We start from the raw sequence: 262377 nt of genomic DNA on the forward strand, positions 1-262377 counted from the left end.
ATTGATTATTTCAAAGGGTTACTAATGACATATCATTTGGATATTTTCATATCCGGGATTAAACAACCTATGTAACAATCTATGATCTGCATTGAGCACGGTTGGACGTGTTTGTTCTTTAGGATATGCAGTATTTCAGATCAGCCCTTAGATTAAACACTTCATGGCAGAAGTTATAATTTTGCATGCTGTGCTTCGTACCCCTGCTTCACAGTTCAAGCTCTATGAATTTGTTCATCCATGCTGAGCCTTTGTAATGATAAGACTTTTTTCCAATAGGTGCAAAATCGTGATTTAAAAGTGTAAGGTCTTTGCACAAATGTACAGTTGTCAACATTTGAAGTGCACCAAAACCGCTTAAAATCTTGTCTTAAAACAGTTTTGATTGATTCATGATTCAGATTTTACACAGATCTTCACTGCAAAAAAATGCTGTAAAATTACAGCAAACTACTGGCAGCTAAATTTCCCTGTAAAATGCTGTAATTTTACAATTTACCTACTGTAAAATATATTACAGTACCACGCTGTAGAAAATATGCTGTACAGTATAATACTGCCAAGTACTTGACTGCCATTTACATTTTATCACATCTGCTGTAATCTCCAAAAACTGTTTATTACTGTTATTTTTTTAAAGTACTCTAGAATGTGATTTTAATGTTGTAACACAGCTAGAAGTTGATGACTACAAAATTGTTTTGCAAACAAATGGCTCAAACAAAAGATCTTCTCTAGACATTACACTTTATTAAAATTGTCACATTTAAACCAATTATTAACGTTCTGCTTCACCAGTGCTGGGTTGAAAAGAACATAATACCGTGTCATCACATTGCAGAATACAATGCAGTAATATCACAAACATTTTTTTGTTGAAGGACTCAATGTGAGCATGTAATATATACTTACTATGCAGATCTACCTGCAGAACTGAAACATTATTTAATCTGACTAGATAAAGCCCCACCCAAAGTCTATGAGGTTTTTAATAAGAGCGACCACCTGAGGATTCACAGTTCACTGCTTTTCTTTGCACAAGCTTCCCTGTCTTCTTGGACACCACTTGGCTGGCTGGCTTTTGGTCCCCTTTTAAGGGTTCACACCAATGAAGCGTCTAGAATGTAATAACAAAGAAACATAAGATATTAGGTTACATAAGTAAAGAATAATTGCATTTTAATCAACAAAACCTATTACATTAATAAGACTGCTGTCATCATGGCTATCTTTAGTTCAGCTTCGATCTGAGGGGGCATAAGAATCTTAGAGTAATTTTGACATTACTTTGTTACAATTCTTTCATTTTTTAAATCTAGTTATTCTATTATTATTATTAATGCCAAACCAGTAAAAATGTCTTTATTGAACTGAACAGATATTTGGAAAAATTTAAATTTATACAAATTTGGAAGTACTTGAATTAGTACATTGAATTGAAATTAGTTAATAATGATTTTCAGCTATCCATTTGAGTAGATTGATTTGTAATGCTACAGTCTGCGATATTCATAATAAAATTACAAAGCTATCTTTACCCAGAACTAATACAATGCCAGTCAATGGACACACAATCTTTGAGAGAAAAACAAACATGCACAAATTTAAATTAAACCCTATGGCTTGTGACGATACATTGATGTCATAAGACAATATTTTTTTTACTCAATGTCAACTTTCAGCGCTAAATTCGTCACACTCTGGCACATAGGTATATATACATAGATGCCTTGTTTGCGTCTGTTTCTATGGCCCGTGGGTTTCAATGTAAGTTTGTATGTTTTTTATGCGTCCTGCTCTGGATGTTGTGAATGAGTCAGACGTTGTGGTATATCAGACGTAAAAAATTATATAAATACCAGTTTCTTGCACAAAATGATTGTTTCATGTCATGAGCTGCAGGGTTTCATTTAGATTTGTCTGTGCATGTTTTTTTCTCTCAAAGATTGTTTGCCCATTGACTTGCTTTATATGACTGATAGACTGCAATGGTTTGAGTTTAAAATCTTTGTATGTGTTCTACAGAAGACACAAAGTTACCTACATCTTGGATGCCCTGATGGTAAACAGATAAAAATCACATTTGCATTTTTGGGTGAACTATCCCTTTATCACAACCAATCCTAAACAGTGCTTATAGGATTGACAAAATGTCCAAACAACATTTACGACCAGAAGCGGATTTACCTTTGAACCATCTCCAATGTTCGGCAGCTTCTTCTTGGTGCTCCAAAATGAAGACGTAATAGGTGGAAAAACTGCTGCAAGCCCTTTTATGAAATTTAGTATTTTGTTTTTTCAATGTGACTACTGGATTGTATTGAGGTAGTAACAGTAGAGTAATACAAATGGCGAAGAGAGCTGGAAAGTATTTAGTATTTATTTGTGGTTTATTTCACGTTTGTACATGGTCTTGTCCTGTCTGTTAGATAATCTGATGCAGGAAGATGGCTGGAATTAGGGCAAATTAATTAATAATAGCCTCAAATTGTTCTCGCGATTTCTATTTTATTACTGTAATATATTAACTTATTTACTTAAATGTGCCAAACTTCTGATGGGCCCGATACTAGAATTTTACAGAATATTTTGTAATGAGTTCAGCATTTTCAGTTAACCCTAAGCTTTATCCCAAGCCTTTTATTCAAAATGTTAGTCATGTAGATAAAGGAAAATACATTCTGAAGGCCTCACTCATGTCTGTTGATAAGATACCGGAAAACGGCTAAATAGATTCCCATGAACCAAAAGATAAATTTAATTGCAGCAGTGGAGCTGCTACATACCATTGTGTATTTAACAACAGTGACCACTATCAATGAATTATTCAGTGATATTATGCGTTTTTAGTTTGTGAGTTTATAATATTTCCACACATGAACAAAATCAAGCTCAATCACATTCTATCAGGTTTGCACCAAAGTGTCAGAAATTCATCTTCAATACACCTCTAATTATTTACAGCATTTCTGACTAGTGACTTTTGTCTTCATTTACTTGTGTTCTATTTCTATGTGTCCTCTAAAAATGAGCTACTAATTATTTAAACCATATCCAGTGTCCATGTATTAACTTATTTGTGTTACTTGTTTAAGTGGCTCTGTCAAAATAGAGATGATATACAGTCTGACAGTAGTTAACGCAACAAAAGCATCATACCTGGGTCTATCTGCAGTTTGATGAATGATTAATAAAGCAATTTTTGCACAATTACAAAATATTAATACTCCGGGAGATTTGAACTTTTTTGAACGTTAGTATCATACATATCTAGATTCACATATGTGTGTTTTCATAGACGGTAAGTTTGTTTGGTCACCGAGTACAGAGATCCATTTGAGGGGCAAGGAGCTCCAGCTGACCCCTGTGTAACTATGGTTCAACAAAAATTTGCACTATCAAGTAGGTTTAGGGTTGAATGTGGTGTAGGGTATGTTTCCAGCATGATAGAACATTTTCTTTTAGTCCCTGAATATTTGAATTCTGAAACCTCACAAATATGTACCTGAAGCAACGTAAGACAAAAAAACTGCAATATGTACCTTTATTAATAATGTAATGTAAAAGGGTTCACGGATTGAACCTGTGTTTTTGCGCCACTAAGTTGACGTTTCTCTTTAAAACTGCAGCGAAACGTGCAGTATTTAACAACAGCATTGCACAAGAAGTACAAAGGAATGTATTTTTATACATATTTTTTATACGGGGGTGTTACAAAACTATTGATCAGAGCAGCATATGTCATTACGATGATGATAAAATAAATAGAACAGAGGAGAAAGAATATAAACATTTTTATGATTAAAAAGAGGCAAAGCTGTTTCATCTCTGTCAGACGGCAATGAGATATCAGTCTCTTTCCTAATAATCCTTTCCTAGAGTCCTGGAGTTATGAAAATGTAAATGAGAATGAAGAGGCATATAAACAACCAGATGATCTCACATGAGGGTAGGTGATCTCCTATGCCAAGGTGTCGAGCTGCCATCTGGCCTTGATCACAGCAACCTCAGTAAGTTTTAACAGTTGCTTCTCTTTGAAGATTAGGTTATGAACAAGGCAATCTCATGCTCTGTGCAGCTACATGATTAGTGAAGGAATATGTCTGAGACACATTTTAATAATTTGTGATTATTTTACACATAATAATAGGCATTTTAGCTTAAAGGTCCCACTTTACTTGCATTAAAATCAGCACGTCATTTTGCTTCACGTCTAATTGGTTTAGCTTAAACAAAGATCACTTCATGACAAAACATTACGCTCTATTTCTCCCAGAATTCGGTTTTATAACTTTATACAAAGACACAAACATTCACCCCATCAGGCCTCCGTCCAGTCCAAGGCATCTTTTGTCAGAGGGAAAATCCAATGATTAAAAAAAGCTTAAAATGTGAGCATGATATTCATACAGTTTATGTCACTTAAAGTGAGTGTCGCCTGGGCAGGTCTCACTAGGAGCTCATTGAATTGTTTACAATGCTCCCCTTTACACCAGATAAGCAGTGATAGGTATGCAGACAGCACATTGGGTTGGCTGAATGTCTGATTTTGTTTTTCCATGCCGTTCCATGAGTCTGAAACATTAAAAGGATTAGTCTTAATTTTCCCATTGAAATCCAGAGCCTTAAACTTCTGGGTGTCCAATATATTCTATTACTGTATACATAAATGGGGAATCTATGTTTATCAATTTTGATGGTTTTGCCATGTATAAAAGGTCTTAATTGCTCTGACTTATTTATTAAATTCTTGTAAGCAAGCTAAAGTGACTTAAAAATTAATGGATAAAATACAACCAGCCATTAGCTCCCAATCTACCTGACAGTGTGATCTGTCTTATGTAATGCCGAAGGCCATGTGGTTTATTTTGCAATAACAACCAGTTTACCAAATATGTAAATAAATGCACATGAAATATTAATCTGAAAATTATTTATTTAAGAAGGGAGAAAACAGAGCACATAAAACTAGCACATAAGAGACTGGTTGCTTTATATTGGTTAAATCTTTAGTGGCCATTAAACAGAAATATTGATTAATATTAAACATCAGAATTGATTATTCAATAAAGTAAATCACCTAAAATTACTTCTTTGACAGTTTCAATGAGCAGTAAGGCCATGTGTAATTATTATATGGCCTATACAGTACATTTTTAACCTGAAATATGTTTAGTGTATTTACTAGTGTTTGATTTCTATGAATCTTTCCTATTGCTTGAGTAAATTATAACTCTCATATCTAGGTTCTCTTTTGCATGTGACAGTAACAAGAATAAATAAATGTGAATAAAAGATAGTTAAGAACCTTTTGGGAAAGAAAATGCAAAAGAAGATGAGAGTTCAGCTTGGAGACGCATCCTGAAATGTCTTAAACATTCATTCACTGAATAAATATAGAGCTTTCTTCCATGCAGCAAGTATATTTAATTGCAATTTCCATTTTACTGTAACATCTGTAGAACAGACAATCCCTTTCAACAGATACGCTGTATCCCAGCAACCTCTGTGGAGTTTAATGAGCAACAATGAGCACAGATTATGTCATATTTAATGACTTCTTATTGTGGTTACTTACTTTTTGGCTGTTTCATGGCTCGGGTTTGGCAACCAAACAGGATCTGTGTTGGACTATTGACAGTTGGACATGAACGTTTTGTAAGTTGACACAAAAAAATCAACCGCTGAGTGTTCATTCCCATATCTGGCATCCGTAACACTGGGCATTTGTATGTGTCCCTTAATTGACCCATCTCTCTACTAAAGAGCTGACAGTTTAAATCAGATCACTCAAAATGTGCACCTCCAACAGTGCACATGTTGGCCTTATCTGCGTATCCAACTAAATCAGCTGGAGCACAGGAAGTGATTTTTCTCCATACGAATCAGTAGCACACATGGTTATTATCTGACTGGGCTCCTCCCAGGTAAAAAAAAAAAAAACAAGCACACTTCCATGATGTAATTAAAGTGCTCTATTTTCATAAATTAATTTTGTACTTAATATGCTAAAAATGATTTTTTAGTACTTAAGATAAACTTAAGATCATTTAGGTGTACTCAACTATTGAGACACCGGGAATATGAATTAAAATACACTATTAACATACTACCTTTGCATTTGAAAATGTATTTAGTTACCACGTATGTTACACTCGAGTGTACTATTGTTTAAAATATGGTTTTAAGTGTGCTACATGTGGTAACTAAATACATTTTTAAAAACAAAAGTAGTAAGTTAAAACTGCATTTTGGTTCATATTCATGCTGTCTCAAAATAGTATATTTGAGTAAACTTAGACAATCCTAAGTTTATCTTAAGAAGTACTAAAGAATCATTTTTAGTACATTAAGTACAAAATTAGTGCGCAAAAATAGATTACATTATGGATGTGTATTTGTTTTTTACCTGGGCTTCCAACCGCAGACGCTGGTTTACAAGCCACTTTTTCCTGCATTTTTCCAGTCAGTTTTTACCTCTTTAGAACAACACATTTCCGTACATAACATAAGCTCCTTGCGTTTTCTTGGTTTGACCGATTTAAACATCCATAAAGAAAAACACAGTAATTTGGACTTTCTGCTATTGATTCCATGTGAGAAAAATCACTTCCTGCCCTCATCAGAATCACGTGGTTGCAAATAACCCACTGAATGAGTCAATGAGAGATTTCATCTATAACATGCAGCAAAAGTCTTGTCAGCCAGTTTGTGAAATCTGAAAAAATTCTGCACATTGCAAGTGATAATTCTCTCACAAACTTATTTCCATCCACATAAAATCAATATGGGTGTTTACCTTTACTAAGGACCATAGAGTCTAAATCAGGGCAGCCCGACCTTCCTACTGGGAGAGTTCACTTCCAACCCTGCAAACTCAACTGAACAAACTAATTAGGATCTGAAGGAGTGCTTGATAATTACAGACAGGTGTGCTAAACAGGGTTTTAGTAAGTAGATACAACATCTGGTACATCACCATATTGCGGACTAGGCTAAAAATGATTGTAACATTTTAGGGGGGTAAATGATGATAGAATTTAATTTAAGTAAACTAGCCCTTCAACCAGTGATTTGAAAGATCATACATTACACATTATTAGTTGTTTATGTATTTATGACATTCTGATTCCAACCCATTGTGTTTATCACAAGTCCAATCTTCATAAAATAAGCAATATTGCTTGGGGGTAGGTTAGGTGCTGTTCTCACAAAAGCTAAATCAATGTCTTGTCGCTAAAGTAGTGTATGCATACATGAACAATCGTTCAAAGCATATTGTATGTTTTATAAGCAGTGAAATAAGCCTGTATTTGGCCGTCAGCAAACTGCATGTATAGCACAGTAAATGTTTATATGATTGTCAACCAATGGGATGCTACATTTTATTATTTACGACATTCTTTATTCTTTCCAAATATGACAAGCTCATAATTATGACTGCTTAAGTATGAATTTCACAATAAAGGCAGAAGTATTGCTTATTTCATGAGGATTGGACTTCTATAATATATGTATTCATTCAAATCATTGGTTGAATGGCTAATTTACTTACAATATTAAATTCTAGCATCATTTAATCACCCTTAAAAAATGTACAATAATTTTTAGGTGAACTAAGTAGCCTACTACTCAATTTGTTAATGTGCCAGATGTTGTATTTGCTTACTAAAACCTGTGCTTAGCATTGCTTTTGACTTGAACAACTAATTAGCAATTTAGAGGAACAACATTGTTTAGGAAATCACAGAATGGCTTTCAGCTAATGATTCCATGAGAAAAAATCATTGCCAGTGAATCAGAATCACGTGGTTGCAAATACCCACTGCCAGTCAATGAAACTTTACAGTGCATAAGATGCAGCAATATTACAGACTGCTTGGAGTGGTGCTTTTACATGGGTTGCTGTAGTAATGAATTTAGTGTGAGGACGACATCAAGAGAACTGTAAGCTGTCGTTGTGGAAAGAGAAATGCACTCGTGGCATCTCGCCATGGTGCTGCTCACTAGGCGCACAGAACATAAGCAATAGGAGCATTGCTGTATTTGGGCATTCGTGCATTTACTGTGATTAGAACCAATCAATCGTTCGCTCATTCGCTTTTCACAATAGTGAATGTCACATACTGTAAGGCCATTAGCAGATTCACAGACAATATTGCGCAGTATGATGCAAATGCAGGGACGAAAGACCTTTGGAATGTGATGCATTGCGATGTAAAATCGATCCAAACCAACGGTTTGAAAATAATCAGAAAATTTTCTTTCTTTTTTTTCTTCCTTCCGCCTGTCTGAACATAATTATTCACCAAACCAAAAAAGTAGTTGATTGCTAACCATATAATTCCACATGAGCCTAACTTTATGAACTCTGTAAATAGTTGCGTGAACTGTATAGTTGTGTACACAATCAGTCAGTTGTACTGAGATCTAAAGCGCTCTGAAAGAGTGATGAGAAGAACTGAGCTGGCTTTGTAGTACGCCAGAATCGATGCGTTCTACGTGTGTTGCGAACCAGTAAAGCTCTAAAACTCCATAGGCCTATTAAAGTCTGGAAAATGGTGGTGTAGTAATGACTGATGATTCAAAAGTAGGACAGACTCTCAGCCAAAGCAGATTTCATTGATTACTTTGACTGCAACATTTATTTCATTTATTTTGAGAATGTGAACGGCGTGTGACAGAAGAAACAGATTTCATAACACGCCGCTGCAAACAAAATGAACTAATAATCTAGCTCTACCTTTTGTATTATTGGACCATAACAGGTCTGGGATGGGAATTGTTGATCAATACTATTGATTCAACCCTGTCCATGGTGCACCCTATAATCTGCAGCCATAGTTACAAAGAAATGGATCTTCAACAGTTAGCAGCACGTAGGTATTTGGGGTCATTTGAGTAAAATTGAAATGGTCTGCCAAAAAGATCATTCTGTTTGAGAAAGTTGGAGAGGGAATTTAAAAATGTCTTAGGTAAGTGTGAAGAACCACGAAGATGAAACATCTGTAGGAGATGGCAAATAAAATTATCCAGTTGGCTTCTCGTTAGAAACAAACTTTCTTTTTTGTGGCTTTAGCATTGAATACGCAGCTAATTTCTTAGCATTTGCTATGCTTCCTTCGAAAACACTGGAAAGATTATCCTGTATTGTGTTTATGTTATTTTTAAACCAATCCTATTTCGGTGTGTTAATATTTTATCCTAACGGCTGAAGGAAGATGTATTCCCTCTTTCTCACTGATAAATCGCTTGGACCAGAGTGTGTCCAATGCATGTTTCTACGCTCCTCATGCATGAAATCTCAGTCACACAGATTTCATTGCAAAATGGCATATAATGGCACAAAAATGAGAAGTATTTTAATAAAATAAAGAGGAGCCAGCCGAAAACAGCCTACGTTGGATTATAGAAAATGTAAATATACAGTAGGCTATATATCACAGGGAATTTGTTAGACATAACCATTCATTTATTGATTTGGCTGTTTTGTCTTAAAATATGCATCTTGTGTTTGTTTAAGCTCCTCTTCTTCAGAATCACCCTTATGACCGTGGACTGTGTATTTGCTCTGACAGATGATCAGAAAGGTTAATGTACCCAAACAGGTTTATTTTTACAACTCGTATTCAAGGTTTGTTTGCTCTTTTTAGGTCCCAGTTGCTGAAAAAAGGCAGAATTGATGTATTTAACATGCTGTATAATTTGTCAAGAGGGCAGTATTAAGCCAGCAGTCAGTCAATTGATTTATTACAACATTAACATCCTATAGCTGGAGCCTATACCTTTGTATATATTCTGATCCACTTTTCTTTCATTTCAATTGCCTATAACACCTTGAGTCCCCTTGTTTGCGTTTCCCTAAAACATTTTGAACAAGATATCAAAGCTTCTTTTGATAACTGCTAACCTTTTCTGTGAGAGGAATGGAAAGCTTTCTTCAATATCAAAGTGGAAGTTAATATTCTTTTTTTTAAAGCTTCTTAGCCCACTCCTTAATGCCAAGCTCAAATCTGAAGTCAGATCTAACCTATTTTTAGATCAGCTTTAATACTCTGATGTGAGGTTTTGAGTATAACCTTTAAAATGTTCACAAAAGCTGTTCTTATAGAGTTACTGCTGTCAGAAAGATTTTGTTTTAGTGACCAGCTGTCAAGTTGTGTCATGGGGTCTAAAGCCGGAGTCTTGTTTGCAATGAAACATTTACATAACTGTCTGTTTTTGCTGGTTAATTTTTGACCACACATACCTTTTGTCTCTTGTAACACTGAAATACAGAGGCAGTTCCTAATTTGAACTCATCTTGAAATCACATTATCACCTGGGGTAAAATATGAGGAACACAGCTCTCATTTTAATTTCTGCTTTAATAGTCCCAGCTTTGCTAGCTGACAAAGGTAGGAAGAATAGACTTTATTGAATTTCACTTTATTTTACAGCCATTTCCACTGTGGCAAAAAGACGGATTCAGCCAGACTTTATATTGTTTCTTTAATGTAGGCACATGCACTGACGGTTTGTGTTATAATGTTAAATTACAGTTTCACAGAATAACAATTGAAATCTGTTGTGAAACAGGTGGAGAGCCAATCAATGAAAAACCATGAAATCCATCTATCAGAAATTACAGCTGTGTTGCCTAATGTTTTTCTTTCGTGCTTATGCAGTTATACTTTATAATATGTTTTGTATCTCTACAGGCAAGAACTATGCCAAGGAAAATGTTTGCCAAGAGCTCAAAGCTATAGGAATCGAAAAGTTCAAAGAAATGCAAGTATAAAGTTTTCAACACTTTTCCTTGAGGATTTGCACAATTCCAAGTCTCATCCTTATTCATGGATATAAATTCACTGCTTCTTTATATGTGCAAAATAAGTTTTAAAAAGTATTTTATTCCAGTTTATTTTGCGGTTCATTTTTCAGTTCATTTTCAATGTTATTTACTTCTTGCCCATATCCCTGCATTTCATGTAATTAGTAGAGGTTCTCTGAACATGCTTGCGTAACCTATTTTCACCTTTGATCCTTTTCGCAGGGTCACTGTCCTCTACAGTCAAAAGTTCCCAAATGGCACATTCCAGGAGGTCAGTTGCGTGGCAGATGAAATGACCAAGCTTGCAGAAAAATGCTGCAAAGACGATGCCAGCCCTGACTGCTATGATAAAGGAGTAAGTGGTTGTCCTCTATGGTAAAGATTGGGTGTGGAATCATGACACTATATGATATCAATACGTTAGTCGCTGATACAAAAGACACAACAATATAATTTGATTTTATTGATATTGATATTATTGATATTATGATGTACCTATTTTACACAACCAGCTAAATTTTTTCATTAAATCACAAATGCAACCACACAATTTAGGCCTAATTTCATATTAAATTTCCATCCATTTTGATTACGTATTTTTTAACTAAATGAATTAGTAAACTTTAGGTGGTGCAAATTTGCCGACCTTATGTAAAGTAGTTAAAGAGTTATGTTATAGTAGAAACACTTAAATTGCATGTAAGGCTGTTTTATATTATTGCTATTGATTTTTTAATAATACATTTTGATATTACTTTGTTAGACTGATTTATTCAAAATTACATATTTAAGAACAGTAGTAACTAGACGTAAAGAGAAGAAAATGATTGCTCTGCATTGCTGCTTGGGCTGAGGTGTTAATAATATATTTCACATTAAATTTAGGACCAACATTTATTTACTCTTTAACTTTAGTGATACAACTGACAGAATCTGAAATCTTATACTTTGTTTCACATCACAAGTAACAAAGCTTACTGTGATTTATTGTTTCATTAAGTTTTACTCACACATCAAGTGAAAACAGCATCTATTTATTCTTAGGATTTGCAACAAGATAACTGTCACAATGAGAAACAGATTTCAACCCAGCCCTAATTAGTACATTTAGGTAGCTAGTGATAATAAACAATAGTTTTACAATACTTTATCGAACAACTGATGCATGTATATACAATGAAATCTGCAAATAAAATATATCTTATTTGAAAATAGATTATGATGCATGTTGCTCCGCTGCAAAATGGTCATGGGATTCATACCTCACCAATAAATACAAAGAAATTACTAAAATAAAGTTGCTGAAACTTATTTCTAGACTTTATTTGCTGCTGTATGGTAAGGTTTATTCACTTTAAGACTGAAAGTAGGGATTCATTGTACTGCTACACATGCTTTTAGTTTACATTAAGACATAGGCCTAAGTGACACATTCACCAAGATGTGCATTTTGATGTAAATTTGACTGTATTTGTTCATCCACAAAAAGAAGTGAATAATAACTCACTAGCAGTTATTTGCCCTTGCTTTTGCCTGCATCTGGACACTTAAAATAAAGTGGATGATGTGCATTAATAAAGCAGTTGGTGAGCTTTATTACCAAATACATTTTATTGACCTCATGAATATGCAAAAGCATGTTAACCAAAGGGTGGACAAGTGTGACACAGTGAAACCTGAATACCCATTGTTAACTGGATTAATTGCTAACCCATGTGTGAAATGAAACAAGATAACCCATTATTTAAAATGACCCTATATTTAAATTTTAAAGTGTGCGAGGCTTAAGCTAAATGCATACAAGTGGGTTTTATATATATATATATATATATATATATATATATATATATATATATATATAAAAGGCTGAGTTGATGATAGCTAAACCCATTAAGACACCAAAGTCTAGCATAGCTAAATGTAGGATATGCTAAGTTTATACACCCTGTATCAATTACTTCCAGGCTGTGCTTTCGGAGGCATGAACATTAAGCAGAACTGGAGCAGAAACGCATGCTAGATGTAGCACAACATACCTCAAATAGACTCATGCTCACATTCTAATTTCTGTTGAAGTTGTGGAGGTAGTTAACTTAATTACATCCGTAACTCACACAGCTCTTCAGAAATGTTTCACCCTTGATGGCCTTCTCATTGACAGGTTGTGCTTTTTATTCTGCCTGACTGTATAAATCTCATCTTGCTAAATCTCTCAGGCTTAGTCTTCATCCTACATCATAAGCTCATTCCATTACATTTTCGTATGTTCCTGTCATCAAGCTTCTTTTCATTCTGTATAAATACATCAGTGGTGTGTTTGCCAGACATTTGCAGTAGTTGTAAATGTATATAATACTGATATGATTTAGCTGTTTTCATAAGGGTGATTCTTTTATTGATTCTTTAAGGTAATGGTAGTGTAAAAAACACAATTTTACAGTGTGAAAAAGAGGTCTTTTCGAAACACTCTGTTTTGTGTACTTCCCCTTTAAATCTTCACAATCTCCCGAGGGACTCTCGGAGGATGTTTATATAGTCGTAGTCATAATTCCAGACTTTACATTCATAGTAAAACTTGCTAATTAGCACATTAGTAGTAAAGGAGATTTGCAAATATTTATTAAAAGACGTTATACCCGCTGCTTCTGAAGGTGAGACTGGATTATGAATGATTCACACAAACATAAGCGCATTTAGCGCCTGCGACTGGGTGATGTCACACGGTCAAACGGCTCGATTTGAGAAAGGGGAAAACATTTAAGGAGATCACGCAAAAAACACTGGGTGGATATAGAGTTATAGAGTGGTTGTATACACACTTCAAATACACATTTCGGTTCAAACAACTTGTAAAAGTCCATGTATCATTGTACGACTCCTTTAAAGAGAAAAAAACCAAATACTAGCTTGTATAAAAGCATGTTTGAAAGTGAGAGGTGGCACGGTTATTAGCACACATGCTATGACATATTGGGTTTGATACGGGTTACATGAGTTTAAATCAGCCTCATGATATTTCACAAAATAATTCCCTCCGCTTGTCCCTATTGATTCTTGTCCTATATCTCCAATATACTATAAAATAAGAAGTCGCAAAAGGCCATTTTTGGTGAACCAGGTAATCATCAATAGTACTGAGAAAATATTACAGCTAATCCATTTGACTTCTTTTAAAATAAACATAAAATGTGAATATAAATAATAAATAACAACAAAATGTAAAAAAATGTGAGTGTGTGTGTAAATTTATGTGGTGATTACTTACTAAAAGTGGTGCAAGGAAGGCCTACCAATGAACTGTTATCAGGGTCATGAGCCAAGATGGCCACTGTCCACTACCATGAGGATCAATGGATCATGTTTTCTTTTAGATCTGCTGTGTATGTGTGGGTATGTGTATGTGCACCTGGGGAGCAGGAAGCACAATGGGAAGAATAGAGGCAAATGGACGCACTGTTATACTCGGACAATGTTCTTCTCGGAAACATGGAGTCCTGGCATTCATGTGGATGACCTATAAACCACATAAAGACCACTTTATGGCAATAGCGTTCTCTGATTGCAGTGGCCTCTTACAGCAGGATACATCTTGCCACACTGCAACAGCCGATCCGCAATGGTTTGAGAAACATGACAGAGTTCATGGCATTCCATTGGCTTCCAAATTAATTCCAATTTAATTCAGTTGAGCTCCAAGGGATGTGCTGGACATACAAACCTTATCCATGGAGGTCCATGTCATACAGCAAGAAACATATTCATAAAAAAGGTCACATGCTGCAATATACCATACATATACCTGCGACCCTACTGAAGATAAGTGCTTTGGAGAATGCATTTACGTTCTGTAATATACCGTTGCGTAGATGCAGCTTTTAATTTCAAAGAAAGCCTCTTATGTTAAAAATACAAACAAATCTCTCCCTTAATTTGTGCATTGAGACAATAAGATGTATCCCGACTAAAGGCAACTCCAGCTCAACTTAGTTCCAGGTCCAGTCCTCGGCTCCCTTCCATGCAAAGTAATTGCAGTGCTTGTTAGTTGGTGTTGGTATGGGCGCACAGCACACAGCAATCGCTGCTTGGTTCATTGTATCAGTGTCTTTCTCTGGGGACAGCTTACATTCATGTCATTAAAAAATAATTACTTGAGCAGAATGTCCTCATTTGCCTCTACTTTGCAGATTGCTCACATTGCATTTGCTATTTTAAATACAAGGACTATTTCAATAGGCTTCAAACACTGCAGATTGCATTGCATATATTATGATAAACTGATTTGCACTGAGACATGTATTGTTATAGATATATACTCCACATACACTACACAAAACTGTTAGTTTTCTTAGTACTCTACTGTGGTGTTGTTTTGCCTTTGCTTCTGTGTTGTGTCGCTTGCTTTTTATTTACATAGCGAACTCTTTCCAAGGCCACAGAGATCTCTGAGAAGTCATGCGGAAAGGACTCTCCATTCCCTAAACACCCAGGCATCGAGCAGTGCTGCACACTTCAAGGTCAAGAGAAGAAACTCTGCCTGGCCTCGCTACGGTACTCCTCAGAAGAGCTGCCTTCCCTGCTCGAGCCAACAAATGAAGAGATCTGCACCGAGTTCACTAAAGACGAAAAGGACTATGCAGTCAGGTGAGATTATTCCCATTAAAGTCCCTATCAAGGCAACAATACTTCAGGCTTATTAGTGGAACTAAAAATAGATGAAATCAATGTAAAATTGCTGCTCACTCACTGGTCACTTCCCTGTCTCGTCATCTTTAGCGTAAACTCATCACTACTACTCAGTCTCCGGAAAATTGAAAGGTTATCTTTTTGAAATAACTTTGATGTAGTTTAAAAGTACCAACTATTACTTTTAATAAAAAAAATAGTTTTGAGTAAAAATTCATTGTGCTTGTAATTATACATCACACTGGTAGAAACATTTCAGCATTTCCTTCTGAATGCATCGATTAGGATGATTTATCCCAAATACATAATGTCAGAAAAATCACTATTTCGTTTCTCTGATTAGCTGCAATTTTCTCAAAAGTCTTCTCCCAGATATATGATGCATGAAATAATTTTTCCATTTTAGTCTAATGAATTACGATAACATCTCTTTGTTAGTCTCATACTAAAGAATAAATACTGCTACTGACTCTAAAGACCGGAGAGAATTGCTTCACAAAACCAAAGCTTTCATATTATTCATCCACTTTTCCACGTTTCTTTTCAATAACACCTTAGTCATAGAAAATTCGGAGATATTTACATTCTCATATGTATTATTAGTTAACTTAACGTACTACGCCGTAGCAAGGTATTTTTAAGTTATATAATGAATAAAAATAAACGTTTTGTAATCATAGTGTAATATGATAAATTAGTGTAAAATGCTGATTTATTTATTTGGACATGGGAAATGGACTGTTGTCTACGGAGAGTCAGAGAGCTTTTATTTTATCAAAAATATCTTAATTCGTGTTGTGAAAATAAACAAAGGTCTTACAGGTTTGGAAAGGCATGAGGGTCAGTAATTAATTTTCTGGGTGAACTAACCCCTTTAAGGCCAGTTCACACCGCACCAACAACAGCCTTTAGATAACTATATGTTTACACATTGAAGTTTCCATACACGTCCTGCATTAATTCCTAATCCTGATTTCAAAAGAGCTTCTCAAAGCTGCAAGTTCTGTGGTGCTTTAGTTTGAGCTGCAATAGCCTACTTTCAAACATTTTCAGGATGTCAAGTGTCTTCTCCACTGCTCTATTAGGAGTTCATTTTAAAATGAATACCGTCATGTTTGCTTGTGTGTAATTTATCGCAGGAACTATAGACAATATTAAACTATTTGTTAAACATGCTTTGGTAAATCTTATCCCCTTTTATGCCTGGGAAGAACATTTGGGCTTAATAGGCAGGTGGAAGTGATAATTGCTTGTCAGGCTGGTTTGCCTCAGGGGAGCCTTCTTGGTCAGAACTTCTATTTAAAGTCAATTTAAGTAATAATACAGTTTTTTCTTTTGGACTTGAATGGCACTTAGAGAAGGACTGGAAATTAAAAAATAAATAAAGAAATAAATAAGATATTGCCACCTCTATCAAAGTGCTAATTGCTTTCTTGACTGTTATATTCTCCTCTGATTGTGGTTACCATAGTAGTGAGGGGAGGTAAGTACCTTTTGTTGATGCACTAAAGCAGATTTCCGTATAGCAAATAATGCTATACATCAAAAGGTGCGTTCAAATTGAGCAGATTGCCCCTGATAGCACACATAAATCACGGAGATGTTTATTTGAAGTCTGCATTTTACATCTGGACGATGTATTTTTGTGAGTGTTCACTCATCTACAAAACATCTATTGGATGTTTCCTATAAGATATCAAATAGACGTCTATTAGATGTCTTTAAGATGTTTATGATATGTAACCCTGACATCCTACAGACATCTGCTTTGCTTTCCAGATCAAGTGATCTGTATCACAGACATGTTGATTTTAGCTTTATGAACAGCAGATGTCACTTTGCAGCGTCACTTAGCAGGTTTTGCTTTGACAAACATCCACACAAACCTGGTGCTTATGCTGCCTTTAAGTGCTTTCATAAATTTCCCACTTATAAAGTCATGGTGACAAGCTTGTTGCATTTAAGTGCTTTGTAGAAAAGAAAAAAATGTTGCTTCCGATTATTTGACAACTTTATAAACATTCCCTTCAGCAAATGGAATTTCAGTCAAATACACAGAATATATGCTCCAAACGATTGTTCATATACAGCCTATAAATACACTACGCAGTATTTCTGTGATCATGGTTCTTAATCTGTGGCCCTGTGTCATACAGTAAAAGACTGATCTGAGATGGTCTTGCAACCAAAGATAGCTGATGATACAGCATGATCATCGTACATTGTGTTTGCTGGTATGATCCACATTCATTGACCAACCAATGAAAATACAACATGAAATCAATGCAATAGTGCGTGCCAATGAAGTTTTATTCTTCTATAGTAACGTGCAACGCTTCTATAGTACGAGTCGATAGGTATCATCCTCATATAGTCTGCTTTACACACGTCAAAGCCAAGTTTATAAGATCCGTGTTGCACAGTGTGACGTTGTCACGGGTGTGGTAAGCACGAGAGCACACAACGAGTATAACTGAAAATAAAGAGTTTTAATCTACTCAGAAGACGAAATAAACAATATAAATACAGGTAGGCAGGCAGACAAACAGGACAATAACCACACGCAAATACGGATGAGATCGGACAAACAGAACTGAAAACACAGGACTTAAATACACCGGGTAAATGACTAAATTAACTCACACAGCTGAAGACAATAAACTAAATTAGGTCACACGAAACACATGGCACGAGACAGAAACAATAACAAAGTCCAAAGACGTGACAGACGTGTTATAGGATTTCTAAAATCATTGTGTTTTAGGCTTAAGTATGGCATTAACAGCAGCAATCTTTGTCCCCTCCATCATGTTTAAAGTTTATGGTCTGCACAACCTGAAAGGTGTTTAGATGCATTCATGTTCATTCTCTCTTTACAATAATTCAGATAGCACATGAAGGCAGCATATATGGCATAATAATTTTTTCCTTACAGATAGCTTTTGACTGATTAAAGATTAATCAATTGCCATAATATTGTACCTTCATAACACAGATTAAATACTATTTTCAGTGTACTTTTTTTACCTTTGGCTTCGTCCACATGGAGACACGTCAAAAAATGCAAATGTTTCTAATCTAAAAATTCAGCTCATTTCGTACATGAATGGTTATTGCATGTACAATCTAATGTAATTATGTTTTGTTTTTTTTTTGCTTACCTAAAACCCTTTTAGTTCATATATCTCACGCTTTTTTCTTACCTCTTCTCAACACAGGACTGCATAATTGAGCTAAATTGGTGTAGTCATATGAATCATTGTAAAATAAGCATACCGAATACAACGGTTTTTCCATTGTAAAATCTTTTGGTGACAACACATCCCCCATTCATGCATAAACATCATGTGATCATGTGCTGTTTTAATAGGAATAAAACAAAGAAACACTTTGGTTGCTTTGATTTCGTGTTAAATGTTACTAATAGGGAAAACAGAATATGTCGTGTCCTTTATGACTCGTGTGTTGGAGGGCTTTGATTTACTGCGTTGATGTAATACGTTATTATTTTCTTTCCCTGCAGGTATGTGTATGAGTTTGCCCGGAGGCACAGAAACATCCCAGCAGGCTTTGTTCTTAATGCTACTCAGAACCATGTGAGAATAGCAGAGAGATGTTGCCGCCCTGCTGTCAAAAACTCTTGTTTCATCCAAGAGGTAGTGTGAACTATACGTCTCTGATTACACTCTTTGGAAACCCTGGGGTGACACAACCTCGGTGAGAAGGGTGATGTTGGGTGAATGTGTTTAATGCTGATTATTATTCATTTTATCACTGTCGTTTGCAATCACACGGGCACACACAGTAAGACACTACACATTCATCCCAATAACAGCCGTTGTTCAGGTAACACATCTTACAGGACCATGTTATTATTAAACATCACAACCAAAGTAACTAGCGCTGAAATGACGAGGAATGGTGGTCCAGAGGTCACATGAAAAGCAAATTATAGATATTCTGTTCGTTGTTATGTAACTTTCACCACAGACCCCCTGAAAATCCGACACCTCTGATTAAGTCGTATGCTAGATTTTCTAAAATATGTAATTCTATAAAGTTTCATTTATTTAAAAAACTGCATATTGAGTGAGGTTTAAACCTGTGACATTTTATACTTAAGTAACCTATAAACCTCTAAATGGCAGGTTAGGTGCCATTCAGTGGTGATTTATCTGTGTTGAACAAGGTTTTCGTATTGAAGGCCAAAACAGATCTCAGTAAAAGCTTAAATTCATCAGCATATGCATGTTTTATTCTTTGTAAGATGGCAGAAGTGACGCAACTGAAAACTGTAACTCGTGAGCTTGCAAAAAGTTTCTCTCGAGCAAGCAATAGTTTCTTGTGCACATGCAATAGTTTCCCGTTCTCACGCTAACCACTTCTCGTTCCAACTCGAAAGTCTTCATTTTTTATTTTTTGCAAAGGTCTATTTGGTGCTCTGTACTTAATAAAAAAACGTACACATAGTTAATGTCATTATGAGAGACTTTTTTGTCCAGTTCCAAGTAAAAATGGAAATTATTAAGAGATAGACGGTGTGCTTGTTTTTTGGATGATGCCTCACACACTTCCTGTAGAAGTGTAATTGCTCCCTTTTTGTTGCTTGTTCCTATTGTTCTATGCATTGTCTGAGGACAATCAAACATAAGTACCATATGCCGCCATATACAAGCTAAAGGATGCTTTGCCAACCTGTAATGGGACTAATAATGATCACTGTGTATTGTGCGTCTGCTTTTGTGAGGAGCAAACCGTGTTCCAGGATTTTATTGTCAAAACAAAACCTGTGATGGCAGATTCACATGTGCTGTTCATGGAGCTAAAATCTGCTTTCTGCTGCCCACACTGCTTTAAACAACCACTAATTAAATGTCTTTATTTTAAGGGAAGGGAAGAGTGCTATTCTGCTAGTTTTGTCTAGCAGTTCTTTTAAGGGAACAGAAATCTGGGATGGAATAAAGTGATTATGAGGGTAAAAGTGGTTAAGACAGTATAATCATAGGATTTACTTTAAATAATTTATGGCGGTCAAAGCCCCAATAATCATTGTGAAAATTAAAAAAACAAAATAAGATGATAATCATGCTAATGAATGGATGTGGATTTATCAGTAAAATATTTTGTTACAAACCCTGTCTGTTTACAGAGACTCCAAATGCAAAGTGCCAACATTTTTCTGAGGTTTCTCTCCAATGTTTGCAACAGCCAAGTGAATCTGAAATCCTTCAAGTATGGGTAAATATGCAGCTTCATCATACTTTTATAAGAATAGCTCAGCAAAAAGTCTGTTATTATCCATCATTCTCGTGGTGTTTTTAACTAGTATGCTGTTGTTGGTTTTGGAATCCTCAAAGAGCGAGTGGGAGATTTAGAATTTTGGTAAAACCTAAATTCCAGAGAAGTTGTGACATTTTGTAAAACGAAATGAAATCTAGGTTTGTTAATTATCTTCAAAGGGTTAGTTCTACTCAAAATTAAAATTCTGTCATTAATTACTCACTCTATTCAGACTATTTCCAAAGAAGATCGAAGGTCTTATGGGTTTGGAATGACATGAGGGTGAATCATTTTCATTTTGGGGTGAACTAATCCTGTAACTTTTATTTAATTTACATTTACATTTACATTTACATTTAGTCATTTAGCAGACGCCTTTATCCAAAGCGACGTACAAATGAGGTAGGCATATAGAAGCAAATTAATATCAGCAAAAGGGCAGTAGTGCATAAGTGCTCTTGAGTGGGGTCTTGTCTTACCTAACGCAGACACAAGGCTTTTTTTTTTTTTTTATTAAACAAGAAAAAGGATAGGAAGGAACAGGAGAAGAAGAAGAGAGTGCTATCAATGTTGGATCAAGTGCAAACGAAAAGATGAGTTTTGAGTTGGTTTTTGAAGATTGCTAGTGACTCTGCTGCCCTAGTGGTAACAGGCAGATCGTTCCACCAGCGAGGAACAGACCAGGTGAAGGTGCGCAAGAGTGATTTTGCACCTTTTGTGAAGGCACTGCAAGACGCCTTTCGTTTGCGTCTCTGATCACAAATGCATGGTAATGACAGTATAAGTCATTTAATTGACAAAAGTACAAAGAAAATATTTCCTAAGATATGAATGACACACACAGCACATTCCAAATAAAAGTGAATAAAAGGTTCTAGAATATCCACATTAACTGTTTTGAAAAAGATCACAGTAAGCAGGTGAATTGGCAACAAGTCATGTTTGAGTATAAGCTGCGTTTACACTGCAGCTCTTTATTCAGATTTTGTGACCATATCCAATTTTTTGGACGGCGTGCTTACATGTGTGCATTTTACGCTGTCAAACATTTGTGTAACAAATATATTTCTAGTTTTAAAATTCTTTCTTGTTTTTAAAATAACCGACTGACTGACTGACTCGACGTATGATATAAGTTGCGTTATTACGTTGAGTCATCATAGGTTAGCCAAGAAGATTTTACGTTTAAAATCTGTAATTCCCCAACAATCCGTGCTCCATCATTGTGTAATCAAGCTTGTATTGTTTTGAAAATGCAATTTCTAGCGGTGAAAACTCATTGTGCCTTTAAAGGATTTGCTGCTGACTATTCAAATGAGAGTTTTGAGCAGTGTAGAGTAGTGCTTGTTGTTTGTCATTTCTCTGATCACAAATGCATGGTAATGACAGTATAAGTCATTGTAACCACTAATTATGTCCCCACTGGATGCAGCAAATGGCTCGTTTATGAGGGGGTTTATTGTTTTTGTGCCAACGTCATCGCAATTTTGGGACACAGCATCATACATGTTATCTGGTTTAGGAGCAACGTGTGAATTAAATGCGCCGTTGCTTGCCATGGATAATTGTTTTTGTGTCATTGTGTTACATATGTGAATTATGTCATATTTATAGGTTGTCTGCATATTATGGAAATCTCCTAGGACTATCTTTTGAAGAGACATCAGCCATATCTGGTCGTTTTCAGTCTGGGCTGGAAAAATGCTGTTTACAGCCACAACCTGAATGTATAATTGAAGAGGTGAGCGGAGAGGTCAAAGGAGGGGGTGGGCTGATCGATGCTGTGTTCAACAAACCACAACGAGCAGCACAAAGGTTCAGATGTACCTTGGGAAAATTTTTGTGACCAGTGATCTTTCTGGTGGTGCATTTCTCCTGTACTGCTTTCCAAGATATCTGATGATATGACAAATCTTTGGTAACAGCTACTGGAAGACAAAATACACACTTTATCTGGCATTTTAAGTTTTGCTCAGTGGCTCTAAACTTCTTTTCATGGCCACTTATTGGTTATTGCACACGTTTGTTGGAGTTCCTGTAGAACAGTGTCTTCACACCAATACTTGCAGTCAGTCACATCATTTTTTATTCAAAGCTTCTGTTCTTGTTCAATTTAGTTTTATCATCATTATTAATGCCATCCAATTATAGGTTTATTATTTGACAGAGCTCTGATATCATGCGAGTAAAAGCCAGATTCATTGTTCTTTTCATTTCATGATAGCTAACAGGCTTTCGGAAAGTTCTCTGCGTTGAATCCAAACTGGATGCCATGTCCGAGGATTTCGGGAGGTGCTGCAGTAAGCCTGGCCTGGATGCTCTTCCCTGCATGTACGATTTGAAAAGGCAACCCCGTCAGTCTCCAGATGTAGCCAATCCTGTTTCTTCTAAGCTCTGCGAGGAAGCTCAACCCCACGGGATTGACAGGTGCTAATTTAATATTCATCTAATACTCAGACGTAGGAAATCCAAGCGTGTCTTAAATCAAAGGTCAACCGGAAAATATAGCCAGCTTATTTCATTATGATACGCCAAAATCAAGTGTTTTGTTGAAAGCAGACCTTGCAATCACTGCACTATATTTTGATCTGCCTTAATGTGATGTTTAGTAATATAATTGGCATATTGCTTGTTCATCGTGACCAACCCTGGTTCACCCGGGTTTCTTTTCCCAAACATAATAGAGAGCATTCCTCTTGATTTTGAGTCGCTTAAAGGGCAAGAGTGCAAATAGTCGTGAATTATTCATAGAGTCGCTCTGAATATGAGCATATTATCAGATCGACTCTCTGAATACTCATAAATGAGAAAATAAAATTCATTTTCATTATGATCAATGGCTAAAGCTCAGAATGCACCTCGTGATCAATTTTTCATAGATTAAACCAAATATCTATTCGAGCTTCAAGAAACATTTATTAAGTTATCAGAAGGTAAATCATTTGACTTGCACCTGGAGAACGCACCATTTCTCTCCTATGATGATCGACTTCGGTTCACTCATTAGCGACTCATGCCTTTCTTATTTAGTGAAAATGTAGCCAATATGCATGCTGTGCTGAATGAGCCATATGGAGTTGCTTGTGTGCCTGGGTGGACAAGAAAGAATGAACTCTTGCTGAGGGGCAGACAGCCGTGCACAGAAACGTATGTTTAATTTATCTTGCACTGTAATTAGATGAGCCACTCAACATGCAAGCGCAATGTGTTCTAGTAAGTTCTGCTGAGTTTACCTCGGGGTCCGGTGTCGTTAAAGGTGATGTATTCACAGTGCTTCAGGGGGCTAATACCAGGTCATTTGTCGTAGCAAAGTGTGTATCCAAGCGAAACTAATGTGACATAGTGTTCTGTCAAAAATTTGAGAAGAACATGAGCTTTCATTAATATTAAAATAAAGGATTTTTAAAAGCACACCAACTTCCCGGTGAGACTCTTCTTCTTCATTCAGTCATTACACTGCCCGAGTGCACCCTCTAGTGGTGGAGCATAAAATCTTTGTGTTGGAGTGATCGGCCTTTTAATGTATAAATACGTCATTTTAAACTCTAGAACGCGCCAAATAGACTAAGGCCAGCAAAACTATGTTTTCAGAAAGCACAGAAACAAGCTAAATAAAGCTCATTGCAATTAGTTCATACTTGTTGAGCTTCTGTGACAATTAAATTCAACAATAGATGTTTAATTCTCTTTCAGAAATTGTTTTATTTAGGTTATAATTACATAATGTTGTTATTTGTTAACTGAAGCCTTAAAAATGCAACTTTAAAAAATATATATTTTATGAATAACCTAAACCTATTTTTTTTTTATTGTTTCCTGGGAAACAAATTGAAATCAAATAGTATAGTACTTCACAAATTAAAATATTATAAAATATAAAAAAATAATAATAATATAAAAATTAATATAATAATAATGATAACCAGTATGACATTATTGTTTGAGAAATGCTCTCTTCCTATAAAAAACTTTGTCAAAAATAATATGATAAAGACTGCACATTGTTTGCATACTACTTGTTATTAGACTAAAGACAAAACAAATAATTCAAATAATAACCAGAATATATTGACTCTGTGTTAATCTTTGCTTTTTCTACAGAAAACTATCATACATTATTAGAGGGATGTGAAGTGTGTAAACCTGAAGAGAAATATTTCTAATTCAAGATTCAATTCATAGGCTGTTTGAAATTCAGTGCTGGTAAAATTGATAAATAAATATGTATGTATATATTAGACAGAACATTCTTATGGAGCCCAGTTTCAAAACCCCTATCATAGGATCAGAGCAGAAAGTTAGTGTGAAGAGACCAGAACCTCCTGTGGAGAATACTTTCAAAAAACATTAATGTCTTGCAGCCTCTTGCTGGTGGACTGTACATTTCTGCTCACGGCCTGCCCTCAAAACATGCATTTATAGTAGTGACCACAAAATATAAATAAACTCATGATGTACTGCACAGCGGGGTAATCCCAAATAGCATGTATCCTAAAGTCAATGTGTGAATGAGATCAAAAGCAAGTTTGTGCGTATGTGTGTGTTTCCAGATACTTATTTCTATTTGGAGCGAACCATGCCTCCGTTTCCCTTCCTACGCTGACGACCATTCTCGATCGAACCAAGAAAATCGTAACAGCCTGCTGCTCATCTGCTGATGCGACAGCGTGTTTAACAGAGAAGGTGAGGCGACGCCATCCCTCCTGAGACTGACGGATTTCGATTACACAAGCATGCCATTCTTCAGGTTTCAAGCGGTTATTCATGCCTATTTGCCTGTAAGACAGCTCCAAGCTGCTAGACCGTTTTGCGGGAGGCTTCGATCCTTCTGATGCACGCCTGGAACGATTTGCAGCACAATGCCTCTCCGAGCGTCTTCATTTCGGTTCGCCTCATCTCGCTTTTGAGATTGGGATCGTATTGCTCCCGTACAAGACGAATCGCCTTGAAGCGATTTAGACTGGCGCTGCGTAAGGATGCTTAGGGAAAACAACCTTGATGAAATCCAGCTTTATGAGAACTATTTGTAACGCTTGAAGATGAGGTCATAATCTCACAGGTGACCCGATGTAAAGCGCCTCACTGTTTTCAGTTCCCTCGCAGATCCTCCAATTATCTGCTCGCCGGCTGGTTTTTTCGCGTACAGTAAACGGAGCTGCTGTCGGTGGGAGCATCTAATTGAAGGGTCTAAACTGAATCCGTACCCAAAGAACGAACGCACATCATTAGCATGCACGAACAGAGCTTGTTCGCCAACTTAGAAAGGGTTGCGAGATTTCAATTAATTTCGAGCGACAGGGTGCTCTTTGTACTCGCTGGGTGCTAACCAAGCCCGAACTGTCATAACAACGACGCGCTTCTCTCTCATCTTCTCTCCTGCTGCTTGACTTTGAACACTGACGAGGGAAATACATAGTCATTTTTGATTTTAAGGGTTGGATTACTGGTCAAACTGTTCTTTCATATATATTTTTTTTTGCTCTCTCTCAACTCTTATCAAATAGGAGAGTAAATTGAAAAAGACTAAAGCACTTCTGTCCAAGTTGGATGACACTTGTTCGCAGTATTTCAGACTGGATCAGCCTTCGTTCAAAACTCTGTAAGTTACGGTTTAGACTGGAAAAGAAGAGCATCAAACGACTGGGGATTTGAAAGGAAGGAGCTGGTTGGAGACGGGATGAAAGCTCATCATCAATGCTTTATTTCCTGAAGGGTGCTGACGGAGGTGCAGGGGGAGGGTGCTGAGAAGAAAACACAAGCTTGGCTGGACTTGGCCGCATCCTGCTGTTACCAGAGCTCTCCGGCACAACTGTGTCAAAAGCTGGTGAGCGCACGCGCTTCCAAACGTTTCAGCTATAGAAAATGAAATGAAATACAACTCCATTATGCATGATTTAATCAAATAAATAATAAATTGTCATTCATAGTAGCTGCTGTGTGTAGCCCTTATTTATAGATTGTTTATTGCAATAAGTACGTTTGTCTGGTTCTCGTCAGGCTTTTTCCTGGAAAACGAAAAGGGTAATGATAAAATGATTATTTTTTTTTTTTAGACTGTTTAACTCAAGCAGATCAGGTTACAGGGTGTTTGTACTAATTCACTGACTTACGCTTAATAATATCAGGTTTGACTAAAACTCATGTTTTCTTTTTCAGACAGAGGATGTTATTAAATATGACGACGACGCTGTTTAAAGACTCATAGGGTCAGAAGTTATATCGGATGATGAGATCTCCCAGATTCCCTCTCTAATAGGAAATGTCATCCTTCACTATTTGAGGTGTTGTTTTCTCTTTAAATAAACTTTCCACTCGCTTCGAAGAGCTTTGTTTGTTGTCCTCCGTTCACTTTGCTCTTTAGGTCATGAGGTTTGTGGCATTTACAGCGTGATTGTATTATGCTTCTGTATAAATAACCTTTACCGTAAACATAACAACGTCTACGATAAGATGATTTCTGTTGCTATAGTGTTTTATCACACAATCGAAGACTCTTCAAATTTACCTTTGTTTTCATGTTCAACGCTTTCTTAGCAAATGGAATGACAGGAAATTGTTTATTTTCATACTTCAGTAGATTTCGATACAATTCTAGCTAAAAAATGTTTAAAATGTGTACAAGAAAAAACTTTATTGTTGGCGCCATTTAATTATGTGAGGAATTTAATACATTTATTTTTTGTCAGGTTTCAGGTAAGATCCAAAAGTTTTAGATTTTTTATTTAGTATAAGTGTTACATTTTTTTAGTTTAAGGTTTTAGATTCTTCTTTATACATTTTATTGGCAATCAGACAAATACAAAGCACTTCGTAGCAGGAAGAAAAACACAAAGCACAATTAGACTGACATTCACACATATGAGGGACAATAAGGGTGAAACGCGTCCTTTTTTAAATAGTTCACTGGTTAACTAAAGAACTTATTCAACAGAACAAATCCATAAAAATGCAGGTTCTTCTTAACACCCCCATTCAAACTTTGCATTTATGGAGGACTGGAATAATACAGTTTACTCACGCCATTGCCATCATTTTTTTTTTTCTTTTCTCCAAAAGATTCACATTCAATACACGTTTAAAATTTTAATGGACTGTTGTTTTCTAACATGAGGATCTTAGAGCAATATGAACCCACACAGTAAACCAAAATATGTTTTGCCACTGTTACCACTAAGGTGTGAAAACATTATTTCGAATGAAATAGAAAGTTTATTTTTCTCTGTAATTTAAGTTTATTGAACTTTTGCTCATAACCGCGAGAGAACCTTCTGCAGAAGTTCTGGGAATGTTTTCTGTTAGTTTGACCGAGAACCAACAACAATCTCTCTATCATCACTTCATTGCTGATGAAAGCTTTTCCAACTATAGTTTGGACCTGGAACTTTTCCTTATCGAGCTGCTCCACCGGCACAGAAGTAGACTTCAGCTTCAGTAGGGTCGTTTTCCCAATTTAAACTTCTGAAAAGGCTTCTTTAACTCTTTACACTGCTGTTTATCTGATTTTAAGGCTGGTGGACTCAACTGAAGTAGTTTTCGCATCGCGTACATGCATGCAGATAAATGCTGGGACACTATGCATATGTTTCTGATGGTGAAGCGGTGTGGACAGGGGGAAAGCTGCATGAATCATCTGGAATAGATGTTTTTAGGTCCTAAACATGTTGTTCCTGTACCAAGATGCCAAGACGTATTGATCAGAACAGAACAGCCGGTTTATCTGTGCAGCCAGAGCCTCCCGTCTGTCTGCTGCAGCTGTTTGGATCTCATCTAATGCAGCAGAACAATGAATGATGGAAGGAGACGAGCTCAATTTCTCACGAAAGTCTTCAGCTGGACAAGACCACCAGAACTCATTAATACATCCAAATAGCCTGTGCAAGTGTTAAGAACCGAAAAAGAACTACCGACTGCAAGCTACGGCTTTAACACAAGTTTCGATTGCATTGTATGATGTAGCCTGACAGTTTTAACGTGTCACGTTATGTAATAACAATGCATCGAAAAGTGATATTAGTTGAATTCGCGCATTAGGGCAATATTTTAGAGTAGCTGACATCAAACATTTACTTCAAAGTCTTCATCTCTTCTCACTAACATCTTTCATCTTCTCCCTTGAAATTCTCTTTAGCTGCAAATTGTAGCTTTCTTACCGAGTCTAGACCACTAAATTACTATCTGTACTCTCTCGTATTTTCCCCCTCATGTACGTGACGGGATCCGTTGCAGTGATAATTGCGAACACTAGATGGCGACGTCGCGTCACCTTCCGCGAACTAGTTCCAGTTCGTTTCATTAATTGTTTAAAAATGCCAAAACCCCACATAAAGCTCTACAAACATATATTATGAAACTAGATTTCCATTTATCAGAAATAGCGGATGCCGACGAGGTTGGATCAAGAAATACACACAGGCGTATACCCTGCGTGAAGTCTCAATAAACGGCCAGACTAAACCCCGAAGAACCGGAGCAACGTCTCCGAGATGCTTCAAGAAATAACTGCAGAGCTACAGCACTGTTACATTCTTAGGCGATTGTGCAAAAATGCTGTAAAACGCTTCAAATGCAGTAAAATAATTTTGATAGGGTTATTACCTTGTGTATCAGACACAATTATATTAAAGGTAGAGACAAAACTATATATATACATATATAGTTTTTGTCTCTCTCTATATATAAAAGAAACGAGGAGACCGTTTAATAAATTCTGTTCATTTTTAATATTCATTTTCATTTGAAAAATATAAATTCTAAAATAATTTCAGCGGTTTTGTTCTAAAAATTCACAAAACATGATTAAAAATGTATCTTTGTTACACACTCTACAATTAATATTTAGCATGGTTTAAACGTTCAAGAATTTCCCCACACATGCTTTCACATATATTTCATCTTTAAGTTCCCCCGAAAAATATAAGTTAAAAATATTTTACATACAAGGTTAAAAGAAGTTGATTTTGAAAATACAGTATGGATGCTACCTGTATAGATCTATTGATTTTTTTTTTTTTTTATCTTTTTTGAAAGACGGAAAGAAACATGAAAAATAATGACAAATTAGCAGGAACTGATAAAAGATACAGAGTTCTTGAAGGATAAAAGAGAACATTGTTCAGGACATGCACTGATGCCATCTTCATTTAACTGCATGTACCACATTGTCTGACTCATTTTTACAAACGACACAACTTGCGATGTGACATTCAGTGACCAGACATCAAGTAAATAAAGCACAAATAAAAATAAAAAAAAAAGTGATCTGAATTACATGAGACAATCTTAAAACTAAAGGAATTTCATGTAATATTGCAATTCAGGTTTAAGCCACTTAGGTAAATGATTTGCAGGACAGCAGACCCTGGAGTACATGTAGGTTTACACATGTACACAATCACAATGGGTTTCCATAACCAGGTGATGAAGCAAACGCCTAACAAGACTTGAAACGTTAAATTAATTATCAGGCTTTCTTAATGAACCAAGCTTTTTAAAATGCGTCTGGATAATTACGCGTAAATATTGTTAAAGGAAACGTATTCGATTTAATACCACATATTATAGGAAACAATAAAAATAGCAGGTTCGATGCCGCTTAATAACATTAACCATAATTAAAAAGTTAATCGACAGTTAAATATTACAATATATTGTCACAGTTGCTCTCTCTCTTCATAATACAAGTCATTTGTGTAAAAGTCTGCTCAACATGTACATAAAAAAAAAAAACCATTAAGATCTCATGCTGTGCAAATAAAAAATGGAAAAGTTATTTTTTTTTACATAATGCCTACCAGGTAAAACGGAGGTAGAGCAGCAAAAAAACGAATGAGAAGGAAAGACAGTGTAATGTTAAGTGAATTTGGATAAGTGAATGTATATTGTATTTGATGAATGATGGAGAAAAGAAAAGTTTCAAAACAGTTACAGCATCTCTCTATAGCTCAGCACGTAAATCAAACAAGGAACTGAATTGCATAATAGTTTAGCGATTACAGCTTTCAAACCGTAGTGATTAAGTCGGTGGAAGACAAGCATTCCTCTTTAGTCTTCACAAAAAGGATTCGTGATGGGGGACAGTCTTTATAAAAGATCCCTTGGCCAATGGCTTTCTGCAGATCGGAAGAGCTAATAAAACCTAAGTAGCAGATTGGAGGAGCTATATGGACGTCTCAGACCCTCGACTCCTCCAGTAGTAGCCATTGCTGTCATCTGGGTCCATATCTATTTTGATCTGAGGCACATTTAATGGCAGTCTCTCTGAACTGAAAAAGACAAACTCAATCAGTCAACCTCCGAATAGGCTTTCAATTTATGTCCCAGTAACTTCCAAGAACTTCGTTGAAAACAACTAGCGGTTCAAAGAATTATTTGAACAACTAACAAAGGTAAGGACATTATGTAATCACAAAGCCTTGAAATGAAAGTGGCTTTCAGTTAGCGCATCCCGATCGTACTGTATAACAGTAATGAGCAGCGTTTTTCATGAAGCATGCAAAATCTGAACACAGATGCAAATATTCAATACAAATGCATATTACTAGCAACAGCTTGAGGCGTGTACCTTGACATCGGGCTGGTCTGAAAGTAGTGGCGCTTTTCAGCACGATGTATATCGGTCAAGGAATGAAGGGGACTTTTCTCCTGCAAGAGGGACGCATGGTTTGTTAGCACGCTGACTTCACGAACGCTATATACCACCTTCGCGCAATATCATCATGCTTTATGCAGTAGATGCATGCAAAAAAAGCCACACGGAAGCGAAGAAGACTAAAGAGCTCCCATGATTTCATTTCGAGAATTTGCTGGGATTTCATTGGATTATTTTTAATCAGCATTTTTATTAGATAATAACACCTCAGTGCAATACAACTACGAATTAAGATGTTAAAAGATTTAGTAGGAAAGGAAAGACTTTGTGCAGCTTGTTACACACTAAAATTATTGAAAAGAGTTATATTTTCAATTGTCAATTATCATCAAAAATATATATAAAAAATATAGGACTATATATTGTATTATCACTTCCTTATCAGCGGGACCTCTGCGGTCAATGGGTGACCAAACCGCTGATAAAAACATTACAGTAATACACAAGTTTTTTACTTTGACCATTGCTTTTGGATTAAATATGTCCTCTATTATATAGATTTTTCCAGAAAAAAAGTCAACTCATCTGAATCAGGACAGAAATTTGTCCTGATCAGGCACCGTCTTTAAATTAAAAACAGTCCAAAAGAGTTGTATTTTGTTATTAGAGGATCATAGGAGATGGATTTTTTCACTGTATGGGTTAAGGACTATTGCAAGAAGTGATGGTTTAAAGTTAAAATAAACTTTCGCTTTACAAAATGTTAACTCGTGTACTAAAGTACTTTTTTATCAGTTGCTTGGACACTCATTCTGACGGCACCCATTCACTGCAGAGGATCCACTTTTCAGGAAATGTTCAATTATTTCTTGAACTTAAGAGTTAAATTGCAAAAGTAAAGCAAAACTATTATGACAGGGCGAGAAGAAGTAATGAAGGCATCAGTTTCCATAAAGAACTGCCGGCACAGGCATTATGTGAGTGAGACAGAGGAGCAAGTGGTAGCATGCACCGCATATGAAAGGAAGAGAAAGCAAAACGCTCATGCTGAATCATTCAAGAGGTACAAATTGAGGTGAGGCCCCAGGTCCAGTTTACTCACTGTCAGAGGCCTTATCTCCTAAAAAAGGCTCCTGCTCCATCATGTCCATTGGGATTTTAATGCTGGGGACATTCTCATTGTAAGGATAGTCAGACTGCACAGGGAGAAACGGTCAAACAGTGCTTTAGCTGCTGAACCTATATACGCCAGAGTAGTTCACGCTTCCTCTTTCACAGCCGCTCCAAATTTTCATAATAATAAATTAAACAAATAGTTACAGATTATTCATAGCTGTCTGACAATAGCGACAACCAAGTGTGACTGAGGATGTTTTTTTCTCATCTTTTTGCTTTGTCATTGGCAATGGAAAACTTTTTTTTTTTTTTTAAATCAATAAATGAATGAATAAACACAGACAAAACAATAAAGAAATAAATTGTTTTTTTCAGTCAATCACCAGAAAATAAAGTGCATCATACACAGGTATTAAATTATCTTTAAAAGGGCAACTTATTTCCAAAGCCCAAAGTGTCATTAATACTAATATAAAGACATTTTTAGGACACTCACATCTTCCATGTCACTGTCTATGCTCCCTTGTTTCTTCTTTTTCTTTTTCTTCTCATCTTCCTTCTTCTTCTTATCCTTCTCAGGTATAACATCATCCAGGAAACTGAGGTCATGCTGGGAGAAGACATAGTCCAACGCCTTCCTCACGGCAACCAGAGCCAAGATCTGACCGATGAGAACAGCGAATTAGGTCCTTTCAGTTAGTGAACATACTGCATTTTGCAAACATTGGAACTTGAGAGTCTGTTAAGTCTGTTACTGCTGGCTGACAAACATCTAAACATTACCAACGTTCTAGCCCAACGTGGCCTAATGGTTTGCGCAGCATTTAGCCTCGGAGCTCTCAGTTTTGCAGTCACAGCCACATCCAATAATTATGTTCAGTATTAAATCAAGAACAGGCGAAAATAGTTGACTAACCATAACAGGAAAGACGATGGCAGCCACAGTGGATTTGAGGATCCAGAGGAGCGCCAAGCAAAGCAGCTGGACGAAAGTGAACAGATGGACCTTCCTCAGTGGCACATGCCGCAAGTAGATCAGGTCTGGCTGGTGTTTGGCAGGCATGAGGAGCAGCTTGAGCCGGTCCATAAACTAAGAAGCAAATAGCAATATTAAAAAACCCCACATTTTCCAACTAAGTTACTGTCAGATGATTTCAAAATAAAATCTACCGTTTTTGTAAATACCCTAAATTTTAGTTTGTAACGCACCTGAACCCCATTGAGCGAAGCCACTCCCATGTAGAGGAAGACTCCATACAGCACTGGCATGGGTATAAACTACACAAAATATAATCACATAATTAGAAAAGAAAAAGAAAACCACACACTTGCTGCAATGTGTTTGACATTACTGGAGGATTACCTTGAGGATAGGAGACATGAAGACAGATAGACCAGTGAGGAGGAAGACAAAGACGCCAGTAACTCTCTGTTCCCTGAAGGGGGGACAATTAGGTGAAAAAAAAGGTGATGACACTACATAGCCAAAGTACTGTTGTAACTGTTCAAAATGTCTGTAATATTTTGGAAATAAGTCTATTATGATCACCAAGGCTGCATTTATTTGATCAACCACACAGTAAAAATTATAATACTGTAAAATATTCTATTCATATTATATGTAAAATAACTTTTTTTTATATACCGTGTTTAAAAATGTAATTTATTCATGTAATGTAATTAAAGCAGCCATTACTTCAGTCTTCAGTGTCACATGACCCTTTTAATATGCTGATTTGCTTCGCAAGAAACACTCATGTGATGACATTTTTCATCTGTAAGGGTCTTTGATGGAGAGAATGTTCAAAAGAACAGCATCCATTAAAAAACAGAAAACTTACGCAATCTTTGGTGTACTTGCTGAATAAATGCATTAATTTCTTTGGAAAAAAAAGCATTTCTGTATGTAGAAAATCCCTTCTAATTATCAGGCCTGGCCATTTCAGTTTTATAGCACAGAGCTATACAATCTTCCCAGAACAATAGACATTTAGTGTATCATTGTTTAAATTACAGGAAGAAGCGGCAGATGTTTTTATCCAAGTTTCTCCCCCTGGAGTTGCATAAAGGTGACGGCTTTAAACCTGCAATCTTGCAGTTACCAGCTTCTTTAACCATTAAACCCCAGCTCCTTAATTAAAAATATCTAATTATAATATTAATTATCATTCATATCTGAAATACTCTGGAGAATTAAATCATATTGGATTCCTTAAGAATTGAAAATACAACCTAAATACGGGCACAGTGTGTTTTCAGCAGAACTAGGCCTGCTTACATTTGTTCAGCTTACAGCTGCATCAATAACCCCCCTGGAGTTCAGTCCGACATGCAGCCTTTTAACAGGCTTCCCACTGAGCCAAACTCTGTAATCAACCAGTGACTCAAAAGCTCTGATGCTTCGGTTTTATGCCACGACAAAGATATAAGAATCACCAAAATTCATCTTTTATATGCATTAGAACGTACCTGACACCCAAAAATTTAGGCTGTTCCCCAGGAGCAGATGTCTCTGTTTCCATTTTCAAGCTGTCGATGTGAGCGATGGAAATAACTGTAGCAGCTACATACCACGGCAGACCCATGAAAGAGCACAACGCTAATAGCACGGCTACCCAGAACAGATCCAGATGATAGCCTGCACCTTTCTGATCAAGACAGAGAAAAGAGGTTGGTTATCAATGCTATTAAAAGAATCAAATATGTTTTGTCACTCATTTTACATTTTACATTATTTCCTCTTGTAGCTCTAAACCTAAATTCAGGCAAACAATTACTGAATTTTCAATTTTAGGTGAACTGTCTCTTTAAATAAACCATCAAGCGCTTTATTCTAACACATAAAACTACTCTGCATCACACAAAAGTACAGTACAATGTGACCAGTGTAGTGTAAGTCTCACAGAGATGACAATACGAGTTCTTCCATGGGGAGGTATTATAGTGAGAGGACACAATGTTTTGAGGCCAGTCTCACATTACAGACCAAAAGAGAATAAATGCTTTGGCTTTGTCTGATTCACAATTCCTCATTGTTCCACTCAGAATCTGCACCAAAAGTGTAATGTTGGGTGAAACTGCTTGGTGAAGCACTGAATTTGAATTTAAAATTGTTTAAATATATCCTAGCCTTGTGTAGATTTCATCATTATCAACAAAACCTGTCTAGCTGGCATATCAATACTCAGTATATTAAAAAAAAAGTAGAATGCTTTTCATTTGCTTTTCCATTTAGGTCCCATTTTATATTAGGTGGCCTTAACTATGTACAAAATTATTAATTGAAATTGCACTTATTGTGTACATACATTTCTTTCATTGTACTTACCTACCCAGACCACAAAACCTGTCCCTAACCATAACCATATCCCACCTCAATAATGGCAAACATGTTTTGCAATACAGTATGAATACAGTAAGTACATTATTATTTTTCTTTGATGTAAGTACATCGTAGCCACCTAACATAAAGCGGGTACTCAATTTAATAAAAAAAAATTTAATTAAAAAAAAAAAAAAAATATATATATATATATATATATATATATATATATATATATATATATATATATATATATATATATATATATATATCAGTTCCTGCATTATTGATGTGCAGCTTTTTCACCCCTTTGTTTTGCATCAGACCATCTGTTTAATAATGCTATTTTTGACTCCAAGTGCTGATTCACATCCTCCAGACAAAAAGATAAAAAAAGCTCTATTTGTAAGAGACTTGCTATAAATATCCAATATAGTTGCCTATGGCACCGTGAGTGTTTCCTGTGATCCTGGGCGACTCAAAGTGAGCGTGATAAACCATCTGGCTCAGGAGAGAATCACACAGCAGAGTCACGGCAGGCCTACCTTCAGCTTGTGCTCCTTGCGATTGACAATGACAGCGGTGATCTGCTGATCCATGAAGAGCAGGATGGTGACCAGCAGGGCAGGCAGAGCTGCTGCCAGGTACACCCACCAGGGATTCCCTCCGAACGGTGGCACAAACCAGCCGCGGTTTGGGCTTGTTGGCTGAGGACACGAGGGAAGTGCAGTTTGAGGATCACAGAAGTTTGTGGTCAGGGCATTTGGCAAATGTTTACAGGAAATGAATGGTAACGTCCTGAGTGGATTGGCACTGACTCATACTGTGAAGCTGTGCTTAAGTAGCAGCAAACAGAGCATTCCAGCCAGTGTGCTCTGTCTCTGATATTTGTTTTTCTGAGCAAAATCTATTTCTATTAAGCAGACCCTCTGGCCACCTGAGTAGAAACACCCCATGTACCGACCCATGCAGAGTTCACTGTGCACAACATTCTGTAGAAATAAATAACATCTAATGCAAGTTAATCTCTTGATTAGAATATCTGTCACTTTATTGCATTTATGCAATGAATAAAACCTATTGTGAATAAACTGCTTGTTTTTTTTAGATGACAACAGAAAAACTGATAATGTAAATGATTATGTAAAGATAACTCATGTCAATAAAGTTATCAATACTTTGTACTGTATGTTCATCGTTTCATTTGACATTTTCAGGATGTGTGTCTTGTCATATGAATTTGAATTCATAAGATTTTATTTTGATACTTTCATTTGGCAAGGATGCATTAAATTGATTAAGTAGTATTTATAATGGTATTATATACTTAAATTCTTTAAATAATCAGCAGTAACCTTAAAAAAATATCACAATTGTTTCCAGCATTAATAATAAGAAAAGCACCAAATCACGTTAAAATGATTTCTGAAGGGTCATGTGACACTGAAGACTTACGTAATGGCTGTTGAAAATTCAGATTTGCCATCACAGGAATAAATTACACTTCACACTATAATAAAATAAAGTTTTTTTAAACGGTAACAATATTTCACCATTACAGTATTTAATCAAAGACATGCATCCTTGCTACACATGAGACACTTCTTTCAAATAAAATCTTACAGACCCCAAACTTTTGTCAACTTTACAGTACTGTAGGTCTGTGCTGGAGCAATATTAGAAGTGCACCTCAGAGGAAAGTTTACAGTAAAAAGATTACCTTAAATTCACTTGGCACTATGAGCTTTGGCGTGTCGACCCCAACAAGAGCGTCAACACCACAGAAGATCAAAATGGCCAGGATAATGGCAAAGTCACTTATGAGTTTTCTCACCTAAGAAAATGGGGGAAAAAATGTTTTTTTTTTTTTAGGAACCATTGTAAGTAATGAGTATGACGTCAGTAGTCTTAGGCCTCAACAACTGCAGTATTGATTACGATAGAAACTGATTTAACGAAACAATTGTCTACCTGCCCACGTATACAGATTAGAGACTAAATATCGACTGCCTCTACACATGCAATATGATTACAGCCACAAATGACAAATCCATCACGAACACAACACAGATAAACAATGTGGCTACTTACAGTCGTAGGAAAGAACGGGCTGGTCTTGAATTTCTTCAGACACATTGAGCAGGTGTAGGTGCCAAAGAACAGGATGAAGGACATGAGGGTGATGTCGGGCACAAAGTTGCAGGCTTTGCCCACTAACTCCCCTCCGTATTTCAAGCATTCCTTCTTTGACAGTGAAGACCAGCTGGCATTCAAGCGCTGCACAAATTACACAAAGACATCTAATCAAAATTTTAAAACAAAAGTTGCTCATTCACAGACAATCATGACGTTCCTTGTAACTCTTGTTATGAAACCAGCAGCAATAAGTCAAATCTTGTTTACTGACTTTTATAAACCCACACTAATCGAAACTGTTTTCCAGTAGTGGTCTGCATTATTATCAAACAGGTCTATGGTAACAAGACATACATTTAAAGTTGAGTGACACTTGTGTTATGAACAAAGACAGTACCAGAACATTAAACGCTCTCCAGGTTCTGTTTGAAGTCAGATGCTTTGTTGTCTTCAACCTCTCTGAAGTTTTACAATGACTGTTACTGTTCAAGTTTTCACAAAAGGTGCTAAACATGAGCTATGGCTCATTCAGTCACAAGGACATTGGCAAGGATTTGGGCATTATGTTTCATTGATCTCAATCTGAGGACTACGTCTGAATGAAACTATTGAGAGATATCTATTATTTGCAGTTTGGAGCTCAGTTTGGCTTTAGAAGAGGATAAAACGTCAGGTCTGGAGAAAAGATTTTACAAAAACAGCCATCAATTTAAGGATTAAAAAGCACCATGTATTTTCTAAACATAACCAGGACAAGGAAGTTTTCTTTAGTGTGTTGTGTAAGTTCTGTTTGGTGAACTCAATAAATCTCAATAAAACTTTTCAGTCAAATGTTTTTTTTCCATGTGTCCTGATTCTCCTAGAAACAAGGAGCGTGTTTCTCATGTAGTGTAATATAGCCTATACAGATTATTTGTGATGTTTTGAAACACTTACTGTATCGCTGTAATTTACAGTCCAGATTAATGTCGAATCAAGTGGATCCGTGTACACATCTGAAGAATTGGCTGAAAAACACAAAGGTAAAAGTTTATTTGTTAAATAAATAATACAAATAAAAATAAAAAAGCAAATGCAAAATAGAAAGGTTTCGCTGGAACTTTTTCTCCCATTTTAATTGTAAAATTTAACTGTAACATTTTGTCAGTTCACCCAAAATAAAAATTCTGTCATTGATTACTGACCCTCGTGTCATTGCAAACCTGTAAGACCTTTGTTCATCTTCAGAACACAAATTAAGCTCTCTGATCCTACACAGACAGCAATGGTCCTACCATGGCCATGGCTCAGAAACGCTCAAGACATTGTTAAAAAATTCATGGTAATTCATGGGAGGAGACTTGTTGTGTGAAATCATTATTTTTAGGGGGTTTTGCACACAAGAAGTATTCTTAGTCATAAAATTATGGTTGACCTCACATGGACTATTTTAACAATGCCCTGACCATGTTAGGTAGGACCCTTGCTGTCTATGGAGGGTCAAATATATATATATATAATTTGTGTTATAAAGATGAACAAGGGCTTTACAGGTTTGGACCGACCAGAGGGTGAGGAAATAACAACATCATTTTTATTTTTAGGTTAACTATCCCTTTAACACACTTGACTCAGATGATGTCGCTATTCTTTTAAATCCTTTAAACTCTCAAAAAACATGACAGCTTTCACAGGCAGATGCTCACACAAGTGCAAACATTTTATCACGGTTGCAGGAGAGTCAAGCACGACATACGTGCCAACCATTCCCCAATGACCTCTGTAAAATGTTCACCAGTTCTCCACAGCATTAATCTTTAAAGAGACTCTTTGCTGGGTTCCCCTAACTGGAACTAATTTCCACACAGCTGTTGTTTCCCTCTGCAGTATCGGATTGGAGAGAAGTCGAGGGAGGTTGAAGAGGAGCAAACAGCGGTTTAGAGGAAAGCAGCGTGAGTGGATGAGCGCCCCACCCGCAAGCTCCTCTACGTACGGTCTTAATTCACCACACGCTTGGAGGAGATTAACCCCAAACCACATCACGTCCACATCCGCCCCCTAGATTGCTCCTTCATTCCTACTGAGCACACCACACACACGCCGCCACTAGCACAATAAACAGATGAAATGAATGTCAAAATTGTTGCTAACTTGCTCACAAAACATTACACAGATACAAAGAAGAGATTTAATTATTACTTCAATACTTCAAAAACAAAGTTTTGTTTTGTTCAGTGGTCTGAATATCAAACAGCCCCAGTGGAGACATGGTTTAGCATTTAAAGTTTTAACACATTATAACCAATGCATGGCAAAAAAACAAAGTAGATGACAGCAGAATGCATCAATTTTTGTTCTTGCGGCCTTCTGTTTTTAGATGGAAACTCAAGTCACCCTTGCGTCGCTAATAAACTGACTTGACCGAAGTCACAGTCACAATGGTCTTTGACCAAGCAAAATTTCTCTCTACACTGCAACTGTCAAAATATGATGTAGCACTCTTTGATGTCTTTTCAAAAAACAAATTCCTGTGAAATTCAACATAACAAAAACATTCCGTCTACTATACCGCAACACTACAATCCTACAGATTTAAAGGGGTCACCGGATGTACAATTCACTTTTGTTGATGTCTGAACATAAATGTTGAGACTTGACAAGTTGACAAATGTGCATATTCATCATACAATGCTAAAAAACCATCTACTGTTTTTTTAACCCTATTTTGAAATCCCCTTTCTCAAATTGGGCTCTTCTGAGAGTCCTGTCAAAATGATCACAAGTGAGTATAAGGTTTTTTTGTAATCTTTGAAAATCGCTTTTACTAATAATTTGCTACTTGTTGATTACAGTCTGCTGCTCACAGAGAGGAACTCATTAGCATTTCAAGCAACATGGACTAGCATGACTTGATAAAAACAGCTGATTTTGACAGGGTAAAGATATTTTTTATCCTGCCATTGAGGAATTTTAACCAAAGTATGTTGTAGACTTTCCATTTAGACCCTAAAGAATCATACCATCCCATAACCCCTTTAAAGCTTCAGTTTTTTTTATTCAGCTGAAATGATGTGTTAATGTGGGTCACACATATTTACAAGCTTCGGAACACATTCACACCTTTACGAATGAAAGTAAACTTAAACTTAATTGTGACCTCACCTTAAAAGAGGTGATTTCTATTAAAGAAATTTTCAGTGTAGTAAAAACTGCTTTCTGTTAGACAACATTGAGAACTGAAATGCCTATTCTTAACCCGTTTCAAGATCAATATGGTAAAAACTTTTGAAGATAAAAAGAATTACGAGTGTACAGAAAACTACTTTCGCATGGATTTGTGACAAAAGTCCTGAGACAGGACTCGTACTTTATATCAGACACCTGTTATCATGTCTGGAAATTGCAGCTGCAATCCATATGGTGCGCTATTGCGTCATGAAAGTTAAGATGCAAATGAAATAAAAAGCTGTGGCATCACTATAATTATGAAAAATGACAACTGAACTCAGTCTTCTGCACTGTACTGAGTTATTCTGCATATTATGTTTGGGTCTTAACTATAATTTGAAGACCAGAAATAGTACAACAAATAGGACAATTAAATATTTATGCTGGTCATATTTAGAAGCCATGTGCCAGATGTCAACTTGGTCACCTTTTAACAACAGCTGTGCAAGCTTTGACTCTATAAAAGACCTAAACATCAATTCCTATCACACTATTGTGCTTCCACTGTTTGTGTATCAGTTTCAATCAATCAATTTCAATTCCTCTCCAATTTACACTTACAGCTCAATTTCTTTCAAACTACCAGGTAGTCGCAAATTGAAATGAATGTATGGCAACTGCACTTGTGCTGAAAGCAGCACATTTTGGATTCCAGTGAAGGGGGAAAAAGGTCACTTTGTGCTACATCTGCTTCACTGAGCAAAAGAATGTTACATATGCATCAGTAATCTTTCTTTTTTCTGTTTGGTCAGCGCTGGTCGTTTCTCGCATCTAGTGTGGATAAGTCAGGGACTTAGAAAGGTAAAGCGTAACTTAAAATGAAAGTAAAAAATCAGGAAAGATGACAAACTTCCAAATGGATAAAAATTTTACCTCAATTAGCATCTAAACACCAAATCAAAAAAAAGGTCACAGAAAAAGATGTACCGGGTCTTACCATCAGTGGGCGCCATACACATGCAGTCATACTGCGTGACGTAATCGATTTTAAAGTCTGAGTTGATGGGGTAATAATGAGCCAACTTCAGCATCTTCTTGATGGCGTCATAGATAAAGATGAAGCTGATGAGCGATGAGAAGCCTTCTTCTGTAAATCGGGTGAAATACTGCACCAGGAAACTAGCGTCAGTGGCCACCAGGGCTAGACAGAAGAAAGCCGACCATAGACCGATCCAAAGACGAAACTCTAGGTAGTCAAATTCATTCTCTCTGCGGAGGATAGTATGGACAAAAAAAATGACCTCTCCAACTTTCAAATCATCCAGCAATGAAAAGTACACTAGGTTAAGCTAAGTTAATCTTTGTGTTTTTAAGTCTCTTATACTCATAAAGGCTGCATTTATACAACAAAAAATAATGTTTTGACAAATTATTAATATAAAAGGTTTTCTATTTTGAATACATTTTAAAATGCAATTTATTCTTATGATGGCAATACTGAATTACTGCAGCTATCACTGCCACATGACTCTTCAGAAATGCTGATCTGGTGCAAATTATTTTATCAATGTTGAAAACTTAGTTTTAGTTAACTAGTTTCACAGTTGCTTTGTGATGTAACATTCTGAGCAGAGATGATTAAAGCACCTGCTGAAGTTGAAGAGCAGCCTTTCAAACACCAGCACTGGCCCCGTACTGCTGAGGATTGTCAGAGGTTGGCCAGCGAGGAGACAGAAGACTGCTCCAGACACCGCTGTGCCCAGAAAGCTCTCCAGCACACCCTTCACACAACGAAGAAACATCAAAAGGTTAAGGAAAAAAAATCCCAACTGAGAATCACGATCTGTGGCAAGAAAGCTCTGTTCATACATGATTAGTTTTCCTTGTTCACAGACATTGTGGTCTTACCCCATGTGTGTGCTTTCTCTCACATAACCTACTTTCCTAATAACTTATGTACATAATGTTACTTCATTCTTATAATGGATCTATTATTGATATCAAGAACACTGTATCATCTACCTTAAATCAATAAATTGATTTTTATTACCCATAAGTTTAATTAAGTGTTAAACATAGCCTTCCATTATGCCCATATCCAGACTGTAGACTCCAGCACTCACTATTAACTATCTCAAATAAATATATGAAATCACAGGCGTTCTCTGTTAATTACTGAAATCCTGATATTGTTTGGAAAAAACACTGCTCCATCTGAAGTACATGGGATCTGTTGAGCTGACAAAGGCCTTTCAGGTCTTGATTTTGAATTTATAAAATGATGACTATAACATTTAGTATTGTACTGTAATGAAGTAGCAGCAAGTACAATAAAATAATAATGCATTTTTAGATTTTATTGAAAAACTACTTTTGCTTGCCCTAAAAATGACACATCAAAAAGAGTGTTTTAACGGTAGAAGCTGATAAATATATTCAGGCAACACAGACTTGTTGCTGTTGTGGTTTTATCAATTGTTACTTAATGTACAGTTGTATTTTTGACACCGGTTATCACTTAATCATAGCAATGAATGGCAGAACGATTTAGCGGATTCATTTGTCACTCTTAAAACAGTATAGATGGACGTTTGGTCCTCTTAGACAAACAAAACTTTTCTTCAAATTGTTAATGGATTATGTAGAGATTCTAAAGAAACAGAGCAAAACTCTTACAGTGCAACTCATTGAGCTTACACGAAAACTCCTGCCCTGATAAATCAATGACTAACTACACAATCTCTTATTTACACCATGTATGCACATTTTTCTCCCTCGATGATGTTAGGTAGATCTGCAAGCATGTAGAACTCTTACTAACTTACTAAAACAAAAATGAGTCCAGGGGGGATTCTTCTGATTAACCTACAGAAAACTGACTATCCACTACTTTCAACAGAGATGCCTGTGACTGGGTACAATACTCAGAGCTGTTGAGCATAAATACATGTGTGGTTTTGTCATCTGAAACCAGAGCATGCATGCAAAAACACACAGGAGTGTTAAAATATGGTTGACTACAAGTGGGTACAGATATGAATTGGTACACATGGTGCTGTAAAAAGACCCCCCACCACCAAAATCACTTTCTCATTGGATCTAAACAAATCTCATAGGTGACCTATTTTTTATCTCAAGAAGGTGAGGAGTTTTCATCTATGTACTTAGACTTGAGAGATGCCGATGCTATATATGGCTCAAAGACAGTCAGAGAGGATAGATGCCAAGCTGTTTGTGGAATTTAATTCTGAAATACAGACAGACCCTTTGATCTGGTGATTCCATTTTTTGCCTCTGCGGATGTATTTTCTAATCCAATCTGAGATGAATCAAATACATTTGTGCTGGGAATTTGTCGCATTATATAGGCTAAGGTAAATTAGTTGAAACTACGCGCGATCCCGTGCCGAACTGATGAACTGAAACATTGACTAGCCAAAGACATGTGCAGCAGTAAGACAGATAATTATACGAACTGTGAGAGTTTAACTTATTAGCATGACCTTTGAACTCATGGTAACATTTAAAAAGAAGGGCAAAGAAGAAGCTACTCCCAGTGAGTATCAGTTAAAGTTTGAGCGAGACTGAATTACACTGTAATCCCCACCAAGGTTGGACTGGATCTTATTTATTAAGGCTCGAGCACAGAGAGCATGTCACCATACATTTAGTTTCCCTCGGTTTGCAACTGTATCTTTACCTGCATGTTCTCTGTGGCGTCGCCCAGCAATCCTCCGAACGTGATGGCATTGGTTACGGTTCCCAGGTAGATGAAAAGAATGGCAGACAAAGACTGAATATGTAGTGCATCGTAGAAATCACTGAAGAAAAAGGGGGCTTTTCTTTTGATATCGAGAATAAGGCCTCCACAAAACCTGAAAATCAAAACATGACATGATTGTTACAGTGATTTTCATTTTATTTGATGACATTTCCACATCTCATCTTAATCTGCCTTCCTCTATTCTGTACAGTGAGGTTCAAAAATCTGAGTGAAACTGAAATCTGGGATTCATTTTAAACATTACAATAAACAGAAAATATACCATGCAACAATCACAAAAATTGCAGGATTTTCTTCTATGGAATATTCTTATATGCTATATCTAGGCAAAAAGCAAAAGAGGGGTGTACCAGCTACTAAAACAATTTGAAATGAATGTCATTTTTATTACCTATTATTAACATTTATTTTTGAAAAATTAAATATTTGTTTATTGTCATTAGTAATTAATAACAGATAAACCTCTATTTAGCACAGAATAATAAGAGTACACAGCAGTTCTTTACAAAAGGTCAAGTAAAAATAAAATCTAATGAACAGTCTGTACTCTGTAAATGGAGTATGTGCTGACTTCACTGTTTGTCTAATATTAAGATAATTCCAGTCATGTTAAAGAGTCAAACAGACCTTTATCTGAACTAAACCATGATGTTCAGAGGTTTGGCGTAATCTGTTCCTTCTTAAGAATTTATACAAACATTAACTCACTTCCCCGTCCTCTTCAGCTCATCGCCTACTGCGTGCCCCCCACCCCCATGTCCACCGCTGTGAGGGGTGTCTCCATTCATCTGTGTGCTGTCCCCTCCAGCATACATGTTCTTTCTGGAGAACACAACAAACACATGGAGATTGTTAAACGCAAAACACAAAAACATAAATGTAATTAATGCCCTAAAACATGTACGGGAGGAAAGCGGAAACAAGGAATGAAAGATGACAAAAGACAAACTCTGCGGACTCTTCACAAGTCATTTTAAAGCCTTATTAAAAATTCAAGCTCATACACTCACACAAATATCTTAGGCAATACAAAATAAAATACATGACAGATATTATAGTTCAATGTTGATCAATGATCCGTCATTTTCCATAATAATCATTTAAACAATCAAGGTACGATAAATAGAACTATAAAAAGATACATAATCTGAACCAAGTACCAAGAAATAGATAAAACACTAAAATGTCAGATACATAGACACACAGACACAGATACATAACATCCTAATGATTGATAAAATGATAAGATAGATAGAAACACAGAAATATAGCCAAATGATTTAAAGACAGATAAATTAGTGGTGGGCGATATGACCAAAATCTTATAAACACAATAATTGTATTATTTTATAATCTTATAAAACAAGTTATTTATAATTTATTTAAAACAAGTTATAAATAATGAACATCTTTTACGGTCCTGCTGTTCTCGTAGAATACCTCTAGACGAATTCTCGATCTCATAGGGTGAGACAGCCGGGGAGCAAGAAGACACAAAGAAACGTATATTTCCTTACTCCAAAGTCTATTCCAGAATGCAGTGGTTTATATAGGCATTTTCAGGGGGGAGTTTTACCCCTATAGCCAATGAAACAAAAGATGACATATGTTGTATACATGCCAAAATATATATACTTATATAAGATAAAGGAAGTTATGAACATATAAGGAATCCTTTTGGACACAGAAAAACTTCTTATCGAGTATCAAAAGTGTAGAGCAAACTCATTCACCCCACGACTCACACACCAATGACCGAATGAACCCTTCTAACATGTATAGATCATCCATACTACAGAACACTAGTGGGAGATAAAAAAAAATCATGTCTAGGAGGAGGGAAAAGGATCAGACAGAAAGAGTCTAAGGGGGGAGAGTGTGTTCAAATCCAACAATAAGTCAATTATTTTCATAGTAAAAATATATACTTCAGTACAGTTCTTTTTCCTTGAAAAATGCTTTGCAAGATATATATATTTTTGAAAACACAAAAAATTATACTATTCTAAATAATAATAATAATAATAATAATAATAATAATAATAATAATAATAATATCAAGCTTACTACAGATTATGAAAAAAACTACAGCAGAACAAACATTGTATAAAGCAAAATGCTCCATACATTGTATGAAGTAAATCATATGTATAGAAACACTGCTTTTTATTCTTCACTGTGTGAATTAATTATACACCTTTCTTCTTATTAACTGTACAAAAAGACCAATATGCTGCTACACATTTACAATTTATGTTTACAAATGAAAATAAAAATAAAAGATCTCAGCAACAGTAAAAATGAGAAATGGACTTATGATAATAAATGTTATAGATAGACAGATAGAGAGATAGACGGATAGATATGTCTTGTTTACATTCAACAGGCCACAAATTAATGTATGAGGTCTAGTGTGTGTAGTGTTTTGTGTACACTGTGTGTTCTGTTGGCGTGACTGACTGCTGCAGGCACACAGCTCTGCTTTACGGCTAATGCAGGCTGGTACAGATTGAGGTGACAGGATGAGGGGGCAGCCTGCTGTCACTTCACCTGAAGCCAAAGAGAGGTGACGTAATTCATCTAATTAACCGCTGCTCTGCTCCTCTACACTGAATGAATGAATGGATGGCCTGGCCAACTGGCTTTTAAATCTACTTCCTGGCTGTGTGTGAAATACATTATGTAACACACTGTATGTGGCTTAAGGGGTTTGGCTAATACTAATATTAAAAAAGACATACACCCATTTTCTACTTGTCATTTGTAACAATGAAAGACTGAAATTACTTTAACCTTTAAAAAACTACCTCAGGGACGGCCTCAGAAATACCATTTCACAATTGTTTGAGTCATTTCAGAACAGGAACATTGACAGTCTTTGATGTGGGATATTGCCGGGGCTTTAGCAAAAGAAAGTCTGACAGGCCAACAGGCACCCTACATCAATTACCTTTTATCTGAAGATGGCAGGGATTTTGGTGGCTCTATTCTGATGGCAGGGTCCCATTCTCCAGGAGGGAGGACAATGACCTCATCCAAGAATTCGTCAATGCCAGCGAGGAGATCTTGTCTGTCCTTGGCTTTGTACGCGATTTCATGGAAGACCTTGATAAGAGAACTTTGATTACTGGCCAACTATCCACACTAATCTTAGCACAAAAGACATTTCTGCATTCTTCAAAACATATATGCTCAAAGATTTAATGTTTGAGATTGACAGGTCTGACAATTTAATTGACCTGTTTGAATTGACCTGTTCATACAGGAGTGGCTTGAATACTGCTTTTAGGATATAATAACTGAAGACAAACCCAGTTTCTATATCGGCCATTTTAGTTTTTTGTAAAGTGTAAAAGCAACAGTATTTAGCACTCTTAAACATGACTGATATCCTGCTGTTGCCTGATTACTCTGTACTTACCTCGTCGGACATCAGAGTAGCAATTGCTCTACCAATTTCATGGTATGACTTGGCTTTGCCTTTGGGTCCAAGAAGAATGAACAGAAATCTAAAAAAGATAATAAATATCACCTTTAGTAAAACACTACTGGTTCAAAAAAAAAAAAGCCTATTTTCAACTGAACACTACTGCTATATTTTCTTCTTTGGCTGTGTGGTATAAAAGCAGGTCATACCTGGTGGGCACAGGCACTTCAGTCAGCGCCCCCAACATGACAGCCTGCTGCAGCCTCACAAAGGCCACAAAAGGACTGTCCAGGAAGTCAACTTCTCCAACGAGAACGTTGGAAGCTTCAGCATCTCTGGGCAGCTTCTTCATGAACTTGTTCTTCAGCTGAACACATGCGGGATGGTATTTTAATGAGGAAGAACCGAATAAACAAACTGCACAAATCAAGCTGCAACACATGACCTCATTAAACATACTGCCCAGCTGGTATCCTGTGCCAAGACTTTCATGAAAATGTGACGAATCCAACAACTGCAAGTGTCCAACTAATGGAAATTACAAAGATTAGTGGCTGCATGTGGGATTGTTCATTCTAAGGTTCAGCAAAGGCCCACTGTGACTCCTGCATTCCTTTACTCTTAATTCAGAGGAACCAGTGGTAACCAGTATAAGAACCGTTAAATTAAATTTATTTATATGGGTTGTTGTTGTTCCTACAAGTGATAAAATGAAGGCCAACTTCAAAGGCAGTGGCATTTTCCAGCTCAGACTTTGAGGTCATGCCAAAAGTGAAATTTACAAGCCAAAGATAATTAGTACACCCTGCTCACGTAACCATAAATTGTTAAGCAACTCCAACCTCTGCCTCCAAGCTTATCGTTGTGAATTTTAACAGCTAAAAGTGTCACAACTACTCAAGTTTTTTGCGTATAGAAATTTTAGCTTTATTACTTGCAATAATGTAAACATTCACTCTTCTTTAACAGTAAGACCAGCGCACATGGCAGAAAGGCAATTCTAAAGCTCATAAATCAAATTTGATAGCTCTGCTGATAACTTGAAAATGGGGTTACAGTGTCAGTCATTAATAAACCAATTCCCCAGTATACTTCCAATACATAAACAATAACATTCCCTCCTGAAAGTCTTATTGAATAGTCAAAGTAAGCAGTTTTGTTAACCATTGACGGAAGAACATTGGAAACGCAAGCATAATGGAAAACATTTAACCTGGAGCACCTAAGCACATGATGGGACAGACCTCTCACTCATCAACAGCACTAGCATCATAAATCATTTGTTTTAAAGGTATTGCTTTTATTCCATTGTACTGTTACAAAACCATTCCATTACTAATTACCATTGCATTACTGTTTGGAGATAAAATAAGCACATATCCTGACGCATTAACAAGTGTATTAAATGTAATGAATGGGATGATCTTGTGTCTTGAGGTAGAAAAGATTACTATTATAAAATGTATATGATTTTTCAATTCTGAGTTTTACAGCTTCTCAATGAAAATTCATTACTCTTTTATGAAATATGTAAATATTATTTAAAGGGTTAGTTCATCCCAAACTGAAAATCAGCGTGTTATTTACTACCCCTCAAGCCATCCTAGGTGTATACGACCTTCTTTCAGTCGAATCCAATCTGAATTATATTAAAAAATAAAAATATTAAAAGTTCTATCATTGGCCAATTTTCTGTTCAACAGTCCAAAGCAAAAATAAAGAATGTGCATCTATAATAAAACATGCCATGCTCGGGGGTGTAAATAAAGGTCTCCTGTAGAGTAGCCATGCATTTTTGTTAGAATAATATCCATATTTCAAAAGTAATGAACTCCTTTCTCACATTTCATCTAACTGTGATATATGGATGCTGGAACGGCTTCCACACATGAGAGTGAGCAGAAGTGCAAGAAAAAGAGTTACAAAAATGCATGGATTCGCCACATGAGGCCCTTATTCATGCCCTGGAGCTGTGTGAGGCACGTTTTATTATTTTATTATGGAAACCCCAACCCACTGCAATGATAAGGCCTGGAATAGCCAGGACAATTTTTAACTACAACTTGATTTGTCTGAAAATATAAAGTAATATACCCCTGCCTTCGGGATGAGTAAAGCACAGGCTAATTTTCATTTTTAGGTGAACTAACCCTTTAAGAAAGATAATGTTTTATCTGTACCTGTAGATTTGATCATTAAATCTAATCTATTCCCTGATGTAATTTTTTTTTTGTCAAAATTTTCATTTTTCTTCATATTGACTGACTGAGTGAACATAATTAGTTAAAGAAATGCGATCTAAGTTCATAGTACTTGAGTGATTTTAAAGACTCTTTCTGTTTGACCTTTATAAACACTGAATTCCATTCATGCTGGGAATTTACAATGAAAAGATACCATGGAGTGACAAAAAAGATCATGGCTAAAGAAACTAAAGCAAGTGAAGAAGTGGTTGCTATAGATAGAGGGGAGTGATGTCACTGATGTTAACTGGAGGCCAGATTGTAGACAGCATTACTAGAGGAGCGTAAAGGGATGATTAAGGTATTAGAAGGACACACCTTAAACAACCCATAGTGTTTTTCTCAGACTTATATGAATGTTTACCTCGGAGCTTCATTACCTAGGAGTCAAACAAAGGTCGACAGATGGTTATGGTTATCACAATATGCTGAAAACAACACTATACAAAGCATCTTTTTTACAATGTATGTGTCAATACAGGCCACTTTTGACCTATTAATATATCACACACTCCACAAAATACACATCCACATTAAATCTCTAGCCATCCAGCTCTCTGACAGTATGCGATGTGGAAAGGCTTAGAATCATTTCTGATACTGGATTACTTCCACCGTTGGAGTAAGCTATGATTTATTACATCAGTCCATCAACAGGGTCTGACAAGCCATGGAACAGAAGACTTCCTGTTGCGGCTAATGTGAATCAAGCACTGTCACCTGAAAATCTCAATAAACATATTTAAATAAATGATTGACAACTGACAGTGTAGTGTGTTTTCTTCTGTATTTGCCCTGTTCCCATAACTCTTTATAAACCATTTCTTCAAAGCTTGATAGACTAATAAATTCATGATACTGCCTTAAGTGGGCGCTATTTCAGAAGAAAAAAGTCCTACGCTACAGAAATAAGCCTCAGGACATCATCAACATAAGATTTGTGAAATGTATACTAAGCTCAAATCATTAAGTTCAATTAAGCCAAACAACAGCAGTTTATTATAAAAAGAAGTATTCTTTACACAGGAAAATCACGGTAAAATAACGGTCTAAACTCACCATACCAAATCACTTAGTACTCATTCATCCTACTTAGGTTAGCATTCATTTTCAAATTCTGTGAATGTCTACTCTCAGAAAGCAAGAATGACATCAAAAAAAAACAAAAAAAGTGTGACAGGCCACGAGGCTTTCGCAGTGCATGACACGAACCCGAGCCACCCCCCAATCTGTGCTTACAATCACAATCTGTCCATGTCTCTGGGCCACCTCACACAAACAGCCTCTCAATCCTCCACTCTGCCAAAAGGGGCAAGGGCCATCTCCTCTGAGTCTGTCAACAGCTGAGGCCTTCCAGCAATCACATCCGCACTGGTTTATTCGGCACGCAGCGCATGCACAGAAACACTGTCAAACATTTGCCAGCTATTTCACTTAATGCCGCATTCAGCAAGAAGGGATGCATTCCCACGTTAAAATGAACGATTCTACAATTCCTCCGAGGTGAACTTCCGTGAAGTGAGTTAATTTTTACGGTTTGTCACAGATTGACACCATCCAAATGACCTCTCGGTGCTCTGTCAAAGAGAGCCCAAGAACTTCCTATTAGGAAGTCTGTATTTCACACCAGCTATGTCCTTGTGTTAGACGCTCCACTGCTTCTGTTCTGTTCATCTAACCGCAATGTCCCGTTTTATCATTAGGAAAACATCGGCTGCATCAGTTTTGTCAAAGTGACATTGACTGTCATGTAAACATATTTTTGGCAAACTAAATTAGTCATTTACAGATGCTTTTATATGTTTTACGCATTTTTAAATGTGTTTTTTAATCTTTGATTATTAATAACATAGCATGTTGTATTGAGATTGGGGTTAGAAAGTTCTAAAATGTTTTTGAAAGAGGTCTCAAACTCAGCACAGCTGCATTTACTTACGTATAGTAAAAATGTGAATACTGTGAAATATTGTTAAAACGTTAAGAAATATTTCACATTTTAATATAATGTTAAAATCAATTTTTTTTTTCCTGAGACAGCGGCGCGTAATTTTCAGCTTCATTACTCCAGGCTTTAGTGTTACATGATCCTTCAGAAGTCACTGTAATATGCCGATTTGGTGTTTAATAAAAATTTAATACTATTATCACCATCTTATGTTTACTGTTCATCATTTCTGTGAAAACCATACTATTGTTGTAAGTGTTCTTTGACAAATAGTCAAAAAAAAGCACCTTAGCTGCACCTTTTATGCACCTTTGCTGCATAAAAGTTGTAAAATCTTCCTGGCTCCAAGCACAAAAATACACAAACAATCTTGAACTCACCTGATCTTTCTCTGGCTTGTCTGAGATATCGTTCAGGCTGCTTGATGTCAAGTTGCGATGCGTGGTAGTTGGGCTACCTAACCAAAATTTATAAAAAAATAAAAGATCAATGGAAAAGACAGCAACAGTGGCCATTATTTTAAACAAAAAATTGTCTACAAAGAAATCCAAATGCAGAATAAGGGGCGCAGAATGCCAGATGAACCATTGCAGTGGGAATGACAACGCTGCACAGAACATTCCTATTTTTTCACAGGCTGTGAATCGCTCAAGGCCATGCTTTTAAAAGTAAAATAACTTAAATTGAGAAATGTGATATGCCAGGCAAGAAAGGAATCTATACTGAAAGGTTAACTATTAAGCTCGCAAAGTTCAAGTCATTCTCATCATGCTGTGAACAGCACAGTGAAGCAAAGTATTCCCAATGCCGCAAAAATCTTATATTGACTAAGATGTCAGTTTGATGCAGCCAAAAAGAAGAAAAAAAAGCAGCCAAAATAAAAAAAAGGAGGCTGAGTGTAGATGAAGAAGGTTTAAAAAAAGAAGCTTCGTTTATGAAGCAGAAAAAAAGTAGCAACTTGAGAAAAAAAAAAGAAAAAGAAATAAGTACTTCACATCCACCTTCATAAATCCTACATTATCAGATCAGAGCTGCTCAATAATATAGTTATGGTCACCGTGATCTCCAGTAGAAAGTCACACAGAAATCAGTCCAGTCTGATTATTAGAAGACTTTGGAATTTAAATCTATTAAGGGTGAAGATCACCATGACAGGGAGTTCTAGATATGAAAATCTATTCATAATAATTAACTACAGGACTAACTAGCTGAACATATATGGCCACAACAACAAATAAAAAAAGGTCATATCATAAAGCTTAAATAGGTATTTTATTGGCATCAGTGGTACCATGAAGAATCTTTATTATCCATGTAACCTTTTCAGTGCACAAAAGGTTTATTATCAAACATTTGTACACTATGAAAACCAGAAACGGATAATCTATCCATTGCAGTAAAAGCTTCCTTTTGGATTCCCCCCTTTTTTTAACAGTGCACTTTTTGTATGATTTTATTTGTCCCTGTGGTGTTATTTAATTGTTCGATGTACTCTTTAAATGCTATTAGAGTCGCTCCCTTATGATATGACCTTTTAAAGCAACAATGCTATGCTATTGTATCGCAGCTACTGTGTTACACACTATGATGGATGAAGCGAAACATATACATGTACTGGCAGCTGGTAAGTTGGACTTACTAGGCCATCCCATGCTTGGACTTCCAGGGGCTCGCAACACCTCCTCTGAGGTGCGAGTCATTAGACAAGGCACTGAAGTCTCAAGTGGATTACGTGCTTTTAGTGACAAGTGAAGCAAAAAGGATAAAAGATGGTAAGAAGGATGAAAAGAAAGATCGTTAGGGTGATAGAGGTCAGTGGTTTTAGGTATAAAGTTTTCTAAAAGACTGTACAATCACTCAGGAAATAATAGGATTTGTTAGATGTAGAGGTAGAGAAGCACAGTTAAAGCAGGAAACATAGAAGTTCAAGTCAATATGTCACATTCAAACACTGGAATGGTCAATGAATCACAAGATTCATGGTAATAAAAAAAAAACACCAATCTAATGAGCTGGAAAAAGTTTTATCAATGCAGTATTTATCCAAACTGAAGGCATCCAAATATTATTGCCAAAAATCAAATGATCCTTTTGACCATTGCTTTATTTGAAGTGTCGTCTCGTCTTTTAAACATTGTTTTCAAATTAGTTTGTTAGTTCACCAGTTCATAACAGTTTACATTCTCAACAATGTAACGCCACAGCCTATTTTGTGCATTACTGAAAAACATATGCATACAGATACAGGACAGACAAAACAAAATCAAGGACTGAAAATGAATAAGTTACTACTTAAAGACCCCATGAACTCTTGCGTCTACTAGCTACCTATATGCTTGTGTACTCTTAAAAAATTGTGTACGCTTAAAAAACCTTTAGGCTAAATTTGTGTTAAAGAAACAGTTATATACCAATGTATATCAATGTTGAAAACAGTTATGCTGGTATATTTTAGAAACCATGATATATTTTTTTTTTCAGGAAATTTCAAATTTCGAATGAAAATAATGTTATTAATCAAATCTAACATTATAAATGTTTTTACTGTCACCCATAATCAATTCAAAAAACAAAAAATAACCTCAAATTTTTTAATGATAGTGTCAACACCAAAGAAAGTGCTTGTGAAGTGATTTCACGGAGTCTTTAAACAATTAAAAGGAAAATATATGCTGAGTCAACAATGAATTGTTAAATTGGTAAAACGTTAGTAAAAAAATTTTTGCAATCTGTGTGGTAAAATACGTAAAAATGCAAAGATAAGGATGTAAAACTCCTGGATAAAATTTGAGGAGTAAAATAAAAATATGTGGTATTCCTCATTTATTTATGAGAATAAAATGTGTGAGAAGAAAATTCAAAACACAAAAGGTAAAAGAACTGAAATGATATTTTTGAAAAGTGTGGAGAAAAACAATCCACAAAACATTAAATAAAACTGAAGAAAAAGAAGCAAAAAAAAGAAGAATCTTAATATAAAATATATATTTTAAAAAAATATCGTAATAGCTTAAAAGAAAAACGGAGAGTAAAAAATAACTGCACCAAACTGGCACCTATATTACCATTATCCGGGGTGGAAAACAGCCTACTTGCGCTGGAGACCGTCTTGCCAATGTCAGCTAAAGAGCGAAGATTAGATTTCTTGGTCTGGTGACGATGCTTCCTCAGCAAGGTGTACATGACCTTATCTTTCAGGTCAGCTTTCAAGAGACCGTTCTCAATCTGACTGTCAGTGATCATTTCTGAAAGAGAGAGACAAGAGTGAATGCCAAACAGAGAGAGGTACACAGCGAGAAAGCAAAATTGGCATTGGAAGGGACCTGCCTCGTGGTTATTTTGCTTCCGTAGACTTTGAGAAGCTCATTACAACCCCTTCACAACTGAGCAATCTTTTCATTTAAATACCAACTTTACATAACACTGTTCATCGAACTTTTAACTATAGCTTGAAATTGAACTCCAAGTGAGTGTCAGTGAAGCGACACATTATCTTCTATTCTTAGCCTTCAGAAGTGGACGTCTAATGAGGCAGTGGCTTGTGCGTAAGATTGTCTGGTGGTTCCAGTAAGCATCTATTTTTATAAAAGAGGGTCAAAGACACGAGGCCCGGGCCCTCGGGCCCTTTTTGTGAATGGTTTGGCCCTTAATGGCCGATCCTTCAATTCATTTTTATCTCAAAAGACACTCTATGAGGTTGACCGAGCTTAACTCAGGCAAACTTTACATTTTCTTTAAATTAATAATACGACTTGACACATCATGCTCTGAGTAAGGGATACGGCTAGGGGATTCAAGAATGTGAATTAATAAATCTCATTCGATTGGGGGCAGTGGTTACAATCTAACCAGCCATCTTAAACCCAGACAGCTACAGTAAATGGCTCATTTTTTTCCATAAAAGGAGGCTTTTATTAAATAACCGCCACAATCACACACGCTGCTATCAGTGCAGTAGAGATATTTAGTGGTCACTAAATTTTCATTATGATCTTCCACACGTACTGCCTGAATTCAGTATAAAAGAAATGGCCATCCTGAATGGATGCAATCACCCGTGCATTTGAGCCCAGAGTTACAGCGAGGGTTGAGAGAGGACTGTATTAAACAGAGCTATGAATACATCCTGACATGTGAGCATTTGGAAACCAAGTAAAAAAAATGAGCTGTGCTGGCCAAGACCAGGCATGCATATTACACGTGCTATCTCTCTTACCTTACAGTACAATTGGAAAAGCAGAGTCTGATCTGCTCTCTCTCTCTCTCTCTCTCTCACTATATATATATATATATATATATATATATATATATATATATATATATATATATATATATAATAATTGTTTTCATCTCAAAAAAAAAGTCAGCATACGACAGATAAGTGTTTTGAAGCATAGCAGCTGGTTTGACATGGTTTAAACTGGTTTAAATTGGTCCTTAGTTAGCCATAAATTGGTGTAAGCTGGTCATGTGCAGGACTTAAGCGGGTCCTAAGCAACTTGCTCCTGCTCAGGATCAGCTCGTATCCAAATTCTAAAAATTTTAGGACCAGCTTAAACCAACTCATGACCAAGTTAAGGAGCACTTAAAAAAAAAGCTCAAAACACCTGCTATGCCTTAAAACATACCTAAACAGCATATGCAGGGCTGATATAGACTGCAACCATGCAATCACATTAAAGCACCAACACTATTTTGGTGAAAATATTTTTTGAATTTGAGTGCTTTGTGTGTGTAACCAAAACTGTTTATGACAGTAGAACATCCAATAATAAGACAAAACAGCTCCAAAAGAAACACTTACCAACAACTCCTGGCAGTGTGTTGGCCTCTAGGTCAAGCATAATGGTGCCTTTCTCTATACATGTCCTAAGCTCAAAGAGACTATGTAGGGACAGAGTGGCCACATGTGGTTTACTCCACCTCTCCCCACCTTTTTCAACCTTCTCTTCAAACTTGATCCACCTTAGAAGAAAAAGCAACAGTTACTGAAGTTGTAATGTAAACAGCTCTGTTTGAAAGTGGAACTGCAATTTATTAATTTATTGATTTTGGTGCTCAAGAATCATAGGTCTTTCAAAGAGCGTATAAATTCTTACTGACCCAAAACTTTTTAACAGCACTGTATCTTTTTAAATCTGTTATTAAATCTACCGTATCAGAAACAAACACCGGACCCAGACATGAGACTAGAATCTAAAGCAGCCCTCATATTTAACTCCGATCTTTCCCCTGTTTATTAAAACTGATGACCCTGCTTGAAAGGCTTTAATATGTAATCCGTAATCCTACAATACACAAACAACCTGTAATCTCATCTGTAAAACAATCTCTCAAAATCTTGATTGGAAATGAAAAGATGAGCAGTAATCATTCTTGTACTTATTTAATCTGTTAAATGCCTGCTTTGGCATGTGATAATGGCCGCTGATTGGGGACCACCTGGAGTGCCACTCAACATTACATGAAACCGCCCCTCTCATCGAATCATCAGATTCTTTCAAAGAGCGCATAGCTCCATAACTGATGTGTGCTGCATGCAAGACTCATCTTTCATTAGAGACCAAGCTGTCTGCTCAAATGAACTCACGATCACAGGGATTTAAAGCAACAATTACTGTTAAATGTTCGGAAGTGCTTTTAATGGATAAGCAAGTCATCTGGAAACATGTGCACATTTTTCACACCATTCCCTAAAGATTAATCAAGCTGGATTCATCCCTGTAGACACTGTTAAGTGTTTAAAATGTCTTCGTATACTGGCACAAAGCAGTGATTGGCAATCAGCCAGTACTCTTGAATGTTCTTTTGATGAATTGTACGGTGCCTGTATAACAAGTACGAAAGAGTAATTAAAATGGTCTTTAATGAAAACAGAAAAGTTTAGGGGGTATTAAATAATAACTCACTTTAATATAACTGCTTTAATGTCTTTTAAAATGTCATTTATTTCTGCGATGGCAAAGCTGAATTTTTAGCAGTCATTAAATACTTTAGTGTGAGATGATCCTTCAGAAATAATTCTAATATGCTGATATGCTGTGATGCATTTTCCTTTTTTTTTTTCTTTGATGAATGTGAAGTATAAAAGAACAACTTTAAAATGACACTGTCGAATTAAAACGCAATTTGGGCAAAACAGAGATAAAATAATACCATTAGACACAAGGTATAGTGTTGTTCCTGCTAACAATAATACAGGCTCTGTTTTTGAGCCTCATTTAGAGTCCCAACCAAGCCATGACGCTCTTACCTGGCAGTTTCCTTCCACTCCATCTCCTGGCCATCAACAGACAGCAGCTCGTCCAGCTCGGTGAAGAGCTGAGGGGGCGCTGGACTGTCATCGTCCTCTCCCAAAATGAATCGAATGCGCTCAGCAGCAGGTGAGACTGCAACAGGAAAAATACTGCGGGTCAGAGGAGATGGTAGAGTCCTGCATATTTCCGGCTTGCCATCATCACTTATTCCATTAGGCCTGATCTCCAGCTCAGGTGCAGGAGGAATCTTGACCACAGACAGGTCTGAATCTGGATCCACATCCTGCTTGGAGTCAGACTCCATCTTCTCCTCCTCTCCAGCCTCACTCTTCTCCACATTATTGTTCTCGGTTGTGTTCTCCGGGTTGTTATCTGACGCATCCATCCTAAAACCCAGTTGAAAAACAGTTCTGTTCCCTAGAACACAATCAAAGCTGGTGAGGATGGCGGAGAGAGGGAGGGAGGTCAAAGACACAAGACCTCACGCAGCCAGTTACACTCAGACCGTCATTAGAGCCCTGCGTGTTGTCTGCTGTCCTGTACACCCCACTATAACACAGTGACACCTTGGTAGTTGAAAAGGGGGTCCCCCACTTGTCACCCCAGAGCAACAGCCCGCCCATCGGCTGCTCCGGCTGAACCCACTCGCCATTGGCCCTCCGACTTTGGCACCTTGCCCTGAGCCCCTCATTAACAATTAGGAAATGTTTCACAAACTGTTCATTCTTCACAAGAGGGCCTCCCTTTACTTCTCGCTTGTTTTCTAATTTGAATATTTATTAGTTCTTGAGGAACACAGTAAACTGTAATGTTTAATCTAAATAAAGCCCCTCTCGTCTTATAAAGTTAACTCTCTAAAGTTAAAATTTCTTCATCGAAACTGGCAAAATCTGGCAGTGAAATTTACAGCTAAAATTAAAATGCTATTTTTATATCAAATTAGTTATTTCTACCTTGCCTAAATATAAATTTATGTTTATTTGTGTAACATAGCAAATTCAAGTTACTAACATCATTTAACATCACACATCTTAGGCTAATAAACACTAACAATTTGCGAATAAACACTAAAATGTATATAATTAGCATAATTTAAATCGACCAAAAGAAAACAGATTAAAAGATTGGTGACTATTTTTGACTACCTTTCACTAGTATTTAGTGCCGTCATATGATTAATCGTGATCCAAAATAAACGTTTTTTGTTTGTATACTATATGTATGTATGTATGCTGTTTATGCTTATTATCTATATATAAATACACACACATGCATGTATGTACAGTATTTCAGAGTTCATATATTCATATATTTTAAATGAATATAAATATAAACTTAATTTATGTTCACAATATGCAAACACAAACATTTATTTTCATATGTGATTAATCGTTAGCAAAGCACTACTATTATTCAGTAAATGTTCAGAAACGACTGGACTACGTTTACTGTACGGAAACACTTCATATGCTGTAATTAAAAGACAGACAGACTGTCCTCTGAGTCAACTTCCAGTGCTTATGTCAGTGGCTTGAGTTGACATTTTTTAACGTTGATAACATCAACAACAACATAATGGATACAATGCTCTTTGAGTAAATGAGTAATCTGATAGTACAGCTCTGCACTGAATCAGTCTGATTTCTGACGAAACCTCCAGAATGAATTACTATCCATAAAGCGCTCGTGTGTCTTTGAAAGGATTATTAATCTACAGTATCTGATTGCATGAAAGGGCTGCGCATAACACTTATACGACACCGGTATTTTCCTTAACTTTTACTACCGCTGCAAATATGGTAAAAGGTAGGTTAAAGATGTTATCAGCACCTGAAGCAGTGATAACAGAACGGGCAGAAATTTCACCTCCACTAGCTGTAAAACATCAGTAATTCCAACATTTACATAATATAATCATCGACAACACCATATTGCACACCATTATGTTTACAGTTCAAAACACTGTAACTGAGAACTATAAAAATCTGAGAAATAATATACAGACATTTCGCCTTTATAGTCCGCCATAAAGATTTAAAGACTTTTTAATGGCAGCGTACATTTGAAAAGGTTTTAAAATAAAGTTTGGAGTCAGCACGGATGCATTAAATTTATTGTTTAAAATAATGATAATTCATTCATCACTGCCTTATGCAATAGCAAACAGTTGCTGGTCCCCATTTACAGTTTAACTGTTTGTTTAATCACATTCTTCAAAATATCTACTTCTCTGTCCAGCAAAAGAGAAACTCATACAGGTTTGGAACAACATGAGGGCGAGAGTGAACTATCCCTTTCAACAAAAGTAAAATCATTTATCATGTAAAAAAAAAAAGAAAAAAATAATAAACACTATTCTTTTGAACTTTCTATCCATCAGATGAACCAGAAACAACACCAAAAAAGTATTTTCCTCAAAAATATTAAGCAGCACAATATTGACTACTTTAATATTGACTACATTTACATGGACATCAATACTCCAATATGAACATGAATTTTAATATGATTAAGACAATACTTAATCGAAGTAAACACGAATGTGGAGTATTCCTATTTTAGTTGAAGTTCAGTAAAAGCATGCCTTAATCAAACTATCACCGTCATGTAGGACTTTCTGACGCATTTCACTGCAAATAAAAGAGCTTAAGCCCTGAATGCAGGAGTAATGGCTCCTAAAACAATTCTACTTTGCCAACAAATACATTATTAATTATTTTAAAAAGAATTGAAGTTAAAAAAAACATTTTAAATTGTTACAATATATATGAAAAAACTAAATCTAATGCAGCCTTGGTGAGCATAAATGACTTAATAAAAATCTTACCAAACACATTGAACTTTTACATGCTAGTGTACAAAATATACTTATACATCAAGAATGAAGAATTTTAATACATGATGTCTACTGTTAATGTTAAACAGTTATTTAAGTAATGGTTATAAAATTCAATCTCAAAGTATACATTTGCTGTCTATTTCATCACACCAGGAAGGACCAGGCAGTACTGTTTTAACTCGTTTCGGCCGGTTTCGTTGTCCCAACTCTGTTCTACAAAGTCCACACACAAAGTGACCCTGCGATGCATACAGACAACTCTGCTACGGATACCAAGAACTAAGCCTCAGTGGGCACTCGCTTCATGCTGTTGCTAAGCAGGGCCGGGACAGAAGGAACAAGCGAGGGAGGGTGCGTTCAATACGGGAGAGAGAGCGCAAAGGACAGATAGAAATGAAAATCGCATCGTTCAAACAAGTTTCAAAGCTGTGGGCTCTCTCGCCAAGAGCTACGACCCACACAAAGGGGACTTTGTCCGTGCACCAGGGACTTATGGGAAAAAAAAGGGGGGAAGTATGCCCAGCGTCCAAAAAGGGACTTAGCTGAGTTGCCACTTCATGCTGGAGAGTCCCAGTCTCACTAGCAACACTGTGCAACATCCCACACACAAACAGCAGTATCCCAAACCACATTCTTCTCACTGCATCGGAGAGCAAGTATTCAATGACATTCTTACGCCACGCAGGCCAGAAAAACAATAATTCTCACTGCTCACGGGTTTGTGAATTGTGGCGTTGAGGCAATACAAGCTTCCCACGTCTGTCTGTAGTAGAATTAACGGCCTTCGCAGCATTACGAGTCCTGTATGCCCGCAGACATAAACTAACTGGCAGGCTTGGCGGTTCAAAAAGAAACTTCCTGAATGCACAATATTTACATCTTGCTCTCTTTATCTTTTGCTGATGGTAACTGTGCTTTTAAGGAATTCGAAAATGAAGAGGCCAGAATGAAAAACAGCAGCAGTACAGAGTTTTCTAAATGGGTTTCATGAGTTGAGTTGATTTCGAATAAAAAACGGTCAAATCAAGGCCTACATTTCTTTAAGAGGTATAAAGTCAGTCGTCCTGCACGTTACAAAGTGAAGCGGCACAAGTACAGCTTAGAATACTGTAAAGTTTCATAGAGCCAAGTCTTTGTAGTTCAACTTGGAACACATATAGGAATTTAAAATGTAAAGTTGCTGAGGTGTTTTGTGTGATGATTAGTTTATTCATACTTTAGGTGGTTGTTGTGATGTTCTGAAGGGTTTCTATTGTTTGTTTTTATTAAAGTTGGTATAGTATTGTTTTTATGCCAGATTTACTAAACAGGGAAAATTAGCATTAGAGCACAATTCCATTAAAGCGCTGCTTTAAGACCACCTGCTTTAAGACATAAGATCAGGTGCAAAAATAAACCTTTTCAGCTCCGCAGTGTGTCTTAAATATATCCTTACAGCACTGTTTTAACGCAAAAATAATATTTTGCTGGTGTAAGCTGTTCAGGGTTTGGGCATTTGAAAGTTTCATGCTTCAAGGTACTTGAAAATATACACTGTGTATGTGCATGCTCCTGAAATGAAAGAAAGATGTGATTTTTATCAATGTGCATTGTTTTATTAATAACTCATCATATACAGTCTCTTTTAAGTGTATTATCATGTATTTCCTTTTGTCTAGTCACTACATATTTTAATATTGAATCACAATATTTATATAAACGCAATACAAAAAACCGAGTCAGCACACAAGTATTAAAGTAAGTAATGAAACAGCAAAGTAGCGTATCTTAGCATACGCTACTTTAAAAAATCTTTTTTGCCTTTGTTATTTCTCCTTTTTAATGACTTGGGTGAAGAGTTTGTACATTTTTAGCAACTAATTCAAGCAATCACATGCATGTAACACTTTCACACTGTTGTTGGGCCAATGAGTGTTGATGAATATCTATAAAATATTCAACATCTCAATTGTAAACTTAAGAGGAGCAGATGCACACCTCACTAGTTTACTGGCACAAAAAGGCATAATAAGAGTGTCTATTACAAGGCTGTGTTTTGTATTTACTCCTAGCAACAGATGCTTGGCAGAAACACACCACTCACCACATATCAAGACACAAAGAGGATTTCAACTCAACTTCCGACTGGGATGCACGCTCACTTTTGGTCTAAAGAGTAGGGTCGAGGTAAGCACAAAAAAGTCAAGGTTAAAAAGATATCTGATAGAAAAAAGAACCTGGTGAAACTGAAACTAAAAAATAAAAACATTAGTATAGTGTATTACAAAGAATTTGATTTTGGACATTTCTTTACCGTGTACATGGCTGTATACGTAAAAGTTCTTACCCATTATCAGATTACTTAATACTACAAACTCTTACAACAGTTACAACTCTTTTTTTAATTCAATAAATATTTCACTTGGAGTAGATTTAAGACCAACTTCATGCGTAAAGTGCACGTTTCCTCAGGCTTTTGTGTTCAGATGAAACTGTTAGCATGAGAGCAGAGTCAAATGTAGGCCACCACTGCTGTGTGTTTCACATCTGTCCAGCAGTGAGGAGCACAACAGTGATTAAACACATTTGAGGCGTCACATGCCTGTGATGAGTGGCTCTTGTCTTTTGTTTGAGGCACAAAAGAGTTTTATTCAGAACAACTATTGTTCTTTCACTTCACCGCCTCCCCTGCCATCTCCTACTGACTTCCTGACAGTAACTGATACCCAACTCCACCAGAGCACAACTACCACTCTCATCACACCGACTTTATCACTTCATGGAAAACCTCCACATCCTAATGATTCTTTGAATAGCTGTTGGGGACAAACATAAGCTTAATAAAAACACGAATGATTAAATATTTTCATCTTCCTCCTCAGATTCAATTTTTCCTACCTTATCGGTTTCATTTTCTAGCGCAGGTTGCGTCGAATAAAACATTTTGTTATTAAGTATGTGATTATGCGGCTGTCAGTGCCTGAGTCCCAGTCAGATAAGCAGTATCACCAGGACCCTTATGTCTGTTCTCCCTTTTTCATTAGGATGGGATTCGATTGGGCCACTTAACACTCTGTGACTCCTGTATACGCCTGTCACTCTACATACCTCTTGAAAAATTAACCGTATACATTTATTAACGTCTACCTCAATATATCAGCACAAAAAAGCCATTTAAAATTCACAAAACTATTTGTGTTGATTTCCATAGATACAATTCAAATTTGGTGAAATCCCTCTTTTGTCATTTGAAAATTAATTTCAAGTCTTGATCCTCCTCAGACGTCAGGATTAGAGCAGAGTCAACAAAGGGCCAGGGATTCATTTGCCTCTGACTAACAACTGATGTTTTGAGAGGGATTCAGTAATAGTATAGCCCAGAGACTAATAAAGAATTGAGAAGTCACTCACTAGATCATTAAAATGCCCTGTGTTTCTTTTCCTCTTGTATTAAATAATTCACTAAAAATACTAAAATAATAATAATAATAAAATGCTGGATGCAACTATTTTTACACAGGCTAAAATTTGCAATATAGCAACAGATACAAAGCAAAATATCTGCCCATATTTTTAAATTACACTACCTTTTAAAAGTAGTTAGTAGATTATCTTATGCTTACCAAGCCTGCATTTATTTGATAAAAATAAAAAAAGTGTAAAATATATCATTTAAGGTTCTCTGATTAATAGAAAGTTCAAAAGAACAGAGTTTACGTGAAAGAAAAATCTTTTTAGCATTTCTTTCTCTTAAAAAAAAAGGTTATTGACCCAAAACTGTAAAACTGTAGCGTACAAACCGCATATTCTAGTGGCAATTACTAAATTTACTTTTTTAATTTATAAAATCCATAACATTTCTATAAAAATGGCGTCCTTTTTTGTGAATATTGTCACTAAGCCAAATTATAGCAGCGTTTAAAAAAAGACTTTCAGTGAAATATAAGCCAAATCTATTATTTTCAGGCTTACTTCGCTAGCTGCAAAAGTACTGATGATGCACTGCGTTGGTCTATTTGTATTCACACATATCCTAGTGTGAGCTGGTCACTTCCTGGTCGTCGGGAATAGTGTGTGTGGCTGGACATGTGGTCAGCTATAAGCACCTTTAATCCCAAACATCCCCCAAAGTACAGTCAGAGGAAGCAGCATGTCCAGACACTCTCTACACTTCAATACATGTTCGACTGCTATACTCATGAACAAAGCTAACAAACATATACACAGCAGCAAGTGATAATCCTGCCAAAATAACACTCAACTAAACAGGGTTTCAACACCCGCGTGCAGACCTGGATTATCTAGCATTGCCACTGCAGAGCCAAGGAGACCGTGTCATTTCGTTCACCTCCGATATTAACTAACTAGTCAAGAAAATATAGACTTATTACAGCCGGTGATCACATATGGGGGTTGGATTTAGGAAGAAGGTTAGATTAACTAATTATAACCTGCAGTGGAGGGAGAGAATAACTGTAGTTGAGAGGATTACAGCGCACAGGCCCTCCTGCTTCTGGGTTTAAGAGATCTCCTGTGGGACGTCCTGCTCAGCAGAGGGTCTGACTGGCTCCCACTGAAATCACAACAGATTGGTCCTCTAATGTGTTGTGACTTCCAAAAATCGACTGCACTCGAAGGAAAATGGAAAGGAATCTCCACATCAGAAATGCTATTCTTCTAAACAGATGAAAAGAGAACTGCTTTGAATGAAAACACTGAAAACAACATCCAGTTGCCTCTAACTGTAAAGCTCACATCAGATCACTAACACTGATTTTACACAACATTTAGGAGAGTTTTTTCGCATGAAACACATGAAAATGAACGGGAGGCACAAAGGCGTGTTTCTGATGGAGGCAGAAGGGAATAAGACAAGGAGGTTTCTTCAGCAGTAAGTATAGTGGGTGACGGGCAGCTCAAAAGCACTGAAGTGGAATTAGCAGAATTCCAGTAAAAACAAGGCCAGTTTAAAGGGACAGGAAATTCTAGCATTAATTACTCATTCTTATGTATTAAATATGACTCGCAGTTACAATAAACGGAGCCCTGGAGCTTTCCATCTTCAAAACGACTATGAAAGAAGTCCATACGGTCAGTTACATTTAACCTTAAATGAAAGCTTTGCGAGATGAACGACTTGAAATGTAATCTTCCCGTCCAGTGAGCTGTTAACCAGATCATTGAGTCAGCGAGTCAAACTCAAAAACCGGTCTAAATCATGAACAACTCATTGCGACAAGTTTTGTCGGCAATGTTTCTAGAAGATGTGATTTCAAAGATAAATATATATAGAAATCACATGTTGTTATTCCTCTCATATACTATATATATATAAGTCATATAGATAAGATAGATTTTATGTTGCTCTTTCGTAATTTTGGAGACTGACAGCCCCAGTGTTCATTTACTTTTATTATACTGAATAAAAAATGTTTAAATTTCACCTTTTGTATCATGCAGAAAAAAATAATAGAGGTTAGGGTTGACAAATGACAAAGAAATTATCTCCAAATCTCCAAACTATTATTTTAAGAAGCAGGGGTATAAGCATATTTAGAATATTTTCTGCTGGCAATTTATTTTTTACCTCATACTGTTCACATTTAAAGGAGATTTACTGTGTTATTTGTTGCAGCCTATAAAGAGGAAGATTGATACTAACAAATATGCATCCGGATAAGGGATAACAATCAGGAAGTAATCCATCTACAGACAAAGGTCTGCGCTCACGCTGCTCAGGGTCAAAAGGCAAGGAGCCAGGACATTGTTACATGTGTGCCCTAATCTTCTGCATTACTATATCAATTTCCATCAGAAAATCCCTTGCATGGGAAAGGCAGACGTTGACACATTATACAACAATATATGTGAAGAATTCTGCCATGTACGAAACATATAAGTAATAGAAACATTCAAAAATGAACAGATTCTTTGTGAAATGCGTGTAATGTAAAGGGCACTCTCTGTTTCAAACCTCCTCTTCATAAATGGCAAAAAACAAACACAAACAGGAAATCCTGCCCCAAACTCGCACCATTAGCTGATCCAGAAAAGTTGACTTGTCAGACAATAGGAGAAAGCTGGGGGGGTTTTTTCAATCACAACTACCTCGCCTTTAAGAATAATGTTCATTCATAGAACAAATTATTTGAAAATGGTTCATGTGTACTTAATAAAACATTAGCTAACACTTAAACTGACAAGTCAGTTAAATTATACTGTATATAAAATACCTTTAAAGCATTTATTAATGTTAACGTTAATTTTAACATTCATCAAGTAATATAATATTAAAATAAAAAGTAACACTATTTAATGCTGAGCTAACATGAACTAAAAACGAACAGATGTATTTCTGACTAATGTTAACAAAGATTAACAAATACTGCAGCGCGGTAGATGATTAATTAACTGATACTGTAAAGTCATGTTTTTTGATGAAGGACATTCAGAGGATGAACTTAAATCCCAGAGACGGTAGGTCAGCTGAGCTTTGGGCCCACATCACTGTCAAGTTCTGGATTCTGCTCGGCTGCACTTGAGTTTCCATTAGGAGCTGAAGAAGTTAAAGGTCAATAGCCGCGTTTGTGCAGAGTCAGCACAAAAAAAAAAAAAAAAAAAAAAACTGTACTAAAACCTCAGCAGATTTAAGAATTTATAAGAATAAATCAGCAAAAACTGTGTCATTATTTACCCACCCGCATGTCGTTCCAAACCCCCATGCTGTTATGTCTGCAGTGACACAGGAAAAATTGAAACAAAGTGTCTCTCAAATCGAACACACCTCCAAGCGTCATTAATTCTCAAGTGTCTTGTAACCAGAAATCATGACGTCAAACCTGTATGCTATAGGTGGAGGTGAAGGTAAAAAGTACAAATTATATGTACCACTTTTATTTGCACTTTTTGAAGTTGATAAGTCTATCATAAAAAGTCTTAAACCGTGTCGTAACTACGCACAAGCCTGCGACGCGCAATAAAATGCATCTTTTAAATGTTAATCTTTTAAATCTCAACCCGAATTCCAGAAATGTTGGGACATTTTTTAAATTAGAGTAAAATGACTAAAACTAAAAGTCTTTTGAATCTGTTAAAGACTTTCAAATGTTATCTGTGTTCTATTGTGAAAATTGGCTCATGTGATTTGAAATTCTAATTTTCTAAAAAAACGTCCCGAACATCACTGGAATTCAGGTTGTATATGACAGTAGGTCAAGTGATTATGTGCGATTATATGAGTTTAAATATAATTATGTGACCTTATTGCCGTGCTGAAAGCAACAGTTGATAGTTTTTCTTAGATCTTGAAAATCAGTTAAATCAAAGATATACGTTAAAACTGTGAACCAACAAGTGTATTGCATAACAAAAGATGCTGGCAGTCACTCAATATGTAAATTTAACATTAATAAAGTAAAAAAATCTTCAACATCAACATAGATCAAAAACTTGATGTGCTATTTGCTTTGTGATATTTGATTGATTTGTTTTCTGTTTGGTGTGCAGAGCCAAATCGCTTGTCGCTTCGAGTTCATTTCAAACACGTTGTTGGTATGGAAAAATTCTTTTTTTAAAGTTTTAAAGAAAAAATAACAGCAATGTCATGAGGGTGAGTAAATGCCGATTTCCTTTGTTTGGTAAATAATTCATTTAAACCCACAGTTTCTGCACTTCGACTTCTGAAAATAAGTCCACTGTACGATTTCAGGGCATCACTTCCCTCACATGACCTTGGAATCATCGTGTTCTTTCTCCGTGTCTGCCTCTCCCTCGCTTATCCGATCCCTTTCACCTCCTCTCTTCCTCCTCATTCTCCCTTTCAGCTATCGCATCATTAGAGAGCATTCAAAGTCCTGGCATCCAAATCAACAGAAACGCCTCCTAAGTGATCCTCCCTTGGGCGTATAATCCTTCACCATTAGAAATCTCAGAGACACACATACTTCCCTCCTCCAGCGGCTCACGTCAGGCAATCGTGACCCATTTGGATGGTTATTACTTACACGCAGGGGCCTTAGTCCCTGTCTGTCTAAACACACTCATCTGCTGGCTAGGCAGCTCTGGATATCTGTTCTGACTAAGTAGAGTCAGCAGCAGCCTTGGCTTGTAGCTGTGTGTGCATGTGTGTGTGTGATGGTGTGTATTTGTGACTGGCTCTATGAAGGAGCCCTCAGCATTAACGTGAACTGACGGCTATTTGGCGAGCGCTTACTGAGTGGTTTGAGGATGCTGTTGCTGGCCTCCTCATTGTTCTCTGCATCCGACCTGTCTGAAGCGTTCTCAGTCACTTTCTCCTTTCTGTCCTTGTGACTGGTGCGTCGGCGATGACGTCTCCGTCGCCGGTAGCTCTTAGGCACATGCACACCGATGTATATGGTGTGGTGACCTGACAAAGTAAAATTGAGAAGACAGGTCAGGCTATTGAGTTCACATGAAACCACACGAAACAATACCACCACCAACACCAACGAAAAAAATTAATCTCTATTCTTGTCTATTTTACTATTAATGATTAAATAGCCATATAACAAGATTTGTTTTCCTGGCAAGAATAATTTTCAAAGAAAATACTCAACTATTCACAAGACTGACATTGATATTGTATTTTGTGCTGGATTTTTGAAAGACGTTGCATGAGCCTTCGTTAAAAAATACAGCAAAAACTGTAATTTAGTGAACTATTATTATAGATTGAATGTAACTGCTTTTCGTTATAAAATATTATTTTATTCATTTGATTAATTTAATTATGATCCTTTAGAAATCATTCTTGTAGCTGATTTGGTGCTCAACAAACATTTACTATTGGTGTTAAAACAGCTTTGTTGCTTAGTATCTTTGGGAAAACCACAATACTTTTTCCAGGACAGTTTGACGAGTTTATGAGAAAAAAATAAAGTTTTAGAGTAGGATCTTTTGGAATAATGTAAATTTATATTACTCCTTTAGTAAATCGGGGTCAAACACATCTGGAGCAACATCTGTAATAACTCTATCAGTGGCTGAAACTCATTCTAAGTAAATACCCCTCAGTTTATTTAAAAGGCTCTTGATGACGTACATAACTCAATCCATGCCAACCAAATATAATAATGTCGGTCCTAACATCGTTGTTGTCATAAGATAAACAGCTCCCTACTATCAAGATAACACAAGACACATGAACATATTCAACAGCACAGTTCAACATCTGTACGATAAATAGTGTGTAGGGTTGCTAAGGTCAGGAGCTGGATGTCCTCTGTTTGCTTGGGGCCTGTTGGCTGCAACACGATATAACCTGAGTATAGTCGTAAATAAACTTTGTGACTTCCTTAATGCAATTTATGCAGGAAATGGTGGATTTTACCGGAGGGGTTTGCAGCAGACTGTCAAAGCAAATATTTTGGCTGAGAGAGCTAGCAGGTAGTGCGGAACGTCCAGTGTTTAGATCCATATCATATAGACACATTCCATGCGTCTCCCTCAGTCACAAGATGTCCATCTGTTAAAGCTACATTCCAACACTGTGGTACTCCGTAGCTTTTTTTCTAAGTTTGTTTCCTTCTGACAATTTTAAGCTTCTCCAAGCTCATGATAATTAATTAACCAGGCAATAATCCAAAAATTCATTGCATGGCATAAATTGTCAAATAATGAATTTACATTAGCACAGTGTGATATGTTTATACGGTTAAGCCTAAATTTAATGATAAGAGCCGGTGTTCAATCAACACCTGCTTTTAAGTAAAGCTATTTATTATGGAGTCAATAAATTATAATAATTGGAAAAGCTGAATTTGAATAATTAATTACATTTTCTTGAAAAGCAGTGATAGGTTTACGGAGCGCATCTCAAAAGAGGTTTTATACGCAAGTCAAAAGTCAAAGAAAAAAGTATAGTAAACGCAAACAAATCAGTTGTATTAGGATTTATTCAGGTGCATCTTATTTTTCCCTTACAAAGCCATCTTGACCCCAGCTGTGGTGCAGAAGGTCACATAGTGATCATGATTCACACCATCAGAGAGACTATCAGACCACCAAAGCGATTTATGAGTCTCACGACATAACCAAGCGTGACCAGGTTAAACGCAGGACAATCCCCACCATTATTCCACAGACGAAGCCATTAGAAGCAATAGCAAGACGTCTTCAATGCAAGGATAGATGCAATGACTATCAATGAGCCAAGTTCATATTGTAAGAATATTGTGCTGTTTTTGTATTGCCTTTTTTTTTGTCTATTCGAATTTCTGCTTGGCCTATAATTACTGACTTTCCAATGCATTGCAGCATGTAAATTAACATATTTTATTTTATTTCAAACAGAGACGATCTTACGTTAACCCTGTTAAAACCTATTAAAACTGTCTCCAGTATTTTAAACTAAAAGACTGGTTGAGTCTGACCAGATGCTTATCCACTGAACGTTAACACAATAATCTATTTATTTTGTGCAAATTCATATAAGATACATCAACCATTCTTATAAATTATGCAGAGTGTATTTAAGCCGGATTCACAACCCTGCTGTCTCTTTTTCCTTCCAATGCCAGCAAAAGAGCTCTGCATTGAATGCTGTCCAAAATGTTCTTTAAAAAGGTGACGTGTTATCTTTTCATCTTATTATAACTTCATTATATGTATTTTACATTTCAACATCGACATCATACTTTGTTGCGCTGTCGTAATATGAAATACTGCATATTCATTTGGAACAAAATAAAAACTTTATTTTTAATTACTTAATGTTACTTAGACGCAAAACTGATTTGGAAAAAAAAGACATTAAGGATATGAATCATGCAGGTTGAGGAAATGACTTAATTATCTGCTTGTCTGGAGTCAAATTGGTCCGCTCCGGGGCACATTCAGCATCTTTAATCAAAACATTCTGGAAACGTATTGCAAAATGCTGACATTTTACCATTTTCTTTGCTATATAATAAATAAACAAATGGTGTGGAAATATCACCAAGAAGAGTTTATGAAGAAAGATCCCACCTATGCTGAGATGGGCGAGAGCAAAATGAGGAAAAGGGAGTAAGAGACTACTAAGAGAAGGAAAGGGAGAGGTAAGAGGGAGGGAGGAACCACAGATTGTCGAGCCAGCTTTGTGCCAAGCTTCCTGTTCTTTCGGAGGGACCCTTTTCTATGTGCCCATAGAAAGAGGCCTGAATTGGAGTGGCACGCAATTCGTCACTGGATAAAGCGTATTCCCTGAATCTGGCTGGGCCCTATGGGCTTCAACATCTGAGCACCTTGTGTTACCGCAGTAACAGAGCTGTTGAGATGGAGGGTACAAGTACAGAAGATAGCGACACACCGCTGTGCATGCTAATATAGCAGCTAATATATAATAAAGCTCTACCTAAAAGAACTGCCACATATGGGCTCTCTGCTGCATGTGGCTCTGTTTTAGTTTACTTTGAGGGAAGGCCAACGCTATTTTTTTTTTAAAGTCTAATGTTCTTTTCATTGTACTACTGTTAAAAAGTGTGGGTTAGCAATTTTTTTGTTAAATAAACTAATTCCTATTTATAAAGATCCATTAAATTGATAAACATTAACAGTAAAGACATGTAATGTTACAAAAGTTTTCTATTTTAAATAAATGCTTTGAGCTTTCTATTCATCGCAGTAAAAAAAAGCTTTCTATTCATCGCAGTAAAAAAAGTATATTAAGAATACAAAAAAATTCAATACTGAAAAATATACTTTTAATATATATATATATATATACACATATATATATACTACAATAGAAAATAGTTTGATTACATTGTAATAATATTTTACGACTTGCTGTGTAACTGTATTTTACAGTATTTTCTTTTAATAAAAAATTTAAATTAAAAGTGTACAACAGAGACTTTACTACTGCGATTAATGCCCCCTTTTTTTTGTGCACGCACTTACATTAATATGCATTTTTCCCCAAGATCATAACTAGACATATGCACATGCAACTGTAACAGTAACAACTGTTGATGGTTGTATAACACTGAATTCCTTCCTGTTTTAAAGAATACCAGGCCGTATAGAGTTTATGTTGTGTAGTATTCAGTAAGCTGTAAGCTATTATTCATTGTGAACACAGCCTCTGCCACACTCTGACAGCAGGAAGAGGAGGAACGGTGTTCAATCAGGGCTGAAAGGATAAAGAACACTTAAAGTCATGCAAATTGAAGAAAGAAAGAAAGAAGATGAAACACAGGTCCATCTCTCTTCCCTGCAATCATTCAAAAGCTAAAGATATTTACTGTCTGTTTGTAGCTCAGACACCTACGGAGGACCTATTAATCACTGCGCTTTTTTATTAAGCCTTGAATTAGTTGGCATTAATAGAACATACTGAGGTAGCTATTATGTCAAAATAAATATTTAAGTCTATATTTGATAATTAATGTACTCATTTTATTCAGTGATTTTACTTTAGCTTATGTCAAAGCTTCAACGACTTATTCTGATAGCGGTCTAACTCGAATTCACAAAGTCTTTTAAAAAAAAAACTAAAAATGCTTTTAAATGGCATTCTGATAAACACCAAACACGAACACTCATTTAAGTCTATCTTTGGACCGGAAGGAAGTTGACGCGGTCAACACAAAAGGTATTTTTGCCCCAACTCTTCATAACTCTAAAGTAAACAAACTAAATGCACTATTCAAATCTAACTATATAAAGCAAAACCCAAATGACACTAACAAGAATTCCTGGCTTCAACCTTTAAAACAGTACACGTTCCAAATCAAAAATTGACTTTAGGCTAAAACTTAGACACTTACCTTCAACTTCTTCCTGATCACACACGTGTTTGAGTAACGAGGCCCCCCTGTCCAGCACGGCCTCATCCTCCATCCTGTAGTAGTAAAAGAGGAAAAAAGACTGCTCACATTTCTCTTCTAAAGACAACGTGGAGCCATAGCGGCGAGGCTCATTCACTTGCAGTGTGTTTTTGCTAGTACTAGCCATGTTCCCAGGTTAGCAGGTAATGCTAACAAGGGGTGAGTAATTGGTTCAGGATCCAGCACTGGTTTGTAGATGTAACTTATGGGACACGGTCCTGTTCTGAGTGCTGCCCTTGAGGGGAGGTGTCAGGTAGACACTGGGAGGGTAATCCGGTCTCTGGGGGAAGGGACGGGCTGGGCAGCCTAGTAAGATGCTAATTGAGTCTGATGTCAAGGAGGTGTGAGCCGGCCTGTCACACACAGATTTCAAATCAGCTAATGAGAGATGCTAATGCTAATACAACACGTTACATTGGGTGGAATAAACGATGAGCACGGTCTCAAACACTATTTATGACAATCGGATTTCTCCAGCTGGTCTATTATACTCGAGGGATTATGAGGCATTACATGCCCTTGCGGCATTAGATCAATAATGAAACATAACCTAATCTGACCCGATATAGGAAACTTTACAAACAAGCAATGCATACTGTATTTTCCTAAAAAAGTAGTTTGCATGCGCCTGACTGTAGTTGCAGCACGTCTAAATTTCATTCTTGAGAGAATAAAAAGCACAGGTAAGGATTGCGCTTGTGTATTTTGTTAAGAAATTATGTCAAATCCCAGTAAAATTGCTTTGGAATATAACTCCTTCGGAAACAATGTTTCATATTTTGAAAAAATAGATAATATTCTGGAATTACAAACAAATGTGTCCGATATTTAGAATGTTTAAAATTAGGAGAGAAAAAAACTTTTATCTAGGCTGAAATGTATTTCAGTATTCTTAAAATAATAATAAATGTGTGTATAATACCTATATATATATATATATATATATATATATATATATATATATATATATATATATATATATATATATATATATATAATTTCACATTTAAATAAAATGAAATAAAATGAAATGAAATGAAAAATAAAATAAAATAAAATAGAATAAAATAAAATACAATACATGACTAATTCGACCAAAACCATACAATGAGAAACAAACTAATTTGACCAATGTACTGAATCTCTGGAAAGAGAAGCACAGAAATCCATAGCAGGGCTGAAATGAACTAATTTCCTGTTTGGCATTTTTCAATAATAAGATTAGAGGTGGTATGTTATTCTTTACATTTTTTTTAAATAAAATCAGTTATATCACTAGAGAAGTTCATTTCAATACAAAACAAAGAGCTAACATTTACATTTTCTGTTAGATGATTGTTAGTCAACTGAGTGGACTCGTGTAAGCACTTAAACCTTTATCTGACATGTTCTGCCTAAGACTACCTAGTAAAATTAAGCAACAGCAACATTGTGAGTATCACAATGATTTATGAGAGTTCATTAGTTCAATTTTAAATTCTTAACTGAGACTTCAATACATAATACATAAAAGGTATGCTCTAAACTTTATGTCGTGTACTTTACATTTGCATCTGGGCGAGCATGTAGACATTTGCCCACTAGGAATAAAGATTATTGCTCCAAGCAAGGTGTGACTGCTCTTTGTCACTTTAGAAAGAAGTCCAAAGACCAGACCAAAACAATTCAGACGCTGACATTCTCATTCAGGGACAGAGGTGTGACTTAAAGTGTGCAGTAAACAGGACATGATGTTATTTGTTCAGATCACAATCATCTTCAGATGTTTGATAAAAGAGCGATTTTACTTCTAAAACCCATCAATAGCAAATAATGCCCAGAAAACACAATTTACAATATGATTTCCTCCACGCGCTCATTACATTTTTTACAAAACCATAAATACAAACCGAGACGTAAACGCAAACAGGAAGGATAGAGCTTGTTTCTCTGATAAGAGCGCAGGGCTCCCTGAGCACACAGTGTCACTGCGTATCTCAACCAGATGCAATCGAGCGTGCTGAAAAGATGCCAAGTTTAAACACTCAATTCTGGAAGCCGGGCTCATCGAACAAATGTGCCTGTGGTGACATTTCGCCAAAGTGATATTACATCGCTTCTTGCGCATTTCACAACATCTTCAAAGTAACACTTCTAAAGCGCGATGCCCAGTGAGCGGCGCTAAAAGTTTTTGTGTGTTGTTATCGCATTTGTACCATCTACACTAAACCCTATCCTAAACCTTGTTGATTAAAAAAAGCATTCGCTGAATCAACTCTCCATTTTAGAACGCTTCATCAAGTCTCTTTTATCATGTCATGAGGGATTTTTGCCTGAGAACTATACAATTTTGCCCCGGGTGAGCTACTAATCAAGTTTACTATATTAGAAAAGCCATACACATGGAGCTGGTTAAGTGATACAAATGTAATATGCATTAATTCAGATATCATGCACTGTGGTAAAAGTGTTACGAGGTCAAAACGTAGCATCGTTACCGTTTTTGTTTTACTGTCTATTTTGGATTTTTGGAACAAAAATGAAGCATTCAAGCTATTCCTGCTTGCAGTTCTGGCAAAGTGATGCTCTACAGCTCTACAGGACGGAGTTAAAAGTTAGGTTAGTATTACACCAACCACCATTTAAAAAGTCTTATTACTGAGGCATGCAGGGTTTTTACACTTGTGCATGTTGTTAAACAGTAACTATATGCAGCAGGTGAACTGTGACACAAACAGAGGCGTGAATTATTGTATAGGTTATCTGTGACGTGATATAATACTAGATGACCTGGTTAATAGGTCAGTGAATACGTTTAGCGGAGTTCGGACACGACCATGTCTCGTAAGTTAGGACTCTTAATAGCAACCATCAACAACGCAGGTCTTACAGACGATGTTGAAATTCATAACCCGTATGATAACCACAGACAAAACAATCCTGTTTATAGTAATCTCATTTGTACAGTACATACAAAGAAGGAAAACAGTTGTCTTGGAGGCAATGGGAAGACTCTCGATTTATCCAGATTTTGTTAAAGGATAAAAATCTCTTGGAAAATACTTATGAGGACTGTTTTTTTGGGGGGTTTTTTACATCAGAGCCAGACTGTTACTTGTTCTACCAGACTAAAACTATCCCTCTTCCTCCCCCAATCTTCATTGCCACCTATAGAACAGACACTGACACAGCAAGCACCGGCAGAGCTCATTCACACCAGATGGATTCACGCTTTCTTGCAAATATCGGCGAGCTGTTGTTTAAGCATACATAAAATAGCATAGTACACTACACCCAAAAGTTAACAATACAGGCAAAGCATAATTTTGCATTTAACCGCGGCAAAATAAATACGAATCTAAAGCGGAAATACCCTCATGAAGGAATTAGCTCCTCACTTTGTAGAATTCTTTAGCGTTTTTATGCATTACAATTTGGATGACATATCTAACCTTATTTCCTGAATGTAATCTCTTAAGTGTAAGGGAATCATTCTTCTTTAAATATGTATATTAATACAAATTGAAACGATATAACATATATCTCCTAAAAGACATGAGAGGCATTTGCCTATGTTTGGATGCAGAACACATCACATGCGAATATACATATTGACATAAATGAAACCGCTTCCATTAGTTTCTATTCTGAACTGTCACCAGTTTGAAAGTCTAAAGGTGTTGATGAATTAGCCAAGTTTTGCATGTGGCGTTTCTAGTTATTAATAACCAATAACGACATTATCCAAATATCTAACAGTATGTCTTGCATGATGGAGTTGGCATGACCTGCTTTAGCAGAGATCATGAGTCATCAATTACTTTAAACATCAATTACTTAAAATGACAAAAAAATAAATAAATAATAATAATAATAATAATAATTCTCCAGAGGTTGTGATGCTTTTGAACTCACAGCAAGTGAAATATAGAAAGATTATCTAATTTTATAAAAGCTTTCATAAATAATATGGCAATGCTGACAAAAAGCAGGGACGCAAACAAGGCTACTGTAAATTGTGGGATGCGTTTTGTCCCATGTCTAAAGACTCTTTATATATTATTGTATATTCAGTGTCTGTTGTTGCAGGGGGTGTTCAGATGCTATTCCACTGTGATCTGGATGAGACTTGTTAACTATAATCCGGATCACAGAACAGATAAACACAGGAATGGGGTTTGGGGCTCTTACCTCTTACTGCCGCTCATTTTGTGAAGTTGTATCGCTGATAATGTATTCCAGTGGTTTGCTGCTTCAGTCCAGCGCTATCAACGAAAGCACCGCAACGCCAACCGTTTCAGCTGTTCATTTAGCTGCCGCGCGCTCCCAAAAGACTTTAACTCCTCGTGAATAAAACGAGTAAGCTACGCTACTTTTTCTACTAACAAAAGGAAAAAAGTGACAGAAAGTAAATCTAAAACACCTCCCGTCCCGTCCGAGCGTGCTCGCGTGTGACAGATAGCGCGCGTCTGCTGAAGCAGCAGAACGACTGGACGCTTCAAATCGCGCCTTTCATTTATTACCAGCCGCTGCCGGGCGCGTCACGGCGAGAGTGGGAGGTCAAAAAGTTGCGCTAAACGCGCGTCTACCTCCGGTAAGATGACACTGACGCCGATTTCTCTTTGAAACGGCAATTCGTTAACTTGAAACGCGCGCCTCAGAGCGTAAACGCGGGCAGCCCGCGTAACTACTTCAACGCGCGCTCGCGTGACCAACGGCTCCGAAAGTGGATCCAAAAGTTGGTCCGCGGGATGAGAACAGGTGCTCCGCGCGCACCTTGCGCGAGACACAGCGACGCCTCCCGTGGAAATCTCACACCGACAGCACGTTTACTCGAACACACGCGTTACGTGAAGTGAAGAAAGTGTACATAGACCAAGTTATGTTAAAGGCCTATGGTATATTTCTTCCATAAGCATTTGAGCTAGATTAAAAAGAAACAATATGCCACTTAAACACTCGTGTTGTAGCTGTTCATATGTTAGATGATGTAGACTAATGGCACATGCTATATGTTTTTCTTTCTTTCTTTCTTTCTTTCTTTCTTTCTTTCTTTCTTTCTTTCCACACTTATTTAAGCCTAATGTGTCTGAATCACAGAATCCATAGGCATAATGGTTTTCATACTGTACAATATATATAATATATATAATTTATACTGCTTTTGTTTTTGATTTGAAAGAATTTTAACTGTAGGCTTCATCGATGTTGTGTAGTTTCCTAGCTCTGCTTGCTAAAGTTTATATTTTATGATGGCATGAAGTTTCAACTGGCTCGTCTGGTGAGGTATTTTTGATGTTTCACGCGGAGTGGAGTGCAATCTATGCTGTTTTTCTATTTTCTGTCTATCTTTTATGTTTTCCTTCTCAGACATATAAGACAAGTGCACTCATCTTCTCACCTTGAGGCACGAAAGAAATACACAGACAGGCAAGAGAGTGAGAGGGCTCTTGTCTTTGACTCCAGGGAGCTTGTGTCACCTAAACGCTGCTGTGTTTCGCCTTAGAGTTATATAACTGCCTGCGGGAAGATTCCAGTAAGCTCTCAAAATAATACGTCCAATTGTTAAAACCATCAGCACGCCATTAACCAAACACGTCGTGACAAATCATGAACTCAAAAACCATCAACTTCATCACAAAACAATGAAAGCGCTCGAACTCGACGTGTTTAAAGGCTTACATTTTTTAAAGCTGTTTGAGTCTGCTCATGTCCACTACATAAATCACTGGTTGCCATCGTCTTCTTAGTTTGAAAGTCCATTCCGATAACAAATATATCTAAGATCATCATAAATAGATAAGAATTTATACCTACGTTATAATGTGGTCTGCTGCTTAAGAATATGTTTTGATGCTCAAATATTTAACCGTGGGTTGCGTTTTTGCTAAAGACATGCATAAGATTTGTTTTTTTTTTTATTTGTTTTTTTTTTTTTTTTTACATATTTGTTTGTTTGTATTTGTAGTTATTTGATCAAAATCAGAGTAAAACTGTGATATTGTTAAATGGTACAGCTATTTAGCAAAGAATTTCTATTTAATATGTTTGAAAATTTTATTTATTTCATATTCTATAATATGCTTCTCAAGAAACAGTTCTTTAAAAAAAACGTCATTTAAAAACGTTTTTCTGCTTAATATATGCATTTTTCCCTCTTTTTTAATTGTTATACGATTCAAAGAAAATTACATTACATACAACAGAATTTCTTAGAAACACACATAAGCACCATTATTAATGTCTTTACATTCAGTTATGAAAAAAAGTATACATCCTTACTAAAAGTAAATAAGAGTTATCTATATCTATATCTCCACTAGCAGTCAAAGATTTTTGAGCACTAAGATTTTTAATGTTTAAAGAATTCTCTTTTGCTAACCAAGCCTGGATTTATTTGATTCAAAGTACTGCAAAAAATGTGAAATATTTATACTATGTAAAATAACTGTTTTCTGTTTGAATATATTTTGAAATGTCATTTATTTCTGTGATTTAAAAGCTGAACTTTTAACATCGGTACTCTGGTCACATGATCCTTCAGAAATCATACTTATCTTTTGATTTGCTGCTCAAAAAAACACTTCTTCTTCTTATTATTATTTTGAAAACAGTAGTAGATTTTTGAAGAGTAGATTTTGTCAGGTTTCTTTGATGAATTATTATTTTGTAACATTAAATGTCTTTATCATCGCTTGTTATCAATTCAAAGCATCCTTACTAAAAAAAAATATTTACCCTCTATGTTTAAATTTCCATTTTATTAAATTTAAATGGTATAGTGTATAATTACAAAAGCTTTTATTTCCGAGTAAATGCTTTCTGTTCATAGAATTCTGAAAAACTGTGATAATTTTAACAATAACAGTAATGCTTCTTGAATGGCAAATTAGCATATTAGAATGATTTCTGGAGGATCATGTGACACTGAAGACCAGATTGATGATGAAACAAGAGGATTCAATCTTACAGGTTCATTTGACCATTTTTTGTGACTCCAAGCTATTGTTCACCTTCACCTTTTAAACCATCGACTTCTTTCCATGCTTGAAAAACTTTCTTGAGAGATCAACCTTTGCACACAAGAATGGTTTTATAAGACGCATAGTCCAAAGGTAACTAACTACATCAAAGTTGTTCTGCACATTAGCATAAAAGAGCAAAAAAACAACAACAATCAACCGCAAAACAGCTAAGAACAGCAGAAAGCGGTTTGTCCATCTTAGCTGGTCTTCCTGACTTTGTTCTAAGATGATCAGGCTGGGAGAGAGACTGGCCGTTGTGATAGAAATGTATTTAGTGTGCTTTATTTTTTACTTGACTGCATATGAAAGGCTTGCAAACCTTTGTCTTGCATACAGGAAGATAGTTCTTAGAACTGGTCTTAGCTCTCAGATCTCTTTTTCTAGTCATCTTCCGTCTGAGCAAAGACAGCTAGCAGCCTTAGCTGAGCATTTCTCTCTCTCACACAACAACTGAACACCGCATGCGTGCTCTGTGTATCTGTTGACTCACTCTGCATAAAACACTAAGAAAATAGTGCACTCAATAGTATACTTCAAGTCTTAACCAATAATTATGACTGCTTGGGTAAGTTAGCCCAAACCATCGACCAGACCAGCAAATTTTCTCATGCTGGCTTAATGCGCTTTTTCAGGATATTGATGCATGAAAATAATAAAGTCTTGGACAAATTTTTCAGTCTTTCTTAGGACGCAAACACCTGTCTGCCTGTAAGTATTTGAAGCCCTCTGTTCCTCACTGTGGGTCTGCACGCAGGCTTTTTAATAACATTCCTTTGATGGAGACATTGGGACAAAAGCTTCAGGAGGAACAGTTAAGGGGTTTAAGACTGTTTCTTGTCATCTCTAAAGCCGTCCAACACATTGCGTGCCGCTGGCACATTCTTTGCTTTAGCCTCATGCAATGATGGGATGTTCTGAGAAGAAAACAGGGAGAAAAAGTTTACAGTTCAGACTAAAACGGCTTTTCATTCCCAACTTTTATTAATAAACATGGTTTTTTTCTCATCGGGTACAGGATTAGAAAACCTACAAAAGGTTTATGAAGGGAAGATGAGAGCAACACTGTTTGGTACTTGTCGAGTACTGCCCCCTAGTGGCCAAAAACATTATTGCATGATACATCGTGTAATTGGGATAAATAACGCATAAGCATTAAAATAATTTTTATTTTTAATTTTTTTAAAATCACACATTGTTTTAGGAAATCTAATCCTCTTCGGCAACTTAATACAAAACGTGTATCATTTAAAACAGGTATTAAAAAGTAATTACCATTTACAAACAAGCAACTAACCTTTACATTCAGTCATGCAAAGAAAAATGTCTGATCTCTAGCTTGAACACAGAAAGCGCTTTTTCTCATTTAGCAGCAGTTTAAAAGAGACTTTACAAAACCAATATTATTCAACTAGACTATCACCTTTTTACATTCAGTCATAGCAACTACTAACTTGGCATAGTTTGTCAGTCGATGTGACAAATTAAGGCTTTCTTATGTTTTCTTGCATAGACATACAAACAAGCTGAACATTTTATTAAAAGCAACCCAGGTGATATGCTGTTATATTTTTTAAATTATGGCAACCAAATCATTTTCAATAAAAGACAATATATTAACCTACAAGACAAGATCAACCGAATTTTAAATAATAATAATAAAGTAATTCAATACTTAATACAAAATTGAGCACTTGTGTCTTGTGTTGTATAAGAGATGGGTTATTACAGGGAAAGAACATCAGAAGACAGGATGGAGTAATATTTAGTGCCAGACAAAAACAAGCAAATTAAATTAAGGTGACCTGCAATGTTTCTATATATTTAACCACATTTAAAAGGTTATGGGAAAGAATTGAATTATTTACACAACCCCTGCTTTCCCCATCCTAGACACTTGTACAGATGTAGATAGTGATTGTCCAATAACTGTTGCAGCAAGAAAAAATGATTGTATTTAGTGTTAATAGAGCTAGAAACGTCGAACACTGCCATCGAAAAACTAACACAAATAGCTGAAATGTGAAAAACATTTAAATACGGCAAGTAATAATATACCCTATACACTCAAACAATATATATAAATTTCTTCTTATCCAGAAACAGTATTCAACAAAAATTTTGACTTACAATTCGTATGCACGGTCTGTTAGTGAAGTGAAAAGTATATTATTTGCCAAAAAGTAAATAAACAAAAAATATGCACAAAGATGCAGACGACAAAGTTTTTTCTTGTTCCTCTTCTCTGCCTTTTTCACTCCACACGGTCGTCCTTTATTACTGTGATCATGTCATATGATCGTAAACTTTGACTGCTGGGACTCGGACATGCTTGAAGCGGAAATTCCCCGGAGATAAAAAACTACACATACAAGGAAAGAAAATATAACTCTTTTAATAAAAATAATAATAATAATAATAATAATAATAATAATAATTACAAAATCTTCTTTCAAATCTCACACTAGCTGATGCACGGCCGTTTAAGAGTGGCTTAAAACAAATTACTTTTGACAACTCATTTTTTTAGAATTTGTCATATTAATAGTTCCTACTCAGGTACTTTACTTTATCTCAGTAAAACGATCGTACTAAAACATGGATGTGTACCTCTCGATAGTGGTCTGGAATTTCCAGGCGAAGTGGCTGCAACAACTGTTTGAGCTTTTTGTGGTGTTTAAAAAGCAGAAAGATGCAGACCCCGCACATGACCGTGACTAGAAATGACATTATTATGCTAAAGATTAAGGCACGGCTCTTTATTGCTTCAGCTGCACAGGAAAAAAAAAAAGAATGAAAGAGCAAGAAGCATCATTAATTATCGTTAAAAAGCAAAAATGATTTATTGCAGCGTGCAATTCATTTGAGCATCTGATGAAAAGCTGACTAATATCTTGTTTAAAGACACAAACCATGAGAGTCATAGCAGTTTGTAATAAATAAGTGAATAAGACTTACGCGTTTCCGGGATGATTGCACAAATTTGATTGCTAATATTTCCATAAGGCTTTTCGTAGAGCGAATACTGGACCTGGAAGCAGTAGTTTTGCCCCGATTCCAGATTAAAAATGTGTTCATTCTTGCTTCTTGTAATAATAAACCGCGCCTGAAGGATTAAAAGCTCACGTCAGCTTTACAATACACCCTCTTATAGAAACACGGCGAACGAGCAAACCGTTCATTTAACTCAGGACGCAACAGACCTCCGAGTATTTTCCGTTATTCACTTTCCAGAAGGAGACGTTAAACGCCACATGTTCTCCGTCTTCTTTCTCCAAGCTCTCGTCCACGTGTGCCAAGGTCAGATACACCATTTCGGGTTTCACAGACAGTTTCAACACAGGAACGCAGGAGTCGGCTGTGAAATAGGACAAACAAAGAAACACGCATAAGTTACGCCAAGCATCGGTTTGTTCATTCGTCTGAAACGGAGGTAAAGCGCTTCTTACTGTTTGCACACTGGACTGGTTTTGAATACTGCCACTCCGAGACGTCGCTTCCTTTCTCTGCACGCACTCGAAACACGGCTCCATTAAATTTAGGAGTGATACGAAATTTTAACTCTGTCCCGTTGTGGCTTGTGACGTTGTACCACTCGTCATCCGTTTCTCTAAAATCAGTGTGAGAGCAGAGGGAATGTTAGGAAGGGGGTGCCAAGCAAAACATGTTGTCAGGTTGTGATGAGACTGTGTTATAAGGTGGCCTCCATTGGTCACCATTCGCTTGCACTGTGCGGAAAAAGAGCCACTCAAATGGAAAGGTGACTGGCATATTGTCAGATATAAAACATTGTAAGTGTTTGCAACAACATGAGGGTGAGAAAATGAACTATCCCTTTAACACTGCATACTTACGAGGCAGGTTTATACTGCAGTGAATACAGGAAACCGTCATCGTCGTCTGGAGGCTTCTTCCACTGAAGATTTGATGGGACTATCTTGACGTCCTGAGGCGGATTTATGGAGAAGGCCCCCTCTGAAATAAAACAGACAGGCGGTATTCTGTGTTATGGACATGAAATTAATTATTTAAATATTAGAGTTACCGCAACTGCTGCAGTTCCACGCATCGCGCCTTTCGTGTTCTTACCTATGTTGATCAACAGCGTCAAGACCACTCTCACGCAAATGTGGCGGATCATTCCGTCGATTTTTAATCCGTGTCTTTCGCCGCGAAATCAGCCATAGCTGGCTTTCTTGAGGAAACACGCGAGTTCCTCTTACGCTAAACAAAGTAAACGTTGCGTAATTTGTCCAGTTTGAGACTCACGCCGTACATTTAAACCACAAACGTACCTGTTAAAACCAATAACATCGTCAAAGCACAGTCTACTATATTTGTAGGGACAACTCTGATTTGTGAGAGTTATGTTACGGTAAGTCACCGATAAAGAGATACAGATCCTCTTTCACACGCCTACTCGTTGCTGAAGAGGAAGTGTTGGTAGTCGCGTAATATCGCGAGAGTCGCAATTGCTGCTACTACTAATGGGGGTAAGGTCACGATTTTAGACTCAAAACAAGCACAGCAAACTGTGTCCTCTTCCCGAAATCTCATTCAAGGCGATGGCGCAAATTACTCTGGAAATTACTCGCTATAGATAAAATGTCATAATGAACTCTCGCGAGTTATTGGCCGCTAGCCAAAAGCGAAACTAAAATCACGTGTTTCGAAAATTTGTATTACCACTTGTTTAGTTGTTTTCTGTTTCTGTGAAGAATATGTTTTTAAAAATATATATATATATTTTATTTTATTTTAAGTCACTGTATAAACATATCCTATCATAAAGTCGACCAAAAATAAATAAATATAGCACACACGACCTACTTTTGTCACAATAGAGTATGGTATATAGCTTTTTTTTTTTTTTTTTTTGATGCACAACTCATGAAACTAAAATGATAAAAGCATTGCAATTATTAGCTATTGCAACTAATACGTTTTACACATTTATAACATTTATCAAAAGACGTATTTGTCATAACATCTTAGAGAATTATTCTTGTCAGAAAGCAAGTTAGTAAACCAACTGATGTGCTTATAAGTATGAAGTTAGCTTGGCTTAATTTAAGTTTACTTCTAAATTGCAACTTCTATTCCAGTACAGCAGGTGGCGATGTAGACTTCCACTCCGGATACGCTGCTCTTCAAGAACAAGCCGTTCAAATGCGCAGTTGACTCGACGGGAAGTTATTCTAGTTTTTAGTTTACAACATTGTAGGTTCTTGCGAATGTGTCTTTTACAATTACAGCATGCTACCAAAAGACAATTAAGTAACTTTTCGTTAATACCAAATTCTTAAATATTAGTATCTGTTTATTCTATATTCATCCAACCAAAAAGCACAGGGGAAAATAAATCATTATTTTGCCTGTTGTCGGAATAACTTCCGAGCTTCCGTTACAGTCAGTTAACGTTACTGGGTTACGGGTTTTAATTTGGCTCCGTCCATAAGGATGAACCAAACCAGCCAAAGTAAAGCGGGTGAAAGTGAAAGTATACAGAAGATGGAGAATCATCACAATCAGCCTGAGAGCAGCAGCTCTGGAGCGGATCTTCTTTCCAGGATGGCTCTCAATGATAACAAAGCTGGCATGGAGGGGCTGGACAGAGACAGGATCAACAAGATCATTCTGGAAACCTCCAAGGTTTGCACAGCTATTCATTTACTTGCGTTGCGCAATATTATACCCACATATTTAGGCTGTAGGCTATGAATGTTTTTATGAAGTGTAGCCTTTGTCAGGGGTTTTCAGTCTTGTAGGTGCCATTGATGTATGATAGTGCTGTACTGTAATTATTCACATTTTTTTCTATAATATATATATATATATATATATATATATATATATATATATATATATATATATATATATATTATATATTAAATATGTGTGTAATTGTTATATATTAAGTATAGGAAGATTCGGTGCAAGACAGTGTTTACACAGCTTGTCAATTACCTATTATTCAGCAGAACAAAAAAAACATTATTTTTAATGACAGGGATCAAAATTTTATGAGAATGAACTGAAGAAGGAGCAGCAGGTGAATCAGCGCATTGAAAAGATGATGGAGCAAAAGCAAGAATCACGAAAGAACAGCTGAAGCAAGCGCAGTCAGAGGTAACTGTAATAATTAATTAATAATTATAAGTAATAATTCTGTCTTGAATGTTTTGATTTTTTCACAAATTACCTGTGTCCTTTTTATTACTATAATGTAAAAAACATCACATTATCACCATTGTATTTAAAATAAAATCATACATTATTTAAATCCAAAGCTTTCAAAGTATTGATGCATCGTGGTTAATTGATATTGATATTACTTCAAAAATAATTAATGTTTTACAACGTTTTTGATGACATTAACAAATTCTGAAATGTGATAGCGGGGGCTGCTTTGATGTCATAAAAAATGGCCCACCTTAATGGTCCTAAAATAAGCTGTATTGTCTTTATTCAAAGTATAAACTGGAGTGAAACATGACCTGGACAATGCATTAATATTAGGACTCCTTTTCTCAGCTGATCAGGTAGAACTGTTATTTAAGGGTTTTGATGCCACAGGTGAACACGCTGACGTGTGAACTGGAGAAGAGTCGAGAGCTGGGCCGCGTGATAGTTCATGTAGACATGGATGCGTTCTATGCTGCTGTAGAAATGAGAGACTGTCCGGAGCTGAAGGACAAACCGATGGCAGTGGGATCCATGAGCATGCTGGTGAGAATCTGAAATAAACCTCCCAGAGCATTGTCTCAAATCTACAATGCCGACATATTAAATCATTCTCATTTTCAGTCAACCTCCAATTACCATGCTAGGAGGTTTGGTGTCCGTGCTGCCATGCCAGGGTTCATTGCTAAGAAGCTCTGTCCGAATCTTGTCATTGTGCCCACTAACTTTGACAAATACCGAGCAGTGAGTGCCCAGGTATGTCGTTACGTAGTCCTACATTATTAAGTAGTCATCGCTATGGTTTTTTAATGCTTGGCTCTGTTTTAAAGGTAAGGGAAATATTTTCCGAATATGACCCTCATTTCATGCCTATGAGTCTGGACGAGGCTTATCTGGACATCACTGAGCACCTGGAGCAGCGGCAGCACTGGCCAGAGACCAAGCGAACATATTACATCTGTGATGCTAAAACAGGTGCATTACTATAGTCTGTTGTGTAGTGCAGGTGTTTTCAAGCTAAAGGGACCATGTTGAGAAAATGAATGTATATATATATATTTATATGTATGTATAAATATATGTATATATATGTATAATGAAAAAAACGTATAAAGCTTGAGCGTTGAGAGATAATTTGCTCAGTTGTTTTCAGCCTTCAGAATGTACATGCTGTGAGTATTGTATTTCAATAAAGTAATAAATAAAATATATTTTACAGTACTATAGAAAGTAGAAAACTGTTTGTGTAAATTTATAAACAAATTAGTTTCCAAATAATATTTCACTGACATTTATCTATAAATATATATGCTTTTTAAATTTTATAATGGGGGTCCCTAGCACAAGGATGATCATATTTGTGGCTTCATAACTTTAAGATTAAAAATCCCTGGGCTAGTTTTAGAAAGAGGTCAGATTTTCAAATATTATAATTTTTCCGTTGTGAAAGCATTGAAAATGAAAGTCTGTTTGTTTGTTTGTTTGTTTGTTTGTGATTATAGCAACTTGATTAATGTTCTTCGTTTTGGTCTTTTCCAGGGAATGATGCAGACAGGTCTGTGGCTGAATCTGAGAGAGATGGGCTGTCTCCTGTGCTGTTCGAGGACAGTCCCAGTTCCTCGCCCTCTCTCTCAGGGGCAGAAAGAAGAGCGGAGGTGTTTGGGACGAGTACAGAGGAAGCTGTGAGGGAGATGCGCTTCCGTATTCAGCAGAAAACATCTCTTACTGCCAGTGCAGGTGAGAGAATGGATGCTTTTACAATTAAAATGCAAACGTGAGCATACGCAGTCTAGTGTGCTGTTCCTTGTTTGTTCTCTCTTATAGGCATTGCCCCAAACATGATGCTTGCAAAAGTATGCAGTGATAAGAACAAACCTAACGGCCAGTACAGAATTCCTCCTGAGAGACAAGTTGTGATGGAGTTTGTGAAGGATCTTCCTGTCAGAAAGGTCGGTCTGACCTGTTTATCTGTAGCATCCTTATGCCTCATTACTGTGACTTAATATTATTGTATGTTTCTTCCAGGTGTCTGGTGTTGGAAAGGTTACTGAGAAGATGCTGGCTGCTTTGGGTATTGTCAACTGTGACCAACTGGGCCAGCAGATGGCGTTACTATCCCTGCTTTTTTCGGGAACGTCTTGGCATAATTTCCTTCACATATCTTTGGGTTTGGGCTCCACATGTATCGGGAGGTGTGGTTTTTTTTTGTTTTATTATTGTTACAGTGCCACATTTTTGCGTAGCAGTTTTTTGGGTTCAGAATAACAATTTCACATAGAAAAACTTTTGTTTCAGGGACTCTGAAAGAAAAAGCATGAGCACTGAGAGGTAATCTGTTCAAAGTCTTCGCCAAGTTTCAGATCCAAACATTTCTGGAAACTTGAATATTCTGTTTCCTTCAGTCCCTCCATTTATTTGAGTTATTTTTATTCACTCTTTTATAGGACATTTGGGGAGATGAGTGATTCAGAGGAGCAGTATTCCTTGTGCAGAGATCTCTGTCATGATTTAGCACAGGACCTTCAACGGGAAGGCCTTAAGGTACCTGGCCTTCAGAGCAAAAGTAGCTTTACTCATCATTATATTAAGTGTTGGAAATAGACAGCAGAAGTATCTTTTGATTGATAAATCTCAAATGCTTTGCTATGAACGTCAGCTTCATTATCATTGACAAGAGTGGCTTTTGCAGATGTTGGTTTGAAGATAAACATGTCTATATAACACATAGTTTGGAATGTGCAGAAACATGTCAGATATACTTCATAGACAGTTACTATAAATGTAAGCATGGAGAAATACTGAAGTCACTTCATAAGATGGACTGTATTTGTGTTTGTACTTTAGGGCAAAACTGTTACTTTGAAGCTGAAGAATGTCAAATTTGAAGTGAAGACCAAAGCCTTCACACTACAGTACGCTGTCTGCACTGAGGAGGAGATCTTTGCTGCTGCTAAGGAACTTCTCAGAGTTGAGATTGACAGCGTCAGCCCTCAGCCACTAAAACTGAGACTCATGGGTATATATTACACCTCATGTTATTCTCTAAATTGTTATCCATTATTTGTTAGAAATATTTGTGTGTGTGTGTAGTTGAAAATCTAGCATGAATTAGAGATGTAGAATGTAGTTATGCAGAATATTGCTTAATAAGTACTAACAAAACAGCCAAAATATATTAATAATATGCATGCCAATAAGAAACTAGTTAATAGTGAGAATTGGCCTGTGTTATCATGGATATCAAGGATGTATTTATCCAAAAATACAGTAAAACACTAATATCGTGTGAAATATCATAAATTTAAAATTGTGTTTTCTATTTCACCATATTTTAAAGTATAATTGATCATCCTTCAGAAATTGTTCTAATATGCTTAATATCTAATAACATTTAGTTTTTTATCAGTGTTGAAAACAAATCTGCATTTTAATATTATGGTGATGTTGTAATATTAGACCAATTCAATACAATTGCCAAATAAATATAGCTTAATTGTTTATAAAATAAATTCTTAAATAATTAAATAATTAATAATTATATTAATAATTAATATTTAATTAATTATAAATAATTAATTAAATAAAATCTTTATTTAATTTATATCAGATATATCAGCTTTATCAGTATTATTATTAGCTCAGTATTTGTGGCTTGAAATATTATTGTAGCATAGCATACATACCATGACTTTTTTTCTTTCTTTTTTTTTGGAAACTAAACGATAAACCATTGCACTAGTTGACATCATGAACAAAGACCATACAATCAAATACTTTTTTTTTCTTTCTGAAGCTAGCTTAGGTATGCTTATTTCAAATTCAGTTTCTGAAATTCTGAAATGCTAACGAAGAGATGTGTGGTTTGCAACAGGCGTTCGAGTGTCTGGCTTTATCAGCGCTGAAGATAAAAAGCCTCTTCAGAGGAGTATAATGGGATTCCTGCAGAAAGGTGGATCTGATTCAGGCAGTTTCACTCAGTGTGCTGGATCTGTGCTCAAAGCAGAAGAAGACAGTGATGGTGCCAGTTTCCTAAAGCCGCAGTCCACCGAGATGAAAGCACCTTCTGTGTCTGAGCAAAAACACAAATCTATAGCACCTCAGCAGCAATCGTTTTTTCAAAGAGCGCAGTTGAAAAGACTTCAGCAGCAGCAGGTACAAATGTCCGTCAGCGCTGGTACAGACACAACAAACAATAGTGCTAACGCAGCTGCTGCTACACAGACAGATCTACCAACAACAAACACCCTGTCAGACACAACATCAGCAAAAAGTTTGTCAAATACAAACTCAGGGACAGACTCAACAAGCTTCATAAACAGACCTGCAGTATTCAAGCCATCGTTTAAAATCTCAACCCAGGCGCTGCAGTTTCTCACCTGTCCTGTGTGCAACACGGAGATGAAGGATGTAAACCTTACAGCCTTCAACCACCATATTGATGAATGTCTGGGCAGTGCAGTGGGTAATGAACACACACATTTAGATGCGCCTATGGAACAGGAAGAGTTTGATAGCAAACCACCTCCATCAAGTTCAGAAAGCAAGACTCAAAAATCCTCAAGCCGCAATCCATCCCGTAGAGAAGAGAAGCCGTCCACGAGCAACTCTATGCCAATCACGGAAACTGATGACGACAGTGATTTCAAGACTCCATTTTTTAGTCACAGGACAAAAATAAATGGAAAGAGTTGTGTTATTTCTAAAAAGAAGATGCCTGTTTCTGAAGCATCACCCGCAACACACAGTCTTGAGGTTGCCACAGAGATGTCATCTGACTCGAAAGGCTCGTCTTTGACGTGTCCCGTGTGCAGTCAGCCGCAAAGCACCGACGACCTCGCTCTCTTCAACCGGCATGTGGATATGTGTCTCAACCAGGAAGTTCTGCTGGAGTTTAGAGAATCTCATCCTCCTGTGGGCCATTCAGATGAAGCAGCACTCAGGATACAAGGTCAGTGCAAATATAACCAATCAGGGGAAAAAAAAGAAAAGATAAATCAGTGCAATAAAAATATGTTGACATTTTAGTATAGGGACCAATTCTCACTATTAACTAGTTTCTTATTAGTATTAGTATTGTTATCATATTGGTTGTTTATTAGTACTTGTAAAGCATATAGTTTCCATGATTTACTAATTATTAATCAGTTTTATTATTATATTTATACATTCAAATATTAATATATTACAAACGTTAATGGTTTGTTAATAGTGAGAATTGGACCTTAAAATGAAGTGTGACCAAAAATAATTCAAGAAAATGATTATAATACCTTTTTTATAGGCCAACTGAAGGACCAGGGAAGAGTTTCTAAAGTGAGAGAAAAAAGCAAAAGGTATTTAACTGTGTTAAAGTCGAAAGTACAATATTGTTAGAACTGCATTTGAATGAACATAAATGTTCAAAAACTTAGGGTCAGTGAGATTTTTGTTAAATATATATATATATTTGAATGCTTTTATAGATAAATTATTTCAAAAGCCATTTATGTGTGTGTGTGTGTGTGTGTGTGTGTGTGTGTGTGTCTGAAGATAAAATATTTTAGAGTAGAAAAGCATTTTTTGAAACAGTTACTAAATGTATTTTTTTTTAATTATATTTGCGTGAGATACAAATCTCACCAGCCCTAAACTCTAACACTATTATATATTATTTTTGTGTCTTACTATATTTATGTATTCTCCATTACAGGCAGGGATCATCTCCTCTTCCTCCCTCCAAGAAAATCAAAGTGTTGAGCACAAAACACACAATCGACAAGTTCTTCAAAAGTAATTCCAGACAGAAAGTCTAATTCTTTTACAAATCCAGAGAGATAAACATGTTGTTTTATTTAAGAAGAGACTTCATAATCCATTTTGCTTTGGGTTCACTTCAGGGAATATGTTGATGGAACAAGGAAGAAATATGGTGTAGAACATCAGGTGTTTAATAAGATGATTTTTGATAAGCTATGTTTCAGATGATACTTTGACACAAAGCTGAAAAACTGCTTAGGTATATATTTTTTGGTTTTATTGAAATGTGTATTTGTATGGTGGAAAAATGCTTCACATTGTGCTTCAAATTAATGCTAATGTTTATGTAGATCATTGATGTTACATGTTTGTACATGTACATATATATGTGAAGGAAAGGCTAAAATATGTTTAAATAATATTATTATATGCATCAATAGAAATAAGCATTTAATTTTGTATGGTTATCGTAAAGCACTTTATAAACCATGACTTAAGCTTACCATCTAAATTATACAGATATACCAAATTAATGTAAGTATTATAATTGATCAATTTTACATGTACAGTATTTATCTAATTTGCACAAAAAAATTAAATAAAATGAACAAAACATTGCTCTTTTAATCAAATTTATTGCTTTTGTTTTGATATGGAAGTATATGAGAGCGTTTTGTCTTTGTTTTGAAGCCATTTAAACAGCTTTGCTCTTGTTGTTTATTTTATAGTTCTTATTATAAATCTCATCATAAAAATAATATGTGAATGTAAATGCAGGGTTCCCACGGGTCCTTGAAATCCTTGAAAGTTTGTGAATCTAAATGTACATTTTTTATGAAATTTTTAAAAAATAAGCATGCTCACGTACAGGTCTTTGAATTGCTAGCATTTATTTTGTGCAAGAAGGTTCCTGCACAAAAATCCATATTTCCTTCGGTCAGCTTATTTCAACAACACAAATGAATGATTTACGTTAGTTACGTGCAGTTCCATGAAATGTTTACCTCAACGTTTCACAGACACACACCATTAAATACTGCAAAAATATGCTGAAACATGATGTCTAGATTATTATTCGACGGATCTTAAATATCTTCACATGTTCTCAAGTTTGAATGGTAGTGTACACTGTAGCTATGCTCATAATAACCTTAAACCTCATTTTATATATAGCTGCACAAAACACAATCAGTGCTTGAAGCCGTTTAACTGTATGTACTCTGGGTAAGAGCGCATGTCTTTGGGGCGTGAGCTCTGAGAGCAAACAAACCTGGTGTATTTTACAGAATACAAGTGTCCAACTCAAAGAGCTGTGCAAACAGTACAGAACTATGGAGAGGAAAGCTCAAGCCATAAAAGACTGCATACTGAGACAGCCTGTTTGGAAAAAAGAGAACCTTCATCCCAAAACATGGTTAAAATCAGACCATGTCAAAGGCTTCACTGAATTTATACTGCAAAAAGACATATCAGAAGATGGTGGTTATGACAGTAAGCAAATGTGTGAGTATAGATTTTCCTTCTTGATGATGCTTACCTTCTTTCTTAAGGTTAACATCGGAAATTGATTCCTCAGTACTTTTCATGTGTTAATAATTATCAAGCAAATTCGCAAGCAAGTCGTAGTTTTAATTCATAGCCTCTATATATTGAAACATGTGTATTCATAAGTCAGTCTATCGTTATGTTTGTCAACCATATTTAAAGAAATATTTAGGAGTTAATGTGTACAATGATTTTCATGGAAATAAGTAAATAAATACACTCGGAAATAAAGGTACAAAAGCTGTCACTGGGGCGGTACTTTTTCAAAAGGTACATCTTTGTACCTAAAGAGTCCGTTTTGGTACTTTAAAGGTTCATATTAGTGCTTAAAGTGTACATATTTGAAATGGTGACAGCTTTTGTAACTTTATTTCAGATTACCCTGAGTCAACTTTAATGTACTTGAATAATGCCACTATGTAAATAATAATTAAATAGCAAGAACACATAAGCATAAGCCACTTAAAACAATACATAAAAAGAAAATTAACCTGATTTTTAAAAAAAAAAAAAACTTTCTTCCAAAGTTACTACTAATACTTAAAAATATTTAAATAAAATTTTATACACAGACCAATGTATGAGTGGTTTATTAACTCTTTCTTATAATATATTTCTTATAAATACTCCAAAAGTGATCACAGAGGCGAGCTACATGTGAAGTGATTGTGATCAATTTCCTGAGTATTTAATGGAGTGACTAATCCTTTAAACCTTTTTTTTTCTGCACAGAACTTAGAATATTTCTGAAATTGCAGAATTCAGAATTCCATCACACAAATGTAATTTCAGAGGTAACTGAAGTGTGTATATCGGCCGCTCTGACTCAACATTCATTTATCACGCTTGACATCATGTCTTTCAGTGGTCCTTAAAGTGAACACCCAAAACACAAACTGTACTCAGTGATATTTACACATCTCCACGTACATCAAATAGAATAGCAGTTTACTTTAAGATTTTCCTGTAGTCACTTATAATTAAAAACAGCTGTAAAAAAAAAAAGCGTTTTGAAACAATGTACCATGGTAAAACGACAGTGGGTGCCATGTAAAAACCAGGTTGAACCTGTATAAACCATGCCATATGATCATCTCCATACATCGCCGTTTCATGGTGCCCTATGTAAAGTACTAGTATTCATCTGATCATTCAAACTACAGTGTTGGAGGTTGAGAAAGACTTCATAGAAGCAGCAAAGAGAAACGACGTGGAGGGCATGAAGCTTCTCGGGAGAGGCGTTAATGTCAATGCCAAGAACGTGGTATGTCAATAAGCTGCTCTTGTGTGTGATAAGTGTTTAAGAGCAGAATTTGCACAGTAGCGAATACAAACGTGTTTGTTTACCTTCTCTGAGCAGTTCTTGTGAATTTGTGTCTCGTGTCAGCACGGTCGAACCGCTCTTCATTATGCTGTGGCCTTCAAAAATGTGCAAGCTGTTGATGTGCTGCTTCGGAGGAGAGCAAAACTAGATTTGCAAGATAAGGTATGTGTTTGCTCAGTCATTAATGATTGACGCTGTTTCCCTCAAGATCAGTAGGGCTCTCATATACTTGTTTCTGCAGCATGGACTGACTGCTGTTCACCTAGCAGCATGGTTTGGGAGTTTGGAAATCCTCAAGTTACTCGTGCAAGCCGGGGCTGACCAAAGCATTGAAAATACGGTGAGATGTTCGTTTACAATACATTTCAATGTATTAAGGGAAAATAAGGGAAAAGTCATAGTTATATATATATAGATAGATAGATAGATAGATAGATAGATAGATAGATCCAAAATACATAATATATATACAGTTCTTTCACAATACAAAAAAAATTATTATAAATATTTAAAATAAATAACATTTGCTTAAACAAAATTAACAAATCAGCTCACTCAAACACACAATCCAGCTTTCAGACATTATGGCAAGAAATGTATCAGTACATTCTTTTTTATTTATATGGATTATTCTGCAGTTGCAGTTATTCTGAAGTTGTTTTCCAATTGAATTGTGTAGATGTCCTCTATAAGTGAGTGACAACAGCTATACAACATTATACTATACAATAATTATACAGTTACATAGTTAACTTGCAATTGTATAACTCATATAGCTTATTCATGCTTTTAGGACATAAATGTAAATATTCTGTGTTCAGGAGGGTCTGAACATGATGCACTGCACTGCCATGAACAATCACACTGATATTGTAGCTTACATTGTCGATGACCTGCAAATGGGAGAACTTGACAAAGAAGACCAAGTAAGGAAACAGCAGTTACAATAAAAGCAAGAACCAGAATAAAATGAAACACTCAAACATAACGTTTGAATGTTGTTTTTCTGTCAGTATGGTAACAGGCCTTTTGCCCTGGCCGCAGCACATGGCTGTGTTCACATGCTACAGATGCTGATGGAGGAGCCTTACAACATGGCCACCATGGAGGAAAATAAGGTTCATTAATTGCATCCTTCACTTCGTAAATGCTTTTTTAAAGTCCCCCTATAATGGGTTATGAATGGTTCATATTTGGTTTTGGGAATCCCAAAAAACGGGTTGACATGCATGCAAGGTTAAAAAAAAAAGCAGTTATAGCTTTTCTCTGGTTTGATTGGCAGGTTGGGGACACACCTCTTCATCTGGCGGCCAAAAACGGTCAACGTGAAGCACTGAAGTTACTTTTAGACAACTTTAACGTTCGCAATGAGGTCAACCAGGTAAAATCTGTCCTATATAATGTAACAGATCCTTATCAACACAGAAAATTCACACACACACATACACACTGATGTGATGTATTTGCGGTGTGTGTGTAAAGGCAGGGCAAAGCGCTCTGTATCTGGCTGCAGATGGAGCTCATGAAGAATGTGTACAAACCCTGCTGGAGGCACAGTGTGACCCAAACATCTTCACCTTAGTATGTACTGAGTATGTACAGAGGTGATGATTTTAAACATCTCTTTTAAGGGCAACGTTTTTACCATTAGTCAGAATGTTCAGCCTTGTTTCTTAGGGAATGGTTTCCTGTGATGATTTTCAGAGCAGAAGCAGTCCTCTGCATCCAGTTTGTGAGAGGGGCCACTTTCCTATTGTTAAACTTCTCATCAATAGTGGAGCCCAAATGAGCGCTCAGAACCAGGTGAGAAATTTTCAACATTGTTTTTCTGTTGCCTGTAGATTAATCAAATCAGGATTAATCATTTGACAGAGCAAATGTTTAATAATAATTAATTAAGTAGCATTATAGATAACTATAATGAACGCTAAATTCTGGTTATTTAGTTATTTTTTTATTAATGGAAAGATTAATGGATTCATAAAATTATCCATGACATTAAAGGCAATTATAATGTTATGAAAGATTTAAATTTTAAATAAATTCTGTTATTTTTAACTTTCGTTATCAAAGAATCCCGGGGGGGAAATGTATCATAGTTTCCACAAAAATATTAAGCAGCACAACTGTTTTCAACATGATGATAGTACGATATGTTTCTTGAGCAGGAAATTTCTGAATGGTTTATGAAAGCTCATGTCGCATTGAAGACGGGAGGAATGATGTTAAAAATTCAGCTTTGCAATCACTGGGAAAAATTCTGATATATTAAAATAGGAATAGTATTTTAAATGATGCAAGTATTGCTGAATATTGCTGTTTTTATTGCACTTTACTGATCAAATAATGCAGCCTTGTTCAATATAAGAGGCATTTAAAAAATAAAAATAATAATAATAATTAAAATCTTACCTTCCCTGAACATTTGAATGGTTATATGTCCAGTGCAAGCTTTTCAACACAGATATTCCTCAAAGCTAAAAGAATTAGAAAATAAATTTTCAAACATTGCAATTTCTAACCTTTGGCTTTGAATTCATTATGATTATCTGGTTAAGGTTTTGGTCTCTAATACTGAATTTTAACCCACATCTTTCATGACAACATAAGTATAATCCATATTAAGCATATAGGCCTAAATACATAAATGCTAGATGATGCCATGAAGATTGATTGATTGATTGATTGATTGATTTCAGACTTTGCACACTCCATTTCATCTAGCCGTGAAGAACTGTCACATTCCAGTAATCCACACCTTACTTGAGGCCGGCTGTGATCCAAACGTAAAGGATCATGTGCGTTATCTCCTTTCATACATCATTTTCGAAATGATATTTATCACTGCGTGCACGTGTTTCAGTAATTTATTATTCATTCACCACGCTGGGCAGCTGGGGCAGACTGCACTCCATATCGCCGCAGAGATGGGGAAGGTGGATGTGGTGGAGATGATTCTGAAAGCTGGGGTGGATCTGGAGATTCAGGACAGGGTGACAGACCGTGTCTGACATTTTACACTGCCTGATAACGCTTTTAAAAGACCGTAGGGAAATAGGCAATTTGTGAGAAGTTATTTTGGTACTTTTTATTTTCTTTCACAGCAAAATAAAAAAGCTCTCGGAGTGGCGGCGAGGGGAAATATGGTGATTATTGTGGACATGATCATCAAAGCTGAGAGATATTTCAGATGGAAGCAGGATTTTCAAATTGTAGGTATTCAGATTTCCAATGTGGGTCAAAGCAGACCGTGAAATAAACGGTATAGTGTTTTATAAAGGAGTGGGAAGCACATTTTCCTCCCACCAAAACGTCACAGCCGGCTATAACCTCTGTCATTTTCTATTAAACCTGGTGCAGGAGGTGTAATGCAGTATTAAAACGTGTATAATTCAATTCAGAAAAGGTCACCACAGCACATTTATTCGCACAAGGGTTGCATATGTCAAAAATGATCATTCTGAATAACAGCGAACATAATATTCATTGTGCTGTAAATATACCCGTGCTAATTTCAGCACCTGGCTTCTGGCGAATCTGGCCTTTCTCAGAGCTGGATGTTATTTGATTACCCTTTCAGACTAATACAGATGCTATTGAGAGCCTTCACAACGAATCACCGCTGACGTTTAAATTAGATCACTCTCCTGACACGAAGCCGGTGCGCGATATAATATGGGACCTCGCATACAAACATCTCAAGCGCAATGACTGGAAGAAGTTGGCGGAGTTCTGGGAGTTCACAGACGAGCAGGTGGCTGCCATCGAGGAGCAGTGGACAGGTCAGGCAAGATTTAGGATCAGATGTTTACATTTATACTAAAAATAAATCAAAACGTAAAAGTGAAGACTAATTTCATTCTAAAATGTAGGTTTGCTTCAATTTGAATTTTACTTTTTTTTTTAAAATGAGTACTTTTAAAATGGAAGAGTTATGTTAAAGGGTTACTCCACCGCGAAATGACATTAATCATCCACCCTCATTCCAAACCCGCAAAAACTTCGTTCATCCTCAAAATATAATTTCCGAGGACACATTTTTCCTTGCATTGTGGCTGACCAGTGGATGCTTTCCATGATGGCGCTACACTTAATTTTATTTTTATTAAAACTAAATTCTGTTTGACTATCATGCATATATATTTTTTCTTCGGTACATAAAAATTATGATCAAATTAATGTCAAAATTACATAAACATAGAAAACTACACAAATTTATAAAACATCCCAGATCAATCAGAATGAGTGACACTGATTAAGGCCCTTAATTATGTCATTAATTACTCAACCCTGAAGGTCTTTGTTCATCTCCAGTACACAAATTCATTTTCTTGGAACATTTCAGTTGCATTGCTCTCTATGGAGGGTCAGAGAGCTCTCAGATATCTTAAAAAAACATCTTCATTTGTGTATTGAAGATGAATGCAGGTCTTACTGGTTTGTTATGAGGGTAATTAATGACAGAATGTATATTTTGGGGGCGAACTATCCCTTTAAAACCTTTTTGTTGTACTAGGCCCTAACAGCTTCCAAGAGCATGGGAACAGGATGCTTCTGATCTGGCTTCATGGAATCATGATAGAAGGGAGCAGCCCAGCCAAAGGCCTGTATGAGGGACTGCTTTCTGTTGGGATTACAAAGATTGCTGGTAGGATATATTTCCACAATTTTATTGTCGATTATCTTTGTCCTGAGGGATGTGTTGCTAATACAAAAAGCAATATGGCTTTGTGACTTATAAACAATACATTCATGCTTTCACAGGTAAAATGGTTCGATCTCATTCTTAACATTTTTTTCTAATTCCCAGAAAAAATAAGAACGGAAGGAACACACACTGATACACGGAAATGCATCGTTTCATGAATCCAAGATTCTGCTGAAAAATAAAAGACTGCTATGAACTAAAAACAGCACTTTAATTTTCAATGGACCCAACAAATAACTTTAGTACCACCTGTGGATTAAGGTACAGTACAAACTAATACAGTAGCTCACTGATCTGAAACAATCAGAAAAACAAATGTTGCAGATTATGACCTTGTAAAACATTATAAAGTAAATGGTGACAAAAAACTTAATAAATACAAGAAACCGCATCATGTAATAAATAATGATTCTTCAATTAAAATCTTGGCAATTTCATTATAAAACAACTTACCTTCATTTAATGTTATGAAAAAAAATTGCATTTAGTACTAAAAATGTATTAATCTAATTCAAAGCCTCTTAACTAATCAAATGCTACTGAGTTACAATATCGAGACTCAAGATCTGACAGAAGCGCACGTGTGTGTGTGTGTGTGTGTGTGTTAGTCCACAACTTTGATGGAGTGGATGTGAAAGGTGGAGGAGGAGGGGCCTCTGGGTTGGCTGGAGGAGCTCTTGCTGGTGGAGACAGTCTGATTCTGAAGAGCAGAGCGAGGGAATTTAGCGGCTGTTGCCTGGCCAACAGTGAGCTGTAAATGATGAAAAAAAAAAAAAAAAAAAAAAAAAAAAGAGGATTGAGGATTGCACTGAATGTTCAATTTGTGCGTTTTGATATCATCTGATGTACTTTGAAATCTGTAAGGATGTTTCTTGATACCTGAGTGACAGGGTGGTGTCTTTCTACAACAACCGAACTCATGGGAGGAGCCACTCCCATGACATGCAGAGCCGCTGGGGGGCGGGCCGTTCGGTTATGCTCGGGTCGTCCCGTCAAACGAGCGGTCACTGTCTTGGAGGCTTTTTGCTTGCCAGCTGTTACTATCCGTGTGCTTGCCTAAAGAAGGAAACAGCAGTGCCATGAAAAGCGAGTTTTTAGAACATTCCATACACAAATATATACATTTAATTACAAACATTTTGAAAAGACAGATTGAGAGGGAAGATATTCATAAATATACTTGCAGTTAACCGAGTACCTGTCTGAAAGAGCTTGTACTGCCCCCTAGTGGTCCGGAAGAATTCACTACTGTGGTTGAGAGAAATGTTTCTGCTCTTGGACCAATGCTCGAGCCAGGCTGAGAGACAAAATGTTCCTGAAGAGAGAGATAAATAAAAACAAGAATTTAAAAACATTATTCAGACCGATTAGACTGTCATGTAAATGTTACTAGGAAACAAAAACTAAGCATTTGCTCCTTAATGAAGTAATTGAGGTTAACTTTAAAAGTAAAGGCCATCTGTAAATAATGATGTTCTATTAAATTTTGATACTGAAATGAATAGCACTGCATACATAATGTTTATCAATATAAAAACAATGGGGCTAAATATGACTGCTGGAATCAAAGCATTATTTCTTGCGCGTCTTACGTCCTCTACATCCTCTGTAATGCTGTGAGAAGGGCCCAGATGTACTGGACTCTCCATGACAACTGGACTGAGTCGTGAGGACGAGACAGTCCGTGGAAGGTGATTAGCCATTGAGCTGGTGCTTGGCTCCTCCCCTGGATGTGGAACATCTACAAGGAAAAAATGTATAATAATAAATAAATTAAAAAAATATATATATATATAGCTCACACAAAAGTCACTTTCAAACCAAACAGATTTCTGGCAAATTAGTATTGCAAACAAGTTTCCTGTTTAGCCAAAACCTATAAGCGGCTGGCGTATAGTTGACTGCACACCATGGAAGTATTTTAAACACAGAAAAATAGAAACTGACACACTTCAAGCTTTAAAAGGTGCTGTATGTAGGATTTTGACTCTATTAAAGCATAAAAATACTATGTGTTTGCAGATATTTAAGAAACAAGCTAAGTTAACATACTGAAAAACAGTGTTAGTCAATAATTCTCCTTTGAAAATGTGAGTTTCGGCCCAGAATGTCGGCTTCTGTGGTTTGTGAAACCCGCCCACTGCCAGTTTACCCAATTGTGTTTCGGAAACCTGGGTTGCCAGTTGGCGGAAAAAACAGCGTATTTCATTTCAGTCATGAAAGCTGGCAAACGAAAGGGGTCTGAGCGGGAATCTGGCAACCTGCGTATTAGTTAAATCTCAGTAGGAGGGCTCGGGTGAAAAGAACCATCTCCAATATTTTGAATTTGGACTGCAATACCTAGATGAACCACTCTGTGTCAATCCTACATACAGCACCTTTAACATTTGCCTACCTTTACTGCATATTTCATTGTATATACAATATGAGGAACACTTGGGAAAACAGAAGGGGAAAAAGCTGATTATGATGCAGGAATATTAAACTTCTGATTAGTGAAGCCAGACGCTATAAAAGTCAGTCAATCTGATTTAGTTGCCATATAAAATTATATGCCTAGGGCTTATTCAGTTATTTAGAAATGACCTTTTGTCAAATCCTTGGTTTTTAACACTAATCTGTTTTTACATTTAAAATTTTTTTGCACATCAAGAGAAATATCCGAGCGTCTGTCATAATCTAGACTTCAAGAATGTATCAATTAGTCATGTTAAACTGGTACATCAAGCCCTAAATGTGATGATTGCCACTGTAATTGAGCAGAACATCTATCATCTTACCACGGTCCAGTCTACCCGCTTCTCCAGCGTTGAACATGCTAAGCGCCTCGATGTTAAGCGCACAGACCCCACGCATGAAAGCTTTCTTCATAGAGTCCTCATAGCGCTCTCGCTCCGCGTGCAGCCTGTGGATTTCAGCTTGGGCTTTTTGGAGCTCCTCTACATGCTGACAAACACAAACACAAAACTTTCATGTTATGTCCAAATCCAGTAACTCGTTAAACATGGAATCGCTCACACTTTCAGTAAAATTGTGGTATGGGCTCCAATCACCTGTGCCATCTTGGCCTCGTAGTCTGTAGAGAGCTGCACGCAGACGTCCTCTGCTCTGGCACAACATGACCTCTCCACACGCTCCCGCCACCTGTTCTGGATGAGCGAGTGCCAGCCTGCCCACACCTTCCTCTTGAGCTGCAAATGATAGTGCTGCTCCGCCAGTCTGCCCCCCCGGGCCTGAAACACATTAACATTTATATTTTATATTAAAAAAAAAAACAGGTCTCTTGAGCCAAATTATTTGATAAAAAGGCAGTAACAGTAATGTTGTTTAATATCTTTTTCAATTTAAAATAAATGTTTTCTATTTTTATGCATCTTAAAATGTAACTTACGCCTGTATTGACATGGCTGAATTTTAAACAGCCATTACTGCTGTTTTAAATCTTAAATGATCCTTCAGAAATCATTATAATAGGCTGATTGGCGGCTCAAGAAACGTTTATTTTTGGTGAAAACTGACTGAAAACTTTTGAAAGAATGTAGTGAGAATATATACAAAGAAAGAAACAAAACTTTCCACTTTTTTGAAGATAAACCAAAACACAACTATTTTTTTGTAGATTAACTAGTAGTGTAACTAATTACTAATACAATTTCAGTATTAAGACTTCAGTTACCATTCCATAAAACAGCAAGTTACTTTTGATGTAAAACAGCAAGCTACTTTTACTTTTTTCAACCCGTACTGATTTGAAGTCCTACACTCCAATGATTCATAGATTTATTTACATAATTATTTTTCATTTATACTTATTTACATAAATAAAAGTCACCTGAGCAGCAGGCAAGCTTGTATTATTGAAAAGCTTACATTTAACAAATGGAAATATTGTCATTACATTGACTTGAGAAGAAAAGATGATCTCAACACCAGCGTGTAGTATTGTGGCATTGTTTTACTGACATTAAATAGCTCTGATCTTGATATAAATTGTATTACTATAATTAACATTATTTTTAGAATACGACAATGCTATTTCTTTTGATAAAATACATAATGAAAGTGAAATATAAAGATAACGGAACAGAGCAAGCTTCAAACTACACATGGCAATTAATACGGCTAATACAACACTTAATAGTCACTATGCATCACTGTAACACTTTATTTTAAGGCGTCCATAATACAGAGTAATTACCTAGTAATTAGTACTTAGTAGTACCATTGTACTTACATAAAACAAATTGTATTTACCATGTAGTTATGTACTTACAGTTTGTAATTATGTAGATGTGATAGGCTGTTACTGTCAGTCTGTTATACAGCTACTTATTCAACCAAAAGACTGTCACATATGTGTTGCAGACAACGTAATTATAAATTTAAGTACACAGACATAAGCTACTTAAAATGAAGTGTATCAATATTGTACTTAAATGTAAGTAGCCGTCTAACAGACTTGGTCTGTTACATATGTGTGAGAATAGCTGCCTGTAACATCTACATAATTACAAACTGTAATTACAAGCCGTTTCATAACTTAAGTTACATAAGTGCATTTAATGCAAGTACAATGGCTACTACTAAGTACCTAAATAGCTAATTACTCAGTATTATGACACCTTAAAATGAACCACTTAGTGCAATAACTCCTGACTGCGATCCAACGTGGATTTTGGGCAAATGATTAGGCAGAAATATATCGTTAGTAACATCTCAGAACTATCTATCTGAATGCAGATGCCCTGTGAAACTGCAATTTCTCCAAGAAAATAAAATGAATACAAAACAAAAGCCTGTCTAAAGCATCAACCTGACGTGAGTAAACAACACTGTCTGAAAAACATCTGCCCTGTGTGTGCGTGTGCTGTCAGTCAGAGCCGCCCCGTCTCACCTCCTCTCTGGCAGCACACTGCTGTAGTCTCCACTGGGTGAAACTCTTCATCAGCTCCAGCTTCTCCCTCTGCCTATCAACCGCCCTGCTCAGATTTACGATCACCTGCAGAAGGCAAAGGCCAATGAGGAAATGACAGACTACGAAACAAAGACTTACATACTGCGATAAACTGACACAGAGCCACGCTGAATAACACTAGACTGAACATCAAAGCTTTATGTTCAATACCAATATCTCTGTAACCTTAGCATATGTTTATTAGCTTCGTACTACAGGACCAGCCTATTAATTATCAATCTGTGTGCACCTCGTCTTTTCTCTGGTTAGAGATCTTGTAGGTGTTCAGCAGTTCATTGAGACCATCCATCTCAGCATTTACAGCAGCCATATGGTCTGCGTGTTTCTCCCTCTCCTTCTTGAGCTCCAGTCTGTGCTGCTCCACAAAGGCCAGTTTCCATTTCCTCAACTCCATCATCACATTGCTCTGTACACAGACCAAGAAACAGTTCCTATAATGCATTACAATACATAAAAAAACATTACTCACCAGTGTTATTTTATTATCACTGAAATACTATTTTTTTTTAATAAAAATAGTGTGTGTCATATTTAGTAATTGTGTTGCTTTTATATTTTTTATTAGTTTAAAAGCTCGTTCTGTTTAGTTCTTGTTGTCCGTACTTAATGTAGCTAGCAACCAAGTTAGAATTCTGTTTTTGTGACGATTAAACCCTGTTGAAATTCTGTGTGGCACTCCTTCAAGACATGTTACATCACACAAATATGCATATAGGCCACCAAGTGTTGGCGAAATGACACATAAGCGGACCGAAAAGGAATATTTTTTTTTCCAAAAAAACCTCTTGCACAAAATAGATTCAAGGACTTTGGAAAAAACTGTATCTGCTTATTTTCCCCAAAAAATGAAATAAAATTCAGATTCACAAAATCTTAAGGATTTGAAGGACCTGTAAAAACCTATTAATAACAATGATTATTTGACATACATGATTATTTTTCAATTAAAATTAATTTTATTTCTATGTTTTTTTAATGGTTTTAGTTTTAGTGAAATATAACTTTACTACTTACAATACATAAAGGCAAAGCGAACCTTAAGGTTTGTGCTCCAGGTTTCCAAAATGTTCTCCATCTTGTTCAGGTTCTCCTCTGAGATGAACATCTCAGTCATGACGGTGATCAGGGCATCAGGGCTGCTTTGTCCTGACCTATCGGATCCAGTCTGCGACCTCGCTGATCTTTCCTCAGATGACACAGACCTGTCTGCCATGCTCTTAGCTGAAGTAAAAGCAATGTTATTAAACAGATCATTTAAAATTATGATTGGATGAAACACAGTAGAAAGCAAGACAGCTAAGAGTTTCTAATTTAAATGGCTTCATGACATTACCCTCAGATGTGCGACTCTGAGGTCTGGATTCTTCTAATGGCGGAGTTGGCGTGGCTCTGTTGTTTGAGTGCCCTTTATTATCTGAAATAAAACAAAAAGTGGTTCTCAGACTTTTTGACCTCAAGGCCCTCCACTGTCAAAGACACATTTAAAAGGCTCACAAAATATTTCTGATTCTTCTGTTATTATGAAAAAGCATATTTTTTATTTACAGAAACAAGGTGTTGCAAAACAGTAAAATCTGTAAAAATATTATAATCAAATAAATTAATTAAATTATAAAAACAGATTGTTCTACATGGTTTACACTCTTTATAACCAAAGAAATTTACACGACTCATTTACATGCGACTAACAAGTTTTTTTACTCTCAAAAATCAATTTCTACTTGATAAAATATTTTAGAGCTTTATAAAACATTTACATTAATTAAGATTTGATTTATTTCCACATATGTCTTCATGTCAGTATAGAACCCTGGGAACAAATTAAGAAATTATTTCAGCTTCAATCTTTTCTTGCAGTGGGCACCCCTAGCAGTCAAGAATAACTTCTATCAATCTACAGAACTGTCATCTAAAACACGACTTGCGAAAGTGTTGCGTGCTATTTGGAATGATATAGCCTTATTCTCCTAAATATGCATTACAGCGAGTTGGATAGGGGTCTACCTGCAGTGTGTTGAGCAGGTGTTTCTCTTTTGGTTGTAGGCTGTAAACTTTTGGAGAGTTGAGTAGTGCTCAAAGGCTGTAATGGGAAATTCTGTTCATATTTAGGAGTCACAACAGCATATCGAAGAAGTTCTTCATACTCATCCTGAACATTTGAAAGAGAAAAAACTATGTCAAAGCTCCATTTAATGCATTCAACGCATCGACAGAGGGAGTCAACGGGGCTATAGTCATTTCGAGATAAAGCTAGGTAAATCTGGGTATCATCAATTAAACGGTCAAAAATGGCAGATAATCTGTGTCAAATACCTTAACGATCTTTGTGATGGTTGATATGACAACTAACCTGAAGCTCAGAGGAAACTGAGCTGCCTTTGTCTGAATCTCTAGGTAAAACTAAACTATTATGCTCCCCTTCATCCGATGACATCTGAAATACAGAACGAATCAGGATATGTTAGATATAACAATGTTTAAATGACTCATTTAAGTTCAAATAAACTAAACCACTTATTCTTAAATGTAAGAATTGTATTGCTTGACTGCTATTTCCAGTGTAGCGTTTAATCTTATGCAACTCTATAGTTATAACTCAATCCATCAGCTAAAGGATTTACATACGAAACACTACTAATAAACTACCAATGATGACTTTATTATACCGTTCATTGAAAATCTAACGAACAGTGCAACGTTTTTTAGAGCTGCAGCAAAAGCAGTGATTTCTCAAAAGTGATTAGCTCGACGCAAGGAAACTTAACGGTTTTTGTTTACTAATGTTCATTACAATGTTCATATAATAAAGGTTGTCACGCAGGTAACACAAACAGCCAGTCCCGTAATCGAAGCAAAAGTTCCTGCTGTAGCTTTACAGCGCTGTGTTTAGCTTCCTACTGAGTTCCTCGCCTAAATCTGCTAATCATTGCGTGTGGAGAAGCAGAGATATAAAACAGCACGATCGTTACCTTCTCGCCGAGTGTTTTCGAGGTGTTTGTTTCTCTACAGCACAACGTAATCCTTCTACCTTCCCACTCCACTGTTAAAAAGCACTTCAAACTGCTGTTTCAAACTGCTAGATGCTGCAGTAAAAACCGCTTTGATTGGCCGAAAAAATGGCACCACTCTCTTCGCTTTTGTGATTGGGTAGAATGTCTCCGTAGTAACAGGGACGCGGAAGAGTCTGTTGTATTGTTGTTTTGACATGTAGAATGTAGATACCCGATAAAGACTTATCAAACAAATGTTAACATCGATATATTTTTTATTATATCTTTAGCAAATAAACATTTTCCCTATGTATGTATATTTCCTTTCATTTAAAAAAAAATTATACATTTTCTTTATTTTTTTATTTTTTTTGTGGTGATATGACGAGTGTGTAAGTGATGTCAAACATCACATTTGATTATCAACCTATAGACTATATTATATGTGTATAAATAACGTGTTCAAAGACATTTCTGCATTATTTATTTTAACTAAAAAAATAATAATTTCATGTTTAGATTTCTAGATTTTGATTACAGTTTGAATGACAGCTTATTTTCGATGTGATCTCTTGTGCACTTGATAAATAAAGAAGAAGAATAACGCGCAAAGAAAGGAAACCAGACAAGAAAATCAAACCATCGTTAATGCATCAAGAATCAAAAAGAGAACTGAAGCACATGAATTGAATGAACAAATCATTCTTTCGTGATACAATAATGACCCGCACACTGACCTTCACGAATAAAAGCACTGCGCTGCTATAAAACAACCCTGCTATATAAACCCTGCAGGTATTTTGTGTTGGAGTGCTTTATAATTCGGTCTTCAGAATGAGTGGACTCTTAACTTTAAAGTTATTTTGATTTCAGGAGGTAGGCTAAATTTAGACATGTAGGACTACATTACAGTAATACAGTATGCACATATACTGTCTTTTCCATTAAAACAATAATAAAATTCTCAGCTCTTACATTCACATTAGGAATTGAAAGCATTTGGGAGTATAATTCAGCGTGGGCCTTTTGTTATTTCGGGTGTTGTTGTTAATGTTGTGGTCATTTCAACAAACTAGTTGTGCGTCCGTGTTATCTGGGTGATATTCTTCAATGCTTGTAAACCATGTCGCATTAGTAAATTATTCTACTTTATCCATCACCCTTTTTGTGATCTGCCCGGAGAAGTATCACAACTGTTTTGCCCCCTGCCCCGGCCCCAGCTCAAATCTATGATTACAGCACCTTGATAAAATGTCCAGCTCAGCATGAATTCAGGCACTGCTTCTGAATCTCAGCCTGAAATGCGCAAACGTGTTTGCATTTGCCCTCACTTGGAAGTCAACCCACATTCTCTACTCACAACCTGGTTCAATTTGTTCCAGGACAATAGTCTCAAGCCATTAAATGAACTTTCTCCCCTGTGGTGTTTCAGTAGAGGTATTTGTGAGCTTCAGGATGCAGAAACTGTAGACAGAGGACAGATAATAAAAGGAGTTGAGTTAGAAGGTTAATTGAATAACAAAAAAAGTGTTGTTTTTTTTTTAGCACTCTCAGAGATGTTTATTGTCTCTCAAGAACATAATTGTTTTGTCTAAGGAAACCAGTTATCGTTCTCAGCAGAGTGTGCTCTTAGACGGACAAAGATTCTGCCCTGCATGAACGAGCATTAAATCATATTAATTATTATTATAATCATTATTGATTCATATGAAATTTTATGAGTTCAACTTCAATACATTTTTCAATACATTTCCTTATAAACTGATATCAATATAACCGATATACCAAATGAATAGCTTAAAAGTTCTTCACAAGGACCTTTTTCACAAGCTGGGGAAAATACTAATATAAAGAAGATACACTCAAAAACATCATGATAACACTCACTGCACAAAAATAATGCAACAAACCTACATTACACGCAGGTTATGGCATAGTCTTTTGCTGTTAATGTTTTTTGCATGAGAATTTATTTTAGTGATTCATCCAGGACATCGATATTATAGAAATGTGCTTACATGATCATGTTCTTCGTAGTTTTTTTGGCTGCGCTATAAAGTTCGTACTTTGAACAGTTTGCAAATTTGAAATCTGCGATGGGATATTCAGAGCATATGCAAACTCTCCCATTATTATGCAGGGAATCCTTCAACAGCTGTCATAAAGCCATTCTGCTCTGAAGCACTGCAGCAACCGAAAATGTAAAATGCCTTTGAGGTATTTATCACTGCTCACAACTAAGACAGGCGGGTTGTGAATTATTGTTGTAGAATTTATGTCAAAGTTCTTCACTTCTGTTTCGAATGATTTTTTGTATTGAGCGAATAGTTTATAAGCAAAGTGGATTCTTCACCGCTGCATGTTCTGTCGTTTGTATTCATTAGCCATTAGAGGAGGCATAGGCTCTGGTGCATGATGTATCATTGCAAGCTGATCTATTTTAAGATTTAGCTAAGATGGTTATATGTCAATTTGTAAGATGGAAAGGCCACGTCTAATGACTGCTGTTATGACACAGCTGATAGCTTAGTTTTTATTTTATTATTCATCGTGTCGAGTCTCTGTAGCCGAGCGCCATCATGAATTCTTATAAATGTTTCAAACATTTCAAAAATTTAAATGTGTAAGAAAATTATTACGCCAACGCTGACATAATGTTACAAGCAACAGTGTTTTCAAGAAGATTTTGATGTGGCACATGATGCATATTTCAACCTTTTTTTGACTTAAAGATTTAACAGGCTGAAACTCAACTGATAGTCACAACTGAGGACACGTAATTGTAATGCTCCGTATTGCAGCTCATTAAGTTAAGTGCTTTCAGTCATTCATTCTCTGAGTGCATCTTCCTCTGGCTCAGTCATAAATGAGGAAAACATAAGGTCACAAAACAGAAATTAGAGGTCACTGATTCAACATACTGGCTCAATGCATAAACTCTCCTTAATATTGATAGTAGTAGCCTACTCAGTAAGCAAAAAAATGGCACGTCTTGCGAACTAATTGTCCTCCTTTTGAAAAGCATTTATAAGTCTAAACGAAACACAACTCAGAATTGATGTATTTATATTAGTATAATGCGGCCCAATTCGCCTAAATGGATGTTTTTCATTTCATGCTGTCAGATTGATTTACATTGTCCATCAAATCTACATGCAACTCAAATTGAAATTAGATTATTATTATTTTTTTGAGCAAGCGGTGGCTTATGAAAAAAGCAGGAGATAATGAATTTGTAGCTGTTTTTCACAAGAGGCGCGTTCGATTTATTTCATGCATACATTTTCGACCGCATGAAATAAACTTGAGGTTGTTTATAAAATCTATTTCTATATGATCTATAAGCCCAGCAACAAAAGAAATTATTAAAACTTCCTAAACTGTCATAACATGCTGAGTGCACCTTTAAATCAGGCCGGTTTGTCGTGATCTGGCAGAGAGATGCCGGATTTGACTTTCAATAGGACATTCGTCATAAATCTCTTGTAGGGGGTTTCTTTACGTCACACCGCGGTGTTTCCGTCAGGTCTCTCCGCATAGCATTATTACTAAAGCACACAGCAAGTGACTCTCTCTCTCTCTCTCTCTCTCTCTCTCTCTCTCTCTCTCTCTCTCTCTCTCTCTCTCTCTCTCTCTTTCTTTCTTCAATTTCTTGAAGTACCGCAGAGACGGATCTGCAGCGCTTAAACACCGTCAGCGCTCGCTTTAGTTGCCGGATGTCTTTACGACACAAATAAATGTTTATTCATTAGCGACGGCGGGCGTCTTGTAGCCTAATGGAGAACCAACATCGACATCTCATCTGCTGTGCTCCCTAAAGGGTGAGTCAAACCTTAAAAAGACTTTCCCCTCATCACAACACATTTCGCTTTAGCTATTACGGTACGGAACGAAGAAAAGGTTCAACACCTTCTATCGCGGCACGCTGCAGTTTGTCAGCGAGCGCCGCAAATCAAAACCACACCGATTGACAGCTGACCCAAGGCAACAAAAGTTGTTTATTCAGAGACGCGGGACCCCAAAAACAGAACCAAAAGTGGTTTATTTGAATGGGTTTTCATTTGAACGTTTAGTTCTTCTGAATTCCGTTCCGGTCGTTTATTGAGTTATTAGAGGAGAGCGTCCGGTGTCGAGCGGTTCTCAGGAGTCGGGTTTGACGTGAGCGAAAGCGACTGATCGGTGGCTGGAACGGAGCGCAGCGCGCGGATCCCCCGCCGCGGGCGATACGAGCACTGCAGAGACACACAGAAACACTGAGAGCAAAATTACAAAAGTCTACGGCTTTTCTTTTAATATGCCTTCTTGGATACGACACCTAAGAAGTAACGTAATTTGAACTGAAAGTTTTTTTTTTACACTAAGCTTTGACTGCATTCATCGTGCTTTAGTTACCTGCAGCCCTGTTACACGGTTAGTTATAGATGGCTAATAAAATGTAATAAAGGCTTTTTTAACAACGATGCGTTTCTTTATTTTGTTTACGTTTGTGAATACCTACTAATTGCGTTCATTCATTTATTCTTTCATTCATTTGTCTTTTTATTAGTTTAGTATTATTTTTTTACAGGAACCACTTTTTGTATCAAATACCACCCCTCTACTTCTTATATGCGTGTTTGTAGGCCTACTTTATTTATTTTTTAATCTTAGATAATTACTCGCAGCCAAATCCATTTTGAGTCAAATAAGGTTTAACAGGCTAGTTGAGCCGTATCAGTTAATGGGCGATTTTCATTCGGTTTGATTGGATTGTGACTTGTTTTCAGAGGAAGTCACGAAACTTTAAATCCCATCAAATTCGTCTTGATTATGGACGAGCTGGCTGTAAAATGCTCACGTTTAACCATTTTATGAAGAGAAATTAATTCGAACTATTGGCCAATGTTTTCTATAAAATTGGAGAACAATCCAGCTTTTCATTTTAGTCATTCACTTTAAACTCATTCAGCCCTACAGTAGTTACAAGGTTGTATCCTTGAGGACTGTACAGCATTTCATCAGTGATGCTGCATTGGCCAGGCTTTATCCTCGCTTTTATATAGTTCAGCTGCATGATTCTGCCTCATTAGGCTGCATAAGCACTAAGGCGATTCATTAATCATTTACATTTGGTGCACATTTGCAGTAATTTGTCCTTTAAGATTGGCACCCCATTTTTTTTTTTGTCTGTTGCGTTTAGTTTGCATGACTGGGAACACATGTCTGATGTTAAGATTAGAATCTGCTCCTGTAGCTGTGCTCATGCTGGTGGGAAGGTTTGCTCTGCCCATTGAGAATAGGCTTTATTGAATTACCTGCAGAGTGATGCAGCCGGCCGTGTCGTGATTGAGAGCGACAAGCCTCATATAATCCAAGCCCACTTTTTTCTCTTTAGCATGCATGCCAGTACGTCTTATTATGAGACCCTGATGTTTCACAGATTCAAAGATGAACGTATGTTTACTGAGGAATTACATTAGAGTGCATGTTTAGAAGGGTTTCTGTAATGTAGCCTCCTTCCTTATCTAAATGTGCGTTTTTTTTGCTATAACTCAGCGTCAGCATTTTCAGATATAATACTGTGTCATGCCGTATATTTATAATGTTTGCAAATATCATTCAGATAGAATAAAAAATTAATTGAGACTAGTGCAAGGTTTCAAAATGATGTTCATCTCCATCTGTTCAGTTGTCACCACTGTCAAACAGAAAATCTTGTGCTAGAAAAAAAATTCAGTTTTCTTAAAGGAATAGGTCACTCAGAAAATTACGACACATCTTAAGTCATTTTCAATGAATTTTTCAAGCTTGGTAATGCAGGTAGATGCTGACCATGATTTTGAAGCTCCGTAAATCGAATATATTCGCAAATACTGTGACGTAAAACTAACCTATACACCTCCATATCCTCTGAAGCAGATTGATGGATTTTTGTAATAAAAATATTTCTTAATGTAAATAACTGACTTTCATTTTTTTCTGTGAGAGCGCCGAGTTCCGGCTTCTTGGCTGACGTATTACTCAACGTACAACATATAAAGTAAGTTGCATCAAACGTTGAGTCATAGGTCAGCCAGGAAACTGGAACTCAACGCTCACGTGGAAAAAAAATCAGTTTCAACCTTTTTATCCCTAGAAAATGTGTTTATGCTTCTTTTACAACATAAAAATATGAAACAGTATACCTCTTCTCCTGTAATATATTAGAGTTTATACAACTAAAACCTTTAGACTTTTTAGCTAACATTTTTTTGCTATGAAAAAGAGCATCATCAGAAAATGGCAAAAACATGCGCACCAGACAATCAAACATTTTTTTTCCTTTTCCTCGTTCTCCCTAATATCATCACTTCCTGGAGCAATCTCTTAGCACAAAATTCCCTGGTGTCCTTCTTATAGACGAGGTCATTTGTTTTTTGGTTTAATGTGATTATGTCCTTTCCAAACCATTAGGAGATTGAACCTGGCTTATTCACAGTGCCTGTCAACAAAGAAAGAAAAGGGACATTCACTTGTTCAGTTGTCAAAGTCAGTCCTTGTAGAAAATACCAATACCTAGCATTAAAAAACTATTCTATAGTAGTAACACATATATGTAAAGAACTACTCCCCACTACCCAAAAATGAAAGAAACATCCATGCACTGTGTAAAATATTGAAATTGATTTTGTTCTTATAGGCTGAAATGCCACATAATTTTTTTTTTCTCACTTTTGCCCCCTCTCTTATCTTAACATATCGACAGGCAATTTTACAGCTCACCTCGTAAAACCATTGTTATTCATGCCAGCTTGCCAAATATGCTATAATGTTCTTGCATATAGAACCTGACCCCAGCGCACCAGAGAAGGCGTAGAGAACAGAAACACCATACATCATTTCGACAGAGGCTATCAAGAGTGCAAGGCCTATTTTCAATCCACTTGCGGCTGATTGTACCTAAACCATACGCCCAGGTTAAGCTGTTCCCAGTCAGCCCCGCAGAACACTGAGAACGCTGCTTTTCAGTTAAGAAATTATCTCAGACTCTTTCATTGTATTTGAAATGGAAAAGTGTCATTCATAGCTTTTATAGCCAATCTACACAGCTTTCTGCCGTCCATCATTTGCGAGCAGCGGTCCTGTCGGATCCCGCAGCATTACGCAGGTAGACTGGGGGAAGTGCTGTGTCTTCACCGAGGGGCCAATCATGCAGTTCACTGGGGCTGCCAGACCTCTCAGACAGACACATGGTCCACATCCATTCATTCAGCCAATAATGGATTACTCCGCAGCCCGAGCACTCAGCTTCCCAAAGGCATGTAAACACAATGAAAGTGAAACAAGCTCTCTCTTTTGATCCATTAGCTGTTGTAAAGTCTCCATTCACATGGTGTACAGGCTCGCAGTATGGTAGGGATTATGATTACACGGCGTTTCATAAGTCTTACGAAATATGATAAGGGTTCAATTAAATTAACCAGTTTTGTTCACTTTCTTTTTATTATCATTAAAATTTATTGCGGTCTGTCAAAAACATCTAATACCACAATGGACATCTGGAAGACCTAAAAGGTTTTAGGTCTTCACTCTCTCTAGGTAACTAATCAAGTCAAATCAAGTCAAAAATCAGATTTGATTTCAGTGAAGCCTATTATAAGTTTTTTGGAACATGAGTGTTAGGTTTTGTTTGAGTGCTGTCATCTTTAAATCAACAGGTATCTCCATATACATGTAGCTTATAATATTCTAGGTTATATAAACTGTATTGTGATGTTTCACCAATTCTTAAAGGTGGCACACAGTTTGATACAGCTATAAACAAAGCATGATCAACCATATATAAATTATAAACTATTTGATGCTTATAGTGTGTATCTCAATTGATGTTTTTTAGGCTGCAGGTAATTTAATATATTACACATCTCTTTGTAGTATTATTTCTGGGGTACTCAACACTTGCATCTGCTCTTGCAGAATATAGCTGACCTTAAATAATCAAGCTCTTTAAGATGAGTTGAAAATTACAGGGGGGAGTGAAAGAGTGAGGTTAAGTACTTGTGTTTTATAGCCAATGCTCGTCGAATGGATGGTATTTAGCTGGCAATCAGTTGTTAGCAATCAGGGATGAGCACTGTGCAGTTATTGGTTCTGATGCTAGTCAGAGTTTAGGAATCAGATGACAGTCCATGATGCAGTGTACGATTTTGAGCGCTTCAGCATTTATTAGAGCGCAATGGAGAAATTAGTTTTTAAGATAACAAAAATTAGATAGAAATAAACAATTGAATTTATGCTAAAAATGCTTATTATATTGTAATAGTCATTTTAAGCAGCATAATTTAGTTTTTCGTTAGAATACACAGTACATCGGTTTTAAGTAAGCTTAAGCTCTTCAACTCTTTGTGAAACTACTGTAATACATTTAAGGTTTGGTTCAAAATGTGCATATTTTTATAAAAATGAATTAAGAAAGTAACAAATTTCTGTTGTATAATAGCCTACATATTGTTTCTAAAACATAAGAATGTATTATATAAGTAGGCTAATACAGTTCCAGATATAAAGGAGCTCAAACAGAAATATACTCAATCAAACCATGTCCTCTTTGTTTCTAAGCTTATGAAGCGTGTCTTATTTTAATTACAATCATCGGCTCTAAAGCCTGTTTTCATCTAAATAGTGATAACATTAACTTGTTGTTTAGATTATTGATGCTGACAGTTAATTGAAATGGAACTGTATTCCCCTGTAATTACAATCAACTATAAAGTTTTAATTATGCAGAAGCATAAGACTTTAAGTAGATTTTTTTGCAGTTTTTTTCCACACAGACCCATATATGAAAGGCTTTCAAGATGAAATGTACATATTATATAGACCACCACTAAGCGCTTTATGGCATTTTCAAGGATTTGTGTTGGTTGTTTATGAGCTATTTTGTCCAAAGCTTTATCCCTGACAATATCACTTTAAACCTGTGTTTCTCCTAGACTCATGAGACCCATGAAGGTAAAAGCGCTTCTTCTGTGGTGACTGCAGACCTCTTCCCCTCCAACATCTAATCATGGATGATACAGCTCCACAAGACACGTCTTCCCTCATGAAGGGGGCCAGAGACATTGCTAAGGAGGCCAAACGACAAGCTGTTAAGAAGGTCAACAAAGTTGTGGACCGTGCCTCAGACGAGTACTCCAACAGTCGAGCCTACCAGCGCTTCCAGGACGAAGACGATGACTACTACAGCCAGCCGGATGGGAACTACACAGGAGACCACGCCAACGATGAAGAGGGATCCAGTGACGCCACCGAGGGTCACGATGACGAGGATGAGATATATGAAGGGGAGTACCAGGGGATCCCCTCGGAGGCAAAGGCCAGAGATGGACAGGTGGCTCTGGGACAGCCGCTGGCGGACGGCCTGAAGGACCGGAGGGAGCTGGAGAACGAGAGGCAGGCAGATGAGGAGGAGCTGGCACAGCAGTACGAGCTCATCATACAGGAGTGTGGACATGGCAGGTTTCAGTGGCAGCTGTTCTTCACTCTGGGCTTGGCGCTCATGTCTGATGGTGTGGAGGTCTTCGTGGTGGGCTTCGTTCTCCCTAGCGCAGAGACGGATATGTGTGTGCCTGACTCGAGCTCTGGATGGCTAGGTAGGAATAACAGGAATATAACTCTTGTACATATACACAAAGTTGGCATTTTAGCAATATATTTTATGTGAATTCAGACCGTGAGCTTGGTGTTGCTAGTGCCGGGTTTAAAGGGTTAATTTACCCAAAATTGCAAATTATATAATTTATTATTCAACCTCATGTCGTTTCAAACCTGTAAGACAGATTTTCGGGAAAAGTAAAATATTTTTGCAAAAATTTTACTGCCCTTATTACAGTAAAGGCACGGAAGGGTACTAAGGACATCATTAAAATGTGACATCAGTGGTTCAACCTTCATTTTATGAAGCTACAAGAACACCTAGCCACGTCAGCCACGTCATGATGCATGTGCAGGGTGACGCTGAAGAGAAGAATCGATATATAAAGTCATTATTTTTGTTTTCTTTGCACACAAAAAGTGTTCTTGTAGTTTCATACGGTTGAATCACTGATGTCACATGGACTAGTTTACTATGTTTCTGTACCTCCATTGTGGTAGTATCCTTGCTGTCTATGGAGGGTCAGAGCTCTGATTTGATCAAAAATATCTTAATTTGTGTTCAGAAGATGAATGAAGGTCTTATGGGTTTGCATGAGGATGAGTAATTAAAGTTCTAATTTTCATATTTGGGTAAACTATCATTTTAACTGTTTGGGCTGTTGGAAATAGAAGAATATAGGTGGCTTTTAATAAAGGCAAAAACACCAAATTAGAAAAAATTAATTGGGAATTTCTTTATGTTAGTGGTTTGTATTTTCTTTTACTATTTTTCTTTTTAGTTTTAAATAACAATAATAAAAACAATAATAATTAATAAAAATGTTTGTTTTTGCATATGCATATGCAAATTAACAAATATTTTACATTAAAAAATTTTTAGAATAAAAAAACATTATATGATAAAAAACGAATAAATTCAATTAGTTGTCACGTTCGCGCTTTCCCGAGACTAAGCACAAGGCACGTAAATACACTTAAACAGGTTTAATTCCAAAAGCGCGAAATAATAAATATGTACAGGCAAGCAGACAGGACATAAACCAAGTTAGTAACCTCGACAATCGGACAAACTGAAGACAAGCACACGGGACTTAAATATGCAACGTAATTGACTAAACTAACGAGACACAGCTGAAGACAATTATACAATAAACACCATAACATAAACATAACATAAACCATAACAAAAGTCCAGAGAACATTAAAGTAGTATACACAAAGAGATAAAGAAAAAAAAAGTGTTTAGATTCTATTCCAATATTTCTGTTAAATCCATAAAAGTATTAAGGAACTGTCTTTAACACTGATAACAATAAGAAATGTTTTTGAGCAGCAAATTAACATATTAGAATGATTTCTGAAAGATTATGTGACACTGAAGTTTGGAGTAACGACTGCTGAACATTTTGCTTTGCCAGGAAAAAAAATTACCTATAAATAAAAATGTATATTTAAAAAGAAAAGAGCAATTATGATTTGTTGTGGCTAGACAGTGTACTATGCTGGACAAAAAGGGAGCGACAATACCAAAATATTTAGAAATTAATCATGATCATTAAGAGCAAGTGTGTGATACGTCTTTAAACAGTCTACAAGTTCTCATTGACCTGGTTTAGGGTCATTGATATTCATATCAATTGACATTCTTATGTGTTTTATCAGTTTAATCAAGTCTGAGTATCTCTCTTTCTCTCTATCCTTCTTTTTTATCCTGCTTTTTCTTCACTTATGCACTCATCTGGAGAGCCCTGAAGGCATTGTGTAGCATGCTCTGCTTCCCTCTCTTTCATGCTCCCTCTCTCTCTTTGTCCTTACTCTGTCAATGGCTTTTAAGACATAATCGCACGTGGCCGGCTGTGACTGCCGGTACAGATACTGGCTTTTGAGATCAGATACGGTCATCAGCAGAAGAATTTGCTGCTCCTCAGCCAGAAAGATTGAAACACTGTGTAGAGGTAAAAAAATAGCTTTTTAATGCTTTTTAGCTTTTTTTTTAAACAGCTGCATTTATTTAATTAATTTGACGAAAACGAAAGTTTGAAAGGATTTTTTTTGGTATATAAAAATCTTTACTGTCATTTTAAGCACTTTAATCCTTGCTTAAACTCCAAACTTCTTTCAGAGAACAATGCAGATATTCATTAAAAAGAGTCTAATTTAGTCGTGTGAAACAGTGACTATGTGTCGGTGAGTAAGGTAATGGCTGCTCTCCAGCAGACAGTGGTGCAGTGGTGATTTAGTGCGGAGATGCTGCGGAATATGAACTTTCTGCAGGTCCTAGTTAGCATTCAAGTGTTGGCTCTTTTTCTGTTTGCTATCGTAGTGTACTGTAACTAGTGAAATGGCACAATACCACATCTGTTGTTTAAACCTAACCACAACTCACATATTCATTTTCCCATCCTCAAGTCATTCAAGATCCACATACTATATGCTTTTCTTTCATTAAATCTAATGGTGAGGAATGTCTAGGCTTCTATTTTTGGTGGGCTGTCAGAGCCAGAAAAAGCCTTCTCCGCTGTCCTAAACACTATCAGAATCACTGAGTAGTTTTAATGTATTTTTCCCTGAATGTGTATTAGATGATCTCCAATAGCCTATTCTCTTTATTTTCTGGCTTTTCTCTTGGAATGCGCTGCTTCCAGTAGTGTATATTTATATTAGAGCTTTTATCCAATCATATTTCTGCAATCATGTTAAAGCCGGGCTCACACTACGGGAGTTTTAAAGTCCTAACCAATCATGAAATATGGTTGTAGCACACACATAAGGAGAATATTTGCAGATTATCTTCCCTCAAATCTTAAACATGCACAGACTACAAGATGTGAACATTGTGGCGCATCGCACACTACAAGATATTATTAAGATTATCATGCCAGAGATCGTCCGTCGTTGGTATTTCAGTGATGTTTGCATTAGCTAGCATGCTAGCAGGTTTACAATAACGTCAGCCTTTTTTCATCCTTTGATTAGCTAATCGGAGAGCGTACTAGTTAAAGCTAGCAAACAGCACTGTAAATCATTTTTGTTTTCACTGTATTATTAATATTTCTTAGGTTTCTTATATGCTGTGTACGGTTTGTTGTTGTAGATTTTAAGTGCATTCTGAATAATATTAACCTTCTGTAAATCTAAATATTACATTTCTGAATGACAGCAAAAACACATCTCCTCGGCACTGGCTCTGTGAAAAACCACTATGGTAGGTTAAAATTATTTATTTATTCTTTAAATTGCTTTCTGGCTTGTATTCTGATGTCATTCGCAAGATGTATAGCCAGGTTTAGGTTTCCTAAGTCTCTGAGTCGAGTTGTATTAACGTGTCCCTTCTTCCTGGCAGAGGCATGAATAGTCTCGGCGTGAAGATCATAGGGTACGTGGGTTACCTGTCTGTGATGCACTGCCTTGTTATTCTGCATTTCTGTGCAATATATGGTTTCTATAGCTGTGGCATCATTATAATGGTATTAATAAGAGTTGGATTAGTTCATGTAGGATGCCTCTGAAGGCCAAGGTGGGAAATGCACGGCCCGCCACTATATTTTAAATAGTATTTTCTATAGCCTACAATAAATAGTATACAGTGATGCATACTTGCAAGCTAAAGCTAAAATGTCACCAACAGAAATTCATACACTACAAGTGTGATTGACATATTTGTTGAAAATGTAAAGTTGTGGTTTTATAGATTTTTGCCTTCTTAAAGGAAAAGTTGTCAGGGTGTGGTTTAGTGAGAAGGAGCACGCAACGAGAATATAGAGTTAACGATTTTAATCATGCACACATAAAGGAATAATACCTCAGATAAACTAAACCACAAAAACATCGACGAGATCGGACAAACAGAACTGAAACCACAGGAATTAAATACCAAACGTAAATACTTAATAAACGAGACACAGCTGAACGCGATAAGACATTAACTAAAAGCAGGTCACGCAGAGCACATGGCACACACGCGTGTGACAATAGTTCACGCAAAAATCACAATTACGTTACAAAATTTGACTCACCCCGACGCCATCCTAGGTGTATATGAGTTTCTTCTTTCAGACGAACACAGTTTTTTCCAAGCTTGGTAATGCTGGTGGATAGTGGCCGTTATTTTGAAGCTTGTGCCATGTGTTGAGTCAAAGGTCAGCCAAGAAAACGAAACCCGATACTCTTGTGAATCCTCATACAGCTGTGTATACTGTATACTGTCAGTGGGACGGTATACAGTATACGCAGGGGGATACAGGTTAGTTTTATGATGAATATATATATGATTTATGGAGCTTCAAAATAACGGCCACTATCCACCCGCATTACCAAGCTTGGAAAAGCCAGGATACATTTTTCAAAAGCTCATATAATCAGAAAGTCATAAACACTTAGGATGGCTTGGGGTAATTTTTATTTTTGGGTGAACTATTCCTTTAACCATTTGGTTGATGTGTGTTGTATTAACAGAATTGTTGTTTTATGTCACTGACGTACACATACTTTGATATTAACTATCCTTCTCCAAAACAGCGGTTGCAGGCATTATTCAAGAGATGAGTTAGAGGAGGAAATTGACTTGTTATATGTTCATGCATGCAGACATTATTTGATACGTTTCCGCCTGTACAGGACAATTTAGTTCAATATAGTTTTACAGTATATTGGCTTTATTACCCAGCTAATATCAGACTATTCATCCTGATTAAAATCTATGAATTATACCCAAGGGGCATTTAGTATTCTGTAGAAAGAAGGCGATGGAAAATTGCTGCATCACACAATTACAGTAATGAATGGTGTTGTGAACACTCTCTTCCATTACTTTTGGCTTAGATCCAGGAGCCCATCTTCGTCTATTAATCTGTGGCTGATTTATACTACATCTTATCATAACCCTTTTCCCCGCTCCCTTTCTCTGTCCACCCTCTTTCATTATTCTCTTTATCTGTCCCTTTTTGTGCGTTGGTGACTAGGAGACGCTGAGCTTGGCTAAACTGCAGTGAAATCACACACTGCAGAGATTACAAGACCTGCACAGCCTCTCAATGTGTGCAAGGGAGAAAAAGGGAGATACACACACACACACACACACACTTGATTTTACAGAGAACATTTGCTTAAAATAATCCTGCCTTTCTGACTCTATTTTCCCAAACCTTTTATTCCCTTTCTTTTCTCTGTTTAATGTTCTCTTTTAAATTCTATGGCCCAGATATTCAGCAACTGAATATAAATCATGCTGCTACAATCATTTCAGCTTTGTCACTCCATACACCCAGATGGTTTTTAACACACAGATCCTAAAGACAAGCTGACAATGAAAAAATAACAACAGTTCAGGTAGTAAAAAGATAGTTTATTGTTTCATTCGTGAGTTATTCGTCTTATGAGGGTGATTCATTTTTAAAAGCCCTGAATAAATGAGCACTTGTGACTTCCTCTGGGTCTACTTTCCACAAGAATTAAAACTCTGCTGTAGACCGGTTATCACTTGTTTCACTGTACTACATAGCTTATTGGACTAACATTGATGTTAACAGCAATATTAATAACTCTCAATAGCTTGAATTAGTTATTAGTAACTAATATAAATGTATCATTGTAATCACCAGCTTCTGACAAAATCCCATGATTACTATAGTTATTGTAAGCTATGGACATGGTGTTGGAAAGATATGAGATAAGGAGGAAAAATGTCAGTATGTTTTGTGCTGTGCCTTGCGTTCTTATGAGAATTTTGCGTTCGCTTGAAGAAGCATTGAAACATTTTCTTTTTTCCACCTCATTATTTCAAAGTTTCTTGGGGGAGCGCAAGCATTTTTGCTTCATCACTGCCATTACAAAGGAATTAAAAACAAAGACTCAGATATCATGTTATACTAAAACAAATCCTGTATTAACATTTTATGTGTGGTAAAAACAATTGACTCATTGAATCATTTATTCAGCCGATTCGTTCATAACAGGAGTTCTGAGACTCCCCAGACACCATTCGACATGCCATTCACGTGACCTGTTATGTTTCAGCTATGGCTCCATTTGTATATTGTATATTTGGAGGTGTGCAAGGCAACAGATTCTTCTCTTATCTTTTTGTTATTGTGCACTGAGTTTCTCGGGAGCAGTCATCTTTGTGGAACAGTTGTAGCTGTGCATGATTCTTAGCTTTGTTGAGTTGACAATCAACCCCACTGAACCCTGCTGAGAAAACATAATCAGCCATAAGCACTTGTCCCCTACAGGCCTCCATACACCAGCACTCCCTGCTGTGTCATCACTAAACTGCTTTCACACACCTCCACTAACCAGCAGACTCACTCTCTATCACCTGTTAAACAAACCGCTTTGATAGCTGGTTAAATACAGACTTTTTGCTTCTAGTCTACTTGTTGCTGTCTCACTGCATACGCTTAAAGGGACAGTTCACTCAAAGATCATTTACTCACTCTCATGTTGTTCCATACCTGTATGAGTTTCTTTTTTAGCGTAACATGTATGTGGAGACATATTGTCCAGTACAAAAAGCCACGCTTTCTACTCCATCAATGCTACAATAATGCAAACCTAATAATATTTAAAGAATTAGTTAATAAAGCTGAGATTGTCCAAAAACAACAACATTAAAATGGTAATCACAATACCAATACTGGTTGCTTATTTTTCAGTTACAGTGAATTGGGATTTTTTGGGATTTTTTTATTTATGTTAAAAATAAACCTAAAGGCGAAAAATATGAAGAAATGTTTGGTATGATCTTTTTTTTTTAAAAAAGCAGCTTGCTGAAAAGTGCCTGACGTGATCTCAGGAGTCTTCATTACAAGTAATGAACATCTGGAGACAAATGTGTCTTTTATGCCTCTATGAGTCTGTAGTATTTTTAGAAAATGAGACACGCATTTATCATACACACGTTCTGCTTCATTAAATAAATAAAATACAAATTTTAAGGTAGTTCACCTCCAAAGTGAATCTATTTAGCAGGCTTGTTACTGTACCAGCAAAGCAGTTTAGTGCTCGCTATTAATTGCTGCGCTGGTTCTGCAGCAGCGAAAATTGTAAGTGCTTGGTCAAAAAGAAAGCTGCTGTATCAGTTGAGAATTTGCACTTGGAGAAATCAGCAAATCTCCAAAATGTTTTGTGGATTGCAACACATGCTCTGTGTAAAAAAAGGTGTCACTGCATCTCTTTTAAATACTTCCTCCCTATCTCTCTCTATTATTATCTTATGTCTGACAAAACCGTTCAATCTCAGTCTCTTCTCTTTCCATGACTTCTATGTATTTAAATATAAAATATATATAAATAAATATAGAATTCAGCCTTTTTTCATTATAATTACATTTACAATAAATGATGTATAAGCTTTTCCCGATTTTCCAATTGTATGTTAAATAGATGTTCGTTTGCAGAAAAACCAGTCCACTCTGAAGAATACCATTGATTTTATTATATTTATTTATTTTATTCACGCATTTTTCAAGTCGTTTAGAAAAAAATAAACAAACTTCTTGTATTTAACGAACATTCAGTTATTCGATTCTAATTCTGCTTTAGATGTGTAAGGCATCTTTGTAGAATACATAATAGCCGAAGTTCTTTTTCAGTTCTGTGATGAGGTCTTCTGTATAGAATTCCCAGATCACTCAAATCTGATACATTTTAATGGTTATTTGTTTTTCCTTTGGGCTACTTATGCAATCAACATTTTTACAGCACGCAAACCCTTGCCGCTAGCATCGACACGGAAAGTCTTCTGCATTTCACCCAGAAAGCAAAAAAAGAAAGTCCTCAGGTGAAAACATCAGTCCACTGAAAGTTTAATGGCGTTCTTGTTCTGAGCAGCAGCCGCATATAAACTAGTCTATAAAAATCAACCACCAAGAATGAAGACAAAAACAAACGTTCCTGAATATGACTGTGTAAGTCTGTGCATTTATGAGGTGTGTGTTCTCACTGTTTGACTTTGTTCCCCCCATCTCCTTTTATTTACTACAGGCAGCATTGTGTATTTGGGGATGATGATAGGGGCCTTCTTCTGGGGCGGCATGGCTGACAAGGTGGGCAGACGGCAGTGCCTGCTCATTTGCATGTCCATGAATGGCTTCTTCGCCTTCCTGTCATCTTTTGTGCAGGGTTATGGGTTCTTCTTGCTCTGTCGCACGATAGCTGGCTTCGGGTGAGTCTGTTTCCTGTGGCACATCTTCAAGATATTAAATCTGTCAACTCCAAAACATGGATCTAAACAGGGATTTTAGGTTATGTACATCATGTAATACAAAGAAATATATATGTCAATTAATGTTTGTAAGGTTTTTGATTAAAGAAATTAATGTTTTTTTTTCAGCACGGATGCATTAAATTGATCAAAAGTGACCGTTTTAAAAGATTGCTATCGTGGGTGTAATATAAAATATACATTTATTTAAAAGACAAAGCTATTGATATAAAATGTTAGTTGGGCAAACACTGGTCATGACTGTGGCTAATATAATACCGTGCTTTTTTGACATCTTTTTACATCCTGTGGTGATTCTTGTGAAGTTTGTAATGAAGACTCTCTCCCACAGCACTTGTGTGTAAGCAAGCAGACATCCATACTGTCTCCACCTGCATTTTGACATGGGTTTCTGGAAAGCATTCTCAGTTGGTATCCCGAGGAACTACAACGGCATCTTTTATCAACCTCCTCTAAAACGAGAATGTCTCTCCTATTCTTTAGATAATAGTCTATTTCAGACAGACAATACATTACATCTGGCTGGATCAATAGCCTCTGCAGGGCTGCGTTCTTGACTCTCTGATTCTCCATTGCTGGCGGAGACTGTCCGTGGCTCCACGGCTAAAGCACTTGTCTCTCTGATGATGGAGCTATTGAGAATTTTCGAACGCATTCAGCTTGTGCCTCCTATTAAGCATTTCACAGAATGTGATGAACAGTTTAATGTACAGTAAGATTTCTTAAAGTTTTTAAAATATATACAAAATATACAAAAAAATCAACGCGCTCAATCTCAGTTTTGAGTGTTTAATCATTAATCAATAACATCACTCTATAATAAGGAATCTCTGCTCGCTCCATCTTTTGATTAATATATAATAAAATATTATTAATAAATAATAATATTATTTAAAAAAAAAAACATTTTGCAACAGAGCAGGTGATGGTCAAATGTTTTGGCTGCAATCCTTCTTCAGTGAATCATAAATGGAGGTGAATAGAAAGTTGAAAATTAAATAACATTTGAAGTGGATTTTTTTTTTAGCAATGTAAGAATAATTAATATCACCACTGATCAATTTAATGCCTCCTTATTGAATAAAGTGTTTGTTTAATGCATCCTCACTCACAGGAAAAATCCTTGATTTTTTTAAAATGCTAACATTTAGTAATTGGAAATGATTTTTATTTGAATATTGATCTGAAGAAGACACCCGGGACTAATTAATCTTGCAGACTAGACTCATTTAGTTTTTCTCTAGACACAAAGTAGTGTTTTAATTAAATCTAGCTGATTGCTTTACACCAACAGAGTGCTTTCTGTTCATGCAACTGACATGAACAAGGAGTGTTGTTTATTGCCCTCAAGCAGAAAACCTTCTTTCTCTATTTTTTCACCTTTTTAATTTTTCTTTTCATTTGTAAATGTTCAGTCTTAAAATATATTTTTGTCTGCATAACAATAAACCTTTTTAGGTTGATTCCCCCGATAGGTGTAGCGTTATCAAAACTTTATTAAAAGAAATTTGCAATTCTGTTTGATGATGGTAGCAAATTTTCTGAACAGAAATGACAAATTATGAATAATGATACAAAACTAATTATGAAACATTACTTACTTAAACAGAACTTAAATAGGTCCACAGATCCGCACTTATGTTTTAAAATGATGCTATAAAGGAAAGTAAATGAAAAAGAAACTGTTGTAATTCACTGAGCTTTAGGACCCTCTTAACTTTATTCTTCCTTGTCTTGTCCTTCAGGATTGGTGGAGCAGTGCCCATTGTCTTCTCGTACTTTGCTGAAGTATTGGCAAGAGAGAAGCGTGGAGAGCATCTGAGCTGGCTCTGTATGTTCTGGATGATTGGAGAGATTTATGCCTCCGCCATGGCCTGGGCCATCATACCTCACTATGGTAACAACGCCAGATTATTTTCCTAATCATCATTATCAAAGCTTTTAATTATTAGTGAAATTTGACAACATTATTTTCATAATATAATAAGTTTTGTATTTGACATTGTTACAGTACAAATAACATGGTTTCATCAAAGTACCATCTCTAAAAAACAATGATGCTTTCCAGTAATCAAGCAAAATTTGAGACATAACATACATTATCTTTATTTGCATATAAATGAGGTAACACAGGATGCAGGTAGAGTCGGATTGCAACAGTGTTCTGGAGGAGCTCAGGTCAAGGTGTCTGCTGTTCCTCCAGCACGTGTGGGCCGTCCTCTCACTGGCAGTGATGACTGTGAGGGAGCGGAGAACAGCAGAGCTTTAGGTTAAGTGATTAATGTAGAAACGGAGCACTGCAGGGATATTTAAAGGATGAAGTGACTCCTGTGGGGGGAAGCATAGCCCAATGATTTATGAGAACCTCTGCTCTGGAAATAAGCTGCACTCATCAGTAACGAAATGATGGAATAGAGGGGAAGGGAGGAGGAAAGGAGGTGAATGGATATGGAGAGGAGTGTCTCGGCCAAAACGACAGACCGTTTTCACTCCTATTTTGGGAGGTGCTTGCTCTGTTTTGTTCTCTCTGAACAGATCGTAATGAGGTTTTTCTCCTTGCCTTGTGAGACAAAACGAAAGGAGTGCTTGATTTATGAATGGCCCTCGGTGGAGCCCGAGCAGGGACAAGCTGTCAGACACAGTGGCTAGGAGAGTATTAGGGAGTCTGTATTATAGTTGGGAATCAATAGGAAACAGTCATAGGCTCAGTAAATTATGTGTCAGTGTATATGTGTTGGAGCGCAAGGAAGAAGAGGAGCTATGGGTGGGTAATTTACACTCAGTCTCTCTTGTTCTCAAAGTGTATGGTCATTCAGTGATCATTTACTGTGTCTCACTGTCTACATGGGCTATATTTCTGCAATTTCAATCAATTTAATCCAATATGCGAGTTTTTAAACTCAAATACATTGTGACACTACATATGCATTTTTGAATAAGATTAAGATCTACACTACCCCCTTTTAATATATAAAATTATACTAGGATCGAGTTTACTGTGAATTTAATTATAATTGGATTACTGTATTTTGATTGGATGTAAACTATTGTGGCGCGTATAAAGCTACTGATTGTGATAGTAATTTCTAGTAAATGCTGTAGTGTTTTTACACCATACTATAGTAAAGTACTTGAATTAATTTGTAAATTAGGTTTCTGCTTTAAATTACTGCGTCTGAAAGCAGCTTGCTAGGTTTTGGAACACAATAAATTATAAATGTCCTTACAACTGGAAATGTTTCAAGTCATTACAACATTTACTTTAACACAGTTTGTGTGTGTGAGTGTGTCGTTTTATTAGCGTTAAAGCCGACTGTGAGTAGAGCCGCTGGCAAGCCGATGTAAGAAACGGTAGGTCTGCTATAGCTGCTGACTCAGTCACCCGTTTCCTCAGTCAATTATGCACATAATCGACGTAATGAGATTTCCAATGACATGGGTGAAACATTAACCCTCTGGGCTTGCCCGTTGTTGCAATCACAGCTTCATAACTCTCACTTATACTGCAGTGTAGTGTTACCTTCATTATTTACCACAGGTTTTCACAGAGATATAATAAACACACACACACAGAATTCCGTATTTCATTATGCCGTATTTTTTATGTACCATGCTTATTGTATAATGTTTTTTTTTGTTGATATTAGGACGTTATGTGACCCATTATGATGACTTAATTTAAAAAGTTTGTTTCTTTATCAGAAAAGATGTGGAGAAATTTACCATTAAATCACTCATCAATGGATACGCAGCAGTGAATGGGTGCTGTCAAAATTTGACAAAACAGCTGATAAAAGCATCCCAATAATTAACACAACTAGAGTCCATCAGTTAATGTCTTGTTAATGTACTGGAGTTGTGTGGATTACTTGTAGATTATGCTATTTTAACTATTTCGTCGGCACCCATTCTCTGCAGAGGATCCATTGGTGAGCAAGTGATGTAATGGTTAATTTCTTTAAATCTGTTCCTCATCAACTTTTTTTGGGGTGTACTATTCCTTTAATGGCCACTTTACATTACCATAAGTGAAATACACTTGTGCCTTTCAAAAGAACATTTCCACTTTAATGATATCATTAAGACCGACACTGTGTTACAGCTTGGTGCGTAAGGCATTCCCAGTAAAAAAAGAATATAACTATGGAGGAGAAGTAGAAAAGGAGCCACTTAAAATGAAATATAATGAGAAAAACACATTTTCAGCCTGGGATACTTTTATTGCGCTCTCTGAGTTCATGACAGTCTTAAAGCTGCTTTACGTGATTTCTGAAACCTGCCTGACACCACTTAAAATTAGAAATGCTGAATAATTTTGGATGGTGTTGATGAATCCTTTTATATATGTGCACTTATGAATATTATAACAGAGCTAGGCATTCCTGTAGCTTAGTGTGCTGTCTGTTTCAGCTTTATCCTGATGTTTTTTGGTTCCATCACCTGGAAAAGACACACCACACTCAGCTCTTTTGTAATCAGTCAGCGTTGGACAAATGAAATGGATGTGTTCACTTAGACCATAATCACTGTGACATGCCAACAGTTACTGATAAATGTTTCTGGTTCAAATCCTACAGTCTTATGGCTTGCAGTGCTACCAGGAACCCAAGCCCTTTGTCTCTGCTGGATCAATAGCATGAAAAATTGTCTGATGTTTTCCTCAGGCTGGAGTTTCAGTATGGGCTCAGCTTATCAGTTCCACAGCTGGAGGGTGTTTGTGGTGGTGTGCGCTCTCCCCTGCGTCTGTGCCGTGGTGGCCTTAACGTTCATGCCGGAGAGCCCCAGGTTCTACTTGGAGGTAAGGAGTGTCCGGAGAGACACAAAGAAAGCGTATAATTCATTATAGCTTTGGCTGAGTTTGTAATAAGAGTCATTTCCAAATAGAAAATTGGCAAAATTGCTTGTGGCTGCTTTATTGTTAACTGCATGTTTCTAAAAACATCTGAAGAAACAGCCTGACTTTAGGGAACACGACTCTCTTTGAAGCTAATGACGCGTGCTTGTCGTGACTCCCTACGCCCCTCTTTTAGGCCTGCCGTGGCAATAGAGGTGGGCGGCTGTCATCTAGCGCTGCGGTTTCCACTTAATCCAGTTAATCTCTCAGGGATTTTTCTGCTCTATCCTTTCAGGTGGGGAAGCACGACGAGGCCTGGATGATCCTCAAGCAGATTCATGACACAAACATGCGAGCGCGTGGACAGCCCGAGAAAGTCTTCACCGTGAGTCGATTCCCTCACTGCGCTAACTTTAAGCTGCTTAGAGCACCAACCATGTTTTAAAGTTGCTTAAATTCATACATGATTGTCTCATCCTGCCCTGTATGTGGGCTTCACGGATATTTCTAGTGTCATTTATTGAGCGGCTTGGCAACAGCCCAGTGATGAAGATCAATCTGTCATCCAAATTGGAAACACTTATACCTCCTCAAGATATTCTTTCTCTACTGAATATACGCAAACCTAAAAATTACACACATTTCATTGCATTACATAACAACAACAACAACAAAAATAGGTTGCCCATATAAAGTGAACAAAATCCACTTGAGTCTGATATGTAGGGAAAAATTATTGAATCAGAATCGGGAACTAAGTGTAAACGTAACCCTAATAACTTGTGTTTCTTTTAGGTGAACAGAATTAAGATCCCAAAGCAGATTGATGAGTTTGTCGAGATGCAGAACGAATCTGGCAACCTTTTCTCAAAAGTTATCTTCAGAGTAAAGACTGAGCTTCATGGGGTGAGTTTCATGTGTAACCTTTCAAAAATGATATCATTCATGTAATCATTAGCATAAATTACAGAATATTTTTGATATGTTTTAAACGAGTCAAAAAAGGTGATTATAACTCCCTTTTCTGTCCTTCCAGATTTGGTTGAACTTCTTGAAGTGTTTTAATTATCCAGTGAAAGACAGTACAGTCAAACTTGCTATTGTGTGGTTCACACTGTCATTTGGGTAAGATTTCGATCTCTATCTCTACCTTCTTTCTTTCTCTCTTATCATTAAAGAACTCAATACTTCTGCAGGTATTATGGTTTATCCGTGTGGTTCCCTGATGTCATCAAACATCTTCAGGCCGATGAATACGCCTCCAAAGTACAAAGGCATACCAATGAGCGCATTGAAGACTTCACCTTCAATTTCACCCTTGAGAACCAGATACACACTAATAGCTTATTTATCAATGACAGGTGACTTATTGAAACTGTAACAGTAATCATCTTCTCATTGTACTAATTCCTATTCTGTGTGTGCATATTATCACATAAATCATTTTCTTTATTCGTTCCTCAGGTTCATAGGTATGAAATTCAAGTCTGTCACTTTCATAAATTCCACCTTTCAGAGTTGCTTTTTTGAGGATGTGACATCAGTGGGATCTTTTTTTCGAAACTGCACATTTATTGAGGCTGTCTTCTATAACACAGGTAAAATGATCATTTATATAATTGAACTCAAAACAGACTACTTTTTCAACATTTTACTACTTTGCTGCATGTCTGCGCATACATAACCATCTCTTTCTGCTGTGGTTTAAATCTTGTTAATTTATTCATTTGACAGATATCGACGACTCCAAACTTATAAACACAGATGTGGTAAACAGCACGTTTTACCACAACAAAACAGGCTGTCAAATGACGTTTGAGGATGATTATAGTGCATACTGGGTCTACTTTGTCAATTTCTTGGGAACACTGGCTGTTCTGCCTGGCAACATCGTATCTGCACTGCTCATGGACAAAATTGGCCGCTTGTCTATGTTAGGTGAGATAGATATTTGATTTTGTTGCACTTTGTACCGCTTTGCAGATATATTTGAGATGAATACTTTGTGTTATGTGTGAAAAAATTGCTTTCCATAAACATTCTGTGTTTTGTCAGGGTTTTCTATGATTCTGTCTGGTATCAGCTGCTTCTTCCTGTGGTTTGGCACCAGTGAGTCGATGATGATTGGGATGCTGTGCTTGTACAATGGGCTGAGTATCTCCGCCTGGAACTCCCTGGATGTTGTGACAGTAGAGCTGTATCCTACGGACAGAAGGTGGGTTTGTACTTATACACAATAAAATATGCTAACAGACATACAACAAAGCTGTTTAATAATCCAAAAACTCATTAAATATCAGTTCCATAAATATCTTCCATTCTCCCTCCACTTCTCTATTTCAGAGGAACTGGATTTGGCTTTTGTAATGCCTTGTGCAAGCTAGCTGCGGTGATGGGAAATCTGATTTTTGGATCTTTAGTGGGCATCACCAAAGCCATCCCCATTCTTCTGGCCTCTTCAGTGCTCGTAGGGGGAGGTCTGGTGGGACTGCGACTACCTGACACCAGGTCAAATGTCCTCATGTAACCCTTGTGTCGGAGGTCTGGAGAACCTTAAAAGGCTTGACTTAACCCTCATTCCTCATTGTTGTACACCGTGTACTTTTATTGTGTTCATAACAAGGTACTTCTTAATTAGACATCATCACATTTTGACAATCTTTAGACTTTCTTTGCAATAATAAAACTTCTGCGCCTTTATACTGTACAGTTCATTTAACCAAGACCCCCATGTTTCCTCGTGGCTTTTCAGAGGTTTGTGATGGCCCAGGAATGAACGTGAGCGTAAATATTAATGTCCCCTTATTAAGACTTGTGCAAAACAACCTATTAATGAGCAAGCCGAACCTGCTGTAAGTATGCAGAGAGGATAATCAGACACGCCAAAAGCTCAGCACAGCTGCATCACAGCTGGCTGACTGAATCCTGAGAATTACTAAAAAGATGAGACACTGAGACCGGTCTACTGGTAAACAACTCTTTATTCAGTTATTCGTTTCAGGATTTGACTATACATAATGCAAACATCATCCACATTTGGTATCATACATTTCTAATAAAAAAAATATGGTTTTGTTATTGAATGAGTTTCACTGAGTATTAAGTAAGTTGCAGATGAGGTTAAAACCCATCTTTTTTTACAGTATTATTTTTACAATCAATCCTTTTGCATGTGTACTCCAACCTCTGATGAAAAAGGCCACAGCTGTTCACTAAGTACACGTATAAAATTCCTGCGGCCAGATTTATATATATATAAAAAAAGTTGTGCTCTGCGGTATATTTTGTTCATAAGCTTTTTATTGCAAGCCTATTTGCTTTCATATAAACAGTTGTGTGTTATCGGACTTGTCCTGCCACTTTGTGATTTGTCTAACAGCGAATGGCCTTTTGAAACTGTGCCTCTCCTACATAAGATCATCATCGCGTATGAATTGAGGTAGCTGCTGTTTTTGCTATCATAAGAGTGTGTATCTGCCAGGGTCGCACATGCAAACCATCTTACAATCCGACAGAAAGGATTGATGAAAATCAGGCTGGTCATGTCCCGGAAAGCCTCTTTTATGTACAGTGTCAAAGACTCATCTTGTTGACATGACAGGTTTGTTGGTGCAGAGGGAATTTAGAGGGCCCGCCTCAACATATGGGGTCTACAATCTGTGGAGAGGAGAAGAGAGATGTGTTTGATAACCACACGACACACGATTCATTTCAAAGCATCATTTCCAAGCCAAGTGAAAAGAATTCTGTTTTGAATTACATACGCTACCATTCAAAGGTTTGGGGTTCCACTTTTTTTTATGAATTACAGGTAATACTTTTATTCAGTGGGATGCTTTCAATTAATCAAGTAAAGAAAGAATATTTAAAACATGGTTTCAGATATGTGTTGTCCTTCTGAACGGACTATTCATCAAATGATCCTGAAAAAAAAGCAGTACAACTATTTTCAGCATTGATATAAATAAGAAATGGCTCTGGAGCAGCAAATCGTCATATTAGACATGGAAAATTCTGCTTTGATAACACATAAGGTCTAATTTGATGGCTTAGCTTTTACAATCAGTGCCAAATTCAGTTCTCTGAACAACATAAATCAATGTGTTACTATTATCTAGCTTTTGCTATGTTTTGAGAGGTCTACAACCAGAAATCTCAGTTAAAAAGATTAGAACCTTATATAGGATTGATGTTTTTCATTTGATTTGGCTTCCAAATAACCAAAGTGGCTTAATGCTGTCTCACTCTCAGCAAAGCTATGCAGTTTCTCGAAGGCTTTATTTATAAATGAGATTATAAATGATCAGTGCTGTACTGTCCTTGATCTAAGCCTGTCTTTATCTGAAAATCTCTTTTTTTATTTATGCATATTGTTTAGTGTTAACAAGCTGTCTGAAATGATGTGCGTGCTTGTGAACAGTACAAACTGTGTGTGTATATATCTGTGTATGGGTAAATGTGTGCTTATCCATGTATATTTTGTACATAGTAATCGATTCACATGCTGAATACTGTGTGTAAACACTTTTAGGGACATTTTCGCTGAAACTGTTTACTGTTCATCTGTCATTGCAGCACTGTTCCTAAGAGCCAGTCATCCTGAGACATCACTGAACAAAACTGCATGTATTAAACTTTTCGGGTCTGTGTGCTCAGCTCTCCGGAGAATGTCGCACTGTTGTGTGTTTTATGGCAGAAAAATACAGAAGAATAAAGCTGTCATATTTTGTGAAGGTAATAAAGATGTGCTGAAAAGTGTCTGTACCTGTTAATATGAAACAATGCTTATTAGAAGAAAACATACAGACCGGACTCACTAATTTGTGAGTAATACAAATTAAATTGGCTGCACATGTGGTATGTTAACACAAACTATATCAATCGAGTATTCATAAATGATTGCCACATTTTGACTTGACATAACTGACCTAAAATGTGTTTATTTTGATGAGGTGGAGAAAATGCACATTATTGTATTATGCAACTCCAGCCTCCGAAAAAGCACATTTGAGTAAAATTAGTAGCATTATTTTTCAGAGGAACAGCTAGGCTATGTAAAAATGACATGCTTCTAAATATCTACAAACACATTATTTTTTGGCTTAAGAGTAAAAACGTACATACAGCATCTAACTAATAATAAAAACCGTTAATCAAAATCAACAAATCATAAGAACTGTCCTATGAGAACAGACTACAGACCTCGACAGGAATTCGAAATACATGGCTTAAAATGCCGTCAAAATCAAGGTTGCCTCGTTCTGGTAAACACTAAAAACAACCAAGTCTGTCAGGACATCTTATAAATGCTTTAGATGTATGCGAAGTAAATACATTAACCCTAAGTAAGAGGCTACAACGTCTACATATCTTAAAAAACCTGAATATTTATGAGCTGCTAGCTGTAGAGTCCGTTCATTAAACCTAGCACAACACACCTGATTTAACACAGACTACCCACATATCACACATAAAGATCACCGAGAAACTTAACATTACTTGGAAAGACGATTTGTCAATAACGAGGGCAAATATTCCCGACTTTAAAGCCATATCATAAAAAGGGCTGTCTTAATATATATTTTGTGCATTATTTATTTATTTATTTTTTTTGTAAATGTAGTACAACACTGACATCTGCAGGAGGTGTGTTGCCTGCACCTATTTTATGACACTTTTACTCTGTAAAAATGTATAAATGAGTAAAATATGAAATATGATACCAGTCAGATTCATTGCATTGGGCCAGATCTTATGGATAAAGTAGGCTATGTGAAATATTGAAACATTAAATCCACAAATTTCTATTTTGTAAAAATCAACGTTGTCTTGAATATTCATTATTTGCGTTTTTGCAACCACTAGACTCATTAATTGATTTTTCATTTTACTGACTGAGTTATTGACATTTTAATTTAATACTTCATAAGTCACACACTTTTAAAGACTTAAGTCACACTTTAAAATGTCTGCATTTCATTGCATTAGATACACCTGCACAAGATTGCGTGCGCTTTTCAGCAGACATATATTTTTTTTAATTTTATTTTAGTTTTAATTATTTAATTTTATTTTTGTAATTACGCTAGGCTACTTTTAATCAGGTCCAAATGTGATTTTCATACGTCAGTCCACTTGAAGATTGGGTTTTATAATAACAACAGGTGTTAGTATTGTTTTCTATATTTTTTAACACTTCAAAACCTAAATTCAATTTTTTTTATAATTTGTGGTTTTATTTGTGCTTTTTAGGCTAATGCAATGTAATTTCGAATTGAACACAAAAATAAAACGTTAAAGCCGCGTTCGGGTCAAGATTATTTTCTAATAACAGAATCGCCCTGACTACATTAGTTTACATAACAAAGCGAAAGTATATTTTTAGGGTGAGATCAGGTAAAAATACATCGCCTGCACCTTCAGGGTGGCGTCGCGCGCCAGCAGGTGGAGCAGAGCTTCGGCGCGCGCTCGCGGCGGGCTATCATCAGGTTGACAGGCAAAGGAAGAGCCGTGGTAACCGAAAGCGCTTCAAAGCACGCAGTTTGGCTGGGAAGCAAGGATATGACAACAGGAGCAAATTTTATTTCGCTCGCTTGAGAAAGAAGTCTGAAGCAAGCGCGAGAAAGCGTAGCGCAGTTTATGGTGGAGTCTCGGCAGAGTTTCAGAGGAAGCAGGATGTACCATGAAGACGGCGCAAACTCTCTCAGACCTCGATATGGATGTAAGTACGGCCACTTCGTTTCGTTTTAGTTATCAAACTACTCTAAATACGAAATTAATTTAGTGTTGATTAAATTTGAATGCACTGTAACGCCCCAGACATAGCTGCCACATCTATGATCAGTGGAGTGGGGGGTTAGTTTGGTGTGCACATGTACATATATAATATTGAGGAAATGTAATACATATGTAATATTATATATACAAATAGGCAATATCTGTAAGCACACTGATGCTGACACGATGCTTAAAAACGAGTTCAGTATGAGCTAAAGTATTCAGGCAAATTTTAAATAATTTCTTTGATTATAACAGTTAACTTTTAGGTTACCTGCACAAGCATTATTAGAATGCATAAAATGTGTGTCTGAGGATAATATTCCTGATTTATTCCTGATCCTAGTCGCTTTTTTTTTAACATTGTTATAAAAACAAACAAGGCGTTATAACTAGAGTCATTTAAGGCAATTTAAATATGTATTAAGATTTATGACTGAACTGACTGCCTTAAATGTAAAAATGCAGTCAAGATATTAATACTGATGATAATTCGGCCTATCCATAGTTTAAACTCAGTTGCCGGATATATTTCTTTCAACCTTCTCATGTTTTAGATCTAGAATGTGATGTGCTAATAATAATTCTATTGCACAATGAGCCATTACAGTGTCTTCTGGGCCTTAAAATATGCTATATGAACTATTTTGTCTGTCCAGTGCTCGATCCCTGAACTTTCTCTGCAGTGTCCTTGTATTAAGTTGCCTCAGAAAGATGTTTGTGGATTCTTGGTATTAGATCTCATGCTGTGGCCCGAGCAAAGAGACGCACCATGAGAGTTTTCTCCAGTTAAATATTACCTCTGCCCTTTGTAAAAGCACCTGACAGTCTGTACAGTCCGGATATTTGAGGAATTCCGTTAAAGGAGTTTATCTGTGTGGGTTTCATTAAACACACATTGCACCATGCTGGTAGACACGGCGCTTTACTGTCTATATTTAGAATGATGAAGAATATTTAATATACTGTTTGCATAGCAGCAGGCATTCGATTCCAGCATAAACTGTTAGCTGGTTGTGTATCAGAACCTGCTAGTTAACTCTATCATATCAAATCAAGATTGGGAGATGAACTAGCTAAGCAACTTTTTGTCAGCTAATTATACGAAGTTTACTTAACTCTCTGTCAACACTGGCACAGAGATCACATTCCAGCTAAACCGCTGACGAGGCCAGTGGTTTCATGCTGCTGATTTATATAGGGTGTTTACATGATCCTTTTTGTTATTGATTGCCTTTCATATTCAAAAAAGATGATTTTTGGAATTGGGGCAACGCAGCTGATGTTGAAAATTACTCCAAATGCTGGTACAGCTATACCCTGCGTCTTGCGCTGTTTGATTGAAGATACCCCGAAAACGTTGGACCAAAATCTGCATCACAGCAGACTCTAAACACAATAATTTAAATATCGAATTAATTTTAAACGTAAGCAAACAGGAAATGACATCATATGATGAATGGAGGCCCCACACTGCATCTTATTGTCATGTGAGGTATCGTGGCACATATTGATATGTGAGATTGGATAGCCACAGTTTACGACAGACGTTTGCTTCGCAACCACTATAAGTGTTTTGCGGTTACTGACACAGTTGGGGTTGGTAAGATGTTTTCGACTCTTATGCTCACCAAGGCTGCATTTATTTGATCAAAAATATAATAAAAACAGTAATATTGTTACGATATATAATACCTTTTACATTCTTTTTTAAATAGAATTTATTCCCGAAGGCAAAGCAGCCATTACTCCAGTCTTTGTTATCAGCCGATCCTTCGAGATCACAGAAACATTTCTTATTATCAGTTTAAAAGTCTTTGATCAATTTACTGTAACCCCAGTCTTATGTACGGAAATGTGCATCTGTTACTAATGCTGCCACATCAGATCTTAGACCACGGACTAATTCTGCTCGTTGACGTTTCCTCTAATGGCTGTTGCACTGCATATTGCTGATGAGTCTTTCCTTGTTTATGATATTTTAATGCACTTTAATAAGCCACTACTATGTTTTCAAAATGTTGAGTTTATTGTCTGTGGGACAGATTGAGGTGATAAGGCTGACCTACGTAATGAAACCCCACAGAGGTTAACTGGCAAGCCTGAGCCTGTGTGTCAGGGTGAGAAATTTGCAGCGCTGTTTGCCATTACAGAATTGAATCTCATTTAGTCGAGCAAAGGCCAGCATGGGATTGTGTGTCAGCAAGCTTAATTATTACTAGATGAGCGAGGACTGTGAAAACACTCGGTAGTTGGACACAGTGTTGTGCTCTGTCTCATTTGATCACTATTTTATCATTTACGTGAAAATGAGCTCCTCGTTTGGTGTCAGAGCATCAGTCGTTTTACTTCAGGTTTCTTTTTAACTGCTGATTTTTAAGCTGCCGCTTTGTTCTTCTGAGAGTGGATCTGACCTACTTCGCCAAGAGTCATAATAAGTGTCACATTTTACTATTTTATTGATGTTTCATGTGGGTTCCACCGGGCTTTGGAGATGTTTCAGTCAAGGGATGGGCAATTGTATAATCAAATAACTTATTAAACCAAGTGACGTGAGTGAGACAACGTCTGCTAGCAGACTGTTCTCAGAATCAATCATGAGCTCTGTGGTAAACACTACAGATTGTAAATGTGAGTGCTGCTTTCATAGATGGTGTTTTGATGGTGAGATGTGGTTGGCAGTTAATCTGTAAGCGTGTCACATTGACGTTTTAAGTCACGGCATGTTGATCATCTTGCACAACATCAGCTTTGCACAGTTTTACTAAGTAGAATTTTTTTGAGTGTACATTCAAAATAGAAACACATTCAAAATCCAGTCCTGGTTTTACTTAGGACTCAATATGATTGTGTTGGATGCATCATGTGATTGGTGACTGTGTATACAGTAAGTCTAAGCAGATAACATTGTCTGTAAGAAAACGTACAAGACTAAGATATCCAATATTAGTAATAGAGAATATTAGTAGCTGACATAAGACATAGGTGGCTGAACATAGTCTAGGCCTAAAAACTAGACCCACTATCCTCAAGAACAGCGACAACCAACAAATTTGAAAAAGTTGACTTAACTTACAATGATAAAACAACAAAAACAGAAACAGAAAAACAATAACCCTATAACAGTAACTGCATAATTCATAAATGCTGAAATGCACTCTGGGAACTCACAAAGCTTAACAACATGAAATTTTTTGTTTAGACAACTGTGTTTGACAAGTTGAGACAACATTTGGGGTAAATTTGTTGAACTGACAATGGTTTTTAGCATTTGAGACTCAAAAGGTTTTGTTAACTGGAGAATGTGCAGTCCCATTTTTTTACAGTCAATAAAAAGTATTATTTTTTTGTAATAAATTACTATCAGGAGAGTTATGCTACTGTTTTGCAGCAGTTAGAGATCCATCAGTGATGGATATGTCCAGGTTGCTGTAGACCCGAATGACTAGTAATGATTAGCACAACATCCATGCATTTAAGGATTAAGCAGCAAAACTGTTTTGAGATGTTAGTCATTTGTAGTTAATGTGACAGGAATTATGTTATTACACCTTTGCAAACTTGAATGCACATCCACTATAATAGCTTTGGGATCTTTAGTTATTTAAAGGTCATTGCATTGCACTGCAAAAAATATATTAGCAAAAACTGCAGTATTTGCAGATGGTTCTTGATTTTGATAATTGTATCTAATGCACTCCACATGTGAATTAAACAACCGCTATCTTTTTTCTGAGAAAGGACAGTTAATGTCATGTCATCAATTGTTTCTTTGGCCCAGTTACATCAAATGACCGGTCAACAACTTCTTGTGACCAGCTTAAGTCATATGTAAGGTGATTTCAGCTCTACTTAACCAGAAATAAAGTGATTGCGTTAAACCTGGCAGTCTTGTGAAGATGCGGCTGAGAAGTAATGTAGCAGCAGTCATCCACAAACAGTTTTCGATGTAACATGACGTAACAGTGTAGCCCTGCCTGACAGCGATGAAGAGATGCTGATTATATACTGTATATTGTGTCAAATCACTCAAGCATACACACGCAGTCAGTGTTTTATCTGATTGATCCTATAAGTGCGGTGTGTTTCACATTCACTTCATTCCTTATTTTCAAATCGCTTAAGCACTTTTCCCAATTGATGCTGCTGAAGGGGATTCTAGTGTGACTTCAAATCAACAGCAGTCTGAAACACATAGAGTCTGAATAAAATATCATTAAAAGAACGGTACTTGGCTATACTATACCTTGGCTATACCCTTTGTCATTATTTGTGTTGGCTATGATACAGTTAGATGATTAATCAGGAGAGGAAAATGTCACACTCAGCGTTGTGATGTGTTACTCCAACATTACGGAAAAATAGCCTCTATTCTTGATATCAGGTGTTGCATTCTCCAACTGTTATTTTCCTTTGTTTATCCTACAGCCATTGTGGACGATGAGAGGCTGTCGGCGGAAGAAATGGATGAGAGGAGGAGGCAGAATATTGCTTACGAATACCTTTGTCACCTAGAGGAAGCCAAACAGTGAGTTAAAATATATATATATATATATATATATATTCTCTCCCAAATGCTGAAGGTCCATTTCCTGAACAAGTTTGAAGACCCCTTATGAATAATTCAGAGGTGATCCTGCCTAGCATGTGGCCGTGCTCACGGTGTGATAACTTATCAGTATGATGTGATACTGTAGTCTATTTGTGATCAGTCAATATTGTTTTGCCAGGATGGCAGAATAAATAAGCTTACAAAACCTTTCACAGGAAGGTGAAAATGCATATCTGTGTGCCGCTTGTAAGTGTATTTTATGGCAATAGTGTGTCAGGCTCTGACTTTCCTTAGTTTAAAATAATATGGATCAAAACATAACTAATATTAAATTTAAATAATGATTTTTGATGTTAATTGTCCCAATATGATTTTAAGAAATTAAACATTTGAAAACAGTCACTTTTCAATAAGCTACCAGAAGGATTTATGGAATATATATATATATATATATATATATATATATATATATATATATATATATATATATATATATATATATATAAAAATAAATATATTTTCTGATTTATATTTCTTTTTTAGTATTTTTTTATGATTTAGTTCAATGTTTGTACTACTTTTCTTAAGTTTAGGGTCAGTACGGTTTTTTTTGTTTAAGAATCATTGTGATCATTATCAATCATTATCATTGTGAAATGCTATTAAAATTTTAAGTACTTTTTGTGCATATTAATTTAAATTTTCAGAACTCATGAAGAGGATGTTAAAAAAACAGCATTAAATAGAAATCCTTTGCAACATTATAAATGCCTTAACTGTCACTTTTGGTCAATTTAATGTATCTTTGCTGAATTAAAAAATCTTTTGACCCCAAACATTTGAACAGTAGCGTATGTTTAGATTATCAAGCAGGCATATTGTGTGCATGGCTAGAAGATTTCCAGTTGTGAGGGCTGGGTCTCCTTTTGCTGTTAAGACGCATAGAGCAGTTAAATGCATCAGCAGTCATTTGAATAACTGGGAACCTGACCCACATCTGATGAAAACATGAAAGAATGTGAGGGAGTATTGCAGTGTGCATTGTTCTGAGATGAGGACATTTTTTTCACTTTTTAACACAATAGTTCGATTCTGTGTACTCCATCTGATGCCACAGTGATAAAATTGGAAAATCAGAGCAAAGTGTGCAAGTTAATAAATGGGTTATTACTCATCCTGACCTTCCTGGCAGCACAGCCGTGACTTTGCAGCAAAGCCTCTGTTCTGGGAATCCTGTCGTGTTGGATCAGGATTATAAGGCTGGTCACTAATCTGCTTGTTAGGCAGTAACTTGTCATCCTTGTGTTTGACTCAGATCTCAGGAGTCACAGGTAGAGGCCCACAGGTCACGCTAAATATCTGAAGCTTGCTGAGCAGGATTTTAACAATCAAAATAGTGCATTAGTGTAGCGTAGTGTCCTTGCTAGCAGTTATACCAAAATAAGTGAAACACAGTTACTGAGATGTTGCTCAGAATTCATTAAACCTGGCAAGGTTTAGTAAAATATGTTATGTATTTTTTCATGACCACACGTTCGTTCCGTTTATCTTGTTTTATCTTTATATTAAAAATCACAATAATTTCTTAATATTTTTTTACTCAGCATGTATATTAAAATTATTTCTGAAGGTTTATTTTAAACCTGGAGTAAAAACACATTAAAATACAGAACACAGAATACTAAGGTATTACTGCTGTATTTTTGATCAAATAAATGTATAATTCATGCAACTGTAATAATTCCAGATCTATTGGACTGTTGTTGCAGCTGACAAACATACTTTCTTACACAATCGCACCCCCCTTCCCAGCACTGTGACAGGGAAACTTTGTACCCGCCGACTTAAGCAAACAGAACCTGTTATTTTAGATAGGGGGACCTAGTTGTGAAACTTTTTCCATTTCTAATTTTGTCATCGTGTGTTGTCCTGAAGCTCATTAGTCACTAGAGCAGCGTGTGAGCAGCATGTCTATGATATGTCCAAGGGTATTTTGGTTAAGATGTTAATTAGACGTTACTGTCTACTTTTTCAGAGCTTACATTTCTCTTTGCCTGAGTTGAGATAAGAGGACTTTTTAGAGTTTCTAAAGTGTTTCAGTAACATTTTTTTCCTTCTAATCTTTCCAGGTAGTAGTGCTGCTACTTGTCTGCTTTGTCTGCCAAGTACGGAAAAAAGATAAATCATATGTCTTTATATAAAAACAAGTCAAATTAAGCATTAACATCATAATCCCAGTCTATACAGAGTTGTTTTAGTTTACTAAGATAAGTCTTTTTAAGGCAAGTTAGTCTCCTTTGGCCATCTCAGTGCCTCGGGGGAAAGATATTTCTTTGTTGCTGACGGGCATGCAAGTTCATGCTATTTATTCGAATAGAGAATGGTGTAACTTTACAAAACTGGTTTATAAACATTCTTTCAATAAAATGTACACTACTGATTTAAAAAAATTGGGTCAGTAATAAATGTTGTTCTTTTGAAATTTCTGTTCATCAAACAATTCAAACAGCACAACTTTTTTCAACATTGATAATAATAAGAAATGTTACTTGAGCAGCAATATTAGAATGATTTCTGAAGGATCATGTGACACCGAAGAAAATACAGTTTTGCCATCACTGGGATAAATTCCATAAATTGTATTTTAAAATATACTCAAATATAAAATATTTCTTTTAAATTGCTCTTCCATGAAATACATGGAGGGCTGGTGAGCATAAGAGCATAATAATAGCATAAAGTGTATAACATCTTGATCTTATTTGTACTTGTTTATATAATCTGCTTTATACGTTTTAGCTTTAGGGGTGAATTTTTCATAATATAATTAATGCTTAGATTTTATTTATATATTTTTTGTATGAATCAAATCATACAAATTCACCAGTTCACGAAATAGTTATATTTTCTTGTGAGATTAGTTTGGATCATTTTCTCTCACTTCTGCTTCCAGCTGCCCTGTCACCCCCTCAGTAGGCAGCACGCAAACCCTGTTTACTGCAGGTAATGGATTTCTATTCAGTAGCGCGTTAGACACCTACAGTCAGATAAATAGGTGAAAAGCCATAAAATATGAGCTGACCTCTGTGCCTCAGTCCTATTCATCTCACAGTAAACTGCCAGAACCAATAGATATATTTGGCAAATTGCTTTGTTCCTTCCCCAGCTGAAGCGATAATATCCCACAGCGTCCCTTGGTTGCAGTTAGAACACTTAGTACCAGCAATGCTGTTTTTTTTCTGTTAACAGTATGTAAAACTGTTAAAGTAACTTATTAGTTAAAGCTGTTTATTACGAGCTTTCTTTCAGCTCGAACCCCTGCCGCCTAACAATCGCAGGAAAGCGTTGCTTGAGACAGTGTAACAGGAGGCTGCATTGTTGGCAGAGAGCAGCGGGGACAGGGAGAGGGCTGCACAACAGCCACATATCCTGATACAGCAATGCTCATTTTTCATTCTAAAAGGTGCACTGCATTTTTTCCAATCGGAGGGATGGTTTACCCAAAAATGAAATTATTTATTCACGTTCATGTCATTCCAAACCTGCTTGAATTTCTTTCTTCTGTGGAAGACAGTAGAAGATATTTTGATGAATGTTGGTAACTAAACAGCTTCAGTTCCCATATTGTCAAAAATATAATGAAATCAAAGGTGTTAAAAACAACATAACCTTAGTCTAGTTAAGGACGACACATGTGTTAGCATTGACTCAACCGATGGGTTATTCCCGTTAACATGTGTTATTCTCGCTTTCTGTACATTATGTGTTATAAATACACAATTTTTGTCAAGTATGTGTTATTTTTGAACAAATCGTGTATGAAATAAGAACACATCAAACTTGTGTACAGTTTATACAACATTTATTAAACCTACTGCATTTACATAAAAAAGGTTAAAAAAAGGTAGTAAATGTAAATACAGTTATGTAAAGATTAGTATTTTTGAAAAGTTGTTAATAGTTAATCAAGTTTGTATTTTGAGTTCTAAAAAAATTGGTGTTTGACAACCTCTTTAGCATTAATTTTATTTCTGTACTTTCATGAACATACAAGTGATGGTGAGGCTCAGTGTGATGGAGTCTCCTGTCCCGTCAATAAATGCCACAGGTGCCTCAAAAGTGTCTTCCATTCAAAGCTGCAAGAGCTAAGTAAAGATGAGTGAAGCATGGCACGGTGTTCATTTACATATGAGCAGCTCATGATCCTGGATAAATTCTCCCAAAAAACCTTTTTTAACAAAGCACTTAAATGATTTTGTGAACACGAGAAGCTTTAAGGGCGCACTAGAGTCTTCTGCCAAAATAAAAGATTGACGGGCCAAAAAAAAGATGACTATTTTTCAGTAATAATTTCTTATTTTAATATTTGTATTCACTTTTGTTATTTATAGGCTACACATAATGAATATAACTAAATGATGCAAGCTAAAAAAAAACAAGAAAAGCTTAAGCGTCGACATAATGTTAATGTCTCAGGGCAATTTGCACAATATGTAAGTTTTTTGTTACCTCCACATGTGGAAGACATACCATGATGATGTGAAGCGTGAGGAAATGTGATTGTGAGAAGGATAACGGCAAGCAGAAATATGATATTTAACACATATTGCGTTGTACACACTGTGTTGGATTTAGTCTTTTTTTCTTTTTTGTTTTTAACACATTTAACGCAAAATGACACTAAATGTGTTCAAATATTCATAACACCTTTTTGAGAGTGTGGGAACTGAAACTGTTTGGTTACCAATGTTTTTCCAAATATAGATAGCTCTGTCATGAAACTCTAGCGCAGGCTAATGGGTCTTTAACACAAACTGAACATATTCACAGCGTTAAACTGCTCTAGCACAAGCTGATTGGTTCATGTTGCATATACAGGCAACAGGCTTGCTGCTTTACGTTTAAATGACTGGTTATCTTTCACGAAAGCATTTGCAGTACGCTTTCGTGGTTCCTTTTAAAGCCCCCACCTTCCCCAGCTCCACCTGTCTAGATCTGCTTCAGGTTATTATATATGCTATAACCTAGGTGTGGGGGTCTTTTAAGGCAGAGAAGAAACTGTTTTATGTTAAAGGGGAATAATATCACAGAATATATGTAATTTACCATTCAGTGTTTGCATTTGAGTGGAGAAATGTTGTACCTCTTTAGTTTTTATAAACTAAAAAACATGCTGAGTCATGAACTGAAGACAAACCATTTGAGAACCACCTCACTATAGTGTAGTAGATGTTTTACTATTACCACAATGGCTGTAGGGGTTTTGAAAGCTTGAAATTGACTTATTTTTTTCCCCTATCAGCTGCCTTCTTAGTCACAGCTCAATGACTGCATTAATCATGGTTAATATTTTGAGCTGCAACTAGGGAATTTCTGCATTGGCAATGGGTGACAGTGGTAATGGTCAACTGAAAAATACATGTATTTATTTTTTGCATTATCATTCATCAGTGCTTTTCATATGAAGTTCATGCTATTGCACTTTTCATTTGTTTTCTGCTTTGAAAGACACATTTTATAATGGCCAATGCTCAGTTTGAGCCTCGTTCACAGCAGTAAAAGGCTATTGTTTATCATTTGGCCCAATATAGTTGGTTTTTCTGTTGTTCTCCATACATAAATCTTCATACTGAAACTGTATGTCACTTTGTTGGATAGATATCAATAATATGATCTCATGTACTAGTGTGATGTAATGTAGAGGCACTCTAGCAGATGGGCTGTGTTGAAACAGAGCAGGCTTTGTGGGAGGCTGGGGAATTGCTGACACATGTCTGGGCAGAATGTTTTCTTTGCCATTGTCATTTCATCTATGTTGTCTTTAATTAAATCAACCTAAAGAGCTGGATGGACATGCAAGGAATGTCACCTTATGGTCCATTAGGGAGAAGCATCAGATATCAAAGAGGGTTTCTTTGATCAGTATCATGACGTAACCCTCTAAGGCATCATAAAAGCCAGTATCTCTGTCTTGATTGTGCTTTACCTCAAAATGAATTGAGTGTGCCGGCGACCTCACACGTGACCTCTGAATCGACAAATTCTAACTCTGCTCTCATTTCTGTAGGAATGAAGGGGCTTAACAAATGATTAACCAAAAGTTTGCGAACAGCAGCATAATATTGACGTTTTGGCTGATTCACTTAACTCCACATAGTTTAGCGTTCTTCGGTGTATAGCGTATTGTTTATTACCTAACCAGAGCTGGCAGTTCTAACACTGATCACAGAACCCATGAATCTGCAAAACAGATGAATTACAGATCTGTGATCCGACTTTCCCATGTTGGTGAGCTAAAGGCAGGACACTTTAGCTGTCAGTTGGTAGGCAGCCCTGAAGGGCCCAATGCCAGTTTTCTCCGCTGGCAAGAGAAAAGATATGCCAGTGTAGGTGCCATGACAATATGGCCTTCTCTGAATTTGTCAGACATCACTTTTGTCAGCTGGTCACTGACTAGCAACCAGTTTGAAATGTTGTTTGTTGTCCTGGATGATCCAGGTGAATTTCAATGATTCAGTGATCTGGAAAACTGGGTGGTTAAGTGGCTGCATGCTTATCGGGCCGGTAGGCTAATGAGTTTATAACAAAGAGTCATACTGTCAGGTTATAACTATGAATTTTAAGCTATTATAGTACATTAAAACGTAGTGAATTGTTTTCTAAAATGATTTATTATGACTTCTTTCAGAAGGAAAACAATGATTCATTGAAAATATAAAATATATGCATATATGTTTTTTATTCTTACCAAGGCTGCATTTAGTGATTTAAGAATAAGAGAATAAGACACAAAGACATTTGCTTTGGTCTGTGTTTTTATCATTTGGGTATACTTTAGGAACTCATATCTGAAATAAATATTAATAATAAAGCATTGCAGTGTATCAGAAACACAAGCTTTGATCTTTTTTTTCACTATACTGAAGAACTAGTAAACCACGGTCTGGTATACATTTTTTATAAGCATCTCCAGATTGCAGATTTTTTTCTTCTTTAACAAGTTTGAAAATAGCATGTTTTATGATGCCGAGAGAGAAACATCTTGATGCCCATAGGCATGATGGTGCTTACTTCATAGTAAAAATTGTTTATTAATTGAGTGTGCGCCTTTAGCTCTTCCACTTCTGTAATTCATTCAAAGGCTTAGCTTGTTACGCACTTGTTTTCCAGAAGAAGTCTATATGTTGAAATATTTTCAACACGTAACTCAAAAATAAATGCATGTAAAACTATGTTGCTATCATTTGAAAGTGTCAAATTTCACATTGAAGTGAAATACGAAGCAGTTGTAACATTTACCACATTCTGTCTGTCTTTTAACTCTAAATATGTCTTGCTTATACGTGAACCTTTTGATTTCAGATGGATGGAGGCCTGTCTCGGGGAGCAGCTGCCTCTTACCACAGAACTGGAGCACGGCTTGAGGAATGGCGTCTACCTTGGCAAACTGGCCAAGTTCTTTGCCCCCCAGTTGGTGTCAGAAAAGAAGATTTATGACCGGGACCAATCTCGTTATAAGGTACCGATTTTCGAATGTTATTTATTGGTTTTTAGGTACTCTTTAGCTAAGCACCTAGTTACCTTACGTTCTCACAGCTGCTTCTAAAAAATACAATGGGAAAGTCACACCTGTTAGCAAACACAGGTGTCGATCCCAAACACTTTCAGGATGTGCCTTTTCAAATGCAACATAGACATCCTCACATCCTGAAAGTCTCTTTCCCGTAGGGGGAGAAATAGCAGGGCGGGAATTCCCTCAGACTGAATTGTGCCCGCTGATAGTGATGTTTATTTGCACATGCTATCTGCATTGTTGCAGTACCTGACTCACTAAAGCAATTATGCAAATTAGGTAATAATGCATACACACCCAGTCATTTTGCTGTGAACTCAATTTGCATGCTACTGGATGGAAAGATGTTCATGCAGAAAATAATGATAAGTATGGCTATTTAAGAACATTTAGTACATGGTTAATTAAGTTGGTTAGTGAATGAGATTTTTTTTTTTATGTTTTCTTAAGTCTTGCTTAAGTCTCTTAAGCATGCATTTATTTAATCAAGGACACAGTAAAACAGTAATATTAGTAACAGTATAATATTTTTTACAATTTAAAAGAACAATCACATTTTTTAATATCCTGTGATAGCAAAGCAAATTTTTCAACAGCCTTTACTGCAGTCTCCATCTTTAAGAAGTCATTCTGATATGCTCATTTTCAGATCAAAAAACATCAGTTGTGCTTTTTAATATTTTTGTGGAAACCATGATACTTTTCTTAGGATTCTTTGATCAAATATAAAGTGCGAATGCACTTCATTTATTTGAAAAAGAAGTGTTTTGTGAAATTGTAAATGTCTTTCTCTTTTGATCAATATAATGCATCCTAATTCAACCCCAATAGTATTTTTTTTAGATTGTATTAATTTCTTAAAAAAAGGTTATTGACCACAAACTTGTATGTGTCTGATGCATTTCAATAACTAGTGTACTTCACATATAACAGACTCCCAACCCTTCAGCTTTATATGTAATTCCATTTTAATGGTTTAGGAAATGTGCATGAAACGTGTTACGGTCGCATGTATTTATGTTGTTTTTACTGTCTCCAGCACTCAGGACTACATTTCAGACACACCGATAACACTGTGCAGTGGCTCAGAGCCATGGAGTCCGTTGGTTTGCCCAAGGTGAGGCCCAAGTACACACTTTTAAAGAAACAGACACACGCTCACACATATCCTTGCCATTTTCTCTCTTTGAGGATAACTGTTCATTGTATTAGCTTAAGATTCAAAACAATGTTAATCTAAAAAAAACTGTACATGTTGTGTGCCCAGTTTGACGGTTTGGACGGGAGGGTGGATAGTTATTTTATTTACCGTAAGATGAATGCATAAAGGCTTTTATTGAATATTTGCTCATGGCTCGAGTTGTTGGCCTAAATTAGCAATAGCCTTGTCAATCATTTTGACTGAGTTTTTTCTCTTTCACTGAAGGGTAGAAAAACAAAAGCTTCCACCAAGTATGGTGCAAAACTGCTATATCGATAAAAATGTATGTGCACAATAAAACACAACACCCATATGTGCTTGTCAGATATTTTCATTTAGACATTATGAGGGTGTTGACTACACTTTGCTGCTACAACAAAGATTTGTCACTAGATTGTGAAATTTGCTGCAAAGATTTGCTAGAATTCAGAAATGAGCAACCAGGTCAGGTTTTGTTGGCTATGTCGTGTGATGAGGTCCTATTCACAGTCACTGTTCAATTTGTCCTGAAGGTGTTAAGTGGGGTTCAGACTCAGTAAATCATGTCTATATGGATCTATACAGATTGATTTTCCAAAACTGTTGCAAATGAAGTTGGCAGAACACAGTTCACTAGCGAGGAGAATTTCAATTGAAAATGACAGTAAAATATCTATTTTATTTGAAGTAAATGTTTTTCTTTTTAACAATACATTCATGCTGCTGAAAAAAAATGTGTCATAGTTTCCACAAAACTTCTAAGAAGCGCAGCTGTTTGCATCATTGATATTAATAGCATGTTAGAGACATTTCAGAAAGAAAACAGTATTACTTATTAACTGGATTTACAAACATATAAAAAACGTCAAACTGTACAGCAATTGTAGTGTATCATTTATTAAACAATATTGAATATTGCTATTCCTCTTTCAGATATTCTATCCTGAGACGACGGATGTGTATGATCGCAAGAATATGCCCAAGGTGATCTACTGCATTCACGCACTGAGGTAATATACCCTTTTCGCTAAATATTTAAAACAGATTCCCTGGCTGTGAACTAATAAGGGTTGCTTGCTTTATCAGGTTTCATAACCTGAATTTTTAAAATTGGCGGTTACTCTGTGGTCATGGTTTCGCGATCCTTAAGTTGTGACAGCAGGTTTGTAGAGCATCTGCATGTGTGCTGCTGCTTCCTCTAGGCAGCCATTGTCATGGCAATCTCACCACTGAGAAAAACAAACGTTTTTGGGGTAATGGTGTGACTAGGGGGTGCCTCGTGGTACAGCTACACATAAGGCCTGCTGCTTAACTTCCTGTCTGTCTTAGGCGATTTCCTGTCACTGTTTCCTGACAATTCCTGTCACTTTGCTCCAAAGACAAAGCTCCTTTTCACACCTCCTCTGTTATGCAGAGTGTCCTCAGAGCAGTACCATAAGATGTCAGCACATCTGTCCAGTTAATGTTTTATGTTTTTATTTGCTTCATGGATAGTCTCCATTCAGTTTTTATGGCCTGCTCAGCAACGAATTCTCTGAAGTATGAACTCTGAGGTGTGATACTGCACTGTTATGATATCAGATTCCCGCCCTCCACTGCAGGAAGTGTCTCCTATTATAGATTAGCAGAGGTTTCTGTTTCCTGTCATAGTTTGCCACCGGTGGAAACATACAGTCTGAAAGCAGTGTCTTGTCTGTCCTACTCTAAATGTTTGCCTTTACAGTAAAAGTGAATGGCAAAATTGGATCAGAATTGATCGCCATGAACTTACAATATATGTTTTTTAATCAAATAAAGCATTAACGTGATCAAAAGTGACAGTAAAAATAGATTTATTTTTAAATTCTGTTAGGTTATTACTCTATATTAGGTCTACTGATATTGCTATCTGTAAGGTTGATGCTAATGTACAAATATACGTTACATTATTAATATATATTAATGTTTTTTTTATAAATACATATTGTTTATTCATAATAAATCAACTAATATTAATTTTTATAGCCTGAAAATGTTACAAATGTACATTATCATTCATAATTTTGCCATACGATTTTTGAATGCTTGAATATGTTTATATATGAATATGCTTGAATATGAGCATTAATTTGAGCAGAAGTGACAGTAAAGACATTTATAATGTTACAAGATTTATATTTCAAATGAATGCCGTTCTTTTGAGCTTTCTACCCATCAAAGAACCCAGGAAATGCATATGTATTGCTTTTCAGTAACATAACTGTTTTTATCATTAATAATAATAATAATAAAATGTTTCTTGAGGAGCAAATCAGCATGTTAGAATGATTACTAAAGGATCATGCGACACTGAAGCCTGCAGTTTTGCCATTACAGGAATAAACTAAATAACTTTAACAATGAACACAACCATTATCACAGAGAAAGGTTGGGCTTTTCCGAAAAACCACAACTGACAACACATTAGTAACCGCATAGCAACACCCTGACAACCACCCACAATAACCTAGTAGTGTGACAGTGAGTTTTGCATGGATAGCACCACTTTTCTCAGAAAGTTAAATTTAGCATTCACTATTTATAGGAAAATGTAGAATGACTAGAAAATGAATCATTTTGAAGTATAAAGTTAGGTAAGTCATTAGTACCTTAATGTATGCAAATAGTAACATTTAGACATTAGCTGCTGGTGTGCACAGGGGACTGTGTCTAATGAATGACCACAGGAAGGCTTCTTTTACGGTAAATGATTTATATGTGTTTTCCTGCTCTCTTCTCTCTCTCTCTCTCTCTCTCTCTCTCTCTCTCTCTCTCTCTCTCTCTCTCTCTCTCTCTGTGTGTCTTGTGTGTGGGTTTTCTGGCTTCCTCCCTCTGCCTTGCACACGCTCTTCCTTCCTGACCCTGTAGTTAACCCGCTCAGTAAGACTAGACAACACTGTGACTGTGCCCAGAGAAAATCCTGTGCATCATTAAATCACTGTCTGCATATACTTTGCATTAGATAGTAGATAGTATTTTTTTTATTTTATTTTCAAGATCATCAATATTTGAGGTTTAAAAACATTTATTTATTATGAAGGAAATGTTATCATTTTGCCTCTAAACAATAATCAGGCTTATGGCCCAGGTATAGTGACCTACATCTCTTATATCCGTTAAACCACTTAACCTTTGCCCCTTTTGTAGTACAGAGGATATTTTACTGTGTATATCTCTCTCTGGCTATTGATGTAGGGGTCAAAGGTAAGAAAAGCATGTAAAGTTTATCTGTTATGCATAAACGCTCAGGCACACACAACTCTAACCCCTTCAATAATTCATTACTCCTCTGTTTGTCCTCAAATCAGTCGACAGATAAAAGTTTAATGCAGTTTCCAGCATGTGTTGCACACTAACTGCAGGCTATTTTCCTTTTGCAAAACTGGTGTAGGGCTTGACTTAACTCAACTGACATCTAGTGGAAAAACATTAGAACTACGTGTTTGATTTGAATGCTTTGTGTTGCAAATAAGGCTAGTGAAATATTTAAAACGGTGCTTCTCAAATGGATTTGGCCTTAGGGCACTACATGGTATCAAAGCGGGAACATGCCGCCTGCCTGTATAATTTGCCAGCTGTTGCCATTTTAATGCAAGAATATAGTTTCATTGTGCAGTTTCATCAAAAACACAGCAGTTGCCTTGGATTATGGTTAATCTTTTTGATAAACAATTTTCAGTTTTAAATACCGGCTTACATTGTTCAGTTAGACATGTGGCCAAAAGAGTTTGTGTTTATGATTTGTGATATATGTTTTTATGTTATGTTCATGTATGTTTGTGCATTCATTTACTTTCTTTTGAAGTGTATGTTTAGCAGATGAATCGTGTTAATAGAGATTTGTCCTTACATTGTCTTGAATTTAGTGTACTGTATTTTTATCAACTGTCTTTAGGGAAACTTTGGAGAGAAATGATTTTAACAATTTTAACTTTCGAAATGATTGTGCATCCTCAACTCAGCTCTCTTATTATATATAATTCCGTAAATACTTTTTTTTAAATAGATCATGTATTTATGTATTTATTTGTTCTTCTTTGTGTAGCTTGTACTTGTACAAATTGGGAATTGCTCCTCAAATCCAGGACTTGTTGGGGAAAGTGGACTTTACAGGTATGCCACAGTCATTCACAAAAATCAAAACATCAAAAAAAAAGGTCCAAAGTACTAAGCACAGTACATAATAATATTTTCAGTATGAATTATATTAGCATTTAAAAAATGTTTATTAACATTTAAAAAAAAAAAGCTAATTACTTAATTACTTAAGTCACACTGTAAATACGTGGTATCTGCAATCAGTTTGAGATTTGGAGCACGTAGTGGTGCTGCCTTACAATCACAGAACTCAAGCACAGCCGTGCAATCACATTCAGAACGGAAATGTGGATCCACTTCTGTCAGCTCCGATCACAGGAGAAAGAAAAGGAGAAAAGTGCTCGAGGTTTTAATGATAGTGAACAGCGCAGTTAAACCTAGCTGTTAGCGCGTGATTGATGATGGGTTTGTAATGACAGGTAATTACTGCTTTAGCTCTGTTCAGAGTGTAACTCTTCAGCTTGTACATTACGCTGCCGTTAATAAAATATCTCATCAGGAAAATGGTGATGATGTGGTATGTAGCGAATTAATAATGCAAGCGAAAACACGTTGACGTTTAAAGCAAGCTGTGTGCAGAAAATGATTTCTGTAGTGGTTTGGTGTCGGCTCACTTTAAAGGTGTATTATGAAATTATTTCAACGTAACAAGGCCCTTGTTTGATGTAAACAAATGGTCACTAATTCTAGACAGCCTTTGATGTTTTTTAAATGCATTACAAGCCCAGGCCGTTTATAAAATGCCACAGTTTACCACAAATTAATAGTTTGTAGGTGATAGAATAAAAATATATATGTAACCTTATGGATGACATTTCATGTTCTTTTTCCTCACAGAGGAAGAAATCAGCAACATGAGGAAAGAACTGGATAAATATGGCATCCAGATGCCCGCCTTCAGCAAGATCGGTGGCATCCTGGCCAATGAGCTTTCAGTAGATGAAGCTGCATGTTAGCGACTTTCCCCTTTTTTCTCCTATTCATATCTTTAAATTTAAATGCATATAATCTTCGTTCTTTGGATCACACGTATTTGTTCTCTTTCTGATCTATATGTGTAGTGCACGCTGCTGTCTTCGCCATTAATGAAGCTATTGACAAAGGTCACGCAGAGGGCACAATGGTGGCTTTGCAGAACCCCAATGCCTTACTGAGAAACACACAGAAACCACTGGCCCAGGCCTACCAGGACAAACTGAGCAAAGCCAAGAGGAAGAAAGAGGATCATGCTTCAGGACGGGTAAACTACACAGTTATATTAAAAGTTTAGAAAAACTCTTCTGCTCAAAGTTTTGTGCTTGGTAAAATATATTATGTAGTTTATTCCTGCGATGGCAAAGCAGACATGGATATTATGCTGCACTTTTGTATGCGATTTAAAATCTGGTTTAAATTGGGTTTTCGAAATGATGCACTGTATGAACAAAACCATAGTCACACATAGGCAAACAGTGAAAACTCCCAGCTACATTAATATCTCAGTCTTTTTAACCTAAGCACAAGTTTACAGGGAGGATATCCAAAGGTTGCCTGCAAAGCAAGTTTGTCTGTGTTTCTTTTTGCAGCCTCCTCTTAAACGGTCTCCAGCATTCCTTTACTTGCAAAATCAGCAGGATTTTGATTAAAACATAACAGAATCAGCTTCGCTAGTTCAATGCTGATGCCCTCTAACTCTCCTCACACACTCTGCTGACTCCAGCATCACCTGATCCCCCGATGTCGGCTCATTTAGCCATTTTGTTGTGTGTACACATCTAAGGTTGTGAGAATACTGCTCAGGGATTTTGTTGTATTTAATTTCTAGCCCCGGTGTTAAGATCTTTGCTCACAGGCACAATAGTAATAGCTCATGTCTTGCTGGGATCAAACCAATAGCATTCTCGTTACTTTACCTGAGTTTACCCAGTCCTCTGCATCACCAAACCTATGATCTGTCTCGTTGATAAATAAAGCGTGAGACATTTTGTGTGTGTGTGTGTTCAGCGCTCGTCTGTTGCGACTGAAGAGAGAGATGTATACGAAGAATTGCTGACTCAACAGGAGATCCAGAGCAGTGTAGATCTTGTGAACAGTAAGTTTTATTTAACTTATGTGTTTTTGAACAAATTTAAATTCAAGTTGGAAATATTTTCATTAAGTGGAATATTTTATATAAATACAAAACCGCGTGGAAGCTTTCAGGGAAATAAATATGTTATAAAATATAATATTTGTTAATTTAATGGATAGTTATTAATGGCATGCCATGCCACTGATTCGTACTGTGTTATATAAATGTTAAATATAAGAATGATTTTCTCACTTTAGCATCAGAAGCTATTCATCAGATAAATGAGGCTCTTGATGCTGAGGATCAGAAAGCCCTGCTGGCCAGCCTTAGGTTGCCTGCACTTGGTCTCGTGGGAGTCTTTGATGACAACTCCAGCTTTTACCTGGACCACTTCACATCCTACAGGGAGCATAAAGTTAAGGTATTAAAGCAGACTTTCCGTATCGGTTGAAATTACTTTTCAGTCAAATGAGTTTGATGAGAATATTTATGGCATCTGTATGCAGGATGCTGGTGCGGGTGCACAGCTGGAGAGGCAAGAGATTCAGAGGGTCATCACTTCCTGTAACGAGTTTGCAGAGGCTGAGAAACGAAGTATGTTGCACATATACATGTAGCTAAGACTAACTGATAAAAAAACAGTATAATACAGCATCTTTAGATATGAAGCTCTGTGTTTAATTTTTTAGAATTTCATTCAGAATCATGGCAAGTGAATTTATACATCACAACATTATATTGTAAAACATGGTTTATTTATTTATAAATTATTTTACAAATTGAGATTTTCTACACATTTAACAGTGGTAATAAGATAAGAATTTAGAAAAGGTAAATTAATAATATGTTAAAATGTTTTTAAAGATTTAGTAAACGTTAGATAATGGCATTTGAAACTGAGCTTAAATATCCAGTATTGATCATTATATAACAAAAGTGGATTGATAGATCAATTAAAACTCTATAAAAGCGGTTTATAGTGCAATTCCCTATTCAGTTTGAACCTATATGGATCTTTCTTTTTGTTTGTCTGATACTATTAATGTTTGTGCTCTTAATGGACACAGAGCAGGAAGCGGTTGTTGAGATTAATGCAGCTATTCGACAAGGCGCTCCAGAAGAGACCGTGGAGACGCTTCTGAACCCAGAGGCCCAGTTACCCATCGTCTATCACACTGCTGCCAGCCTGTACCAGGCCGAGCTCTTCAGCCTGCAGCTCGGCTGTCAGGTCAGCTCTCTTACTCTATTATTCCGTGTGTAGCTCTTTCTTGTCCCTACTTACAAAACTAGTTTTCATTTTTTACCATCTCAGAACAAGGCTGGTCTTACTCACGAGGAGCTGTGTGTAGCTGTGGAGATGCTGTCTGCAGTGTCTGTGTTAAATGAGGTGCTGGACACTAAAGACTCTGTAGGCGTCATTGAGCAGCTCAGTGACTCTCCACTGGGCTTCAGTGGTCTGGATGCTGACAATTTACAGAGGTACCACAAATCTTTTTTTGCTGTATGTCACGATTGTATGCAACGTCAGTAAACAAGTAAAGAAACCGATTCACCAAGGCTCGGCCAGTTCACAAGGCAAAAAAAAAAACACTTACTAATTATGAAAGTTAATGAACATCAGGCGCAGCGGAAACATACGTTTTTGAATGGTTTGAATGGAGAATCCTTCCACAATGCATATTGTCAGTTAAGGCTTTTAAAGCTTTCCTTTAAGTCAGACACAGAGATGCAGTGCGGTAAGATCACTTTTTTTTATTAATTCATTCTATAATTTATTTGAATTAGTGAGAGAAAGAGAGAGAGAGATGAAAGTTGCGTGTGAACCATTGTCTGCACGTCTCTCAAGCAATGAAGTGATTTTACCCTCTCATTGTAAAGAAATATGTTACGAGTCAGTAGCCTAATGAAGCTTTTACTAATAAAAGTTTTTGTGCTGTGTGTCCACCGAGCAATCTCTGATATCTGATTCCATATATTATCTGATAATAATATTTGTGCACGTGTGTCTATGAAGCGTAGCCTACTGCATATCGTTTTTGTTTAGCTACAAACCTGAGCCTGACCCAAAACTAAGACACATTTTAGCAATCTTCATTAAGTGGTTGTTTTTTGCTTTGTTAGATACGCAGACACACTGATCCGTCTGAGAGCTGAGTCCCTCGCCCAGGGTCAAGAGTTCCTTACCTGGAATGATGTTCAGAAGTGCATCGACACTGTCAACGTCCAGGTGCACGAGGAACATGAGAGTAAGAAAACTTTCAAAACGTTTTTGTAAGATTTCTTAAAATATTAACGATTCATATGATGCCTTAAATTGCTCAAAAGTCATAGTAAAGACATTAGTAATGTTGTAAAATATTTTTATTTCATAAAAGTGCTGTCCTTTTTCTACTGTCGAGGAATTCTGAAGTAACGTACTACAGTTTATACAAAACTATCAAATGGCACATCTGTTTTAACAATGATAAGAATTAAGAACGTTTCTCGGACACAGAATCAGCATATTGATTTGATTTGATCAGCATATACAATACTAGAATGATCAAGTGTTGAAAATTCACCTTTGCCATTGTGGGATGAAATGAAATGAATTTTAAAATGTTAAAATAGAAAACAGCCGTTTTAAATTGCAATTATATCTTTTATTGTATTTTTAATCAAATAAACGTAGTCTTGGTAAACATAAGAGTCTTCTTTCAAAAACCTTTTAAAAATCCTACAGACTCCAAATTTTTGAACAGTATTGCATTTTTCATCACGATCATCACAAAAGTTGAAAATCAGTGTGTTTTTTCCATTTCAAAATGTTTCCAGTTTTAATGAATTTATGTAATATAATATTTTTTAAGATTACAAAAACATTCAAAGAAAGCCTGTTTTAGAAGAAGTTACTCCATAATGTGTACGAATTAACTTAATTTATTAAAGTCTCACAAAAAAACAGCTTTATTAAACATTGTTTATTACACAAATTTTATTAAAGATTCTCACAAATAAACATTTAGGTTTTAAGAAACATTCAATTATAATAAAAAGCATTGTATGCGATCGTGAAACATCATGTTAATGTATAAACAACAACATTTTTGTCTTTTTGTTAATCAAGTAAAATATTCCATTTAGTATTGCAGTTGTTGAGCGTATAAAATTTCCCATGTTCCCTGTGTAGGAGTCATTGCTATCGCTGAGATCAACGAAGCCCTAAATTCTGGAGATCCAGAGAAGACGCTCTCTGCCCTGCTCCTCCCTACAGCTAAACTACAGGGAGTCAATCCAGCCAACGCCAAACACTATCACGATCTACTGTTGACCACCAAAGACCTCATCTGCAAGGTGAAACAGAATAACAGTGCTGAACCAATGAAACGTCTAAGAGGTTACATCTGCTATTTTAGATTTTCTTTCTTAAATTATCCAAACACTTTTCAATCAACACTCAACTTTCCTGGTCTTGATTTAGTTTCATGTTTACACTTCAGTGTAAGTATCCAACTCCTATTCCAGTCAGGAGCCTTTTCGAAAGTAAAAAGTGGGGATGTCCAACCATAACATCCTCAACCCACTGTGAAGCCATTTAGATAAGGAAGGACCCCCCCGCAGGCCACAACAAAAACTTCCTACTATTTAAAAGAACTCAACTCATGGACAAAGCTCTAGAGCTAAAGGATCTAAACGTGACTTGGGAAGTTGACGTTTTTGTGAGGAGATATGAGAGGAAAGGGTCCAGACAGCTATGGAAAGAACACAGACATACGGCTGCTTTGTAGTAATAATACAAGTCATGCTGCTGCAGAGTGTACAGCTTCACATAGTGTGCAAAAAGAAGTGCATTGCATGGGGCAAAGCACACTAAAAAGATCCCAAACACCAACGTGCTGGCCTTTATATAGTGTTTCCAGTCACAACTGGAGTGATTTAGATGATAGATGATGGATCCGTAAACAAATGTGATGACCAGCGATGGCAGGATGAACCCCAGGCTGATCAAACTCAGTCTGTATGAAATCAAAGCTCGGTCGAAAGCTTTTTCATAGGACTGGATATCATGACACGACACCAGCTTGCGTTCAAGAACTTCGTAGCTTTGCTGAACCATAAACTCGGGTATCATCGCAATAGCAAAAACTGTCCAAATAGATAAACTGGTGCAGATCGCATAGTGCTTTTCCACATTGTCTTGTAGAGGAACGGGTGGACCACTGCGAAGTAGCGCATCACACTAATGCACATATGTGCATGGATCGAGCAGTAGAGGTTCCCATAAAAGCAGGCGATCACCACCTTGCAGACGAGCTCTCCAAAGATCCAGTGATTGTTATTGAGGTGATAGTGGACTCTGAGCGTGAGGGAAAGCAGCAAGAGAAGGTCTGAAGCAGCTAGGCTAAAATATAGGATACCGCTGGAAAGATTCTTTCTTCCTCTGAGGCGGGTTAACACATAGACATTAGAGGGGATCCCGATGAGGAGGGCTAGGATGAACGCAGACGGAATGATCCTAGTGCTGACAATTCCAGTGGTGTGACGGATGACATTGACACTGACGTTTATCACAGGCAGCTGCAAGGATGTGTTAAGGACTATTGTTCCAGAATATGTTTTTGGGTGAGGTGGTTTGTTTGGAAATTTGATTATGGAATCTTTTTTTTCTAAAAAAAAAAAAAAAAAAATGATTAGAAAACCGTGTTAAAAGATTGTTATACAGTGTTCTTTTAGTCACAATTAATATTTCACACAGATTTATACTGAAAATGTGGTTACATTTAAACATAAAAGTGAACATAATTCAACAGAAATTTGGATAATTAATAGCAGACATGGCTTCAAGTTTACATTCATTTGTGTTGTCTATAATAAGATTATCAATAGTAACAACAACATTACAAATTGAATTCTAAAACATACTATATTTTTGTTACTTTATTAGCTAGAAAAATCTGAAAAACACTGGATTGAATCTGAAATTGCGTGATAAAAGACATTAAAACCTGACAGTTTTTGAAATGAAATAAGGGTTGTTTGGTTTTACTTTTAATAGTATAGGCACAGATGTTCCAGATTTACCAGAAGGTTAATAACTGATTTAACTTGTTAGACTATGTAACATTATATTTAATTAGTACATTTAATTTATATTGGTTTAGTATTCTGGGGTAATGTTTTATGACTCTTTTTGCTGTTCTTTCATCAGTATATAACCAACCCAAAATCTCATAAACTCACCATCGTTGTATTGCTTGATTTTGACATTGTATTTAGAGAATCAGTTATTTTAGGTGAAAATGTTAATCACCATAGACCGCCACAGTAGCTCTGACTAAAAGAGTCAAGTCAGTTAAAGGTCAGTTAAAGTTTTCTTTGTCTCAAAAGTCTTGATTTCAGTACAAGTTCACATCTGTACCACATAGCAATCAGGCGTTGATCTTTAACCGAAATAGAAATGTTTGTTTCTCTTACCTGAATCTTGAAGGGAGTCCTCAAACAGTAACGGTAATAGCAGTAGCACAAAATCTCTCCACATGTTTGAAAGCTTTTCCAGTAAACTTTGTTCATTCAAATAGACGCAAGTGACTCTTTTGAGGATTACTCAAAGACAAATAACTGCCAAGTTAGGAGTTTACATTGAAGGGTGTGATGTGTTGCTGGTTTCCTGTCAAGGGCTTAGACAGTGCGTCAGAATTGCTCAGGGCTCAATTTCCAGACATGTCAGATAATGACTTCCTACAAATGCCATTTATGGAGCAAATTATTTACAAACATTTGTCCACAAATACTAAATACACAGGGGAATGTTTAACTGCAATTTTGAAAATGTCTCTGGCCACAAGTCCTTTTTTGGATAAAAGTGTCCCAATAATTTTCTTTTCTTTCTTTCTTTCTTTCTTTCTTTCTTACTTTCAGATAAAGACAACGGTATTTATTTTTGTCTTTCAGATTATCATTTATCATTTTTCACAGCAGTTGATATCAGTTTGCCACCTTTTTATTACATCATCACAGTATGTAAAATACAGTATGGCCTTTCAATCTGGCCACCCAATTTATGTGAAAATATAACATAAATTATTTTCACTTTAACTCCTAAATTTCTTTCCCCATAGATGTTTTCACTAATTAACTTTTTCCTTATTACTTATGGGAATGTTCCTAAAGAAGGGAAAAGTATTAATCCAAATACTGTACTATATATTTTTTTCTCATATATATCCTGTATATTTTTTTTTCTTCAAAATATTTAGTTACCTCTTTACTCTTAACATTTGACATAATGTATCGAGATGCTGTTTATATGACTGCTGTGAAAAGACTTTCTGTTCAGCAAAAACAAGGCTTTTTCCAAGAGGCAATTTATCCAGTGACAGTTGCACATTTACCTGATTTGGTTGATTAGATTTAGAGTAATTCGGTCTGTAGTAGCAGATGATTTGTTTGCCCTGTGACAGTGTGTTTAGTTACACTTGTTAGTATAGAACATGTGCTGACTGTGTGCCGTGCTGTAACAGAGCTCTGGAGATGAATCTGCTGTGCTGTGGCTGGACCAGATCCAGGAGGCCGTGCACACTGCCAACCAGAACCAGGAGGACTCACTCAAACGTAAGTGTGCAACTAGATATAAGCTTTTCTGTCCAGCCCATTCATGTCTCATACACATCTCTTCAATGATCCACATAACAGTCTACCTTTCAAGTCTGAGTTTGATATTTATACATGTAAAAAATGTTCATCTCGAAATATTACTACTAAGGAAATCTCATTTATTGTTGCATTTGTGTGAATGATTTCAGTGGCTGAGGCGGTAGCAGACATTAACAGGGCAGTATCTGAGGGAGATGCTAAGGCCACATTAGCTGCTCTGCAGTGTCCTGATGCAGGTCTTCGAGCGGTGATGTCTGAATGCGCTGATGTCTACCACAGCCAGCTCGCTCACTTACAGAGCACTCAAACAGAACAAGGTAACTCTATCTCACCCCGAAGACTGCGATCTGGAACATTAACTTGTCTGTCTTACCCTTTAAGGCCGGGAAAATGTCTTTTCATGCTGTTAGAAAATATTACGTATAAATTCTAGAATGTATTGTATGTTGTGCCTTACTGCAGTCTTGTACATTTTCCCATTATCATTAACAAATCCTAATGTAAAATTTTATTGAATAAATTGTTAAATAATAAGTCCTTTCAGATAACATGTAAAACTGACTCAGAGGCATATGCATATGTCTAGAGCTCCCGTGTAGAATAAATTATTTACGAAGAATAGCAATCACAGTGCTATTATTACATTTTTCTGTAGGAACCAGTGGCAGTTTTTGGGTGAAACACAAGATCAAGGATAAATATGACTACTTCTACAACATTGAAAGCAAGGAAGGGACATGGGATGAGCCAGAGCATTTTGTCCATGACAGTTCTCAGCTCACCAAAGAAGATATTCAGGTATGTCTTCAGGACAGACATACACACATTTACAGTTTTTAGTGTTGAATTAAAGTATGGTATGTAATCTCTGTTGTTCATGTTTTGATTTCTGTAATTAGAGTGTTTTGAGCAGCGTAACAGCAGAGTATAACAGAGAGCAGCTGTGGTTGGCCAATGAGGCGTTCATCATCCAGCTCCAGGCCCTGATTCGTGGATACCTCGTGAGGCGGGCACATAATGACAGGTTGAAGTACCTGCGAAAGCAAGAGCCGAGTGTCATCAAACTACAGGTGCTTAACTGTTTAAAGTAAAGTACTGATAATTAAATTAATTACTTGTATACCAGGCAACTAACAGCCTTGCGATTTGATATAGTTTACATTTCACTGGATGTTAATACTATTATTAACACTTATTAAATTGTTTTTTTTTCTAGTAAAGGGATATATAATTTTTTTAATGTCTAGCGCAACATAACTAAATTAATAATTATTCTTTTATAGTATTATTTCTGTTATTTTTAGTTAATATTTTTCATTAACAAAAACAAATGTAGTTAGTGGTTTTATAGTTTTGGTAATATGAACTTTTAATGTTTACACATTAAAAGCAGGTAAATCCAAATGAACTCTTCTGATAACTCTTCAAAACATTAAGAGACTATAAAATGAGCAAAGACAATGCAATAAAGGGTAAAATAAAATAAAATGCCAGTATTCTCTAGGACCAAATGTGTGATGTGGTTCACATATGATTTGGTTTATAATTAAAGGCATCCTGGAAGGGCTACAAACAGAGAAGAGTTTATAAGGACAAACTAAAGACCTTCCAAGACAGTGTGAGCAGTGTGATTAAGGTAACAGGCCTGATTTATTACAGAGTTTCATCAACTTTTTCCTTGATGCTTTGAAGTGCAGTATGCATAATGTGAAAATTGTTTCCTCTATAATTTAGTTACAGTCACTGGTGAAGATGTGGAAAGCTAAAAGAAGCTACACAAGAAGGCTGCAATACTTCAAAGACCATGTAAGTCACACATGAGCTCTGATGTGAACGAGCAGCTTCTTTATCACTTGTACTCATTAAAACGGCATATTCTGTTTGTCATGCTCAGGAGAAAGAAATAGTGAAGATTCAAGCCTACCTTAAGGCTAACAAAGCAAGAGTTGACTACAGAACCTTGAGTAAGTCGATAACATTATATTTAATATATTCATTAATTTAGATTTACTTGTGTCGATTGGTTTGTGAACATTTTACATTTTTACATTCATATTTAGTCTTTTAGCGTTAAGTCGTGTACGGTAAAGATGCTTGTGTGTTTCTGATTTTCAAACAGCCGGCTCTCAGCATCCCCCTCTCTCAGTGGTTCGTAAATTTGTACATTTGTTGGAACAAAGTAGCCTCGATTTACAGGAGGAGCAGGAAGTGACACGGCTCAGAGAGGAAGTGGTCACCAAGATTCGTTCTAATCAGCAAATGGAAAAGGATCTGAATTTGATGGATATTAAAATCGGCCTGTTAGTAAAAAACAGGATCACACTACAGGTTAGATGCAGTTTGTTTTCAGTGGTCTTAAACTCATGAAGCTTAACAATCTCTTTGTTGGATGTACTTCGATTAGATAGTATTACATTATCCTTTGATGTGAATAGGTTATGTTTTCCCATGATGTGAAGTGCTGCTGTGAGCAAATGCACATCACTGAGAGAAAACAAAATCAGCATATTTATTTATGTCTCGTGAGAGTAGAAGCAGCTACAGATGTCCAAACCAGTCGAGTATGAACCCTTGACCCATTCTAATTTTTCCAACTACTGCTATGTTGTCTCCTCTGTTAGGATGTGGTTTCACACAGCAAAAAGATGAAGAGCAAAAAGAACAAAATGAGCAAAGAGGATCTGGCCATGGGGGAAAAACAGGGCATCAAGGGCCTCAGCAAAGAGAAGAGAAAAAAACTGGAGGCCTATCAGCATCTTTTCTACCTTCTACAAGTGAGATGAGGAGCTTTAGCATGAATGAAGTCATTTTAAATCATTTTAGAAATCGATTGGAATGCTGAATCTCAATTTGGAGTGATTTCTAAATAATTTCTTTGTAAAATATATTACATTCTATATATTAAAATTGACAAATATTTTATACAGTTACGTAATGTGTTGCAAAACTCATAAATACTATAGAAATAAATTTTTAATATGTAAGTTTTCTTCACTGAACAGACCAATCCTTCATACTTGGCCAAGCTAATCTTCCAGATGCCTCAGAATAAATCCACCAAGTTCATGGACACTGTGATCTTCACACTGTATAACTATGCTTCAAACCAGCGGGAAGAATACTTACTGCTCAAGCTTTTTGAATCAGCATTGCGAGAAGAGATCAAGTAAGATATATCTTAGATATACTCATCCTCTCTGTCTTAAAGGTAGAGAAATGTTAATTGAGATAGAGATAATGCATGCTTTGTTAGCTCGAGCATGCAGACACAATACTGTTTTGGAGAGACCAGGATACCTCTGAATTCTTAATAATTGCATCAAACGTCATTCAGATGTCTGTGATACAATATGTCTTTATAATATTGAGTACGGCAAATATCACTATTACTCTGCTCTCATCTCTGGCAGATCTAAGGTGGATCATATCCAGGAAATAGTGACCGGGAACCCTACAGTCATTAAGATGGTTTTGAGCTTTTACCGAGGCGCTCGCGGGCAGAACGCTCTCAGACAGCTTCTAGGCCCTGTGGTGAAAGAGATCATTGAGGACAAGAACCTGGGCATCAACACTAACCCTGTGGACATCTACAAGGCCTGGGTTAATCAGCTAGAGACCGCTACAGGAGAAGCCAGGTACAAAAACGCACGCACTGTCCATCTGTATACTTTCTCATCTTCTACATATATTATATAAACATTTTTATTATATACAATTTCCCTTAATTTTTGGTAACATATTTATATTTTTCAATACTATTCACACATTTTAACAATGAAAATAACAAACAAGCTCTTTTGAAATGTCAGTTCATCAAAGAAAACAACAACAAAACTCACAAAAAATATTCTTCAGCACAACTGTTGTTAGCATTGATAATAATAAGAAATATTTCTTGAGCTCCAAATTGACATAACAGAATTATTTGAATGATGGCTGCTGGAAATTCACCTTTGCCATCACAGCAATGAGTTACGTAAAAAAAACATGTATTTATTTTCACTACTGTTGTTGAACTTTATTTCTAGTAAGCTGCCATATGAGGTCACACCAGAGCAGGCTCTGTCACACGAGGAAGTGAGGGCGAAACTGGAATCCTCCAATGAGGTGCTCCGGACAGTCACAGATAAAGTGCTCAGCTCAATCATGTCATCGCTGGACAGCATCCCGTAAGAATGAAGACCAACAGCCTTTAAAGTAGATGTTCATGCAATTCATTTTCATATCGCTTGATATGCCTCTTGTATTAGAAAGGATTCATTCATACCTTCATTTTATACAATGTAACAGTGTCATTGTGCACCAGAGGGCAGCATAGTAGTTAAAAATATGGAGTCAGTCCAAAACGAGATACATTTTCAACACATAGCATTGTGTAATATTTTGCTCACACATTACAGTCATACATTTTTTAAGGTTTTTTTTTCAGTTGCTAATTTGATTTTTGTTTTGTTTTTTTGCATCATTCAATCTGTTTTCTTTTGCATGTAGTTACGGCATGAGATATATTGCTAAAGTTCTAAAGGACACCCTTCATGAGAAATTCCCTGATGCCACAGAAGATGAATTATTGAAGGTCAGATGATACCCCTGTATACATACAAATGTTTTTTTTAAAGGTCCCATATTGTACACCTTTCTGGAGGTTTATTTTAGGTGTTCATGTTCTCTGGAAAATATATTTGCAGTATAAGTAACAAAAACTGTCTCAATATGTTTTTACAGCTCCTCTCTCCGGAGCTCTGTCAAAAACAGCTCGATTTTGGCCTGTTTAATTACTATTCATGAGCCTCTCTTCTGATTGGCTTGTTCTTTTCTGCGTGACGCACGAGCAGGCCAATGAAATATAACAACGTCACAATTATGTCACAATACTAGCCAGAAGTAAAACAAAGGCAAGACTGAAGCGGCTCAAATTAAACAGCGCAGATTCAGCTATATAATCGATATAACAGAAAAGGTTCAATAAAGAATTATCTTTTGTTGTTATGGGCGCATCTGAAGTTTTATTGCATCTCATCACTATGTTGTTTATGAAATAATGTCTGTGTACATGTGTTTTAAATGACAAAGTGATTTGTTGCGAATAGCTGAACTAGTGACTAGTTGTAGCTGGAATAATAACAGCTGTAACCTTGCAGATTTGACAATATGGGACTTTTAAAATAAGTATTTGCTAGGCCTGTCCTCAAAACTCTTTTCATACTTAAATGTAGCTGTAATTGTTTAACGCACCAAACCACAACATCTTGACGGTTTAATGTCTTAAGAACCCAGAAAAAGATGAACTAAGTGCTGTCCGAATGGCGCCATCTTCTTCCCACAGATTGTTGGGACTCTGCTCTATTACCGTTACATGAATCCGGCCATTGTGGCTCCAGATGGCTTTGACATCATCGACATGACGGCTGGAGGACAGGTGCATTCGGAGCAGAGGAGGAACCTGGCATCAGTGGCTAAGATGCTACAACATGCTGCCGCTAACAAGCTTTTTGAGGACGAGAGCGACCACCTCACCCCTATGAACAGCTACATCTCCCAGACCTACCAAAAGTTCAGGTGAGGAGAACAGAGCACGTCGTGAGTGTGAGCTTTGTGGAGAGTCACAAACAATAAGTGAAGAGTTTGCAAAAACAGAACCAAACTCCATTTTTAGCAATTTTCAGAAATTGTATATTTTCGTACGTTAATCAGCATAAATGAGAAACTTATATTCAGTAATAATTTTAACTTGGAAGACAAATTAGGGGTATTTTTAGCTTCGTTTACTTAAGACAGGATGTTGCAGCACAAAACCCTGAAATGCGTCAAACACACACACACACACACACACTTCAAAAAAATAATTTACTAAGTATAAAGAGTAAAAATACTGCTAAACTATGATAACATACATATATTAATATAAATTAAAATTTTTACAAAACTCTGACTCTGACTGAAGTCATACACACCTAGGATGGCTTGGGGGTCAGAACTATCAGGAGGATATGTAATTGCTCAAAAGAGGACAGCGGTGCAAGAGGAATACCAAATCATTGTTTTAAATGTGAAAATATAATATTAGAAGTGTGAAATAGAACAATACCAAGTGTCTCAGAGCTGGCAAAGCTTTGAATCAGGGAGATTAAATATGCAGAAGTGTACTGCATGGTTCTACATTCAGTAGACAAAGCATCATATACTAATTGAGTCTTTTCCAATGCCTATGTTTCAAGAAACAGATGAAATAAATAAGCTTTCTATTAATGTATGTTTTTTTAGGATAGGACAATATTTGGCCTAAAATACAACTATTTGAAAATCTGGAAAATAATATAAATGCTGAGAAAATCACCCTTAAAGGTGACCACAATGAAGTCCCCAGCAATGCATATCAAACCGTTTTTATATTTATGGAAGGAAATTTACTTCATGTCACACGATGTTAACACCGTAATTAAAAGAAAAATCAATCATTTTGACGCATGCAATGAATGTATTGGTGACTATTGCTATAAATATATACCCGTATTACTTATGACTGGTTTTGTGCTGCAAGGACACATGTGGGACTGAATGGGTGCCAGTGTGGGGCAGTTGGTTAAGTCATACAACTTAATAAAATAACTTGGAACTGCTCTCTCGTTACAATAATAATTCTTTTAAACTATTACTAATTCTAAGTATTAATATTCTACGTAGAAAATGACGAGTAGAACAAATGATTTGAAACAATCGCAGATCTGAGGCTGAGGCCAGGATGAGGATTTATGGAAATGGGGGTTAAAGGTGGGGAAGTGTTTTTGTGTGAAAGCAAAGCATCAGCAGAGAGGAGGGACGTGTGTTCTCACTTCAGACACATTAGGGTGTGTGAGTGTGTGTGAGTGTGTGTGTGTGAGGAGGCTGGAAATGCTATATGACCTTTTGCCCATTCCCATTCTGGTGAATCATGCTTACTGGAAACCCCCTGTTTTTTTTTCCTTAGATTGTCAGCAACTCTGTCTGATTACACGCCTGTGACAGACCTGATAGTTTACACTTGAGCTGGATTATTGCATGTGACCTTCTCATTCAAGTCTACTTGGCATTAAACATATTGTCTTATTTTGCTGGTTGTGCAAATTTCTGTAGAAACCACAACAAATTTCTTGAAATTTGAATAGATAATATTCACAAAATTTGTCAATTCCCACACGTTTAGCCTAATGTAATGTGTTTTGAGCTACTCTTTTTAGCGTTTTGATAGCAGTTCAGAAAATGTCTACTGATTTTCTAGTAATATCACAAATAAAATCCACACATTTAATCTTTCCTTTTTGTTCTTTTTTCAGGGGCTTCTTCCAGGCAGCTTGCGATGTTGCAGCTCCGGAGGAAAAGTTTAACGTTGACGAGTACTCTGACATGGTGACGCTCAGCAAACCTGTCATCTACATCTCTATTGAGGAGATTATCAACACACACTCCGTAAGACATTCAAAGTGACATGCAATTGAAAATTAGATACGGAGATAAAGTTGTAATGCTTAGTTTACAAGGTAAAAGAAATGAAACGTGCACAGTAAGATTTAGAATATTCGTTTAAAAAATTGTTAGGGTAAAAATGTATTTCCTGACAGATTCAGTAGAACAGATGTCCTCTTCTTTTACGTTATTTCTGGACTGTTCGTATGAAACAGAGATTTCCGTTTAGACATGACTTCTCAAAACGTGTGGTTGCAGCATTTACTGTTGTTTACCTCGATCTGGAATGTGAAGTCAAATTCTTCTTTTTAGATCTACAGCTCATTGTTATTACATTTCATTAGTCATGAGAGAAATCTGTGAGGAGCGGCTTAACTTGATCCATATGTGTAAGGAAGTGACATCATGACCTGTGCAGACATAACAGCTCCTTCATTCCTTCAGTTGGAAAAAAAAAAAAAAAACAGATCGACATTCCATTCTGGGATGTTTCTCATTATGAGCATAGAAAAACAGCATGGCTGTAATGTGTATTACTTTGAATAAGGGATTTTATGATTTGAAAAATATTTAGAAGTTGTAAATGGAAGAACTGTTATCCATATCTTCCCCTTAAGTCCAACTTTATTGACTTTTAATGCTAATATCAGGAAATGAATCACACACATGACGACAGAGGGCGTCTAAGATATTAACTTTACATTGCACATTTATGTCCAATTCTACATTCTACTCAACTCTGAGCTGCAGCAAAGAAATTTTAACATATGTATAAAATGATACAACATCAGACTTAACGTATATCATCGTTTTGCTGGGAATGTAACATAGTACTCACAGTAGTACTAACAATTGCAGGCTGTGGAATGTTAAGTATTATTGTGTTTTGTAGTCTGTACATACTACTTGTAGCCGGAAGACTTAAATGGGCTTTTTCTCTTTTAGTTGGTGTTGGAACATAAGGAAGCTATTGCTGCAGATCAAAGTGATCTTCTGCATGAACTCCTGAAGGACCTGGGGGAGGTTCCTGACGTTGAGTCACTACTTGGTAAAATGATAACAAATACAAACACATAATTTCATTCATTCACTGGAAGCAGCTTTCAAACACCAACAGTTTGTTCACCTAGAAGAAGTGATGTGACTGTAGCCCTCACTGACAGCTGATTAAACTACTGTCAGAACAATAATGAATGTGAAACTCTGATACCCAGGTGAAGGAGCTTTGGATGCGGATGACCCCAGCAAGGAGAACTCATTGAGCCAGCTGGCCAAAACAGAGGTCTCCCTTACCCTCACCAACAAGTTTGAGCTGCTGGATGGAGATGACAAAGACATGAAGGGACTGATGACGAAGTAAGTGAGCAAGTAATCATCGCTTCTTCAACTGCTTTAATACGTAAAATGTCCTAACATATAAATATCTCCTTGCCCGCACTCAACGTTTCTTCGCTGTCTTCATTTCCTGTCTTCATATCTCTCCTCACCCATAGGAGGAAATGGTTTGGTGTTCCGTTTTATCTTTTCCACTTCTTTTTTTAACCAACTTGTGTAATAACAATAGTTGAGTATAGGCTTGTTCACACATAGACCAATGTTCAGTACAAAAACTCAATGCAATAAACATTTCATTTTATGAACAGCTTGTAATAAAGGCAAACTTGTGCATCCCGTCAATGCAACAGAGCATAATTTTGGTCATATGGGGCCCGTTTACACCTGGTCATTTCAGGCATTTTCACTGATCGGATATCTGATTTGTTAAAACATTTCCATTTACACTTGACCACATTAATGTGTCTTCGAAAAACATATATGAATTCAGTCTTCAATTCCTGTGCTATATTTAAATTTTGACTGAAATTTAAGTTCACCCTTAATGAAATCAAAAGATAAGCTCTGCATTTTATTCATTTTTAGCTCGTTTCGAGATCAAAGATCGCAATATCGCGCTAGAAAGATACGTTTGTTTTACTACTTTTAATGAAGATGATTATTTGTTGACCACATCTTTCTCTCGCTGTTGAGGTGCTCAGCTACACTCACACGTTTATTATTTTAACAGTTTGGGAGGAGTAACATTTGCGCATTTAGAATGTGGCCCAGACCACCTCCTGAAGTGGTTTGAGCGATTGGATTTACATTCGTCTAGAATGCGTTTCAGAGGGCATTTACACCTGGCCTTTTCACCATAGGATAGCTATCCGATCAGACAAAACGCATTAAGTGACCAGGTGTAAACAGACCCATGATGTAAAGATGGTCATCAAATACTTAACTGTAATACTCAAAAAATCATTTGCTGGACACTATTGTCGTAACCTCTAGCTTTCTAGTCTATCTTAGGGAAGGAAGCAGGAACACTGACCTCACTGCTCATTGTCTATATGTTTACATCTGCTCCATTTACACTCAGAAAAAACATAGCATCTGTGAAACCCCAGGGACCGTGATGTGTACGGCCAGCCAGTTTGTGTATGTGCAGTTTGAGACAAACCACAAATTAGTCTGCACTATTTTACAGCCATTTTTGTACGATTAAATTATTCTCTAAGGTCATGACAAGCAAAAAAGTGTATTCAGTTCAGTCCAGACATTTGGATATTAATCCTGAAATGAAAATTCTGTCATTGTTTTGTCCTTTATTTCACCAGCATATGGCAGTCTTTATCAAATCTATCAATTTTGAGTGCACGCGAAGTAGTCTTGCATTGTCAGCCTGTATCTTAACAGTTGAGACAACATATAGCCTGAGGCACTCTGATACGCCTGACTAGGACATCCTTTTCTTTGTTTGCCTGTCACTTTGCAGAACAAAGAAACTGATAGTGGATGTTGTGAGAATTCAACCAGGGGAAACACTCACCGACATCCTAGAAATTCCTGCATCTGCTGCACAGGTACTGTAGGACCTTGAATTAATGATAAAGACTGAAAAGAGGTCAGTCTTCCAACAGATTGAAATGAAATTGAGTTGATTTGCCTCAATCAACTGTCTCTCTCTTTCTCTCTGGTTCTGTAGGAGGCAGAGCACACTAAGCTAGTAGAGCGACAGGTGGTGCAGGACTCTCAGACTCCAGAAGGTTTGAAGAGCAGCCAGGCCATGCTGGAGGACCGTCAGCTGCCTCTGGAGCAGAAGAAGAGAAAGATTCTCAGGAACCTGAGAACTCTGGAGCAGGCTGGTCTGGTCAGCTCCAAACACAAATACCAGGAAGTCATCAATGAAATCTCCAAGGTCAGGCTTTATTGATTTCAGTCAAGGGTGCCAGAACGTCGGGGCTTGTTGAAAAGTGACAATTGTCTATTGGACAAATGCAGTTGTAAAGACTGCTTCTGTAATAAATCAGAATGTGACTTTGTCCTTTTAGGACAGCAGGGAACCATAAACACCTTCCTTAGTCCATGTTTGTTAGTCTGACTGTGTTTTCTCAATATAGTATTTGTAATAACAAAAATGTTTTATTTGGCAGGACATCCGATACCAGCGGCGCTACAGGCAGAGGAGGAAAGCAGAGCTGGTGAAACTGCAGCAGACTCTGAGTGCGCTCAACTCAAAGACTTCTTTCTATCAGGAACAGATCAACTACTATGACACATACATCAAAACCTGCCTGGATAACCTCAACAGAAAGTGAGTGGAGATACACAAGGGTCCTCATGATTATGTGCCTACTGTAAATGCCTCATATCTATAAAGATCTGCAAATAAATTAAGGGATTAACGAATAATACATCACACAGTTAGTGAAGTAATCAATTCAAAATATGAAAGAAAATAGGTAATGCTAAAACAGAAAATAGTTATTTTCTATATGATCGTAACCTTCTTACTGATTTTCAGCACAGCAATCTGATGTCAATATCAATTTGTTCCTTTCTCCGTGTAATTGTGAAATGTAAGAACTAGGAAACTGTCAAGTGTCATATCCTATGAGACATAAAATGTTATATTGATTTTGTTTTGCAATCAGGAATTCACGAAGGTCCATTAAACTGGACAGAAAGGAAGAGGAGAAGAGCAGTAAGAAGTCCAAGGCCTCGTCTCTGAAGTACACAGCTGCCAAACTGCATGAAAAAGGAGTTATTCTGGAGATTGAAGGCCTTCAGACTAATCAGTAGGTTTTTTCCTCTGTGCACAGTTTCTTTTCATTCTATTAACAATCAATTTTTGTATTAATAATTAGTAACTTCACGCTGAATATCAGCTGCATAATATCTAAACTGTTCTGCTCTTTCTCATACAGCCCAAAGTAGAGTTAAGCTGACTGTTTTTGCATTCTCGTATGGCAGATTAAAAGAATACTAAAAATGTGATCTTTTAGTGCTCAGTGATTTAGTTGTTTAATTAGTTGTCGTTCTCAGGAATGCTTTATTTATTTTTGACTAGGCAAGCACTACCAGTCATTTTGCAACACTGAAATTATTACAGCTCCACCCATTCCAGTACTTCAGTCTATGTTTGGTACATTTCAGGTTAAAAAATGTCATGTTCGACATTTGCCCTTGTGAGGAAGTGGGGGACTTTGAGATAAAGGCCAGGTTTTTGGGAGTTGAAATGGAGAAGGTGCAGCTGCATTTCCAGGTCAGTTCTCAGGTGCAGGGAGCCACATACAGGATATCATTTTTATTCGAATTATGTGGAATTGCTTTTATGGATTCACCAATACAGAAACTGTTTTTCGTCTTTTTTTTCATCAGGACCTGTTGCAGCTTCAGTACGAGGGAGTAGCTGTCATGAAAATGTTTGACAAAGCCAAAGTCAACGTCAATCTACTGATCTTCCTTTTGAACAAAAAGTTCTACGGAAAATAAACATCCCTTGAAGTTAATTCAGTGAAAAATATTAACTAGCTATCAGAGCCTCATTTTAGATCTTAGTTTACAAAAAAATGTACAAAAAGAACTGATTGTGCCTTTGGTTTTTAAATGTTTTTGTAAAAGAAATGTCTCTGAGCATTCAGGGTATTTGTGCAACTTTGTTTGCAGGTCTTCTGTATTTAATTAACTATGAGATCTTGCCATTTTAAGAATTATACATGCAAAGCTGTACATACAGAGCTTACATTTGAAATGAAATTGAATCAAACCATAATCAAAATGTTCATGACTGTTTGGGGTTGGGGGGATGTGTATGGATTATATATATTTTTTCAATACAAGTGTAATTGAAATAGATATTTTATAGCATGGAATGTATTGAATGCTGCAATGTTTTAATATTTTAGAAATTAATAAGATGAATGAATTTTAATGACTGATAATGCACTACTGCCATATGGCTGTTAAATAAGAAACCAGAGGAGACTTTTCACAAGACTGTCATCAACTAGTGCCTTTCATTTCTAAGTGCTCAAATGTGTATCTTTTTAAAAAATTCTTAATAAACAGCATTCCTAAATTGTTTTCATTTGACAATGAAAATTTACAATGTTCTGTGCCGAGATGGATTGATGTTATTGATTTTAAATAAATACAACTATTATACATCAAACCATGTTTTTTCCCCTTAATATACGCTGTATATATGGGAGAGTCTGTATATATTTGGCACAAGGGCTGTATTATGAATCATATAAATGCAAAAGTTTATGGTGATTTCAAATTAATGCGTTTACTATTGTAAAAAACAAACAAACGTACAACAATGTACTTCCGTACTGCATAGCACTTAGCGAAAGTGAACATAATGTAAAGAAACTTAAATAACTTCACGATTTAAAGCAGCTACTTATTTAAAGTTTGCATTGGCTGGTCCTGGGCTCCCTTGTGTCCTGTAGGCGTTGACCTGCACGCCACAGACGGAGGAGTGAACTGAGCAGCCTCCAGTCTTGACTGGTGTCTGAGGACTGCTGTTGAGCTCAGGCTCACTCGCTGTAAAACTCTTGCCTGTTTATTTAGCATTCGCGCTGGTTTTCATCGTTCTCGGTTCCGTCGTGATGTTGCGGGTCGTGGTGTTGATGGGGCTGCTGGCCGTGGAGGGCTCTGCCGCTGCGCTGCCCAAGAACGGTAAGACGCTTAGGGGCTTTTTACGCGTGACACGGGCTAAAATATGTCGAACTTGAGAAACACGCAGTGCTTTGGTGAGAGAAACCCACGTGAACTTTCAGTAGTGTGTATTTCTGAAAGCAGTGCGAGGTCCTGTAGCTGCTTCTACATCGGGAAGCAAAGCGCTTACTGGTTGGTTAGTAAATAGCTCGGCGTCAGTGTTGTGGAGTAGTGTAACGGAAACAACCGTTACTGAGACGATGTGTAAACTAGTTATTAATTTTTAAAAGTCTGAATATTTTTACATACAAATTTGATTCCCAATTTTCATTGACTGCTTTAAAATATAAGACATCGACGTTTCAGGCTTATTTCATAGCTGTGCTTTAAAGTTAAATTCTCATCAGTGAAATTAGCGATTAAAGATTTTGAGTCTGACATTAATGAGCGTCCTAAGGTTATCCCAACTGTCTCAAAATGATTAAAAACATTAGCAAATTTAAAAGTAATCAAATGTAACTAGTTACTTTAGTAAAGTAATTTAAAGTTACATTAGCCTACTTTACATTTTAAATGCGGTAACTTGTAATCTGCAACCTAATACGTTTCCAAAGTAACCTTCCCGACACTGCTGGACGGTTTCTTCTTAAGACCACAGCGCCTGAACCACAGCGCTCTGTAAAGCAGCCTAAAGTGTAGTTGAAATATTAAAAGCAAGTAAAAAGTAAAATGTTATATTAAAAGCGCAAGTATTTATTAGCGTTCATGGTAATGCAATGCATCTCAAATAACATGAACAACTAAAAATGTTCAGTTTTTTAAAAAAAAAAAAGTGAAGTGAGCATTTCTGATATTAGTAGCCTATCTAAAAAAAGAAAATTGAAATCTAACACGAAAAAAAATAAAGTTACTATAAACATTTAACCGTAATTAATTTTCATTTACGTAGACGTCCCATTGATGTTTTTTTCTTATTATTATAATTGGATAATTAAGATTTATGTGACTTTTTCTAAGCGAACATCTCAATAGTTTGTGTACTTCTTTTCGCAGAATCGTTCATTCGGACATTTTCCGGTTTCTTCCTCACCGTCACCGATGAGCCAATTGATTTCCTCGACGTGCTGGAGGACGGCAGCGGTTCTGGCTCGGGTCCAATATACAAACCCAAGAAAGACCACCACGTGACTAAAAGCACTTATCGCGTGTCTCCGGAGGCCTCCAGCTTCCTCACGGGCCGCGTGCTGACCGCTGTCGTCCCAACAATATACATCATAGTGTTCATCATCAGCGCTCCTCTAAACCTGCTGGCGCTGGTCATGTTTGTGCGCAAAGTGAGACCAAAAAAACCCGCGGCGATTTATATGATGAATCTGGCATGCGCCGACCTTCTGTTCGTCTTGGTGCTCCCGTTTAGGATAGCCTACCGTTACAACGGAAATAACTGGACATACGGGGCCGGCATGTGTCGCTTTGTCACGGCCGCTTTCTACTGCAACATGTACTGCTCTGTGCTGCTGATAACGTGCATCAGCGTGGACCGCTTCATGGCTGTCGTTTACCCGATGCACTCGCTCACGTGGCGCAGTCCGCAAACCGCGTCCGTCGCGTGCGCCGCCATGTGGCTTCTGTCCGTCGGCGGCGTGACGCCTCTGCTGCTTTCCAATCAAACCGTTCACCTGGCGGACCTGGGCATCACCACCTGTCACGACGTCCTTGACATCCACCACCTCCGCGCGTATTACCTGTACTTCTTCCCCGTCATCTCTTTACTTTTCTTCTTCGTCCCGCTAATTGTCAGCGCCGTCTGCAACGTGCGCATCGTCCAAGCCTTGTGCGCGGCCAACGTGGAAAACCGCGCGAAAAAAACGCGGGCCGTCTTCATGGCCCTAACCGTCTTTTCTGTATTCGTCGTATGCTTCGCGCCTACAAACGTCATCCTGTTGTCGCATTACGTGCAGTTCGCGCACAAGCACAGCGACGCGTCCTACGCCGCGTACTTGCTGTCCACGTGCATAGGGAGCATCAGCTACTGCCTGGACCCTCTCATGTACTACTTCGGATCTTCTCAATGCCAGAAACAGGTTCTGGCCTTTCTCAAGTGTCAGGGAGCGGCGGGCATCGAGAGGAGCGCGCAGTTCACCAGCACCACCAGGTCAAGCAACCTGGAGACTTTTAAAAGCAGCGTGAGCAACCAGTATAAGAAGTTGATGGCGTGAGCAGCCTGCATGGTTTTGGCGAGGTTGAGAGACCTTCTCCAAGGACTTTAAATCAGTTATTTTACCAGCTCCATCTCATTTAGGATGGTTGAGTCGATTGCACTCGTTCATTGGAACTCTTGAAGTATTATTCATAACATTTGCAAGAACAATGAAAATGACTATGGCACTTAAACCATTTCTACACTGTTGTAACATCTACGCTTTATTTTTGTATTCATTTTTTTACTATGTCACAAAAAACGATTTTCTTGCCGAGATAAAGGCGTATATCAGATGCATAATGCTTTTTTTTCAAAAATTAAAGTTTGTAGGTTATATTTTTGTTTTTTACATGACGGCTGTATTTTACTTGGTGAAAATTCTCAAAAACCTTCTCCAGTTAACCATGGTTTTATCTTTAGGTAGATATTACAACGTGGACACAACTGTTAAATAGTTCGGGGTCCGAAAATTTATTCAGCAAGGATGCATTAAATTGACAGTGTTTATGTTACAAAAGATTTCTGTTTCAAAAATATTTCGAATGCTGATTTTTCAAAGAATCGTGAAAAATGTATTACAGTTTGCATGAAGAAAAAAGATACACAAAACATAATAATCGTTTGACATTGAAGAATGGTGAGAAAATTGGGCTTTGCGTGACTGAAATAAATGGTATTTAATATATAATAAAATTTTAACTTTTGCATATTGGAATATTTCACAAAATTTGTGTTTTTATAGTATTTTGATACAATAAATGCAGCCTTGGTGAGCATAAATGCAAATTGTGTAGCTAAACAAAGGCTTCAAATCTTATTTAAATGGCCAACATATCTGGTCACCAACATATTTTGTGCTTTAACACTGATATGTGAACACAAAACCAAAAGTCACACACGTTTTGTAGCAATAGCCATGGGTCAAAATTAATCAACCCCCCCAAAAATGTAATATCCAGCAAGAATATGCATAATTTGTGGTTGCTTGTGCATTTTGTTTTCTACAGAAAGGATACATACGCAAACACATACAAATGGTGAAAATGATTTTTATATCAGCATATCCAAATTCTTTACAGATAGCTGTATTTACAAGAACAAATCCAACATGACAAGAAATCTGTCTGTCTTAAATCGTTTTAGATAAGTCCATTACATTTTGGGATATACTGTACATCTGTGTTATTCCGGAGCAAAAATTAAATTAAGACAACCTTTGGTTTGCCTAAAAACAATGTGTTTGATAAAGGGTGATTTTTTTTGTCTGATCAAATCCTTTAACTCAACGCAATAAACGGAAGGCCTTGAAATGCCTTTAATTCACTCAGAAACAAAAAAAAACTTTCTGCTAATCCATCATTGTCAACGGTGTTTAACTGTATAAATTATGCTGCATCGTAAAATGGAGAAATTTATTAAGGGACAGCCGTTTTGGTATCAGCTATGCTGCAAAAAAACAACAAAACGTACATAAAAAGGTACATACAAAAACTTGCGGAAAGATTCAATAATTAAAAAATGGATTGAGCCCTGTGTGAATCCAAACGGGAGACAGGACAATATTAACAATGGAATGACAAAAACAACAACAACAACAACAACAACATAAAATAGTGTGAAAGCTTCTTCTGGGTGTCTTCAGCTTCTTTTCGTGGCTTTTATTCGGATTTAGTTTAGGATGACGTTACTGTAATTCACAATAGTTCACCAAAAGACAAAATGAGTAGAAAGATCCTGTTTTTTGCTGAACACGGTGAAAACAGCTCCTTTGCTGTGCTTTCACACGCTCATTGTCATGTTTGGAGAATACTGCAAGATAGTAAGGTATTTTGAATGACGGCTTCAGCTCTATTTAACGCATTCGATCCTATAGAGAAAAGGATTTCTGCATACATACACTTTCACTTTGAAATGGGTTGAGGAAGTTTCCTCCCATTTCTCCATCATCTCTTGGTGTGCCAGGCTGATTATTCATGCTGAGGTTCCCTGGAGAGCTCTGATGAATTTCAACATTGAGTTTGAAGACAGAAACCACAAATGAATTTCAGAGAAGTAGTCGTCACTGTTTAAATGTCTGTCAAAACCGTACGGAAATGCCCCATACCTTTGGGAGGCTTTCAATGTCACCAGATCCTGCTGTTGAATGGAGGGAAAAGGAAAAGGCTTTAGAGTATCCCATGCGTAAATGGATTATATATATATATATATATATCTGACATTGTGTTGAGTTAAATCTCTCTTACCTAATGAACCATTCATATGATGAGGCTCCATGCCTGCCATGCTGCCTATTGGGCCATCGGAACCTGAACCTAATGAAAACTGAAAGGAAAAATCTCATAACAAAACCAAATACACTTTACGTGCAAATATTTAAGAAACTACAAAGACTCACGTTCGCTCTGTTTCCATTTGGAGGGACTGAACTGATCATGCTGTACATGTTGTCACTTGAGTTGTTTGACTCTGAAAGTAATGTAATTGCACGTCACACATTAGCAGGTCATTTTCAGCTAAAGACAAGATAAATGATGGCATGCGTAAAGAACGCTTTGCTGTCTTTGCAAATTTGACCTAATCGAGATGCGTTGGAAACCATAAACAAGGCTTTTGAGATAAGTCTTTTGTTTTTCTACGACGGTGTAGAGTCCGTCGGTGGACTTTGTGGTATTGTGCAGACTGGTTCAGTGTTTGTTACCTGCTGGACTAGGCATGATGGGTGTTCCCGGAGGGCCACCTCCTGCTGGGGGGCCCTACAAACACACTGATTCTGCTTATTCAAATGACCGGACTGGGTTACCCGAAATCACCTCAGAAAAGGTAACAAAACAAACGAGAAAACTTAAACAATGTCAGATTACCTACCGAATAACTGCCTGGAGATGCAGATGAATAGGGGATCTACAGGGAAAAATTACTAGTATTTATAACATTCAGGATACAAGATCAGTTCATTGTAGGTCATGTTGAAAACTAACCGAGTTGTTATTTGGTGGATTTGGCCATGGTCTTCCTCCTGCAGGACCCCTTTAAACAACAGCAAACAGAAATACACAGCGTTATACGACTTCTACAGTATAAAGCATGTTATACAGATGTACGATAGGGATTCTGACTTAAAGGGATAGTCCACCCAAAAATGAAAACATGAAAGAAGATATTTTACAAATGTTGGTAACCAAACAGTTGTGGTTCCCATTGACTTCCATTGTATTTTTTGTTTATACACAGAATGTCAAGAAGAACCCACATTATTTGCCAACAAAGATTCAGTACAATAATTCGAATTCATGACCGCAGAATATTCATTTTGGGTAGATTATCCTTTAAAGCTGCAATCCGTACGTTTTGCCTCTTTTGTCGCCATATCTGTTTGAAAACCTGGAATTGCAGTTTATTGGGGAATTATTTCTATTGCATGGGTTGTGCTCCGGCTCGGATGGAATTAATGTTTTAAGGAGTATGTTTTGGGATTAGGCTTGCTGCAATAGACGGTTAAATCGTTTGGTTTTTTTATATATAAAAAAAAACATTTAGTTTGATGAGAGAACAGACAATTAAATCTGAACGTGGATGCTCAATGAAGCGCACCAAACGACCCACAGTCACGCACAGATCAGGTTTCATTTATCACACGAGGAGTCGAGCTCACTGGCAAGAAGAGTGAGGCGAAAAAGAAAAGATGATGACAGAACAGTTTCAAAAAGCACCTTTTAAAATATTTGTATACCTGTTTAAACTTGGTGTTGGTTATTTGTTATTTTGCATTAGGCATATAGCATGGTGTATTTCTTATTAGTTTTGTTAATAAAGGTTCTATGCTCTATGTCATATTTAGTTTAAATTGAATTCATACTGTATTATAATAGAAGTCATATCACTTTTAAATTACTTTTTTCTCAAATTATTAATGTTAACAACATCAGCATTGCTGGATAGTAAAGATTGGACAGCACAGATTTTGGATAGTTTTTAACCCAAAAAAGTTACGGACTGCAGCTTTAATAATTGCTGGAATATTTATGTAATGATAATAAACTGTAATGTGAATACAATTACATGTTAATCCCAGGCATCCCGGGTCCCACTAGGGCATTCAGGGGTGGTCTCATCCCCCCACCATAATTCTGGAACACCAATTATACACAATAATGCATAAAAGTTTGTGAACACTGTAACATTCTTATACAAACTTATCTGTTTTCCCATGGAGGACTCACCTGTGGTCCAATAGGAACCATTCCCCGAGGGGCCATCCTCTGCATGGGCCCACTCATGTTGGGATGGCCTTACAAATGGGAAATCAGAGCAGTTTCATGTTTTATAGTCCGATGTGTTATTACGGCGGTTAACAGAATCCACAGACACAATTCTTATGAATTTGGGAGGATATCTGTAAATTTTGTTAGATTTAAATGTAATAATAAAATGATCCAAAACACACACGCAAAGGGTAGGTGCTGAATCGTTAGCGTTTTAAATACCTGGCTGTCTAGTAGGATCCATCCCACTGGGTAGGAGGGGCTGGTTCCCAGGTCCCAAAGCCTGCTCAAATCAAGTATCAGTCATTATCACGCACGAAAGAAACCTTTAAACCTCGAAAGCAGAATATATATAAATACCTGATTGGGTATTCTGAGAGAACCTCTGGGCCCAGCTGGGTATCGAGGAGACATAAACTGCTGAGGAAACACAAGGACAGAGTACACTTAATAAATACAGTCTACATCGCTCAACAATTTTCATGGTTCATCCAGCCCCGCAACCCAGAGCATTTTGTTTTCTTCTGAATGTCACCATAAATCACACCAGCAGATGGCAACACTGCAACATTGTATTTTACATCTTTAATTCAGTCTCACGTTAAACGTTCAAATTTACAATTTTATTGGCAACATTTGTGGCTTTAATTCGTACCTCAGTGTAAAGACAGGAAAAGCATGGTTACAGCAACTTACTACAATGGTTACTACACTTTTCTCAACCTTTTTATTTATCATCAAATAGTTATACACCATTAAAAAAAGGCATTTCATGATGCCATAGAACAGCATTTCTTGTCTTTAACCTTTAACATATGAGGCACCTTTCTGTTTCTTTGTGGCAAAACAAGGTTCTTCAGATTATAAAAAAAGTAAGAAAGAGATGATTCTTTAAAGAACCTTTTAAACACCCTTATTTGTGTGCGGTACATGACACAAAATGTGTCGCAAACAGCAATTCACACTGACTTCAGTACAAACGAAAGTGCTATATTTCGACAGACACTGTATATTGGTGAAGTTTAAAGCTGATATCGCAGAGGGCTGGTTAAAATAAACCGGGATCAAACTGTGTGAGTTGGAGAGGGCAACTGAAGAGAGTATTGTTAGAGCTGACGGCTGGATTCTACGGGAATCTGAGCTTAAGACTGTCAATGAGTGATTGTCAATACACATCAGGCAGTACAGCAGCTCTCAGACTGCCTGCTGACAGTTAATCAATGTATGTTTTGGTGCATTATCTCTGACGTACACACAGTCCAGTATTTACGCACCCCAAATCCTACTTCAAATAAAACACATTATAACAGATAATTAAACAAATAATTGAAAAGACACAAGTCTCCTCTTTCCAATTAAAAAAAATGAAAGTGTGGAAATCATTGCATAATCTGCTGCTACAGACATCCACATACAGTTTTCTCGGCCTGAATAAATATTTAATTGCCCATTCATTCATAATCTCTCCTGACTCAGCACATTTCTCCCGGTTCAACTGTCACTCGCAGAGGAAGAAACGAATTTCCCACTACTATCTGGATTTATTTCTACCTACAGCTCTTCTGCTGTGTTTCAGACAGGTAAAAAAGCACTGTCATTCAATGACCTTTATGAAAAAGACATTTCAATAAAATGGCGTTAAAATCTATTTAATATCTGTGAGTTAAAAACAATGTATGAGATCAGTACTGATACATATGCTAGTCAAGACAGGACACTCATTAGCCAAAAAAAAAAGAATCTGAAATTGTTTTTTTTTTTTTCGAATGAGGTTAGTGAGAAACCTTTTGTTTCAATGCAATACTTCACATAAAAATACACATAAAATTGTGTGTGTGTACCTGAAAAAATCCCGGAGGCAAAGGCATACTGTCTCCAGGAGGACTTCCAATCACTGGACTCTGTGTCGCTGCTGCACTCTACAGGTCACACACACACACACACACACACACACACACACACACACACACACACACACACAACACACAAACAAAGAAAGACACAAAAGGATGAATATATCCTCAAATATCATATCACTTTGACAAAAACACATGCATGTTATAAATAACCTGAAAATGAAAGACATTTTGCAGACCAGCGCAATGAACAAGCAGCGAAATTCAGCACTTTATAATATTTACTGCTCTTTTTTATGTCCAGACAAGTTATTGTACCCTGCAAAGTCACAAAAAAGTCACTGCACTATAAACACAGGTACACTGTAAACACATTAAGTACAACGGGCATAAGGTATTTCTGAAATAAATCTATTTGCAGCAGAATTGTATTTGCAGAGCTTCACGTCTGATATTACCTGCTCTAGCAATAACATGCATATATACTCTAACCCAAGGCTTGGACAACGAGAGGAAATATGAAACAGTGGGAAGACATGGACACTGAGAAGTTGCCCCTTCTGGCAAACACATTTTGTCCACTGAATAATTAACAGCACTAGTGTTGATGTACTACAGTTTCGCTGGTTTAGTCTTTCTACTCGTTGGAAATTGAACAGAAGCAACTGCTTTCCCTGTTTGCTCCTTACATACACACACAGCGGTTATCTGACCGACCCAGAGCTGTGAACCCCAGTAGTTAATGAAAGCTGTCTGTACTCTACTGTACTTATTAGTAAATAACTAAAAAATACGTCTTGGTCATATTGTATTTCACCCCCAAAAAAAAAAAAAAAAAAAATATGATACAGACAGTCAATCTAAATGTGAATGTTGTTTCTCTTACTCAGAAGTCCAGACATGACAAGTCACAATTATTAAAAAATGTATATTATACGTACAAGCGCGATGGAAGTTATTTATCCTAAATGTAAATTGTTAATGTTCCTTTTCTTACTTCATAAAGAAACAGCTAAAGTATATACACAGTCACTATGTTCCAGATTTTTTAAAGTTTAAGCCTGCAGCAGTTCGCTCCGTCTCTAAGTTCATACATTTCCATATTTATTAGATTTGCTCCTTCTGTCTGCAATAAGGAGGCAGTGCGTGTGTGCGTGTGTGTGTGTGTGTGTGTGTGTGTGTGTGTGTGTGTGTGTGTGTGTGTGTGTGTGTGTGTGAAAGAGATTCCTCCAGTGGCTGGCTGGGTAGAGAGACTCATTTCTCTACTCATTAGAGAAACGTGGGTAGAATGGCAAGTCCCTTTGTCTAGACTTTCTCATCAGCTGCATCAGGACAACATCCATATTCCTCACACTCAGAGAGAGAAATAAATCTACCCAGAGAAACAGAAAACATTAGATACAGTCTGTAAGAACTCCTTATTTGAAGGATGAACGTGGTAAAGGAAAACTGGAATTCAGTTCATGTAACTAACCAAACAATCCAAAGTTGACTTAGAGAGACTGAGACATTCATGTATTGAAATCAGCCCTTCTCTATCGATCTATCCCTTGCTCCCCACATCTATTCATCCCCTATGATACCATTGGACACGTCTTGTGCACACCAAATAGAAATCAAGAAAAGCTGTACCCTAAAACAAAACAATGATCAGCTAGATGTTGATTTATAGGGTATAAGGTAGTTATATATCGTATCATGTTCCAAATAAAATATGGGACTGTTACTTTTTCACACTTAATGACAGGATCTATTGTGATTTGTCGTGGAGAAATTTACAGCTATAGCCTGCTCCGTCCTTACACCAGCAGGTGGCCACCAGTATTTACTTAATCAGTAAATCATTGAATCATGTTTTTTTACAAAACTTTGATTCATTCAGTAACTGAACAGAAAACTGTATGTAGCTGCTCCCCATTTCAGGGGCTGCATCCTTTATTTTTGTACTAATAAAAAGTAGAAACTATCTATAAAAGGTATGTCACAGCTTGTGTTTATAAGCGAGTCACTGAATCTTTCACTCAACCGATTCTTTCGGCGACACTTATTCAATCTCTGAATTGGGATGCAGCTTGTGTTTATGAGTGAGTCACTGAATCTTTCACTTAGCTTAATTTTTCAGCAACACTTATTCATTGAGGAATGCTAATCGATGCTTGAAATCTCAACAGTTTATTCTGCTATGAAATCTGCGTTGGGACTATTTTATTGGTGGAGCAAAAACAAAGCAACTGGCAACTTTCTTTGTGCCTGCACGTGGCCTAGAAATCACAGTGACAGTGACCTTATATGGGGCCATTAGCATTGTATTTGCATTCCGCTGTCAGTTTTCTGTTGTTTTTCTGTGTAAACACATGCTTAGCCAGCGTATTTCACTACCGAGTTTATGTCTTTTGCAGCATTCCAAAAATACAGCACTCGAGTTAAAAAAAAGCTTACAAAAACTATTTTTTCAAAACGCGTTCTGTGTTAACAACCCATTAAAGCACTGCATCAGATTCAGAACGACAACTTGGAGGACTGGTTGTGTGTTGGAGCCAGAGGCCTCCTGGGTAATGATGCAGTCCTATAACCACCAGGAAACCTTTCCCACAATATCTGCAGTCTAATCTAATGCAGTGATGAGGTCATCCCCGCCACATCTCCTCTCCCGCTGTCTCTCTCTGCTGGAAACATTTTCTGCTTTACAGATGGCAAGCTTTAACCAACCAGTGCGTGTTTGAGGGGGTTACTTCAGGACAACAGTGTTTTCCGGTTAACCCACAATGAACACCCATCCCAGCTGCTAACTCGCTGAATCCACCTCTCGGCCTCTGGAACACAGCCAGCCAGACGTTACAGGAACCTCTGAGAATAAGTGTATGCATACGAATTCAATTGTGTGTAAAAGTACCCTGGCTCAGATTGTGTGCATCAGCCCATATTGGAATTAAATACACAATACAGATAAAAGGATTCTCCCAATCGTCACGCCGATCGCCTTTCACACTGGCCCTCGCGCTTTTTAAAGTAAAAACAACCAAAGCATTGATCGTCCAAAGATTTTAGGTTTGGAGATAAACATTTAAGATAAACAGAGATCAAAAAATCACATGTAGGCTACACTATTCAGTGTGGCAGCAATAATCTAAAATCTGAATGTGGGTACACTGTGTGAAATATCTCTCTCCGTTCAGGGGTGAAAATCTTCATTAACATGCTCGAATAGGCTGCATAATATTATAAGCTATTTCATGCTGCCATGCTTCCCCTCTTTCTCTCATGTTTAATTTGCTGCTGTTTGTGTTCTACTCTGTGTGAACACAAAGAAAATGAAAGCGCAGATGAGACTAGCCCTAAGCCAGACAGGAGAACACAGGGAATATGAACGATGTTCATGTAAAGACATTGTGTTAAAGGCTTATCAGAACTCGGAACCAAATATGCCCAGGATTTGCTGATTTATTAAATGGTGCTGATTAATAGAATCACTTGTAGTTTTAGCTACAAACTACAGACCACCACATTACTTTATATATTCTGTGCTTACAGGAATAACATCAAGTTTTGGGTCATGAATTTCTATTTGGAAAAATATTTGTAAAAAAACATTTCACATTTAGGTTTTAGTGTGTTTGTCATCAGGTAGCCTCGCGTCGCCAGACCTTCGGTTACTATATATTTTGAGTTATTTTTGTTTCCAGTAAAATTAAAGTTACAGGTGGGATAACAATCACGCATGCTGTTTTTTTTATGACAAAAATCACCTTTTTCTTAGAAGTCTCAGACTTCACTCCATGCATGTTAAATGACTGAAAGGTAAAAGAGGGGTAGGGGTACACACAATGAGGGAGAGTGGGTAAAAATAGAGTGTGTTTATGTTTGCCAGGGAAATGGAATATGATTATTTAGGCAGGGGAGGATAATCTAAAGAGAGCTCTTACGGCACAGCAGACAATATTTCAATGCTAAAAATGCCTGTTAAACAATGAAAATCAATATGGGGCGAATCGTTGGATCATTCTTCAAGATTTAGTTACTTCCATTTTGGATGTGAGAATATTAAAATATGTGTTGATTATATGTATATGATTATATGTATAATCATTGCTGTTGCTTTGGCGGAAAAAAACCCACACACAGAAACAACACAACGGTAGCTGTTAATTTCCATATTTTTTTCATAGTATTTTCATACCATTAACTGTTCAGTGTTTAACAACATTTTTCAGAATATCTTCTTGAGTGTTCGACAGCTAAAACCAACTAAGTAAATGATGACAGAACTTTATTTTCAGGCAAACTATCACTTTAAATGCAGCAATTTAATAACATTTGTATCAATTTAATTCTATATACCTTTATGAACCTATAGACTGATTGAAATGCAAACACCTCTGTAAAAATGAATTATAGCTTACTTTAATGAAACCTGTTAAACGCCTTGTAGCCATGATCGTAGATCACTTTAAAGTATTTCATGGTTTAATGACGTATCTTTAACATTTCATGCATGAATGAGACTCAGTGTGGCACTTCACATGATTGAAGCATGAACTAAAAGTGAAGGCTTTTATCTTAATGAGCTGCGCCTGGTCAGCAGTTAATCTTAGTGATTCTGCTCGAGAGGTCTACATAATCTGTGGCTGACAAATAGGTACCTGACTTGTAGGTGGAGTTGTTGTGATTTTAATCAAGGTATTAGACGAACAATGAGGCTATTATGCTGATTTTGACCTAATCCAAATGAGTCGTTATTTCTTATAGGCAAGGCTTTAATCTAATCACACTCTGTCGCTCCCTCCATATGCATCCCTATTTCTCTCTCTCCTTCATACTCAGGATAGGTCAAGGTGTCCTCCTCCCTCTAGCCAAGATGACCGCAAATGTATGACATCATTGCTAATGCCTCCAGCACGGACCACCAATTTATCATCCTTCCCGCTTTCCATTCCCCTCCTGCTCACCTTAGCTCTGCTTCTATGAGCTGTACACTCACTCACAATTACCCTGCAAGGTTTCTCCAGAGACCAGCTGTAACTACTGGTCTACAAGTCGGCGTTTCATACCGCTTTTGTTTATAGTACATAACACTAAAATGTATTCACCGGTTTATTAGTGGTTCTAAATATCTCCCTAATTTCATCTTTAGAAATTGGGTTTGTGCTTTCAGCAGCCAATAAAAATTTGGTTCCTGCACCAAATTGTGATTATACTCATTGTAAGTGCACGCATTTATACTCACATAGTCATGAAAAGCTTTGGCTTCACTTGAGTGCTCACATGTTTCTCTCCTCTCAGGAGCAGCACAGTAGAGGTCCCAGAAAACACTGCAATAAAAGATGTACAATATATAATAAAAAAAAGACTGTTACTGCAGTCTGAGAATAAATGATCGTTCTCAGTTAATTAAAGCCCTATTTGGATGGGGTTTGTTTTTCCCTGAGGAAATGTTTGTTTCAAAATGCATTGTGAGGTTTTTATACCGTTAGAATTAAATATGTCTGTGTTTTTGCATAAACCTGGTAAAAATCACAGCGCATCTAATATTAACTAACTTGGGGTTCCTCTCTTTTAGGGTTTCTCATGTGTTTGTGTTAGTTTTTTTTTATTAACTATTTGTTATACTGTTTGTATGCAGCAAGAATGCATTCCATTGATCAAAACTGACAGTGAAGGTTTTTTTTTTAATGGAAACAATTTGGAGAATCTGATAACAGCTGCTCAGAACAGCCACGATCCTCACCTTACTGAATTAATTTCCATATATTATGTTATGTTATGTTATATATTAAGTGCTTACAAATGATTAATCGCAGTGATCACAAAACACAAATATTATACAAACAAAAACTTTGGTTGTGATTAATCACAATTAATCATTTAACAGCACTAATTATATCATATTATATTAATGGGTTACTTTTGTTTCTGTTTGTGCATTATAAAATGTGCAAAATTACAAAATACAAAGTCAATTATATAGGGTTTTTTTCTCTTTATGAGTAAGTTCTGTTTCAGAACTTCAAATGCAGTCTTCAGTTTACTTCTGGGAATGTGCACGCCACAATATCCCGTATTTAAATAAATCACCCCCAAGGCATGCGCAAAAAATATCAGGGGGCAAGGTCTAGTTGAGTTGTGTAGTTTGTTGCCGCCTTGTCTGAGAGGCGCCATTTCAGAGATCCAATATACTGATACACATTTAGTTTTGTATATTCACAGACATAACTGACTTTATTTGAGTGAACTTTATGACACAATAACCAAAGAAATGACGATAATCGAAAACAAACAAATGTTATGTTTGTTGTTGCCTTAGTAACCAAGGCAGAAACAGTAAAGTCTTCCCCCTCTTTCCAGAGCACCCACCCTCTTTTCTGAAAGAAGATTATCTGCAGGATTCTTTGGAAGGTAGTGTTATTTTTAGTCCAGTTATCCTGTATTGCTCTTCTTTCCTTTTAATCTTACATTGGCCAGGTCCAAAGATGCAATAATGTAGAAGTATTCATTGATATGATTCTGCAGACATGGCCTTATGTCACACTATGATGATATAAAGTGACAAAAAAGAAAGAAAAAAAAGGTTTCCTCAGCTAGGATTCAATAACAGATTTATAATACAAAATTTGTGACACCTTTGCCTAGAGATCGTCTTGGTTACTTGTATAACCATCGGTCCCTGAAGGGGGGATCGGTGACATTACGTCATTTACTGACATCATGAGGTCCCGTCTGGGAACCCAATCACCTCTGAGCTTATGAGAAAAGGCCAATGGGAATTGGTGAGTGGAATTTGCATGCCAAGCCACTCCCCCATAGACATATATATATATATATATATATATACATATATAAGATGGTGGCGTGCAACCATTCATTCAGGTTTATGCTGAGCAGCAACCCAACAATTCAGCACAGTTCAAGATTCTGGCATAAGGCACGTATTGTCCTTCAGGGAATTGAGACATTCCCTTTCATTCAGTCAATATAACGTTACATCACTGATTGACATCATGGGGTCCTTATGGAAAATGCCACAATCTAAATTGTGTTATGTAGTTGATGTAGAATGTGTCAGGACAAATGAAACTATCCAAATGCCCTGCAGGCCAGATAGCGGGCCCACCAGGGGTGCCAAGGCAACTGCTGGGGGTGGAGCGCAATGTCATAACAACCGTGTAGAATCAGGTGTCACCGAAGAGGCCAGCCTGGGACACAGGTGCGTTGAGAAAGCGAACTTTGTCGACAACGCTCGTATGCACCAAGTTCAGCCAGAGATGGCACTCGTGGTCCACCATGGTGGACATCACCTGACTGAGGGACCATGCTGTGACTTTCGGTGCTCGTAGAGCGGAGTCAGTCGCCATGTGCAGCTCCTTTATCAACCTCAGATTAGAAATACCCAGCAGGACAGCCATGGCATGCAGGCAGGAGGTGGCCTGGCCCGCAGCATCATAAGCTTTGGCAGAAAGGGCTGACGACAGTTAACAGGCTTTGGATGGGAGTCGCGGATGATTCCTCCAGGTGGCGGTGTTCTGCGGGCATAAATGCACCACAGCCGCTTGCTACAGCTGGGGAACTTACCCCTTAGCTGCTCCCTTAGGAGCGAACAGCTCAAAAGCTGTAGATGCACCTCTGGGAAACCATCCAGCCAATCATCCAGCCTCGAACGCTGGGGAGAAGGTGGGGAGATCACCTCCAGCCCAATGCTCTTAGCGGCCCAAAAGAGCATAGCCCTCAACTCTCCGACTGAGAAGCCACTGCTGTGGAGGGCTGCTCAGCATCCTGGTTGGCCAAAGAAGACGATAGCCCCTTCTTTGATGCAGCGATAGACATCTTGTGCGTTTTCTTCTCAACGTTTTTTTCTTAAATCTTTTTAGTTGCTCTAGAAGCAATCATCTCCGAAGCAGAAATCTGAATGAGCCTTTTCATTGGACCTTTCTTTTAAACTCCCAGGTTCCCAGGCGGGACCTCATGACATCAGTCACTGACATAACGTCATAGTGACCGAAAGGGAACCCATTAATCTATAGTTACTATCTTGATAATTGTAACGCAAAATACTTTTAGCACACTAGTCACATCCAAATAGTGTTAAAGAAATGTTCAAGCATAGTTCCTTACCACCACCATGAGTGTAAGAACCCAGGCGGCTCTCCTAATGTTATGTTCTTCTCCCATCGGATCTGCCAAGTTAAACAGAGAACAAAGAAAGAGTTATAAAGATTCAGTGACAAGTCGACCTGTGCTCCAGTTGTGATTTAAACATAATTAAGGGCAAATTCTGCCATGGAGAGCTGAACTTTGAGTCAAACACTGTGCCCAGAATAAATCTAAGATATAAAACTGTTACTTGGCATCTGTTTGAAACAGTTTCCGTGTGACTCAGTCTATGACTTCATTAATAATTTGTTAACCAATTGACACTTCACTACGCTCTACTTTCCTTGGCAGAATATGTCATAGAAAGGAACTGGAGATTTTAAGGCAAGACACTATACGGCAGGTGAATAGGGTAAAGATTTAAATAAACAGATATCACTATACTTTCCAAAGGTGATTAAACGCAGCATATTAATACACACGAAACGCAGCACATTAATTGTTTTTTAATTTCATATTTAAATTATTTCATGTTTATGTGTGGATGTAAGGCATTCTCTAATTAAATTACGCACTTATTTCCATGACTTTGTGTGTGTGTGTCTGTGTGCCTTTTAACTGAAATCTACAGACAGTGTCAATAAAATGAACACTTCATACTGCATACATTGTATATTTCATTTCCACCAGTCTAAAAGAAGACAAGTTATGGAAGCAATTTTTTACAGGTTTTGCCTGTAGTGTCTTGCCTTAAAAAGAGGCTTATTAGCAGCATTTTATTCGACAATTTCTGACGAAATAGTCTTCAATACAAGCAAAAAACACATGAAATCCACTGATTTAAAAATAGAGCAAACACTTCTCTGATAATATGGTGGACGGGGACAGTTGCTAAGGTAAGATTGTTCAGTAAAATGCTGTGCTTAGGAAAGGTCAGTTATCACTAAAGCGTTTGCAAACCCTTCTCCTTTCTCATTATTAACTCAATAGACTAAACAGGAACAGAAAACAGCACCCGTCTCGATGAGATCATCAGTTTCGGTCACTGGCCATATGAGATGAGTTTACCGACATTAAAGCGCTGACGACGGCCGTCATAAACAACACGGGTGTGCCCAACATTATCGCAATGCATTGCCGCGAGAGCTGAGGCTATTTTTGGGTCCACGTCCAACGTGAACTGGTTACATGAGCAGGGTGGCAAAAGACAAGAGTCGCAAAGGAAACCGGCCACAATGGACGGGGCGGCTGACTTAGTCACAGAGGCTGGACTGAGTCACGACAGCAGTGTCTGGCTTGTTGACGTTCACGTCTGAGTGGTGGGCCAGCCTTTGTGTTTTTACCTCTGTGATTGTGCCAGTCTCTTTTTCTCTCTTTCCTCTTCTCTCTTTGTTCTGTTCCACTATTTATCTGATCTTATTCCTCTGTAATTCGCAAATATTTACTTGACTAAAGAGCTGCTGCACTCATCTGCATTGACTTGTACCGTTCAGTTGTATTTTGTCAGCGATCGTGTCATCGGCAAGCTAGCGGTCGCGGACACAGATATAAACATCTCTAATATAAACGCAGCTTGAGAGTATGACGAGTCATTAACGCTGAGCGTCTCTCTTCTGAAGGGTCTGTTTTAAAGTAAAAACTTTGCTTGCTTTCTGAAGTATTGTGGTTGCAGTGCAAATAGATCTCAAATTGTCCACTTTGTGTACTGGGTCACCAAAAGCCTTTCACAACCAGCTATTTCTAACTAAAACGTCATGTTGAATATAAACCACATTAATTTACGGAGCAGAGCAAGTGGATACTTTGTTGTATGAAAATCCGTGTAAATACGCTTACAGACCCCCGCTGCATCTCCATGAGACCGTGCCATTAAACAGAAACAGTTTGCCCAGTTTCTCGTGCCAGCGTGGTTTTGTATCCAGTGTAATTCAATTAAGCTGGGATCAGAGAACAGTGTGGGTTTCATCAGAGCCGTTTACTGGCCTACATGTAAACATTACCTCCTAAAACTACAGCGTCTTGAATAGATTTGTGCTTAGAAGGATTTTAGTGACAGTCACAGAGATCTTGGTGATAATGCAAAAAGAGGGTTCACCCACCTCTGACAGGAAGGTCTGTGCTGATTTCTGAGCTCCAACGTGTAGCAGGTATTCGTACACATATAGAGCTAACCTGCAGAGACAGAAAGTTAAGAAGACTTAAAGGCAACTTTCTTTTTAGTGTTGAATGAATCTTTCCACATATCCAATATATCTGCTGGTTTCCATTACTCTTCAGTTCACCACTTCACTTGAAGTTCACAGTCCGATATGAATATTTTCAAGTTTCCTATATTTGCCATGATGTTTGATTTTTTTCATGCTGGTGAAATTTCATTCAAATGAAGCTCATGATATTTTTTTATTATTTCAAGAATCCTTTATTAATGTATGAGTGAGTCTGAGTCAGCAGAGTCCAGCAGCAATCCTATTAAATTTGTAAGTTCAGACACAGTCAAATTTAAATATATTTTACATACAGACAAAATATTCACTCTCCTGCTTGTTCCTGCAGATACAAACCTGCACCGAAAAACCTCCAAATGTGAATGCATATGCACTCACAAAAAATATGAAAAACATTCAACGCTATATAGGAGACAGTGTTTGTACAAGAGAGGAAAATGCTGAAGAGTTTAGAAACACTGTCAAACCAAGATCAAACGTAAGTGCGATTGAGGGAGGAGATCTGGAGGCTGGAGGAGTGACAGGGGGTCCTGAGCTCTTGAGAATCAATCCTCCTGAGATTGTCAGAAAACTTTTGTATTCTAATGACGAAGAGTAAAAGAGAAATGGAGAGACCAGGAACTTTCCAGCTGTGCTCTCGTTTCAGCAGAATCCAAACTCTTCTAACTACAACAGAAAAGAAACTAGTTTTTCAAGAATCTAAGATTAAAAGACACTGTGCACAGGCATACTTCACCAGTTCTCTTTACATTTTCCTTCGATAGGGTGTTGTGGATGATTGCCAGGGTATTGTTATTGGTTGTTAGGGATTTCTGAGTGGTTGCTAAGTAGCTGCTTAGCCGCACTTTTTGTCCACTCCTTCTATCATCTCCCAGAGATAAAATTCACTTAGTCAGGTATAAGTCTCTATATAAGTGACAGCATTTCTCAACAAGCCACGCAATTTGAGCTATTATTCATGACTGTAGGCTAGTCGAGTTACATGATGAAGTTTAATTTCGGTACGGGCAAAAATAATCAAGGTTTAGCAAACATCATTAATTAAATAAATATAAGAATAAAAATGACAACAACCAACAAGCAAGTTGTAATTTAGTTATATATACGCAATAATAATAAAATAATTAATATAACCAATTGTGTAAACCTTAATAACAAGCTTGATTCTGTTTTCAGTAGCTATTTATGGGCCATTGATCAAAACATGAAGTTAACATAAGCCTGAATAAATAACTTCGACAGCTACATCTCAACTTATTTTGTGAAACAAAATGACCAGATAAATCAAGTAATAATAAAATGTTCTCAGAATTGTTTACTACGGCTCAAGATACTGGATGTACATTCAGAAATGATATGAAGAGATAATAATGACAGAACAGAAGAGAGGCGAGATGAGCACAGTGTCGTTAACCTCATGCTGTGCCCTTATCCCATCAACACCGCGCTCTTCCCTGTTCTACAGATGAACTGACAACATTCTCATCGGCTGCCTTGCACTCGCTAGATACAAACAGACCCATTTCCCAAGAGACATTAGAGAGCGGGGAGTTTGAGGGTGATTCTGTCTGTGTGTGTTTGTATATTTGGGACAAATATGTCTATGGGTATGTGTTTGACACATTAGGTGCAGTGAAAGAGAACAGAGGGTGAACACAGAAAGACAAATATAGAGATAGGTAGAAGAGCAGAGGCAGAAAAGCAGGAACTCATAAATGATTAATGATGAGAGCTGAAAAGGAGGCAGGAGAGTGACATGAGGACAACAGAAAAAAAAAAAAAAGATTGCAACCGTGGCAAATTACAAAAGTTGATTTTATTTAACAAAACTGCGAGCATGAGCCTTTCAGCAGTATACCTGACATTTTTAACTAATCCTTTGCTAATGTATACGTTTAGTGGGAATGGTAAAATGGTGACCTTTTTACGTGTGGCCAGTGTGTGTTACATGATCTTTCAGAAATCGTCTGAAGATGTTGATTTGGTGCTGAAGAAAATTTCTTGCTATTAGTAATGTTTACTGACGTTTATTTCTTACTATTAATAAAGAGTTCTTATTAATAAAAAACTGTGATGCATTTTCTTTAGGATTCTTCATCAAATAGAATATTTATTTGATACTGTTTATTTGATACTGTAATGCTTTGATTAATTTGATGCATCCGTGCTGAAAAACATAGTAAAAGGGTAATTTTTTTTTTTTTTACGTCTTACTAATCCTATACTTTTTAATGGTTATGTGCAAATTTATAGTAGATTTATTTAAGTAAATCGTGCAGATTTTTTCTTTTTGGTTAAATTTGTGTGAAAACTGCTGTCAGTTGAAAGACAACAATCATTCTGTTAGGAAAGACATGATACAGACAGTTCTTCCACTTAGCTTTTGAATCAAAACCGGCGAAATGGAACACTGAAAGAACAACAACAGTATTTTAGAGGGGAAAAGGCCATCAAGGTAAGGAATGAAACTCATATCCTGTGTGGACAGGAAAATGCTACATTCCTCAGCCTACTGGGCCCAAATTCTTCTGCTCTTTTATGGAAGCTCTTTCTTATTTATCATTAAATGTCAAGAATTTTATAAAAGCGAATACAACAAAGCAAGCGTTTAATGTCTGACTTTAGCAGGTGTATGAACGCAGAATAAAAACCAGAAGGTTTCAGTCCAAAGCATGCAGCACAACACCTCTAGAAACAATGCCTTTCTCCACGACAACAGGAAATGCCAGCTTATCTCGCAGATGAAAGCGGGGAGAAAATGTGCAGTTCTGGAAAAAAACCTTCTAACGTACACGCTTACCAGAAGCCCTTAGTCTAGTTTACAACTACAGGAGAAACAGACCAAAGTGACAATAATGGAGAAACCACTTAACTTTGTTGGATTTCAAACGGGTCACATGAGAAAACTAAAGGACCGTGCAGACTGTGTGTGTGTGTGTGTGATATGAGAAAAGAGGCTGTATAACACACAGGCTAAAGACAGAGAGAAAGACTCCTCGCCGGTTTCTAAGCCATGCCGTCACGCTTGCTTAACCTTGCAGTAGGGCCGGTGTGATGCCGCTTGCATATCAATGATGGAGAAAAATATCAGAGGCCAACCACTCTGCAGGAAAACTGTTCCAGCAGCAGGAACGACAACACCACTCGTTCTCTTACATACCCAAGACAACTGCAGAACAAATGCCACTTTTCACCACACCGCAATAAAAATAGTAAGATAACACATGTTTGAAAAATTCACCATCAACTTTGTAGCAGAAGAACATATTTAGATCATTTCTGCCGCTCAAACGGCATAGAGCATGATGATAGCAATGCCAAGGTCATGGGTTTGTCTCCCAGGGAATGCATGAACTAACAAAATGTTTCAGTGCTATGCAATTCGCTTCGAATGAAAGCTTGCGCCAAACGCACAACTGCGAAATAAACAAATCAATAAAATCGTTATATTAATGACAGCTGAATTATTTATTTGATATCTATGGAAACCACCACGGTGATTTTCTTTCATCATTTTGTTTTGAAATCTCCAAGTGAGGAATATTCCACATATGTGTTCGCACATGGAGTTGTAGAGAAAAAAAAAAGAAACTTCGGGGTATTTTAGATAAACATCCTATAATACATTTTCCGCTGAGCTAAAAGCTGTTAGAAGAATTGTTGTGACAGATGTTTTCTTTAGTAGACGGTTTGCATGTCTTTGATTTGAATGGCTCAGATCGCTTACATGAGCAAGGGTCAGATTTAAAGAATGTATTACGTTACGGTTCCTAATAAGGTTACGTGCAGCTGGTATTTCATGTACTCCAAAAAAGACTAATTTTACTCTTCTGGAATCAGGAAAATGCTAATTTGGGACCCATATGTATATAGTATGTAGTAAAACCCAAAAGCACACAAACTATTATTAATTGTTACTTGTAGGGGTAATACTACAAATTGGACCAAAGCTTATCAATGTTTGGTGATCTTTACAACACAACATCTTCTCAATTAACAGGGTATTTAAGATCATTTTTTAAATTTTTTTTAGTTGTATTATTCAACTTCTACTCTGTTCAAATGTAAAGAGAATAGACTAAAATTAAAGTTTACAGACACCACATATAAATAGCCAACGGCACTATGCAATTTAAACATCATTTAAGATGTTACTGCCTTGCAGAAAAACTGACAACATTTAACATACAATACAACGACCCTCCTCACATTATCTAGCACCTTTAATTTTATCTTTAACTATGAATTTTGTTTATAAATATGGTTTTAGCAAGGACTACACGTTGGCGCATGTCCATGTAGAATAAAACAGCTACATGATGTTCAATTGTGAAAATAAATATATTTAAGAAAAAAAGTTGCCCATAAATAAAGTTGTCCATGCTATTTGTCAACCACCATATTACTGTGAAAGGATGAAGTATCCTTGTGATTAAACACAGAACAACATAACCGATCTTGTTTTGTATATTGACCAGTCAAAATTTCTTAGACAAGGAAAAACAGCCAAAAGATCACTCAAATGTAAAATGCATAAAACGCTGAGCTACAAATAGTGACAAGAAAGCATACTATTTGAGTTAGTTACATGCTGTTAAAACGATTCTGCCCTTGACTGCTCAAGAAAGATTAAGGAAACTAAATTATTTGGTGACACTTTACAATATGTGTACACTAATGCTGATACATGCTTAACTAAAGCACAGACAATAGTGAATTAATGTATTACTCATGATTAGCAACTAATATTGAGTCTTACTGGTTAATATATTAGTTCACATATGAATTGTTACCAATTAAATATCTAATTCCCTAATAACTTATTTTATTAACTAATAATGTTAATTAACTTGTTAATTACCACAGTCAGCCAAAGCCTTGTATTTTAACCTCCAGGTAAAAAAAATATACATTAATACACGATTAATTACTGAATTATTTTTGCAAATTCATGTGTCATTTACTAAATGTTGACTTAATAATGATGTAAAAGTCACAACATAATGATATATTCGCAAAGCATCAGCTCATAATAAATAACGAGCAACAACGAGCACTATTCTTGAAAATCACATGTTACATGACCACACGATTCAATAAGTGATCTAATAATATTTTTCATAATGCAGAAAGCACGCAACTTGAGAGGCGAAGCATACAGTAGTACATGCGCCAGCTGCTGTCTTATATGTCTCCTCTGTCTAAATGTGTGTGCGACTGCAGATGTGATCGCGAGAATTGCTCCTCCACCTCCTGATCAATATAACTTACTTTTCTCGGGCTTGACTATCCGATGGCACGCTGTTCTTGCCTTTGGCGTACATGCTTGCACAGACGCGACTGTCACGCACCTGTCAACCCATCACAGCCTCTGTCGAAACAATCTCGTCACCATAGCGACTCAGTCAGCTCCTCACCATTGGATGGACCGCAGTAAACAGGCGCCCTCTCTCTTCTCTCTCTCTCTCTCTCTCTCTGGATGTCTGAGCGAAGAAACCTGGATGACCACGCCCACTCAACACCTTCGCTCTGACTGCAGCCACGCCCCCTTAATCCAGCGAAATCCTGAGGGATGTTCTTCTGAGCCAGATTGTCGCAGATAAATCTGAACAAGAAAGTAGGCTATGACTATACATAAAAACGTATTTCAAGATGAATAATGAAATTTGTTCTTTTGTTGTGTAAAAAGAATAATGGTGTTTTACTCTGACGAACATTCATTGTCTTTTATAATATCTTATAGTATCTCAGAGAGCTTCACTTGAGCAATGCCTTATATGGTACACGTTCGAATATATTGGTCAGATAATCCAAAAATTGTGCATTGTTGTTGTTCCTCCAGGAACAGGGTTGGGACACACTGCACTAGAATAGATGGTACTCATCGGCCTGTGGTACACATGTAGAGTACTGCCATCTAGTGAACTATTACAAAACAATCCACAAAATAATACAGTTTATCTCTTAAATTCTCCAAAATAGCATTAAAAATTCACTCTTATTAAATTTACGTATTCACAAAGCATACATATTAAACATATCAGCTATATATATATATATATACATATATATATATATATATATATATATATATATATATATATATATATAGATATATATATATATATATATATATATAGATATATATAAATATATATAGGATAATGAAAGGCCTTGCTAAATCTTAATACAATATCTTATATATATCAAACTAATACACATTGCAGCTTTTTTGTTTGTATTTTCCTTAATGGTACAAATATAAATATCAACTCTGTAAATATCACAGGAAAAAGAGGTTTACTGCTGCTAAATTCACAACAATGAATATGAAACAAGTAATGAAGAGATATTTATTAGGTAATACCCAAACTTTCCTCCAATTATTACCAACAGACTTAAACCAACAGAAAATAGCACTTGGCTTACTAACAATTTTTTTTGAAATAGTAAACGTATAGCCTTATTATAATTCTGAGATGGTGTCAGGAGAACAATCTGCTCCCGAACGTCAGCAAAACAAAGGAGATAATAGTGGACTTCAGCATGAAGCAGGTGCGCTCTTACTTACCATCCCATCATGATCGACGGGACCCCAGTGGAGAGAGTGGACAGTTTTCGGTACCTGGGTGTTCACATCACGCAGGACCTGTCTTGGTCCTGTCACATCAACACCCTGGTGAAGAAGGCCCGGCAGCGTCTATACCATCTGAGGCGCTTAAGGGACCTCAGACTCCCATCTCAGGTGCTCAGGAACTTTTACACCTGCACCATCGAGAATTTCCTGACGGGAAACATCACCTCCTGGTTCGGGAACAGCACCATGCAGGACAGGCGAGCTCTTCAGAGGGTGGTGCGGTCAGCTGAGCTCCCTGTGCTGCAGCACATCTACAACAAGCGGTGCTGTACCAGGGCCAGGAAGATCGTGGAAGACCTCAGCCATCCCAACAATGGACTCTTTTCTCTGCTGCGTTCAGGAAAGCACTTTCGTTCCCTGAAGGCAAACACAGAGAGAATGAGGAGGCGCTTCTTCCCGCAGGCCATTCGGAGTCTGAACCAGAGAACACCCAGTACCTAATCACCGGGATTCCCATGTTCACCCCTCTTTCCCCAGATACCCACTTACAATTGGACATTTACACTGGACAAAATTGCACTAGTCCCTTTACATTGGTCATTCACACAGCCAATTTATATTTTATATTTTATACATATCTCATTTTTTACCTTTTAAATACGGTGCCATATTTTATACTTATATTTTATATTTTATTTCTTTTTTTACCTTTTATACTTTGCACACTTCTTCGTGTATATATATTTTTATATTTTATATTTATACATATATAGATATATATTTTGTTTCTTCTATAGATGACGCTGGACGGTTGTAAAAAACATTTCACTGCATGTCGTACCATGTATGTATGTGTATGTGACAAATAAAATTTGAATTTGAATTTGAAAATTTGAATTATTTTCCTTAGATGAAAGGAAGTGGTAAATGAACAGGAAGTGTCAGTAGGGTGAAGTAAGCATGTTTAGAGTCAATACCTCTACATAAAGAAACAACACTAGAGTCCTAGGAGTCCTCTTCACTACTTCTACCGTTTCACAGAGTTAGGAGCCAGTTTCACTGCTAATGCGCTTTGTAAAGTACTCTTAGAGCAAAAATGTAGGAGTCCTACAGAGGCATATTCCATATTTTTCAGATTTTCTCATAAATCCGCAAATCAATTTTAGCCATTAAGATTACTATTTTTTTTCTTCTTCTCAAAATGTGATTTCAGAGTCAGAGGATTGTTTATTAGTTATTCTCACACTCTCATTTGAGATTTCATTAATTACTTCACAATACGTCTGGAGGGTGTTCCAGAAAGCAAGTTTAATTTACCATCCACTTACAAAGCAGAATGAGATTTGAGAATGTCGTTTACACATAAGACTTTCTCAACAGAGCAACGAATCGACGAGTCTCCGTGGAAACCGACGCTAAGAAAAAGCGCGCCATGCTCTTTTTTTCTTAAAAAGGTCATTTAAATGCTTGGTGCATATTGCCACCTGCCTTGTGGTTTTGTAATCACAAATTTTTAAGCCACGCAAAATAAGAATTACATTGTTTGTTTGATGCTAATTATATAATGAGTCATATAGGTATTTTTATTTTTTAAAAATCATGTAAAATGTAGATTCACGATAAGTGAGATGATAATAAAATCTAAACATATCTTGTTATAGAAGTGTAATTTATACAGAAAACGATTATATATGCCAAAAAAATATATCATATTAATATTTGTTGTAATAAATATAATAACCATATAAGAAGTTTATCGCAATCATATATAATAATGCGCAACCTGTCAGGCACACTGCGGTCTCTTCAGCAGAGCTCGCACGCATGCGCTGATAGCTCTGAAGTAAGCTAACCAGGAAACATAACTTACTCTAGAGCAGGTTATTTTCAGTTGCTACGGTTACTTGCACGCCCTGAGGGTTTACCTCCGTTTTTATCTGCTTACTTACTCTTAAACATACCCATACGAAACACGAGTACTTCACATAATCTGCTTTTTGGAACAGCCCCCTGGCGTGCTCCCATCTTTTGTACAGTTGAAATTATTTATTTTATTTTTATTTTATAGCAAATTATTATCGCCAGCAAATTATTATTCTTGGAAGTTTTTATGCAGCATAATTTGTAGCCTTGCCCATTTTGTTTCCCCATCTCATGTGATCCCGGCTTGGTTTTGATCTGGCTGATCTGATTTTCACCTACTCCGAAATGTAAACCACGCCCAATAATAGCCTCGAGTAGGCTCTAGTCCCACCCACAGCTGGAATCTTACGTATTTGTTGATTGTTTCCTGCAGTTGCGTGAGTTGTAGTGTTCATCTGAGTTCAGTGGAATACAGACTGATAGTGGAGACAAAATGTCCCTCACTGTGAAAAACATTTCTGTTACTTACAATCCTATCAATCAGAGCAATATTTTTACCAGCGGGGATTTTATATCGGGACAAGTGATTCTGGATGTAGCCAAAGACACACATATGCAGTCGCTCAGTGTGAAAATTAAAGGGAAAGCTGAGGTGTGCTGGACAGAACGTCACGGTAAAACTACTATTGTTTACTCGGACAAGGAGAAGTATTATTCCGTGCAGAGGTTTTTCGTTTCGGAGAACAAAACACACGGTAGGAGGAACTGCAGCTGATGTATGATATGTTTTCAAGTTGAAAGAAACCGGTTTAAAAGTTAACCAGTTGTGTTTTGTGCTGTAACTTGATGTTGCAGGAAATGAGATGCTGAAAGATCCGTCAGGACAGCCGTGTAAGTCTGTTCGGGAATTAGATGAATAAAAAGAGCGTTGAGAAATGCACTGATCTTTAAAAAAATCTGACCTTTAATTTGATTGGGACTTCTTAGATTCGTCTGTTGTGGCACCAGGGCGTCATGTTTACCCGTTCACCTTTCAGTTGCCTCTACAGTAAGTTAAAGGAAAGAAAGTTTAACATGCTTTGGACATGTATTTATGTTGTTTTCATATTTAAAAAAGCTGAATACCATGCAACTAAATAGTCAAAGTCAAAAGTTAACTAACTAAAGTACTCTCTTGCATCTTAAATACATGCATATGAACACACACACACACACACACACACACACACACACACACATATATATATATATATATATATATATATATATATATATATATATATATATATATATATATTTCAACCTTTTAATGAGACTGTAAAATTTTACAGGCACTTCCCACCAACATTCAAAGGTTCAGTTGGAAAAGTTGTCTATACTTTGGAGACAAAACTATCCAGATCTATGCGTATTTCTAGTAAAGGCAAAACAGAGTTTCACTATATGCCCAGACCAGATGTGTCCAATCCCGAACTAATGGTGAGATTACAATCCCTTTACCGTACATTTGTTTATGTTTTGAGGTTCTCTGACATTTGTATTACATGTTTTGTCTTATTTAGGCACCTCAGTACGGAACAAAAGATAAACAAATGAAACTTTTCACCTCTGGGAGTGTCTCCATGAACATAAACACTGAGAAAATGGGATACTACCTTGGTAACATTGTATTTCTAATAGTGTTCATGTTCTCCCATTGTCAATAAACTCAGTTTAATAAATCTTCAGATAATCTGTAAACGCGGCAATTTAAAAAGCCTTATTTAAACCATTTCTGTTTCAATTTTGACCTTAATTGTTTCATTTTCTAGTGATATTGCTAAAGGAGAATTGTTTCATTGTGTCTTGAAAGTCTTGGCTGAAGTTCAGAACAGTTCTTCCCGTGCAATCAAACCAAAATACTGCTTGTATGAAAAACACAGTTTCTTTGCCAAAGGAAAGAGGAAACTTCACACACACAACTTGTTTAAAGAGGAAGGGGAACCCATTGAGCCAAACTCAAGGAAAACTGTCACCAAAGAGCTGTCCATTCCACCCAGCCTTGCCATCTCTATCCTAAACTGCAGGATCCTCAAGGTTGAGTACAGACTCAGGGTGAGAAGCATAGACATTAGAATTTCATATCTCTGTGTTTTATTTTTCATTTAAAGTTGGATCATGACAAGTTAACTGTTTTAAATTAAGGGATGCGCTGATTGTTTATGTTAAACAGAGTTATGTTGTCATTACTTGTTCTTAATTTAAATAATTTGTTTTTCATTATCTGTGCTTCATGTCTAGGTCTACCTGGATGTGCCGTATGCCTCAGATCCAGAGATCAAATTTCCAGTTGTGATTCTTCCTCCTCAGCTTGTGTCAGGGGCTACAAACAGTGACTTTGGAGTCTGGAATCAACCCCCAGGAAGCAACATGTACCCCAACCCACCTGCTATTGCTCCACAAGCCCCAACACTTAATGTTGGACCACCTGGTCAGTTTGGTGCCCCTGGGTATTATGGACCTCAACTGAATCAATTTCCCGCTCCTAGTTTCCCTGGGCCCCCTCGGGGTCAGTTTGCTCCATCTAGTTACCCTGGGCCCCCTCGGGGTCAGTTTTTTCCACCTAGTTACACTGGACCTCCGGATCAATTTGGTCCTTCAGTTTCACATCAGCCTGACCCATCAGCTCCACCTCCTTATCAAGAATATCAGTTTTACCCACAGTTGCCGAACCACACTGAAAAATCTTGACAAAGTGATTTTAGAATCACCTTAGACTTACTTTGTTATTGTTAGAATATTTTGTATATGTAACCTTTTTTATTTTAGGTAGTGAAGTTGACTGTTAATAAGATAACAACATTCTATATTCTTTTTGTATTTCTGAAACTTCAATATAGTGCTATATTTTATATCCTGTGAAAAAGATATGTCCCGCTTCATTTGAGTACTGTATTTCTTTATTCTTTAATGTGTTCTGATTAAAACATGTATTCAACTAACTTAAGCGGTACTAAATTTGCCACCAACTTAAAGGCAGCATGAACACTTTTTAATGTGTTAAACGGTTGCATCACTTTCTGTATTCATTATTCCAAAGTTGTGAATTTACCATTTCCATAAACTGTTAAAAATGCATTCAGACCTTAAACTACTAGAGCACTACTGGCATCTTTAGTGTATTTACATATGGTTAGACATCTTATGTATTCCCTGCTCATATAATAAGTAGTTTTTAAATCTGTTTCAGAATTCTCGATATTTTCAACTAACCTTTCACAACATTTATTATCACACTCCAATCCATAGCCTACTTTTTTGTTTACAGATATGATGTAACAAGCTAGACACGTGATTGTTTTGGGGTTTGTTTGTACGTTATAACGTCTTCAATTCCAAAATTATTTTTATAACAAATAAAAGCTCTTGCAGTCTTAATGTTATGTCATCAAAATAACACTAATACTAATATGCCCACGTTATTAATACAATAATACAAGGTTATCTCGAACTTGATAACCACGCCGAATAATAGCTTCAAACAGCATGTCCCACCCAAAGCTGGGAGCCCACGTACTTTGTTGATGGTTTCCTGCAGTCGCGTGACTGAGTATAGCGATAATTTCATCGAGTCGAAATCAGACGGAGATATTGGCACCAGGAGACGATGAGAAGATGTCCCTCGCTGTGAAAAACATTTCTGTTACTTACAATCCTATCAATCAGAGCAATACTTTCACCAGCGGGGATTTCATATCCGGACAAGTCATTCTGGATGTAGCCAAAGACACACAGATGCAGTCGCTCAGTGTGAAAATTAAAGGGAAAGCGGAAGTGTTTTGGACCGAGCATCACAGTAAAATAACTATTGTTTATTCGGATGAAGAGAAGTATTATTCCGTGGAGAGGTTTTTTGTTCGGGGGGACAAAACGCATGGTAGGAGGGACTACAGCGGATGTATGTTTTTGCTTTATAGTTCAAATAAACCAGGTCGTTTTAACCAGCCGTGTTTTGATGTTGCAGGAAATGAGATGCTGAAAGATCCGTCAGGACAGCCGTGTAAGTCTGTTCGGGAATGAGATGATATTAGATGAACAATGCTAAAAGAGCTCTGAGAAATATACTGATCTTTGATTTGATTTGTGACTTCTTAGATTCGTCTGTTGTGGCACCAGGGCGTCATGTTTACCCGTATACCTTTCAGTTGCCTCTACAGTAAGTTTTTTTTCTCTCTCTTTTTTTCTTTAAATAACAACGTTATTAAAAAGGTTAATATCAATGAATTTTCTTTCTTTTCATGTTGATTATGCCACAGGGACTCTGATTATTAATTTATTAAAACAGTAGTAACGTTACAATTGAGATTGTGGTGGGTTAAAATTGGTCCCTCTAGGGTGCGGGGGAAGAAAATTTTGTAATTTTTTGAAATTACAGTCATCGATCTGGTGCACTTTTAAAATGGAAAAATAAGAGCTGGGGCGCATGTTCAGTGTGCAAGCTAAAAGAAAAAAATCCAACCCTCTTAGTAGTTAGTGTCTCAATTGGAAGCCAAACAAATAATAATAATAATAATAATAATCATCATCATCATCATCATCATATTTATTTGAAATAACAACTTTTAATCACCTTACAAAGACACAACACGCATGTAGCATGAGCAGGTTTTTATTTTAATTTGACATCTTAACGTTTGTGAAGTCAGTTCCCTTCAGAAATACATATTGTCTCTTTAGCTTTTGCAGTTGAGCTATTATTTTGGTGAAAACTCCAGCTTATGTGAAACCAGGTTTGCAAACGTGTGCTAAAAAATGTAAACATTTGCACATTACAATGCATACAATTATTCAAATAAGACAGTGTAACTGGTTCCCCTTTGCACAGTAAACCCACAGCATATGCAGAAGAGGAGTTCACCGAGTTCCCTGTGATCTGAGCCACTGATGCGGAAAACGTCACAAACTGATCGTTTGCGCTTCACTTTAAAATACAGGCAGCGTACAGAGACTTCAAAAGTCACAATACTTTTCCAGTTTTATAGATAATTTCCCAAAGCAATGTTAAACACGTTTTGTGTATCTTCAGTTTATTACGAAACTGTGGTGGAACAGATTAGATTACAGTCTTCTGCGAAAGTATTCAAACAACTGCAGTTTTTCACGTTTTGTTATGTTGCTGCATTACGTTAAACTGCTTTAAATCACTATTTTCCTCATCGACCGACACTCCATGCACCATATTGACAAAGCAAAAACAGAATTATCACAACTTTATAAATGTATTAAAATAAAAAACAGAATTACATTGCTGAGTACATATCCATAACCTTAACTAAAATTTTAGCTGAAGCACCTTTACAGTCTCAAGTCTCTTTTGCTTAATGCAAAAAGCTTTGCTCATCAGCGATTTGTCAATTATTTGCCATTCTTCTCCTCTCCTTTCCACCTCTCAAGCTCTGTCAGGTTGGATGGAGGAAGATACACATTTTCAGGTTTTTCCAGAAATATTTCCAAGGTTCATTGAACTGTTGGAATGTAAACCTGCCCAGACTGAGGTTCAGAAAGCTCCGGCCTGGGTTTTCATTAAGGGTCCATTTTAAAATCTCAATATTTTAGTGCCCTGCCGCTGAAAAAAAAAGCCCCACAGCATGAGGCTGCTATCAGCACACTTCACTTTTGGTATGGTGCAGCAGATGATGAGCAGTGCCTGGTTTCCTTCAAGCATGATGCTTAGAATTGAGATTCATCAGGCCAGATAATCTAGTTTCTTACAGTCTGAGGGTCCTTTAGGAGCTTTTTTTGTTTGTTTTGTTTTTGCAAATTTGCCTTCTCTGATGGCGTCTTGGGCATGAGCCTGACAATTTTAATCACACCCCTCTAACTGTCAATGTTCTTTTCTGAATGAAACACCTACGTTACTACATTCATTACTTTACTTCATCAATTTGCAGTAGAAAAAAACAAGCTGTGCCCTCTAGTTTAATGTTGTTTCTCTCGGAAGTCAGAATACAGGAGTAAAATGGGTCCAGTTTATGCAGGCTTGGATGATATGGAGGCCACGAACCACTCAACCCAAAGCACAATAGCTGTGCATTATCCCTCTTTTATAGCATGGTCTGCCTGAATACTCAATTCTGATTGGCTGGAGGGAAAACGTTTAATGCACAGATAGTTCCAAGTCAGTTTAAATAGATTTATTAATTATAATAATGCCCTACTTGGGGTTAAATGCAGAGCAAAGAATTCTAGTATGTGTTATCACACTTTCATTAAAACATACTCAGATGAGATCTCTGACCTCTCTCTCTCGCTGTCTGTATAAGTGATGTGTGTGTGGTTTTGTGCGCATTAATACAGAAACGTGATTAAACTGATCTGTGCTTTCCTAAAAGGTTTTAACGCATACCTGACAGCCAATCAGACTCATGCATTCAAACAGACCATGTTATAAAAATAACTGGTAACACTTTATAATAACTGCACACTATGAATCATTAGTTATTCATTAGTAAATAGTAATGTCATCTTTTATAAACATTGTTCCCACATTATTAAGCATTAGTATATGATAATATTTGCTCGCTGTGTTAATGAATGCTTTATTGACACACATTCCTGCTTTAATTCACGATTAAGTCAGGTAGTCGTCTATTTTTGTGAGCTCATCTAAAGTGAGGACTATTTATACACTGTAAAGGAGACAAAGGAGATTTAAAGGAGATCTCATTTATCTTCCAAACAGAAAAGTTAAACACAACACAGAGGGATACAGAACACAGAATGTTTTTTTTTCAAGATGGAAAAAAAAACTTTACTTAGTGTACACTGTACACAAAAAACAATGAAAAATATACGTCTGCAATTTCACAGAAAACGTATTGGGCGGTTTACATAAAACATTTCTTTTCTTTGTAGGCACTTCCCACCAACATTCAAAAGTTCAGATGGAAAAGTTGTCTATACTTTGGAGACAAAACTATCCAGATCTATGCGCATTTCTATCAAAGACAAAACAGAGTTTCACTATATGCCCAGACCAGATGTGTCCAATCCCGAACTAATGGTGAGATTACAACAAAAACCTCTCGTACAGTATGCCTTTACCATAAATCATCTCTACCTTTTGAATTTCTTTCATGTGTATAATAAATGTTTTTTTTGTCTTATTTAGGCACCTCAGTATGGAACCAAAGATAAAAAAATGAAATTCTTCACCTCTGGGAGTGTCTCCATGAACATAAACACTCGGAAAATGGGATACTACCCTGGTAAATTATATTTCTTTTAACATCTTAGCATTGTTAATGTTCTCCCATTGTCAAAGAAAGCCTTATTTGAGCCATTTCTGTATACATGTAAAATACCACAAGCTTAAATATGTGTAAAATCTGAAAAAAGGTGAACACTGTTACTATTCCATTCTTGAGGTTCATGTTGGTGATCTGTAAACAATGTAGTGTAAGCAAGTAAATGAAGTTGATGAATGAGGTCTTTTTAGATCATGTGTTTTCAGCTGTTGTAATAACTGACAAAGAAGTTACACATTTCAGCTGTTAGCTACTAGTTACTAGTAACTAGTAGAACTGGTTCTACTTGTTTTCCTTCTTCTAGGAAAACATTAATGTTATTTTTTTTTAGATTTTATTATGCTTTCATTATGTTACATGCATATTGTAGGTTAATTAAATTAGTATTTATTCATTTTCAGTGATATTTCATATGTAACACAATCGGTGTTGGGGTTACGCATTATGCATAGTTATGTAGTGAAATAACTTTTTTCAAGTAACTAGTAAAGTAACGCCTTTTTCATTTACCAAAAAAAAAAGGCTTTGTGTATGGCTGTACCCTGTTGAACATAATACTTATTGTAGTTATAGACTAAATGCCAACTTGCATTGAATCACACAAAAACAGATTCATTTTTCCTCAAAATGAATAAAAACAGTAAAAAATGCAAAGTAGAAATATGACGCAAACTTACATTTAATTATGTTAAGCTATAATGTATCTAATTTGATTAACCAATGTTTTTGCTATTGACCTTAATTCAATTGATCTAATGATTTAGTTCATAATATTACATAAAACATAATATTTGGGTGTTTTTATTGCTGATTGAAGAGCGATGATCTTGCTTTTTCTTCATCCTGAGGCTGATTAATTTCACTTTTGGTATATATATATATATATATATATATATATATATATATATATATATATATATATATATATATATATATATATACAATCAGGCCCAGCCCAAATTTAAAAAGGTATACAATACAACAATGTATTACTCAAAAGTGACTTTACCCAAAACTTTTTTCAGTTCAGTGTTTTACTCTACAATTTTGACCTAATTGTTTCATTGTGTCTTGCTAAAGGAGAACGCCTGAAAATTTTGGCTGAATTTCAGAACAATTCTCCACGTGCAGTCAAACCAAAATACTGCTTGTATGAAAAACACAGTTTCTTTGCCAAAGGAAAGAGGAAACTTCACACAAATGAACTGCTTAAAGAGGAAGGGGAACCCATTGAGCCAAACTCAAGGAAAACTGTCACCAAAGAGCTGTCCATTCCACCCAGCCTTGCCATCTCTATCCTAAACTGCAGGATCCTCAAGGTTGAGTACAGACTCAGGGTGAGAAGCATAGACATTAGAATGTCATATCTCTGTGTTTTATTTTTCATTTAAAGTTGGATCATGACAAGTTAACTGTTTTAAATTAAGGGATGCGCTGATTGTTTATGTTAAACAGAGTTATGTTGTCATTACTTGTTCTTAATTTAAATAATTTGTTTTTCATTATCTGTGCTTCATGTCTAGGTCTACCTGGATGTACCGTATGCCTCAGATCCAGAGATCAAATTTCCAGTTGTGATTCTTCCTCCTCAGCTTGTGTCAGGGGCTACAAACAGTGACTTTGGAGTCTGGAATCAACCCCCAGGAAGCAACATGTACCCCAACCCACCTGCTATTGCTCCACAAGCCCCAACACTTAATGTTGGACCACTTGGTCAGTTTGCTCCACCTAGTTACCCTGGGTCTCCGTGTCATTTTGCTCCACCGAGTTACCCTGGGCCTCCTCTGGGTCAGGTTGCTCCACCTAGTTACACCGGACCACTGGATCAATTTGGTCCTTCAGTTCCACATCAGCATGATCTATCAGCTCCACCTCCTTATCAAGAATATCAATTTTACCCACAGTTGCCAGACCACCCTGAAAAATCTTGACAAAGTGATTTTAGAATCAGGTAATTTTTTAATTACTGTTTTATCTAGATTCCTAGAATCACTACTTTATTCCAAATGTAGCCTCTTATATTTGAAGTAGTGATGTTGACTGTTAATTAGCTGACAATGTTCTATACTAATTATTTGTCATTTTACTTTTCATGAAAAAGAATTGATATGTTGTTAAGACTGTTGTATAGGTTTATTTTTCTTAAACGTTGTTCTAACTTAAAGTTGTGCTGCTTTAAAATTGTAGATTCATTCTTCAACTGTACTAAACCTGAATATTTTAGTTTACTACACAAAATTAAGGAAGCAAGACCATGTACATACATAAATAGGCTACATATATATTTAAAGTTGGAAAACAGTATTTTATAGTGTAGATTTACCATGTATCGGTTTACCATTTATCAGTTTCTGCATAAATTGTTACAAAGGTTACAGATTTACCATGAATTGCTCCATAAACTGTTACAAAATGTATTTAGAACTTCTAGTGGTCGTCCAGTTGATATGATTCTTTTGGTCCCTGCACCGGTGTACACATGCAAGTAATAAAAAAGTTATTTGAACAGGTGCCAGTGGTTCCAACATCTGAAGAAACTTTTCGTTTAATAAAAGGTTCTTTGTGGCGAAAGAAGGTTCTTCATATAAAATGGCAAGAAAGAGAACCTTTAAAGAACCTTTAACTGAACTGTTCTCTCTGGAACCAAAATGGTTCTTCTCTACCATCAACCTTTTAAGAGTTTTTAGTGTATTTTATGCTGTTGTTTTGAATTACTGGAAACATTGTCATTTGTCAATGGAAAATTTTTTTTTTCAAAATGACTGAAGAAAAGTTTACGAGTCGTAACATGGGGCATAACGATTGCTTGGCTGATAATGTCAAATATAATAATAAAGTCATATTGTTAGAGAGCTACATGGCTGTCTGTCAGTTCATTAAAAGAAGCCTTAGTATATTTTCTCTATAGACTCTAATCCAATACTTTTTAATGTAACATGCTAGGCACATGACTGTTTGGGTATTGTCTTTATTTTTACAACACCTCTAATTACATAAATGCTCACAAATTAGTTTAACAGTAAAACCTTCTGCAGTCACCGATATCAGAGATTTAGCATTAAAATGTATAAGAGAACATACAATGGGATTTGTTTGCCCTAAAGTATTGTGATTGATAAAATGTATAATGTAATAGTGACTTTTTTTTTACTGGTTCATAGATATACTGGTTTATCCATAAAACTAACCTTACATGACAATGAGACAATGATTACATTAGCAATATTATCATGTTATCATATTGTCATCATATATATATATATATATATATATATATATATATATATATATATATATATATATATTAGCTCACATCACATCAAACCCTACTTATTATGTCATATCATTCTAACCCAAAAAGCAAACTATGTAAACTATACAAATCTTGTGTAATCCCAGGCTAACTGCAATCAGAAGCATTTAAAACTGGAATATAATTTCATTTCATAAAATCCTTTCTGGATTACAATCCTCCATCAAAATGTTTTTTTTTTTTACATTGAATTACTCCAGCTGCTATGAGAATATGCTACATTTAAACGGTGGGTCTCCTGCAGGATCCTAACAGGTGTAATAAGGCGATATATATTATATACTATATATATTATCCACTCTGATCAGAAAACATTATTACCAGCTAATCGAGCTGAAGTAAGGCGACAGTTTTGAACGCTGGCTGGTTGGCTCTGAAAAATTATTTTTGGATCATTTTTAAACACGAAAAACCCTGCAGCTTTAAAATAGTGCCAATGCAGGGCTAGACTTTCTACGTGTACATGCAGGCACTAACCTGTTGAATGTAAAGTGTTTCTGGACACTAGGCAAAACGCACACATTCTGTCTGAGAAATTCTAATCCGCTTCTTTTCCAATAATGTCATCTTGTTTTATGGCTGGCGTGCGGCACGCACAGCCCTGGACCTACGAGCGTCCCTCCTACAGGTTAAAGTCCGCAGCTAGCGCGTGTCTCTAAAGTGATTTCATAGAGTTACAACTCCAAAAGAGGATATTTACACCAAGCGACAAGATGTCTATCACCGTGAAAAACATTTCTGTTACTTACAATTGTATAAATCAGAGCAATACTTTCACCAACGGGGATTTTATATCGGGACAAGTGATTCTGGATGTAGCCAAAGACACACAGATGCAGTCGCTCAGTGTGAAAATTAAAGGGAAAGCTGAGGTGTGCTGGACAGAACGTCACGGTCAAACTACTGTTGTTTACTCGGACAAGGAGAAGTATTATTCCGTGCAGAGGTTTTTCGTTTCGGAGAACAAAACACACGGTAGGAGGAACTACAGCTGTACGTTTTTATGTTAGCCATCAGGTCGATTCAAGCATGTTCTGTGAATCTTAGGTAATGAGCGTGAGATGCTACACGATCCCTACGGACAGCCGTGTAAGTCTATTTCAAGTTACATGAATATTGCAATAAGAGTTATGAAAGATAAACTGAAACGCATAATATTTGCTTTCATCTATGACTCATTAGATTCTTCGGTCGTTGCGCCAGGGCGTCATGTTTATCCATTCACCTTTCAGTTGCCTCTACAGTAAGTTACACAATCTTCGCTTTTCATCGACGTTGGATCTGTAAAACGTGTAAAACGTGTAGGCCTATGTCTGTGTGGATCATAAAATATGTATGACATCATAACATGCACTTTAAAACGTGTGCAATCTCGGAAAAAATGGTTATCTTCACTTTTGACAAAGCATGATGAGATAAGAGAACGAAACCATCTCTTCTTCGCTCCAATTTTTGTCTCCCCTCATGAAGCAGCTATTATAGTTGTTTCTGCACTGTCCAATACACGATTCACGAAGCCTAGTGCTATTTTACAGCCACAATCGTGAAACACTTACAGTCAGTGGTTTTCCTGTCATGCCATTGCATGTTCCTTACCTCTCTTTTTCAAATATCATTGACATTGAAAAAAGTTAATATAGTAATTAATACATCGAGAGCCAACGTTTATATTTTATAACTCCACATTTACACATTCTTTTCTTCATAGACACTTCCCACCATCCTTTAAAGGTTCAGTTGGAAAGATTGCGTATTCTTTAGAGGCAAAACTAGAAAGAGCAATGCGTGTTTCTAGCAAAGACAAAGCAGAGTTCCACTATGTACCCAAACCTGATCTGCCTGGCCCTGAATTATTGGTGAGATTATGTTTAAAATCCCACGTGTGTTTTACTGTACAATCGTCTGTATGTTTTGAGGTTCTCTCATCTAGCCTTTTGCATGTTTTGTCTTATTTAGGCACCTCAGTACGGAACCAAAGATAAGCAAATGAAACTTTTCACCTCTGGGAGTGTCTCCATGAACATAAACACAGAAAAAATAGGATACTACCTTGGTAACGTTGTATTTGTTATTTTAAGATCTCAGAATTGTTGATGTCCCCTCATTGTTAACCATTTTTGTTCTATTGTGTCACATAAACTCAAAGCTCGATTTACATCAGCCATTTTCATCAAATCAGTCAACATGTTCTGTCAGTTTGACATAAAAGTTTTGTCTCAGTAAGTTAGTGTCAGACTTTTGTCGGAGAAAGGCTTAATTATTAATAAGATTTAGCATTCACATATTATATAATTTAGTTAGTTCTATTATGGTCAAGTACTATTATGTTTGGGTTCTATTGCAGGATCATTTGGCGTCACAAGATCCAGATGGTTTTTGTAGATTTAAAAGATAATTTTTCATCCCACACAATACAGCAGCATTGTCATAGAGCTTTCATTGTGAACTTTAAATTGCCATGTGTAATGGGAATGTAAACTAAGAGGCCTATTTTTGTCAAAAATGCAGTTAAGGTTGCATTTTTTAGTAATATTTTATGATGCAGTTTACCTAATTAAGTGTGTGTCTCTCCACAGGAGAGGGCTTGAAAGTCTTGGCTGAAGTTCAGAACAATTCGTCCCGGTTAATCAAGCCAAAATACTGCTTGTATGAAAAACACAGTTTTTTTGCAAGAGGCAAGAGAAGGCTTCACCTACATAACCTTCTAAAAGAGGAAGGAGAACCCATTGAGCCAAATTCAAAGAAAACTGTCACCAAAGTGCTGTCCATTCCACCCAGCCTTCCCACCTCTATCCTAAACTGCAGGATCCTCAAGGTTGAGTACAGACTCAAGGTTAGTTTTAAAATCCAAAGCAACTCATTACAGTGAAGTGAGTGCATACATTAGATTGGCGTATTGGTCTGTCTGTTTTTATCTTTAAGGTATATTTAAAATTATAACTTAAGGGCTGTGATCCTCTCTAACAGAATCTCTGTTACTGAATATTTCATATCAATTCTATAACCCCTACTTTTAATAGGATTATTTTTATTTGCCTGAAAATTCTTTATGTTGACCTAAAAACATGAAAGGGGTCATATGATGCGATTTTAGGTTTTCCTAAGTCTTTGGAGTGTTACAAGCTGCTAGTGGATGTTATGGTAAGGGGCGTTTGACCAATCACGGCGCACTGGATAGCTGGCAAATCAGAGAACGCCTCGCTTTTTTTAAAGCTTTGTATAAATCGACCCATTACGGAAAGCAGGGCTTAGAGGAAAAGCAATGATGTACAGTATGTGGAAAATAATGTGTTTTTAAACCACATAAACACATTGCATTACACAAATTACACAATAATGTTCTTTTTAGCAACATCATATGATTCCTTTAAAATGCAAAAATCATAAATGGATAAAATAATTACTTTACAAATTTACAGTACAGTCCTAATTGAATGATCTCTATTTCAATATGTTTCCATAGGTCTACCTGGATGTGCCGTATGCCTCAGATCCAGAGATCAAATTTCCAGTTGTGATTCTTCCTCCTCAGCTTGTGTCAGGGGCTACAAACAGTGACTTTGGAGTCTGGAATGAACCAATAGAAAGCAATATGTACCCCAACCCACCTCTTATGGCTCCACTTGCCCCACCACTTCATGTTGTATCACCCGGTCAGTTTGGAGCTCCTGGTTATCCCGGTCCTCCTCATATTCCTTTAGGAGCATCTGGTTACCCTGGTCCTCCTCTTGATCAGGTTGGTGCACCAGGCTTCCCTGGACCTCCTGGTCAGTTTGGTCCAAAGTCTCATCTGCCTGACCCATCAGCTCCACCTCCATATCAGGACTATCAATTATATCCAAAGTTGCCGGATCACCCCCAAAAATCTTGACAAAAATTGTTTTAAAATAACATTCTTGGCTTCTTTTATAATAAGATAGTCTGAACCCTTTTATTTAAAGATTTGCGAGAATAATTGATAGTCATGTTTTCTACAAAGTTGTTATGAATTTGATATGTTAAAATGATCACAGTTTGGATATCATTTTAAGTTAGAACAATAGTTAATCAGTCTATTAAGGTAACACACAATGATGTTTTTATGTCTTTTTGGAGCACTGCAATCAATCAAATTACCATTACACATTTTATTCTTTTTCTAATTCAGCTGAATAAAACTTCTTTGTAATTTTTTTTTATACAAATTGATGTATTTTTCCACTGGCTCTGAAGATCCTAAGTTTTTTATTTGTGACATGACCCAAATCAGTCAGCTGAGGACAGTTTTATATACTACTAGAGATTTCTGAATTTCATAATAAGCTTAATTTAACATGTAATAAAGTTTCAGAATGCTGTCAAAATTGAGTTTAAAACCCCCAAAGACCTTTGACTGATAACTGTTGTTAGATCATTTTATTATGTTTGCTGAGTTATCGGCTGCCAGGGTCACACATTTTTACTGTTACTAGTAAAATTATTTACCAGATTACTATTATGGGCAAAAGCCTTTAGATTATGCAATATTTTTTACTGAACAAGCGTTGTACAAGTGTTGAGAACCAGGTAAAGGTTTATCTAGAAATCTTTACCAGTATGACATATCATGCTACACTCGTGACATCACAGTTAACAGATGGGAACAACCAGGAATGTTGCCTTAAGCCCGCACTAAAGCCTTTTATTCTATAATATACACACAGGGCCTCGGGGGCCCCGACTCATAGAAACAGCTCCCTGGGTCCTGTAAATGTAAACTAAACGGTTGTAGTTGGCCTGCGATACATGAAGTGTACTATGAGGAAACGTTCTTCAGATTACAAAATTGGCCAAGACAGCTTTCAAAACCGAAACTAATCATCTGGTGTCTGTTCACATACGATTGCTGAGTTTCACTATATATATATCCATATAAAAAACTAAAGTTTTAGTAATCTCATTTTAAATCATTTGTGTGAACAGCATTATGGTTCATTTTATTTTCTGGCAGGCATTGGACAAATTGCACTGAACTACTTTCAATTCAACTTAAAGGATACCACCCCAGTGACAGCTTTTGTACACTTTTTTTCTGAATGTACGTGTGCAACAGAATAGCGATGTAACAACTAAAGGTGAATTCCAGTAATAATTGAAATGCATGACCCACTGGCCTCTTCCCTGTTTTCCGCACACACCTTTGTCTCATTATCACTCTCGCACTTTTATTTAAAAGGATTTCCAGGCGCCCACAGAGCAGACAGTGTTGACAGCAATATTTGTACTCCAGACTATACAGTTTATTCATTTGTAAATATGTAAGTAAACATCATACAGTCAGTTTTCAGCATCGAAACATTTCATTAGTGAGCAATTCCAGGGCTATGAGCTACTCAACTACATACAGAACTAAAAAGTCATATAGTCATGTGCCAATCACACCTCTCTCTCTCTTTGTTAATAATAACATTATGATGCAAAGATTGCTAATAGTGCATCAGTCTACTCAGGAAATGATTTCGCTTTTATTATAACCGTTTATATTTGCATGGTCTTTACTTTTCCAGAAAATGATTATATTAACTAAAAAACTTAATACTAATCTACCAATCTCTGTTGTTACTATTTAAAGACTTTAATGAGAATTAATATTATTATTACTATGTATTTAAAAAAAAAAAATCAATTTAGCATTAAAAGGGACTATATATTATATATTAGTGCTGCCAAGTGATTAATTGCATCCAAATGAAAAAAAAGTACTGTTTATATTTATTATGCATATATGAAAATTGGATGTGATTTATCACGATTAATCGTTTGACAGCACTAAATATAATTGTAATTAGAGGGAAAAATATTAATTTAGAACTTAATCTGAGTTAAAGTAGATGTTAATTAGTCTATTCTACATATAGAGGCACGACTCCTCTGCAGGCCATAAAGGAAAACAACAAGATGGTGTCAGCTCCAAAACGCTTCATGAAGCTCGCTTCTTACAGTTTCTGCACTGTATACTGCATTAGTGCTCGGCTGACATTCACTTTACCCATTCCATAAAAATGGTGAGTTTATGCCAATTAAATCGCTTAATATTCATATAAGATGGCAGCCCTATCCAAGATGGTGGCCTGTGCTTGCCAGTTTATTTTAAGTGTTTGTGCCATTGCATACATTGATTTTACTTGGATGTGACAACTGGGATTTAAGGGATTTCATATCAGTGCCGTTCAACTACTGCTAGAGCGTTTTACCTCATAAGGCCCATTTTGTTTCTACAACAGTCTTTGCTCACATAGGCTGTTCAGACAAGGTGCTGTGTTAACTGTAGTTTTGTGAGATTTTATTTATTTATCCATATTTATAGTGTTTCAGAGTTTTAAGACTGTTGTTTATTCAGTGTCATTATTTCTCTTGTGCTACATATTAACTTGCTGACAATGAGACAGTTTATCAAAGCTGTGCCTGATAAGTTTTTATGTATTAGGAAGAGATATGATATGGTTTGTCAGCTCAGTTGGATCCATTATATTGTCAGGATCCTGGAAAGTGTACAGACCGTTGATTATTGTTATATATTACTGACTAAACTATTTTATAAAATTGAGCCTAGTCCAGGCACTGGATCTCTTTTATGGTGCATTACATTGATACTCCTGGGAATTATGTATTGAATGTGTGTTACTTGTTGTTTATGTATACAGTCATGTAAAAAGGTTTTTTTTGTACTGATTTTATTTTGTAATTTCATGTTGTATGACCAATTCGTTCATATTTCCTAACCGAATTGGCTTGTAGGCTACAGTTTGGATTAGAGCAGATTTTGGCATTTCATTAGTTGCAGTATGAAATATTGTATGATTCTTCATCTCAGTTTTATTTTGTGAGAGTGATACGTGATCAGCATGCGCTGTCCTATTTGCTATCTAACTGTAATCGAATCTGTCATGTCTACTTTACAACGGACACCTGTGTTTGTTTTACTATAAAGCTGAGTTATTTGTTATCACTATCATCATCGTACAAGTTCATATCAACTATGATATACAAATAATTGAACTGTGCACATTATGCAAATATTCATCCACACCTGAATTACCTATATAGTCCACTTCCATTTTGTGAGAGAAAATTATTGAAATAATGTAAAAAAAAGTAAAAAAAAAAAACAACCCCAAAACTACAGTATTTAGTTTAAGCAACTTATTTTTAAATGACAAAATGAGCCCAGTTTGATTGCTAATTTATGCATTTGAGGCAGGATAGATTCTCCTATATTTGACTCGAATTAGTATTTATACAATTTTTGCAAAACAAAATCATTTTGGTGATTAATGTTATCTTTGGTGAAGTTATTATTGACTCATTTTAATGAATAGTCAGCAAAACGTCCTGTTTTAAACATTTTAACCAAAGGAATACACAATACATAATATTAAGTTTAACAAAAAGCTTGTTTTATGTGACTCCAAAATTTGAATCAATAGATTTATTCGCAGTACGTTTTTAAATTGATGTATATTCAACATTCATATTGTTCATCCTGATGAAACAGATTTGCATTCTCTCAACAAGCCTACTAATGAGTAATGTGAGGTGGAATTCCATGCATGCCTTGCCAAACATAATTTGGCTGCCAAGTTTGTTTCTATACACAAATATTGGCACACGTTCTCTGTATACTATTTATTGCTTGCAAATATTTAAAGGACCGCAAAATGACTGTGTCCATATACAGTGGACAGAAAATCTGAGATCACATTGAAAATCTGGGATTTCCCACCTCACACCATGCTGGTTAACCCGCAAACCTAGAAAATGGCAAAATGTGGACCCCACTGTATTGTACTGTACAGATAATTTCAAAGCATTTAGAGCCGTTTACATGTTACCTTAAAGCCAAATATTGAAGTAATATTTAACAAACAGAAGTTTTGTTGCGTTCATACTCTGCCATCTACTGGTTGACGCTAGGCATTTCTGAAGATATGTATGTATATATATATATATATATATGCTTTACCATTAACTTTCTGACTCAAGATACTGTGTATAAAATACATTGTCAGTAAAACAATGTGTTTGATTTACAGCATGTTCTAAAAGTTTACCTTTGTCCGACAGCTCTCTGTTGAGCCAGATGGATAACATGCACTGTCAGTACTCAGTATTTTATCCTTCTAACCGACATCCAGCTAAATACCCGGCTGTGGTGTTTAAAAAGTCTCAATCCTTTTCACCATGAACATTTAATGCTGCACGTATCTATTTTTAATAGCTGCCTTTTGCAGTGAAAACAGTGTAAATACATGTAAATGTCCCTCTTTCAGCTATTTGTGAGATTAAACAAACCCTCGGCCGCGTCTGCCGCCATCCCTCTCCACATTTGAACGTGGACTGTTTTTGGAACAGAGCTCAAGGGGTGTGGTTTGAGCTATCTCCCAACTCACAGCCGGCAAGTACCCATGACAACTATTTGAGCCTGCTGGCAACTCACTGTCTTCACATGTTGGGGTTGCCATAGCAACTCCCCGCGGGACTCCCCCTAGATCGACAGGAGGGGCGTCCAGTTGACTAACCCGTTCTTCGTCAGAGAGCTTGAGGGAAAAGCACTGTTGTGGATCTGAGAAACCAAAACCTCAAGAGGACCACGCTTACAGGCCTAACACTGACTCACCAAAACAAGCCTAGGGAACAACCAAACAATGGCACTCCAGTGTTAGGCACTTGATGATTGTTCTGCATGGCGTATAAAGAATTTTCAAATGTTCGTAATTATTTGTTCTTAAATGGTAAGGAAAATCAATTCATTAAAAAATAATAATTCAAAAAATTACAAGGGCTAATAGAAAAAGTGTGTCTAAACAACAATGTGCATTAAAGGCATTTAGATTTAGTTGATTTTGTTACAATGAGAATCGACATAATCGAGCTGTATATTTCTATATATATATATATATATATATATATATATCCAAATGATATACCGACACATTGACTGTACTTATATCTGTAAACAGTTCAAGAATAGAATGCTCTGGGTGTTTGGACTGAGCTTTATAAAGCAATCTTTACACATTGCCTTACAATGTCTTGCATGAATGGCACTTGATGACGACTGTGGTTATTAGTGTCTTTGTTGTGTCAAGTGCTGTAATAATGGCGACGATTTCTCTTTTTGTAAAGCCTTTTTAGACAGAAATACCGGTTTACAAAATACAACAATAGAGAGAGGCAATAAAAAAAGAAAGTCAATCAAGGCCAACCAATTACCACAAACCAATATCAGAGACTGGGTCCCGTTTTGTAGGCAAATACACAAACCCATTTGAAATAAAAGGCCTTTAAGTATTTATTTACAAAAAAAGCATAAGAACCTCCCACAGAAAACATATGCTCTTTTAGGTGCCAATGTATGTGTTGAAAAGTTTTATTAATCCATAAAATGCATTTTTTGTTCATCGTAATATAAAAAGTGACAAGGCCTTTTGTTGGCAATATGAAAGTCAATTGGATAAAACATTCTATGCTAATGCAAATGTATAATTTCTGTTTCCTTGCAAATCGTGCATTACTACAACAACTATTACTAGAGTACGATTACTAATCAAATCAGACTACTATGATTGGTACAGCACTTGCAGTGGTTGCCTTTGGATAAGAGATCCACTGTTCCAAACGTTTTTCATGGTAAACAAACAAACATATCGTGGAAATTTTTGTGTTTTAAAAAAAATGCTCATTTATGGAATTCACTGAAGCACCCTCCTCTACACAGGTGCACGTTGCAGATCTTACACCCGAACACGCTCTCGTGTCTCAGGCCTTTGTTAGTGCAGTTCCTACAGCGGCGCGAGCGTTCAGACATGCGCTCAAGTCGGTGCCCGTACTCCAAGGGCGAGTCAGCATGGCGTTTCCGGGCGGCCCGCTCCATGCCCCTTGCCCCCTGGTAGTCACCAATCAGCTGCTGCGCCAGGCGAATACGGAAATGGCGTTGTGTAAACTGTTTGCCGTTAAAGCCTGCTGGCGGTGACCCTCCTCGGCTTTCTCGCAAAACCACGTAAGCGTTGACGATGCAGAGGTTTACGTAGAACCACAAAAAGTAGCGCCACCATTTTTTGCACGGCCTCCCGACCTGGTAGCACTCCCTAAGCTGGTCGCACAAATCGACACCCCTCATGTTCTCTTGGTATAAAAGCAGAGGAAGTGGACGAGGTATTCCAAGCCCCACCAGTCCGCAGTCTCCATCGCTCGCGTCTCCATCGTGTTTACCGGGCCCGATGCCCACGATGCCAGGCGCAGAGTTAGTAGACACGCAGCTAACGATTTTAGCATCCCTTGTGATGGTGGCCACCAGGTTGCCGTGCTGACACTGATAGAACTCACCCGGCGCTAACTTCCCGACGTTGCGAGGCTTGAGGGCTTCGGGATAGCCTCGCCGACAGGGGTTGGTGGGCCCGCAGGCGTAGAGCCCTTGGCGCAGCAGATGCTGCAGCAGGGGCACCGACGTGAAGAAGCTGTCCAAGAAAATGTGGTGGTGTCTACCCTCAAGACCCCTTGCCAGCGACGTCACCACCTTGTGGCTCAAGGTGGCAGCTGCCAGATCGTCGCCCGGCTTCCCGACGTAAATACGAGTGCGGTGGCAGTAGCCCGAGCGAGAGTCGCAGAGCATCCACACTTTCAGTCCCTTGCGCAACGGCTTCGACGGCATGTACTGCGTCGGCGACAAGCGGCCCTTCGGGGCGATGGCGCACTCATCGATAGTCAAGCAGCGGTTAGGTAGGTAGGCATCCCACATTGTGTTTCCCACCATATCCAGCAGGGGGCGTATTTTGTAAAGCCCATCGTAGCCCAGCTCCCCTTTGGAAGGCTCTGACTCCCGGTCGCACAAGTGCAGGTTTTGGTTGAGTTTTTCGAAGCGCCGGGCAGTCATCGTTTTTTTAAAGCCAGCATTCCCAATGAAAATGTCACTGGCCCAGTACATGCCATAGTCTGGCAGCTGATTGATGCCCATGAGGATGTTAAGGCCAACATATGCCCTCATTTCTCTAATGTCAGTGGGGTGCCAGTGGGCGTCTGATCTGCCGCTTCTCCTTTGCCGGTAGAGGGCGTAGTTGTTTGTTTGTTCTACCATGTGTTCAAACAATGAATCTGGGAAGAGCAACCGGAAATAGTCTAAAGTGTCAGCATCATCCCCTAGCGAGTGCTGAGGGCCACTGTCAGCGGTGAAAGGCTCAATTGATATTACCTGGTCAGGCTCTCCCCAGAAATCCGGAGAAGTGCACTCGTCGTCCAAAACATCATATGTGCTGAATAAAGCTGGGTGTTCCTCCTCTTCTATATCGGAAAAATCGATGTCCGAGTCGGTCGAAGAGGTTTCAGAGCAGTTATTGGAAGTCGCATAATAGGAGTCCTCCTCGTAGTCCTCGTGCTTGATCCCATTTCCAGTGACTAAAATGATATTGCAGCCGCCTCCCGCGATGTAGCTGGCGGAGTCCGCAGTCTCTTCTCCCTCCGCCGCCGCCACCGCCGCCGCCGCCGCGCTCTCCAGCTCAGGCTCCCCCTTGTTCTCCTGCAGTTCCTCGTCTTCCTCGTCCGACTCGGACTTTCTGAAAGGAATCTCGAACCACTTCACATCGACGGGGAGATTTAACGGGCAGTCCTCGCCGTCGGAGAGCGCGTTCGTTTCTGTGTCAGTGCTAGTTTCCAAAATAGTAAAAAGCTCTCCTCTTTTTCTTGCCGCCATGTCGGGGTATTGAACTGCCCCTGCATGAGTCCTTTATTTATTTTAGCGGGGTAAATATTCGTCAAAACTAACCGCAAATTCAAAAGCAGCCGAAACGGTCTCGCGTGTGCGCCCGGGCAACTCATGGGTGTCTAAATCGGGCTGTTTTGAAGGATAGTTTCTCATGGTTTCCGCTCTTGCTTTGGTACGCTTTGTAGCGCAGTGTGGCCGCAGACGTCAGAAGCTGCTCGCATGTCCTGCTTTGTAAGGGCGTTTTGCGACTGCAGCTGGTGGGGTTGCTGCTAGTTCGCTGGGCTGCCAGATGGCCGCTTGCTGTTGTAATGCCCGTTGGCACTTGCCACTGCCACGATCACTGCTCGAGAGTACCGTAGAGACGGCAGATAAAAAGTTCAGGACAATAAATGCACCCAGGAAAAGTGGCAAAAGTACCATGGTGTCTCTGATGTGTTTTTTTCTTGGACGTGTGCCATGGTAGTATTGGTGTCTTATTCGACCTGTGTCAGGTTTTTGGACATTGTACTGCTATGGTACCGTTCTGCAACATGGTAATATCATGATATTTTTAAAATTGGTTGTTTACATTTAAAAGTACTATGGTATTTCCATCTGACATCATCACTGAGCCACTGCCACTGAATGCGCTTTTGTAAGGCTATTAACAATGAAACCGTTCAAGAATCATTTTATTTTTAGCTAATGTTATTTATGATATTTAATATTAATGTCTAATCTGTTAAGTTTTTTTTTAATTGCCATTTCATGACTAAAAGCGACAAACTTAGTGACAAGCTTTCTGAAGTTCCACCTGCTCTCAATAAACCTGGTTTTGCTTAAGAGATAAAACATAACAGTGATACACCTGAGCTGATCCGGTAAAAAAAATTTCAGCAAATGTTTGATGAATAGCGCATCAAATTATACTGCATTAGCAGTGTCTAAGTTTTATTCTTTTAAACTTGCGAAGGCAGGTTTGGTATTTTTACTGAAAAAGTTAGATTTTTAACCATTCAGTTGTATTCTTAGTTGCTTTGTAGAGCATGTTTTTTTTGTAGCATAAGCTAGGCGTCTTGATGGAAATGTGAGATATTTCATTCCTAACGCTATGCAACAGCACTTGGTTGCATCCATCTACAGCTAATATGAATGCACTTGAAATCTGAGCGCTCTTACAAAATTGAAATTAAATAAGAGTAAGATTTTATTTGGTTTGTTTTTGAAGGTATCATATTCTTAACATATTCTTAATCCAGTGCATGTAATTCAGGGGCTGGTAAAATAGGCACAGTAATTTATAAATATCTTCTTTTTATTTGCTTGACTGAATCTCTTTTGTGGAAACCCCATTGATTACATATGTGCTTAGACATGACAAAAGATAACGTTCTAGCTCATTAGGTACGACGTAATGATCCCTGGAAGTGCGTCTCCTTTTGGAGGAAGTACCTTCAAACCCAAACCACGGTCTGCAAAGTCATTAAATAACTGGACAGCAAAGCAACTGGCTTAGTTTACGGATATAGCCTGTAATGCCAATTCATTTTCATTGCTCTTTCAGCCAGTGATTTCTTTCATTATATATAATTTGTACTTTTTTAAAAAAGTATTTCTCGGAGTTACAGCTAAAGGCTTAAGAACAAAGAGCTCAGCATGACATGAAGTTCTTGAAAAATACCAACGCTAAATGATTGGAATAAACTCGTAGAGTAACAGCAGTCCAAAATGATAGATTCATATACTAATATGAGTGTTTCATTTCAGTGTGCTTGAAGAACACTAAACCCCATGATGTCTTAATTATATACTGAACTGTATCCTCCACTTCAGGCTTAATATGTAATTTTCTTAATGCACATGGGATTGCTCTTTTGAAAGTAAAGTGACAGAAACACAACTGGAACCAAACTTGAACAGAAATAGATGTACGCTGTAAAAAAAAAAAATCCCAGTCCATGGAGCACTGGGCTGCTGCAGCCCCCACACAGATTCTATTGGTGGGGTGAAGAGACTGTGACCAATAGGGGAAGAGAGCTCATGAATGGGTGTGGAGAGAGGAATGGGAGGGTGTTTAAGCTGGTTAAATCAGAGTTAAATTCTATCTGTAACTTCATTTCATTCATTTTTTGTCATTGTCAGGCTTTCAGCATTTTCCCTGTTACAATATCCATACGCGTTTTCCAAGGGCAAATGGTGGTTTAGTTACTTATTTCATTATAAATTATCTTCTCTTGGTGACCCTTCATCACTCAGACGGTGCCAACGCAAGAGCCATCCTGGCAGTGACCTTCCCATGGCACCTTTACAATAGCAGCAGATGCATCCTGGTCCCTGCGAGCTGTGGAAGACTCATACTCCGCCTGGGCGTAAGACATGCTGAGACCACTTTCTCTGCACCAGACGAATGCCCCCTCTTGTGAAGACACAAAAATGCCAGCCTGCTACAGATAGCACACTCTGTGTCTCTCTTGCTTAGCCCTGAGTAGCAGCGATGTATTCCCTGAAGAGAAATGTGATGCCTGCAGTTTAGCCATATGGAATCGAAATAAGGACAAATATAGATAAAGCAAGATTAATGCTCATCTTCTAATTCACTTGTGGTGTTATGTAGTGATATAAATGACCCACTGGGTTTTTATGCTCTTTTTTTATGCTAGTTCTTATTCTCTTGAGATACAAGCATGGCTGCTGGCTTTAAAATAGGAATAAACACCCGAGAGATTCAGACTCAGCCAGAGGATCCCTTACACTTAATTACATCAGTGTTCCTTCATTATCTGTTTGATGTTCCAGCTGAGGTCTCTACTCAACTGAAGACTTCAGCAAACAAGACCAGAGATTTCCTGATCCATTCTTCTCTTTAGAGCTGCTGGGTGCTAGTCTATATGTGTATGTATTAGGCTAACTTTTTTGTTTACCTTCAATACCCATAAGAATTATTGAGATTGTCTGAAATCGTGTTTATAATTTGAAACAATAGTGCTTACAGACGACTTAACAAGAGTCTCTTGGACAAGATTGGTTCAGAAAACATATTTTCTCAGTCTTACAATATGTAAAGTTACCGATGATGACCACTAGATAGCGCTACAACGCAACCTATTTATACAATGGCGACGACTCTGGTTATTACGGAACATGATTATATTTTGCAATTTTGCTTTTTACGTGCAGATCAAAACATGTAAGAAACTGAACAGGGCCGATTAAATCAAACTCGCTCCATAAAGCATTTTCAGAAAAAGTAATTTAGTAACTTCGAGATTTCTGCTTCCGGAGTTTGATTTCTCACTTGCATCTGAGCAGGACAACTAAATCGTCGATTTACATTTCAGTTATAATAATCATATAATGTTTTACATTTGCTCTGATATAGGCTACAGACTGTATCACCATATAATCTTAATAATTCCGGACCCAGATATTTTCTGTTAACGTGTATTATTATTATTATTATTATTATTATTATTATTATTATTATTATTATTATTAAACTTCGATTAAACAGCGATTGTTCATTTGTTTAAGCAGTGAACAGAATTAGACATTATTTAATTTATATATAACTTTATACATTGCAATACAGCAATGTTCCCATTAAACGTTATAACAAATAGAAGGTGTTTGGAAATAACTAACAGTGAAGTACAGCAAATGTTTTTCGTGCCTTTCAACATATGAGCTTTTTCAAGACCGTTTTGTCTGAGTAGTGAGGGCTGAGTGGGTCTGATGTTTGAATGAGTGGTCTCACTCTCTGTTAAGTGATAGGCTACAGAATTTCTTAAGAAGGTTCGAGAGTGCCATCACATGGAGATTGGGAGAACTTCAGCAGAACAAGAAAAAGGCTGATAACTCTTAAAACGGGGGGATGGGAATGTCATGGGTGGATTCACTGGTGTTTATGTATTTTCGTTACTGGAACACTTCTCACTAAAGTTTATTAACCTGGATTAATGTTAATTCTTGCATGTACTACTATTTTAGTATATTAGAAAAAATTTTGAAACTTCATGTGCTCTGGCATAAAAAAAAAAAAAAAAAAAAAAGCAAGAGTCACTTTCATGTTTGTCTGGTGCTTGTGCATAGGACTAATTTGTAATGTGAAACAGATGTTTTAGTGAGTTTTTAAAGGAGAGACTCGGGACGATTATAACACCGTCAGTCTAATTACTTGGAAATGAGCAATTTTAAAGTTAGGAAAACTGATGATTTCCACTCATGTTAAATGACAGAACTAGTATCAGCCGAGTCATTTGCTGGGAATACTTGGAACCTATATAATTATTTATCAAGGTTTGAGAGGGATCAAACAAAAACAGCAACAGCAGATATCTCCATCTCCAGTCTTCCCTGCTCTTCTCTCCCTGTTCACACCACTTCTGATTCACTGTGGATCACCACTGAAAAGCCAACAGATGTGTGAGTAAAGCTCATTCTTATCTAGTCAATATCAGATGTAGCCTTTTGAGCGAATCCAAGTTTCGTCATTTCATCATGACTAATTCAAACTATCTTTTATCTCAGGCTGCAGACAGTGAGTAAGAAGTGATTGGCCAAGCTTTATGGGAAGGTCTTGATTGTTTCCGCACAAGCGTTTCCTTGTACCAGAGGATCAAGGAAACTCAAAAGTGTTATAAATGTTTTGTGTTTCTTAGAGTGCTGGATACCAGACGTCCGTAGAACAGAAGTCTTTCATCCTCGATTTAATGGCCGTGCTGGAACAGGGCAGCAGTAAACACAATCAATCCCGTGCCTGTCACATGCATGTCATCCATTTTTCATTTTAAAGGGCTTGAGAAATTTTGTCATGCCAGTGTCCGAGAAAGGCATTATGCCATTGTGTTTTGAAACAACTACACCACATATTGCGTACGAAGTACATCATTTTAATTAAATATTCCTGCTTGTTTATGACCATCCTCAAATTAAATTTAAAGACGTGTTGCTTTTTAATTTATGCTGTCTGTTATGATTAATGAAATGTCACAGACATTTCTGTGACACAATAGTCACATTGTTGCAGTGGCTGAATGCTCTGATGGGGCTTAAGAAGTAATGGCCATAAATACTTCTAAATGTTTGGCTGATTTTAAAGTTTTTGACAATTGTTGATAAAACTGCTTTGAAAATGGCATGTGGCCAGATGGGTTTAAACAAATGGATGTATTTGCTCATGTCAAACACTGAATGTTTGGACAGATTAGCATGCTACATAGTAGGGCCTGCAGCTATTACCTTATTATGTACCAATCAGGGACTATTAGGCTAATTATATAACCTACTGTATAATTTCAGTCTAAACAACAAACATTTCTCAAAGTAATTGTGTGTGTGTGTTTTTTTATGGTGTTAGCATTAATGTGTAAGTGCAATCCAAACACTTGCTTCCAAAACCTGGGAGGGTTTTTAAGGAAATAAGTTTTACTGTATGATATTATAACCTGGCTTGTTTTGAAGCACTGATTTCTCTTCTGCTCACAGCTGATCATTAATGGTTGGCAAATTGCGATTTCCTATTTATATATGGGATTTAAATAGATCTATATTTTTTTATCCGTCAACATATGTATAGTTAGCATTTATCGACCTTTGTTAATATCCCTAAAATAAATTGCATTTTAAAAATATGGGGAAAAAAAACAACCTTTCTTTTAACTGTAGCTATACTTCACAACAGTACTATTTTCAAAGACATGTTAGCGTGTCTCTAATAAGATCGGTCACAAACATGATTCCTGCACAATCTAATGTGTACCGTCTTATTAACTTACTGTCATTGTGTGCAACATATTTCTTCTCCCTCTTCATGTTTTGTCCATGTTTTTTACTGCTAAAGAAACTCTTAAAACTCTTCAAAGTCCTCGTCCGTACTCCTAAATATTTGGACCTTAAGACCTCGTTTAAGGGTTAAGATGCTTTTCTGAATGACTTTTCTTTACTAGGATCTTTTTTTTCATTTTAAGAGGAAACACCCACATTTGAAAGAATTTTCTTAGAATTTCGTCACAGCAGAAGCAACATGAACACGGGCCAAGGGATTTAGCAAAGTCTGATCATGTTTGTAAAAGATTTTCAATATCATGAACAAAGGATATTTCTGAGGAACTCAGAGTTTCTGTTGCTCATCAAACTGGGAAAGGTTATCTCTACATCCCCCCCACCCCCAACCAATTCAGAGTCAAACAGCTTGTGTACAAATGGAGGAAATTCAAGATCATTGTTACCCTCCCCAGTAGTGGTTGACCAATAAAGATGTATCCAAAAGATAAAAAAGTACATGATGTTGCAAAGGAACCCAGAGTAAGTCTCATGTTGGATGATGTTAATGTCGACCAATAGCAGACCATTGAAAAACCATGGTGTTGCAATGAGAAACCAATGCTATCCAAAAAGAACATCGCTGCACTTCTGCAGTTCGATAAAGATCAAGTGTACAAGCCAGAGGCCTTTATATTTTGTGTGGATGTGGATGAGACCATGAGAAGCATTATGTCTGTACGTATATGTGCACATCTGTTCAATTCATGTTAGCAAATTGAACCTTTGTTAACAGGTTGTTGTCTAACAAAACATTTTTAAATGCAAATTCCTATTATGCCTTTATCACTGTCAGAAAAAAGTAGCTTAGAACAGCTTGTCACCGACACAGTAGCAATGTGCTCTTTTGGTACCATTATGAACCTTTTTTGGGGTAAAGAAGGCATCCCTTTGAGAATACCGCCGCTGCTGTACCTCTAAATTGTTTTCAGAGAGTGTACTAAGCGGCAAGACGCAAAGCAAATCTGAAACGAGAGTCTCTCAAAAGCAGAATTAACATTCTGACCGCAAACTCTGTGGTGATCATTCATTTCATTTGAAATTACAGTGCTTGTTTGTCTTTGTCTCTGTTTTCTTTTAGATGCAATATGTTACTGATTTAGCAAAAAAGTTGCACGATGAACGTTTCCCAATAATCAAAGTTAAAATGTTTCAGTTTCAAAGACTTGCCGCGTTTGATAATCCATACGAGAGTCAATCATTATGCCTGAATATGTTTCATTGTACACACTTATGTCTAAAGAGTTGATATAAATATTTGGGGACTGAAACAGCTTTGTTTGTTTATACTGTACACAACTAACCACTAAAGAGGCTGAGAGGGTGTGGGTTACTAGGTGCAATCATAAGCGCATTAACATAACCTTCATTGTCGGTTTTATTCCACAGCATTTTGCATATGAGCAAAATCTGACCTATCTGTTGTGTTGTTTAACTTCTCTAACCTGCTCTTTTATCATTTTTACCTTATTCACTCTTTAGTCTTTTCCCACAGGACACTGTGTGTAAGAAGTCTCCCCGTCTGTTGAGTAATTACCTCCCTCAGGTTCTGAAGGAAGCAGGAGGAAATGCAAACATGTGTCATTTGTTAGAGCATGAGTTTGTTCAGTTTTGTTCAGTCTGAAAATATATGGTCTTTACTCCTGTTATCCCAAAGTCATTAGATGATTAAATTATTACCAAGGGTAACACTAGGTTACACTAGAATTAATTATCATTGGTGTTTATGCACATTACCCCCTGGAAAAAAAAGTGTCCTCGGCTGGACCATTGAAATCATTCAGTCAATCAATCCATAAAATTAATTTAAGGATTGTTACATAGTTACACAGAAATTTGCTCTGCATGCATTTCATAAATAAGACCCAATGTTAGAATTCATAAATCCACCAGTTTGTGTTTTTTCCTAAGCGATTATGATTGAAAAATGATTTTATTATTGCAAAAGCTAAATTACAATAAAGACTCTTCCATGATTTGATGTTGCTCCATGAAAACTAACTTGCTCCTTTATGAAGAGAGCCAAAGTTTACAAACATTTTACAACCCAAAGTTGTGAATTATCGTTCAAAGACCATATTTATTGTGTTTGTAGTTTCTACCGCTGGCTCCCAGCAAAATAAACATATCCCTTTTGTTTGTTGACTTTGAACCAATTGCCATTCGGGTTGTTTTTAGGGTCAAGACCCAGGCTTTAACTGGTCTCTTTAAGAAACTGCAAAGTTAAACAGAATAAAAAATGCATGCATACTTAGCATTTTGGCCTCCTGAGTTTGACCAAAAAAAAAAAAAAATTATTAAGTGGTACATTTTTAGGCTGCAAATTATAACTAAGAATGCAGAGAATTCATATTTATTAATGGAGAGATTACGAAGAGCGTTGTCCCCATTTGCTTCTGTGTTAAAAGTGATGGGAAAAAGTGGCTCCAAACTATCTGTCTTAAGAATTCTTAAGGATTTCATGCAGTAATAAATGGCTGGTCGAATTAATTCTGTTAAGCAACAATCCGTACATAAATTTATTTTCCAAGTTATTGACAATATTGAAAAGACACCCTTAATCATTTGTAAACAGCCCAGGGCTGCATTTCCCAAAAACATCGTAAACTTGGATACATCATAGATCTGATGGAAGCTAATGGAGCTACGATCAACTTAAGACTTACGATGCTGTTGGGAAATGCAGCCCAGAACAGTTGTTTTACATTTACGTTTTTTTTTTTACTTTTTTAATTGAAAGTATAGGAAATAATGTGGAATGAGCCGGGACTTCAACTCTGGTTTCTGGAAGCGTAAACGGGGCTATCGGATCTAATGCACTAAACAATTTTCAGAGGTAAGCCCAGGTAATTCTGGAACAAATAAAGACTTCTCGAGCTGTTATGAGAGACATTGTCAGATTATGAATAGGCACAGCATTGATAGACAGTTCAATGATTGCTGGCAACATTCGCGTGTGTGGCATGACCTTCCATCCAACTTAACCTTTAAACTTGCTCTGTATTCTCATAGGATATAAGAACAGGATGTTTACATGTGCCTAGAAAGAGCTCGCTTTCCACTGAGATGGCAGAAGAAACAAGCAAAGACCACACTATTGTACCGATAAGATGAGTCAGGGATGTCACGGTGAGCTCTTTATTATGATTATGACCTTGCAGAGACATGACACATTTTAAAAAGTTTATTTGTCTTTAGTTTTTAATTGTCTTTTGTACCTTTTATTCTGAATGTGGAGTATTCATAGCTTTACGTTTTAATGAATATGCACTAAATGGAAGTAATGAATTTTGTTTTTATTGCATAAATTATTCACCCTCTTTCCAAGTTTATGGCTTTCCTTCCCACTGCGTCATACAATGAGAACCTGGTTGCTTAAGGCTGTTTAACAACTGCTGTGCAAGCAGGATCCTGTCCTTGTGCTTGAGCTTCAACGAGTCTTTTGTGTTTATGTGACTATTGCGGCCTATTTGAAAATATACACCAACTAGTTTTGCATGATTATAATAAATAGTTTAACTCAGCTGACCAGCAATAACATGTACGCAGTTTAACTTAATAATAGGCCTGGTTTCACAGACAGGTTTTAGCCTAAGCCAGTATAAGGCCAAAGTTCAGTTAGGACAATTTACAATTTTTAACAACATGCCTTAGAAAAAAAACCCAAAACATTACTGATGTTCATCTTAAGACAAAACAAATGCACCGACATGTTTTAGGATGAGTCACTGCAAGTTTCTTTCCAGTGAAACAGCTCAAATTTACATTTTAGTCTAGGACTAGGATTACATTTTCTCTGTGAAACTAGGGGATGGTATTTGATTGTACTCTAAGCAAATATTGAGATAGCGTCTGTAAGAAAGTCTTTTTTTTCCCTGAAGGTTCCAGTTTCTTTCATGACGTATTAAAGTATCTAATTTTCTAATTTATCTAATTTTCCTAATGTTGCCTTATCACATATGCAAAAAAGAGCAATCTGCTCAAGTAAATAATAGGGTATTAATATACAGAATTCAGAGAAGAGTAAAATTGAAACTCGGAGAAGAACAAAGTTCAAGTTTCTAAAGCACATATTTATATGCATGGAAGCATAAAGATGTGAATAAGGCTGCATACAAAATATACGTTAAAAAAGAGGGAGAAATGTTGTAAAAGAGGTTTCCTCAGTGAATTATTAAGTGATTCCTAAAAGGACAATTTTTTTCTTAGTGTTTAAAAGAGTACCTTTTGCACCACAATGAAACTTTTGTGCATTAGAAAGTAGAAAGTTTTAATGGATGTTCAAGGTTCCTCGACCCTCAAGTGTCAATTCACTCCCTGAATGTTTCTCAGTCTCTGAAAAAAAAGACTTCGGCTCTCAGTCACTGGCAAATGTTCGTCAGGGTGTATTCTAAACTAAAGAAAAAAAAGCAAGAAAGATCACATTTAATCGAGGATTCACAATACATCTTCTGTTTCCATTTTGCATAAATAAAATTAGCATTTTTAAACAGAAAACCGTGCAGAGGACATTTTTTTGACTGACTTGATACGTCTGAGAAGTTGTGAAGTAAAGCAGCTCTACTATTGCAGTGGTTTCTGTGGAAGTTGTGATGAAGAAACGCCACTGTGACTGAAATCCCTTTGATCCACCTGCTGCCAGCAGAACTTGCTCCAGCTGGCTGGAACCTCTCAAGTGATAGAATGGAAACAGTTCTGGCTCTCATTTACAACAAGACCTGTTTTTTTAGCATAGTGATGAATCACTTTTTAGCATATGAAAAATGAATGCTATCTTTTCATGGATAAAGAGGATGCAGTAATCAACTGGCATCATGTCTCCATGTGTCTCACAAGATGCAAGGAAAAAAAATATATGTGAAGTTCTCTTAGTTCAATTTCTCTGTTTATTGTACTAGTGTTGCGTATTTAACAGTGCAGGCTTGAGGAGGATGAAAAAGATTTGCTTGTATCACTGAATCAACTTGGGAGCGTTTGTGTTGACCATTTCTAAGCAGATGGCTTTGAAGGTCTCTGTGCTTTATTCCTCCTCTTCGAACAGAGCTGCTCATGGCTGACTCAGGACTTTATCAGTGCGAGTGGGCTTTCAGCCTGTGTGTGGGAAAAGCTTGTTAGCAGAACATCTACCCTCGAGCCCTTGCCACAGTAGGGCAGTCTTAGAGTAAATGTTTAGGCTTCAAAGAGAACACGCAGGGCCCTTCTCTTCAGGCTATGGGCCAATGACCCAGAAGATGCTCTCGTTAATTTTTATGTCAGCGGCTACATGTGTTAACATGATGGGTCACTGCGTTAAGAAGATACTTAGATACAATCGGAAATTAAGTTGCCAATTCATTGTGCCAATATCAGCAAACGCTCAAGATTATTACGCTTAAAGCCAATACAAATTTAGTTAAAGGTTAGGTTAAATTAACAATGACTTTTGTGAATCTTATTTTTCATTATAGCTGTGTATTGTTGAATAAAACTGTATAACATTTAAATAATTTTTCTGGTCAGGTAGATCCTTAAGTTTTTGTAGCCATTGAAATAATGTAAGGAACTGTAGTTATTTTAATTCATTAGTATTTAAAATTCTGATTTTCATATATATGTAAGAAAAACATTGCTCCTCATACTGATAATGACAAGAAAAAGTTCTGTTCCACATATCAACGTATCATTTTCTTTATTGCCTCTGTATGCCTGCAGACCTTTTATACTTTGCTTGTATACTTTTTATTTCCTCAGGCCTCTGCTGAGTTCAGAGCCTCACTCTTTGGTCTCTTGCTGAGTTAGAAGTGAATTGGTTAATTTGGTGAGGAATAAATGCTTTGCAGGAATGTCTGCTTGACTTAATTCATTTTACTCATTAGTTGTTTTACTGGAATATAAGCAAATCAATTACAGCATGCTATGTAAATGCATTGTATTGATTTTTAATACAATGTTCACAGATTACTATTGAATGATAATATGCAGCTCTATTAAAGTGAATGTGTTTTTTCTAACCAATTTTACTTTTTTGATGTGACATTGAAACAGGATTTAGAATGATTGATATCTGTTTTCTGGTCCATATATAGGATGGACGTCTATAAAATATGTTTAGGTTATGGCCAGCAGCAGTGAAATCTGTGGACCATAGCTACATGCTAATGATTATAACTGCAATAAATGTCTCCTGCAGAAACATGTCCATAGATCCTGTAAAAGGGCTAAATGCTTTGATGAGGAACCTGTACCATGTGATAAATATTTAGATTATTATTCTCACTTTGTGCCTATAAGAGTAATTTTGTTGTTTGGTTTTAATTCTCCTTAGGAAATGACATATGCTTTTCATACAGCTTTGCTCTTCGTGGAGATTGTAGTGGTGGGATTTAGTGGTGTGTAACAGATGACGTTTTTAATCTCTCTGTACTTATAAAACTACAGCAGTATGCTGTTGTAAATCTGTGGTTTAACTAGAAATGGAAAAAGTGACAAATTCCCACCTAGACAGTGAAGTCAGTTAATCTTCCCCATGTCGTTCTTCTGCATGACAGCTGAAGTGACGTCTCTGCCCTGGAACATGTCTACGTAAGACATGATAACTGTGTATTACCATTAAATGGTTGGTTGGTGGAATGCACTGGAACGGAAGCGCTCTAATATGGCTTGTCAGACAGGTGCAGCCTCAGACAGGACAGTGGCTCCTCATCTGTCATGTGTATTGCCTGTCAACACAGCGGGGTCTCCACTGTACATGAGGAAGAAGAGGTTATCAGAGACATGCTCTGCATTCTCACGATAAGATTCAGAATGTCATGGATTCGTTTTTGCCACCTAAAGCTACACTGGTGACTTTAAGTAGTGAGAACAGAGAAAGAACAGGAACTGCAATCAATGGATTTTGCTACCAAAAAATAGCATTTAAAGAAGAAGTAGCTAATACTTGGGGCTTAGAGGTAAAATATGTAGCGTAAAATATGTGTAATTATAATAGTTGTGTTAGTTTATTACTTGAATGACCAGTTTTTTCTGGCATCTACACTTAAACACTGGACTCCTCTAAAAGACACTACTCTGCATTGGTCTGGATTTTTCTCATGATGTGATAGTGCTTTATCTGATATTCTGGAGACATGCAGACCTCTGTCCTCAGCCGCTCCTTGGCGGCACTCTATTTTTACTGCATTTGAGTGGCTAGTTTTTAGAAACTCACCAAAGGTCACCACAGACGAGTTTGTCCACTGTAAATGTCATGTGAGTTCTGTTATATATTTATTTATTTGAAAGGAACTGAACTGTACCAATTTTTATGGAGGATGTTTAATTTGATGCCTACATGAGATTGCACAGGCTACTTTGTCAGACAGTGAGTCAGCACTTTCCTTCCCAATGAAGCAAACCACAGAAATAGTTCTCATTGATTTACTGGAATACTTGTGCACACATGAATGCCCACACACATGCAGGCTGCCATTATTGCTCCAACTGGGTTTTCTTGAAAAGCTCCAATGGTTTGTAAATGTGGCTGAATTTGCAGATTAAGCATTCAAACATCATAATACAATTAAAAAAATGACACAATGGAAGCTACTGGCCAATTTATTTAGAATATTCTAAAAACGTATAAAATAATACACATATTCAACATTGGTAAGCTACAGAAAAAAGGAGTGAAAAGAGCATCTTGTTTAGATTTCTGCATTTATGCAAGTCTTAATGGTTCAACCCCCACCCACAGTTCCGTCATTGGGTTAATTTCTCTCAGCTTTTCATCACTGGATAATTTCTTTCAGTTTTCCCAATGGTAAACCACTTTAGCTTATAAATCACTTAGTTACAGTATTTCCATGGATGCTAACAGACCAGACCGATGAGAATATCAATATATTTTGGAAGTGTGACACTGACTTGAATTGTTGCCAGATCAGAATAGTTTCTATACTCAATGCCACTGCTGATGTCTTGTTGTACCGTATGTGAAACATGTTGAGGCCACTGGCAATCACATGGAAAGATTTAGACATTATTGCATTATTCTTCCATAATTTTAAATTATTTGAGTGCCAGTTTAAACTCATTACGCTGTTGGAGATATTTTTTCCCTTTACAGCAAAATAATATAATTGAGATATAATTATCAGGACATCTTGCCAACTTTTAACTCGTGCCGTTCCAAACTTGTATGCATTTCTTTCTTATGTTGAACAAAAAACAAGATATTTTGAAGAATTTTGAAGAACCAAACTGTTGTTGGTCCCCAGTTGACTTTAGTAGTAGTGGAAGAAATATGGAAGTCGATATGAATCAACTATTTGATCACCAGCCTTATTTAAAATATTTTCTTTTATGTTCGTCATGTGAAAGGAACTCATACAGGTTTGGAATGACACGAGGGTGAGTAAATCATAAAAATGCAAATTTTCAAAGGCAGAAACATAACTTTGTTTTAGAGTTTTACATTATAGTTATATAAAGAATGTCAGCAAATTTCAGCTTTTTTACGTCATTTATGACAGCATTTTAAATATTTTCTATCTGTATTCTCACGTTTCACTTAGAAAATGTGTTAGCTTCAAAATACTGATCAATTTAGGGACAGTAAAAAATAAATAAATAAATAAATGAAGAGCAGGTTCAAACCCATAATATTGAAATTATTCCCTTTTAACTTCACAATTCACGTTCCCCCTTTTGTCAAATCACAGCTTTACTTAAGTGGAAAATGTTGAGAATGTAAGTTAATTACACCTTTGACTGGCTGCTCATGTGTGGTGACTATGTTCTGTATCATTAAGCAGCTACTCATCAGGGAAACACCTTGAATTGGTGACTGACAAGAAGTTTTACCTGACCAGTGTTCTCACCTTCATAAATCACTCTCTCAGGATGAGCCCTCAGAGGACCTCTCACTCTGGAGTCGGCATCTGGTAGAGCTTTAACTCGGAAATGTCAGAGTTTATTGACTGTTTCATCGCCCATGTATGGTAGTCTCTGGTTTATGGAATATTTTCCATGAGCCTATGTGAATTTTTTTAAAATGAGCAAAAGCAGCGGCAGGAATCCAAATTACGACTGATTCATTGTATACTGTATGAAAGGAATGCAGGGCATTCTTTGCTCATTTTAATTCTCTTCTAAGTGGTTACTGTACAAGGCTAGTTGCCTGAGATGAGTGTAACATTGCATTTCCTTGTACTGAAAGTTAACTAGAAGCTTCACTGACCTAACTTGCATGTTCTGCATCTGTTCAGTTTGGCTCAATTGCAAAGTTAACCACAAAAAATAAATATAAAATTATCAGCATTTACTTACCCTCAAACTGAACTATTTTTCCCTATATATAGCTATTAAACAAAGATATGATGATATATGACATTTTCCAATCTGTGATGGAATTCTTTAAACTGAGGCAAGAACAAGAATGATGTTTGTGTGGTGCAGGTGGCGTTTCGGTTATATGACTGGCCTGCAACCAAAGTCTATTATGCTTTTAGTCCCTTTAACGCAAGTGGTCATTTCACTAAAAATCATACACTTTGCTTTCGTTTAAAACCGGCTTTAAGCTAAAGTGGGAGGAAACATCCTATTAGTGAAAACTGTTCACATACAGAGGCTCGGGAGCATTACACAAAAGGTGCAGTTTCAATTCTGAATAGTAGAGATGATTTAAATGTTTGCAATGAGCCTGTATTAACAACAACAAATAAACTATAAACTTTCTTTATATTGGAAAATTGCTATTTAGATTGTTATGGTTTTCTAGGAACTGTTCACTGAAAGGATCTTTAAGAAACTCCAAACCACTGAAGAAAATACAGCTGTAATGCTCAACTAAATGTGCTTCTGTGCGTAGTGGCAAAACCTCTCCACTTTGGTCTTGTCTTGCTCAGGTCTTATGGTTTGTTTAGATGCAACTTTGCAGATCTAAAATATCCAGCCATGTTTTTTTTTTGTCCAGTCAAACATATACTTATCCCATATATTTGTAAATGTACTGTCATGATCTTTTTCATTTAACATGTTAACTGAGGCCTGTATAGAGTCTGTGGTGAAGTCCTTGGGCTTATACAGTCTGATCTTGGATGTATTTGCTGGGATGTCCACTCCTGGGAAGATTAGTTTCTGTTTGCTGATGACTTTTCTCTCACATTCACACACTGCAACTTACTTTTAAGTTAACAGTAAGGGTGTCCTACCTTACTTACACATGGCTTTTCCATTTTTGCATCATTTTTGGTAAAACATTTTTTGACAAGGTGCAAAAGAAATCAAGTCTATTATAATTCTTTCCAGCCGCTTATTTTCTCAGCTTTTGGTTTGATGATGCACCTTGAGAAGAGAGTAATATTTTGACACTCCTGCCTATGAGAATTTTGTAATTGCTATACAAGTGTTAAAAATCTGCAGAAGAGGTCAGCTTTAGTATATTGAACTCACCGAAGATAACTTAACAGAACACAACATGACTCCTCTACCAGTGATACATTCCTTCCACAATTATTGTAATTTTATTGTTCACACTTGGATTCTCAAAGAGTTGCACCTGAGTGACCAACGGGACTTTCTCTAATTTCTGCAGTCCCCTGTTATTGTGATGGTGACTATGTTCGTATGATTGATAGCCTTTTCATTTAAGCCCAAATGTTTCTGAGATGTTGGACTATCTGCTTGAAAGAACCACTAATGTCCACCATTCCACGGTGGCAGCACATTATTTCTTTCATTTGGCTGCATGTCTGTCATTACACAAGGGTTATCTTACCTGGTGCAGATGTTACTGTTACTAATGAGTAGCCAGGTTCATTTTATGAGGTTAAAGTTGAGAATGTGGGGTCAGGCTTAATCTAGCGAAGGGGAGAATCATCTGTTCTGCTGCTTCAATGTCACCTTGTCTTGTAGCTTGTGCAGGAGGTGACTGCCGTTTGCACAGGGAATAATTCATTTTTCTTGAAATAATGTTTAACCATGTCTTGGTCTGCTTGATTGAGTGTAATGTATCGGTCGTGAGCTGCAGACATAATTTTGAATTTCCTATTTCTGTAATTGCCAAGTTCCACTCTCTACATGAAAAGTTTTGAGGAGCTACATAAAATTTTCCACATGAACTGTGATGAAAGAATAGTATTTAAAAGGATCACATACATTCTAACACTTTAATATTTGCATTTTCTGCAGGGAATGCTAAATAAAAATTGCTGTTACAGTGTTATCATATGGCAATTCATTTTTACTTCCAAAATCTTTTACAGTTAAATTAAATAATGAAAATATGGAACTTATCGGTTACTGCTTCACAACAATTTGCCATCATATATAAAAACTGCATCATACAATTAAGTTACTTAAACCGTATTTATTTACTGTTGCATACGGTAATAATAGGTGCAGTGGTATAATTGTAATGCACTGTTTGTTGGTGTGTTTTATGTTTAATTTTGTAGTTTTGGTATTTGCTTAAATTAACACTTTGGCCAACAGATGTTGTTTTTAAATGTTGTATAAATAAATATGACTGGCTGATGTCAGCGATTTACTGTGAAATTACATCAAATTTCTACAGGTTTTGACTGTATAAAGGGGGACTTTTTTTACCATAGTTTTTACAGTCTTTTACCATTCAAATTATTTATTTTTTTACAGTGTACCATATGATTTAGTTCTTTTGCCTCTTGCGGAGATGTGACTAATAACAAAAAAGTAATAATAACAAACGAAAGTGTAATTTAAGTGTTATTAACATGTAACAAGTTTGAATTATTGAATGCCGTATTTTCAAAAAATTTTTTTTGTCAATTTATTAGCTTTATTTTCCTTTTTGTTACTTTTTGCCTTTTCTAATATCTCTTTTTAGCTTTATTGCAATAATTTTAGTGCTTTAGTGTTTCAGAAGATCTCTATAACTTTGGTTGTCTATTATGCTTTAGCTACAATGTTGTTCAATTGTTCAAATCATAGGTAGATCAAGTATTTCTCCACAATTAAGCAAGTTTTTCTTCCACATTAAGCAGGAATTGCCCAGACCCCCTCAAACCACACCCTTTCCCAGCGCTACTCTTTCCACTACTTGTTGTTTTGTATGGGTTATAAGTTTGTGTCTTTCTCTAACCCAACATTTGGATTCTCAGAAATTATAGTTGCTCAATTGAGGATAAGTTACAACATCTGTTTTTACAGATAGGGTAAATATCCTGACGTAAGAACCCATGCAGAGAGAGGTCTGGCTGCTTTCCACAGCCTTTGTTCTTTGTTAAGATGTTAATTTCCTTTACTGGCGGTCACTGATTATTGCCAAAAATGGTGAGCCTCCTAATTGGCTTTGGCACACTATTTTTGATTATAAACTCCAACAACCTCACACACAGATGCCAACAAAGAATCACACAATGTCATGTCTTGAAAAATAGATAGGAAGAGAGAAAGAGTAGGATAAGAAGGAGAGCTATACGCAGCTGGCCGTGGAATGGACACCTGGGCTCTGTGTAGCCCTGTTCTGATTGGCCAGATGAAAGATATCCCAGGTCTGGTGACAGATCTGCCCATGTGCAGATGCTGTAGATCTTGTGTTCCTCTATATGCAGGGATAATTATGAGTCTTCCACTGCGACTCTTTGTGAACAGCTTGATGCCGACTGATGCCCACCTCAGCAACTTTCATCGGCTTGTATGGAGTGTGCTCCCGGAGACAAGTCTTCAAAATTAAGGAGCTGAATGATGCAAGCAGACCTGAAGGCTGCATTTGTGTGTTTTGACTCACATTACATGGAAATATTATTATTTAAATCATTAAGTGTTAAATTAAGATATAAAGCTAGGTTTTGATTTAGTTTTATAAGACTACATAAGAAATATAGTGGAGGATGGAAATGCGTTCCTGTAACTGGATTTGTATGGTTATTTTAAAGCGATAATTCGTCTAAAAATGACAATTAAAATAACGACTTTATTCAACAATTCACCCTATAGCACAATATTGGAGAGTATCACATACGTAAACAACGTATGCAATGTATGTACGTGGATATGCTGTTTATGTTTAGATCAAATAGCGTATCTTGAAGATGAAATGCAATATTGTACTTAAAGCTGCGTATGGCATATTTCACATATTAATGAATTTGGTGGAAATAGTTGAAAGCAACTTTTGTTCATATGCAGTACTAGCCTAACTATTATTATTAGAGTTATTACTATTAGACACATTACTATTTAAATTTTTTTATGCTCATTAAGCCACAGATTACTTTAAAAATGTGAAATATGACTGTACATTTTAAATTATTATTTCTTTAATATTCTTTCTATTTTCTTTTTTCCTGTGATGCAATTTTATCAGCCTTTACTCCAGCCTTAGGTGTCACATGATCCTTCAAAAATCATTCTATTACTGTTTTTGTCTGGGCTAAATGCAGGCTTGATGAGCATAGGGCATGTCTTTCAAAAACACTAAAAATAGTAATAGTACCCACACTTTTGACGAGTACCACTGTATGTGTATTTACAGTAAATGTGCATAAAAACATACATACAATATAACGGCTATACTTTTATCTTAAACAAACAAACAAAAATTAATACAGGTTTATGCAAAACATGGTATTCAGCATTGAATTTGCTTTCATCATGTTTATGTGTGATCACATGATTGCTCAGACAGAGAATTCAAATGTTTTCTGTCACTGTTTCACAGCAACAAACTTCACAGAACTAAGATCACATTTTAAAATAAATTAAATCAGGAATAATGGCATGTAGTGACTAGTGTACTAGCATTCCTTAAGTGATGTAATATACATGCATGTTCTGTAAAGCCGCGCCGAAACAATATGTACTGTGAAAAGTGCTGTACAATATGAAAATGAGTATTTACATAGATATACGGACTGACCCAGCAATGCAAGTGCTGATTAGAGAAAAACTATGACAAGTACGTAAGTGACACTGTTTGCCCTGCTTCATATTAACCAAACGTAAGAATGATGTCACCCATTGCACAAACAAAGGTTCCCAACCTTTCAGCTAAGGAGATAATTGTAAGCATCTAGACTGTGATACACGTTTGCCACCATCTCTCTTGTACACACAGCGTAAATCAGAGCTGCTTTGCTCCATCCGGAGGACTACTTTTAATGTTTTTTGTAGGTTTACGATTCAGTCATATTTAAAGGTCGCAGTGCTCAGTATTGTGTTGTTAAACGGTGTTACTTTATTGTAGTCAGTAACTGCTTTTTCCTATCATTTTGCTCTTTCTCGGACACAGAACAGATTAACATATCTGCAGAGTGAACTAATATGTACAATTCTCTTTGAAAGAAAAGAGAAAAGAAGACAAAAAACAGGTGGTGAACTAAACCTCAAATTAATATTTTATGCATATGACCTTTGAAGTCGTAATGATATGTGTAACATGTGGTTGTCCTCTTCCTCACAGGTGTTTAAAATGACTCCTCTACACATGAAAGAAACCAAAAGGCCTCGTTGGTCACTTCCCCCAATGAGAAACATTCAAACAAGTGAACTTATTGTCCAAATATGGTGATATACTCAGTTAAACACTGTTAGCAGCATCAGTTTTAAATGTTTGACATAATATCCTCTTTGTGTTGCATGGCATCTAATTCAGTGCTCGTGCTGGTATGTGTGCGTGTGTAGATTTGTTCGTGTGGGCCTGTGTGTTTATAACAGATTGTAATGTGTGGGTTTCAGACTGGACGAACCTCCTCACCTGGCCTAATCACACACACACACACACACACACACACACACACACACACACACACACACACACACAGATACAGTACTGGTTAAGATGACCTCTAATATTCTGTAGAACATTGACAATAAGAGATCTGTGTGTGGATTCAGCAGGTGTTACTTTTTGAAGAAGTCAAGTCAGCCCACCTGGCTGTGTTAAACACCTGTGTTGGATCTTTCAGTGATAGTTTAATGGCTTAATTCATACATCTGCTCCACTACAACATATAGTTCCAATAACTTTTAAACTCAATAGACAATCAAGCCCTCTTCCATTATGTCCACCTGGTGCACAGCGGCTTTAACACTGATATAAAAAGGGTCTTTCCTTTAGACAAGTTTTGTTATCTCTGATAAGGGACTGACAACGACCTGATTCTGTACTACAGCTCGACAAAAGCTGACATAAAAATAGCATGTCACTGATAGGGTTAAGTTTGTTTCTAAGTGTGTGTGTGTGGCATACAGAGAGAGTGTGACTGTGTGAGTGAACGGTGACTGCACTGACAGGGCCACCCATTTAGTCTCAGCAAGTGGCCGAGCAGAGGAGGGGCAAGAAAATACAACCTCCATGTGCACCTCTGCCTTTTGTGATCTGTTCTTACCCAACCCCAATCATGAAATTACACTACACAGAATAATTATTACTCTGTTACACTGACCCAGTTCCCAGACTGTAAGAACACAACAGTTCTTGTATCAGTTATCAAATAGCGGCAAGTGGCAATTATGTCAAATAACACATTATAGACCATATTATCCATATATTATTAGGCCCGTCATATACATTCAAATGTGAGTTCTTACAATTTCCCTGTAAAATTATTTATATATAGATAACTAGAATTTATCTAATCACATTCACTTATTGAGTCTTAGCTAATCATTTGGGTTGGAATCTAATAATTGGTCTTAAATGGGAATTAGTATTTGTATATCTACACATTGATATTTGAACAACCAGTAGGCAAGTTCACTGATGTATTTGTACCGTAAGTCTGTATTATTCTCCATGATGTAAACCAAGGGGGTCATACTCAGTTTCTGGAGGGCCAGAGCCCTTCAGAGTTTGGTTCCAACCCTGCTCAAACATACATACAATGCAGTTTTCAATTAAGCCTGAAGGACTAGATCAGTTGTGTTTAAATAGGATTGCAGGCCCTGCAGGAATTGAGTTTGACACCCCTGATGTAAACTGTACTATCCACTAAGAAGAAATGACTGTCATTTATTTGGCAATCAGACACTTGCGTTTCATTCACTGTCAAGAACCAACTCAGAATCATTCATTCGGTGGGAAGAGTATAGCCTGCTGGAAATGCACTGTATGCATTTCTAACACGAACTAACTCAACAGAATAATTTATTTGAGAATCAGCCTGCACTGTTTGTGTTTCTGTTTTGAGCTATAGATTCTGGTGGTTTTGTCTTGTTGTTGAATACATATTGAAAGTAACATATTCGTCTCACATATTGGTAGTAGAAAAACATTCAAATTAGTCTTTAAACCAATCACTATTCGATTCTGGTTTATTTTGCTAATAAAAACCGGTGCTAAATAAAGAAATAGCCTGTGCATTTTAAATAAGAACTAAGTTACTTCTCGATTCCCAATCCTAATGGCTAAGCTACAGATCAAGTGATGACAGTCAGAAAGACCACCCTCAGTGTGACACCACCAATCTGTGTGGGTGTGAGAGAAAGGTGGAGAGATGGAAAGAGAAAACAATGAAGTCTGAGAGAAAATTAGTGGTTGTCGTTAGCACTTTAAGCCAATTGCATGGCTGTGCATATTTGTGAATAGAGATTTTGTATATTCTTATCCTTAAATGCTAAAAGAGGATATACAGTGTGCTTCTGAAAAATACATTTTGACTTGATTTCAAAGTTGTGAGCACATTTATGTGATATGTGCACATTATTCACTAATCACCCACAATCCAGTTAAGTGTGTAGATTATATGCTGAATTAATCAGCATAATAACTAGCATAAGAACATAAAACATATAAGATGACAGATGTTTTAAATAGATTTTATGTGCAATGTGCCATTAATTTGCAAAGAAAACATGATGTTGTCTCGTATGCAAAGACTTTGAGGAATTCAGGAAATGTTTGTTTAAATGCTGTCTCTCCTGCTGTTGTTCTGAGGGGTGCATAAACAGCCGATCATGTGGTCAGCGATAGAAGCCTCTGCTGTGTCAACACCGTCACTGTAGAAGCAGCAGCTGATAGAGGGCAACACAAACAGTGATGATGGCTATAGCGCTGCAGAAAGTCTGAACAGTCTTCCTTCTCAGCTGTCTCACGCATAATCCCTCAAGCCTCGTTCACTGAGATTAATATAGACCTGAGACTATGGGAAGCACATATAAGATTCATTTCTGTGCTTGTCAAAAAAGCATGGTACTCGTACATATGACATGGCTTGACACAGGCTTCAACTATGAATGTGGAGTATGACATAAGCATATTATGAAACTTGTACAAGAATTGTTCACTGTTTCACTTCTCGCATGAGCTTCAGAACATGCTTGCGTCATGCTTCACAATGTGCTTCAAAACTTTACGTCATGCTTCTTTCACGATGCTGTATTTGGCTGGAAGTGGCGTTTATAAAAGTTTCTTTTATTATTTATTTATTTTTCATCACACACAACTATCTATCACTTAAGAAGCTGTTGATTTATCAGCTGTGATTGTATGGATTGCCATTTTGTTTACTTTGTGTGGTTTTTGATGTGTCATCTTAAGCCTTAAGGGGTCCATCCACATGCATATGGATTTTCCTTGTGTTCTGCAGAAGAAAAAAGTAGTATATGGGACAGCACGAGTGGAAATTTGGATGGAGTATCTTTTTATTTTTATCCTATGGCATAAACCGAAGGACATATTTTGAAAAATGCACTGCTTGTTTCTATTCGTTGACATTGCATGTGGATCTATCTATCTTTACCCATAAATAAAAATTATGTGAAAAGGTTTATTATTTGGTGATGCCATTTTGGCCCTCTATTTATCATGTTATACAACAAACATGTAGGATGCTAACAAAACGTGTATGAAATACATAACAAGGTAAATTAGCATGATTGCACACACATCACCGAACAGGAGCAATTAAGCAAGCACACACACACACACACACACACACACACACACACAGTGCATATCCTTCTTCCCAGACTTTTTTGGTCCCGGAAGCCATGGGACTCTGGTGATAGATAATGGTCTCCTTCAGCCATTTTCCACTCTTTATCTGCCTGACGCCTCTGCAAGGTGGGTTCCCAGACTGAGCGGGCACAGTTTCCGTTTGATACTCTTCTTCTGGTAAAAAGACCCCCACTCCACACATACATTAAAATCTGCCTGCTTATCTCGAGTAGATATCGTTCTATTTTCAGAATGGGAAACAAGCTCTGTACTCCCTTTGTAGATTTGGGACGCCAATTTCATACTTTGTATAGCCGTGTCATATTCTTTGACAATGTTTTTCTTTCTCTGTGTAAACATTATACATTTCCCATTGTGAGATTTACTTTATATTGGCTATTTAGAGATTGCGTAATATACATTTCTGCCAACACTCTAACGTCAATGACCCGCTACAATCTCCCATCTGTGTTGGGGAGTGGGTATTTCAAAATCAAACATAAATCAGTGAGAGTTATAATGACACATTGTATCTCCCTTCTCGCAAAGGAGACTCTGGGACGTGTGACAAATGTAAACTGTTGATGAGGAATGCTGTTTTCCTCTTGCACCCACTGTGCGTTATGGTAACATTTTTCCTGTTCTGAATTTCTTTTCTTTCACACCTACAGTTTCACAGTCCTTTCTCAGCAGGTCTAAAGGCCACAGGCCTCCCCAGACTGCACTCGGATAAAGGCTGATTTATGCCATGGCTTGAAGAGGAGCAGCGTGGGCAGGCATCCTGAGCTGTGTAACTGTCCTCTTCATGCACTCGGATGTTAATAAACTAGATCAAAATGGGGTCTTTCAGTTTCACTGAACAGTGAAGATTTAAATGATTATTGTTATTTTTAAGTGAAATTAAATGGATTGAAATAACGTGGTGTCCAAAAATCTGAGAGCACAAGTGGAAAAAATATAAATAATCTCTCAAAATCACCTCTAGTCTTTATGTCTGTAATGTATTATGACCGTTATTTTCAGTTTTTAGGAATTGGTAGTATGGTCATAGCAGGTGTGTCCTTGCTGTTGTTAATTAATTTCACAGTTCATTTACAAAACCTACAAACAACATAGTCAAAATATGCACCAAAAAGCATTAGTTTGGGAGTTCCCTCGCCTTCTAACGGCTCACTGAATGTATTGTCCTTGGCCTATCCAAACATCTACCCACAACCAGCTGGCCTGGCAAAAATGTTGATTATGACCTTTTAGCTGATGGGTGTTATAGCCCAGAAATACAACAGTTTAAAATGGTATTAAAGATGGAAGTTAATAACGTCTTAGATACAATAATGCATAATGAAATGGAGATAAACACAAAGATGAGCTGATCACATCCTTGCTGACCGATTTAAGCTGCTGGATAACAATGACATTTATACTCCTTGAAATGTTGCAGAAATAGTGCATATTTATTGTTTTTTTTTCTTTTGTTAATCAATAAGTCGGATGGTAAGTAATGAGCAGGCTATAATGTTGATAATTGATAATTGACAAGTTAAAAATATGTCAGAGTGGGAACCTAGCAGCTTTCTGAATCGGGTTTTAATGATCATAATGTTGTGAACTGTAGGCCACTTGATGGACTTGAAGGAGTCCCATTTAAAACATTACTAACTGTGTTGGACAGCATGTAATGCTAACAGTTGGTTACATGTTGTGTATTAAGTTAACAACTAAAATAGAACCTATATTGCAGACCTTTACTCATCCAAATCTGAGACTAAGCCCATGTCCAGCCCAAGTATTAAGATCAGAAAGTTTCCTTTTGGGATATCATTACTGACTCTGCATTGTGGGAAAATTTAAAGGTTTAAAGGTTTACTTTTTAGGTGTATTCACAAAGAGAGAGAGGAATAGTCACTTTCCATAATAACAGAGTATCCATCATCCATTATGGAAAGCATTGAAGATGGTCAGACTTGCTCAGTAGCCAGTGATTTTCTTTAGCCTTATATCAGCATGTACAGGTTAGCATTAGGTTGATCAGATCTTTGTGTTAAAAAAGTGTTCCTTTTGGATAAGAAAAATTGGCAGTTGTCCAAACCCTTTACAGATGAGATATTTATTTGGTCATGATGCATTGATAAGGTGATGTTTGAAGTTGGCATGAAACTGAATATGTCCATCTTTTCTCTGTTGTGAAAAATGGCAAGAAATTTTTTTTTATAATAAACACATAAAAAGTAAACATGCAATACATAAACAATCACACATATAAATCATTCCATAAAAATAAAAAATGTTGATATTATGGTGACTTTACTGACTTTTTGAGCTACATTTTTATGTTGTTTGAAATCCTGGTAAAAATCTTAAAGTGCACTCATTATGCATAATGAAAGATTCATATTTTGCTTTTGGGAGTCCAATTTAACTGGTTGACATGCATGCAAGGTCAAAAAACACTTTTATAATTTGTATTTTAACATTACTTGCTGAACGACTTTTTTGAGCATTGTGCATTTAGCAGCACCTAGTGGCAAAGAATTAATTTGCACTTTCAATCAAACCAGCGAGAAAGACTAAGAAGTGGACAGGGCAATAAGCTAATGTTTCATGTTGATGCCTTGAAACGGCTTGGGATTTGTTTTAGAAATTACTCTTTTCAATGATTCCGATTCAACTGTTTCTTTTGAGAGACAATAACTTTATACGGGGTGCACTTTCAGATTCAACTTTGCAGGATTTTTTCGTTCACTTAAAGCTGTAATACACACTGCATGAAAAGTAATTTTCAAAAATCCGTAACAGGGGCTGTTAGATTTCAATAAGATTGCTGTGATCAGATTTTGGGTGGCTTTTGTAACAAAATGTAATTTTCTCATGACACTTAGAAAGTAAACATATAATCCACAAATTTGATAAACAGTTGCACATACGGACATTCAAGTAATTTAGATCAAATTCCAAATGAACACACAAATATGCAGATTTGGACTGACAGTGTGAACATAGTTGATCTTTGGCACTATGACTGCTAATTACTTCAATAAATCAGCAATGACAATGGCATTTAAAGCAACACGCAAACATGTCTTTTTTGGAAGGGCTGCTGTAAAAATTAATGTTTATTATGCAATTTGTATTGTGGAGGCTGCTTTGAGACCGCATGGGCTTCCCTTAAAAAATTAATCAAAATGCATGAGTGTCATTTATCTAAGAGGGTACGTAGTTTCTGTCAGCATGTTGAGTAATGGTACTGGAGTCACCACGGTGATCAAGGCAATTTTCAAAGCGGTGTATCTGTTTTGAATAAGTCAGTTCAAGAGTTTCATGTGGTTTAGCATGGAAGAGCTTTAGATGGCTTATGGTCTAATTCAACACTGAAAACACAGACGGTATCAGATACTAGAATGCATACAGATTTGTAGAAGGAAGAGTGTTGTGTTATGAAATGTGTTTATTGGCTCACAGCTTTGAAACAGGGCTTGACGGAAACCCTTGAGACTTGAGCGAAGGGTTTGGTGTCCACGTCCAGCAGGGAACTGCAGCCCTTGCCAGCCCTACTTCCAAACACACTGAACTTGTGGTTTTGTTATGCCCTGAGTTCTTGCAAACTGCTTGAAACTGGTTTTCACCATTTATTGTTAGCATAATCTTACGGCATTTCATTTTCAAATGTTGACAGTTTTATTCATGATATAATCTCAGGCGTGCTTGTAGCTCCATTAGCAAAGTGTGGCCCCAAGCAAAACTAAAGTAGTGTGTTTGAGCATATGATCTGTTCAAATATTTACTGTGGATGCACTTTAAGGCAATTCAGACAAAAGCACAAACAGTTATGATACATCATTACAACACTTAGCCACTATGATCAAATATTTTACATTAACTTACTGTATATGTAAGAGAATTCGTGCATGTGTCAATATGCGTATGTGTTGACGCTAGTTATTCTCTTGAGAAGCAATGTTAGGTCAGTGCATCCTCCCAGGCCAGCCTTGTTTGAGGAGAGTAGGCAGGGAGTCATAAACACATCTCACTCTGTTTAAACACAGATGACTTAGAGTCTCCTATTACTCAGATGAGCGTTCTCTCTCTTTCTTTCACTCGCCCGTTGTTACTATGTCGCAGTGCAAAAAAAAAAAAAAAAAATCAGGAATAAAGTGAATGCAGCTCATGGATAGTTTTAAGCAGAATATAATTAATAACAATGTCTGTCATAGTCTAGGGGGTGTGTGGGTTATCCACAGACTTGTCCTGGAGGAAATGTACCCTGTAAAAGAGCTTCAGTTCCTCTGATGTTCTGTAGCGGATCACTTGGCGACATCTTAATACATCCTCTTTTATGAGGGTCTGCATGTGTTATTGAGGGAACAACTGAGAACAGGGTCCTGGACTGAACTGACACTTTTCTGTATAGCTGGGTGGTCTCCCCTTCCAGGAGAAGATTGTTAAAATAGTGGTTTATCGCGCCTTGATGTATTTGTAATGAACACACTGTAGTGCTTGTGTTTTTCTTCGGTTGCTCACAAATGGTGGGTATCACTAGCAAACCTCATTGTCTAATGGAGGCTCTGTTTATTTCTCTGATTCTGTTGGGAGGATTTTAGCATGATTTCCAGCTGCTTACACCAGTGGTTCTCAATTGAGGACTAGTGAGATTTTTAAAATTGTTTTTGAAAGCAGTCTCTCATGTTGACCAAAGGCTGTATTATATATATAAAAAACCATTTTTAAATATGTAAATTATCTATTTCAATATATTTCAGAAAATTTAAATTCAATTCATGTTTATCAGTGGCCATTTTTAATATGCCGATTTGGTGCTCAAGAAACATTTTGTATTATTGTAAATGTTGAAAACAGTTGCTGGTTAATATTTTCTGAATTTGCAGATGGATGGAATACATAAAGGAACAGCCTTGAAATAGAAATATTTTGTAATATTATAAATGACTTTAATGTTACGTTTGATCAATTTAATGCACCGATTTCTAAAAAAAAATAGTGTATATGTTGTGCCATTGTAAATCACTTTGAAACAGCTTTTTCCAAACACGACTGAGCTCTCACTCTTTTAACTAACTGTACCCTACCTGCTAATGTACTGTAGTCAGTATATCAGGCTTATGTCATAGCACACAATCATCACACAGCTGTGGATGAGAAGAGAGCAGAGGACAAATCAGCTGGAAAGTCTGTTTGGCCATTGAGAATGTGGGCCAAAAATGAGAAGTATTTAATGATGATGTGAAACATTGAAATGTTTATAATAACTATAATGGAACTACAATTCACCATCTCAGTCTTTAAATTACAAAAAAATGAATATATATATATATATATATATATATATATATATATATATATATATATATATATATATATATATATATTGGATTGACATTCCATTGTTAAAGTATGAATGTCTTGGTCCACTTTTTTTCTTTTTCATTTCCTCATGTCATTTTTATTATTTTTATTATTTTATTTATTATTTATTATTTGTTAATCATTAGTTTCGCTCTTGGAATTGGAAATCTTTGCTGAGTGTCATTCTTTGAAAAATGTATAATTAAAATTTCTTTCCGTTTCTTTTTCCTTCCCTTCCTTCTTTCTTCACAGAATAATATTGGCTAATACTGGCATATGTAATATGTACATATGCAATAATAACAATTTTGCCAGATTTGCCAGTCTAAATAAACAGTTCTCATCCTGGGAGACCGGCCCTTGAATAACTTGAACTAAAATGAAGCAGCAGTCTCAGTATGGCTTTAGTTCTTACTGGAGTGAGAAACTCTTATGTACAGAAGTGAGACAGTGAAGTGAGTAAGAAACGTCTCCCACCCAGTGCTTACAAGCTGACTTCATTTCCCTATAAGCAGCTTTAGACCATGAGGTATTTTTGAGAGGCCCTGGTTGCCTTCATTTTCCCACCTCCCATGACATGACAGGTTGGTCTGTATGACCAACACCAAATAAATTCTACTTTTCTGTATTTTGATCAACCGTACCGAACCTAGTCCAAATCTGGCTTGAGTATGGTGTTTGTGTATGTGTCTGAGGCCGCATGGGGTCTTCTGTTTACATGTCAAGGGAATGGAAATATGTTTCTAAGCTGTCAAAGTTTAAAGGACAGGATTACATGGATCAGTGGGAGAGACATACAAACAGAGAAAATTAAGCTTAATTTAATGGAGTCAATCATCTCAGAACAAGCTTCATTTGTCACTTGTGGGTGTGTGAGGGAGTGAGGGATAAGACATGATATTATTATTTTATGCTTATTTTCCCACAAATTTTGCCATTGAATCATGATGCCAAACTTCATAAATGTCTTAATTTTATGGCATGTCTGAGTTTCTAAACACTAAAGATTTTGTTTGTAGCTGAGACCACAGACTTGTTCTCAAATCTCATGTTTTCAAGTTATGTTTACTGAAGAGTATAAAAATAGTAACACTGTATTTCGGTAGTCCACTTTAGACATTCTGTAAATGATTCTGCAACTACTAGCAGGCATTAGAGTATTAGTAAACTGTCTGCTTAATATCTTCTACATGAAGTACATGACATGAAGTTAGCATGTAGTTACAAAGTTACTTATAGTTAGCAGAATGTCTAAACTTACTATCAAAATGAAATTTACACTTTTACTGTCTCACTCTAATGCCTGATTCATTTGTTGCATATTATAAGGTATGTTTCACTAAAATTTGAAAGCTTTGAAAAGCTTTCTCTATTTACTTTTACTCAATATTCCACATTGAGTCATCACAATTAGACCAGTGTGAGTCTGTTGACAAGTCAGTATCTACAGAAAATATTTAGACCATTAAAAGACTGAAGTAAGAGTTTGTGATGATTGTCAAAAAGTTACTCAGAGCCCATCCCTGAAGCCACTCTGATGAGAAGATGAACACAAACCTTTCATGGTATAGTTAACAATGCCCAATGCGGCCCCCCCCCAGTGCTTTTGCTAATGACTTTGGGGAAATAACGCAATATTTAGACCATTGAGTCTTTTAATAAATCAGCAATGAGGGCAGATCACATCCACAAGGGTACTTACAAACATTTCTTGTTTTGGGAGGGGTGCTGTTGAATGATCATTGACTAATTTAAATGGTCTTCCCTATATTCACAGTGGTTGTTGCTTTAAGACCGCATGGGTTTCCCCTCATGTCAAAATATTAAAAAAACACGTCAATGACATTTATAAATGCCGCTGAGAGCTACATGAGTACTTTATGCAATGTTGACAGCAATTGTAATTTAAAAGCACCCATATACATGGAATCCTTCTAGATGAAACAATTAACAGACATCTGGTATTTAAGTGAGTTTGTAAAAATACGGTTTATTGTTGAGTTTGAAAAGACACTTTTAGGTGCAAAGCTGCAGATACATACAATAGATTTTAATTTCGGTTCTACTATTATAAAATGGGTGCTTCCTAACTATTAAAAATCACCTTTATTCTACCAATTACGTTCTATTTAACCTAGAATTTTAGAAATTGTGTTATTACTTTAAGATTTTTTATATTACTGTATTTATATTACTGCAACATATTCTAGTTATTTTTGGGATCAGGGAGGAACTTTATGTTCTTTGCTGTGTTTCAGTGTCTTGGAAATTAGCTCTATGAGCTCAGTGAAACATCTTCATGTGAAATACTTGATGTAATGCTCAAAGTACATACACATAGCCCTGACAAAATACAACAATCCTATCTTTGTGCAGGTTAGGAAAAGAAAATATGTTTATCATGTACGCACACCTTCAAAGTCATTCACGCACACGAATTTTAGAGTATTGACTGAATCTCATATTTTCCTCAAATGACTGGTCACTTATGAACATCACTTATCATTCAATCTTAATCATCTGAATGGTGCGGTTCCCATAGACACACTTGCATATCGTGGATTCAAAACCAGTGAGCAATTGTTGTCCTCAGCCAGATTTAAATGAATGTAATTGCTTGTTAACACTGCGTTTCTGGAATGTTAGATATACTGCTTCGCTGGATGGGTGTCAAAGCCTAAACTGGAGGTCAAAGAAGCAGGCAGGATGGTGTCAGTGGAGTCACTATGGTTATCTCTGGTCACCCTCCCCTTAATCACGAAACGATATCTCTCACAGTAAAAGCTGCTGTAATTTAGCTGAGGACACTAATTTGGCTGACCTTTGCTTCACCCCTTAGATCTTGAAACCCTCTTCAAAGACTTTGAGTTAAATTCTTTACACTATATATTTTTAAAAATATATTCTTTAGCAATCTTAAGAATTTGTTTTTAGAGATAAAAATACATAATAATAATAATAATAATAATACAAAAACATGGCAAGCGTAATTAAATATTTAAATACACATTTATTATATACAGTAAATGGGCTATTTTTACAGTTTATTTTGGGCTAGAATACAGATTTATATCTTGCTGGGTTTATTCTTTTCTATAGCTCTAGGTCTTATTCTCCCGAGTCCACCCTTAAGAAAACCTCTTAATTACCCTTAATTGCTTTACAGCCACACTGACAGAAGCAAACAGGACATTCCTGCAAGTGTGAGTTTGTATGACAGACACGACCAGGCAGAGACAATGAACACAGCTTCACAAGTACCTGTCAACGCAAGGACAAAGTTACTGTAGAAACACTGTATGTTGATTTGTAAAGGTCACTGTGGACTATTAATAGTGTTAATACTACTGTTTATAATATTTAATCAACTCTGATAATTCTAGGTACAAATATAAGAAAACATCCACTGTGTGAGATTTAAAGATTTAAATTGCATTAGATGTGTACAACGGCTCCAAGGGGTAAAGGCTTGCTTGGTGTAACTCTGCATTTCTTTCTTTCTTTCTTTTATATTATGTAATATACTTTATGACCTTTTTTTCTTTTATCCTACTAGCAAAATTCAAAATTTGAGCTTTCTTTGGTGTGGGTCCAACAAAAGCTTTCTTTGGTGTAGATCCAAAATAGCACTATTGTATCTAATTAAAGTGTTATTGTAATTTTGACATTTTAAAACGCATAAATGTATTAAACTATATATATGAACCATATGTGAAATGCTGTGGCACATAGGGATTTTTAATCTAAAACAGGATCAATGAAACCCCAGTTCAGCTGGGTCTCTGCTCAGGATCTCCATTTATAATAACCCTGACCTATAATGTAAGTATATTATATTGAATTTGTTTGTTATGGGGGCTTTTGGTAGATTGGGGCCTTTCATTAAAAAATGTAATGATAACATTTAGTGTTGTCAAATGATTAATCACATCCAGAATAACATATATGTGTACTGTGTATATACATATATTATGTAAATAAAGATGTTTATTTTTATTTTAATTGTTTGACAGCACTAAATTAACATTTTAAAAACGTGAAAGATCCACACACCGATTATAACATACTACTTTTGGAATCAGTTTCAAAATGAGTTATTGAGCCGATGAATGATAAAAACATTGACATCTAATCAAAATACATCAGACTTTACATTCAACTTTATCACCTGTTGAAGCTAGTTTTCATTCTTAGTGTGGAATGAGCCTTTACTCCTAGATTCCAGGACTCAGGGCAGAGTATATGCATTTAAGATTGAATATGTGCTAGTGTATACGACAGAAGTCAAAGGTCACTTTTTAATATATACTATCCTGCATTTACAAAAGGAAATGCATTTAATTTTGTGTATATGGCTTGTCTGTTTAATGGTCATTGGGATTACGAAAGAGAAGATGTTTTGTCATCAAAGGATTCGGTCACCCAAAAATGATCCCTCATGTTGTTTCAAACTCGTTAGACTTCGGTTCATCCCTTAAAATGCAAATTAGGATATTTTTAATAGGTTTTTCCAAGTAAAACCAACATCTTTTGTTGATCCTGGAAAAAACATCACTGTCCAAAAACATAGACCTAACTCCATCCCTAACCCTAAACCCATAGGTATAACCCTACCCACAATTTATCCCTAAAAAAGCTGAATAACAATGCACCTAATGGTACATCTGACACTTACTCCAAACTTATTCTTCAAATCTGATTGGTTGGTTGGAGTGTTGTTCGAGGCTCAACAAAGATGTTGATCCAGGAACTGGTAGTTGGTGAAATCACCTTTTTGTCCTTCCACTGAAAGTCAAGGTACCCAAAACTTAAAAGATCCAAAAAAGGCTATTTGATGTAGTTCCTGCTTTTTACAGACTGGTACAAACTAAAGCTAGTCCTCTTCATCTGCCAGCTCTATTGTCTTTAATGTGCTCAGGAAATGGTAAATGGAGCTAACAGAGCATTACTGATGGACCTGTTCAGAATATAGAGTCAAATTTGACTGCCACACTGTGTGAACCTTGAGGAGAATGTTTAATAGTCAGACAATATCAACAAAGCTGTAGTCTCTAATTATAGGAGTTATTGTGCTTTTATTTATCCCTTGCACAGTTTATGTTTTTTCCAAAGACCATGTTTCCCCAACATAAGTCATGTGATTATGCAGCATGTCTGGACATAGACTGGTGAGGGTTGTCGGGGAAAGTGACAAAACACTTCACATGCATCTTGTGCCTTGTTATACATAAAACTGTCCTACATAATCACAACTTTAGCTTGTCAAAGAGTCAGTGGGGATTGTGATGAAGGTTCATTTTTAGCTGGTTTGAGCTAGTATTCAGTACCTTCAGGATGCACTGGTTGACTGAGTGTCTGACTTGGAATTAATGGCATTGGTTCTGTTGTATCCATGTAATATGAAATGAGCCTGATTACTTGACAAAACCCAACTATGTTTTTCTTTATGTAGGTAGCAGGAAACATGCTAGAAACGTTGAATGATTGGGTGGGTCAAATTTATGTGATGGGTAAACGTCCAGTTTGATCTGTCAGAGAGGACTGTGTCCAGTCATTTGGTGTAGAGTGAGTAATGGCTAAGCGCTGACCCATATGGTGAGGCTATGGGTGAGGTGTGTGAGCTTTTCCAGCTGAACTTAAGATCTGTTATCTTGAAAGGAAATAAGCCGGAAGAGCACTGACCTGGAAATGCACATCTTGGCCAGTTTAGATATTAACTGTTTGTGGTAAGGTCTCATTAAGTGTCTTAATCTGTAAATATCCACACTCAGTAATAATAATTATAATACACACATAATAATGATGATAATAATAATAGTATTCATTTTTTAATAGCATATGTCTTGGGTAAACAATTGGACACAATAAAAATAAAATATCAGAATATAGGCTATCCTGTGATAAGTAATTTAATATAGTAATTTTGACCATGTGACATTATTTATTTAGAAGTTCACTACATATGGTATTTCATTTTACGAAATTAAATACTTACAAAACAATATCAAAATGATTTATAGTGCAGCGAACCTGTCTCAAAGTTCAATAAGTCACAACCTTTTGAACATCCGGTTGCTCTCTCTTATCATCTATACTGTAGTGCCCCCCCACGTCTCTAGT

The 262377-nt window shown here is 36.7% G+C and overlaps 14 protein-coding genes across 23 annotated transcripts; 9 read left to right on the top strand and 5 right to left on the bottom strand.

Annotated features, from left to right (window-relative positions):
- The first annotated feature begins 10243 nt into the window (after positions 1-10243).
- Positions 10244-27098, top strand: gc (GC vitamin D binding protein). Its single transcript, XM_043244841.1, has 12 exons — positions 10244-10397; positions 10701-10770; positions 11036-11168; positions 15243-15454; positions 19020-19152; positions 20646-20734; positions 22391-22517; positions 23001-23203; positions 25327-25459; positions 26281-26375; positions 26489-26600; positions 26933-27098. The coding sequence occupies exons 1-12, from the start codon at positions 10334-10336 to the stop codon at positions 26969-26971; spliced, it is 1410 nt and encodes a 469-aa protein (XP_043100776.1). The 5' UTR covers positions 10244-10333; the 3' UTR covers positions 26972-27098.
- A 2379-nt stretch (positions 27099-29477) lies between these two features.
- slc4a4a (solute carrier family 4 member 4a) lies at positions 29478-78891 on the bottom strand. Of its 3 annotated transcripts, none has more exons than XM_043243888.1 (26): positions 78560-78891; positions 74330-74403; positions 69772-69945; positions 58738-58873; positions 57289-57449; positions 55577-55729; positions 52865-52941; positions 48506-48663; positions 48291-48378; positions 47820-47974; positions 45578-45691; positions 44786-44960; positions 42733-42866; positions 42083-42354; positions 38875-38945; positions 37894-38079; positions 37523-37636; positions 36348-36509; positions 34950-35128; positions 33844-33916; positions 33690-33758; positions 33397-33570; positions 32977-33141; positions 32467-32560; positions 31338-31417; positions 29478-31038 (listed from the first exon to the last, which is right to left on the bottom strand). In XM_043243888.1, exons 1-25 carry the CDS (start codon positions 78574-78576, stop codon positions 31374-31376), a joined length of 3219 nt encoding a protein of 1072 aa, XP_043099823.1. In that variant the 5' UTR covers positions 78577-78891; the 3' UTR covers positions 29478-31038; positions 31338-31373. The 3 variants fall into 3 exon arrangements, with proteins under 3 accessions (XP_043099823.1, XP_043099821.1, XP_043099824.1); XM_043243886.1 differs by having other exon boundaries at positions 55550-55729; XM_043243889.1 differs by lacking the exons at positions 32467-32560; positions 78560-78891 and adding an exon at positions 54124-54219 and having other exon boundaries at positions 55541-55729; positions 74330-74421.
- A 4019-nt stretch (positions 78892-82910) lies between these two features.
- On the bottom strand, positions 82911-85799 carry ifngr2 (interferon gamma receptor 2). Its single transcript, XM_043244487.1, has 7 exons — positions 85480-85799; positions 85245-85365; positions 84840-85000; positions 84594-84748; positions 84349-84496; positions 84001-84161; positions 82911-83752 (listed from the first exon to the last, which is right to left on the bottom strand). Exons 1-7 carry the CDS (start codon positions 85529-85531, stop codon positions 83645-83647), a joined length of 906 nt encoding a protein of 301 aa, XP_043100422.1. The 5' UTR covers positions 85532-85799; the 3' UTR covers positions 82911-83644.
- Positions 85800-86087: 288 nt separating this feature from the next.
- Positions 86088-93927, top strand: polk (polymerase (DNA directed) kappa). The gene is given in 15 exon segments (XM_043244486.1): positions 86088-87042; positions 87401-87470; positions 87473-87519; positions 87967-88119; positions 88198-88329; positions 88404-88548; positions 89113-89310; positions 89398-89522; positions 89599-89765; positions 89869-89901; positions 90018-90114; positions 90418-90589; positions 91445-92521; positions 92855-92906; positions 93263-93927. Coding segments are annotated over 15 exon segments (2763 nt in total). The 5' UTR covers positions 86088-86850; the 3' UTR covers positions 93366-93927.
- A 570-nt stretch (positions 93928-94497) lies between these two features.
- ankdd1b (ankyrin repeat and death domain containing 1B) lies at positions 94498-101089 on the top strand. 2 transcript variants are annotated; one of them, XM_043243317.1, is made up of 15 exons: positions 94498-94812; positions 96018-96118; positions 96242-96340; positions 96420-96518; positions 97000-97104; positions 97192-97296; positions 97461-97559; positions 97661-97759; positions 97883-97981; positions 98878-98976; positions 99073-99171; positions 99283-99390; positions 99759-99960; positions 100695-100826; positions 100989-101089. In XM_043243317.1, exons 1-15 carry the CDS (start codon positions 94641-94643, stop codon positions 101042-101044), a joined length of 1674 nt encoding a protein of 557 aa, XP_043099252.1. In that variant the 5' UTR covers positions 94498-94640; the 3' UTR covers positions 101045-101089. The 2 variants fall into 2 exon arrangements, with proteins under 2 accessions (XP_043099252.1, XP_043099253.1); XM_043243318.1 differs by lacking the exons at positions 100695-100826; positions 100989-101089 and having other exon boundaries at positions 99730-99944.
- poc5 (POC5 centriolar protein homolog (Chlamydomonas)) lies at positions 101081-108939 on the bottom strand. 3 transcript variants are annotated; one of them, XM_043243315.1, is made up of 13 exons: positions 108831-108939; positions 108212-108295; positions 107866-107941; positions 107195-107275; positions 106898-107082; positions 106091-106267; positions 105781-105885; positions 103940-104119; positions 103667-103832; positions 102479-102627; positions 102085-102201; positions 101766-101942; positions 101081-101637 (listed from the first exon to the last, which is right to left on the bottom strand). In XM_043243315.1, the coding sequence occupies exons 2-13, from the start codon at positions 108293-108295 to the stop codon at positions 101491-101493; spliced, it is 1644 nt and encodes a 547-aa protein (XP_043099250.1). In that variant the 5' UTR covers positions 108831-108939; the 3' UTR covers positions 101081-101490. The 3 variants fall into 3 exon arrangements, with proteins under 3 accessions (XP_043099250.1, XP_043099249.1, XP_043099251.1); XM_043243314.1 differs by having other exon boundaries at positions 107866-108010; XM_043243316.1 differs by lacking the exon at positions 107866-107941 and having other exon boundaries at positions 108831-108927.
- A 3551-nt stretch (positions 108940-112490) lies between these two features.
- sv2ca (synaptic vesicle glycoprotein 2Ca) lies at positions 112491-136282 on the top strand. Of its 2 annotated transcripts, XM_043243196.1 has the most exons (13): positions 112491-112672; positions 117803-118462; positions 126450-126630; positions 128436-128587; positions 131355-131488; positions 131820-131909; positions 132320-132430; positions 132561-132649; positions 132721-132885; positions 132989-133122; positions 133259-133462; positions 133580-133739; positions 133868-136282. In XM_043243196.1, exons 2-13 carry the CDS (start codon positions 117877-117879, stop codon positions 134049-134051), a joined length of 2190 nt encoding a protein of 729 aa, XP_043099131.1. In that variant the 5' UTR covers positions 112491-112672; positions 117803-117876; the 3' UTR covers positions 134052-136282. The 2 variants fall into 2 exon arrangements, with proteins under 2 accessions (XP_043099131.1, XP_043099132.1); XM_043243197.1 differs by lacking the exons at positions 112491-112672; positions 117803-118462; positions 126450-126630; ... (1 more) ...; positions 131355-131488; positions 132561-132649 and having other exon boundaries at positions 131894-131909; positions 132703-132885.
- Positions 136283-137989: 1707 nt separating this feature from the next.
- Positions 137990-177339, top strand: iqgap2 (IQ motif containing GTPase activating protein 2). The gene is made up of 38 exons (XM_043244219.1): positions 137990-138245; positions 142730-142829; positions 150216-150372; positions 151466-151543; positions 152540-152616; positions 155670-155737; positions 156560-156673; positions 156784-156962; positions 157706-157793; positions 158030-158193; positions 158279-158366; positions 158840-159000; positions 159085-159251; positions 159894-160018; positions 160942-161105; positions 164273-164363; positions 164555-164722; positions 165061-165203; positions 165305-165475; positions 165958-166041; positions 166140-166211; positions 166300-166369; positions 166525-166733; positions 167027-167179; positions 167408-167571; positions 167816-168040; positions 168434-168574; positions 168897-168981; positions 169732-169964; positions 171719-171851; positions 172794-172896; positions 173063-173204; positions 174661-174748; positions 174871-175083; positions 175319-175479; positions 175820-175963; positions 176322-176430; positions 176547-177339. Exons 1-38 carry the CDS (start codon positions 138164-138166, stop codon positions 176658-176660), a joined length of 5028 nt encoding a protein of 1675 aa, XP_043100154.1. The 5' UTR covers positions 137990-138163; the 3' UTR covers positions 176661-177339.
- Positions 161317-164213, bottom strand: f2rl2 (coagulation factor II (thrombin) receptor-like 2). The gene is given in 3 exon segments (XM_043244220.1): positions 161317-161942; positions 161945-162418; positions 163227-164213. Coding segments are annotated over 3 exon segments (1074 nt in total). The 5' UTR covers positions 163291-164213; the 3' UTR covers positions 161317-161406.
- Positions 177340-177644: 305 nt separating the features above from the next.
- Positions 177645-180751, top strand: f2r (coagulation factor II (thrombin) receptor). The gene is made up of 2 exons (XM_043243852.1): positions 177645-177854; positions 178887-180751. The coding sequence occupies exons 1-2, from the start codon at positions 177785-177787 to the stop codon at positions 180050-180052; spliced, it is 1236 nt and encodes a 411-aa protein (XP_043099787.1). The 5' UTR covers positions 177645-177784; the 3' UTR covers positions 180053-180751.
- A 320-nt stretch (positions 180752-181071) lies between these two features.
- Positions 181072-208519, bottom strand: ssbp2a (single stranded DNA binding protein 2a). Of its 4 annotated transcripts, none has more exons than XM_043243857.1 (19): positions 208461-208519; positions 205867-205947; positions 201736-202069; positions 196339-196411; positions 194261-194322; positions 191379-191463; positions 186140-186217; positions 184659-184715; positions 184521-184581; positions 184257-184324; positions 184096-184163; positions 183015-183063; positions 182902-182937; positions 182735-182789; positions 182432-182502; positions 182280-182358; positions 182141-182172; positions 181934-182032; positions 181072-181845 (listed from the first exon to the last, which is right to left on the bottom strand). In XM_043243857.1, exons 3-19 carry the CDS (start codon positions 201786-201788, stop codon positions 181816-181818), a joined length of 1056 nt encoding a protein of 351 aa, XP_043099792.1. In that variant the 5' UTR covers positions 201789-202069; positions 205867-205947; positions 208461-208519; the 3' UTR covers positions 181072-181815. The 4 variants fall into 4 exon arrangements, with proteins under 4 accessions (XP_043099792.1, XP_043099791.1, XP_043099788.1 ...); XM_043243856.1 differs by having other exon boundaries at positions 182141-182169; positions 184659-184718; XM_043243853.1 differs by having other exon boundaries at positions 184659-184718.
- zgc:110626 (uncharacterized protein LOC550588 homolog) lies at positions 205326-208321 on the top strand. The gene is made up of 7 exons (XM_043243858.1): positions 205326-205659; positions 205760-205795; positions 205892-205952; positions 206236-206383; positions 206467-206563; positions 206730-206998; positions 207185-208321. The coding sequence occupies exons 1-7, from the start codon at positions 205398-205400 to the stop codon at positions 207632-207634; spliced, it is 1323 nt and encodes a 440-aa protein (XP_043099793.1). The 5' UTR covers positions 205326-205397; the 3' UTR covers positions 207635-208321.
- Positions 208520-208558: 39 nt separating the features above from the next.
- On the top strand, positions 208559-215046 carry LOC122348422 (arrestin domain-containing protein 3-like). The gene is made up of 7 exons (XM_043243851.1): positions 208559-208820; positions 208908-208943; positions 209039-209099; positions 211799-211946; positions 212055-212151; positions 213271-213527; positions 213714-215046. The coding sequence occupies exons 1-7, from the start codon at positions 208559-208561 to the stop codon at positions 214119-214121; spliced, it is 1269 nt and encodes a 422-aa protein (XP_043099786.1). The 3' UTR covers positions 214122-215046.
- Positions 215047-216128: 1082 nt separating this feature from the next.
- On the top strand, positions 216129-219683 carry LOC122348420 (arrestin domain-containing protein 3-like). The gene is made up of 7 exons (XM_043243850.1): positions 216129-216478; positions 216551-216592; positions 216686-216746; positions 217212-217359; positions 217460-217556; positions 218080-218336; positions 218967-219683. Exons 1-7 carry the CDS (start codon positions 216217-216219, stop codon positions 219372-219374), a joined length of 1275 nt encoding a protein of 424 aa, XP_043099785.1. The 5' UTR covers positions 216129-216216; the 3' UTR covers positions 219375-219683.
- The last annotated feature ends 42694 nt before the right edge of the window (positions 219684-262377 follow it).

Source organism: Puntigrus tetrazona, chromosome 7 (assembly GCF_018831695.1).
Source record: "Puntigrus tetrazona isolate hp1 chromosome 7, ASM1883169v1, whole genome shotgun sequence".
In the NCBI taxonomy this organism is placed as follows: Eukaryota; Metazoa; Chordata; class Actinopteri; order Cypriniformes; family Cyprinidae; genus Puntigrus; species Puntigrus tetrazona.

Excerpts from the sequence above, each read along its gene's own strand:
- sv2ca (XM_043243196.1), top strand. The coding sequence starts at position 117,877 with ATGGATGATACAGCTCCACAAGACACGTCTTCCCTCATGAAGGGGGCC. Across the intron at positions 131,489-131,819 it reads GCCCCAGGTTCTACTTGGAG|GTGGGGAAGCACGACGAGGC; the intron begins GTAAGGAGTGTC and ends CTATCCTTTCAG. Across the intron at positions 132,886-132,988 it reads AGCTTATTTATCAATGACAG|GTTCATAGGTATGAAATTCA; the intron begins GTGACTTATTGA and ends TTCGTTCCTCAG.
- gc (XM_043244841.1), top strand. The coding sequence starts at position 10,334 with ATGAGGAACACAGCTCTCATTTTAATTTCTGCTTTAATAGTCCCAGCT. Across the intron at positions 20,735-22,390 it reads CTGAAATCCTTCAAGTATGG|GTTGTCTGCATATTATGGAA; the intron begins GTAAATATGCAG and ends TCATATTTATAG. Across the intron at positions 22,518-23,000 it reads CTGAATGTATAATTGAAGAG|CTAACAGGCTTTCGGAAAGT; the intron begins GTGAGCGGAGAG and ends ATTTCATGATAG.
- ankdd1b (XM_043243317.1), top strand. The coding sequence starts at position 94,641 with ATGGAGAGGAAAGCTCAAGCCATAAAAGACTGCATACTGAGACAGCCT. Across the intron at positions 96,341-96,419 it reads AACTAGATTTGCAAGATAAG|CATGGACTGACTGCTGTTCA; the intron begins GTATGTGTTTGC and ends TTGTTTCTGCAG. Across the intron at positions 100,827-100,988 it reads TGGGATTACAAAGATTGCTG|AAAAAATAAGAACGGAAGGA; the intron begins GTAGGATATATT and ends TCTAATTCCCAG.
- ssbp2a (XM_043243853.1), bottom strand. The coding sequence starts at position 201,788 with ATGTACGCCAAAGGCAAGAACAGCGTGCCATCGGATAGTCAAGCCCGA. Across the intron at positions 182,790-182,901 it reads CATCTCCAGGCAGTTATTCG|GGCCCCCCAGCAGGAGGTGG; the intron begins GTAGGTAATCTG and ends GTGTGTTTGTAG. Across the intron at positions 182,503-182,734 it reads CATCATGCCTAGTCCAGCAG|AGTCAAACAACTCAAGTGAC; the intron begins GTAACAAACACT and ends CATTACTTTCAG.
- ifngr2 (XM_043244487.1), bottom strand. The coding sequence starts at position 85,531 with ATGATCCGCCACATTTGCGTGAGAGTGGTCTTGACGCTGTTGATCAAC. Across the intron at positions 85,366-85,479 it reads GACGCTGTTGATCAACATAG|AGGGGGCCTTCTCCATAAAT; the intron begins GTAAGAACACGA and ends GTTTTATTTCAG. Across the intron at positions 83,753-84,000 it reads TTCCAGACCACTATCGAGAG|TTTTTTATCTCCGGGGAATT; the intron begins GTACACATCCAT and ends TTGTATGTGTAG.
- slc4a4a (XM_043243889.1), bottom strand. The coding sequence starts at position 74,402 with ATGGAGGATGAGGCCGTGCTGGACAGGGGGGCCTCGTTACTCAAACAC. Across the intron at positions 69,946-74,329 it reads TGATCAGGAAGAAGTTGAAG|GTCACCACACCATATACATC; the intron begins GTAAGTGTCTAA and ends TTACTTTGTCAG. Across the intron at positions 38,080-38,874 it reads CTGTAAATTACAGCGATACA|CGCTTGAATGCCAGCTGGTC; the intron begins GTAAGTGTTTCA and ends TAATTTGTGCAG.
- f2r (XM_043243852.1), top strand. The coding sequence starts at position 177,785 with ATGTTGCGGGTCGTGGTGTTGATGGGGCTGCTGGCCGTGGAGGGCTCT. Across the intron at positions 177,855-178,886 it reads CGCTGCGCTGCCCAAGAACG|AATCGTTCATTCGGACATTT; the intron begins GTAAGACGCTTA and ends TTCTTTTCGCAG.
- LOC122348422 (XM_043243851.1), top strand. The coding sequence starts at position 208,559 with ATGTCCCTCGCTGTGAAAAACATTTCTGTTACTTACAATCCTATCAAT. Across the intron at positions 212,152-213,270 it reads GAAAATGGGATACTACCCTG|GAGAACGCCTGAAAATTTTG; the intron begins GTAAATTATATT and ends GTCTTGCTAAAG. Across the intron at positions 213,528-213,713 it reads AGGTTGAGTACAGACTCAGG|GTCTACCTGGATGTACCGTA; the intron begins GTGAGAAGCATA and ends CTTCATGTCTAG.
- LOC122348420 (XM_043243850.1), top strand. The coding sequence starts at position 216,217 with ATGTCTATCACCGTGAAAAACATTTCTGTTACTTACAATTGTATAAAT. Across the intron at positions 216,479-216,550 it reads TTCGGAGAACAAAACACACG|GTAATGAGCGTGAGATGCTA; the intron begins GTAGGAGGAACT and ends TGTGAATCTTAG. Across the intron at positions 218,337-218,966 it reads AGGTTGAGTACAGACTCAAG|GTCTACCTGGATGTGCCGTA; the intron begins GTTAGTTTTAAA and ends ATGTTTCCATAG.
- zgc:110626 (XM_043243858.1), top strand. The coding sequence starts at position 205,398 with ATGTCCCTCACTGTGAAAAACATTTCTGTTACTTACAATCCTATCAAT. Across the intron at positions 205,660-205,759 it reads TTCGGAGAACAAAACACACG|GAAATGAGATGCTGAAAGAT; the intron begins GTAGGAGGAACT and ends TTGATGTTGCAG. Across the intron at positions 205,796-205,891 it reads AGATCCGTCAGGACAGCCGT|ATTCGTCTGTTGTGGCACCA; the intron begins GTAAGTCTGTTC and ends GGGACTTCTTAG.
- poc5 (XM_043243314.1), bottom strand. The coding sequence starts at position 108,295 with ATGTCATCGGATGAAGGGGAGCATAATAGTTTAGTTTTACCTAGAGAT. Across the intron at positions 107,276-107,865 it reads ACCTGCTCAACACACTGCAG|ATAATAAAGGGCACTCAAAC; the intron begins GTAGACCCCTAT and ends GTTTTATTTCAG. Across the intron at positions 107,083-107,194 it reads TCAGAGTCGCACATCTGAGG|CTAAGAGCATGGCAGACAGG; the intron begins GTAATGTCATGA and ends CTTTTACTTCAG.
- iqgap2 (XM_043244219.1), top strand. The coding sequence starts at position 138,164 with ATGGTGGAGTCTCGGCAGAGTTTCAGAGGAAGCAGGATGTACCATGAA. Across the intron at positions 164,723-165,060 it reads GAGCACTCAAACAGAACAAG|GAACCAGTGGCAGTTTTTGG; the intron begins GTAACTCTATCT and ends ATTTTTCTGTAG. Across the intron at positions 165,476-165,957 it reads CGAGTGTCATCAAACTACAG|GCATCCTGGAAGGGCTACAA; the intron begins GTGCTTAACTGT and ends TTATAATTAAAG.